This window comes from Cheilinus undulatus, linkage group 10 (assembly GCF_018320785.1).
Source record: "Cheilinus undulatus linkage group 10, ASM1832078v1, whole genome shotgun sequence".
NCBI lineage: Eukaryota > Metazoa > Chordata > Actinopteri > Labriformes > Labridae > Cheilinus > Cheilinus undulatus.
The window spans coordinates 34,964,458-35,252,114 of NC_054874.1; the positions used below are offsets into that span (position 1 = coordinate 34,964,458).

A 287,657-nucleotide genomic window follows, 5' to 3' on the forward strand; every position below is an offset into this window, starting at 1 on the left:
TTATCTGTTAAGACTTAATCCTAAAACTGTGAGAGGTCCCAGTGAGCTGCAAGAAATAACAGTGTATCAGTGTATGCAAATAAATAAATGTTAAGTCACAGCAGCTGGTGAAAAGTCGTACGATCATTTATTTACTTAGTTTGTAAATTTCACAAATACATGGTCACCCCTCAGCAGTGACCCATTTACACAAGGTGGGAGATGTCAAACGTTACATTTGATTGGAGTGGCAGTGTCACATCACCATCTGGACAGGAGCAGAGTGTTTCCAACCTCATTTTTGTTCAAAGTGCGGCAGTGTCACATGATCATCTGGGTGGAAACGGTGTTTCACACTCTCTGGATCTTCCTAAGAGCAACTCATAAGAATAATAAAATTTAATAAATACCTTATATATATATATATATTTTTTTTTTTTTTTTGGGGGGGGGGGATTTTATCTCCATATACATGCATTTTCTTTAACATGCAAGGTAATTACAATGTTATACTTTGCATTATAGTGTAAATAAAATCTGCATTAACTCATTAAACTTTAGGACAAACTCCTGCTCAGTAAGGGAAGAAAATCAAAAAGCTATTTACAAATGCTCTTTTATAGATAGATCTATAGATCTGTGTTTTTTACACACCATCCATTACAACAGTTACATCTGCAATCCTGTATTAGCCTCTCAAGAACCTTTATCAATAAATAAAGTATTTTAATACAAGATGCTACATTACCATTTAAGGTAAAGGAAGTTTAAGTTCTAATCATTGGATACATAAAATGATGATCATTGGATTTTCATGTGAAAATAAATGTCATAAAACCAATTCAAAGTTTTTTCAGCAGTCATTTCATGTGGATAAGATTTCCTCTCAAAGTAGTCATCCTTGGATAGACTTTGTGAAATATTCTGATCCATAAAGCATTTATGAGAGTGATGTTTATGGGTTAAAATTTCTAGGTGATCACAAGTATATTGACCAATAAATCACATTGAAGAAGAGGAAGGAGAAAGGGAAGAGGGCCCTGGCATACAGGTCAACTCTTTTGGCAGCAGAGGGGATCACTGGTTTGGGAGGAGGAGGCTTCTTGTTGTTCTTAGACTGGGATTTTCCAGAACCACTGCCGGTATCGATAGGCTTTCCATAGCAGTCAAAGTTCGACAGCTCAAAGTCCCGCGGGAGCGAGCCCACGATGCTGAAATCATTGGTCCGCAGGTCAGACTTGGATGTGCACACCTTCTTACAGCGAGTCTCAGCCACCTGGGGACAAGAGAGCAACATGAGGGTAAACAGGAGAGATTAAAACAGTCTGCAGCAGTGACTTTATCCATGTAAAATCCACAAATTAAGATAAGACTGGACTAAAAGTCTGTGAGTGCTGCTGGCAACCCCTTAGGCTGTGTAGCCTCACCAAAGTGGTTACAAACTGACCTGATGGGCAAATAGAATGGGATTATCATACACAGAATTAAGCACTAACTAAAAGAGAGTATTTCATCCAAAAGTAAATAATTAAAGTGCACAAGAGGAAACACTATCCAGCCACTGTACTGTGTTGGTTTAAGTTTCTCTTTGGGTTGAGATTTTAACTCCCAAAAATGGAGCATGACCTAACCCACGCCTGTGCATGTTTTCTACAAGTCTGGCCCTGCAGGACCTGTCCCTGTATTTATGGGCCCAAGCACAGTTTAAATAAGTTGGCTGTTATTATTATTAATTTCTGTAATTAGGTAGCTTTTATGTGCACCCATTTTTTTTTTAGTACTTTTTAAATTCAGTACTTTTACTTTAGTTTATTTGGGGGGGGGAAGGCCTGCTGGGGTAATGCTTATTACTTATATATACACTAATCAATAGATTTGTGATATCAAAAACATACATTTTAAGGAGGTACTGATATAAAGTAATATAAATAAACTGCTTAGAGAGTAGTTTTTATTGAAAATACATAGTAATTCATAAATGTGACCAGTAGACCTGGGCAGTAATTATGCAGCATGCCTACAACAGGGAAGTTATTCAAAAGTTATTACAATAAAAATTGACCAAAAAAAAAAAAAGGTAGCAAATAATTATGCTGTAACTCCATGTCTGGCAGGATGTCTGACTACCCTTGAGTCCGACTGAGTCTTAGCCTGACGGGAGGGGCAGGGTTCCTGGCCCAGACCAGCTCTGGGCTTGTTACCATAAACAAGGAAAAATCCAAGTCAATACATAGGGTGCTTAACAAATTCATTAGACCACCTGTCATATTTGTCTCAAAGACCATCCAGCATCATGAAGTGCTTTAATGCAGACCCTTTCATTTTCAGTGAGCTCTCCAGGTTTTACCATTTTGGACAGGAATGAGGGATTTCAAACTGAATTCACCCAAATTTGACCCAGCTCACTGGGCTTCTCTGAGAAGTCAGAAATGAATCAAGCATAACATTCAACCACTAAAACTCATTTTTCCCTTCAGGAATGCAAGTAAATAACTATAATTTGACATATAAATCAAGAAATATTAATGTGCTTTACTATTTTTTCAGTTTTTTGTAAATCAGTAAATTTGAAAATTCATGGATAACAATAATAATTATATTTTAGCATTAAAAATATCATTTGGGTTAAAGAGTTTCTACAATTTGGTGTATTAAACATTGCAGAAACATAAAATTTTTTGGTAATGACCAAGGCTGTTAATTTAGGACAGCTGTGGCATAAACCATACTTTGGTTAGGGTTAGGGTGGTCTAATAAATTTGTTAAGCACTGTATATCTTAAAATTTAAACGCTTTTTTTATTCAGGCATTGTCATGTAAATCTTTGCACAAACTTTGGGCAACTAGACTTCATCAGAAGAACTACATGACCATGGCAAAATATTTTTTCATTTTTAAAAGACATTGCCCTTGAAAATTCAAGTAAGTGTGGCAAAGTTTAGACGGTTTCTGGTATACCTTAAAACTAGCCATTTAATTTAACTAACATAGAAATGTGTTTTTTTTAGGAATGTACTGAGTACACATCCTTCACCCTCTTCCTTGTCCCCTCTCTCTGCCATCGTCTCCACCACAGCTTTATTTCAGGAAGGAGTGATGTACAGATTCATGAAACACAGATATATAGATACAATTTCATGATTTGACAGTACCAGCAAATACGTCTATCTGTTTTTTGAGTCTTCTTAGGTTTTGTGTAAGATGTTTGGGCAATCATGTCTTTATTTTAATAAGACATTGGATCGAGCGTGAAATGACTTGTGGGGAAGGAGATTCAGGTCAAACTTTAACACAGGCCTTAAGTTGAGTGCAGCATAACTGCATTGGCACTCACACCCAGACTTCACTTGCTTTTTTAAGTATCTTAAACCCTCATTTCAAGGTAAGAAATTGTGAAAAGTACAATGTGTTAGTTTCTCTGGAGTTTTACTTTCAGACTAAGGCAGCATGAACTTGGTATAATCCCATCTATTTTGCTGTAAAGTGCTCCTTTCCTGTTGTCCTTGCTTTACATGTTATGCACTCTCCTTACAGATTCCTCACTGGTGAACAAAACTGCACAAATCTTCATATATTTTTCTGACTATAACTGCATAATAATACAAAAAAATGCTGAAATGTCTACTTCATCCGACTTCTGGTCTGTGCATAAAGAGTCTTTGTGTGCAAACAGTGGCCATACAAGCCGAACTGTGTGAAACATTAAATGAGGCTCTTTAGGATAGTTGGACTGAAAACTGACTCCGCTTTGATAACCCAGGAAAGGATCTGTTTGATCCAGAAGCTTGGGCAGGAAAAAAAGACTGCTATTTTAAGAGAAAAAAGAAAGATATTTCTTGCCAAAATTAGATGTACTTTGTACAGTGTTGCCTAATTTGGATGTTCTCTCATGCAAGGGGTCTTATAGCCCCTCTGCACCCTGTGCGTGCTTTCCCAGCGGACAACCGGTGCTTATTAGATCCATCAACAGAAGGATGTAGTTTAACGTCATCCAACAAAATCCCTTTCATCGACATCCCTGAAGGCCTGCAGTGTGAACAGGATCTAATCAGACTATAACTGCTTACTCAGTGAAGTCATTAAGCTCATTAAGGCTTCATTATTTTGATTTGGTTTTGACAAGAAAACGCATTAAACCTCAATGGAATAATGTAATGCTTTAAATTCAAATGTGGTCCAGACTAACACAGAGCTAGAGATCAATTAATTCCAATAATGTTAACAGTTGGAAGACCCACCTGACATGCTGCATGCCTGATGTGCATGTGAGCTTCTGACTGAGCTTTATATGTGTGTGGTAGAGACAATGCCAGATTTTAATGATTGAATTTGCAGGATTTGAATTTATAATATATCTCTATGCCTCCCTGCAACAAACCTGCCTGAGGATTTTGGAAATGAATGAATCTTGTAAATTCATTTTGCACACTACTATTTGTCACTGGTATGTTTACATGCAGTAAGAAAAAGCCCATTTATTGTGTTAGTCTGACTCAAACTAGAACTTTTGAAAGGTATGTAAACATGTTAGTCTGACTGAAGTTGTACTGAGTTAATTTTCTCAGTTTGATGAAAATAAGACAATGAATTTGGTGGCTGATGTCTTCTTCCATGTTGTTAAGTGCCGCTCTGCGTTCTCTCTGTCTACATTAATGGGTTTTATTGTTGTAGTAGGGGCTGTAGTTTGCCAGTCTTTTTTTTTTTTTTGGTGTATTTTTCATTGGTCAGTTTTTTTGTTCACTCTCTCTTTTTGTTCCTTTTGGCCAGTGTCTTCAGTCTGATTTTGTCCTTTTTATCTTGTTAATCTATCAATTGATTGTTTATTTTTTATTTAATTTGTTAATAAAGCTTGGATTTTTCATTCAATTTCCAGTTCTGTGTTGGTGACCTTTTAATGTTATCTGTCTCTTTTGTGTTAGTGTCTTGTTTTAAGTCAACTAAAGAGGCCATAACACACGTCTACACCTCAATCAGACCCATACCAGCTTAGGCCTGGCACATACTAGCGCTGACTAAAGTCAGCAATAGCCTAATGATCAGAAGGTTCCAAATATTTTCTTGAAAGATTTTCCTGAGGTGCGTTAAGGGTGATCATTTCCTCTCCAGTCAAAAGAGGATCCAAGTTGAAGCACTGTTTTCACAATTCACAGGTCAACTGAGTTACATCAGGCCAGATGATCGGATAAAGTTTCTCTGTTTTTACTCTCTCTCTTTGGCACAAAGGTGCTCTCTTGTTCTCCCTCTTCCCTCCCTTTCTCTATAAAATGAGATGAGATAAAATGAGAAATAATAATCAAAACTATTTTCATAGGATCTGGGAATGTGAAGTAATGCTCTGTGTGCCTTTAAACAGATAAAGATGGGCCGTATATTGTAGTGGTGCTGCTGGTGGAAACAGATTCTTAAGGAATTTATTATTAATATTTTCTCAACAGACTGCATCGTCTTCATGACAGCAATAAAATCCCTTAGAAATTCAATACAGCTGATGATCATAAAGCTAGATCTTAATCAGATTTTACTGTTGCAATATTTTGGAAAAATCTATATCATTTAACAAGAGTAGGTTTGATTAAGCACATATGAACAGTCCACATATTGGGATAAGCACAAACACACAGAAATCATCAAACCATATCTACTAACATGTAAAGTGCTGACATGGAGTGGTGTCCCTCCTGTCCCATTGACTGTGTTGTTTCTAGCAGCAGGGATCTTTCCTGCAGCCTTCTCCTTCGATGCTATCTTGGCTTTTTCAGCCTCGATGCACTTTGGGCTGTTGAGCATCACTTGAACCACGGCATACTCCACCAGCGAGGCGAAACCGAACAGCAGGCAAGCGATGAGCCAGATGTCAATAGCTTTGACGTAGGACACTTTGGGCAACTCTGAAGCCAGGGAGGTGCACTCAGAGGACAGCGAGAGCACTGAGAGGATGCCTTAACAAGGAGGGAGACAAGTGAAGTCATCAGTCAGCAAGAAAGACAAAGTAGAATGTCAGAAAAATAAAGAAAAATTGACTACTGTTTATGACATCTATGAAACTACTGCTGCATAGTTTTAGGTACCGACAACAAAACAATACTTTGAGAACACGACACAGGAAGTATAACCATGTTCTTTGCAAACCAAGCGATGATAAAAATTACACAAAATATGCCTATTTCAATCTGAAATATAGTAATGTGAACACATCAAATTTTAAATGCCAAAAAGAATTGAAATGTACTTTTAAGATCAACCAATAAATGTAACTAAACAGCTTATTCAAGTTAATCAATGTCAGCTTCTGACAACTGTATTTTTAAATGTTTTATGCTTTAGACGCATTTTAACCTTGGAGTTGGAATCACAGGGTAGCTCATGATACCTGATACTTGGCCCTTGATGTAATACTCAGATTCTGTGATTGATATATTCAAAGTTAACTGTATAATGACAGTTTCACCTCTTATCAAGCCCAGTTTTTAATTCCTTTTCTTTTAGTATTCTGTCAGTTTGTTTTCACCTGGTTCTATCCTCATTCATATCATAAGCCCCACTGTGAGGGGTAATAAAGAGGAGACATGAGTATTGGCATGAAATCTGCTCAGAGCATGTTTTAAAATATTGATATTTGGCAGGGGCAATAAAATAATTGTATCACATGAGCCAGTATGATGACATGTTGGTGGTATCAAACATTGTTGTCAATGCTTTGTAAAAGGCATGGGTCATGAAATTCTAACAGTTATCAATTTACTAAAAATCAAAGTGTCCAGGCAACTATTATCTTAAAACATATTTTCCAATTTTTTTTTTTTTTGGCACCTGGTTGTATTGCCGTACTACTGTCAAATGATGGCTGCAGCACATCCAAAAGCTGTTTGGTAAAGGCAATTAAATAACAAACGAAGAAGAAAGCATGAGTGCCGGGTGACACAGCTGTGGTGTCATAGACTGTAGAGATACTAACTAACTTAACATTTCTTAATTAAAGAAGCCTTCCATTTAAATAAACATGGTTAAGTAAACAGTCAACAAAAAATCTTTTTTTCTAAATGTTGTTAATTTGGTTGTTTCTTAAGTAAAAATAACTACAGCAGATACAAAATCTGTTAGCCCATTTATATTAGTTTCTATTATGTGTTAACATTGGGCTAACAAATTGAGCTGTACATCCCAGTCCATCTGTAAGGCAATTAGTCAATGGCAGTACTTCATAATTAGACTGGACGGTTGAGCTAAATTTACATGAATCAATTAGATTATTTTACAATTTGGGCTTCTGCAGTTTTCAAATCACAGAAGGTGCAATATTTCTTTACACTGAAATAAGTGCCAAATACTAATTTATTACATTTTTTTGCAGCAGAAATGTTATGCTTTACACATCATGCAAAAATTCAAGTGTCAATTTTTCTTAATAGAATAGTTTGCAAAGCATCCTACTTTCCTTTATTGGTATTTGTTTTTCCAATTAAAAAGCAGAATGACAAAAATTATCCTTACATCCAATACAGCAATTCACATCGAATTTGCAGTTGCAATATTTGCAGTAAGATGTTGTTCATTCCTGGGTAAATCTATTATATATTGTGTTGGTTATATTATACAATTATTTATTGCTTGTATTTATTGAAAAATTATGAGATAAAGAACTTAAATACTTAGAAATTAAGTCTCAACTGCAATGTTGGAAAAAGAACTGTGCAATTACATTTTTTACCAAAACTTGTTCAAACTTCATACAAGGTACTGAGATGTCAAATATGTTGAAAAAAGTACTTGGATCAATACCCAGCTCTACATAATCTAGAGCTGTGCCTCTCAACCGGTGGATCAGGACCCAAAAGTGGGTCTCGAGAGTGTTTTTTACTGTGTCATGACTGTGTGCCAGGAAAATAAAATAATTTGTCAAGAAGTTCACAAGATAAGGAAACTCTGAGTGGACACACATCTAAATATTTTGCTTTACTTAGGTTTCTTGTCATAATGAGTACATTTCAGCTGTTTTCTCAGGTTTTAAGCCCAGTTCAGACCAAAGATTTGTGACACAATGAAATGGTTTTAGAACATCACTGGCAAGAGTTGCAGCAGTCTCAACTGAGCTGTTGCAGCTCGAATCGGGCCGCCTGATGCAGTTGGCAGTGATTCAGCTTGAAAGTCACAGACAGTTGGTTTTAGAACATTGCAAGCAGATAACTGTGGAAAAGGGAAATATAAATCTCCCTTTTGGCCTATAAATGCCAATTTCATTCAAAAAAATCATGCCATTCATTTTGGAAATGATTACATCTATATTTTTTTCATCAATCATCATGATCATCATTTGTTATCATCCCCGTGTGGCAGTGAAATTTTGTGGCACATATAAACACAAAAATGATTTTCTAGCTCAATCTTATATAATGAAGATATCCACTAAGAACAGTTAATTTTCCACTGAAAAATCCAGCTCCTGCAGCCTTTCATTTCTCATGGATAACGTCAAAGGGCCACGTGAAATAGAGTCCTATCATTTCTGGATAAGTTTATGTGTGTTGAATTTCACTGCTGCACTCTGATGGTGATGACAAGGATTATTTAGTAATCAGTAACTCTCAGGCACTTATGTATAATGAAAATGTTACACATTATCACGATGACAAAAACACATGAAACAAGACTAGGTCACAACCTAGTATATGGCTGACTGCAGCTGTCTGGGATGCCTGTTGAACTGCCTGACTGAGCTATGTGTTGTGGCAGAGTGATATTTTGTTGGGGTGTTTGTAATTGTGCTGTTCCTTATGTCTGTGGGTTGAGAAGTGAAGGATTCCAAAATTTGAAAACATAAAGCCCTGTCAGCAGAAAGCAGCTAACACGCTACATTGACTCATATACATTGTATGAATATATTTAACGTACATCTGGGAAAGCTAATAAAATAAATAATACTGCTCTCAAAATATTTCCCAAATAAATCAAACTCTAAATGGAGCATGGAGACAATAAAACTGAAAGAATGACAAAATTTTACACCTTTTTTTTTTGTATAAAAGCTATGTTACACAATCTGGTACCATCCTCATTGATATGAAATTTATTATTACTGGTGACTGAAGTTTATATTGCTCAATTTTCTCCTCTCTCTATCTCTGTCTCTCTCTGTGTGTGGAGCCTGAATGGTACATGGAGCCCTAAGCAACATCATCCCCCCTCCCCTCCAGCTTTTCTTTTTATCACATCTGATGGCTCCACAGAAACACATGCCCCTACACAGACACATTGAGGCTACCACAGTGCTAATGTTGTTAGCGGAATGGTGAAGAGAAAATATCCTCCCTTTATTCTGTGCTGTTTTGTGCGGGGAGGGTACACATCACTACAGGAGACGCGCCAAACATCTTCAACTGACCGTAATGATTGGAAACCCATACCAAACAGACTGGAAGCAGAGCGAAAACATCTTTTCTGTCATGGAAAGCTTTCAGTGTTGCTCTCTGCACTGGTTTAATAAAGACAGGTTGTCCAGTTCAGACAAAACCGCTGCTGCAGCTAAGTCCAAGCTAATCACGCCCCTAGCAGGCCTTGTATACAATCAATCGCAAAAACAAATCCTTTCCCCCTTAAATATTACATACTCATGCCAGAGCAGGTCATCACAAGAGCATCGTTTTCTGTTGCAGAAAGCTTTCCGTTTTGCTCTCTGAACTTGCTTTAATAAAGGAATGCTGTCCATTTCTGACAAAAGTGCTGCTGTGGCTAATTTGAGCTGACAACTCCACTAGCAGGCCTTGTGCTCAAGCACTCACAGAACAAGAAATCCTTCCCCCCCTTAACTATTACATACTCATGCAGAAGCAGGTTGGCAGATGAGTGAAAGCACCTTTTCTGTCACGGAAAGCTTTCAGTGTTGCTCTCTGAGCTTAATTTTATAAAGAAATGACAAGTTTTGACAAAAGTGCAGCTGTGAATGATTCTGAGCCAATGGCTCCACTAGCAGGCCTTGTATACAAACATTCACACAAGTAACCCTTTCTCCCCATTACATACTCATGCTGAAGCAGGTCAGAAGAAGAGTCAAAACATCTTTCCCAACATGAAAAGCTTTTAGGGTTGTTTTTATTTTTCATTTCATACAGAGATGTGGTCTAGCTATGGGTTGCACCAGCTGTTCAGAAGTTCAAATGTAGCCTAGTTTGAATGTAAGTTCTTACTTACGACAGAGTTTACACTCACCTAGCATTAAAGGTGTTGCACCAGCCGTGATAGTTTCAATGTAGGCTTAAGTTGTAACTTAAATCTTACAGCTACCCCCTACTAGGCATAAAGTCCTCCATAGAGCATGGAGCCTCATCCAACCCCCGCCTCCCGCCTCAACTCGCACGAGCCAATCACAGCCCGGTTTGCTGACACACACCAGAGTTTGTTCAAAATTAGCTGATACAGCAGTATGTTCAAACGACTGGAATTATCTGGAAGCTAGAACAAAAAGAACTTCAAAACCCATGGGTCCAGATGCGGCAGCAAGTTAAGCTAACCACCGGGCAGGTGCTGCTGTCAAACCCATGTCATGATCACAGACTCATAGAACAACTAACAGACTTTCTACGAACTGTACAGAGGACTAACTGGCTCAGAAAACTGAAAACCATGCTCTGTGAAGGTGTATAATCTGGCTGAGTAAACATCTAAAGGTAGGCTTCATTTCACCTGTGATTGTCTGTGATAAAATTAGAATTATATTCTGCAATCATGCACGTTTGGGAGTATAGAGGTGTTCTTATGGCATAGAGCTGCTGAGTGTTTTCCCACACCTGCTGTTTAAGTTTAAATGAGGTTATCAAAGTTATTGTTCATAGCTGTTGTTTTTCTAGCCAAAGTGTTATTGTTACATGCAGCAACAGGCCTGCATATTAAGTCATGCAGACTATAATATTATTAAAAATTTCAGCACCTTTGTGATGCAAACGCTTGTTTGCATTTTGCTTTTGACGTGCTGTCGTCATTTCTTGTGCAGCTTTATTGCTTCGTGCTTAGCGGACAATGGTGCTTCTCTTTATTGTTGGCAGGAATAAAGAATTTTTTTTTTCATTGTTGTTAAAAGCTTTCCTATAAATAAGAGTTTGGCCGATTTGACCTGACTTTTAATAGGCCTAGATTGAGAGAGAGAGAGAGAGAGAGAGAGTGCGTACATTACGCACTTAACAGGAGGACAAATATGAGATATAACCATTATTTGAAACACACAAGTCATCTTCTTTTTAACAGTGTCAGATAGTCTTTGGTAAACCTATTGTGCGCATTGCGCATAAGTCCTGCGTCTGAAGCGAAAATTCCAGTCTGTGAAATGTTAATTTATTATTCATTTAAATGTTGAGCAACATGGATTCTCAATAGCTTATAAGCAGCAGCTTATTCACAATTAAGGTTCCAATAAACATGGCTCTGATAAATTTAGAGTTTATAATAAAGACAGCAGTGATGATCCACGTAGACCAGCAATCCGTGTGCAGCTACCACATGTTAGAGTGCTTTTATAAGACAGCACTGGTCCGTTAAAACACTGAATTCTTCTGTGCTGCACTATTCACTGGTAAACTGAGACATAGCCTACTGTCAGACTAGATTATCAACTCATACTTTTTTATCACCTCTCAGTCATTTTCTGTGAGCACTGCTGTTGCTCTCTCCCTTGCGCCTGGTTGGCCAGGGAGGAGGAGCTGATTTATTCATACCGTCGAATATTACAAAAATACAACGGCCCACTTAAGGTGAGCTGTGGGGAGGCCCTGTGTATTTGCATTACGGGGCTGGTTCTCCATGATCATTAACACTGTTTTCCCCAAGCTGAGATATGTTATTTTAAGCCGTTGTCATCTGTAGCAAACACTGGGTTAAAAAATGCTCTTCTGTGATTGGTTAAAGTAAGAGGAAACTTTACATCTGCTGCAATATTTTCGTAAGCTTGGAAGTAAATCCCTACTAGTTAAGATCAACCTTACGCCTCCGTGGTGCAACCGAACAATGACACAACTTAAGTTAGAACTTAACTAGTTTCAACGTTAGTGTGGACTTTACACCATAACTTCAGGTAGAACTTGTGCATATGTAATGATAATCCAGAATGCTATAAGATGAATCTCCTTAACAGTCAAAGTGAGAAGAGGACAGACAGTCCTCTTTGAGTTATTACAGACAATACGACGCCAACATGACACTCTGGAGCCATGTTCAGTTCAACTGGGCAGTTCGGTGCGGCAGTCCAGTGCAGGAGGATTTTCTGTTCTTACACCTCTTTGTCCACTCCTGCGTCTTAGAATCTGTTGTTTCCGGAGTTTTCCTAATTCTATTGTAGAAGAGAGTTTGTTTTGTCAAGTTTTGAGCCAAGTCATCTTGAGACTTAGACAAGACTTTCTCTCCGTGAAACACGTTTTCTTCTCCAAGTCTGTGCCAGATTTAATAGAACAATTGGATCTCATATCTGATCTGCACAAGATTCTTTAATCTTTTTAAAGCCTTTGCACTAACTTTTTAGGCAAGCAAAGTTTTTGTCTCTTTTTATCGCACGTCTGACTTCACTGTAACCCAAAGTCACATGATGTCGATGTTTTGAGATGTTCATTCGATATTAATTGGACAATCTGAGAGCTGTTTTTTTGGAACGAGAGATGATTTTTCCAGAGTCTGTGGACAAGAATCTATGGCTGTGTTCATCAGGCTGAGCGACCCATTGGCGCCGTGGCAGCCCAGCTGAATCCATCCGGGTCGGACCAGAACTGGCACACGACAGCCCCGGCGTTCAGAACTTGCCAGGCGTTCTCCTCCAGGTGGCTTCTCTCCTCGCCGGCCTTCTTTAACGGCAAGCAAAGTAGGATCCAATCCACTCTTCTGGTGCAGGTGTCTCCAAAGTTCCAATAAAATTAGTTCAGACCTATTTTTCTTCCAAATTCACACTCCAAATTGTACACCGTTAGTTAATTTTCCGTTACGGTTATCAAATAATCCTCTCTTCACCAAACATCCTTTCTTTCTTGTCATATTTAGTCATGTTCTGTTTATTCATTCACATTATATTCGTATAACCCTGTGATTTATGCTTGTTATTTGTTGATGTGATAATAAATCTTCAAAATACAGTCGGTGTTCAGGAGATCATTGTGTATTAAGCTGAGAAATAGAGACCCTGTTACAAGGACTCATTCCCTTTAGAAACTAGATTGATTTACAGTTAATGTTTTTGTTAATTAATTAAAAGTTTTGATTAATTAATAACTACAATATTTTATTGGTTATTAAATAACCAATCCGCATAAGCGGTGGTGCCCTATTCTTCTATGAGGTTTATTGATAATATTAAGTTATTATTAAACTTTATCGCTACACATAGCTGGTGTAACAGGCTACAGTTCTGTTAAAAAGATGCAGTGCTAAAGCTATATCTGAGGTATTTACCACAGTGGAGGCAGCCATTACTGAGGGCTTTCAGTACAACTAAACCCAGCCCATGCAACTCTGTATGTATGGCTCTATTTACCACAATGGAGACATCTATTACCGACGGCTGCCTGTACAATAAAACCCAGCTCTGTATAGTATGAGTGTGAAAGTAGCATCAGTCAGTCAGTCAGTCAGTCAGTCAGTTACTCAGTCAGTGAGACACAGACAGAGCCATCTGTAGGGCTGACCTCAACAGTTGGCCAAAAACAGTGAATGTGCAGTACTGCTCCTGTTGTAAAGTCTGATTTACTGCAGTAACTCAAGAAGTAATCACTTTAAAGTGAATAACTTGTTAGAGTCACTGCCATGGAAAAGATGCATTGTCTTCCTCAGTTGCAGCAGTGTGGAATGGCAGGTGTTTAGAACATTGCAAAATGGAATGTTGCAAGCACTTGAAAGTTTTAACTCATCGCCTTGTGAATCTGAAGTCTGAACTGGTCTTTGGACTCACTAGTCTTCTTTCTCAAGAAAATAACAAATGGGTTTCCAGAGTTAAAATTACCAGAATTACCAAAATAAACTTGAGTGGTTGAAAATCTTTGAAAATTTTGGGTCATGATTTCTGTTAAGGAATTGGTGGAGGGTCCTTAGGCTAGACCAGTTAGAAACAACTGACCAACCTTTTGCTTGGAGATTAAAAAGATTCATTCTGTCCCCAAAACTCAATATACTGACAAATCCATCCCCCAGTATTTAATAGAAAACAGAAAAAAACAGCAATACAGAGAACATGACCGCAACTTCAATCTCATGACCCTTCCTTTTCCTTTTCTAATGTGTCATCTCCAAGAGAACAGACAGCCTGTGCTGATTGTAACTTCAAATTGTTTTTCTCTGATGGCTAACAGGATTACAGGTTAGAGATCCCCCCTCCAATGGCTCCTCTGAGAGTTTTATAACCACAAATGAACGGCTGCACTCCCTTCACCTACTCTAATGATTCTTTAGAGAGATAATAAATACAAAGAGATGACCAATGGGTTTTGCCTTGCAGCCTCATTATGGTCACTCATCAAGGGAGAGTTCATACAGGGTTCAGGATTTCTAATCAGACTGCTCCCTCCTCACTGGGACAGAGTGTTAAGAGAGCATTGTCATCTGTGAAACCCACCTATTATCCACTAACAGAGGGAAACATGAAAGGTTGTGATAATGAAATATAGCATTGTTTCCTGTCTTCCCCTATGACACACTCAGCTGCTTGTAGAAAATAAACCCCATCTTTGATTCAGACTGTTTTGTAATCCAACTGTAAGCCATTTTGTAGGCCTCCATCAGCTGTTTCCCTCTATCTGTAAAGAAGACACTAAAGGCCTGATTCACTAAAAATTAAACACTGTTACTAATTTAAAAAGAAGAAAATCAGAATTTGCTCCCACCAAGTGCACTGTTCCAAGGTCTAATTCTCAAAGCATTTCAAGTTGATGATACACAGGCAAAACCACACCCAGTCTTCTTTGCTCTTATTTTGTGTCTGAATTTGAAGAGAAGCTATTTACACCTTAAATTTGTTCAGAGCTCTTCTTTCATGCTGACAGGGCACTATTTTAAATGAAAAAGGAGAAACTTATCAAGTTTTTTTTAAGAAAAGTAGATGCTTTCATACCTCTCCTGTCATGTGGGTGAACTAAGAACTGCTAGCAGCCCTGGACTGATTTATCTCCTGGTAATATCTATAAAAGTACTATAACATCTGGAATACACAGGTTTTCTACACAATTTCAAAAATCAATCAAGAAATTAATACCACGTTTTGGTATATTTTCTGCACAGTAAACTGTTAAAAATGAGGGCATGAGATCTGTCAGTACACCAGACAGGACTGAATTTTCTGGTTTATTTAACTGTTCACAAAATGTCAAAAGGTACAGGGGAAAACACATTTTGGGGAAAAGTAGCACCAACCCCTGTTTGGTGTGGTCTGTGTCATTATGTATTCCAGCACACTGTGAGCAGTGAAGCCAAATTGCCACTTGCAACACACTATGACTGGGGAAGAGTTTTCAATTGCACAGTCTTGTGCAGTATGTGACAGCGGACACTGCATTGACTTGGGGAAATGATGTTGTATGTCTAAGCACTTCATATTAGGAATGCACAGTATTATTGGCATGACATCGATATCAGCAAAAATTAGCGTAGCCCTTTAAAACCTGCGGAAGCGCCGGTGCTCCCAGTGCATATCCAACCATGCTTAGCATTGCAACCAAATGAGAAAGAGCAATAATTCTTATGCATATAAAACCGGATGGGTAACACTAAAATATCACAGATTAATTGTGTCCCAGAGTACTGTTTCCTTCCAGAAACACCCCTCCTTCTTTTGCAGAAATGTAGTAAAAAGTGAATACATCAAAACAACATATTGTAATATAATCCAGACCGCTGCCTTTCTTAGCATTTCCTACATTACATGTAGATCACTGATCATCAACTGGCAGCTCAGGGGCCTTATCAGGCCCCCCAGAGCTTCCTGTCCGGCCCCTGAAAGATCATTCAATTCAGAAAAGGAGGAAAAGACAATGTTGTGGTTTTAAGTGTATCCTTTGGCTTTAAAGGTCTGCAGCTGTTAAATCCACCCCAAAAACAATTTATATTGAAATAGTTTTAGAATTACTCAACATTTGATCTGTTTTTACTGAAATGTACAGTGCTTAACAAATTTAATAGACCACCCTAACCCTAACCAAAGTAAGGTTTATGCCACAGCTGCCCTAAATTAACAGCATTGGTAATTACCAAAATCATTTTTGATATTTCTACAATGGTTAATACACCAATATGTAGAAGCTCTTTAACCAAAATGATATTTTTAATGCTAAAATATAATTATTATTGTTATCCATGAATTTTCAAATTTACTGATTTACAAAAACACTGAAAAAATAGTAAAGCACAATATTATTTCTTGACTGATATGTCAAATTATAGCTATTTACTTGCATTCCTGAACAGAAAAATGAGTTTTAGTGGTTGAATGTTATGTTTGATTAAGTTCTGACTTCTCAGAGAAGCACAGTGAGCTGGCTCAAATTTGGGTATTAAAAGGAGAATTCAGTTTGAAATTCCTCATTCCTGTTCAAAATGGTTAAATGTGGAGAGCTCACTGAAAATGAAAGAGTCCGCATCAAAGCACTTCATGATGCTGGATGGTCTCTGAGACAAATATGACAGGTGGCCTGAAAAATTTGTTAAGCACTGTACTTGTCAGCCAAACTTACTAGATATCTAAAAAAGGGGTAAGGTTGGCAAAAGTTTTACAAAAATGGGTGATAAATCGCAAAATGGGTAATGGAGTTGCACAAAGGGACAGAAATTGGTGAAAAGAGGTTCAAATGTGGCAAAAATGGTAAAAGAGGAAAAAAGGGGCACAAGTATAAAAAAATGGCAAAAAAAAAAAGTGCAAAAAAGTTGTGGAAAAGGGGTTTAAAAGTGGCAAAAATGGATAATAGAGTGGCACAAAGAGGACAAAATATGCAGGAAAAGTGGTTTAAAAGGGGTTAAATGGCAGAATTTGGGTTAAAGACACAAAGAGGGGCAAAAAGTATCAAAAATGTGTTAAAAGTATCAAAAAATATAGAAAAAAAAGCCTGGCGATGTAGTTTAAAGATGTTAAAAACTGGCACACAGGGGGAATCATTGGCAGGAAAGTTGCAAAAAGGTGTTAAGAGTAACAAAATGGTCAGAAAGTGGCAAACATTGATTTAAAAGCTGCAACTCTTGTTAAAAAAATGTAATGAAAAGAGGTTAAAAAGTGGATAAAAGTGAAGGGGGGTAAAACATGCAGACAAAGTGATTTAAGAGGGGGCAGAAGCTTGCAAAAATTGGTAAAAGAGGGAAAAAAAAGGCAAAAAGTATCAGAAAGGGGTTAAAAGTGTCAAAAATGGGTTTATATTGGTGCTAAATCACAATTGGGGAGGGCCCACTCTCTGGAATTGCCAGTTCTGCTGTCAGGCCTGTCTTCTTGTAGCCTGCTGCATTATAGATAATAGGGATAGATCCCCCTGGTAATGTCCTGCATTTTGAAAGAAAATATAAATGCAATTAAAATATGTTAACCGGACCAAAATGTTTAATTTTTTGTTTAAGTGAAAGTCTGGCCCCCAGAGGTTCTGTCTAGAATAAATCTGGCACTTGTGCAAATGTACTTGATGACCCCTGGTAAACAGTTGCAAAAAAAAAGTATGTGAACCCTTTGGGATTTCTTGGATTTCTGCATAAATGGGTCATAAAATGTGTTCCGATCTTCATCTAAGTCACAACAATAGACAAACACAGTCTGCTTAAACTAATACCACACAAAAAATGATATGTTTTCATGTTTTTATTGAACAAACCATGTAAACATTCACAGTGCAGGGTGGAAAAAGTATGTGAACCCCTAAGCTAATGACTTCTCCAAGAGCTAGCTGGAGCCAGGAGTCAGCCAACCTTGAGTCCAATCAATGTGATGAGATTGGATGTGTTGGTGAAAGCTGCCCTGCCCCATAAAAACACACACCAGTTTTGAATTTGCTGTTCTCAAGAAGCTGATGTGAATTATCCTAGCACAAAAGAGCTCTCAGAATACCTACAATCAAGAATTGTTGACTTGCATGAAGTTGGAAAGGGTTACAAAAGTATCTCTGATAGCCTTGATGTTCATGTGTCCACGGTAAGACAGACTGTCTACAAATGGAGAAAGCTCAGCACTGTTGCTACTCTCCCTAGGTGTGGTCTTCCTGTAAAGATGACTGCAAAAGCCCAGTGCAGAATGCTCAATGAGGTGAAGAAGAATCCTAGAGTGTCAGTTAAAGACTTACAGAAATCTCTGGCACATGTTAACATTTGTGTTGACAAATCTACAATAAGTAAAACATTAAACAAGCATGGAGCTCATGGGAGGACACCACGGAGGAAGACACTGCTGTCCAAAAAAAAAAAAAAAAAACATTGCTGCACGTTTGAAGTTTGCAAAAGAGCACCTGGATGTTCCACAGCACTACTGGCAAAATATGTTGTGGATAGATGAAACCAAAATTTAGTTGTTTGGAAGGAACACACAACACTATGTGTAGAGCAAAAAAGGCACCGCACACCAACACCAAAACCTCATCCCAACCGTGAAATACGGTGAAGGGGTCATCATGGTTTGGGGCCGCTTTGCTGCCTCAGGGCCTGGACGGATTGTCATTGATAGAAAAATGAATTCCCAAGTTTATCAAGACATTTTGCAGGTAAACTTAAGACCATCTGTCCGCCACCTGAAGCTCAACAGAGGATGGGTGGTGCAACAGGACAAAGACACAAAGTACAGAAGTACATCAACAACAGAATGGCTTCAACAGAAGAAAATACACCTTCTGGAGTATCCCAGTCAGAGTCCTGACCTCAACCCAATTGAGATGCTGTGGCATGACCTCAAGAGAGCGATTCACACTAGACATCCCAAGAATATTGCTGAACTGAAACAGTTTTGTTAAGAGGAATGCTCCAAAATTCCTCCTGACCATTGTGCAGGTCTGATCTGCAACTACAGGAAACGTTTGGTTGAGGTTATTGCTGCCAAAGGAGGGTCAACCAGTTATTAAATCCAAAGGTTCACATACTTTTTCCACCCTGCACTGTGAATGTTTACATGGTTTGTTCAATAAAAACATGAAAACATATCATTTTTTGTGCGGTATTAGTTTAAGCAGACTGTGTTTGTCTATTGTTGTGACTTAGATGAAGATCAGAACACATTTTATGACCCATTTATGCAGAAATCCAAGAAATCCCAAAGGGTTCACACACTTTTTCTTGCAACTATAGATGATGACGTACAATAACGTTTGTCTGCACGAACCTATCAAGTTGTTTTCTTGCAGGTCACGAGTCGCACTTGTTTTTGTTTCAACATGGTCTGCTGTATGGCCATCACCTCTGCTGACCTCACTGGGCAAAGGGTGCAACGGCATCATCAAGTGGACAGAAAAGCAAAAAAAAAACAAAAGATACTTTGTAAAAAATACGATATTTCGCCAGGCAAAATATCGTGATACTATGCTTTATCAATTTTTTCCCTCACCCCTAATAAATAACCCAGGTATGTAAGCCTCAGCCAACTTTTTACATTAAAATTGGCATTAAAGTGTGTGTGTGTGTGTGTGTGTGTGTGTTTTTAAGCCTCTCTCTATGACAATGTACAGTTACATCAGTATAATGCCATTACTGCGAAAATGCCACGGACAGTGCATACCTTTCCCTACATCATCTTCTCTTTCCTCCTTCATGATTTTCATATCTCACAGCATCTTTAATCAGAGAATTGTTTCGGCAATTTAAAATATAAATCAGTTTACATAAATGGACATATGCAATTATGAAATTATCACATTATCTTACTGAGCAGTCCTATTATAAAATACCTGTATTGCAGCATTGGGAGGTTTTTGTATTGTTCTTTTGAACAAAGAAAGTAAAGCATGTTGTTGACTGAGTAAGGATGATCTTTGTGCTCCTTTATCAAATTAATATGCTACCCGTATTTAGTCACTACACAGCTATGTTGTATAACCAATCGTTAAACCAGTTGATTGATATTAGCTGCAAACAGCCTGATCTGGACATCACTTGAATGAGTCCATTCCCCTCCAGTGACTCATTAATGGCTTATTTGAATAAGATCAAATAGGACCTGTGCAGGCAGATGTAGTTCTGCAGCACAGTTACAAGTTCATTTAATCCTTTGCCTCTGATTTGTGAATTAGATGGTGTCTTTTTCACTCATGCACAGGTTAAGCAGTCACAAAAAGCCTCACAATTCCTGTGTGAATAAGGACCAAATTACATGAAAACACAATAACAGTAATTTCCAGTTAACACAGGGAGGTAAACACACGTACATGAAACACCCCCCCAACACACACACAAACACACACACACACAGTACAGAGCAATAAATGAGAGTAGTCCCACACCTGGGTGTCAACTGACCTGGACTGATCCCATTTAGAGAAGAGTCAGAGGAGGCTTCCAGGAGGAGTTGGAGTGATGATGGGATGAAAGTGGTGATAAACAACTGGAGGAAGGATGGAGAAAAAGGAGGCAGTGGAAGACTGGGTTGGGATAAAAATGGATTATCTAGCCATGCAGCCCTGCACATAAAATGGTTCCTGTGTGACACGGAATGTGAATGACACAGACATATTAAACACAGGTTTAATTATGTTGGAGAAGGAAAAAGTGTGAGGTGGAATGGACATATTTCCAAATAGCTTGTGAACCAAGATGAAGAGGCTTCTGCCCCCTTTCAGTCATGCAGGATGAGGGGCAAACTACAGGCAAGAGGGACACTAGAGATCTGTTTAGTGCCTGATTTTTCAAGCAAAACTTCAACAAGAAGTTGTACCGTACCATTTTAGCATCCCCTTGAGGCTCAGGCTAACAATCCAATCATCTATGTGGCCCTACTTCAGCCTTGGCACATTGTGCTCTTCCCCGGTTTGGGGAAACAGCCCTGCTCCTCTCTGCCCCAAACCTCTTCATTAATTGGGTTAATAGGGATCAGGTGTGCTCTGCTAGCCACCTTATTGTCAGCTCATTCTCTCTGTCTCATGAAAAACCCTTGAAGCCTACTGTGATTTGCTGAAGGATTTAGCAGAAAGACAAGTGCCAGGGGTCATCTCCTCTTAAAAGCCTCGCACCAGCATAATTTAAACTTGAGTATTCAAAGTTTGTTACATTTTTGCAAAACTGTGTCCATTACTAAGAAGAATCATAAAGGAGAAAGCAAGCTGAAAAGCTGAGTAGTTTACCAAACTTACAGAAGCAGGATATTGCATTTTGGATATTTGGTGATTAGATGTAACTGGTCACATTAACAGATCAATGACAGTTATTTACCTTGGTCCTGCAAACATGTGCAAGTTCAAGGCATATATATTGAACATAGTTTCTAATTGAGAATAGCACTTTTATCATTTCAGGTGTTGCAATAGCCAAGATAGCTCCAACAAAGGCAGAAGTTACAAATCAATTTTTACACCTAAGCCCTGGTAGGTGTTAACCTTGCAAAGCAGATGGATATGCCCGTTTCCTTGTTTTCACTGGCGAATCCATCTTGCAAAGCTCCCATCTGAACCGTTTGGGCCCAGTTAGAAAGTGAGAGGACCAATCAGCGACAAGGGGCAGTACTTTCAGTCGCAGTAGAGTCGTGACGTAAACAAGCAGCAGCAAGAGCTGGTGAAGTTATGGAGGAAGAGATTAGCATGGATGCTGCTAAGGTGCCAGTTTTATCAGAACTTTGTTAAAAGAAGAACAAAGAACAGCAGGGAGTTGTTTTCTTTTCAAAAATGACAAAAGTCGAGTACTTACATGTCTATAGTCCCCATGTTTCGCGTTATTCCTCAGTAGCTACGTCACATTTTGTTGCTCTGATTGGCCCGTAGAGATGTGATAGAACGTTCATTCAGTCATAGAGTTTTTTCAAAGCCTCTGCCTTTTCTCAAACATTTCCTATTGAAGCTTTCCCAGATGGATGTGTGAAACAAATCCATCTGGCATGTCAGGTTAGGTAGGTGTAACTTCCTCTATAAATTAGGTCATTTTTGGGCGAGAGCTTAGTCACAGCATACGATCACAGAAAACAGATATTTTAATTCTCTGTATGCTCATTTCTTTGTTGCAATACCACAATACCACATTTCCTGATGTGGGCATTCACAATAAAAGCACTTGAGCAAATAAACAACTACAGACTTTTATTGCAAAGATCTTGTTGAAAATAGCATTTATAATTGATTTAACACAGCTTTAGCATTTGTGCTAGTGAGTATATAGAGCAACTGTTTTAATAGCCACTTCACCTTGTTAAATGCCACAGCCCGCTTTTTGGATTCATCTAGGCTTAAAACAAGCGAGTCATGGGTTTAACTATACCTTTAAATGGTTGATTAAGACATTACAAACTGTAACTCTGAAGCACTGGGCTCAAGCAGAACCAAGCTGATCCACTCTTAGACACGGCTTGTGCTGAAGTCTCAGACAAACTGACAGAGATGCTCTGAAAAGCGCACACACTAAGTGTATGTTGCTGTTATTAAACACAAACTCGGAGAGAAGCGGGCACATGTTTTACCTTGCTGTGCTTCACTATAATTACACTGATGCAAATAGGTGACATTTGGCTTGTTGTTGCTTTTGGTATTTGAGCTAAACATACTGATGACTGGGTTCTGAGCCGTTCTTTGTCACAGATCATCATTGCTAGTGATGGTATTGATACCGGTTTATCACCCAACACAAGGACACGGTGTATGTTTTGAAACATAGAACAACTTGTAGGATGAGGAGGGGCAGCTTGTTTTCTGGGCTGACTGGTGTCAGCGGTCCTCTGCAGTACACACCACATCGTTCAGATGGACTTTGTTTAGTACTCAAGCTGTTTTTTTTCCATAAGTGGACACAACTGCATCAATCTAATAGCAGCATAATATGGAAGATGATTTTATCTCCTGATATCATTGTTATTTAACACTAGCAGTAGATTACGGATGTAGACTTTATCATCTTCTCATTATGCTCTTTCTTATTTTACAAATACTTTTGTCACTGGTGGCAAATTAACAACAATAAATCAATGCTTTTTATGGCTGTTCGTTTTTCTAGAAACAATAAGGCATAAAGGGAACACTATAACTCTGCATCAAAAAATGCCTATCACTGATAGGTGACGTAATTAAAATATCACCACTGCAACACAATTTAGTTTAGTGGTGATGTTTTTCTCTTCTAGTGAAGATGAACCTTACAATTGAGGTGAAACTATTATAACAAACTAGTGTAATTTCAACTTAGGTTAAGTTGTGGATTCTCCAGTGTAAGTGAACCCCCGGCTCAGAGCTAACTCCACCCACCTCCGTAATTCAAAAAATGCACAGAAAGTGAGCAGTTTGGTACTGAGAGGAGGGAGGGGAAAAAGACGGGGTTTTCCAGTTGAGACAGGAGTGACAGTGATGTCCCCTTGTCAGAGAGAGACACAGACTTAAGACAGAGCTTACACATAGCTGGTAAAGCAGGCTAAGCAAAAGTCTTTTGTTTTTCCAATTGAAAGAATGGCTAAAATTCCTGACACAGGTTCTTTAAGCATAAAAAGCATGTAGAGCATTCCAGAGATGAGTCCCATCCGTCAATTACATCAGTAATAAGTGTTGTATCACATAAAACAACACCAGACATAGTACCATGCCTGAGAGATAAAGCCCTTCAGGATGTCAAAGTGATTGATGCTATCACGATGGAGATGAGTCGGGCCACAGTGTCAGTGATCCTCGAAAACACATAAATCCCATTAAGCATTTTTATCCCCTACAATCTATTATCCATTGTCTTCTAAAACAGGACTTTCACACCTAATTACCTTGATAAAACCCACGTTTTTCCCCACCTATCTTTTTTTATCTGGCTAGCCATGTACTCCAATTTGCCCTGATTGAACAACAAAAGGAATATTTAAAGATAGAAAGTATTGGTAAATTTCTGACAAAGATGATTGAATGGATAAAATAACCCATACCCAAAGGGACCCTTGCAGCACTGGCATCAGGGTTGATCCAGAAGGACAGCCAGGAGAGGACTACAATGAGCAGCGTGGGGGCGTAAACACCCATCATGTAGAATCCGACCTGTCTCCTTAAAGTGAAGATAACCTCCACACATGTGTAGTACCCTGCATGAAGAAGGAGACAAAAATGATTGGCTTAAACAGACAGACAACTTCATTATATATCTGGACCAAGCTGCAATTTTATACTTGAGACTTCAACACCTCATTTATCATTATCCACTACAGTACTGTGACATTTTTCAAGACTGACAGGATGCTTTAACTCAATTTACAGTTTTACTTCAATTTCTGATGTGACTGGCAGTGTCAATTATCTGAACACCTGCAGATGTACGAAAGAGTTGCAAAAACATTGCAAAAGTTGCAAAAAAAAGTTTTCTCTATCCAGAGATCAGGCCCTTCAACTCATTCAAGCCACTGGGTGCCTTGTAGAAATTTAAAGCCAGAGAGAGACTATAACTTGTTGCCAAAACTCAAAATTAATGCCTTGAAAACCTTGTAATACAAAACTAATGGCTGGTAGGATTGCTGGCATTATAGTCAAACATTTCTGAATTAGATGATTTTTTGTGTTTGTTATTTGTAGAAAATCATGAGTTAAGTTATTTTTACCAAGTCATATATAATTGATGATGAAAATTTACGATGACTCGATCATTGAATAATAAGGTAGTAGGCATATATATATTTTAAATTTGGCGACTTGTAAAACGTTTTGATAAGTTGTTTTCCTATTGGACAGGATTGTTTAGTACTGTGCCCATACACAGTTGCTCTCTCTTCCCTGCTGGTCTGCTTTCACATCATTCCATACCAGACCACCGGAGCATACTTGCCTAAGTACACTCTTCTCTACTGTGGTGGCAGAATGCACATTTGTTGGTTTGCAAATCCAAGAAGAAGAAAGAAAAAGAAGCAACCATGACAACCAGCCAGGTCAGCACTGTGCAGACAATACATTCTATCCTGCCATTACGAATGTTCTTCATTATTTTGCCAACAACCACCTTCTTTCTACTTCCACATTTACCATGTAGCTCAGAGGATCACATGGGCCTGTGCTGCATGGATACAATGTTTTTAAAGAGACAAAAGATATTTAGAATCCACTTTACAACTCTACTTATTGACAAGTACTCCTTATTCAAGCACAGTTACATCTCCTGCATACCTTGCCCAAGTACACATTAATCTTGCTCAAAAACACCTCCTCAAGCAGATTCAGGCACAGTGCCTGAGTACAGTATGCTTGTATTCACACTTACCAAATGGAACTCGAGCCCAATGCTAATGTGAGCCCACCCCTAAACACAGCCAAGGTCTGCATGATACCTGAACATGGGTAATTTTATTTAGTTCTGCACTGCTGATATCAAATATGATTAAAAAACAACTTATATTTAATGATCCATAGTAGCTATCGCTGTTATATTGATTACACTTAGCTTTGGCATGCTGCACCAGTAAGTAGGGATGTCCGAATCAGCATTTTTGGACTTCAATTCTGATCGAATTTTAATATTGAGTATACCGATTCTGAGTCCCAATCCAATACTCATATTTGCCTAGATTAGAGTTTCAATGTTTTTTTGTTTTATTTTTAAATTAAACCTTAAGTGAACAGAATAACTACTAGTTCTCTCAAGCCTATGCCATTTAAGTTATTACAGTTGTTGTTAAAGAGGGGGTATAATACTTTTCCTATTTTTAAAACATAAATATAAAGTCAAAATGTTGGGTGTCCATACTCCACGTATGCAAATTTTCGAACCGCAAGATAAACGTACGCGACAGTAATCTTGGAATTAGCGTGTAAACTGATGAAAACGATTTGTTGAAAAACTCCGAGATTCGCCTGAGATGAGATTTCGATGGAGCAAACTGATGAGGTCATCGCAATAGGATCTCCTTACTGGTTCGTGGTTCATCCATGCTGCCGGCAAAGCGGAACAGCCATTTTGCCATTTAGCAACACAGTAATTAAAAAATTACCAAACAGATACGTCCTCTTCTATCCTTCGCTGCTGCAGGTTTTCCTCCCCCCACTCTCCAAACTATCAGGATCAGACTCCGGGTCTAACACGTACGGACGTATATCAAAATTCGCCATATTTTACTCAGTCAGACCGGTTCATTCAAAGTTTTCAACTACTAGCATAGCAACATTAGCCACACTGGAGGGGGCGGGCACAAAACATTGAGTCTTGCCACCGGCCAGCCTCCGGAAAATCAGCCAGTTGGAGGAAAGCAGGTCCGTGGAGAGGGGGGTGTTAAAGAGACAGCAGCAAAAACAAAGCATTTCAGATGGAGGTTAAAATAAGGGTTTTTCAGGATGCCAGTGTGAGAAACATGAGGAGTTTTTTTGAGCTGTAAACCATGTAATGCTACTATGTGGGTATCAGAGAGATGGTGTAAAGCCTTGAAAAAAGGCATAATACCCCAACTTTAAAGACATAAAATATCATTTTGACCCACAACAGTGCAATAATTAGTTAAAAAAATTAAAGTAAGATATTCACTTGTGCAGTGTTCCAAATAAATCACACATGAATCAAAATCTACTTAAAGTGGTCAAAACAGCTTGACCTGGGCAGCCAAAAAAAAACAGAATTCGAAAATTGAATTCCAATAATCCAAGTTCTACTTAAAAGTGCTGTAAACAGCTTGAATAGTCAGGACAAATAAAGTCAATAAACAAATATGAAATATCACAATCCCACTTAGAAGTGTTATAATCAACTTGACTATATTAGTCACAACAAAAACTGAACTCAAAAAATGAATTCAAACATCCCAACTCCATTCTAAAGTGGTGTAAACTGTTTGAAATGAATAGGTGCAAGATTGAAAACAAATAAATCACTCCAATTTGAAACAATCCCTGTTAAAATGTTGCAGATTAATCTGAGGCATAAACCAAAACCCTTACTTAAACAGCAGAAAAACCTGTATATCAAATACAAGGCACTCTAGTTATCACAATGACATTTCTAAAGTGCAAATGGAGCTGCTATATTTTTGGTTGCCTTACTCTTATTTCTTCACCCACTGTTACCATAAAATGAAGTGAAGCAGGGCTGGGCAATAAATCCAGTATACTCAATGTATCGCAGCTTTCACCATGCACAATGTATAAAATGACTATATCGTGAACATCCAAGTATAAATTATGTGGAAGTTTTAGCTGTCAGCGTACATTTCTCGCTGGATTTTCGCTTCTCCCATTGTCCCCAAAGGTATCTCTCACAGCAGAGAGCTCTCTCTCTTCCCCGCCCATCCAGAAAACTCCTCTGCACATGTGCGTTTTTGTATCAGAGAGAAAAGCAAACAGGGCAGTGTGGTGAGTTAGCTGTATTTTGAGCAGTCGTTCAACTTTAAAAAGGAAGAGGTCAAACTTAGGCGGTAATTGTTAAAATACGCCACAAGATGACTCAGAGATAACAGCAGCAGTAACATAACATGCCGCTAAAGACTTGAGCCCAGAGCTGTTGAAAAGCCAGGATTTAAAAATCTCATAAAGACACTTAACCCAGAATACGAGATTTGCCTTGGTGCAAACATTTTGCTGAAAACTCCCTGCCAGAGTCGTACATGTCAGAAAGAAGACGGCCCAGCATCGGACAAATCCACTTCTCCATGACTACGGAGCCATACCTCAGCGTAACAGTTCAAAACACCGACAACGAGGAGTTAAAATGGTCCCACCTCCAGACAAGCTGTTTCCCCCCCATGATCACAAAGAGGAGTTTCTTGCATAAGGTCTAACGAAGCTCTCATGTTATGAACTTGTCAGAAACTGGTCCAGTGTTCATCAGCATAGATAACAGACTAATGTAATCACAGCTGTGAGCCTGAATGGTGGACTAGACTGCAGGGTTCTGGCCTGAATGGTGGACTAGAATACAGGGCTTTGGCCTTTGGCTGCATGCAGAATTAGTGAGTTTTGTGTAGGTTTGCTTCACCCTTAATAAGGAAAATAATCATTTCATAATCAGCAATAGTAAACATAACACAGAAAACATTTCAGGACTGTCCATACACTATAAAATACCAAGTATATCATGGTTTATGTATGTTTGATTCATTAGTAAAAGATTGAATGAAGTCCTTTTCAAAATAAAACTGCTAAATTTGACGTTATATTGATTTTTACCCTTTCTGCAAACAATTTTATTAAAAATCCAATAGAACAGTCTATTTTTATCACCAAACTACTGTCTTTTGGGGCCGAATTAAATACAGCTGTTAAGAGGCCATTTCCAAAAATCGCAAAATATATCTTGTATAGGGATATAGCAAAATATATCGGGATATCAATTTTAGGCCATATCGCCCAGCTCTAAAGTAAAGGTTCTTGTTTAGGAAAATCAGCATCTCGATTTGTGATCTAATTTTTGCCTTACCTCTGTACTGAGAATGTTTTTCTTTCCTCTTTAAGGACAGAATTTGTTGCTTCATTGTAGCAGCCTTCTCCTCTGTTGCTATAGTGAAGTCACTGTATTTTGTTGCAAGACTAGTTCAAGGATGTCAGATCAAATTAGTATTAAAAACAGCCCTGCTGCTACTGCCTCGTCAAATGGTTGTATTACAAATACTGCAAGTGGCTGCTGGGCTGTTTTCGCCCTCAAGCTCTAAGCAATTTCATACTGCCGACAATTTAATAATGGGGTTGCTAATGTTGCTTCTAGGGGGTGTAAATCACCCGTTTCATCACAATACAATATGATATCGATATTGTGACAACGATACGATATTTTCCAATATCACAAAATCTATCACAATACGATTTTGATTCAATTAGAAACAAGAGCCTACAACTGATATCAGACAATTTTATAAACAAATTTCTTGCCGGCACAGGAATAGTTAATAGTTTTGGTAGTTACATTTCTTAAAAACAACCGTATTTGACAATGAAAAAAACACTATCTGTCTGACGAAATTCAACAAAGACCTGTGTTTCACTAAAGTGGCATTTTTTAAAAGTTGCAAATGTGTTTCATAACTTAAAATTGAGGACTCCCAATTACCCTAAAATTAGGAACATAACTATGGGCATTTGTATTAACCCTTAGAGCCCACGCGGCATGGATCTGTGCTGCAGGCACATCCCTTTATAAATCACTTGGTAACGTTTGAACCATAGGTCATTGACACTTTGTGTTTTTTAATCTGAAAGCTTGTCATTGTGCCTTTCTAATCATGTTCTCCATGCAGCTCTTACAGAACATTTTCTAGTGAGCCCTGAACTTGGCTGATCTTCCAGGGTTCTGAGGACGGTGATGTCGTAAATAACAAGAAATGAGAAGTTTAAAAATGTTCATAACTTTTGAACCACAAGTCATAGACACTTTTTCTCTCTCTGAAAGCTGACGTTCGTGTCGTTCGTTTACTACCCTTGATGTCTCCATAGCCGTTTGAGAAAGCCCAGAACTTCAGTGATTTTTCAGGGTCTTTACACCGCTTTCCACATTATTATGCAAATGACATTTTTCTCTTATTTTCCTAAATATTAATGCAAATGAAAGAATATTTTCAAGTTCGTCAGAGCATAATTCAAATGTTTTTGAACAAAATTTATAATGATAACCATTTTTTTTTATAAAAACCTCAAAATGCACTGTTTCACATTATTATGTAAAACAGAGTTTTAAAAGATTTTATAGGTTGTAAAGAACTGAAAATGGTCATTTGTTGAATGTGCAGCATTAGGAGGTCATATTTACTGAAATCAAAAGCTATTTCAATCAGAAACATCTTAACAGGCAAAGTTAAATGTTAACATAGGAGCCCTTCTTCAATATCACCTTCACTGTTCTTGCATCCATTGAACTTGTGAGTTTTTGGAGAGTTTCTATTTGAATTTCTTTGCAGGATGTCAGAATATCCTCCCAGAGCTGCTGTTTTGATGTGAACTGCCTCCCACCCTCATAGATCTTTAGCTTGAGGATGCTCCAAAGGTTCTCAATAGGGTTGGGATAAACACTGGCTTTCTGCCAGGTATTGCACTTGCGTTCGTTGGTTAGCTCATCAAGAGATGCTAGGAGGACAGCAAACTGCAATAAGAAAAGTCAGTCAAGTGTTTAAGAATAATGCGTTTAGAGAGGAGGACATTGAAGGAGAAACTTAGAATTAAAGAGCTTTGACCTGACTGGCCAGATATCAGGATGAAGCAACAAATCTGTGACTAATATCAAGAAGTAAGTAAATAAATCATTCAATAAATAATAGTTTTGTGGGTCTAAGCATTTTTGCTGCATTCAGGTCTGGTATAAATATTTTTTACTCAACCAGTCACTATTGAAGCAGTGACTACTTGCACCTTATGCCTTTTGTAATTTTTTTCTATTTAAAACATTCAATCCACTCTTCAACATAATTTTGTCATGTATTGAGTTGATAATGTGTGATAAGTTAAAAATTTAAGTTGACTGTGATAAGAGTTAGCTACTTGTTGCTGCTGATGGCCCTTAATATAGCCATCTTATTTTAATATTTGTTCACCAACCTCAGAAAATGCAGATGTAAAAAAGGCATATTAATATTACTTAACTCTTGGTGTAGTAACATTTTTTGATGTACCTCACATGCATAACATAACAAATTGGGATTTTGTTGTAGCCCCCCCTGAAGAAAATTGCACCAGCCGCCACTGGTTAAAACATATGGGCTGATGGGTAGCACTTCAACACAAACACTTTTGCTATTTTGGGATTATTACAAACATCAAACTTGAGAGGAAAGAGCTGGTATTAACTGCTTTCTGTGCTTAATTACAACAGCATGGGTGCGTGACGCTCACTTGCTTAATCTGGCTGTTCATTATAGAGCAAATCCTGCTGATGACTGAAGTCAGACTGAGCTGTTGTCTGTCACCTATCACTCTGCTATGCCAGTGGTGGCAGCAGTTTTATCTCATGTGTACAACTCAACACATGAATTAAAACAGGGTGATGACAGCTGTGCAACAATCCATTCTGTGGCAGAAATGTATCCAGCAACAGTATTGATACCAATAAGCAGCCCAACACTATGTCCTGTTATGATTTACTTGGTGTAGAAATGTGAACTAAGGGGCAATGTAACACTTGAACAGTGAGAGAAATGACCCACTACTGACTTGTTTATTAAATCCATTTTGGAATGAAAGATGAAATGTAAGAGCCAGGTCAAGCTGTTTTTTCTATCAGTCTTCTTTTGTCTGAGGAAAAAGTAAGGCAGAGCTGTGTGCACTGTTTGTTAAAGAGAAAGCTAAAGAGAATTTAAAGTAAGAGGTCCATAAGAATGAGGCTTTACCATTAGTCCATCCACCTTTTTAAAGGCTGGGATGTAATTTGAATTGATTACTTGTCTATTATGAATGGCTTTAAGTGGATGGGAACATGTTTCTTTCCACAGCACGGCATAAATCTCCATTTATAAATGATCAAACTGATCCATCTCGGCTGGATGTATTGTGTCCATTAGTCGCTTTTTACCAGCATGGCGTAGGCATACACTTCAGACCTCCTACAGCAGCATCGTGTTTCTGCTCTTTGAGTATGGACGGCAGCTCCAAAGGGACAGTAGAGTGGATGGACTGAAGTAATATTTAACTAGCCCTGGGATCTCTGTGGTGAGCTTTATACAGCATATAAGGGTTCGCCTGTGAGGCAGAGCAGGCTCCAAACAGTCATACACAGAGGTGATCTTTGTGTCTGGCAAGGTTGCCATGACGACCTGTTAAAAGGCTGACTCATTGCCAGTGTCGAACATCTCAAATGAGGGGGCACTGAGGTCAGGCTCCAAGATTTTCCATTTTATTTCTGTTTCACTTCAGTTGTGTGCTCATACTGGTCTGGCACAGTACAAAGAGCTTATTTAAAGATTTATATTATTTCAATTTTATGAATAATCAGTATTTTTGGACCTGGGGATAGCCACCAGCACATGTTATTCAGTTTTTGGTAACTTAAGTCAAATATTGCAAACATTTCCCACACAAAAGGGATTTTCCATGCAAACAGGGACCAAGACCAAAGTATTATGCCAACAGAGGTGGACAAAGGAGTTCATAAGCATAAATTAGAGCCAGACCGATTGACCGGCGGGCTGATTAATCGGGCCGATTATAGCGTATCACGGATTAATCAACACTGGCCAATATGTAGCCGATATATTAAATTTTTTGCTGCGCGGGGATTCTGTCTGTGTGTCCCTGCTGAACTCAGCCCGAGTGCCTTGCCCAAGACACAAGCGAATGCAGCAGCAGCTCTCCCCCACTCAGTGTTGCAAACTTAGTGACTTTGTTGCTATATTTAGCGAGTTTTTTAGACCCCTCTAGCGACTCTTTCAAAAATGCAACTAGCGACAAATCTAGCAACTTTTTCTGGTGTTACTGGAGAGTTTTGGAGACTCTGATGTGACAGCACGTATCGTTGTTGCTCTTCTCAGTGAGCAGCGGGTGCTGCTGTCGGTGCGGCTTTCACACAGGGCGCGGGTTTTCTGCATGTCAGCCGCATCCCTGGCATAAATATGATAATACTTGGTTTAAAAGTATGGAGCTAGAACAGTCTCAGAAAGAATAAATGAACACAAAAATGAATAAATTCAAAAAACAGGATTCACAAATGCATTTTGGGATATATGTGGCGCAAAACACAAAAACATTTTCAATGCACACAAAAATGTGTTTCAATCCATATATAAGTAAAAGAAATGTATAAATAAAAATAAGATTTGTAAACATGTTTGTGATGCACACACAAATATTTCTTGTTTTAAATATGTGCAATGAAAATTCACAAATGTATGCATGTAAAGATACTTGTTAGTTTCATAAAATACATATTTGAACTGTCTTACGCACATTTACAGAGTGCTTTTAACTTGTAACCTGCATTTGTGTGTTGATGTTTTGAGACTCGTCCAGCGAGACCAGATTCACAAACACATTTTTTCTACATGGGCCCGTCTGCAGCCAATCAGATATCTCGCTCCTTTACAGCCAATCACATGACTGTATCCCCACGAGGGGCGTTATGTGAAGTCACGGCTGCGCACAATGGATCTAGAATGATCTAGATCTAGACCCATTCGCCAGAACAGAAATGGTGTCTGGAAGCGGCAACCCAGTGTGAACGATCGCTTAATTTGTGCAAATTGCACACGCGATTAGAGGGAGTTTACTCCCTTGATATTTTCTAATACGCGCGAATAAACTCGCTCCGTTCGCGTGAACTCGCTGCCCAAAGCCGCAAAGAGGGAAGGGGCTTTCTTCTCCCACATCTGGCATCAGTCAGTCACTGCTGCTTTATCTGCTGTGGAAAGTCCATAACTGATGGACACAACGTCATGTCTGGGTGCATCGGATCCTCAAGAGACCTACACAGCTCAGTAAAGTCCACCACCATCTTCTCCAGAAACTTCACTTGGATGACGGCATGCTCCAGTGCTATTGTCGGCTAACCCGTTTAGCCCCTGTTAGCTTGAATCGGTACCGGGATATCACTCCAGGATATCAACTACAGAAACTATCCCAGCTGCAGATCAGCTCCATCTGTCTCCGGTGAGTAATTATGCATGTTTTGTTCATAAGTTCATGTTTTTAGTGGAAAATGTTCTACAAAGTGTGACGCATGAGAGGGGAGTGATAGCTGCTGATTAGGCTGTCTGTAGCCTATGTGCCTGTGGTCATCACAGAACTCCACTGAAAGGCCAGTGATTATGCCTTTAGTGTGAGGACATATTGAAGTTACAGAACTTTGATCCATATCTCATCACAGCTCGCCACATATAGACATGTGTGTGCTGTTGTATGTTTAAAGCACATAAACGCCCTAATGCAGTGATTTGATAATCAAAGTCACATGTCAAGGGGTCGACAAGTTACCTTCATACACCTCTTTGTTTCATCTACTTTGTCAAGTTAATTTGTATGACATAAAACTCATAAAACTTCTTGAGCTGCTTTCTGCTATTGTCTTACCATTCAGGTGGATATGACCATATGTAAAAGTAAACAGAGGCAGGAAATTATCTCACCCAGATGAAGGGAAAAGTAAAAGTGGCTGGTAGATTTCACACACCACCATTACTAATTCACAGCAGAAGACATGAGGACACTCATGTGCAGTCATGTACACGTAATATTACAATGATCTTTTTCATGGTGACTCTCATCCACAGTTTGTATCTGCTCCTCAGTTAAATTAAATGTTTTTCTTATGTTCTAGATATCTTCCACTGATGACTCCTTCAGGACTGTTGCTAGCAGCTTCCGGCTCAGTGTTCCCTCTGTCTGCAAGATCATCCTGGATATAATCACTGCAATCTGAAAACCTCATGGCATACTTCTCAGCAGAAGGATCAGTCCCATGGCAACTCACCATGTTGTGCAAAAAGCATCACATCACCACAGCTCTTTTAAGAGACAGCCACAGCACCAAGGAGCAAACTTCCTGCACGTTTATATATACCAAAATAAAGCTTTTTAAGTGCTTTGATACCTGTCCTAATATTATTATTATTATGAAATTCTGAATGCTAATAGAAATATTCAGTAACTACTTTTATTTCTTGTTTGAAAGATACATTTCTCTAGGCACCTCACATAGGAAGTAATGATAATAGGTAGCCTATTCTTAACAGAGTAATGTGCACAGATCCAGAAATAACTCATCTATAAAGGTCTTGATACCAATAACACACTTTATCTACTGGGAAAAAGGAGGTAGATCCTGGGCTTTAGAATGAGTAATTATTTACCTAGTGACAGGTAGCTCTTTACTTCAGATAAAACTATTTCAATCTAGGTTTAACAAGACAGCAACATGTATCAGGACAGCTGAATCTGTGAATGATTTTATTAGTGAAATGTAGTACTTGTTCTTTTAATTACCTTGGCAAGAGGCAAAATATATAGAATGCAGCAATTTAAGATGGCTTCCAATCAAGAAGTTTTTGACTGAGAGTGATCCCAGATTTACCAGCGGAGCAAACATGAGCAATATATAGACTTCAAATGATCATATAGTGCTGACACTGACATGAGTATTAATGTTAACCAAATATTTACTCCATGTTATTAAGAGAAACGCATGAGTTTGTTACCTTAAAAAGTCAAATTATGATTGTTATTATAATACAATTTCATTTATAAAAAGGACAAACAAGCAGGGACATACATTTAACATAACATTTAAAAAAAAACTTAAATTAATTTGCAACTGAAACATAAAGGAGCTTGCTTGGAGGAGTTAAATTGAAGAGAGAGGGGTCAGAAGGAGAGGAGAAAGGAGATTAAAGTCTGGCTCATCCCCTGCAGAGAGCGTTGCATTAGTTTGCAGAAGCCAAAACTATTGTTGGTTTGTTATTGCTGTTGGTTCCAATTGTTCTAGAGTAAGCAGAACAGTGCTATATTCATAAATCAGTTTATGAATTTAAAGATTAATTCTTTCATTCAAGGCGGCAATCTCTGCATGGAAAGGAAGCAGACTTTTAAGGAACATTTCATCCTTAGAGAGAGGAGCTGGAGCTGCTGGTGGACTGGTCCTCAGGGCCTCCAGAAACATCCTCTATACCTCCGTCTGGGCTGACTTGGGGGTCTCCTCCTCGGGGTCTCTGTAATGGAAACAACATATTTAGTGATACAATTATATCTTATCCATAGAATACTAGTAAGGAAATACACAGAAAAGGATAAGGTTGTGACATGAGAGGCAGCACTAGCTCTACCAAAGATAAACATACATGCATGAATTACAATCATAAAATATCTGGTCTAAAGAAAGCTGTTATAGATTACTTCCCTCCTCTTTTAAAGTGCTCAGAATGATCAGTTTAATAAAAAATCCATCATTTGTTGATTAATGTGGCTCTCTTCATTTACATACCTGTGGGAATAGGAGCTGGAGTGGATGGGCCAAGTGCGGGAGGAGCAGAGGCAGCAGCAGGTAGTAGTGTTTCAGAAAGGAGTACATGATGTTCTGATAAAATTCAAAAGTGTACATATGAACACAGTATATAGGTTCAGCTATGACACTATTTATATTTTTGTTTGTCAACATAAAAACAACTTTCCATTTGTAGTCTATGAAGACATTTCTCCCTAAATATTTCCTCTGCTGAGTGTGCTGTTAACAAACTTTATACCTCATCTGCTGGCCCTGATGCTGCTGCTGAGCCCTGATCTCCCTGGAAGTCCAGATGGCCCTGCACCGGACCCACTCCTCTCTGTCTCCTTTCTCCTCTCCTGCAAATACGTGTCTCTCAGTTTCTTTAATTTAATATACCATAGCTCATCTGATCAAAAACACATAACTGTTGAGTAGTGAGGGTGAAATTAGCATGCCTGACGATGTTATGCTAACTCGGGCAGTGCTAACTATGGCGCTAACTTGGTAATAGATGGCAGAAATGGCAGTGATAGAAGGATGTTTGTACAACTTACCAGGCAACCCGACCTCCTCACTCACTTTCCTCCAAGCGATCTCCTTTTACTCCTATGACTGTTCCACCGACACAGTCATTGGAATAACCACTATGCTCCTTGTGCGGATACAGGTGTGTGATTGGCTGTAAAGGAGCAAGACATCTGATTGACCGCAGACGGGCCCCATGTAGAAAAAATGCGTTTGTGAATCTGGTCACCGCTAGACGGGTCTCAAAACATCCACACACAAATGCAGGGAGGTTACAAGTTAAAAGCACATTGTAAATGCGCGTTAGACAGTTCAAATATGTATTTTATGAAACTAACAAATATCCTTACATGCATACATTTGTGAATTTTCATTGCACATATTTAAATCAAGAAATATTTGTGTGTGCATCACAAACATGTTTACAAATCTTATTTTTATGTGTACATTTCTTTTTTACTTATATATGGATTGAAACACATTTTTGTGTGCATTGAAAATGTTTTTGTGTTTTGCGCCACACACATATATATATATATATATATCCCAAAATACATTTGAGAATCCTGTTTTGTGAATTTATTCATTTTTGTGTTCATTTATTCATTTTGAGACTGTTCTAGCTCCATATAAAAGTCTAATATCGCTTTGCAGAGAAATGTTTCCAACTTTGTAGAACTGGAACACACAAATGCTTTTGTGAGTAACACACTAAAACTCTTGCTTGCACTTGTTTACAAAGAGTCTCCACAGGGCAGCTTTAATTTCTGAGTTTATGCAAATTAAGAATTTAAAACAATTTATCCAAGGGCTAGTTTTTATTCATGTGTTTCTTCTTATTTCATAAAATTAATTTTTGCATTTAACCATAGGCCAATTTCTACCCCAGAATAACTAATGTTTGTTTGTTCAGACCTTACCGTCATATTATCCTTATATCTCAGTGGATTTAACTGATATGGAGCCTAAACGCTTGTTGAAAAAGTTAGAAAAAATACATTATGAATCACATTTCTATTCACTTATGCTTGAAATATTGTTTATACCTTTAGACAAATATTTTTGGTAGTATTTGGTTTGGCAAGCATCGGTTTTCTTAACAGACATAATGAGCAGCATCATAGTGAAAAGTTTTCAAAGTTAGTTCTGTTGATTCTCTCAGTATAAATCAGGGCAGCTACTCAACATTTGCTCTCTTTTGAAAAAAAAAAAAAAAAAGACCATGAACAACATAACCTACAGCGCATCGCTATGTTCTTTCCAGCTATTGAGGTGTTGCAATTTTATTTCCTTGAACAAAGCAAGAATGATTGAGGTGACATAATTCTTTGGCCTTTACCAGAAAGAAGCTTACCTTTGATCAGATAAAAACCTTGGAGCTTGCTTTCTGCTACCTAGAATCTAATCAACAGATTTTATTCTTTCAATCAGCTAAAACCCCACTGATCATGCCTTAACAAAACAACCAATCATCCACTCCTGATGTCTGCTCAGACCTGTAACTATGCCGCTACGATGGCAACAGCCAAGAGGATGACAAATCTTCACAACTCCAAGAGAGTCCAGCGGAAACTGATGTGAAGTCAATCCCAGATCAAGAAACAAAAAAATGTTATTTCACAGAGACAGATCTGTTGTACTGATTTTGTCATTTAATGTCATCATGTACACAACAGAACTTCCTGCTGTACTGAATACACCGCCTTCTGGTCCAAGTTGTTAATAATCAGGGCAAGCACAGGTATCATTTTCAAAGCTGAAACATGAACAAAATGTTCACGTTTCAGAAAGAATAATTAATGAATAGAAGAAAGACAAGCCAGAAACTGACGTCAAAACCTTAAAGCTTTTAAGATATAGTCTTTGAAGGAAATGATTTAAAAAGAAAAAACCTGATCTTAAAGAAATCTGTGAAATGGCCTCCTAATACTGTGCGGTTGTTGTGTGGTTGACAGCAAAAGAGAAAAAAAGCTAAAACAGCAGTTGTGGTTCAGAGAACAGCTTTATCAAACCAATGTGTTTCAGCTTGTGGCATTCATTATGATGGCCAAAAGCCAAGAGGCTCTAGTAGATCGTTCTTTCAACTACAAGTATTGTTGGATCCTTGTGTTTTCTTCATGGCTGTTTGAATCTCCAGGCACTTTGAAGAACAAAAATCGGACACAAAGAATTTGTACAATTTGCATGAAAAATGTTATAATGACTTTTTTTTCAGAAAGATTTGGGTTTTTCTTAACCTATAGAGAGCATGCATGTGATGTCACAGGCAGTGTGAGTCAGTGCAGGTGCAGCTGCTGACTGGCAGAAAGAGCAGTCTAGTGACAGGAATTCGTATGGACTAAACAGTAAGTGGCTGAAAAGTGCCATCTTTTTAATAATTACACCATGGTGATGTTCACCCTGTCCAGTGGAGATCATCAGCTGATGGAATATATTTATAGAAGTGTTTCAAGTCATAATGCTATGTTAATAAAGACACAAGATGAAGCTGAGCTATTACAGTATGAACAAGCATTCAGACAGTGTTGAGTGAGGCAACCTCACTCCATTCTCCTTCCCCTTACCTTGCAGGAAAATCTTGGTAGCAACCATACACAAAAATAGTATCTAAGATGACAGGGCATCTAATGACAACAGATTATGTATTATAGCTTTAGAAATAGTTCAGCTATATCAGATTGACAGGGTTGGTTTAACAGGGGAAAGACCAACAAATTGTGAAGTCCTCTGATATTTATCAAAGATATATGGCTTCATTTTGAACAATGGAAGTAGCTGGAGGTGCACTGTCCAGCTTTGTATACAGTCTATGATGCCATCATGAAATCTCAAAATATAAAATGCCATATTCATTTGACAAATTTGTTTAAAAACAAATTTTTCCGAGCCAAAACATTTCGCGATTAAATTGACACTGTTACATGATGACTAACTTACCCTGTTGTGGACCAACCAAATTTGAATTGATGATTTTTGTGAATCTACTTTTCTTACTTAGAGGGATCAATCAAATGTTAAAAGATCTTCAACAAGGCATGTACCTGTTCCTTCATAGAATTTGGTGCAGTTGCCATAATCGATATCTTCCTGTCTGATGTCAAACTGTGGCAGAGCGATGGCGTCCATTTGCACGGGGTCTCCCGTCTGCCACATAAACTGCAGGTCGTCTGTGGTGTAGCCGACTGCATGAAAGAATCACAAAGACACACAGAAAGTAGAACACTTTAAACACAAGTGTATGCTTGAAAGACAAATGTATGCAAAATAACTCATTGCATACAAAAGTGTACATATGAACACAGTATACAGGTTCAGCTACGACACTTATGCATTCATATGAATATCCCCAGTATGCCTTAATGTTTCTCACACTCATAAAAACGTGTAACATGTGATATATGCACACAGGCCAGCAGAAAGCATTAAGTCTCGGCAGTGAGCTTTAACATTAGTAGGAATGGCTTGAAGTTATTTTGCTTATTTAGGTCTAAACAGCTTTTTAAACAAGATGCAATAACAACAGTCAAGCTCAATTAGCTGTGAGACTTTCACAACAACCTTAAAATATGATGATTTATTCCACTTCTCTAAATGCCCGCCACTGAAATTGGCTTCTAAACACAAGCAAAAAGCTTTCATTAACCCCCAAACAACAATTTTATAAAAAAAACCCACAAATGTATTCCCAACTCATTAATACAGTATCCTCCCAATACTAACAAGCAGACGGGTTAAAAGTCCACCTGAAATCCCATTAATTCCTTCCCTTGGTGTCAGAAATAATGTTGCATGGTGTGTTAAAGGTGTTGTTTACACATTTTTATAATAAAAGGATGAAACAAGGTCTTTAGGCAAATATGAAAAATAGACAGATTGAAGGGACATGCTGGTCTGTTTACATGACACATGGGGGCCAGAGTGCTGGTGTTTTACTTTTGCAAACAAATGACATAATGATCAAACATGACTGAAGAATAAAAAAGAGTGCAGCTTTTAAACAAGGCATAGTGACACTGACAGATACATTTATGATGGCTGATGGCTGTTTGTTAGAAGTTAGGTGGGTTAGGTGGTTAGGTAGATATATGGGGAGAAGACTGATGTTACTCAGTTCAGACAAGTTCATTGCTTGTCTCAGAGGGGTCGGCACCTCTAGATGACTTATTGTATTTTTTTGTGAAAGAATATCTGTTTGAATGAGTGTAAGTGTGATATCCCCTCAATCAGTAACAAACGCTTTTTCTTTGTTTTGGGTCATGTTTTATGTTTGTCTACCATTTTGGTAGAATCAGTAGGTGGCCGTAGGGAACTAAATCACCTTTCAAAATCAATCACCTATTTCTTTTTATTCAAGGTTGTTAAATGGACAGTCATTTGTGAGTTTCCTGAACTTACAACCCTTCTTTCGTTTTGGGGAAATGTAATGTATGCTGTTACTGATAAAACAAAACATTATTCATAAAAAATAGCACTGACTGCATCTTACAAAGGACATTTTTCAAATTTTTATTTTAAATAAATAAATTTAGAGAAATATTAAATCAAATAAATTCATTTAGAGCACAAATGAGAAAATCTATATTGACAGGGTTGCAGCTTGTATTTTTGGCACTGAGGAACAGAAAACTTTAAAAAGACAATGAATTCTGCAAACCACTAACTTAGACTGGCCACACACTATTAATGTTTTTACTGAACGAGGAGAAGACCTGTTGAGAGATTTCTTTTAAAGGGTGAACTGGTCAAGAGGTCAGCAGCACATACTGTAATACACTACATGGTTTTAAGTTCAATTTGGGGCCAGATTTCCCACCCCCAACAATTGTGGGGGTCATATCCCGAGTGGAGGCTCGTCACAAACAATTATTTCAAAATGCAGATATCTTCAGAGTTTTTTAGTTCAATATACATTGCTTGACAAATTTATTAGACCACCACCCAAAGTAAGGTTTATGCCACAGCTGCCCTAAATTAACAGCATTGGTAATTACCAAAATCATTTTTGATGTTTCTGCAATGGTTAATACACCAATATGTAAAAGCTCTTTGACTGAAATGATATTTTTAATGCTAAAATATAATCATTCTTGTTATCCGTGAATTTTCAAATTTACTGATTTACAAAAAAAAACAAAACAAAAAAAAAATAGTAAAGCACATTATTATTTCTTGATTAATATGGCAAATTATAGTTATTTACTTGAATTCCTGAACAGAAAAATGAGTTTTAGTGGTTGAATGTGATGCTTGATTAATTTCTGACTTCTCAGAGAAGCCCAGTGAGCCGGCTCAAATTTGGGTATAAAAAGGTGAATTCAGTTTGAAATTCCTCATTCCTGTTCAAAATGGTAAAACATGGAGAGCTCACTGAAAATAAAGAGTCTGCATTAAAGCACTTAATGATGCTGGATGGTCTCTGAGACAAATAGGGAAAGACATAGTGTTCTCACAGTGTGGTCAAGTATGCTTTGGAGTCAATTGCTGAGACTGGTACTCACAAAATGTGCTAAGGAAGAGGCAGAAAACAAAAGTTAACTGAAGCAAATGTCAGACACTTCAAGATTTTAAGTACTAGAGACAGAAGGAGGACCATAGCTGATCTTCAGGTAGAGATGAATGCTCCTAGATCAGAGTCTGAGAAAGTCTCCAGAATGACCATAAGCAGACAACTGATGGAATAAGGCTTAAAGGGAAGAATGGCTGCTAAGAAGCCATTATTGAGGCCTGCAAATATCCAGAAATGCCTCAGATTTGCCAGGGAGCACAAACACTGGACTGCTGATGACTGGAAGAAGGTACGTCCAAGTCCAAGTTTGAACTCTTCGGTCAGCATCGTCGTGTTTATGTCCGCAGAAAAGCTGGAGCATCTGCTGATGCCAGATGCATTGCATCCACAGTGAAACGCAGTGGAGATTCCATTATGGTATGGGGTTCCATTTGTGGATACGGCGTGGGCAAAATAGTGAAAATCTACGGTATCATGAACAAGATTGTCTACCACAACATCTTAGTGCATCATGGAATCCCTTCTGGACTGAATATGATTGGTGGTGAGTTCATATACCAACAAGACAATGACCCCAAGTATACTTCAAAGCTGTGCAGCTGTGTAGATTCAAAGATTGATCACACATCTAAAGCAAGTCTGTGGGAACAGCTAAAACTATCTGAAACTCAATAACAAAAGAGACTGTCAAAAAGTACATAAAAAAGTACATAAAAACAATGACAATCTTCCCCTTCAACCGAATGACCACACCAGAGCCACTGCCCTTAATAACTGTCTGCAGGATATCAGGGCATGGATGGCTAATAATTTCATATAGATAAATGAAAACAAAACACTCATCATGTTCCATCCTTTTAATTCCACCAGCACCATAGTACTGTCACTTGGTCATCTATAGGATCACATCAGACCCCATGCTAAAAACCTTGGAGTAGTTTTTGACTGTTATCTGAAACTTGACAAGCAAATTAGTACAGCCATCAAATCCAGTTTCTTTCAAATCAGGACTATTTCTAAGATCAGGTCATTCATATCTCATAAAGACTTAGAAAAAGTCATCCATGCCTTGATATCTTCCAGACTTGACTACTGCAGTTCACTGTATTTAGGTATATATACATTGTTTACAACTTGATCAAAATGCTGCCGTAAGACTACTTTGCAGGTGAAAAAAAGGAGATCATATTACACCCATATTAGCATCCTTACACTGGCTCCCAGTTAAGTACAGAATCCCATTCAAAATTCTCTTGTTTGTGTTTAAAGCCCTTCATGGCTTCGCCCCGGGCTACATCACTGAACTCTTCACACCTTACAGTACAGCTAGGCCTCTCAGAGCATCAAATCAAGGTCTTTAAACCATCCCAAGATGGCATCCAAAACATTTTGGTGACAGGGTTCTCTAACACTGCGGAACAATCTACAATTGCATATACAATCAGCTGATTCTGTGGACTGCTTCAAAAAATACCTGAAGACTCACTGTTATTCTCTTGCTTTTCTTAACAGTTAATTCGACTTTAGTTTAACTCATTTTATGGTACCCCTCATTTTGTTCAACTATGGTGTGCATGGGGAATGCTCGGATACATACTTATGGGCATGCATTTGCCAATGTCTTAAACGCTCTTACGTTGTCACAATGTTTTATTTGGTGATTTTAGATGTATTCTGTTTAAATAGTCACTGTACAGCACTTTGGTACAAACCCTGTTTGTTTTGAAAGTGCTTTTTAAATGAAGTTGACCTAAAATAAAGTTGACCTAATATAAAGTTGACATTTGATCAGGCAAGATTCTGTGAAATTCTGTGTGTGGGAACTCTTAACTGTGAGGTCATTGAAAGGTGGGTGGTCTCCAGTGGTCTCCAGGTCTGGCTGAGTCATCTAGTGTCTGCATTCGTTTGAATTGTCCTTATATCTGTGGTCTCCCACATTTTTTAAATCGTGTAAGATTTGATAATTGCCTGGTGAGTGGCCAGCCTTACTGCAACCTCATACAACCTTTCATTGGAGATATTGAAAGGTTGGGTCATTACAACTGGCTGCAATGTCTGAATCACAAGATTAAATCTTTGAAACACCAGTGCAGCTGTATTAATCCCTATGGTACTTACCTCTCTTAGGCAAGCAAGGTTTCAAATCTGCTAACCAGCATGTTTACTCACATTTAGATTTTTGTGCCTCAGGCCTTGCAGTATGGCACATTTTGCATAATGTTGGTATTGTTCTTTGTGTCATTCTTCACCCTCTTGTAATATGTGCAGTTTTTTTTAATTTTCTACCCTAAACCTCCACTTAGAAACATATCCACAAACTCAAAATCTTCATGTGTTTCCACTGCATCTGTGTGCCTCTCTACTAGCATTAAACAAGAAAAGCCAAAAGCTGATAGCACTCCCTGCCAGTTAAAATAATGTGATGCTGTGTAGATTTCTGCCTAAACTAAACTTAAGACAAAAAGTAAGGCAATTTGTGTTTGGTACATCATTTCTTTGTTGTAAAAATGCTTCTTAGCAATAAATTTTATACCGTTGGAAAGCCTGTTTATTACTCTTTTAAATGATGCCACATTTGTAAGAATCATGCATTTGTAGGATGAGCAGCAGAGCTGGGAATGTAGGTTGTGCCCATGAAAAATGTGCCAAATCTTCTCTGCAAATGCCAAACAGCTGATTCCGCCATTGACTCTTGGGTGTTTGGTGGATTGGATGATTGAAGTTTGAAGAAACAATACATATTGATTATTTAACAATTCATTAATTTAACAAACAGGGGCCTAAGTGTATGAAGCATCATACACAGCCACAACAGCCTGGCACTTCATCCTCATGCTGGTCACCAGCCTGGTCACACACTGCTGTGGGATGGCATCCCATTCTTCAACCAGCATTTGTGAGGAAACAGTATTCTTGGGGTGTTGTCTTCTTGGGGCGCCCACTTGGCGGCCTGTCTCTGACATTCCTCGTTTTATGGAACTTGGCCTTCAGTTTGGAGATGGTACTAGGGTTCACTCCAAACAATGCCGCAACTTGGTGTTGTGGAACACCAGCTTGAAGTTGCCCAACTGACAGGCCCTATCCAGATCAGTCAAACGTGGCATGTTGATTCTTGAAGCAGACATCTACTGACCACTGTAGCAGGGCCCATGCTCACAGGTGCTGCCAATCAGGCACCTGATTGGCAGCACCTGGGGGTACCAGAAGCTCAAAACAAGAGTCAAAAGCAACAGCAAAATAAGCTGTTTGGCATTGGCAGAGAAGATTTGGCACATTTTTCATGGGCGCAACCCACATACTCAGGTCTGTTGCTCATCCTACAAATGCATGATCCTTACAAATGTGGCATCATTTAAAAGGGTAATAAATAGGCTTTCCAACGGTATAAGATTTATTACCAAGAAGCATTGTTACAACAAAGAAATAATGTACCAAACACAAATTGCCTTACTTTTTGTTTTAAGTTATCTAAGGCGTTCATTTTAGTATCAATTTTTAATTGTATTGGGAAATACCAATACATCCCCACCTGCAAATGTTTGCTGGTTGTCCAACATGCTTACTTTCAGTATAAATTGTGCATTTGTTTTTTTTTTTTTTTTAACTACCTATGGAGGAGACTCTGACCTGAAAGATGTCAAGTTTGTGGCTCTTGTACTGTGTAGCACGCTGTTGTTAGGCTCACTATGACAGCCTGCTCTGCCTATGATAGCTGATATTAGTAGATGATTTATGCAGGATTTTGTCTGTCTGTATCAAAAACGGAGACAGACAGAAACTAGAAGCAGTCAAACTCCAGACAAAATAAAAACATATATTTTTCTCAAAGGAGAACACAGGGTGAGATATATACAGATCAGATACAGACTCATAGCAGACAAAAACAGTTCAATGTAATTCTTTTTAACTTTAACTGATGAGAGGGTTTAAGGTGATACTATTTAAGGAAAACTCACAGCTTTCAAGTTGCATTTTGCACCTTTGTGTGTCCATGGGGAACAATGTCAGATCCAGTGGGCATGAAAGGGTGATGGACAACCTGGAGGAGAATTAAAAATGTTTTTAGCTTTTCATTCCTCAAAACAATATCAACATCAAATATCTTTACCCATATTTAATCAGATATTAGTTCAATGTCTTTTACATTTGGGAATAAAACAGAGGTATAGGAAAATGTTTACTTCCACTATCATGAAGGAGATACAGAAATCAAACCAATTAATCATGCACCAACAAACATCAGACAAAAGCAATCAAACATCAAAAAGACTGAGGTAAATCACATAAAAACAAGGAAAATATTTAGCAATATTCTGATCTAAACACACAAGGTCATATAAACACAGACAGTCATTTCTGATACATTCAAAGAGAATATATGGGCTTTAGTTGTACTAATATCCTTTTATTTCAGTCAGGATTAACAATTTCTCATGCCCTGCTTTTGTTACACTCTTATATCCACTCAATCCTACACATACAACACAGAAATCTTATAAGATTTATGGTTTTACCCAGATGTCCCTTTCAGAACTTTATTATTCACAAGCATTGTCTCTGAAGAAGACTGAAAGTAGCTGTAGCCTCAACAATTTTACTAAGTGTCGAGAGAGAAGGGTGAGTGCTACACAGGGTCAAAAAGTCAAAAAATGTAACCAGAAACAGGTGCTCTTCAGGATAAAGGGTCAAAGATTAAAATTTCAAGGCACTCTGATGTGACAAAAAATCCTTCATGGAACAGAGATGTCCATGCGTTTCGACTCCAGCAACGGTCAATGTAATAGCGTTGTAATGGCATTATCAATAAACATTATTTAAAACAACAGCTGAAAAGTAAAAAAAGGGCCTAAAATTGCCTTTGTCCTACATACATACCCCTGACTGCAAGAATGTCATATGTTTTCATTATTTCTAATTTTCACCCAATAATAAACTCAACTAGAAAAGCACTCAGAGTGCGCAGACCTCCGCCATTAGCCCTATCTCCAATAGTAAAAAATCCTTTAAAAAATTCCTGGATCTAGACGGTGATTCGAATCACTGCCAAATCTAATCAGCTCTTCCTTATGCCATTTCTGGCGTTTCCCGAAAATTTCATCAAAATCCGTCCATTACTTTTTGAGTTATGTTGATAACAAACTAACAAACTAACTAACTAACTAACTAACTACAAACCCTGCTGATCACATAACCACCCTGGTGGAGATAATAAAACTCAATATATTAAAATCACCCACAAAATGTTCAAGGCCTAATGAAAGAAACATACAATGTTACTTCTAGAAAACTGTTTTGTGAAATTAGCAGAACAATTGTCTGCTCAGTGGGTAACATGAACATGAACATAAACAGGATTTTAAACCCCATCTCTCATTACTTTTGGAGTTTTGGTTTGCAAAGAAACCACTCACAGGTACCTTAACAACATTAACTAGTAGTTACATAAAATAACAGAATGGAAATACAGGGATAATCCTATGACCAAAGAGCTATGGTTCTATAATGTAGGACAATAACAGCTATGCTGTGATTAGTAAAATGTTTCCCTAACTGGAAATATACTTTGATGGATATTATAAATAGACCGTACATTGCCTTCATACAGACTACATCCCTGCAAGAGAGTTTTATGGATAGGTTCTAACTTGAATGGCTCGAAATAAAGAAGATCCCAATTTTCAAAGTTCAATTAGAAGGCATTTAGAAATTCACATCTTCACTAACAGAATGAACAATGGTGAAGCTTGTAATATTAAATTATTATGGCAGGAGACCTAGAGTTGAAATTAGGGCTAGGCAATTAATCACAAATTAGATTAGGTTGCAATATGGCCTGCTACAATTTTGAAATCACAGACAGTGCAAAATTTTCTTAACCTGAAATGTGTCAGCATACTAGTTTGATACATTTTTTTTTTTTTTTTGCAGGAGCATTTTTTGTTCTAGACATTATGCATATATTTAAGTGTCTTTTTTTAATACTTAACAAAAACCCGACTGTTACAATCACAATATTGGGGGGAAACAAAAAAAAAAAATTTGACTATTTTCACAAATTATTCAGCCCTAGTTGATATCATAAACACAGTGTAAAAAGCTTTATTTGAGTTCACTGCTAAGTTTTTAAAAAAAATCATGCAACAAGAAGAAACCGTGGATACCTTTATTTTTCAAATTAAAAATGAATGATATGAGCATTACTCTGTTAAAAAAAGGATGCTTAAAAAATTCAGCATATTTGGTATTTTTTAAATTACCTTTTGAGACTAAAAAATTACAAACATTATACTGAAGGCCAAAAAAAAGGACTTTGCTTTGTTTCATTAAAGGTTATTACCTCATACTGATGAGGACGTCCCCATTGCGAAAAATGAAGAGTAAAATGTTCTCCTGTGTGACGTCGTGGAAGTTTGCGCTCTTCTCATTAGCAAAGAACAGATCAGGTTTCCAGAGACACTTAAACATCTTTGGATCAACAGTGAGAGAATCAGACTTGAAGTCCTGAGGTAGTTTCAGCCTGGGGTCATTCCACCGCTGCCGCAGGAAGATGTTTACTCTGTAATCCTGTTTGGTACAAAGACACACATGAACGAACATGGTTAATGTCTGATCAATGTCAAAAGCACTCAAAGGCCTAAGTCAAGTCCTTTAAAATGTATTCCTGCCTAAAGGAGTTACATTTTTTGCAACCTTTTGTTTTTGCTGTTGAAAATGAAGCTGCTGAGGCAGAAGTAAAAAAAATGCACTTCTAAGGGCATTTAAGATTGGCTTTGGTCTCTAAAGTTCATTTTTTTAATGGTTAAAACAGTAAAGATGTTTAATTTCTTTATAACCCAGCCATTTTGATAGGATGATGCATGAGGTAAAAAGTTGTGTCTAATTAAACAGCCAGGTGGGGTAATGTAGCTGATTGTAAAGGGAGGCTCCACTTTGGCTTTTAATCCTGTCCCTTCCTTATACCTGTTCCATTTTATTTATTTTTTATTTTTTTTTCAATACTTTAGCTAGGTGATAGGCTAGACAAGCTAGATGATGGTTTTCCCAACCAAGATAATCATCTGGTGCGCCTCAACTCCACCACTTTGCCAGCCACTTAATTAGTAAGAAGTTAGTTGGAGTCAGCCTTTACAGTACAGTCACCACTATTGTTGGGCTTCTTAACACCTATTCAGACACAAATGTGACATCACTGAGTCTATGCTCATCGTATGTGAAGCTTTGTAAGGAGTTTTAAGGGATTTCAAACTTTCTGTCTATCTTTATGAGTTAGATATAGAGTGTGACAGATATTCTGAAGTTGTTGCAGATGTCTCATGTTTCTCTTGAGCAAAATAGCAAAATCTGTTTTATCACCAGTGCTTGAAGGCATCATTCAGTATGTACAGTGGCATATATGGGGGTCCTAAAGCATTCACAGTCTGAGCTACATTTCCAGTAACTACCTTTATTTGAATTGCAAAAAAGGTACAAGTTATTTTCGAACACAGAGAATTGCATCCTGAAGTGTACATATAAAAGATGCTATGGACAGGGATGCAGGTGATTAGCCAGCCCACCTCTTAGTAGTCCACACCAGAATTACAAGTCAGTTAATCTCATTCTTAGTATTTGTTAATAGTTTCAGGCCTGCAATCCCAGCCAAATATTTTGTCTAAACTAAAGCACAGCTGGCTGCCAGTAGTAGCCACTGTGGCTCTAGTTAACTGCTGTTAAGATCTTTTATGTCTGCTGTGACTCCTCTGAGGATCAGGAGGCACACCTGTGCTGGCTGCAGAAATCAGCCACAGCTGCATCCACTCTGACCTAATTAGGAGTCCATAAAAGACCCCTGAGCCCACTGATCAGTTTGTTCCACTGCTGAAGTGATGAATTTTCACCCTGGCTGTCAAGTGTGTCAAAAGTGAGTTTTGTTTGATTCTATTTAATAAATGAAACACACTGTAGCAAAGTTTGATTTAATTATTTAATTGCTGCACTTTTTCTGTTAAAAGAAAACTTGGCCAAGCCTTATTGAACATTATTTTGTTGTTTGAAGATGACCAAATAATTATGTCTATATCCTTTTCCTTTTGTTGAAATTCAGAAACACCACTTGACAGCTCTGAAATTGAAACTGTTTACCTTGGAAGCTCATCTCTGCTCTGGTTGTGATTCCTCATGTCCATGCTGATTAACTCCAGCCCTGAACACCTGAAGCACATTTAAAACAACTGCCATGCTAAAACAATGCCCCTTTAACCCAAAGGTAAACAACAGAATTAGGCAAAGTTGTACCTACAGTAGGTTATATCATATTTAAAACATGATCCCGTTAAATAAAATGTGCTCCATTTTGACCGTTTCCTCAATGTTTTCTTACTTTAAGACTACTATATATTACATATTTATTTGAAACAGAGTAAGAGGTGTGGCTATAAAAATGAGACCAATGCTGAAATACAATTTTTTTAACATACACATTTTTTGATGTCTTTTTCCAATACATCAACACTGCTGCATTCAGGTCTTCCACTGATCAAAGCAGTGCAGAGGGTCTTCTTCAGACTGTTGTTTCAGAACCTCTGTTATTCTTTTTTGATAAACTTCTGATAAACTAAAAATGTGTTCCTCTGTGCACAGATTTGCTCATAGGAAAAAGATAAAAGGAACACAATGTCAATCAGGAGGGTGATCAAGCACTGATTTGTTTTTGGGCCATACAACTGTTTTGGGACAACTTCGGCACACACTTTTGTCATGCTCATTTTCATGCAAAATTTGCCGAGCTAGCTTTTTATCAATGGAAACAATCTCTGCTAACATTCTTACACTGAGTAGTCAGTCATTTCGAACAAATTGCTCAATTTGTTGCTTGTTTTCAGAAGTTTTTGATCTACATGGGTGCCCAGAGCATTCATCTTCTTAGACATCCTCTCTGGCTTTACAAAACCTTGAATGGCACAAAACCTTTTGTGCCATTCAAAAACAGGCGAACGTGACACTCAGAGTTCCCATACACCTCAATTAATGCAAAGATTAAACACTTGTTTTGTTAAATTCACCAAAAATCTTGTTTATGCATTGCTTCACTTTCAAGCTAATAATTTTCTGATGCCTTAGCAAAAACACGTGAACTTCAGTCAGTAGCTAGCAGTGAACTAAACAATTGAAGACATCACTTACTGGAAACTTACAGCAGTTGTGTGTGAATACCTAACCTTTAATAAATAACGCTCGGTGTGACAGGGAACCATGAGGTTTTATCCTCAAAAATGCAATATTATGATTTCATAGCCATACCTTGTTTACAGCCGAAATATAAGCTGAAGTAAAAGCTACTACTGCTTTACCCCAATGCATTCTGGTACATGTAGGCACATCTGGCACACCTCAGAAGGTGCTCCATATGTCTCTGCAAAAGGCCCTTCTCTGATGACAAAAGTGGCTGTAACCAACATAAACATACTTCTTATGCCAAGGTTTTATGAACTTAAAAGTGGGAATTTTCCAACATTGGATCTTTGCCTATATTTACAAATTCATTTTAGCCGACACCGATACCTAAATGGAGTTCAGCCTAAACCTTTACTCCTTAAAACACACGATTGAAAGTTTTAAGGGTGAAAAAAATTAATAAATTTCAGTCACTAAGCACACATTGTAAAGTGTAAGGAATGTTGAATAAAGAAAAAGACTTAAGCTGAAGTAGGCCTGATGATTCCGCCTAAAACTCCACTATCTTATTTGTTTTACAGCCAATATGTGCAGCTGATGTAGGCTGTTTTTTTTACAGCCAAGACATTGGTTGTAAATGTCCTCAGAATTTTTCATATCTGCAGATACTGATTACTCCGTTACCGATACCTATATGCTGAAAATATCATGCATCCCTAGTTAAAAGTACATGTTGTGGACGTCTGCGGTCTAGGAGTTAGGTTGTGCCCCATGTACAGACAGATGAATCTAAATAAATGAAACAAAACAACAGGGTTCAGGATACAGCAGGTTCTCCCCCATGAACAGAAGGATGCATTTTCTTATTCTTTAAGATGTTTCCGAGTCATTAACAAGCAGAATTTCTTCACAGCAAGGCAACATCTTCAACAGACAGCACTTGCTGAGTGACATTTTACAGCTGCAGCTACAACACTGGTGACATTTCCTTTCAAAGCTGTCAAAACACAGAAAACTTCTTAGTCCATGGGTCAAATGCTATCACTACAGCAACATGTAATCATCCAATGCCTCATTAGAGAGCTTATTAGTAACATTTTCACATTCCTGGTGGTGGGAAAGTAACACTCAGTGAGGCTTGGGGTTTTCTGTGCCTGCTTTGATGGTGTGCCTCAAGCTGTTGTGGGACCAGGTGTGAGGACGGACTATTAATGCAGGGTGTGAAGATGGATGACATGTCAAATAAAGCAGCCAAAATACCAGCTGTATTCATGGGTGTAGGTGTTGGTGCATGTGTGCTCCTGGGTGAGAGATTAACTTTGACCGCCCATCCCTTCACTGTTCTCAATTTCAACACTAATGTTTTTTTTTTTTCTGTCTGATGCAGTAGCTTATGAGTCTGCTGAGAGCCAGCATTTGTCTGTGTTATCAGGTTAAATTTATGACAATTCTTCATATCTACAGAGGCTATACAGGACTAAATATAGACGATGATAACATTCAAAAGGAAACAAAGACAACCTCCACCATTTTAAGGATATTTGAAATAAAAATGGGGCCAGATATAAATTTGCTACAATGGAGGTTGCTGCATAGCATCCAAGCTATGAGTCGCTATTTTGCAACTCATAGCTGAGTCGCAAATAGCAAATGAATTAAAATGAAATAATCCTTGTTGTTTTTTAAAAAACTTAAGTCGTATTTTAGGTAAGCTCCCACAAGCAGAGTCAGAGCACCATCAAAACTGCACAGCTGCTTATGTCGTGAATATATTCAGCATTGTAGATGGAGTAAAACAACTGCCCACTTCTGGGAGCCTAGGACTCATAATTTTGTTTATGGTAGTAAGGCAAGTCCTAATATTGTTTCATTTTTACTAGACCTGCATTGACATCTGAAAGTCTTGTATCATACAAGCCTAGTTAAAACAAAAAATATCAGTGTGTGCTGCTAAAAGATTCTTCCATAACTAATATTTTGTGAGGATGATCTTCAAACTCAGTATTCCTCAAACAAACAAAACTATGTTTAAAGCCCCAGTGGGACTTAAAGGCCACAGAAAGTCCACTTTTTTGGATCATATCCATGGCAACATGGAAGACGAATTTGGCAAAAAGATATTCCAAGTGGAAAGTCTTTGTGTTGCAGTCAGTTTTTAGAGCTAGAGACAGCCAAGTGACCTAAATGTGGATTACTTCATCATCCATTCTTTGCTCAAGACTTTTTTCTGTGAACACAACACCTTTATCTAGAAATATATCCTGCTTCCCACTGGACTGGATCCTCTTTATACTTATTCATGTAGAATTTTAAAAACCACAACCAAGTCAAGCAAGGCTCCTGTCCTATCGATATGCCAGTTTTTACACAAAACCTGGATTAATAAAAAGACTTAAAATTAATTTAATTCACAATTTAGTGCAACACATTTTTCTACAGATGAATGTGCATTAAATACGTGTGGAGATCTCAAGGATAAACTTTTTTCAATTAAACGATTAGGCTAAACAGAATTTATTGTTGATGTCCTGAAGGAGCATTTCATGCAAGTTTTGATTTTATCATTACAGAACCACCATCATCACTCTTAACCCTAAAGAAAATCATTTTTCCTAGTTTCCTCTTGAGAACCTACAATGCATTTTTCAAAGCAGATTTTCAGACCAAAACAAATGCTCTATTTTGACACACCTCCTTCACCCTTACAAACAATGAACAAATAACATCAAGTTTGTATTTTTCTTAGGAATGGTCGAAATCCACACATCCATAAAACAGCTAAAGACTTTTACTCAAAGTTTTCAGGTTGTATTCCATACCTGCGCAGAGATTATTAGAGTTGTTAGGGGAATTTGCTTTAGAAAACAATCTTTCATGTTTATAAGATGTATTAAGTTGAAAAAAAATATTAAAAAAGCAAAAATGAAACTGTAAAGACAGGGTAGAAGCTATTAAGACATATATAAAAAAAATTTTTATAAGAGGTATAGCCTAATCAATAAGAGATAGATCAATGAAAGTAGAAAAGTAGGGCTGGGCAATATGGCCTTAAATTAATCCGGAATTTTTTCAGGCTATACCCTGATACATATCATGTATCTTTAAACCCCCTATAAATTATTGAGCAAATTTTGCAGCTGGAATCAAGCTGTCTGATGCAGTCACCAGTGATTCAGCCTGTCAAGTCGTGGCAAGCATAGAAAGGTGAAAAGGGAAATATGAATCAAGTTTTGAAAGGCTATATACTCAAATTCCATCAGATACTCATGCTATTATTTTCATAATCTTTTTTCTCATCAATTCTCCAGATAATCACTTGTCATCACCATCCATGGCAGCGAAATTTCACAGCACATACACTATATTGCCAAAAGTATTCACTCTCCTGCCTTGACTCGAATTTGAACTTAAGTGACATCCCATTCTAAATCCATAGGGTTTACTATGACGTCAGTCCACCCTTTGCAGCTATAACAGCTTCAACTCCTCTGAGAAGGCTTTCCACAAGGTTTAGGAGTGTGTTTATGGAAATTGTTCATCATTCTTCCAGAAGCACATTTCTGAGGTCACACACTGATGTTGGACGGGAAGGCCTGGCTCACAGTCTCTGATCTAATTCATCCCAAAGGTGTTCTACTGGGTTGAGGTCAGGACTCTGTGCAGGCCAATCAAGTTCATCCATACCAAACTCTCTCATCCATGTCTTTATGGACCTTGCTTTGTGCACTGGTGCACAGTCATGTTGGAACAGGAAGGGGCCATCCTCAAACTGTTCCCACAAAGTTGGGAGCATGGAACTGTCCAAAATCTCTTGGTATGCTGAAGCATTCAGAGTTCCTTTCACTGGAACTAAGGGGCCAAGCCCAGCTCCTGAAAAACAACCCCACACTATAATCCCCCCTCCACCAAACTTTGCAATTGGCACAAGGCAGTCAGACAAGTACCAGTCTCCTGGCGACCGCCAAACCCAGACTCATCCATCAGATTGCCAGATGGAGAGGCACGATTCATCACTCGCTTCTCCACTGCTCTACAGTCCAGTGACGGCATGCTTTACACCACTGCATCTGACACTTTGCATTGCATTTGGTGATGTATGGCTTGGATGCAGCTGTTCGGCCATGGAAACCCATTTCATGAAGCTCTCTATGCACTGTTCTTGAGCTAATCTGAAGGCCACATGGAGTTTGGAGGTTTGTAGCAATTGACTCTGCAGAAAGTTGGCGACCTCTGCACAATATGCACCTCAGCATCCGCTGAACCCGCTCCGTCATTTTATGTGGCATACCACTTCCTGAGTTGCTGTCATTCCCAATCGCTTCCACTTTGTTATAATACCACTGACAGTTGACTGTAGAATAGTTAGGAGCAAGGAAATTTCACCACTGGACTTGTTGCACAGGTGGCATCCTATCACAGTACTACACTGGAATTTAGTGAGCACCTGAAAGCAACCCATTCTTTCTCAACTGTTTGTAGAAACAGTCTGCATGTCTAGGTGCTTGATTTTATACATCTGTGGCCATGGAAGTGATTGGAACACCTAATTTTAATTATTTGGATGGTGAATGAATACTTTTGGCAATATAGTGTATAAACACAAAAAATGTTTCACTAGCTCAGTCTTGTTAAAATGTACTGTAAATATATATGTAGCATAATTAATTTCCACTGACATTTTCAGCTCCTATACAGCCTAGAATTTCTCATGGATTATCCCGTAAAGCGCAGCACTTCCTTCTTATGAGCGCAGCCAAATAAAGTAAAAGAGAGCCTTTTCTAAACAATGTTTCTATTTCAATTTTTCAAATTTATCTGCATCTTGGAAATAATTAGACTTAAATCGATCTTTTTAATGATTTAATATGGAAACTTTAGCCTGCCAAACTCCTGTCTCCTCCATCAGCTGCACATCGGGCTTAACAGCTGATGGAGGAGACGGCAGAGTTTTCAGACTTTTCAGAGATTTATGTGTGAAAACTTAAAAGAATATATACAGTCATTTCCAATGAGCAGATAGATGTTAAAGGGAAACAGAAACAACTTTTTTAAAAAATGTCTCTAATTTTTCCAGCTGCATTTGTAAGCAGTAAGTGATTCACTTCATGTGATAATCCATGAGAAATTCAAGGCTGTAGAAGTTTGACTTGTCCATGGAAAATGAATTGCTTTCAGCAGATATCTTCATTATGATAAGAGTGGGCTAGAAAAAGATTTATTGCTTTTATATTTGCTGTGAAACTGCACTGCCGTAATATGAAACTTCTGCCTTTAAACTCCTGCCACCTCCAGCAGCTGCGCATCAGCAGACAGACTGAAGTTTCTGTGTAATAACAACAACAAAAAGGATCAATGTGATCATTTCCAAGAGGCAAATAATTAAAAAAAAAAAAAAAAAAGTAAATAGATTATATCATTTGAAAAGGTTCTCTCTTTCCAGCTGTGCAGGGACAGGACGCTTTTTGAGATAGGCTAATGCAGGAGAAATAAAAGGCTGTCTGAGCTAAATCTGTCCATGGAAAAATGTATTTTCTCAGTGGATATTTTCATTTTAACATTATATTTTTGTATTTATATGTGCCGTGGAATTGCACAGCCACACGATGTCAATAACTAGGAGGAGTAATCACTCCCGCATATGATATGAAGGTGTGATCATGACAACAAAAACACAAAACAGTGAATGTGCAGTACTGTCTTTATTGTAGAGACAGATTTAGAAGAAAGAACAAAGAACACATTGGATGATGCCATCCTCTACATGCTCCACTGTGCCCTGTCTCATCTGGAGGAACCTGGCGTTTATGTGTGAATCATGTTCTTTGATTTTTCAAATGCATTCAACTTCATCCAACCCACCATACTCAAAGACAAGCCCACGGAGATGGGAGTGGATCCTTCCTGTGTTTGTCAGGCTGGGGAACTATGTTTCTAGGACATTAATGGGCAGTACAGAGGCTCCACAAGGAACAGTCCTGGCTCCATTCCTGTTCACACTGTATACATCAGACTTCAAATACAGCACTGAGTCGTGCCACATCCAGAAATACTCGGATGACGCTGCTATCGTGGCATGTATCAGAAATGGACATGAAGCCGAATACAGGGATCTGATAATGCCTTCAGTGACTGGAGTCAAAAAAACTGCCTCCTGCCCAACACCTCAAAGACAAAGGAAATGATCATAGATTTCTGCAGATCCAAACCCCCTCTTCAACCAGTGAAAACTTGTGGCGTGGACATCGAGGTGGTGACAGCGTATAAATATTTAGGTGTACACCTGGATAATAAGTTGGACTGGTCTAAAAACGAGGACTTCATCTACAAAAAGGGGCAGAGCCGCCTCTTTTGCCTGAGAAGACTCCGATCAATAGACATCGGCAGTAAGATGCTGCAGATGTTTTATCAGTCTGTGGTGGCAAGTATCCTGTGTTATGCTACAGTCTGCTGGGGAGGCAGTGAAAAACACAAGGATGCAAGGATCTGAACAAACTGGTGAAAAAAGCGGGCTCTGTGGTTGGAATCAAGTTGAACTCATTAAAGGACAAGGTGGAGAGATGCACAAGGAAGAAGGTGGAGGACATTCTGGGGAACATGGATCATCCACTTCATATCACCCTAAGTGACTAAAAAAACAATAGTGGCGGATGGCTCCTCTGTCTTCGCTGCAGAACAGAAAGATATAGAAGATCTTTCATACCATCAGCAATAAGACTATATAATTCTACCATAAACAGATGAGACTCCAGGTGATTTTAGACATCTCACATGGCAAAAACTACAATACAATACATTGAGGATACTTGATGTATCACCCACCCCTACCTAAAAGCATACAAAAGAAGGTTACACTATAATAATAGGTAAAACAGTACAACAAACACATGTCTAATAGTTTGATTGGTGACTAAATTGCCCATAGGTGTGACTTGTTGTTTGTCTCTTTCTGTCAGTCCTATAATGGCCACTCCAAGTTATACCCCGCCTCTTGCCCAAGGAGAGCTAGGGTCAACTCCTACCAACAAATGACCACAAACAGGACAAGTGGAATAGATAATGGATGATTTGATGGGATATGCATGTCAGACATTGCGCCTTTAACTTAAAACGAAAGCTTTCCCCCAGTATGAACATTAAAAGATACTTTTTGAACGATACAAGTACACAATTCCCCAAAGCATAAACCATAGTTCTGATCTCTTTTAGAAATTTGAGTGCATATAACCAATAAATTTCAGAATTTTGAATTTTTACTAAGGTTTTAGCTTTGTGTTCTCCACTAAATTATATTAAGCTGTACAGATTATAACATGAACAAAACACTGTTTACATCCAAGACAAAAAAAAAAAAAAAAAAACATCACTTTCATGGCAAAACTACAGGAAAAAAACAACTAATACACATAATTTAAGTGGTATTTGATGATGCTTAGAGCCCTTGTAACATTAGAATTAGGCAAAAATCCACGTTATACACAAAGGTCTTCAGTTTTTTTTTTTTTTTTTTTAAAGATGTGCTTTATTTTCCTCCAAGCAGCCTTTCCAGAAAGGGGGAGGAAGTGTTTAAAATGTTGATATCTTTTTCTGGAAAGTGAGCTGTCATGTCTACAAAACCTAATCTCAGACTACAATGTGTTCAACTAGTCCTGAAGCGACAGGATGAATACCTGCTGCCGGCTCTCCTCCGTTCAACAGAGACACAGGCCAATTCCCACACCTTCGCCTTTCTAAAAACCAGACAAGGAAAATTTATCTTCCCTCCAGCTGCTATCAAGCTGCGTGTACTGCATTCAATTCAGGAGAGATTTAAAGCAAGTGCTGGCTGTAATCACCAAGGAAAACTCAAGCTGAGGAGTAGTTAAAATACATGGTTGCAATTTATTTTACCTCATAGCATCAAATTTGAGCTCCTCTCCTGATGACAACAATCATGAAGTGGAAATTGAGGCGTTAACTACAGTAGAGGTAGGGTGGTGTTTGGCCGGGGGATGTGTAAATGAAGATAGAGGGTTTCCTGGGATCAGAAACCCCACAGAGTGATAAATTGAAAGACAGAGGTGACCAGCTGTCTCTTCTTTCTCCTTGCAGGTTCATTTAGATGCTTCTTCACTTCAATTCACTTGCTTTCTTTTGTTGGTGGTGCAGGTAGAAAAGGGAAGACAAAGGCTGCCATAGGGGAGTCCATTATCTCTCTTTTTATGTCTCGTGTCTTTTTTCTCAAGCTTATCTCTTTCCTTTTATTAAGTTCGTTTTGCTTTAAATTCCTCCTCCTCTTTCTTTATCCTGGGTTTTCTTTTGTTTAAATATTCCTTGCCTTTTTTTCAGGCTATTTTCCATTTATCTCTGATTTTATCACTTTCTTTCCTTATTCTACTTCCTCCAACTATACTTTTTTCTCACGCCTGCCTGTGTTTTTCCTTCCTTGGCTTTGGTCTCCTACTAACAAGTTCTACCATACTTATTTTCTCTTTGTCTATCATTTCTATAATTTGTCTTCTGTTTCTCCTTACTATTCTTTTTTACTTTCTGCCACCATATTTCTCAATCTGCATACTGCTCCACCAACTTTTATACATTTCTTTTCCACCTTTCTTTTTCTTTCTTTCCTCATCTAGCTCATACTTTCTTCCCTCTCCTTGATTTCTTTCCTGTAATTTTATTTTTCATTTTGTTTTTCTTCTCTAACACTGTATGTTCACCTGCTTTCTATTCTCTTGAGTTGTAAATTTTCCCCTTTCAGCTTGTATAACCCTAAGTGTTCAGTAATTAGTCTTGGAGTAAAACTCTCCCCTGAAAGATTTTACAAGCACACTCACTGTACTGATCTGCTGCCAAAAGAAATATTTACAGAGTCCATTTTCATGCAGGTTTAGTGCCAGGATATAGGATCCAAAGCTTAATTGTACCGAACATCACTGCTCATGAAATGAAGATTATTGATCACCGCTTTGGACAAAGACACTCTTCAGACTGTCTTCAACAGAACTGTAAGAGCAAAGGTCTTATACCTGGTACTCTATCTATCCCTGTGAAGAGTAATGTTTAGCAGAATGTTCCATGAATACAAGGTGACTTCCTACATAGAAAAATAGCTGATAAGAAAGCTGGAGGGCACTAAGGTGGAGTTTGAGGCGGACTCAAAAAGCCCATGTAAAAATGTTCATTTTGACAGGAGAAATAAACAAACTTGCAGCCTGGTTTGGAGATGTACGTAAAAACTAGGGGTTCTTTTACTGTAACTCATTATTGATTACATTTAAGCTAAGATGTTTTCAAAATGTTGCATATTTTGGGACATTGCTGATCTGACTGATGAAGAAGTTTGTTGTAGATGTTTTCCAGGAGACTTAAGGACTTCAACACTAACTTTTACTTGTGTCTACATTGACTAAAACTTAGGCAAAGGCATCAATCAATCAATCAATTTTACTTCACTCATCCAGGGTTGAAGTCACAGCAGGCTCAGTGAGTCTCCCAGCAGCATTTCCCAAACTCTCCTGGGGTTTCTGAAGAATCCAAGGCTAGAAGGGATATCTACTTCTTCCAGTGAGCTCTGGGTTTAGCAATGGTCTCCTACCAGTTACATGTTCCTGGGAGACCTCAAAAGGGAGGCATCCAGGAAGTGCCCTGGCCCAATGATCTAATAATGTGCTTTATGTAATATTGTGACAATTGCAGTGACATCGGAGCGTTTTTCCTTTTTCACCAGTCTCCAAGTCACACATAGTAAATCTAATGGGCCCACATGTGTGCTTTTTTTTATCAGTACAAATTCTTTAGAGGATTAGTTGCAAAATTGAGAAAATCTCACACCACACTCAGTGGAGCAGTACAAAAAATCTTGGTGGATCTACCCCTCAGAGCCCAAACACCCTTCATAGAAAACTCATTTCTTGTAAGTGCAGCCTCGTTCTTTATGGTCACGACCAAAAGCTCAGGACCATAGGTGAGGGTTGAAAGGTAGATCGACTGGTGAATCAAAAGCTTTGCCTTCTGGCTCTGCTCCCTCTTGATGGTCCCATAGTGCCTGCAGTATGGTTAGTAATGCACCGACATGTAGGTTAAGACAGCATTTCAATTATGACGACCACCACTGTTGGGCTCTTGAGAAACAAATAGGTGATGTCACTACGACTATGTCTATGTTATACAGTCTAAGCTTTAAAACTAGTAGCTTTTTCACAAAAACAGTTTTTTTGCAACATTTTTTCATAAAAATCTATCAGCAGCAGCTTATTTTTATTTAAGTTTAGAGGAGTGTGGCATTTTTCTGTTTCCTCTTCATCACCTCTCATTGCCCTGATATGAAATCACTCAAAGCACATGCATTTATCAGTAATTTGACAGCTTTAACAAAAAATACATCTTCCCTTTATATCAATTGTTTGTTCAGTAATTACTAATGACAAATTCATTATTTAGTCTGTCAAATCAAAAATTGTAGTGCCTGTTTTTAGACCAAATCTTAGTTTTTAAAACATTCTAGAAGTTTTCAGATAATTATATATAATATAAAATATCAAAATGTCAAGATTATACGATTAGTTTAATTAAGCTTTGTGTTCCTTCATGATCCATGTGAATTTCTAAGAGAGCATGTATAATGTTCCAAAAACAGTATCTACCTGTTGTTTTCTTTTGCTGTTGTCCTGTTTGTTTGTTTTTTTCTGAGAGAATGTAGGTGTGCTGTATTAGAAAAAAATCCTCTCCTATAAAAGAATGCTGCATAGAGTTGTCAATGAGGCTGAATCAAATCAAACCCTGGATTCTGTCACTCTGAATTTGCTTTTATTGTCTTGTCAAACGATTAAGAATATTTACAGAGAGAAACACATAATGTATTGTTGTCTCCACCCCTCTGATTTGAATTAAAATACACTGCTAAGCCTACTTATTAGAAACCTTCAGAAATATTCTCTGTATTGTTTCCTTATGATCAGGAGTCGACCTTGCACTGTCCTTGAGTTTAATCAGTTCTCTTGGATTCAAGCTGCACTTCTTTATCAGCAAGTAAGCCATCAGATAAATGAGGCATGAAAAACCCAGTCTACATAATGATTCTCTGCTAAATGGTCTGATACCGTCTACAAAGCGTGCTCTCGCTTTCTTCCTAAAACCTGTGTGACAAAGCAGTTTTCAGATCTGATCCTCTGCCTCTGATTGGGAGAATTATTGATTACCAATACTGTCAAGCCAAAGTGGAAAAGGAAGTTAATTCTTACCATGGTAGTTTCTTGGATGGAGCCAAAACTGTTGATAAAAATGTTGACTCTGTCTTCCACAGGGATTCCTGCATTCAAAAACAGGAGAGAAATGCTGTAGTAATGCATCTGTGTTTAGCTATTAGCAATGAAAATGAAGTGATGCCTCGCTCACTTAATTATTATTGATTCTGCCTTCTAAAGCCCTTTAAGTCTTAATTTCTACATACTGTACCCAGTGTTTAAATTGAATGTGTAGCTGACCAGGATTTGTGAAGTCATTGCCAAGTTCTAAAACCCACTCTCATCTCCTCCAGAAAGCTAATGCTGTAAACATATAAACCAAAATCTCTCTGCACTCAGTCTTTAACCTAAACTTTTAAAACCCTTGATGAATGCAGTCAGCTCAACCTGCTTTGAATAAATAATTCCCTTTGAGGTGTTTACTGGGGGCTCAGGAGTTTCACGGGATAAACTCAATCAAGCATTTCACAAAATAAATGTGCATAATATGGAGGTAGCATATGGATCACATATTCCATGCATTAGTGACACCAAGCATGAAAATATTCAAGAAACACTTCTGGTGTTAGCTTAAACTCTCTATATTGGCTATAAAAGCTGCTCAGCATTTTATAGGTCTGGGCAGAGTAATGCACAAGGCACAGTTTAGGATGTAATGTAGGAGATTATGACATGGATGTTAATGGACGGAGAGCTCAGCCCGCCCTGAAATCAAGAGCAGATGTTTGGCTGCTAGACCAGTTACAGGCTGTTGATGAGGGAGTCGATTCTGTTCGAAACACATCAAACATTGAGCCCCAAGTTACAGCTTCTACTGCCAAGTGCCAGAGGATGGAAACTAACTGAGGGTGTACCTAGAGACTGGTTAGACCATCAGTCCGGCGTACGCAGAGGTTGGCAAACTCTTTACAGTGTGACACTTAAACACAGTAAAGATTGATAGTCAGTAGACAGTAAAGAATAAAAATACTGTCAGGTATAAATTGCAAAGATAGTTCATTTCTGTCAACTATAAAGAAGGGGACATAAAAGTTGTGCAGTGCTCGTTGTTGGCATTGAAAACATAAGTAGTGTCTCACCTGAGTACATTTGCAGTTCAATGCAGTATTACACACATCACAGCGGCTGTGATCAGGAAAACTTACCAGCATGGAAAATTTTCTGCATTAAGCAGTCAGCCATACGCATACTCTGGTGATATGAACTTTAATTCTAGTTTTAAAATGATCCAAGCTGATGAAATGCTTTAGTCTGAGGTGATTCTGCAGCTGTGATAAAGATAAAGGAGCATAAACATCAGAAGCACATCCATGAAAGACAGAACTCAAGAGAGGATTCCTCTGTTAAATCAAGCAAGAAGGTGAGAGAAATGGCAATAATATCTCATTTAAACTTGGTGCATACAGATATCAAATGCACAATGTGTAAAGTCTCCCACCAGAGGGCTCTCAATCAAGACAATAACACAGTATGCTGAGTAGAGATCAGCGATGCTCAGCTCCGCCTATCTTCCCTGTTTAATTCTTGACTGAAGTGAGGACTCTGTTCATTAAAAATGTCACATAGTATGGTGTATTTACTTACTTTGCTTGACAGCAAACCAACTTACTGGTTTCATTCATTAATCTCACGTCATGATGAAGAGAAGGTGTAAATAGCCGTCTTCCTGTTTCGCCCTGTGAGCTGCTCATATAGCATATTGGGATTGCTTTGTGTTTGAACTAGCAAGGGCACTTTGAAAAGCTTTCTCACACATTATGAAAAATCCATCGATGAAATCAAAATGTATGTTGTATGAAAACTGTTGAAAATATGTAAGTAGTGTAAAACTTCAACTAAAAGGTATATCATAGAAGTAGTTATTTCTTTGATGAATGAAGATACTTCAGGGAAAAAAAAACATCTACATGATGTAGATTTTAACATTAATTAAATTGTACTTAGCACCATACATAAGGGATTAGTGTTAAACATGATTCATATCAGAAGCGTTCTGTATTGCAGCAATGCTGCTGCTTTGAACCTACAGGTAGACTGTAATATTTAATAGCTATTTACAGGAAATATGTGAAGGAATACATATTTCATATGTATATAACATCCTTATACATTTAAACCTGAGGGCCTATTGATACACAGCTGGTTGAAAACTGGTAGATTTGCACTTTAAGCAAATTGAAGTCATTTGTGAAAAAACATTGGCATAGGTCAAAGAAAAAGCACCATAAATAGTGTATCTGTGGCAAAACTTTGGCTACAATGTCCAACACAAACTCCATGTTTTTTTCAGCTGGAAAGGGTGCTGAAAAGCCACACAAACCAATGAAATAATAGTAATAAGAATTAAAGTAATAATAATATTAGTATTAATTGCTAGCTGGTAAGCAAATGATTATGGAGGTTTTACTTGATTCACACAAGATTAAAAACATGGACCTTCTTTGCAATTATTACAAGGTGTCTGAGGTCCCAAGGTAATACTATCCCATGTTAAAAGGGCACTAGAGCAGAAATCAGTATTGGCCAACATTTCAGTCTTACGATCAGATCTTCTCTTGGTTTTAGACTATTAATAACAGCTTCACAAAAAAAAGACAAATTTCCCACCAATCAATTGTTTAGACCTAAGACCATCTTAAGTCACAGATTTCATCATGTACCTGTGCATCAATCCTACTATGTCAACCTGTCTTGAAGTAAAGACAGTCAACCTGAGCACATCTGCTTATTGTAACTGTGATGTAGTCCATCTTAAGTATGCAAAGCCTGGGGAGCAGGTGGCCTAGTGGTTAAAGGTGCTCCCCATATACACAGGCAGCCCAGGTTCGAATCCAGCCTGAGGCCCTTTACCGCATGTCTCACCCTCACTCTTGACCCTGTTTCTGATTCTATCCACTGTCCTCCTCTATCTAATAAAGGCACAAAAAGCCCGAAAATAAATCTTTAAAAAAGAAAAAAGAATGCAAAGCCTGCATATGCAAGCATATGAAGACATTAATTTTCATTAATGTCTCAACCCTCATTTATGCAGATACCAGCTATGTGAAATAAATCAGGAGGTACATATTCATAGTTTACTCATTTCCTTAATTAGCATGACAGCACTGCAGCAAAAAATGTAAATTAAAAATAGACAGAGACAGATGAAGAGGGAGACAGACTTGCCTTTGAAGTTGGGCCTTATTCTAGGATCATAGCTGATCAGTAACCTGTTCAAGATGTTACTGGTTGAATTTGCAGGGACTCGTGCCAGATCCTCAGATGACAGCTGTCTGCAGGGGAAAAAAAAAAAGAGAGGCAACTGTAGGCACGATTACATTAGCAGGTCAAATTCCTAGCAGATGAAGAGTACAGATGTACAAGAGAGACTTCTGCTCCTTGATTAAACTGTTACCTGAGAGAACAGTCAACGATTAAATTATAGCTTTTAACATTTGGACTGGGCAGGACTTAGAGAATGAGAAAAGATCATCACGGTGATGTTTTTAGATCATTAGTGAGGCTGCTGACTTGTCCTGTCAGTCAGATTAATACAAATTTTTTAACATCCAACAACAAACATGCATGGCCAAAGGGGAGTGCAAATTTGTAGTGCATTTGCAACAAAGAAAGTCTAGCCATGCTACCAGCTCACTGATGCTGTACACTGAGCTAGAAGCTGGCATACAGCTGGCATGCTGGTGTTAAGAAAACCTTCAATTTACCCATAATTTTACAACACATCATAGGTAAATGAAACCAAACCATGTTTGTTCCCCTGTAATGAGCATCATGGTATCCATTTTAATAGGTTTGTAATGGTACTTCACAACACTGTTTAACATTGTTACATTATGGACAATTTAAATCCATCTTACAAAAATATTCATCAATACCAATCATAATTTGATTGTGTTGTTACATCCATTAACTTTAACAAATAAGGGTATTAGCATTTGGTAATAACTACTAAACACAAGACAGCTGTGGATAGAATGCATGAGAAAGGTGTTTTAGGGCTGTCTGAGGAAATTAGATAAAAACCTGTGATATGCATACTAATAAAGCCATCCTACTGTAGGTAACAGTCAGTGCAGGACTTCAGCCCTCTCCAACCTTTCCCTATTATGAAAGAAGTATTTTTTTAAGATAAAAGTTCATTTGCAAACTAATTAAAACATGTTTTAGTTTTCCTGGATTTGTCTGTGTTGATTTGATAAAATTTTGGAGAAGAATGAAGTCAATATTTCTGCCATGTGGGTGGCAAAGAGTACTTAACATGTCAAGACAAACACTGTTTTGTTTCCTGTGTATTTCCACTCTCTACTGAAAGCAAAGTACGCATTTTCATTTGAAGCATCCTGCAATATGGCAAAAAGCAGCTGTCTACTGAAAATTACCACCATAACACAAAGTGGTGGCTTTCAGAGACATTCTGCCATACAGCATTTGTTTTCTGAGGTTGACTGATGAAAAAACAATGGGACAGGGAGAGGGAAAGGGGAAACCGGGATCTGGCAGGGGAGAAAGGAGAAACAGAAATCCTCCTAGTGGGTGGCAATGAATTCTCCTGCCAAAGAGTTTCCCCTTCTCAAAGCACTTTACATATCATTATGTAAACGTTATCATGCACTGAGGATGAGTTAAAGTGCTCTGCAGGAATGTAGTGCAGTGTGTGTACGTTCTGCGGTTCCTCTGATCAAAGTGAAACACATAATTCCCATTCACTAAACCTCTTTTTCCCTCTCTTTTACCAGACCCTTCTGACAACCTCAAGCACAAACTGCTAAACTGGAACCAAGTGGTTCCCTTGATCCACAAAAGCATCCGCAGCACTACACACGAAACATGTCATAGAGCTTACACTTGCCAATACTTCAACTACATCAAACAGTTTCTCTCGCATTTCAGGAAGTTTCATTGTCGAGCCGTTTGTTTCCATTTAAGGAAGCAGAGGTTGAACCTCTGCATGGCAGAGACAATGTACAGCTCAGAGGCATGTCAGCACATATTAATGTACATCCTGTTATAGGACAGAACTACACTGAAGGTGCTTTTTTTCTTAGCTTTTCCATGATATTAAAAATAAGGTAGATATGTTCAACCCTTCCTCAAGAAGGACAATTTTTTCCCTATAGCTTCAGACAGACAGATTAGGGCAACACAACAGTGCTGTTAGCCAAGGCAGCATCATCAGACATGATGATGTCAGTTTTTAAAGCATGGGTCATTGCAAATTCCAACTTTAAGAGAAAACACAAAAAATGTTAAAACCAAACCAGTCATTACATTCAGGATATCTATCTCCTCTTCTGATGCCCGTTCCTGTGGCCAGGGGATTCTGGTTTATCCTTTATTTTAACCAGTTTACTGTTTGTGGTTTACTGTGTTTCTGGTTTTTGTACTGTAGCACGTGTCTGTTTTGTTTGTAAAACTGTTTGTAAGCTTCCCCATGTGCTGTCTGACAGACTGTTTTGCTTCCAATTTTTCTAAATATCTAACGAGGTACAACAAAAGAAATGTCATTTTTTGCTAACTCCAGCATATTTACATTGATGTGTATCGCTGACATGTTGATAAATGCACACTGTCAAAATTATTTTCAATTAATTCAATGAATACATAAATATTTCCACAAAGTCAGAGAGGAAGGGATATCTTCTTCATCATCTATCCTGACTGTTATCTGTTAGCCTGTTTACTGCAAACTCATCTGAAAGTTTAGGATGACATGTAGCTGGGCAGAAACTGTCAAACAGACATGATGGAGTAATTTTTTTTTAAAAAGTACAGCTTAACGATAATTGAACATTTGATCAACCAATCAACTACCATAGAATAAAGGAATAAAGAACCTTCGCCTCCAAAGCTAGAAAAACTATACTGACACTAGTGATAATAAGTATATTTTGAACCGATAACTGTTAATTTTTTACTCATGATGGATTTTTTCCCAGTGTGTTTATTAAGAGGTTTATTTAATGTATTTATGCACATCTGAAGGTACAAGAGGTTAATATGTAGTGAGCAAAGATATTTATAATTTTCATGTTTACATAAAGAAAACAATTCTAAATTTAAAACTGTGATAGTGTGAATCTAGTACATTTGTGTACCAAAGTACATACACAAACAACTGACCTACTTTGAAGAGTTTTTTTTTTCCTTTTACCCATGAAATAAATTTAAATATCTTGACAAGCAGTTATCTGACATTTCAGCCAACTACACAAGAATTCAGCTAACGTATGTCAAATCATTATTACACATGCTGTAGCCTGACAGCGCTTGCCAGGTTTCTTCTTCTTCTTTTCTGGGCTTAATGGCGGGTCAGGTACAGAGGCGCCACCTACTGTTCTGGAATGTATAGTCCCATGTGAAAGAAAACAAACGCCTTTATTACCTCCGCCAGGGAGGTTATGTGATCGGCAGGGTTTGTTAGTTTGTTTGTTAGCAACATAACTCTAAAAGTTATGGAGGGATTTTGATGAAATTTTCAGGAAATGTTAGAAATGGCATGAGGAAGAACTGATTAGATTCTGGGAGTGATCTGGCTCATCGTCTGGATCCAGGATTTTTTTAAAGGATTCCGTACTATTGGGAGATAGGGCTAATTATCAGTAGATCTTTGAGTTTCATTATTGGGAAACTAAAAATATGTAAAACAAATGCAATACTGGCTGAGAATTTATCAGTACCGATAATTATCATGCATCTCTACTTTATACATGTACCAATTTTTTGTAAAGGGGATGAGAAACAGCTAAAGATTTGGCACACTGAGAGAGGAAGAACAGAAAATTTGGCCTAAGCGAGAGAAGAACTGCTACGTAAAGCTAAGCTTGAACTAAAAAAGGAAAACAATTAAGCAGATCAGCTGCTTAACGGATCTTAATGACTATTTTGTTTCTTATGAGCAGAAACAGAAGTGTTGTGCTTTGAATCTTTCAGTATCTCAGGATTCGATTCGATTCCACTTCTGAGGGTTATGATTCACTTCAGAATCAATTTTCTCCAGTCTGTGGCTCACTAAGGAGCTTAAAATAATTATTTGACATTTAAAAGATAATCAAATGCTTTCAAGATAATACATTGTTTTCCTTTTTGTAGCATTTTTATCAGCTATTAACAATAATGTAAATACATAAAGTAAAACCCCACATTTATGTGCTTGAACGAATTAATGCAGATAAAATGTGTGGGTGTAAAAAAAATTATTAATTAGAAACTTTGGTGAAAAAAAATATAAATCTAAAGCTTACACTGTTGATGCTGCAGAATAGCAGGTGTTGTGGTATAATAACTGACTGTGTTAACTGGTGACTTTTCTGCTGAATGTGTCAACGGTTGTCCTAGTTACAACACAGTTTTAACACTGAACATTTTCTATTATGTCTGAAATATGCTTAGCAGATAATGCATTGCATGACAAACTCAACAAAGGGGCTCTCTAAGTTTTCAATGGGTAGTTACTGAGACAACCACAGATACGTTTGACATGTAGTCACCAAACGTTAAACCATAACACCAGTCTTGGAAGTGACACAGATGATGAATCCTGTGTGTTTGCAATTTTGTGCAGCAGTCGTTGGCTGTTAATTGACTTTTTTTTAACTCTGGGTGAATGTCTATGTATGATGTGAGCTCGGATATATGAGCCATTCCTGAAGTAGGCTACATTATTTTTGTTTAGCACACTCAGCATACATCTCAGGTCAGGCCACCTCTTATCTAGGACTGTAAAAGCCACTGTGAGCCTTAACACTTCTTGTAGCTGAGTAACCCACGGCTCCATAAACAATGTAGGCAGATCATCAGTATGTCAGACACAGTAATGTAAACATTGTTGACACTAAGAGCTAGCGCTGCTAATGCTAACAGTGCAGCTTAAGAGCCGCAGACCTTCTAGAGACGGTGCACGGGGGTAAACACCAGGTTTGCTGCTGCCTAAATGTCTGCTTTTGAAAATGCACTGAGGATGCATAAAGTATGTTTTAAAATATTGATTTTTGAACATTTTGAATCAATTCTGAATTGTAGAAATTAAGAATTGTGATTTCAACATGAATTGATTTCTTTCAGCACCTTTATTGCTTTGTATTGGCAAGGCTTTGAACAGCTGTGAACCTGATAGTTTTGCTTTTGTGTTGACACAAGAGTCTTACATTTTAAACATGGATATGAATATTATAAATGAACAACTCAACTTTATAAAGCAAGCTAAAATGCTGAGGAAGGTGACAAAAAAAATCAAGAAAATTTTCCTGTTTCAATACTCCTGGTACTGTCATCTGTCATCTCCCTTTTTCCTTGCCCAATTCCATTCAAGTGAAAGAGGGAAATGGGAACAAGGGGACTGGGTAAATATAGCCCACCACATTGTGCTGTGTCTTGCTGCACTGCTCGCAGGCTGTCAGGATACTAGGAATCAGTAGTTAAGCTGATTTTGTTGCTGATGCTCACTCACATCACGTGCAGTAAAGGCATGCTGTTACATTTTATACAAATTAAAATGTTTTATGCATCAGTTAATTTAACCTTATTAAGCCACTGCAATGTCAGAAATCATCTTCAATATTCCAATGTTTCACTATCACCAACTTGTCCTCCAAACTTGTATTATTCTGTCTCTACTTCATCCTGGTGAAGAGCCACCAAAAAGAATTTTGGCTTGTAAACACAAGTCTACAGTGATTTTTCAGCACCACTAAATCAAGGTCTGGCCCTTTTAGTAATGTACTTATCAATTGTTAGTAATACAGCACATTTCCTAAATGTCATCTTATTTGTTTAAGAGAAACATTTTCAAACAAGCATAGGAACGCCGTCAATGTCGACTTGGTCTTGGAGTCTTATTTTCAAAGTAATTCATCTCAGGTAAGTAGATTCTGTTGAAAAAATACCAATGCATGGATTGTAAGGAGTTAACATTTTTTAAGGCTGACAACAGGGTCTTAGGTTCAGCATATCACATCCTCTGCCGCATTGATTTTAAACTCTAGCTCCTGTGAGTCCTTCAGCTTTATAGTGCCACACTACACCAGTGAGGGGGAACACTTTGAAATAAGTCAAGTCTCGCAGTAAATATAACTTTATGAAGCTATTCACGTATTTCAGATGGTTGAAATTTCCTCCAAGCAAGCACTCACCTTGAAACTGTATATCTTGCAATATAATTTTGTCATTATCATAGTTATGTGAAGAAATTAAACTTAAGTACAAACATTATGCTCTCTTTTGCTTCATACTACAGCTCAAGGTGTTTATTTTAATCATACTTACGATGGACAGTAAACCTGCTTCCCCTTTTTCTTCCCCTTCTTGGTTCCTTTTTCTTTGGCTGATGCTCCCTCTAGACAGAGGGAGAGGACGAGGAGAAAGATGGTGAGCGTCTTAATACCCATTCTGGTGTGAGTCGAGCCTGCAGAGAAAAAAAAATAAACAGTTTTGATAAAAAAGAATGGGCTGTAGCATTTAAATGACCAATTCTTTATGGTGCACAATTTAATAAACGAAACTAAACTCTAGTCACATATAAAACAAATCTAAGCTCACATTTGCATATGAAGAGAGGAGAAAGTGGCTACTAAAACTTTGCCCTCAGTGGGCGTAAAAAAAACCTTTTATGCATTTCCTGAACACTGTGGCCTTCCCCTAAGGTACCAGACATAATCTTTTTTCCTAATTATCTGGATACCTAGAGGAAATTTATAAAATGTTAGTAAATCAAACTGACAAGTTATTATAAAGTACTGTAAGTCCAAGGATAAACCAATCAGTAGCTGGATAATGATGGTCATCCCGGATTTATCAGGTGCATGTGGCCTCCAAGCAATGGCTGAAATAAATATTGCCTCTGATATCATCTACAACAGTCAGAGAAAAAATAAATATTGTTACATATATGCAGCTTTGTGTGGCAAAGTTGTTTACAGTGATCTAAATGCATGATGTAGTCTGATCTATGCCAGGATAGCTTCTGTGATGTAGGTTAATACTTTCTCAAACCACAAACAGTAAAGGAGATAATGCATTTTTTGTGTTTCACATAAATCTCTTGATAGAACATCTAAAGTCCAACAGTAGCACAATACTTACAAAATGAACACCTCTATGCACAGGCGGAGCATTTTTGCATAACTTGATAGGCGTCATTAATCAGCTAGCAGCCATAGTACCTTTGTGATTCATCCCACACCTGGGAAAGTGTTGCCCTTTCGTTGCACTGGGACATGGAGACCCACAGCAAAGCAAAGTGTCTCATCCTTCTCGCCCTGCCAGCAGCAGGACCGTTTATTAACTGAGGCATTTTATTGTCTAGACGAGACACTCTCCCTCTCTCTGTCTCTTCGCCTTGGCCCAGTAACTCCCCGACTGCTCCTCGCCTGCGCATTGATCATCATTTTCTCCACTGGAAATTGTTTCCACCGCTCTGCTCAGCGCCTTTTGTTTCCATGCAAAAACCTAAGTCAACATCGTTTAATCAATTTTTGAATAACCCTGCAGAATGAGAGGTCAGTCAGTGTTTCCACTGAGCAAGACAAAAGCAGCCAACAAGCAACGTCAGCACTGACCAAGACATATCATGTGGCAGCAGCTGGAGTGAAGGGGGATGTTTAACTTGGCAGCTAATCAACTCATTTCTTATGTGACCTGTAATTCCCATCCTCCCTCTAGCATTTTTCTACGTGATGACTTCCTTTTCTGACATTGTACTCAGGTCTCTCTGACAAGGAGAAGGAAGAAACACAGGATAGAAGCATGAAGCTAAGGAGACTTACAGCAAAAATAAGATACACCCTATACAAAAATGATGGTGTCTGTGGTTAAACTTCTTTTCCTGATGTTTTTGAGACAGTGAATGTCAAAAAAATTGAACAAAGCAGGCAGGGGTATGTCTATAAAGCAGAAGCAGATCAAGAGACTTTGAGCCTGATTTTGTCAGTCATAGCATTGCCTTGTGGCTGTCTGTGGAAAAATATGCAGTTTTCAAATGCCTGCTAAATCAGCACTCTGTCGCTATAAGCCTTTGCTAAGTGCTAATGCTAGCGGTAACTGCTGTTTCATATTCCTTGAATAGTCCGTTGTTAGGCTGACAACTCTTATGTGACTTTTTAAGATCTGTTGTGTTATAACTAAAGGACTTGTTGTCTCCCTTCAGAATCTTTGCGGAGCATTTTTTTTTATAAAAACATTTGTGTTATCCTCCTCTGAAAAACCTGAAAACACCCACATCAGTGATGTCATGTTTCATAGTTGCAGCTGTGTTGTAGCTTCTTCTTCTCTATGTTTAAGGGTTGGTCACCAAACATCCCCTCCTGTTTTGGACTGTGTTGTCTTGTGTGAAAGTAAATGAATGCCTTTGTTATCAGTGGATTTTGTCAGTTACTATTTTAGCATCCAAATTATAAAATTCTATGAAATGTTTGTAATATTGGCTAATAATTTATCTGTACCAATATCTATTGACATTTCTAATTTTTAGGCTTTTCATGCCTTCATTCGTAGAGGAGGACAGTGGATAGAGACAGAAACAGGGATGAAAGTGTAGGACAGACTTGAACCCAGGCCATCTGCATGGGGGTGCGACCTAGCTGACAGGCCTTCTGCACCACAGAAAGATGTTCCCTTATGTTGTTTCTTTGCCATATTTTTCAAGCTTTGACAGTTTTCATGATTGTGAACAGCAAATATTGTCAAAGTCCACATAAAGCAATTAAAAACGTATTCCCTGTTTTATATTCAACAGAGGAACTGTGTTATACGGTTAAGAAAATTATGAAACTATATAAAATAAAGCTGTTGTCTCTCCTCTTGGATGCTTTGGGCATTCCCATTGCTTGCACTTAAAAACACATCTCTCAACGGATAGAAACTGCAGTTTAAATTCTTCAAATTTTAGCATCCAAGGTAGAAACATTTGCAGAAGGAAGGTATAGCCTTCATAGAAAACTGCAGACTGCAACTTGAAGCAACTCCTGATACTAAAGTGCTCAGTACTGGTAGTACTGGATAATCCTACCACCTCCAGTGCCACTCATATTGATGTTGCACTAGAGGTGGTAGGATTATCCAGTGCATTACTGTGAGTCCTTAATTTGGCCCTATCCCAAACAAAGTGAACAAAAAGTCATGAAAAACTACTGAACAGTCTAAATTTATGGTTCAGTCAAATGTACTTCTCAGTGTTTTCATGTTTACAGTAAATTTTACCAACATTACAGTGTGTTTAGAAACCAATATTGTATTTTGCTTTACATGAACTTTGAGCATTTCATTGGAGAAAAAAAGTATCAGAATCAGAATGTTTTGTTGTCTTCTTTCCTTTTGTCTTATATCTCAAAACTTGATGGCTAACCATTTCACAAATGGCCTGCAATACATTTTCATGAGCCCTGTCATTAGTTCATCATATTTCTCCTTTTTAACAAAAGAAGAACTGAAAGATTATTTTGTTTGTAAGGAACTGAAAAATGCCCCTCAAAATGTTATTTCTTCTCCCTCACTATCGTATTAGGACCCCATGGATTTGTCATCTGCCATTTTCAGTCCTAAGAGTAGGTAAATGGTAATTTAACTTGAACTTGTACAGCACTTTTTTTGTCACCTGACTAAGCACTTTTACAAGCACCTTTTCACTCAGCATACATACACTGATAGCAGAGGTTACTATGACCATCTGTATTAGCATACACACACATTTCCGCACTACCAACAACGCAGGGTTAGGTGTCTTACACAACGACACATCAGCATGTGAAGGAGCTGAGGATTGAACCAACAACCTTCCAACTCTACCTACTGAGCCAGTCTCCCCTAGGGTTGTAACAACACCAGATTTTTAAACCATACTCAAATGATGTATATACTGATCTACACCTGTTTCCAAACCACAGCAACATTATAACAAGTTCAAGGCACCCAATATTGGGTAATGTCTTGTTATACTAACACTGTCTTAATTTGGCAAATATGGTATTGCACATATTAGACTGCTTGCTCCACTTATAGTTTCAAATAGATTTATTCCTCTCCTGTACATAGCTTGTGAAATAAGTGTAGCTTTTAATAAAGCTTTGGTACTTTTGGTACAATGGCTCATTGATGTGACAGCGATTGTATCATTTTAAAATGCATGGTATTGAAAATCATAAAAAAAAAAAAAATTCTGGCAACCTTAGTCCAAAGTGCTCATTATGAGTCTAATGCATCATATAATGTATTTGACCATTCATTTTTAACAGATATGCTTCTTATAATCATACAAGATGTCTCAAGGTCCCTGCCTCCATGCTCTATAAATCAACATCTTACAATAGGCCTTTTCTGGTTATGCAGCATCAAATACAGGCATATGTGAAGAATAAGGGAGGTGTTCATGTGTTTAATCTCTTTGGTGTTGTATTAAATCTCACACCATCATCACCCTCTTGAAGCTTTAAGAGAAACATCATGCACACACTTTTAAATCTGATCAGCGTGTAGAGAAGCAGGGCTTCAGCTGACACACAACACACATACACACAGATATATATATTTCTCTGCACAGGGATCTTAATTGACCTTGACACTTCCTGACTCCACTCTTTGCCCCTTGCTCATTTTTACTACCGGGAATGTTTAAAGCTGAAGAGGCTTTATCGTGCCATGGTGGACAGTGACTAAAGCAGCCTTACATGTTGTGCCCCATGGGTGCAAGGTCAATAAGCAATTCTGCTGTGCACACATGCTTTTCTCTGGCTGTACATTTATAGATTGTGCACCATGAGCATGCTGACTAAAAATGCTGTATAAAGGGAAGAAATGTTAGGTAAAATTTCTTTTCATTTGTACGGTATTGAAAGTGAAAACAAGCAATAGGTTGTCAAAATGTCCATACGTATTAATGCTTTATGATACTATGTGTTTGAAAATTATACTATCTCTACTAACGTCATCATATATGGCATTGAGTTGGTGGTTTTACACGTCATTGGTTATTTATGAAACAAAAAGTTATTGAAGCGTTAAAGAAAACTACATCTACTTTATTTCATGGAAGGGTGTATTTCAGATCCAGGCAAACTCCTGTCTTCAATGCACAATTATGTTTGCAATGTTTGAGTACCAAAACACTGCCTATGAACTTCTGCATTTAAGACAATGTACAGGAGTTTTCTTGCAATTTTGGATAATTGAGAACTGGAAATTACACAGTGTTCGGTGTTAGTGACTGCTTTTTTTTGTTGTTGTTTTGGTATCGTTATCGTTTAATTTAGCTAGTAACATACTCAAATTTAAAAGGCAGGTTAAATGACAACTGTAACATGTTCCAATGTACATAATGTCCACTGTTTTTGCTTTAATAACCTGATACACTTGAAGAGGACTGTCTTTTGTCCTTGTCTAACGCTAAGAAATGCTTTAACCCACAAGGAAAGGCCTGCGATGTGCTTTTCCTATCAACATATTCATAAGGAAACAGTGCCAAACAGCAATCCACCGGGGCTCTCACAACCTGTGGCTGCCTTGGGTCTGCTCGTAACAAGAGAAAAGTAAGTAACAGAGCCTGACACTCGCCCACAGCTTCAGCCTGAGCCCTAGGAGAGCAGCAGCAGTGGGTCTTGAGTGGAAACAACACAGCAAGCAACGACCACCATGACGGGGAGGGGGATGCAGGAAGAAGATGCCAGAACATATGAGCGCGAGCATGCGATTTAGCGACTAACGAGCCCACGTAACCAAAAAACCATGAAAGTCATCCATCAAAAATATTCCTCCAAGTCCCACTTACCTTACGGCTTTGTCACCTGTCAATTCCTCAGAAAGGTAGACCCAATAAAGCTGACCGTGCAAGTATCGTTATCAGAGCCTCATAGACCAGTCGCTGTCTTTCTTTTCCATGCTGCTCTCGCGCTCGTGTCGCCGTTGAAGCAATGTGTTGAATGAAGAGAAAAGTTACATCTCGGCAATTTGCCAATTTTCTTTTTTTTATTGCCGCGCACCGTTTGTTGTTATTTTAGGATTAGTGTGTATATGGCTGCTGCCCTTTCGCCTCAGCTCGGGAAGCCCAAGATGGAGGCTTGCGTGTACCTGTCATGCAACATGCGCAGTAGCGGCTGCACGGAGCCGAAGAGCATCATCAGTCCTCCCATCAGCACCGCGGACAGCCACTCGTTCCCCGCCTCCACAGGCTCAGACACAGCTACAGCCTCAGAGAAGGAGAGCCGCTGCTGAACGCTGAAACATGACGTGACGGCAGAGAGGAGGAAATGCTCTCATTCACGTATCACTATTTATGGCGATGTCTATGAGGTATTTAGCGGCAGATGGACGTTCAGTTAAGGCTCCATAGACCATAAAGCACAGAGCCATGGATGCAATACGGTTCAGCCTGATTGCCTCCATTGGCATTTATTATTGTGCGATTCAGAAATAGACTATGAAATCTGATTGGCTTTTTATGTCAAAAACTATTAATAAAATGGAAATATAAAAATAATTCGTATATTTTTCAACCATATGATCAGGGCAGGGCCACCCATTAAGGGGGGAAGAAGAAAAGCTTTCTGGTTCTAGGAGGCCCATTTCATATAAATATATGTAGTCAGTATTTTATAAATATATATATTTCTGTCAATATAATGCAATAACGATGACTTAATCACACAAAAAAAGATAAATCACAAAAATTAACACAAATTAATCCTATAGATATCATACATCACTTTTTCAACAACCATCCAATGCAGCGTTGTAAACTTGATGAAAGAAGAGCCTAGCTTTTCGTGTTCTTTTGATGTTATCATTTTTATATCCAAAAGATATACACCATCCAAGATTCATTAATATGACTCTTTTATCATCATCATCATCATCATCTCTCCTCCCCTGTCTGTTTTAGTGTGACTCTCCTGAGCGTGCACACAGACACACAGCAATGAGCACTCTCCCTCTCCCCTACATGCAGTACGATGTCTACAACGCTGAATTTATCTACTAATGGCCAGTTTAAAAAATTACACTCGTTGTTGCTGCTTTAAAATCTTGCAAAAGGTCTGATGTTGCTCAAAAGTCTGTTTTTTCATTACAAACTTTCGTGAAATTACTAGCGAGATGCTTCTTATGGTCGCTTGCTACTGATGAAAACTTGTTCATGAGCAATAATAACGTAACATGATGGTGTGATCTAACCACTTGGCTACAGTGTCCCATAAAGTCCTATTTTTTTAACTTAGTTCTTACTTTAATCATCTTTTAAAAGGAACCCTGCATGATCAGACAAGTTCATCTTGTTGGATAGGTTTTTGTATCTCTTGTATGTATATTGAACTAAAAACTCACTACATATCTGCATTTTGAGTAAATTTGAGCTTATAAACTCACCAGGAGACTGCCATGTTTTGGTCCACGCCGGTAGTATCTATCCAACAAGAGGAACTTGTCTGATCATGCAGGGTTCCTCTTAAATTGTTAAATTACAGATTTGCAATGTGGGCTAGCTGGTGTCGTTTATTGAATGCTAGCTGAGATAGGTTTGTTTGGATCCAAGCTTATAAAGCTAACAAGACAAGGAAAAGACAACTTTTTGGTGTAAGATGAATTTTTTCATCTATTTGTGTGCAAACCTGAGATTTAACCTAGGCTAGATGACTATCTGCACCTGGTAAAGCTACTAAACATGAGACATTGACTTATACAGTCTAATGTTACATCACAGTCTGTTTATATATTCAGAGAGTTACACTCTGCTGTCAAATTGTTGCTTTTGTCTGGATTCCTCTTCAGTCAGTCTCTCTTTTTGTCTTCTTAGCTTCATCAGTCACTATTCCCTCCATCTCTTCAGCTCAGCCATTGCATCACACAGCACTGTGGTGGGCTGATTGATTCTCAGTAATAATTGTAACCATCTTTATGCTATTTTGCAATTTTGGATTAAAATGACTCTAAAACAAGATTATCTCAAGCAGGAGTCAATGGACTAGTACGTTTCTGATAAGAGGTCTCAAATGTGAAAAAGTTTGGGGATTCTGATCCAAAAATCCCTAAGAGTATTAAAATACTAAAAAAATATAATCTTCCCAAAGATCCATGTCATTCATATCACCTAATCTGTTTCAGCATAAGAAGATTAAGGGTCTAAGTGCTCAGAAAGAGAAAAAGGCAGAAAGCCCATGGAGCGCTGCATGAGTGAGACAATGTCCTGTGATTGAAAGCTACAGAGTAGCTTAATGGCTCCTGTGTTGCTGAGTCTGTTTCTAACTGCTGTTTTTAAGCAATCTCTAAATTTAGCTGTTAGTGTACAAAAGTCCCAGTGGGAGTGATATCAGGTTGTATTGCATTTGTCATTTTCCAGGTGCTGTGAGAACTCTTTGTTTACATCTACCTTCTGCTTGTGACCAGCTGAGTGAATTGAAAAACAGATAACTGGAAATGTTTGGCAGAGAACCAGAGAATTACAGCCTCATCAAATGTTATCACTTTATACGGCCACACATTGATTTTATATTTAGGCAGTGAGTTAAAGGAATTTTTATGCTGCAGGTGTTTGACTTTTATGCAACACATTATTGATGTTCCCCTTAAATATAAAGCAGTCTGTGTGGAGCTCTGCTTTCTGCTGGAGGTGAGTACAGACTGTGTAGAAAGTAGCTGCTCCTGTGTGAAATGTAAAAGCCAATTTATAAGTGCCATATAACTGCATTCTGTTAAACCACTGCAAAAGACATTTCTATGTCCAACAGCATACTACCGTATTTATACAGAATATAGGTTAAAAATACCTGATGAAGAGTAAGGTTGTCTTTTCCAGTCTTCAATTCTTTTTAATGTGTTTAAAACAATACAGTCTCCATTAATTCAAGGATTTATAGTATCAAAAGATACAGGAACTTGAAAAAATACATCCATTTCATAAGACAGATGGTAATCAATAACTAAACATTTAGTAATTCATTTATTGTTTTGTTTGAGGAAGATACATAAAGATAAGGTTTAATATCACTAGTTTTATGATGGGGATTATTAGAAAGAATCATTAGTTTTGGTACCAGGGGAAATCTAATTGGCAGGAAAGATTTTGGGACAAATTAATATCCAGGTTTGTTTGAAATGGTAAAAGGACTTAGAGTTAGGTATTAAACACTTTTATTGGATAAGGAAGAAGGTGGGATAGCCTTACCTAACTTGAAGCACATTTTAATACAGCTCAGGTGAGATTTCTTGTTTGTAGATGCCCTTACTACCAAGTGAGATGAAAAGACAAAAACTAACTTGAGCTTCAGTCATCATTTGGGGACAACCTACAGAACAGTTATTTTTTTCACATATCTCCAACTAAAAGATTTTTTATTTAAAAAAGTTTAAACCAGCAGTAACTGAAAGAACAATACAATGATAGATACTTTTATTAAAGCACACAAACACATCAACATGAAGCTTATTTCAAATTCTACCAGGGATTGCCAGATGCAGAAAGGAAATAAGACTGTATATATCAAATCAAAATGGGAAAAAAGTTTAGTGTGGAGCACACAGCAATCATCCAAAGGCTATAAGAAATTTAGAGCTTTTGTATGGAAGGATTTGTTTTTTTCATAGCATCACATATTCATGGAAAACCAAATGATGTGAAACTACTGTATTTTTGTTTGATTATAGAAAATGTCATCACAAATGACTGGTATTTGTGTAAGATACTGCCTGTGGCTTTAAAAAAATCAGTTACAAGAAGATTGTATAAACCTGAGAACCCAAACTTTAAGGAATGGATAGGAATTATACCTAAAATATATATAAAAGGGAAAAGATAACTTTTTCACTAAGACTAAAAGGAGCAGCTAAAAAGTGCTAAAAAGTGGTCCAGATGGATCCACTTTGCTGCAGAGGATGAGAACGCTGTCTTCGTGTCACTGTGGAATTCGATGGACTTGTTCATCACTGCAAGATTATTATTATTATTTCAACTCATGCAAGCCCCACTGGTTGGTGTTTTCATCACTGCTAAAGTTAATTTGTGTTACATCTTTGTAGTCATAAAAAAATGTCATGTCATGTCAAAAGTCATAAAAATGGACACAATAAAAAGTATTTTAAAAAGAGTAAACAAAATATTTGTTGAGTATCATGAAATAAGCTTGAATTTCCCTCTGGATGAATAAATTATCTATCTGTCTGTCTGTCTGTCTGCCTGTCTGTCTGTCTATCTATCTGTCTGTCTGTCTGTCTGTCTGTCTATCTATCTATCTATCTATCTATCTATCTATCTATCTATCTATGCATCTTGCTTCATCCAAAATATTCAGTAGCTACCTATTATTTTCAATTTTCCTGTATTGCTGGACATTTTCATAAAAATACTTCAGGGTCCTTCTTGTAATGAAAGATACATCTTGCAGAGGAGCTAGGACACATCATCAGTGATGTGACCTGGGGTCGTTGGCTGTTTCAGGTCTCTCACTCCCAGACATCCCAGGCAGCCCTGTCGAGATTGATCAGTGCCCAGCTTGCATCTCGGCAGCATTAGTCCAACAATCCTCACTCTTGATCGAAACACACTGAGGGGCTTTTTTGCAGCTTCAGTAGTGGCTTTGATGGCCTTTCATTTTTCCTGTCCAATGATGTCCCTCAATGTAAACACTTTACAGAGTGAGCATCCTAAATATCCTCTGCATCCCACTTCCACATGTTCACACTGAACTGACCAGTCTTTTAACACCATTCCTTCACTAGCTCCTGATATCTTGCACACTTTCTTCCATTTACCTTGTACATGCTTTCTTCCCAGGGTACTCTTAATTCCAGCATAAGTGACTGCTTGGTAGAGTCTGACAGCGATTGTAGCCTGATATATACTTCTGCATCAAATCTACACCATAGCATACACCATAGGTCTGCGTAGCCCTGACCCTTATATGCAGATGCCTACAGATGTGGCAGACCTGCACCTGAAGACTGTAACTCCATGTCAAAACAAGGCAGACTGCAATAATTTGGTCCACTGGGTCACCACCAGTGGTGCAGTGCTGGGTATGCACTGGTATACAGAATATAACCACTTATGTGTCTGTTATTGTGGAGTATGCCCACTTCTAAATCTCTGCGGATGACAAAGGCAACAAACAAGTAATTGGAGTTTGGTGCATTGCTTTGTTATGCATTACCCCTAAAGAACATGGAATTGTTGACTCAAAATGTGTAATTGTATTGGTATCTCAGCCTAAAGTTCAGTAGTCATGGTGAAATCTGCTCTTCTTTTGCTGTTAATTGCTTAACATTCTTTTCACTCAGAAGAAGCAGAAGTTTATCAGCATTATGCAAACAGAAAAGGCACTTTTTAGTGAACTCAATCTACAAGATGCTCATACATGTCTTTGTTTAGAACACTGTTCATGTCTTGAAAGAAGAAATTTATCTGACATGCTAACACAGGTCAGAGGCTTGAATTAAGTATCATCAAAGTAAGTTAACTCGATTTGATTTTTCTTCTTAAATGCTTTTTTTGTAATCCGACAAGAAGAATTAATTCAAAAAACTTTGTCAGTCATTCATCTGAATTTGGATATAACTCTTCTACACAGAGAAGTATTTAAACCAGATCCCAGTTGTTCATGCCAGGATTTCTTTCGCTGTGAAAGTTTAGTGAAACACATCAAAGCAGCTGAACAGGAAGCTAGTTCCTTTATTTTTACAGTAAAAATAAAATCCATCACAGAATGCAGCTGAGATGATTTTTTTCCCCACAGTTTTGATCCATATCTCATTCATCACTTTATGTCAAACAACCTGGGTGGCCTTTTCCACATCGATCCCTGAAGTACAGTTTTGACTGACAGGGCTTTCCATCTGAATACACAAATTAATCAGGACCATATGTACAGAATAGAGATTAATGATTTATGTCACAGGGTATAGCTCCGGTGTTACAGTCAGGATGCTTAAAAACCAGCACAATGAACCTTTGTTTTATGTACAAATATGTAACAGGAGTTGAACACGAGCCAAGAATGTGATGGACAGCCGTGTGACTTCCAGACAAACATCAGCCTGGATTGAACCAAACAACCGCATCTTGTTTCTGTAACTGAAAATAAAGCCTTTGCCAAAGAAAAACTTGCACAAATGTTGCTGGTAAACCTCTAGTTCACTTTGTGTTTTCCATTTCACAGATGATTGGTAATTTTTTAAGTGATTCCAGAGAAGCTGCACAGATGTAACTTTAGATCAGTGACAAGATAAATTGCCAGGAAGAAGAAGAAACACCCATGTTGAATGAGCTGTCGAAGTGAATGAGAATCATGTAGGATGACGAACAGAAACAGTGAGGCAGAACTGATGTGATTACAATGGTATTTACTGTAGATGCAGATATTGGAAGGATGTTGGATTTCGAGTCATTCTGATAGTTTCTTAAAAGAAATGTTAAGGGTAAAGCACAGTAAGCTCTAGGGGGAAAAAACAAAAGGCTGGCTCAGACTACACAAATTCAGCCAGATTTTGGCCAAATAATAATTTGCAACATGTCCCAGACCACAATCCTGACTCAACAAGACTGGCAAGTCAGCATTTTAATGTCCTTTCTGACATTTTTTGACACGCTGACCTTAAGTTATCAACGTGTATCCTGACACCTACCATTACGATAGCATTAGCTCCTTATCTTTGCATCATCATTTATAAGTGAGTACCTACTCTTTCTCACTCTAATCTTATCTCAGGGATCTTATGTGTACACACAGCAACACCCTATGCCTTAGCTAGGCTAACTGGGCTTATTTTCTTTCCGTTATCACATTCATACCTCAAGTTCTATCTGAGAATATCCAGTCCATATTGCCCTCCTCTTGATACATCCGGACAAGTCCATAATTGTTATCCATAATTTAAAATTCCATTCATTGTTTCTTGTTTGTTATTTTCTTCTTTTCTGACTGCTAGCATCACATGGAGCGCTTCTGTTTTATCTATGATCATCTCTGACCCATCTGCCTGATGACCTGTGAACTTGTACATCGTAGTGGAGACATTGGTGACATCAGCATATGTATGCAAGATTTTTGTTGCATAGTTGATGAAATCAACACACATCAAAATTGCCAACATTAATTTACATGTCTGAATCAATTCAAAATACATCACAATACAATACAATACAATTACTTTATTTATCCCCAAAGGGAAATTCGTTTGTCTGGAGTCTCATCTGTTTATGGTATAATTATATAGTTTTATTGCTGATGGTATGAAAGATCTTCTATATCTTTCTGTCCTGCAATGAAGAGAGAGGAGCCGTCCACCACCGTTGCTTCTTTGGTCATTTAGGGAGATATGAAGTGGATTATCCATGTTCCCCAGAATGTTCATGATGTCCAAAATATTTTTTTTACATACATCTTTTCATCCTAAGTGCATTTCTGACTGCAGACAGTTTAATCTACCGCTGGTATTTTAGTCCCACACAGTCCCCAAGTCCCTGATACACAGTTGCAGGAGGAGATGTGTGGCTCATTAGCTGCACTGTTAGCACTAGCAGGGCTAGCTCTCAGTGTGGGTAATGTTTACATGGCAGTGTCTGACATACTGTCGGCTGGAGCCATAAATTGCCCAAACCTGCATGCTAGAATCCCCAGGGATTTCCTGACACAACATTTATTTATTTATTTATTTATTTATTTATTTGTTACATGGGACAATGCACATTAATGAATATGGACATGTAAATGTGCCAGATTGTAGCCATAGGCTAATTTCCATCTGTAGTCCCCAGCAGGTTGATGGTATAAACGACAAGGAATACATTAAAAATCTACATAAAAATCAGACAACACCAAAATCAGACAACATAGTGCAATAAAATACAAAGACCCAAATATAACGATACAGTAGGTTGCTGCATGACCTTAGCTTAACACAGACCAGGAATAAAGTGACCATTGCAGTTTAAGTGCATAAGGCAGACGATAAAGTGCTGCAGAGCTAAAGTGCAAATGTGCTGATATATTGCACATGATCATGAGTGTGCTTAAAGAAGAAATTGCACATCACCCTTGGCCTGGTTATTTAAAGTGCTGATAGTATTGCACATAGCCCTATTGCACATAGTTGGCATTAAGATATGTGCTTATGCATATATTATTGCACCAGAATAAGCATGCTCAGGTAGAGGTCCAGGGGAGAAGGGCAGTGGCCCGAGGTGGAGGTCCCCCTGCCTAGCCTTGCATTGCCAGGGAAATGCTAACTGTGGTGACCAGGTGATCCGCGACAGTGAAACTAGCTGCTGCTGTTGAAGTGCTAGCTGCTGCAGCTGAAGTTGGAGTGCTAGCTGTAGTGAGCAGTTGAGCTGCGATGGCTGAGCTGTGATTGCAGAGCTAGCTGCTGTTGAAAAGCTAGCTGTGGTCGCCAGGTAGGCTGCGATGGTGAAGCTAGCTGCACGTAAGGCCAGGCCAGGCGTGCCTGTTGGCATTGGGCCAGGATTAGGTTCGATGACCCCTGCCAGCAGCAGCACAACTGTGAGGTATGCAGTCCTTACAAATATGCTGGATGGGTAAGCGTGCTCCTGTGTTGTTGGGTGCACCCTGGCGTGGCCATTTTCCAAAAGTTAGGAGTACAGGAAGTGTTGGCTTCCAGTGGAAGACGGAGGGAACGAAGTTTCCCCGTTTTTTGCAATGTGAGATGCCACGTCACACACAAAAGTATACATACAATTAAAAGTGCACTTTACATCCAGCTCTGCAGTGAAACTGAGGGTCTAACAAAAGCTTTAGATGGTAAAATGAGCACACACACGGCTCCTGCTGCACTGTGTGTGCTCAGTGGCAGCCATCTTGATTTACACCTGTCCAGCACATGCATGCTAGGTGTGCTAAATAGAAGTAAGAAAGCCTTTTTCAGGAAAGAGTCAAAAGCCTTAGTTCACATCAAGTACTATCTTTAGTTATAAGAGAAAGACAGCCGACAACTGCTGACTGACAGAAACAGCATCACTTTTTATTGATGTGATGACAAGATTGTCTGTCTCATGTTGAGGACAGTTTAACGGATGACCATTCTATCTACTGATTCTACACATTTGGTGGACATAACAACAGATATTGGAAACTTAAAGAACCCCATTACAGAAGTAGTTATGCAAATGGTTGCGTACTTTAGATGTGTTACCTTAAGCTAAAGCTAAAGCTAATGTAGCTGCACAAGCCAAGAAGTTACTAAATAAGCCAATTTAGCTATGTCACTCATAGCTTCAGCAACATTAGCTTCAGTAAACGTAGCTAGGACTAAAATAGCTACATTACCTAGGTAAGTAACATAGCTATGTAGCTACATGAGCTTTATTTAACATAGCACAGGATAACATAGCTTCTTTAGCTTTAGCTATGTTAGATTAGCTATGTTAACTACATCACCTACTCAGCTTACTTAGCTAACATAGCTATTTTAGCTTTAGCCTACATTAGAATGTTTTAATTGACAACAACCTTTTGTTCCTTTCAGCTGACTGTTTACTGGGCTGTTTTGGATTTTTGGTAATAATGTTTTACAGATCAGGTTTATTTTACCTTAACCCTAACCAGAAGGTTGATTTGATTTTATTTTGAAAATTTTAGCATGTATTTCTGATCTGACAGATTGGCGTTTTACAGTTGCAGTGGTCTGCAAGGGATCTTGATCTCAGATCTGCAGTCTAAAGCCAGACTGTCTTGACACGCTTAGTTAAAAGTCACCAGTTAACACGGTCACTAATGAAAGACCTAGTTATTTGGTTCAAGTCCACATGTTGAAATATTTTGCAATTCAAGCACAAATTCATTTGATCTTTGTTTAATGTTTTCCTCTGTGTGGTAACATTGTTGTAATCAGCTGTGCAAATGCAATGAACATTGGCTAAACACTGCGTTATCTTGAGCACAATCTATGATAATTTTGTTATTGTCAAATAATAATTCACAGCTCCTAAGTGCACATCAGACTGGAGAAGAAGCTAAAACAAACACCCTCGTAACAAATTGGAAATGTAAATTGTGAATCAGGAATCAGTGTGAACCAAAAGGTGATTCAGAACTGAATCATGTCCCCCAGAACTGGTATTAAATGGAATCATGGGATACTGAAAGATGCACACCTGTAGTATAACTAAACATGTTGAAAGGTTGGAACAAAAACTATTTTGGTCTAAATATTTAATGTATTTTTGTCACCCACTGTACTACAAGGAATTATGATTTATTACTCATCTGGTTTTCAAAATTATTAAAGCTAACCCACACATTTCTACATGTGCAGCATTCTGGTCCTCAATACGGTGTCGCTCCAGCTGCAGGGCCTACTAGATGTGTTTGTGAGGCATGGCCCAGCACAGTGCATTCTTTGGTTTCATCTTCTACTGTAAAATCTTTATATTCATTTTGCCTCCCTCTCTCCCTTTGAAGAAATGCTTGCAGGAGAGGAGCTGGAGCAGGCTGAAGTTTTCTCTGTCCTCTTCTTTGCAAGAGTGAGACATCAATGACAAGAATGCCAGAGCCACTGGGGCCTTTAAAACTATCATAAAGCAGTACTGAAACCCATTGATTGCACTAAAGAATATTAATGTAATACAGTGTATGGCATCTCTTAAAAATACCCACCATACTTTTCTAACTGCACATTTGATGCATTCTCTGTAAATTCAACAACAATGAGCAGACGTGTGCATGTTTGTAGGTTTTCAGATGTTAAAAGTCATGCAGTTAATCACCACATATGGCTGGGATGATGTGTTGCAGATTTGACTCTTTGATATTTTAATAAGTGGATCAACATGATGCAAGCTGAGTCTTCCCTGTCAGCAGATGCAACACTAAGAAGTGTCGAGCCAGAAAGGTGTTCAGCAGGAAGGCTTCGTCCAAGTATTTTTGGACTCCAGTCTTTACTCAGTAAAAAGAGGGAAATCCTTGAGGAAGAGCTGGAACTCCTTTTCAAAGTTATTGTCAGCACGTTGAATATTTGCATAAATAAAAAAAAAACATATACTGATATTCACATTTATTGTAAACTTACAATGAATGCATACTAGCGGCTCCTCTGCTTAACCTTAATTCATCAATCTTTTTCAGTTATTTATAAATGCAGTGTTTAAAACTTTAAAACCACAATTGAAGCCACAAGTTTAAATGAGGTTTTTTGTTTCCATCCCAGCCTGAATTTCTTGTCTGCTCTTGCCTCTTTCAAACAGCATGTAGGGGCAAAAACAGAGTGAGACGGCATCACAGAAGTAACTAGTGAATTTAAATTGGATTCAGTTCAGGTTCGTCCCTGAAACACTGTCTGCAGACAAATGTAACAGATAAATGCATCAGACAAGAGTATCAGTGTTTTGGTGTAATTATTGGACAGAGCGCAGATCCAGCATGCTGAGTTGAGTCTGAAGAAGCCCACTGAGCCTGTGTGTGCAATAAATGTTAAAACCTTTGTGAACAGGCTATCTGATTCAATGTGTGATATTGTCTCTATAATTCGACCAGTGAGAATTACTTTCAATTGCACCACTGTGCACGTAAAACTTTAGTTATTTCCATTTAATGCCACTTTAACGTCTTCTCTGCTACATTTCAAGAGAAACTGCTTTTTGCTTGTAGTTTATGGTAATTGTTTGGAGAGCTCCTGTTATTTTGCAGTGTAAATTTACCAACAAAACTATGATAAAGTGAAACAATATGATGGAAAACTCCAGCTGTTGTTTCTATGTATTTTACATGTGACTTATTTGTCTTAAACAGAGTGCATTCTAAGATAATCAGAATGATTTTGTGCCCTATCCTCCCTACTGACAAAACTATGCCAAATCTGGATCTCTCATAGTTCTTAAGATTGATATGTAGAGTGACAGAAGTGATCTAGTCTGCCTGGAAGAATGTCAAAGCCACACTGAATCCATACCGTATTCATATTCAGTATAAATAATCTCATGACCTGTTATCCTGTCCTTGAGAACCCCATTGATAGTAGCACGTGCACTCTGGATTTAACTTAGAATAACTAAAAGCCAACTGGAAAGTTAGGTGACTGTAAAAGGGACCACAACGACTAAAGTTTGTCTTTTTTTTTTACTTACCTCTGGCTCATGCTGTTACATGAAACACCATGTATATGTTGTCAACCTTAGGACTCACCACCACCTCTTTCATGAAAAAATCGTAACTAAAATGAGTGAAACTTTCTGGCCACTTAATGATAAATATTACTGTTTGGAGCTAAGATGGAACACGGGTGAAAAAAGAAACTGAAACATAAAAAAGCTCATCAGTGCAGAAGGGATGAACATGAATGCATACATTTTTGCATTGATCATGTCACCAAATCAGTCATTCAAAATAACATGTTACGGTTGTAAACCTGGGAAAAAATTGGGCTGTGGATACCATGATAACTGAAGACTTCCCAAGTTTTAACTAAGAAAAGTGTTATTTTTCAGGTCCGTTTGGGCTATGTTTAAGGCCATTGCACACTGAGTCCATATTTTTGTCTAATCATTTTGCATGTTGGTTTGATTTTATCCAAATTTTTGCATCAGTCCAAGTCATTTAGATGGCTAGATGATGATCCAGATCAATGGCTGCTGCCTTCTTCTTTCTAGTTTGCTCACCCTCAGCCAACCCCTCCACTCTCTCTCTCTCCCTCTTTCACACCAAAACCTCACTTTAAACACTGTAATATGCCCATGTATCATGTGGATATCAACCATGGAAACAAAAGATGAGGGCTCAAGTTTGTTCTCACAGCCACTTAACAAAGACTGAACTCAAAAGTTGTCCTCCAACTCCACACAGCCATGACATATGAGCTGGTGCTGTATGAAGCTCTCTGTCAGGATACAAATAAAACACACAGGACTGTGTGTGCAAGGTTGGTGTGTGTGATGTTTTTTCAGATTACTGGTCAAAAAAAAAGGCCTTTAGTATTAACATAGTAGCTAAACTTTAGCTCTGTTGTTGCAACAGGTAAAACTTATGTGCTACCTTGTACTTAATCGCTTTTCTACAAAGCATACAGATGGGCAGATGTTTAGAAAGTTATCCCTCTGTTGCTTCATATTAAGTCCACAAGACATGATTTCTGGGGTGGAGAACTGTAACTGTAAGACGTTTTGGCAATAAGCAGCGCAACACATCCAGACAGCTATCTAGTTTACCTATGGCTAGCGTAACTCTTATTAAAGGTAAAAGGTCACTGTGGGTCATGCAAGATTAAAGGGGCTAAGCCAAAGCATTACGGAACGAGCTCTGATGACGAGCAGCAGAGCCTCAGTGAACTGATCTCTGGCGTTAAAACTGATGCATGGACCGATTCATGTTACATTTTTACTAATCTAGGATGTTTTACGTTAAGATCAGTTAATGGGTAGTGTAGCTACCATGTAGCTGATGTAGCTACATTACCTTTAGCCTCACTTACTAAAGGTCACATAGCTAAAGATAAAGCTAACGTAGCTACATTGGCTTGTCTAGTAATTGTAACTATAGAGAGAACTGATTCCATGACCATTGCATTGGAAACTGCAGTCTCTGTGGGCGCCTGCTCTACCCACTGAGTTACACCAGCATCCATAAACCTGCACACAATTTAATTCCAGATTAGCCCTCCGACATTTTATTCTGTTTTTTATAAAACATTACTTAGTCTGCAATGTTTTCAGTGTGGTTATTTCATTAATATCCTGCTAAAATTTGTTTATGAATGTTTTTTTTTTTTTTAAGTCTTAACCTTTTAAAGATTGTACTGGCAAATTATGTCACTTTTGTGTTTGTTTTGGACAGTTTAAGGCAATGATCATACCATTTACAAAAATGCTTTTTAGTTTGTGTTAACTGAGTGTCATCCTTTCTTGGCTTTTCTATTTATTTGCTTATCTTTTTATTTGCATCATTGTAAATGAAGAAAACAGCAAAAAAGATTTTCAAGAATTTAACAAAGGTTAAATCAGTAACTGAATGAGTTGTATACTACAATCATGGCTGTACTGACGGAGATTTGTTCATTCTGAGATATGAACCATCAGAATAAACATTAAGAAACAATCGACTCAGATTGATGACTGGTGGCGAGAACATGCTGTCAGTGCCGTCTGCACTTCATTTCACCAACAGTTTCCTCTGAGTGCATTTATAGTGGCCCTGGTGTTTTGGTTGAATAAGTAACTGGGTTAAATGGTGACTTTGAACTTAATGTGAATACAGCTAATGAATATGAGAGAGTCATCGCATATGCCTTTTTGTTAAAATTTTCATTATGCCAAAATATTCTAACCAGATAAATTATTGGTTGTAGTAATAATTAAGAAAAGTTAAAGTTATATAACCATGAAACTAAAAATTGTATTCATACATAACTTTAATGGAAACAGCAAGTTTATCTAATGCTGGGACAGGCATCAGGCTTTCATCATGGTTTTCATCTGAGGATTTTTAGAAAATAGGTGTTTCCTCTGAAACGCTACTGTCAATTTAAAAAACAAAAACAACAGGATGACTTCCTACACTTAATAACAATCAGTGTTTTCAAAGATGGAATGCAATGCATGACAATGAATTTTCCTTCCCCAAAGGACTGTGAATGAGATAAGCAGATTAGAAAATATATGGATTGGTGATTCCATTAGAAGATGGCATGATAAAGTTATGCACTGTGATCATATGATGATATACTGTCATGAAAGTCTGCGGGTAAAAGAACAAGTGTTATTTTATTGAGAACTTTGAGATTTATACATAACTTGCAGTGGGACCAACAAGTGTTCTAAGGGCAGAATGAAGCCTGGGTGTAGCCCTGAAGGGCACCAGCAGGGGGCTCTGGTTTCAAAGCCAAGTGCAGCCAGGGGCAATTAATCACCATCATGCTTCACTGTTTGTCTGTCTAACTAAAACATACTACTTTAATATCCATACATCTTCAGCACAAGTGCCTCCCTGATAAAAGAAAATGTGTTCTGATATTGGAGGTCATACTGAGCAGCTTCAAAGCAAACATTCCTGCATTTTGAGGCTCCTTTTTTAGACCTAACAATGAATGTGTAAGACTCCAATTTGTTTAAAATTCAGAGAAAATGTGAGTCATTCCTATCTGAATTCCTCTGCTGGCTCATTCCCCACTTTTTACTGAAAACCACAGATGAATCCTCACAGGACCACACAGACAAAACTCCTCCTGCTGCTCCTCCAGGAGGTTTTATCATATAAATGAAGTCATCTTAAAACCTCTTTCTTCAAGGTGCAATAATGAGGTGCGATTTGGATTTAGAAAACATGTCCGCTCCCTTGTGTTTCACTTCATTTCACCTGGAACAGAACTTGTGTTTTCCCAGTTAGTGTGACGGATACATTGTGTAACACAGAATGACTGTGAGAGGGCATTTGTTTGTTTGACAGTACATGTCCCGAAAAGGCAAAGCAAGTCTAAAGGGATTTAGCCAGGAGACTGCAACTGTGAGTCTTCTATTGTATACATCTCCTCTGCACGCGGCCCTCCTGGCTGGCAAAGTCTCGCCGTGACCCAAAAGGTTTGTCTTGTTTCTAATTTCCTCTGTTTATTATATTTCTTTGTATCAAAGCTGCCGCGCACTGCAAGACCACCGTGGAGGCGGCAATCAAACATGGACAACGAGACAAAATAGCCAGCTTTTACAGACAAAATCTCAAGGGGCAATGAGTGTGTGTGCAAAAAGAGAGAAAGGGATTCCACAATGTGAAGTGCTGACATCTGCTGCAGGCCCTTGCAGAGCTGGAATGTGATACTCTGCTTTACACAAAGGGCCCAGGCTCATGCAGCAGGCACAAGAAGACCTCTAAATGCCCCTCTCTACGGGGGCAACACACGTCTGCAGTGACTATATCGTTGCCCCATGCATGCATTAACTCTGATTAAAACCACAAACCCTCCCTGCATACCTTGATTCTGGGGAGATCTCCGCTCCCTTTGAGGTGGTAGTTTCTGAGTGATGTGAGACTGGGGGTAAATTGCTGCAGCATTGCATCATGTGTCTGCCTCAATGGGTTCAATATGTCCTCAGCTCTCCTTTGATTGTTGTGTCTGTGCTGCAGCAGACTCACCGTACAGTGTGGGGGGATACACCGCTGGATTTGGCCAACAATAGAGAGGGAGGAACCACATGAAACGCACTTGATGAGGTACAACAGTGTGCCGCGGAGAAAGGAAATTAGGAGCAGGAGGAAGTATTGTTCCAAGCCGTGTCTCTGCTTTGATATGACAAATTGAGAAGCTCTTAAACATTTCCTTCCACAGAAACATTGAGGCAAAACGCACAGCACAGTGGTGAAAAGTCCACTGTGGGGACACATTTATCTTTCAAGTCTCAGTGGGGAAAAAGAATCAAAGCTTTAAACAATCACTCCTTATATAGAAGAAGCAAACTTACTTTCTTTTTGAATGACGAATGTGTACTGAGTGGGTTTCATTGTTTAACCATGTATATGTTATTGATTTGATCAGATCATGATGCACTCAGTAAAGCATGTGTGCCTTCCGCAAGGACATAAAGAGCAGAAATAAATCATTTTTATGAGCTGTAAAACAGTGGGAGGGTTGTGATTCACACATTAGTGAGTCAATTTTGTCATATTTCATTTTCTTTCCTCAAATTGGACAATTTGTAATAATAGAGTTTTTGTTTTCACACCCACAATGTCCAGTTTCAAGGTTTTCTCAGTGAAATTCAGGAACAATCAGGGAAACAAGACAAGGTAGCAAGAATTCATCCATACACTTGATTTAACCCTGTTTACCTGTGATATTACATCCATTTTTGTTGTTTTCTCAAGATCTTGATTTATTTATCTTCTTATCATAGTATAGTGTTGCTTTTCCCCCGTTAAAGCAAAGCAAGTTTTGTTTTTTCAAGATTAAGATCTCAAGAACTTATCATGGGAAACCCAGCATGGTTAGCAAGTCAATATCCTGGGAAAACTACAACAATTCACTGGTTATGACTGAAAATTGTGTTTCATAACATTTTATTTGACTTTATTTAACCAGGGAAACCTCATTGAGATTAAAAAGACTAAAAATCTAATTTACAAGAGTGTTCTGGCCAAACAGGAGTGTCCTGTCCTGAATGGATGTATGTCCATACGGGACTTCTCCCTCCATCCATTATCTATACTGCTTGCACTGTTTGCAGTTGCAGGGGGATGGAGCTTTCATGGGGTAAGGATAAGAATAAGCTGTGGACTGGTTGCCAGCCAGTCACAGTGCTGAAATGTAGGGACAGACAAATAGTCATACTCATGTGTAGACCTATGGGAAATTAAGAGTTTTCAATCAACCAAGCATGTCTTTGGACTGTAGAAGGAGGCCAAGCAGTCACACAGAAAGACCCTGTCTTAATCTTGAAAAGCAGGTGGATTGACCAGATTCCATGTCTGTCATCAGTCTAATCCATCTTGCAAAGCTCCAGTCTGAAATGTTTGTGCCAGATCTAAAAATATATAATACTATAAAAAAAAATACACATCTTTTCATTTTTAGTCTTATAAAGTCAAAGTCAAAGTCAAGTCAAAGTATCTTTATTGGTCTCCCTTGGGAGAAATTTGTCTTGGGCAGAGGGGTCTGCTGCACAGACAACACATTCAGCTCATTTGGCACATTTAACTCATGCATCCAGAATTGGTCAGAGAACAACTAAATTACAAAATAAATAAAATAAATAAAAATACATAAAATTACATAGTCACCTGGATCAGATAAAAAGAGCATACTAGCATCTCAGCAAGTTCAGCATCACATGACCTCAGACTCTCATGTCTATCCATCCTGAGCAGTCTGCTCATTTATGAGCTTCACTGACAGTGGGATGAACGAGTGTTTGTATCTGCTATGTTTACATAGAGGAACTCTGTACCTCCTGCCTGAACTAAGTAAAACATATTCAGAATGCAGTACATGAGACGTATCAGATAAAAATACTGTCTGCAAGTCTTAGGGTTGTTTGCTCAAACAAGTCTTGAGGAGTTTGAGGCGGTTCCATACCAATGATTTTGCCTGCCATTTTTGTCAGATTTAGTATTTGAGTTTTTAATTTAACAGTTAAGTTACCGAACCAGCTGGTAATACCGTACCGTAACACAGACTCAGTAGTTGCTCTGTATAAAATCAACATGATATTCCTACACACACCAAACACTCAGAGTGTTTGGTGCAGTTGATGAGCATCACCTTAGTTCACAAACCTGTCCACTCTAGATCTGTGGCTGCCTAAGTTGGTATTAGTTTTTATCAGACTATTACAGTGTCATCTGAAAATGTAACACTTTTAACAGGTCCAGTAAATCACTTTCTCTGTAAATTTTTGGTGCATTTCGTCTCTGGAGCATGCTTAAATTATTCTCTTTTACCAGTAGTGTCGTTCATTGTTGAAGTGTTATTCTGAATAGAGGTAAAATGGATTGCAAAAAAAGGCTAAGACTTTAAAAAAAGTTAAATCTAGTGCTTACCTGCCAAAATGCATCTCAGAAGCCCAGACATTTTAAAGTATAGACCTTCACTGAGAAATGACACCTCAACATCAGTCACTACTGTGAATGGCAGAAGTTCCACTTCTTACATTAGGTTATAATAAAACAAGTGTCTGAGACTCTGTCAAATAGTTGAGCCATCTTGAGGAAGTTAAAGAGAAACTTGTGAAGAGTGCAGTAAGAAAAGATGTTCCTCCATACACAGTTGGTGATCTTAAATGATACAAAAGCCTGGATGCCTCATAGCTGTCCTCATGAATACTTAATTGTGCGTTTTTTTATTAGGATATCGAAATATGCTCATCAGACTTTCACACTTCCCCAACACTCTACTGTCAAAGTCTCATTCAGTTGAAAGGAAATAGGGTCTATTTTAAACTAAAACTGGTGTTTGCTGGCATTGGCGTTTGCATATTTATTCATGGCTTCTGATGTAGATGAAATGTTGCCATGGAAAATGCTGAAAAAAAGGTTTGTAGGTATCTCATACTGCCATTTCAAGATCCCTAAACATTCCCTTACAAAATGAGCACTACACAGATTACCACAGGGAATTTATGGACAGAAGAATTTATTCCGTATTGATATCTAGTGACTAACATGTTCCTTTTGCTGTCCAGGCCGGGGTAGGACCAGATGACACAGACTGTGTGATGTCACATGCAAAGATCTATAGGATAGTGCCAAGTGACATCACTCATGTGGTTTCTATAGCTGCTTTGCTAAGTCAGTCGGCTGCAGTCACTTAATTGAAAGCACTGTCTTAAACTAACTTTCTGTCTACCCTGAAACAGACAAGAGGCAGAGCAGAGGCAGCCCTACTGGTACTAACAAACAGCTACTATGCTCTAACATGTTGTCATTCAGCTATACTGCTTATTATGCATAACTTGTTGCCTTCTTAAAACCAAAATAGCTGTGAAAAATGTCACCTGCCATACAGTGTGTTCCATTAGAGACATGAAAAAATCAGAGCAAAGGTATCTTTAAATCAGGTTGTAAACATGCTGTTAAAATGGACATTATATTATCGGGTGTGTGACTTCTGGACAACTTCAAGTGGACATTTAAGAAACAGCAGTTTTTCACACTTTCCGCTTCAGCTTTATATTTTAACACCAGAGATTTCTGCTTTATTAAGAGTCAATCATCCTGGTAATTTACAGTTGAACGTTATTCTTTCATTTAGGACGTGTTTGCAAATTCATGTCTCATCTATAGTCTTTAAAATTCAGCTTTTCTATGAATATATGACAAAATCAGCAACTTGAGTGTCTTTATAATTTTTTTTTCACATTTTCTGTGTTAGCATGTCAAATACGTTGATGGGGAAATCAACTGCAAAATGTGTTTCATTTCATTACAGAGCATAACTCCTCTTTATGTCACCCAATCATGAATTCGACTGAAAAAGGCTAAAGCTTCTGCAGTGTAAAAAAAAAAAAAGACAAACTTCAATGTATCTAAACTGTCCTTGCTGTGCATTGTTGTGAGTTGCTTCACTTTTTCCTTGTTTGATGATACTTTTTTCTGTCTGGAAACTACTGGCAGCACATGGAACTGTTTGCATGAAGTGCTGCTGTATTTGCCAATCTGGGCTTCAAAAGTGGGTGAAAACACCTCATTGGACGAAGCAGCAGCGTAATAGTTAACATGTCGGGGAGTTTCCTCGGCTGGGAAGTTCGAGTTTATGTACAGCACCTGTTGTGCCGTCTGTTGGCAGTCTCCAAAAAGCCAACCCTCTGCGCACAGCGATATTTCATCTCAGAGTCCACCGAGTTATGACTGGAGAGCTCGCCAGACAACAGAACTGCTCTCGGTGTTTGCGAGAGGTTGGTGTGGGTACAGACTGTATCAGGTTGCTGGACTCTTGCGCTGTCTATGTGTGTGTGTTTCTGTGAGTTTGTGAGGTTTTGCTGTAATGTGTAAAGATCAGTGGGGATTTATGCAGACGGAGTCAAGAACGCACCATGGACGAGCGCATTAGCCAGCATGCATCTGTGCTTTTCTAACGACCGTAGAAGATCTGCTCACATAAGGACGCTTTTACAACTAATGCCAGGATTAAAATCACTTCAAGGCAAACTTTTTTCGACTGAGTCTGCAACTTTCTGAGAGCCAACAGGTGCGCGCTAACTTTGCGCAGACGCTGCGGGTCTGGAAGTGGATTTAAATCGATTTAGGGAGCGATCCATCTAACTTTTTCCCAAGAAAGACTAATGAACAAGATTATGTGGATTCTACCCTGCGTGTATCCTCTCCAAATGTGCCCCAAACAGCACCGCTGTCCCGTCAACGACGCATGTGTGTGGTGATACAAAACCATCCCGTCCTCAGCGCTTTGTTATCGCCACCACCACTCCATCCAAATGATCCTTCCATTATTACTCCTGCTTGCATCGCTTCTCCAACACTATGGCACGAAGGCTGAATCAAGTCATGTCAGCAAGTTTCACCTTCCAAGTGTGAAGGAGCAGAACGGTGAGTCTGGAACATTTACTGAAGTTATTGCATTTCATACGAACTTGGTCATTTCTCACACTGAAACATGCTTATCCCCATACATTTTGACTCCACATCTTGCTTTGGTTTAAACCGCTATGAATGAGAGCGTTTCATTCAGTTAAAAGTACACTATCCAGGGTAGGAAGTGCAAAATTACCTTTTACCTTTAAAGTGTACACCCGTGTATGTTTAAGGGGGAAAACCCTCTGAAATTCCAGGTCCCCTGGGAGAACTTTTCCCTGTGATCATAAAAAAGGCTCTATTCATGCAGCAGCAGTGGCTCCGGGCGATGTAATTTGCTTTCCCTCTCAAATGCACTGACTGAGCTGCGCTATCACACTCAGAAATGAACTTTCTTGAATGTCTAATGTAAAATTCATGAAGAGTTTAAGTTGATGGTGTTTCTATCCTGAGTCAAAAAGTCGAACCTCAGTGATTTCATGCTGGTTAGTTAACTGTTAATTGTTGTAGAGTCTGTTAAAGGCGCATGTAGGGGGAGCACAGTGCCCTCTTTCCAACCTGAATATAAAAACTGAATTTCCTAGATGTGCTTGATAAAACTGCAACTGTTGCTTTTCTTAACAAATTTGAATCCAAAGCTTCTTATAGTTTATTCACAATGCAGTCATTTTAATACACTTTGATTCAGTATCATAATTTTATGGATTGGCTTTGAAATGTTGGCTTAAATTACTTTTTTTCAATAAAGTTGTCCACCTCTGATTGATTTTGCACAAAAAGTGCATGCTTTAGTCCAGTGGATTCAAAACTTTGTCTTTGAAGCCTCCTTTGGTTGTATTTCATGAAGCCAAGCTTCCAGGCACCATGTGCAAAATTGATACACTGATGTCAAAATTACCCTGCACTTTATTGTAGCTAACTTAGGCCCTGTTTACACAACAGCAAGTTCTGCCAAGAATAGTAACCTTTTGTTGCTGTTGTCTGTACACAACGAGGGCATTTTAGAAGCCTAAAGTTTTGATAGCTGGTTCTAGAGTGCACATTTTTACAAACAGCACTGTCTCTGTCATTGTGCAACAACTATTTGAGACTGGGTGCATGGTGGCTGCATAACGTCTGTGTCAAAGCTTCCTTTTTATTTTGTGTGTATCAAAAAGTCAAGTCTGTGTGAGTGCTGCATCTCAGTCACCTGATATATGTCTTTACTGGGAACTAACGCTGCTTGCCTTTCCCAAATGTCAGTATACTGAGGCGTGAGGTGTCAAGTAACCAATTACAAATACTTCATTACCTTACTTAAATAGAAATTTTGGGTATCTATACTTCACTGGAGTAATTATTTTTCAGCTGACTTTTTACTTCTACTCCTCACATTTTCACGCAATTATCTGTACGTTCTACTCCTTACATTTTAAAAATAGCCTCATTACTCCTATTTCATTTCAGGTTGTTTTCATTCCGGCTAGGCATCGTTCAAAAAAAACACAAATAAAAAACCCAAATCCAGATAAATCGCACCATCCGGATAGAGATAATTTGATTGTAGTTGGATGAGAACTATAAACATAATACAATTCTGACACCCTATTGGTTTGTACATGATCCATTGCACCTTTGAACATGACAAATCACATCACACTCCATCACGGAAATAGCAGATGTATGTAGCCCAGTATGAAGATGTCCGTGGCAGAGACTCAAGAGAACTGGAATGTCTCCCAACCAAGCACCAGCAAGGAGGTTGGTAGTACACATACTGTATATGGTTCTTGAATGTATCTGCAGTGTACTAAAGTGTGTTCATTTTCAGTGGGCATAAATGTGGCTGAAACAGGTGCATCCCAATTTTTTTTACATTAACATTTTAATGTAACATTATAGTCATTATGGCCTTTAGAAAAATGTTTTTTGGGGGAGGCGGGGTAGTGCACTATGGTGGAATGGAATGGAATGTATAATGGAATGGAATGGTAGAATGGAATGCTAGAATAGAATGGAATGGAATGGTAGAATAGAATGAAATGTAGTGTATAATGGAATGAAATGGTAGAATGGAATGGGAAGTATAATGGAATGGAATGGTAGAATGGAATGCTAGAATAGAATGGAATGGAATGGAATGGGAAGTATAATGGAATGGAATGGTGGGATGAAATGGAATGGTAGAATAGAATGAAATGTAGTGTATAATGGAATGAAATGGTAGAATGGAATGGAATGTATAATGGAAAGGAATGGTGGAATGAAATGGAATTGTAGAATGGAATGGAATGGGAAGTATAATGGAATGGAATGGTGGAATGAAATGGAATTGTAGAATGGAATGGAATGGGAAGTATAATGGAATGGAATGGTGGGATGAAATGGAATGGAAAGTATAATGGAAAGGAATGGTGGAATGAAATGGAATGGTAGAATGGAATGGAAAGTATAATGGAATGGAATGGTGGGATGAAATGGAATGGTAGAATGGAATTGGCCCCTGTGGCGCGGCCTAAGCTTTTGTCCTTAATGGAATTTTTACCTTTTACATGACTTTTACTTTTATACTTTAAATAGTTTTGAAACCAGTATTTTTATACTTTTACTTGAGTAAAAAGCTTGAGTTGATACTTCAACTTCTACAGAAGTCTTTTTAAACCCTAGTATCTATACTTCTACCTGAGTAATGAATGTGAATACTTTTGGCACCTCTGCCAGTTTGACACCTGAAAATCTTATGGGGCCCACCAAAATTTCTGTACAACAGAGGAGAGTCTCTTGCACTTCAGCCCCTCCACGGATGGAGGTTGGTGCTCACAGAAAAGACCAGCGACATACATGGGTGTTTCAATGGATCTACCTGGTCAATCCAAGGAAGAAACTGGAGCACTCAGATCACTTGATGCCGTTTAATCAGGAGCAGAGGACTAACGTTTTGACACGCACTGCGTCTTCATCAGTCAAAACGCACATCGAAACATTAGTCCTCTGCTCCTGATTAAACCTCCTCCTTTTCTTAATAATTGTCTCTGTAAATGTATTTTGTGGCACAGAAAACTCTTACCTAGTAGCATTAATGTCTCAAAAGACACTTATGAATTCTCAAATTTGGTAAGTAAGCAACATAGTTAAAGAGCCATTTCAGTATTTTTAAAGTTGGGCTGTATGAGGTAGCAAGCAGTAGAAGTAGCATTAGCCTCCAGTAATTTCAGTGAGCATTGCTCTTGCAAGAGCCTGTAACTGGTAGCCAAAGCCTGCATTGCAAAATACTGACAAAAGCACAGAGGCTTTCTGGGCATAAATAATATCTTCGAAAGTTTTCAATAGTGCATATGTTTGAGCTGACATTGTTTTGTGGCTCATTTTTACCCAAAACTTGCTCGATTCTGCAGAGATACTGTACCCATCTGTTACGCTGTATAGCCTAGCTTCCTAGCCGGTACAACCAGTGAGTCCTTCTTAAAGGAGCAATACTCGTTAAAATCACTGAGGGTTAGGCCACTTCTACAGCTAGGTACCTCACACGACCCAGCTTCTAAATTACTGTAGTATCCCTTTAAATGCTTAATGGAGTGTCACCAGTTTATCTAACACCAGCTAAACTGTGACACCAGTTCCATACATCAGATACAATCAATGACAAAAATGTGAAATACGTTAAACATTCTGACTCTCTTACTTCTGAGACTTGAGATAACAACATGCTTTTTTAGAATAGTTCTGTTTTTTATTTAGGGTAAATGACCTATTGCTGCCCACCTACAGTGCCTCTGTGGCCCACCAATGGGCTCAGCCCACACTTTGGGATGCACCAATCTAGAGAGTAAAGCTTGCCTACTTTTTTGTGAGCAGTGTGAATCTCTCAGCAAGAAAATGATAAATAGAGAGCCATTTTTATTTACCTTGTTTTAGCAGATATGTATGTCCACACTGGTAAAATATCTAACAGACAAGATAAATGGCACAGTTACACTTCCAGTGTGTGCTTTTCAAGGTAAAACCTGGTTTGGCATTTCTGTGAAGACACAAACCTCAAACATAAAGAAAGCTTTTATTGTGAGAAATTTCCTGGTCCAATTGGGCTCTGCAATGAAGGAAGTCACTATTCAGGAGATTTATCAAGGTAAAATTTATGAGGAAAGACTGACATGAACCACAGCTTTCATGCAGCAAATACAAACCCAGTCTGAAAGGGGCATAAACTGGTCATTTGATGTTCTTCTGAAAAATATTCACACGTATGCATTATACCTAACCTTGCAAAGCAGATGGATCTGCCCGCTCCTGTGTTTCTCACTGGCAATCCATCTTGCAAAGCTCCCATCTGAACCATTTGGGCCTGGTTAGAAAGTGACAGGACCAATCAGCGACAATGGGCAGTACTTTCGGGCGCGGTAGAGTCGTGACTTAAGCAAGCAGTAATAAGAGGCCAGTGCAATTATGGTGGAAGAGATTAGCGTGGATGCTGCTAAAGTGCCAGTTTTATCAGAACCTGATGACATTTCTTTGTTAAACAAAGAACAGCATTGAGTTGTTATCTTTTAAAAAATGACAAAGTTGTGTGCTGACGTGTCTACAGTCACCATGATTCGCAATATGCAGTTCTATATGGAATTTACTCGTTTGGTAGGCTCGCAGCTCGGTTGTGGCTGCGTCACATGTTTTGTTGCTCTGATTGGCCAGTAAAGATGTGACAGACAGAACGTTCATCCAATCACCTTCTGAGTTTTTATTCAAAGGCTCTGCCCTTTCCCAAACGCTGTCTGTGAGTGGTTTATCAGATGGATATGTGAAACAAATCTATCTGGTGTGTCAGGTTACATTATGCTTCCATGCTTAAGCACATGGATGACAACAACAATGAACGGACTCCCGAATTTGATGTACGCTGCTCATTTCACACCAACAACACTGTCAGCCATTTTTGTATATTTACACCTCACAGCTCTGTAGAAAAAGAATATTTGTACTGTTTTTAGTGGATTGTTTTCATGTAAACATGGCCTGAGTAGCCAGATATTTTCGAGTTAGGAATGTGCATTTTCAGTTTTATCCACAGACATTTAAACAATCAGTCGAGCAAGTGTGGTATCATGATTTTAGTTATCATTCGCCGTGGATTTGGTCCGACCGAAGGAGAGCAACCTCGCCCACTGTAAGCGAGTCTAGAGCGTTGTGCTGTGGCGCACAGCCCTGATCAAAGGGCATAGATCACGGGAGAACTGCGTGTTCATGCAGGAGTTGTATGTCAACAGCGGCCTGTTTTACCTTTTGGGGTTAATTTATCATCCTTTCCGGTATAAGCCCTCAGTATTATTGCTACCTCCATTGGGTGAGTACATTAGGAAGTTAAAAGGGTAATGTTTGCTTAAAGGATCTGTGGTTTTCTGTAAAATTCTTTGGCTAAATGTCCTCAAAAGTTAACTTTTCCTCGTCAATGGCGCCATTGTAGCTCTGTGACTCACTGATCTCTCTGTGACCTTTTGCTCTCGCTGCAGGATGAGACGTAATGTTGATATAGTGATGATTTACAACCGGGAGTCCGTGCATTGTGTTGTATTTTGAAAGAAGTGGACATTCTACGCTTGTGACTTCCTCTTCTGGAGCTTTCTGATCGACGGGTATTGACGCGGTTTGGCAGCAGCTGGTGCTGAAAATAGACCTGCAACGTATCTTGAACGAAGCGGAGTGGAGGCGTCCAGGCACGCGCTGCTGCCAGTCTGGAGCGCCAGCTGGAGAAATGCTCTGATGGACTAGAGAGGGAGAAATGTGCTCCACAATACGATTTGCCAGTGGTTCGCGGCCCGTTCACTGTATGTGGAAATTGGAGGTAATTGTTAGAGCCTCAGGGCACACAGAGCCTGGTGCCTATCCTGAGATTCTTGGTGCCTGTTCAGGGACCTAGACCCTAACAGTGCTTTTGCCTATATGATCCTTAAAGGCAGTAAAATATGAGGTTTTGATATCAACATTTTTGTATGAAAGTCATATTTGTAAGCTGTAAGTAGTAGCTTTATCATTGACCGATTCATAGCTGTGCTAAGGGACCACTTTTTGACTGATACCCTCCCTAGAAGGTACTTTATGTGTGTTTTAAACTTGTACAGAGCATTTTTTTAGGGAGACCCATTTAATGGCTTTGCGCCTCCTTTATAATTCATTTTAATAAGTCAGTCCAGATTTCCTTTAATTCTGTTCTGGAAGCCAGGTATGAGTTATTGTCTTAATTAGTTTGAGAATATAAGAGACAAAGAAAATTAAACGTATAAACTATAGATTTGACAGTAGAAGCATCTGGCTAAAAGTAGAGATGCACCGATTTTGAAAATCAGGGCTTATATATAATGCTAAAGCCAATGGCCAACACCAATGAAACAAATTACAAGACATTATAAGATATTGTGTGCCCAGGACTTTTATTGTTCTTGCTGTGGTGTTGAAATAGATTTTGACATTGGTTCATTTAAAATCTAGTATTGCGACATCCCAAGGTCTTATAATAATCAGGAAGACCCATTTAAAAGCCTTTTTCCTCCTTATAACCCATTCTGTCCAAACCAATAAGTTAGATGTACTATGTCTCTGTATAAAAAAGTAAAGTCCATCAGGAGTCTTCTTGATTTATGAATAGTTTAAAAGAATACATTGCTGTTCTAGAGGATTATATTCAAAACTTGTCAGCTTAGAAGTTCTTCCTATGAATGGCTTATAACTGATCTTTAAAGGCTTTTAAGTATGGATTAAGTGTTATAAAAGTCTTGGACAGACAGATTGGCCAAGATTTTTGAGACAACTTAAAAAGTCAGCAGGACCTCACAGGGTACAGTTCAAAGTCACAGCATGTCTGTATGTCCTGCAGATGTTGCACTGCTCAAACTTCATTCATTACTGCATCCTCCACAGCCGCTGGCTTTGACTGGCCTTGTGTGAGGACATGCAGTGCTGACTTCACTACAGTAACAGTGAGGGTTGGGAAATCAGAGCCTCCCGCCGGGATCTCCAGGTTTAATCAGGACGGCTGAGAAAGGAAAACAAGAGGGAGGGAGGGAGAGGAGAGAGCAGGGTGAAGGAAGGCGGAGGAGGGGATGTTAAACTGTCAAAGAACTCTTTAAAACAGCGGTCACACATTGGCTGAGGGTGAGGCTGGCTCGGCCGTCTGTAACCTTTGACTGCACTGCTCACCGTTCTGGCACGCTTGATTGCTGATGCTCTGTGAGACAATTTGATATCGATCTGAGGCAGGGGAGAGAGCCAGACCTGTCTGGCATGTTTAGTAGTAGTTGCCTGGAGAGTTACGGTCCCCAGCCGTATTAAACTTGGCAAGCGGCTGCTGATGACTCCATAAGATATCACAGGGGGCTTTTCTCCCATGGAGCCGGCACTATGCGGGGTAACCATCTGTCACTGTAACTGATTGAGACAAAAGTCTGAAAAAGGTTCACAGAATGGGTTTGAACTCTAAAGTGTAAATTAAAAGTTTTGTGGTCATAAATAATGTTAACATTTCCTTCCTCCACCAGTGAAGGTTGGGTTACAATAACATGTATAGCACGACATTTTACATGTGTTCACCACATGGCGATTAGATTTCATGGTTAATAAGTAAAAGCATTGCTACAAATGACATCTGCAGTTGTGCTAATGAAATAAGGTTGAAAGCAAACACCATTTTCCCTGACCACAACCACAATCTTTAGCTGCTTCAGCTATTTCCTTGTGAGAAAAACTTCTCTCCTAATTATTTTACAGGAAACTTTTTGTATTTTAGGATACCAGGATCATTTCCTCATGATGTTCTTGATCATTTACAACATACCGATAATAAAGGAAGAAAAGCTTCACTATTTCCAACTGGGCAGCCAATAGATTGAATTTAAGTTACAATGCACTGATTTTGTCCCTTTGTGCTGTCATTTGTTCTGTGTCATCTGAGGTACATGCAGTATTTTTCATTAACATCATGTGATTGGTTGAAAAATATCGGTTTCTATTTCTCATTAAGGAGTTGACACTGGTTCCAGAGGTTAGACAGGTTGAGAACCATTTATTCACACGATTAAAGCAAAAAAGGCTCTGCTTTTGGAACATTCCAGAAAATAACCTGTTGACTATCCAACATTTATGACTGAAAACCTAGCTCTATTTTTGTTCTGTTGTCCAGTTTTATTAAAATCAAGATCAGATGCTCAGCTACAGGGTTTACTGACATAATATGTGGATTTAAAGTACAGAGTTAGAGTATGCTCAGTTGGACAAAGTCATGGCACCATCACTAAAATATCCCAAACATTGGTTACTCACTTAAAGCAAAATTGCTTCTCTTATTGGCGCATTTCATGAAAAAAACATGAAGATTTAATCATTTTTTAAAGACTACATAACATTATTTTATGTATTGAATTATCTTACTCAATGTTCAGTTTAAGGCCTGTGATGATACTCAGTGCTGCAGACAGTTAACCTGACACGCCAGAAGGATTTGTTTCACACATCCATCTGGTTAACCACTCATAGACAGTGTTTGGGAACGGTCAGAGGCAAAGGCCTTTGAAAAATAAAACTGGGAGGGTGATTGGATGAACGTCACATCTTTACAGGCCAATCAGAGCAACTAAATGCGTGACGTCGTAGCCCCTACCGAGGAGTAAATTCCATTTAGAGCTTCGAAATGTGTCGACTGTAGACATGTCAGTACACAACTTTGTCGTTTTCGAAAAGAAAACAACTCAATGCTATTCTTTGTTCTTCATTAAACAAAGAAATGTCATCAAGTTCTGATAAACTTACGCTTTAGCAGCAACAACGCTAATCTCTTCCGCCAGGAACTGACATCTTCTCGCAGTTTGCATACATCACAACTCTGCCGCACCTGAAAGTACTGCCCCTCAATGCTGATTGGTACTGTCACTTTCTAACTGGGCCAAAACTGTTCAGATGGGAGCTGGAGAATCCATTTGCTATGCAAGGTTAGCAGACAGTGCTAAGAGTATTAAAACTGCAGCATACTCAGTTTGAACAACTACAACTTGAAAAAAATCTGTTATTGTTATGGTGAAATCTCAACAGGAAATCTGCTATTTTGAAATAAAATTAATTAACTAATTGGTTAAAATTTTACCATGTCCTGCTGTCCTTCTAGGCTTGAGTTGTCCTCTGGCTCTAATCCTATCCATGTGTAACGTGGGTTACAACTCCATGGCCATGGTAAGCCCTCCAATTTGGATGAGGGCTGTGAAACAATTCAAATTTGAAATCACTATTTATGTCAGAATATCTCTAGGTAATCGCAACTTATCTCCCCTTTTTGAAATTACATTTGACAACACAAGGTGCAGATAACTTTTAGCTTTTCCACTGTGCTGTCTGTGTGGTTTTAAAAGAAATGAACTTAAACCAGTGGTGGATTTATTTTACATCACTGTGGCAGTGAACCAAATCATGCTGGTAGAGACAATAAAGCATGTGATTGATTGCAATTAAAAATATATAATAATACGCTAAATATGGACCTGAATTACATTGACAGCCCTAATTTTGATATTAGTCAGGAATTTGTAAAAGGAATCCATTCACTGAGAAGAAACGTCATACTGTAAGAGTGAAGGGATAGTGGCCATATCCAATGGATCAGCAGAAAAAATAACATAAAAAGTGATGTTTAGATCCTCCCTTTTGAACTAACATGAAGCTCTGGGTGACGTTTCTGCAGCAGCTATAGTAGTAGAATAGTAAAAGTAGCATTAGTGTTTAGATTGCCTACATCTGATATGTGGTTAAGGCACTCTACCAAGAAAAATACAATATTTACTCAAGTTAACATTTGAAAAAAGCAAATAAATTCAGTATGATTGCACCAAATAGGTTGTAAATGCTGTGATTTGTTATAAAACTAGAGGATTTATTGTGTGTATCTAATATACTGCTATGTTTACAGTTAGTTCAATCAATGCCGTCCTTCCTGTTAAGCAAATAGACTGAGGCTTATCATAATAAAACTGTAGCTGCACCCTGTCTTCAAACCAATAAATAAACAGCTTTATAAGTTTGTTCTATTACACCAAAATGGACTTTGTTGGTACCACAGTATTTCCATTAGACTGTGATTTGCTGGCAGTTACCATGGTTGTATAACTCCACGCCTCAAGATGCATCTCAGCTTCCCTATCAGACCGATCACCTCAGGGTTTGTCTGCATTCATTTTTTCTTAGTAGGCCATGCTCCCATGCTCACCTAGCCCACCCATAAACACAGACTCAGGTCTTATAAGAAAAATCTGCCTGCAAATATTAGCAGGAGATGCGGATTACCTGCAGATATTCTCACAAATACACCCCCTACCCCCTGAGTGCTTCTGGAGGAAGGTATGCAACGTGCTAGACCTGCCAATGATCACAGGGGCGGCTGTTCCACTAGAGATTACGAGATTAGGAGGAGAAATGGGGTCACAGGGGTCACAGGTCCATGTGGACTTTGTGTAGTTTTCCATGCTTTCATTGGCACATGAAGGGTGGAAGATACAGAGGTGCATTGTGCATTCATTAGGTTATGATGCAGACAAGAAAACAGTTTAAAGTCAGGATTTAAAAACAGGAAAGAGGGTGGGTGGCCTGCTAATGACTGTTTTAGGTGTAATTCATTCATACAGGAATCACTGAAAACAGATGTTAATAACACACTTATGTAGAAAGTAGTGTTAAGGTTAAGGAGCTTTATTTGTCATTCATGGTTCTGCAAGTCAGTTTAGTCTTTTTAATTTTGAGGATAAGGAGGGCAATTTTTCACAGATCGACTAAAATGGAATGGAAAATACATCTTTGTTCATTTGCTTGATGCTTACACAAAATGGAGATTGCCTTTACAGGTAAAACGTGGCATTTTAAACATGTACACAGCAAATGTCAAACATAACATGACTTAATGTATCATCCAGCAGTGATTTTAATGATTTCGTGTTTTTTTACTTCTTCAAGAGTGAAGAAGCTCTCTATTCACACTGAAAAGACAGAGCTTCCTCCTGCTTATATTTCTTGTTTTACACTTTTTAATGAGAACTCTACTACCTTTAGCCTTGCCATTATGTTATGTATCATTTAAGGGAAGAGAGAAAGTGACAGAGACAAATGTTTGGTCTAAGATACTTTCGAGCAATGAGATTCAAATCATTTTTGGCCGCATATGTGTATATAGATCAGCCCTACAAATATCTGCACTCAGTCTGAACACTGAGGGAAGGGGTAGAGGAGGAAAGGAAGCGATGTGCTGAGGACCAGCTTTGTTTTGGTTTTTGAGACTGATGCTGAAGTGCAACATACACTAGGCGTCTGCTCTGAAAATTTGACATTATATCTTAAACTGACTAACAGAACTGGCATCAAAATGGCTGTAATTCTGACTTTAGAAACAACTTATTTCACCTCATCATGTTAAGCATATAAGATAATTTCTTATATCTGTTTCCTTTCATCTTCATACTTTGTAATCTTACAGTTGTGGCATTTTTCGAAAAGCAGTGGCCTGGGGATTGAATAGATTTAGCCCAGTTGATCAGGGAATCATCTCTGTCAATCAGTTACACTACTGAAATGAGTTACCTCACTGGGGGGGAGCACACGTGCTTTAAATGGTCCCATTTTACATTAAAGTACACTAAATACACTTAATACTGAGCTGACTACTACTGAGCACTACTAAGTTACACTTAATGCAAAATTACTGACCTGTTTTAACACACTTAAGGTGACTAACTCTAAGTCTGTTGGTAAGTTCACTATATTGTGCTTTACTCGGGCTGAATGATACATTATTTTCATATGGCAATGTGTGCAACAAAATGGTCTCGTTGCAAGGACATTTGTTGTTTGTCACATGACCTGACACATTCAGGCTGCCAATTCTGTACTGTTGGATGAATGCCAAACATGCATTTTCTTGTTCCCAAGACTAATCTGTATTTAAATCTGGCTGACATCACCATCAGAAGCCAGAGAACCGAACACTGTGTAGGCAGAGTCTGTGCATCTCCTACATGGACGTAAGCTACACTGGCATGATGCTCCAGCAGTACATGACACATGGACGAATCATTCACTGATACCCAGAGACTCAACTCTGAAAACTCCAAAAATTGGGCGGTCAAACGCAGCTTCTGAGTAAACAAGCTAACTGGTGCTAGCTGATAGCTACCTGCTACATCCATTGAGGCAGCAATTTTGGTCCAGGCTGTTTTCTGTGAGCCCCCCCGATAGCATGAGCATGTTTAATGTTTACGATGTCAAGTTGGAGTTGCTGATTGTCTTCAAAGAAGATTGGGGGTTTTAAAAAAACGCACTGTTAAAAAACTTGTCTGGATGAACTTTTGAACTATCTTATAGTGTCTTTAGTCAGAATGGGGGAATCTGACCAAAAATTGGCACAGCGATCTTGTAATTTTCCCCCAGCTTTTGCTCATCTAGTGCTTTTATAACAGTCATCTCTGGTGTTAGGTGACTGATGGTTTAAACTATTCTAAGATTTGTGTTAAATTAAAACTCTGTAAAGGATGAGGCATTTTTATGAAATCAGTCTAACCAGAGTTTAAGTTTCTGTTTGTGAGCCATTTAAAGTGATCTGACGTGTGATATTTGAAAGTTTAGTAACATTTAAGGCATTTAGCAGTTTAGAATAATCCACTTTGGAATTCTAGGTCAATGAAGCCTGTTTCTAGTATCTGTTGCAGTAAAAAAGGATTGGGTATTTGCTTTTTAAGTTTAGAAATGGCAGCTTAAGCTCATGGGTACTCAGTGTTTCCCACAGGACCAGAATCTATTTGTGGGGGGGTGGGTGCATTTTCTTTTATGGGCTTCCTAAAACAAGATTCCAAAGCCTTTTCATATGGGAAGTCCTCAGGATCAGGTCTATTTATGGATATTTTTAAGCAGGCGGCCAGGTGTTCTCCTTGCAGGCGATTGCAGAGGTCTGTTTTCACCTAAGGATTAATTCAAAAGATAATAACTTTGTCAAAACTGCACCAATAATCCACAATCCACATAATTATCACAGAAGTATGGGCACTGGTGTCTGTTCACTCTTTCATGTGTTTCTTAAATGTCTACACCATTTTGTAATACCGCCTGTGGTCCAGACTGTGTTGCCTCCTATTCAGGACAAGGCCTTTTTTAGTCGCTGGAAATATTCTTCAATACTATTACAATTACCTCCACCATGACTTTCTCTTCACACACCACCAACATACATCTAATGGTTAACTCCACTGTACCCAACAACCCCCTCCTCTTATTACAACTACTATTATTTTTATTTCATTTTATTTGATTTCTTTTCTCTCTCTTGCTATCTTACCGTGCCCTCCATAAACACAATATAGAAAAAGGCTATTAAAAGGGGTATAAAAAGGAAAAAAGAGGGTGAAAAAATAGCAGCAGTGACAAGTGTGAACATGTAAACAAAATAGAAAAATATCAATTAAAAACTGGAAATTCTATTTCTAAATTCATGGGAAGTCCACCCTTCCAGACAGACTCTCTCCCAGTGGGTCTTAGGGTTGTTTGGGATGGATGAGGGACAATCAGGAGGTGACCACATCAGCCAGCTCCCTCTGCAGGGTCTGTGGGTGACTGATGATGGCTTACCTCCACCCCACATTACTACCAGAAGAAGGAAAAAAGACATGGGCGCATACAAGGGAGGGAAAAAAAAAAATCTAACAGTAAAGTACTTGGAAGAAAAGAGAGACGGCTATCCTTTTTTGTGTTTGTGTTCATTATTTATTTCACAGTATGTTGTTGTTAGTTCCCTCCCGGGTCTGTTGAGTGTTGTCTTAGTGGCTTCAAGTAGTCGCACTTCTTTTTTGACTTTTTTAATATATATATTTTTTATATATTATGTTGGCAGCAGCTCAACACGCCTTAAGTGGTCAGCCTGTTGGCTAACACTATGAATAGCATAGGTCAATGTCTATACACATGTTGAGCTTCCAGCTACATTAATATAGAGACAGGTTAATATAACATGATAAGTTCAAGCTGTTCAAACTTCTGGACTTGTTTGCCCACATATTTGTACAGAGAGGTCTTTATGATAACTTTGCTTACGTTGCTGCTGCTATGTCTTCTTCTCTGGTGGACCAAGTGCGTTAAGAAGCGCGTCATCTTCTTTGGTTTTATTAGCGGAGGCGATGCATACTGCCACCTATTGTACCGGAGTTGTAATGACACGCTACATTCACAGAGCAAGGGTGAACAGGCAAAGTCTGTTTGTGGTGAGCCTAATTTATTTGTAGCAGTTTGTCACAAATAAATGAATGTATGGGAAACACTGGTATTTATGTATTTAGGAGCCAAGAAAAAAAAAGTTGAAAGAAGTAATGTTGATGGTCACAGCCCAGACAAACTGCATTTTTAATTTGTGCCAGAGACTTCTATTTGTCTGAAAGATCTTCATCTTTAATGTGCACTGATGGAGTCAAGTTTGACACATTTAGCTCTAAAGTTGTTTTAGCAAATATTGTCTTTCATACAAAGTAATGCCCCATGCTGCTTGAAATCACATCTGCACTTAAAGCTTAAAAGAATGGCATATTTTTCTTCTTTTCATCCATTTTCCTTTCAAATCCCCCCTGACTAGACCAAACACAAAGATTTATATACTGTATATGCAAGCCTCGACTACTGGCAGCTACAAGTGTGGCCAGCTGGCATTCAGGTTTCCACTGTGTTATTCTAAGTGGTTTCCATAGTGCTTAACTCGATGTTTTAATTTGAAATTACGATACGCCTCTTAAACTAGTGAAACAAAACTGGCTGCTCCATTCATTCTTTAATACAGGTCAGATGTTTCCTGAGCCGGCGTCCCTGGGAAAAGATCCTTTCCAGTGAGAAGACACTGTACTATGATAGACATGCCTGAATGAATGAAAGCAGCACTTCACAGTTAATCATTGTAGTGGCCAGTGCAATTGAAGCTGGTTTGCTTGGCTGACTTGAAAGCATCAAAGAAAAAGGACGGCTCAAATGTTCAATGAACTTGGCAGGAAGGGAAGAGGGTAACAATTACACCAAGTATATCACTACTGTCAGTAGGAAACTGCATATATTTAAGAGGGACATTATTTTTTCCTCTCTCAATAAATTCAAGGTGCTATTTCATGGGAACTGTGTATTTTTTTACTGTTTTCAAAAGCTTGTCCTCATAAAACATCACCAAAAACATCCGTTCCCATGTAAATATTCAAAAACAAGAAAACAAAAATCCCCAAATGCTGTTATGAATTTCCCAAGATATGGGAACCAATACAGGAAGGTCTATGTCTACAGGAGTTTTTCCCCTCAACATCTCACTCCAGAGAGGGGGGACCCGGGATAACAGTGTCTATGTTTCCCCTGTCAGCACTATTTTAACTTTGAGTGCTGTATTTGGCAAGCTAAGCATGCCACCGCCTGCCTGCTGTTTGTCATTTCAGGCAGCAAGAGCACCCACCGTCTCCCCCCAACTCCTCAATCAGACGAGGGAGTTTCCAAAGGATCTGGGTCACAGGTTTAAGCACTGCTGGAGAAGAAAAGTTCCCTGAGACACTGAGTCTGTCTGGGTTGGCTGAATCATGAAGTTGTCTTTGTTTGCAGTCAATGCTGTGTTCAGTGATGGACTAATAAAGCCATAAACTAAAGTAACACCAAAGTCCAAAAAACGGGTAACTGTGGTGCTAAGAATCTGGAACGACTAGTTTCTTACGTTTCAATAGGCCATCCAAGGGTTTGAGGTCCTATGAAATAGCCTTGGATGGGCCTTGGTGGTGTAGGTTGTCTCCTCTAAAGAGCTAATGAATTAATCTCATTGATCCACTGGATAACATTGGGGGAATGTTTGTTTGTTTGTTTGTTTGTTTGTTTGTTTATTAGGATCCCCATCCTCAAGACAAAAGCTAGTCTTCCTGGGGTCTGACATTACATAAACATTCATCCAACAATTATGCAATCATCAGTCTTCAAAATAATAAAATAAAAATAAGAAACACAGAAAGAAAAAAGAAAGAACAGACACTACAAGTCAGTAAAAGATATAATCAATTTGAAATAAACCAGAATTATGTACAATACATGAACTTTTGTGCCTCTGGGGATTAGTACAGGCTTATTTTCAGTAAATGTTGTTTTAACTTTTTCTTGAAATTAAATTTTGTACTTTTATTCTTTATACAGTTAGGCAATGAGTTCCATCTTGTTATAGCTTGATAGATAACAGTAGATTTAAGTAGTTCTGTTCTTGGTTTTGGTGGCTCAGTATAACCTGAAATGGCTTGTCTAGTCATGTGGTTATGTACATCTCGTGTATATTTAACTTGGTCATAGAAGTGTTGTGGTCTCTTGTCAATTAAAACATTCCAGAAAATATTGAGAATATGAGAATGTAGTATATACTCAACAGCAAGCCATGAAAGATTTTTGTGCATTTCTGTAACGTGTGCGTTTAGAGCACTGGAGAACTAATCTCGCGGCCTTATTTTGAGCTATTTGCAATTTTTGCAGGTCTTTTTTGAAGCAGATGACCGAATGGCAGGGCAGTACTCAAGGTGTGACAAGACTAAGGCTTGTGTTACTTCTTTCAGAGTATTTCGCTGTATATACTTTGAACATTTTCTAGTTGTAGCAATACTCCTTCCCATTTTTGTCACTATATTATCTATGTGTTTAGTCCAATTTAGTTTAGGGTCTAATGCGATGCCAAGCAGCTTAGCCCCTCTTACCTGTTCCACTTGCTTCCCAGCAAGTGAAAGGCTCAATTGAGGATCACTGTCTAGCATATGTCTTGATCCTAATACCATGCATTTTGTTTTGGCTATGTTCAGCACCAGTTTGTTCTTAGCAGCCCAATCAGCTATTGCTTTAAGTTCAATTTTTTCTGTCTCGTTTAACTCTTTAACAGTAGATGCGGAACTGTACATAGTGGAATCATCTGCATACATAACCACACTAGATTTATTTGAGATTAATGGTAGGTCATTTGTGAATATGGAAAATAAAAGATGGCCTAGGGAACTTCCTTGAGGAATCCCACATTGCAACTCCCTGCTAGCAGAAAATTTGCCATTGAAAAATACTTTCTGCTTTCTCCTAGACAGATAACTCTCCATCCAGGAAAGAGCAACTGAACTAAAGCCATAACTTTTGATTTTTCTCAGCAACAGACAATGATCAATAACATCAAAAGCAGCACTGAAGTCTAACAATACTGCTCCTACAAGCCTTCCACCATCCATGTTCTTTAGCCAATCATCAGTTATTTGTGCTAATGCTGTGCTTGTGGATTGCCCTGCTCTGTATGCATGTTGGTAGCTTGTGATCAAACCATTACTTGAAAGATAGTCTTGGATTTGAACATATACAATTTTTTCTAAGATTTTACTCAGTACTGGAAGGAGGCTTACAGGCAGTGGAGTGACCTTGGCTTCTTTCCAAATCTACGGGCACACACCATACTCTAGACACTTATTGAATATGTGACAAAATGAACATTGGGGGAATGTTCATGATTTCACGTGGATGTCATGCCTACTGTTATAACTAAACTCACAAACCATTTTATCCTATGAAAGGTTAAAGTCAGGCATGTTTTACACCTACTTTCCCCATGATAACATGTACATTTTAGCCACTTTTCCAGAGATCTTGAGAAATTACTTCATTAACATGGTAAAAGCAGCTTTTTATTGCAAGGAAAGGATATGAATGAGTTTAAATACTGATAAAACATTGAAATTACCCATTACAGCAATAAAACAGAGTGAAATAAAGGTATGGATGAATGCTCTTCATAGACTTTTGACACCATTTTCATACAGACACACATTCGTGACCCACTGAAAGCTGTTCTGTTTCTGTTCTGTTTAAATGGTGTAAGGAACATGGATTTGTGAGATGAGCAGCAGAGATGAAGATGTGAGTTGTGTCCATGAAAATTTGTCAGAACTTCTCTGCCAATGCCAAGCAGCTTATTCTGCCATTGCTTTGAACTCTTGTTTTGAGCTTCTGGTACCCTCAGGTACTGACATCACTGCCTAAGATTCTGCAACCAATTGTGATCCCATATCTCCACATTCTGGGACTGAACTCTATCCTCCAAGATGATAATGCTTGCCCCCACAGCACGGGGTTTATTAAAGACTACCTCCAGGATTTGGGAGTGGAGAGGATGGATTGGCCTGTCAGCTATCCTTACCTCAGCCCCACTGAACACTCATGGGAGTGGGGGGCATGCTATGACCAATACAGCCACATTTGCTGACTTGTGGCAATTGCTGGTTGAAGAATGGGATTCCACCCCACAGCAATGTGAGACCAGGCTGGTGATCAGCATTTTCCATGGGCACAACTCATATACTCAACTTTGCTGCTCATCCCACAAATGCATGTTCCTTACAAATGTGGCACCATTTAAAAGAGAAATAAACAGGCCTTCCAACAGTATAAAATTTATTGTCAAGAAAATTGTTTTAACAAAGTAATAAATAATCAACCAAACAAATGTTTCTGTACTTTTTTGTGCTAGGTTTATTTGGGAAATGTGCTTTTTCAGGTCACCCTCTAATAACAAAGACTCCAATGAGGAGTGTCTTGGAGGTCAGCAAGTAAGTTTAGCTGCTGTTGTGAGAATGACCTCTATTTTTTCAGCTCCCTCCATTCTATTTTCTCTAGTTTTGGCAGATGCCTGTTCACAATTATTCTGGTGCTGCTCAAGGTTTCTGCCTGTTGAAGGAAAAATGTCCTCAAATGCGCAGATGGATTTGCCAGTCTGTCATCAGGCACATCCACCTTGAAAAGCTCCAATCCACAAGGTTTGTGTTACACGAAATACGGTTCTGGCCAATCAGTGTCATTTGAGGAGAACAAGGCAGTTTCTAGAGGTGGGGTTTAGTTGTGCTGAAAACTGATAGTGGCTACTTCTAGTGTGTAGCAATTAGCTTGATGTAGCAGTGGTTTTATCGGAATGCACCAAAGAACCACACTGAAAGCATTTTATGGTGGTGAAGGTGTTTTTGCTCTTCTGCTGACCTGCCACGGCATGAGTTTGCAGTCATTTAGGGGGTTGTGGTGTGAGTCAGTGGAGCGACTAGCTCAAATGTGGCCACAGCAGCAGTTTTATCACAATATGACCCCATCTCTCCTTAAAAACAAGAGCATAGCCACACAAAAAGCTTTACTAGATAGAGATGTTTTCATGCTTCTCCAGACCTGCTTCAGCATGAGTTCTTGATCATTACGAGAAAGGTTGAGTTCTAGCCTACTGTAAGCCAGTGTACAATAATACAGTAACAGCTTTTTAAAAAAAAAAAAAATTGGCAGGAGATGTTTTGTATTCCCCTGACCAGCCTCAGCAAAAGTTTTATCCAAATCATGCTCCATTTTTTATACGCAGCAGCAGAGTTTGCCTGTCAAGCTGACATTACTTCTAGAGCTGTCTTGTTGCCCTGGTTGGCTGGTCATAAATATGACAGACAGAACGTTCGTCCAATCACCTTCCAATAATTTTTTTAAAAGTCCTGCCCTTCCCAAACGTTCTCCATGGGAGCTTTCCCAGATGAATGTGAAATAAATTCATGCAATGGAAATATGAAACAGTCTACATGGTGTGTCACATTATGGTTGATGATGCTTAGCAGCTGGGGGTTATTATTAATTATTTTTACATTTATTATGACCCCTAGTGAAATCTGGAGTTTCGTTGCTGTGTAAATTTATGAAAGATGCTAGTAAGGTAGAACAGTAAAAATTACACCCACAGACCACTTCATTAGGTATACCTGTTAAAGAGCTAGTGAGCAAACATTTTTTTCAGCTTTACACTGAAGTATCCGACTGAACTATGATAAAACACATCAATGCTGGTGTTATTTCTGACTTTTGTAAAAATCTGCATTTTACAACTTTTAATTTAGCTCAAATGGATATCTGCTTTGGAAAATTCTTACTGAAAACATTTTTGACGTTGACGTCACAAACTCTACATAAAAGGTAGAATGTTACCGCCTCTAACCAACTTTCCCATTCAGAGACTGCTTCCGTCCTCTCCTGCATCTGCACTGTCTCAGCTCTGAGAGCTCTGGCTTCAGTAGCGCCAGTGCTGGAGCCAATGGCACAAACAGGTAGTGCTCAGGAACACCACGGTCCACCACCACACTCCAGCCTGCTTCAGGAGACACTGGAGGGGAAGAAAAAAAAGATCACTCTGAGGCAGCAGTGCTGCGAGACTCCGTGTCACTTTCTGGCAAGGGGAGTTACTGTCACTCTGGCCTCATCTGGAAAACCCCGTCCTTTTCCCCTCTCTCCTCTCACTACCAAACTGCCCATTTTTTGTGCATTTTCCAAAAGTCTGAAGTGGGCAGAGTTAGCTCTAAACTGGGGGTTTACTTACACTTTAAACTACTCATGAGGGGCCTATGCTCGTAGTCACCTTTTTTTTAATTTAATTTTTATTAAAGCGGTCACAACCTTAGCCCCAGAGTACTTATTGCCAGCATTTATTGTTGTTTGGTTACACAAATTGTTTTGTTTCCCTCGGTAGAGTCTGTAAAGCCATTTTTACACAGCTCCATAAGCTTAATATTTTCTTTTATTCAAGGAAATGCCAACAAAGAAAACATAACAGTGTGAATGAATCCTGTTCCGGTATTTGTTGCAGCTGTAGACCTAGAAGTTTGAACCTCAACTAGACAAGTTATACCAGTTTTTTTCTGTCATTTTTGTTGACAAAGGAAATATGAAAAGCCTTGCTGTTTCTTGATTTTCATTGTTTGGTGAGGAAGTAGTGACATTCACTAGTGGGGCACTGTTCCCAAAGTTGAAGGGTTTTCAACTGAGAGTGCTCTGAGCACTGTGACTTTTTTTTTGTTCAGGATGCTAAGTGATGAGAATGCTGAACTACACTGGTTTTGTAGTGGAAATGAGCACAAAAAATGGCATCTGTGGACACAAATATCTGATCAGCCAATGACATGGTAGTAGGCAATACATGTAAGCATATAGAAATTGTCAAGCAGATCTGCTGATTTTTTTTTTTTTTTTAAGATTTATTTTTGGGCTTTTTATGCCTTTATTGATAGCAAAGGACAGTGGATAGAATCGGAAACAAGGATGAGAGAGCTGGGGAGAGACATGCAGGAAAGTGGCACAGGCTGGATTTCGAACCAAGGCCGACCGCGTATATGGGGTGCGCCTCAAACCATTAGGCCACCTGCGCCCCAATCTGCTGAAATTTAAACTGAGCATGGTAAAGGGGAAGGACTTTGAATGTGTCATGGTATTTGGTGCTCATCTGAGTAATGCTAATCTACATGGATTTTCATGCACAACCATCTGCTACAGCAGCAACAAACTACACCAGATGCCAATCGTATCAGTAAGGAACAGAAAACTGAGGCTACAATTCACAGACTCATCAAAATCGGACTATTCAAGATTGCCATGTGAGTGGTTGGGAAGGCATTCACAAAATGAGATGTTACATGGGTATACCTAATGAAGTGGTCAGTGAGTAGAGATGTCAGATGAGTTGGCCAACAGTGTACACAACAGTGTATTTGTAACCATGGTGACTATACATACAGATGAAAAAAGAAACAAAGTTGAATATTTCACATAATATACTCTACCTCCTCCAAAAATTGCTGCTGTTGTTTGTGCAGTTATGTAGATTTGCTGCATATAATTGTGCCAGTATGTGTTTTCGTGGCTACAGAATAGCTGACTTCAATCCGCCTGAGACAGAGTATATATTTTTTTAGCACTTGTGTCAAAACTACAATGATAATACCAAACTATCACAAATTCCACTGCAAGTTTGTTTGGAAAAGACACACCTTGATGTCAGTAATGACTGCCAGAGTGCCCTGAAGTCAGACACAACCCAGAATGACTGCTTGGCAACTAAGTGAAGGTCAGTGAGTGTACCTGCAGCTCCGAGGTGTGTCTGAATGAAAATCAGAGTGGTTGTGAGGAAACACATTCATGCTCAACAAACACTGCCTGGATATAAAGTCCTTCAGTTGTATCTTTATGTGGTTTTCTTCCTCTCTCAACTTTTTATCAGCTCAGCTTCTGTAGTGGTGTCTTTGTCCAGCCTCCATTGGTTGCCCTCCAATAAGAAACGCACTTTCTGAAATATTACCAGCGTGCAGATAAGGATTGTCAGCTTTGCAATATCATTTCAGGTGTTTGGGTTCATCACTTTTCACTGCAACTGCTTGTACTAAAAGACACCATTTCATTGGAAGCTGTAAAGATTTTATATCATCACTTTTCCCCACAAAAAATGAACACAGCATTTCCTTTCTGCTCTTTCCCATCTTATCTGCTAGATGGAATTACTCAAATTGAAACACATTTTAGCTTCCTAAGCGAAAGGCTGGGTGAATGTTATCAGCTGTTTCTGCACAATGAATCGAGCAGCTCCAGTGTGACCAGCTGGCACAGAGCAAAGCAGCTCCACATAAAGCATGCTGAATAAAACGAGGCAGAGAGAAAATGAGCAATTGCAAGTCAAGTGCATGCCTCTGAGACTCCCAGAGCAGAAAAGTGAACTGTATATAAATTTAGACTTCTAAACAAGGAACTGTAAATAGTCCCGAAGCTGACATCGATTGTGACGGGTAGATGAAAAAGTCAGCAGTCTAAACATGAAGGGTGGAGTCTGTCTGCCTTAAGTCAAGGTTGCTTGTCAGAGCAAATACCTGTCTTTCACTGCGAGTTCACATCGTTTCCTCTGTTCACTTTCTACTTTTACTTTTAACTGCTCTGACCTCCTGTTTCACTGCGAGCACTGCCATTGATGTTGTGGGTCAACAAGACGCCTACAAAGAAAGCTGTGATTACTATTTTAGCAGCTCTGAAGGACTTCAGGGTCAGGAAACTTCACTTAAAACGTAACAGGATATCCTTATCCAAGTTAGGTAGGAGAATTTAGCCCAGCACTACTCAATATTAAATTTGGCATTAGAGCTCATTGCCAAGGCAGGCTTTTACTGCCACAGTAGTAAAAAATAAAGCTTCAGCATGATGTTATAACATGAAAAGTTGACCCAATATATTCTCAAACTATGAAGGTTAAAATGACTCATATGTGGCCATAACAAGTCTCAATTTGAAATAGCTGCCAATCTGTCCAATCTTAGATTGAAAAGAAGCTTTTAGGTTGCCTGCCACTCCGCTATAAAACAATTACACAGCTTTATTTTCAACTGTAAAACTTGATTACCCTTAAAAGCTTTTACATATTTTTCAGAAGCTTTTTTGGGGAATTTGATTATCTTTGGTGTTCAGACAGGCCTTCGGGGTCAGATTTCCCATAGGAAACACATTTCAGGTTTCTTTGGGATTAATCTGATTTAATAGAAGTTACTTAAAATAAAAATATCAAAATAAACTTGTCTCTGCATTATATATTACTGATCCTTTTTTGCTGGTTGGCAGCATTACGCTATAATACCTTTTCATGGTTTCACACAGGGATCAGCGTTTCATGTTAAACCAAGCAGGTCAAGGCAAGCAATTGAATGAATACCCTGAACTATGTGGTACAAAAACACCTGATAGTCAGAAAAGAAGCAAAGATTGTTTGATCTTGTGTTAATGTTGACAGGAATAATAATCCTTCTTTAATTCCCTATTAAATAGAGGCTTTTATTGATACCTGATTAGATTTAACTGGAGGCTGTGGGGGTTTGAAACTTTGCCAATACATCACTGGTTTATACAGACCTCATTTGTCTTCTGAGTATTGTTTCGTCTCACGGCGATTTGAATTCCTCCGGACTAAACGTCTTGGTGGTGAGATGAGTTGACCTTGGATTCCATCTCTGGAGGGCATGTCTGCATAGTTTGGCAGATGTCATCACCTCCCATCAGAGAGGTATTTCAAAGCGTCCTGTTATGACTCGGGTCTTCAATTTGCTGAGATTCACTGGCATCACTTTGCAGTTGACTGACAGGGAACTTGACCCAGATCAAGTGCTGAAGAATCTCACAGCTGTGTCTTGTATGGGGAAGAAGAGACTCTCTGTAACACTTAAAAACAAGGCAGAGAAACTCCTCAAATTCAAATTCCAGTTGATAAAGCATTAGGCTATGTGTATCATTTAAATAGTACAGCAAAATTCTGTTCTCCATAATCATCTTCTAAATGATCACTTTTATAGTGAGTCATCCCTAATTAACTTTTCATTAGTTAGAAGTTACACAACATGATTAATCATCAGTCATAAGATCTTAAATATTATGTAAATTAGCCAACTTTTGAAGTAAAATTCTCCTCCTGTGTGGAAAGTAGCTTTGTCAAACCTTTTAATAAATCAAGGATCTTACCAGCAGAATAAATATTTAAAAGACAAGAAGTTTTAATTGTGGATCTTCTGCATGTTACATCACAATGTCTGAACAGCCCTGTACCAATGGTGAAATGGACATGCTACTTAGTGGATGCCAGTGTTCCATGAATACTTTTGTTCACAAATTCCCTGCAGTAATCTGTGTAGGGCACATTTAATGCAAGGAAAGCTCAGAAAGCTCTAAATGTCAGTGTAGTATTCGTTTCACGAGGGTAACACAGCTTTTTCCATAGCAATACCTTATTTGAACAGAATCACAGAATGGATTAATGTGAACTCCAACAAACAAATGTTTTCCAGTTTAAATATGGCCCTGTTTTGACTTTCAGTCAGATTTAATGATGTAAAAAGAAAGAGTAAGGTCGCTCATGGGGAGGGGCATAGTGTGGTCCATTTCTAAGAGGAGCTGACTCAGTCCAACACAAGTATTTTAAGCCAACCAAATGTTGTTTTTAATCTAAATACATTAAAAAAAACAACAACAACAAAATTGCAAGTGTTGCTTTAATAGATTTAGCCTGGTTCAAAATGTAAGCCCCCTCTATGGTGTGAGCTTTTTTTTTGTTGTTGTTGTTGATTAATGGAAATGGCTGCTCCATTGAACAACACTGTAAAGCCCAATTTCCACATTCTCAATCTGTGCAGCAGTCAACAGTGATCAGCTCGTAAAGCACACTGCTAATCAGCTCGCTCCCTTTCAAGTCAATCTTTGCAATTACATGGCTTGCACTCTGGTCTATTTCAAAATAGTACATCATCCCTTTATCAATATTATTACCTGTCCTGTGGTACAAGTTACATGTCATCAGTCAGTCAGTGGGTGGCGCTTTTGAGGTGGTACACCATAAATTTTAAACAAAACCACACATCCTTTGTCGAAAACATACACCTTTTGAATTCCCAAGGTTCTCATCCACGCCTGAAGCAAAAAATGATGTTGTGACTGTAACATTTCCCAAACTAATTTCACTTTGCATCTTGTAGCATATTCAAATGAATTCTGTCTTTTAGACAGTCTCCAACAATTCAGTCCAACAGCCCAACAAAAAAACTGGAGAAATTTTAGACACATCCCTTGATTTCAGAAACCTCACTGTCTTAGATGTCGTAGTGTGCAAACCCATCCCTGTGGGCAGAAACAAACTCAGCTGGTTTCATTAAGATCTGGGGCATTCTGCATGTGTGAAATTGAGATACTGGATTCATCAGATGCAGCGGAGACATTTCATGGTTATCAAGCGCCGTCATTAATGATGCTAATTTTAGTAAGCAGCAGGGAAAGAGCTACTGATGCATGAGCAGCCTCATACATTTGGAATACATATTAAGACCTATTTGCTAAAATGAACACTATTCAGAGCTGTACATAGAAGAAATAAATGAAGATGTGACTTTAGTTAGAGTATTTAACTGACATTGAGCATTATTGTGCTCATAAAAAAGTCTTGGCTTTAATTATGTATTGTGTTAGATTTAATGCTCAGTGGAGTAGGGTCAGTACATATTGCTTAGTCAATAACAAAACAAATCATTTTTAAAATCCACTTCTGAGTTGAAAAAACACAGTTGAAAAAACTGTTGTTTACCACCATTAGGAACAGTGCATAATACATTTTAAGATTGTAATGATTTCCAAGGTATGCACATTCTTTAGAGGTCAAAATCTGGTTTATTTTATCTCACTTGATGTATTTTGCAAATATTGAACTGGGTTGAGAATCCTAGATCAATATGTGGCCAAGTGTTCAGATTGATATAGAGGATAGGGTCCCTTAGGTGGACAACCCAGGTTTAAGTCCAAACTTCTTCATCATTCCTTACTCTCGCTCCTGAATTTATACTAAATCCACTATCTTTTCTAAAATGTAGGCACAAAAGCCCAAAATAACACTTGAAAAGCATATTGTTGTGGATGTATGCATCTAGATACATTTCTTTTCATTTTAGATTAATAACAGTACATTGGATGCCTATGATACTTCCTTAATGAGGTGTCTGGAATTTGCAAGTTGCCAGTTTATGCAACCGAACTCCAGTATAAACTCAAGACAGATCTGTTCACTCTTTACAAGAACAATATCCTCTGTAGCATTTGTTAAACTAAAGATGCTTCTTGCAACTTCTGTAGACAAAAATTAACTAATTTCAAATAAATCATCAGCAGAGTAGCACTAAGTATAAAAAACTCAAGGCAAATAATGAGAAAAAAATAATTTTAGCTGATTGCCACTATAGGAGCTGGTGTTTTTTATTCCTTCTTTTATTTGACTAAAAAAACAGAGATTGTTTCAACAGGTCATGCCCTCTGTCTGTATAAAAACTTCTCTAAATCAGCAGTTATGCTGGATTCCAGCATCAAACTGAGACTACACAGCAGATGGAAATGTGTTACTGATATCTGTTCACATCACCTTATTTACTGATGTGATGATGTTTGTCAACAGGACCAGTTTATACTGAATACTGATGTTAAATCGATGCATTGATGCATCCCTAATTACCAGCTGAGGATAAAGCACAGATCCAGGCTAGCAAAATGTTTAAAGTCAGTGTTTAAAATATTTGCAAGCAAATTCAAGAATACTGTCAAGCTTGCAACAATACATTTATTGGCCAAATGTCAGTTACATTACCTAATCAGGGAAACCAAATTATTGCTGTTAATGAATAAATTCTTGCCAAAAAGACGGGATATGAGGGAAGCCATCTAACCCACTGGTTATGTCAAAAGCCCCATGAACTGTGAATCTGTTAGTAGATACGCTTGCATCACTGGGGCCATGATGCAAGCTTGTTTTGTTGGATAGCAAGTTGGCTCTTAGTGGGAACATACCAATAATGCTTCAATAGTAAATCCACATTATACAATGGATGTTACCATGAGGTATACACTCAAAAATACAAACCATCTCACAATGGTTAACCTGAGTAAATCATAATGCTAATTCATGATTTATTCAGGTTATCTTTGTCTAATATAAAAATTTGTGTGATGATCCGGAGATTGAAGTACGACAAATATGCAAAAAATAAGAAATTAGGGAGGTGGCAAAGAATTTTTTTCCCTTAAGATTTATTTTGGGCTTTTTTGCCTTTATTGATAAAGGAGGACAGTGGATAGAGTCAGAAATAGGGATGAAAGAGTGGGAGGAGACATGCAGGAAAAGGCCACTGGCCAGACTTGAACCCAGGACACCCGTGCATATGGGGCACGCCTTAAGCCACTAGACTATCTGCACCATGGGGCAGATGCTTTTGACAGAACTGTAGCTGACACCATATACACCTAGTTGTGTGGACATATCTTGTGTGCATTTAAAGATGCGTGTGTTAACACAAAGGAACCCAAGGGCGCATCACTGAAGCCTGCACTGGGGCCCACTGATACTACCTTTCACCACAACTTGCATTCCATTTCACTCTTTCTCTTCTTCATCTCCTACTCTATCCCCTGTCCTTGAAACAAAATCATGATAGCCAAAATAATAAAAATGTGCTGAAGCAATTTCCGACAGTGCCATTCCTCCTTTTTGCACACCTGCGATGAATTAGCTGTGAAAAATACTTTTTTACTTGGAATTAGAGTTTCCCATCACAACTTTTGAGGCTAAATTTTATTTAAATTAAGGTTAAGATAATGAAAACCAATAGAACTTATGAAGCTGATTAATGTTACAAAGCAATGTCTATAAATGTGTAATTAATGATCAGGGCATTGTATGGGCCAATACTGAAGTCCAAGAAGGGGATTTGGAATAGGAAAGGAAGGCTGATGTGGTATTTGGTCTCAGCTATTCACTAAATTTTCTTCTATATGTAATCTTAGTCTTGCATATTTAATGCCAAGTCTTTGTTAGGTGTGTATATCAGGTGTAAGATATTGTGACATTGGGCTTGTTTGACTAGCTGAAGGTCATGTACGTGTAGCAAATGTAAATCTTACCTAGATGGCCTTTTTTATCACGTAAATCCCGGCAGCTCATCATCACTCAAACAGCTTCCCTACAAAGATCTTATGCAGACATTTCTCTTGCTTTCAGTTCCCATTACCTAAAATACTTCGAATACCAACCCATAAGTCATGCATGCCCATGGAAATCAAACCAGCACTGTGTCTTCTTAATGTGCCATTGGAGGAGAGTGAGAAAAGAACCAGAAGCTATTAAACAGAGATGTGAAATATCCCAGCTCTCATGCATTTAGGAGGGGGAAATAAAACACACACCTGTCCCAGTAATCATCAGCACAGCGCCGTCCCATGCTGCCTGGATTATGTCACCTAACACATGGTGAGACGTGATATACGACGCGATGCCACTGGCATAGAGAGACGGTAACCCAATCATACAGACTATTTTGAGAATGCATGGCTTTTCCTGAAGCACAAATAGGTTTTGGGTGCAGACTGGATACGCTCTGCCTCAGCATGCTTACACTTGGATCCCCATGGGAGGGTATCCGTTTCTACAGCCCAAATGGAATGAAAATGCGCATTAGCTTCCCGGTCTTATGACTGGATGGAATGATTTTGCCAACTGTGTGTGTGTGTGTGTGTGAATTTGTTTTGTTAAATCTCTCCATAAAGCAGACTGCTGCATTTCCATTTAATGGAATAGGAATGAAATGACTTCTTACTTGAGCCTGCTTTATGTAAAACAAGGTGGTTTTTTTTTTTTCTTTTTTTAATGGAACTAAAAAAAAGTTTTGTCTCTGAGCTAAAGATTCCTACTATGGATGTGTGCGACTAGCCAACTAAGTGATTGCCTCACTTACAAGAAATAACCTCACAATTTATTAAAAATATCTTAAAAGTGTATTGAATTACATGATTGTGACTTTATTTTTAGGTTTAACATCAGCATATCTACATTTTATTTCATATACAGGGGCATCTAAAAAATTGAATATGAAAAAGTTTGGTTTTTTCCTCTGATTTAATTCAAGAAGCGAAACATCTATATATTACAGATTTTTCTCATACAAAGTGAAATATTTTAAGACACTTCTTGTTATAATGTTGATGAGTATGGTTTAGAGCTCACAAAAAACATCACTATCTCAAAATATCAGAACATGGTAGAAAAGTCCAATTTGCTGAGCCTTCATTCTCTCACCCTGGTTCTCATAATATTAGAATTACACAAAACACCAGTCAAAAACAAGGATTTCAAATACAAATAAAATGTTGATCTTCTGGAAAATTATCCTCACTATGCAATCGGTTCTTTTTTGGTCCTCCTTTTACACAGTTACTGCATCCATGTGATGTGGCATGAAGCTTATCAGTCTGCGGCACTGCTGGGTTGTTATGAAGCCCAGGTTGCTCTGATAGCAGCCTCAGCTTATCTGCATTGTTGAATTTGGTGTCTCTCATCTTTCTCTTGACATTTCCCCAGAGATTTTCTACAGGGTTCAGGTCAGGTGAGTTCACTGGCCAATCAAGCAGAGTAACACCATGGTCAACTAACCTGTTCCTGGTTGTTTTGGCTTCCTTTGGCAGGTGCCAAGTTATGCTGAAAAAGAAAAACAATATCTTCATAAAGCTTCTCAGCAGATGGAACCATCAAGCGCTCTAAAATCTAAGGGTAGATGGCTGACAGTGTTGACTTTGGACTTGATAAATCAAAGGTGACCAACAGCAGCAGATGACATGGCACCTCAAACCATCCCTGACCATGGAAAATGAAAAACTGGACTTCAAGTACCTTGGATTCTGTGCCTCTCTGATCTTCCTCCGGACTCTGGGACCTTGAGTTCCAAATGAAATTCAAAATTTAGTTTAATCTAAAACCAGAAATTTGGACCACTGTGCAGCAGTCCAGTTCTTTATTGTCTCAGCCAAGGTGAGACGATGTCTGAGGTTCAGGAGAGGCTTGCCACTAAGAAAACAACACTTGTAGTCCATTTCCTGGATCCATCTGTGTGTGGTGAATCCGATACTCTGACTCCAGCTTCAGTCCACTCCTTGTTAAGCTTCCCAAGTCCTTGAATCTGTTTTGTTTGACAGTCCTCTGAGGGCTGAGCTCATCCCTGTTGCTTGTGCAACTTTTCTTACCACACTTTTCTTCTCTAATCAACTTTCAGTTTGTATGCTTTGATATAGCATTTTGAGGACAGCCAGCCCTTTCAGCAATGACATTCTGTGCTTTACTCACCTTGTGGGGGGGTGACAATGGCTGTCTTTTCGACATTTGTTAAGTCAGCAGTCTTCCCCATGATTATGGCTTTGTGTATTAAACCAGAATGAAGGCTAAGGAAACCTTTGTAAATTTGACTTTTCCACTATATTCTATTTTTGAAATGCTTCTTAAATGATCTAAATGAGGAAAGTAAATAGGTTAAACTTATTTCACATGGCACTTATAATACAGAAAAAGCTTCAAAAGTAGATAAAAGCAGGCAAACAATCAAAAAGGAGATAATTTATGTAAATAACTCAAAGTGTCAACAGCAAAATAAGAATCAGGCACAATACAGAAACAAACTAAGCACAAACGAAACTGTAATGTGATGACTTGTCTGTGCAGGTGAGTTTCTAGTGTTTTCTAAAGCATTCTAGAAATTCAGCATTATGGGGGTTTGTTCTGAGGGGTTGGGCTAAAAGAGCAAAAGCACTTCAGTTCTGCAGTCTGAGTGTGGGTTAGAAAGAAGGCTGAGACTACATGATCTGAATGGACAAGAGGTATGGAATAAGGAGGTCAGAAATGTATCTGGGGGTGAGGTCAGTGCGTTATACAGTATGTAGGTAACAGGATCTTGTAGTTTATTCTGAATTTCACGGAAAGCCAGTGAAGAGATTCAAGATAAGATATAGGAGCAGTGCCTGCTTTGAGTTTACTGATGCATTTTGAGCTAGCTGTAAATAGTTTAGGGGTGATTGGCTTTGGCTTAGACCTCAAAGGACTGATGTTAGTCAAACTCAGCAAACCAATTTGACATTACCTGCAGACACTGCGACACAGTGTTTAACTATGTTTGATAAGCTGTGCTCCATTCTGACTGTTTTTGGTGGTTGTTATTTTTAGACTAGTTTTGTGGTTTATATTAATGCCTATTAACAAGGGTGTATAAGCCATTTGCAGTTTTTTGGGTTGTGTTCTTTCTTTTTTGGATAGTTTTGACTGTGTTATGCTAACAACATACATTTTGGAGAGTGCGTTGTTTTTTCAATCGCATATTGAAATTGAAATATCAGAACCTGTAATGGATCAATAAATAAGCTCTGTCCACTTTTTTTATACTCAGGGTGTTTTTGACCAGAATGGCCCCTTGAAACCTGTTAAAAAGACAATTATTGATCCCCCAGCCAGTTTTTAGAGAAAAAAGATGCATTTTATATTAGGCTTCATTCTGAAGTCACTGCTTCAAATTTGCAGGTTTTCCTGGTCATCAGCAAATCTTTGAAAAAAATACTTTAAAGAAAGCTGATGTTCATTATAAACATATTGAAGGCCGTGGTAATCCCCCTCAGAGAAATCCATTTTGCGTGTATAAATTGTTTTTTTTTTTCCTATGAAAAGCATCAGGGTATTTTTTCACTCAAAATGACATTGAAGGGATTAAAGTTCAAAAGATTACTCAATATTTAATATTTATGACCAGGTCTGATTTTGACTTTAAAAAATGTGCAAAAAGAAACTTGGTGGGGTGGGGATATATATATGTGTATATATGTATATATATATATATATATATATATATATATAGAAATAAATAAAAAAAATTATATATATATATAATTTTTTAATTTAAAAAAAAAATTTTTTAAGATTTATTTTTGGCCTTTTTGCCTTTTTTGAGAGCGAGGAGAGACATGCAGGAAATAGTGCCACGGGCCGGATCCGAACCCGGGTTGCCTGCGCACATGGCGTGCTCCCCAACCACTTGACTACCGACGTGCCCATATATATAATTTTTTTACTGCTGTTTATATATGGTGTCCTTTTTTGGACACTCATACCCTGAAAATAAGAATTTATTAAAATCTTAAAATTAAGAAAAATAATGATGCATAAAAATTACAGTTGTTGCTTAATATTAATACATACAAGGCTTTGATAATCCCCTTCACGGAAATCCAGTTTTTATGTAATATTGACTTATAAACTGTCAAATTCCCCAAAATTGATTAATATTTAATATTTATTATCAGGTCTATCTTGATTAAAAATTATGCAGAAAAAGTTAGATTAAATATCAACATTTTTTATATCAATCGTTGACATTTTTCACTTACACCCTTAGTGTAACAATTTATTTTCCACCATCTGAGGGTTACAGTTGTTTAAATTTACTATTAAAGTAGTTGCCTGGAACATCTCTACTCTGTACCCAGTAACTCTGTTAGATTCTTCTCTGTGATTGCTTTATTACTCCTCTGTAACACTCAATTAAATCAGAGCAAAGGTAATAGAGGGACAGACTTGAATATATTCAGTGATTTTCAAAATGATTTTTTATGTGCGGCTGTAAATGTAATATCCTGGCATTTGTCATTTTTTTCCCATTCCAGCCATCTCCAAAGTCCTCACTGACAAACACTGTTTTGGTGAACATGACACAATGTCCAACCTGTAACTTTGTTGCACCGTGAGGAGCTGCTGTCCTTTTACCATGTAAAAATAACTTGGCAACACTGACAGATTTACTGGAAGAGCATACTTTATTCATTCACCAGCTCCGTCCTGTAACATGCACACTTCCCGTAAGTCAGTGAGCAATGCCTAGTTATGTCCCACATTTGTTTATCTTATTACTCGGACATCTAGTAGTGACACTGTCTGTACAAGTCGTTGCACTGTGTACCAGAGTGTACTATGTGTCACTGATTAGTATCTGCATAAATCATCTAACCCTGAACCTTGTTTTAGTCATTTTGGTCCTTCCACTTAACCATTACCTCATGATACCTCTGGCAATCTTTCAGACATTCATTCATGTAGTCTGATCTTTTTCATGGCACCTGTAGGCAAGGATATCGTTTGTTTGACTTAATTTTCATTGCTGTAATCCTAAAATGATCCAAATTATTACTCTGTTTCCTGCAGGATGATATTTTTCCATTTATCTTTTAATTATTCAGTGACATTAACTGTTTGGTGCAATATAATGCAGTGTTTAATCAGTGTCTTTGTTGCATTGTGAGGAGCTGCTGCCCTTGAAGTGTAAGAAATAAACACTGTGACACTAATCCTAACCCAAACCCTAAGTCAGCAAAAGATGCCCACTTATGTTCCACGGTTGGTTTTATTATTACTTAGACATCTAGCAGCAACACTCTTTGTACAAGTCCTTGTATAGTGTGCCAGATCGAACTACGTGTCACTAATTTGTGTCTACACTGGTTGCTCTGATAATCTTGTAACTGTTACATACTAGCTGATTAAAAGAAGATCAAAATCTGGTTGGCGTTTGGTGCTAAGGTGTGAAGAAGAATGGGCTCCATGCCCAGATATTGCAGGCTTTAATACCAGTTGAGGCATACAAACATGACAAATTAAGTCAAGTGATAAAAATCTGGGCAAGCTGGAGAAGGATCTAGAATAACACTAGAGCTTGATAAGCAGATGATGTCAGATATGCTCAGAACTGGGGGATTCATACGCCACATGGTTGAGTTTTTTTTGTGTGGTGTTCCAAAGGAGAAGGTATTGTTGGAGGCATTAACTATACTGTAATTTACTAAAAAACAGGATGCATTTGAAATCTGCTCTGAAGCAAATGATAGTAAACCAAGAATCTGAAGCCTAATGGGCATTTATTAGAGCAGACACATTAACTTGTTGTAACAGGAAAAGCACAGGTGTAACTAATGACCGTTTTATGGCTCAGCTCCAGGAAGGTGTGCCACTGAGCTGTGCCATTGGGGCAGAGTACAGAGCACGGGGAAACCAACACATAGCAGCACATCTTAATACAGGGCAGCCAAATCTATTAAATTTAATTCACAATTATTGGTCACATCCATACTGATACGCAGCACAACAAGTAACCAAATGTTTTTGGTCCTTTCCAGTAGCAAGATGAACGCATTATATTCATGAATGAAGATTGAAATACTGATTTTAAAAATAATTATTCAACCAGGAAAAAGCCTCATTGGTATAAAGAATCTCCTAGCTGACAAGCAGCAGCACAATAAACAGAAACAAAAACATATTAAACAGAGCAATTACAATTAGGAAAACCAAATCCTGAGTCACAAAACAGAAAGTCATCAGTCAACTTTTGCCAGTCAGAAAAAGAAAAAAGGAGCATACCTCAACCCAGAAATGTTTTCAGTTTGGTGCTTTGCTCTTCTAATAAAGACATGTTGCAGTTCTGATAGTACTGCCACCACACTTGAATCCATGCTCATGTCTTCATTTTCCAGTGATTGCTCCATGAAATCACTTTATCAACATTGCATCTCATCCTGCAGCGAGAGCAAAGGGTCACCGAGAGGTCAGTGGGTCGCAGAGCCACAATGGTGCCATTGATGAGGAAAAGTTAACTTTTGGGGATATTTAGCCAAAGAATTTTGCATTAAACCACAGATCCTTTAAGCAAACATTAACCTTTTAACTTCCTAATGTACTCACTCATTGGAGGAAGCAATAATATCATGGACTTATACTGGAAAGGATGATAAATTAACCCCAAAAGGTAAAATAGTCCGCTGTTGACATGCTATTCCTGCGTGAACTCGCAGTTCTCCCATGATCTCTTCCTGCTGATCAGGGCTTGGGTGCCGCAGCGCAGCGCTCTAGACTTGCTTCCAGTGGGTGAGGTCACTCACTTTTCGGTTGGAGCAAACCCACGGCGCTTCGGTACACAGTGCGCACGCTGTATATGGAAATTCGGGGGTTAACAATCCATCTGCTTTGCAAGATAACGTTTAAGATTATGTATAATGAAGGAAGTTAAAAAAAGGTATTCTTGGCCTGGGATAAGTATGAACAGACTTCTTGGGACTGGAAATGCCTTGTCAAATGATTATGGCTATGTATTATGGCTATTATGGCTTTGGACGGCTATATCTCCAGTGAAGGACAATCTTTATAATTCAACATGCCACAACACCTTGGACAATACCACACTTCCAACATGACTGTCCCCCAGGGCACAAAGCAAGAACAATAAAGACATGGTTTGATGAGTTTGGTACACTTTTGCGATGAACTGGAATGGAGATTGCAAGCCAGGCCTTCTCATCCAGCACCAGTGCATGACCTCATAAATGCTCTACAGAATGAATGGGCACAAATTCCCACAAAACTCTCCAAAATCTTGTGGAAAGCCTTTCCAGAAGAGTGGAGGCTGTTCTAATTGAAAATGGCAGGCCAACTCCAAATCAAAGTAGACGTATTTGAATATAATGTCATTACAGTCTCTATTGCTGTAGTTGTCAGGCGGATGAATACTTTTGACCAAATAGTGTAAGCAGGTGCAACGGTACAGGCAGACAGACATTACTAGCTCTGCAGAAAAGTGAGGGTTGCAGTGACCCTTTGTCTTTTTGACTCATTGTCACAGGTTCAGAGGGTTAAAAGCTGAACATTTCCTGAGTGAAACAAGCCATAAGACATAAACAGTGTTGTTCTGGCCTCTTTTAAAATATATCTTCCTCTTTGCTTGGGCCTTTTCCCTTCTAAAGCTGTTTTTTGAAATCCCTCCCTGGGTAGGATAAATCTAAAATAAATAGCTTAGCACTGTTGTGTAAAAGCATGTTGTTTTCAGATTTATCTGCCTCAGCTGGGCCTAAATCACACACTAAACATTTGAGTCTGCACTAATGCATCCGTGCCTCCAGTAAACAACTGCTCCTGATTTATTCAATTGTACACACAATCCTTTTTGTGCACCATCAACAGGCACTCAATCATAAAAAATCAAGGATAAATGGAGCCATTCAGAATGTGTGCTGAACAGTTGATCCACAATAAGTGCAGTACAAACATTCAGTGTTAACCCTTAAATGTGCAGATTAAATAAATAAAACATGTCATGTATTATTTATGTTCTATAGAATAACATGGTGAAGAAAAGAAAAGACTTGATCAGAATGTTAGACACGTAACCGTCTCTCTATCACTCTGAGACTTCCCTCACTCCATTTTCCTCTTCACAGGAAAGATTGTGTGATAAAAGCTTGAAAGGACTCCTTCTGAATGAGTAATGCTGAGAGAGAAACACACTGTAACAGGAGTGTGACAGGTTACCTAGCAGTCTGCAGAGAAGGTGTTAAGCCTCCTCTTCCTCCTCCTCCTTTTCCCCCTACATATCTTACATCTGTTCAGCTGCCTCTAATTAGGGCTTTTACAGACGGCAGCATGAAAACGGCCCCGGAACCACGCCAGCTAATGAGACGCCATTGACAAGGCAGATCTTTCATGAACAGCTCCGTTTGTCAAAGTCTATCTTTCATTTTGTGCCCTGACAGCCAAAGTTTGTTCAACACTTTGTCTACCATCACACCTGTTGACAGGCTTTTGCGCTCATTTAAAGCAGGTCACTGAGTTGGCTCATTTTTTTTTTTTTGGCATAGTTTGCAGCTTCGGTATGCTCATGGTGATGGATCACTGACACAGCAGCATGATGTGAACATGAAACATAGAAGGAGAGGTGAAAAAACCTCTCTGTAACTGCCAGTATTTCTATTCTACCAAACACAGCCAATACATCACTCATGTTAGTTTATAGACAAGGACGCTGCAGTTCTGTGCCAGCTCTGTGCCAACGTCTCATTTGTACATGCCATACATTTCAAACAAAGCACTGAGCTTATTAGGAAGATAAAATATGGGGATCATGATATTTAAAGTTGAAAGCTTTAATTATAGTATTACCCAAAAATTATTGATGGGGAAAGAATTAAGACCATTCATTAGATTACATAACTCAAGTTGCAGAAGAAACAGCTACTTTTTTAAATACATTGTTCACTGCAAATTAAGGGCTATTAGTTTAGTGAAATGTGAATGGCTCATGTATTCAAAACACAAATTAGTCATCCTCACTAAGGGCTTAAAAATCTTTTTTTAATGTCAGATGGTATTTGATCAGTCCCTAATTTATAAACAAATAGGCCTATGTATTTGACCTAACAAGGAGTATTACATAATAGAAATTCAGAAGGTGTTTGCCATAGTTTAACACACAGTACGTATGACTATTCCACTGCCAGGGGCAGTGGTGCGAGTTAGAAACCATGGGCCCCAGTGCAGGCTAGTATAACAAGCCCTAGGCTCCTTTAAGCTCACATACATGCACACAACATATGTAGTACGTACCCAGACAATTAGGCACATGTGGTACCAACCATGTGTTGTATTTATTGTCAAATGTATATATACATAGAATAAGGATTTTTTTTTTGTTACATATAAAGTATATGGACCGAAGTATTTTGCCTCCTGACCATTCCACTAACAGGAACTGTAATGAAATTGTATTCAAATACATGTTCTTTTTTTATAGAGTATACCCCCACCCCCACCCCAAGCTATAACAACACCCACTCTTATTGGAAGGCTTTCCACAAGATTTTGCCCATTTATACTGTGGAGCATTCATGAGGTCAGGCTCTGATGAGAAGAACTGGTTTGCAATCTGGGTATAATCTTTTCTGAGCACCTTTAGTTGATGGCAGGGCTCTGTGGGAGCCAGTCAAGTTCTTCCACACTGAACTCATCAAACCATGTCTTTATAGTTCTTGCTTTTTCCACTGGGGTACAGTCATGTTGGAATAGAAAAGAGCCTTCCCCAAGCTGTTGCCATAAATTTGGAAGAGTAGCATTGTCCAAAATGTTTTGGAATGTTTGATTGGAATGTTTTGGAAACCAATTAGATGAAGCTCCCACTACTTACATTAATGCCAGTGCAAGTTCAGAACTCTTCAGTCATGGAATCAGCAGAGCATTGGTGAAATTTATGCACCATGCGACTTAGCAGTTCTTGACCACACTGTGATTTAACGTGGTCTTCAGCTTTATAGCTGAATTGCTGTTGTTCCTAAATGCTTCACCTTATTAATAATATCACTTACAGTGGACTGTGGAATATCCAGCAGAAATAGAACTTGTCACTGAGCTCTTCAGAACGACCCATTTTGTATCACAAATGTTTGCAAATGGAGACTGCATGGCTAGGCCCTTCATTTTATACATCTGTAGCAATGGGTCTAAAAAGAAAAAAAAGATCTATGCTGCTGTCACAGGCAGCAGGCAGCAGCAGATGTTGAGTTGCACCATGATTATGGCAACCTTTGCAAGATGGCTGCGCCCACACATTAGCCATCAGCTTAGTGCATCTCATGGTGTGGTTGTTAGTAGGTGACATGGTGGTTATCCTCCATGAGACTGGGCCCCAGAAAGCCTTTGCCTTTTTCCCCGTTTATGAGCAGCCTTGGAGACACAGAATCAAATAATAAAGGATCGTGTCCCAAACTACAACAATGACTGATAAGCTACAACACCTAACAGCACTGAAAGGAAAATTACTGCAATCAGGTTTAGCATAAACTTATCAATGTGGATGACAAGCAGACATATTTTTAGTCTTGGTGTCCTAAGAAAACCTTTCCTGGTCACAACCTTATCACAAAGTTTGTTTCTTCTATGATTCAATTGAAACTTGCTCTACAGTTCTAAATACCCAAGCTAATAACTGGTTGCTGTTTTAGTCTTGGCTTGTAATTGCTATGTTGGAATTGAATTGTGAAGTTTAAGTAAGAAGTATTTGACAAAAACAGCACATCCACTTTCTACAAACTCTGACGAGATGGGTCTGTGTTTAATAACCATCTATCTCAGGAGGTAATTACACTGCCATTGTTCCTTAAACGCAGCTTCATGAATATTCATGGCTTCCCTTCCACAGACAAAAAAAATTAGGCTTTCAGTGGCTGGCTGTGTTTCTAATTCTTGTTTATGTTTTTCGGATAATGATTGCATCTAATGACAGGGTTATGTTTGGAGGCAAATGGACACAAAGGCTTTTTTTTGTGAGCATTCAGTGAGGAGTGCTGGGAGGCCTTTTGTCAAACGCTGGATGGTCAGAGGCTTAATGATCCATGTTGGCCATTAAAAAGTCAAACTGGGTGCTAAGTGCTTAGCAGGTCCATTTATTTGTCATTTTGCCAAGCATCCCACAAACAACCACATTAAGATGAGCTGTGCTAAGTTTGGTGATACTAGCAGTCCCTGGGTGATGTTTAAAATGGGGATATGTGCACGTGGTTGGTCACAAATGTGTTTGAAGGTTAAATGAGATGTTACGTGAAATAAAATCCCTTCTATTCAAAGAGAAACTGATCAGTTGTTGAGTAAGATATGAGTAATTACTCACCTTTTTCATCACAACAGGAGGTTTTAATTTAGTTGCAGAGGGTGTTTACATGCTAGTATCAAATGAAAATCTTTAATGTATTTATGTACCCAGTCATTTGCTCAGAGAGTAGTTATAAGACGAGTCGTTTTCATTCATTCAGATAATGCTCCTTATAACGTTCCTTTCCAAAATTTGAAAACACTTGAGATTATTTATCTAAACAATGATTAGAATACAAATCCTCTGGAAACCCTCAGATGAATGGACCCATAGTGAGCTGCTCTGTGTGCAGCATTGCCAATAATTGTATTCCTATCCTTAGGGGAATTAACCTGCAGACACTCAGAAGTCACTGCCCTCACTAAGTACAGACATTTCCCCTAAAAACAACATCAATTTTCCCATGTCCTAATCCTCAAATTGCTACTCATGTCATTTCTGAAGATCCAGGTACAAACTTGCTTGGTTTAGCAAAGCCAGCCCTGTGGCAAGTTGTTATGTTGGGATGTGTGCACAGAGGCTGTTCCCTAGAGTTTAGAGGACTAAAATGTTCTCATCCAGGATCTTTAAATACCAACACTTTTTTACTCCTCTTTGGTGTTGAATGTAAAAACACATGAATGCTTTGTTTCTTGCTTTACGAACACACACCAGCTTCTTATAACCCCACTTAAAAATTCTATGATTTAAATGGTTTTTATCCTCAGATTTTGGCAGTTAAAAGAACATACATCATATGTATTGAAAACATCACTGTATTGGTCAAGAGAAAAAACATGACTGACTATTGCAGTGAAAGTATGTGCTGTTGCCCCCCTGTGGGACACGAAGATTCTACAGGTCTATTCTACAGACAAGAGGTCATTTACAAGGATATATTGAGTTGTTTTTAATTCTACAATTTTCTTACCTCACATCACACAACTACAAAACACTCGTAGTATATTTATCGCGACACTAGGTTTAGGATACAAACCTGTATTAAGAGAATTTTACCTGTATTAAGAGAATTTGAATTTTTATTCAAAACCAGAGAAGTTTGGGCATAGATTCCAATCAGGCAGTTAATCATAAAGGTTTGGATCCATGTATCTTGGTTAAGGTACAGTATTTGAGAGCATTGGGGCCGTTAAGTTTAGCAGAATTGCACACCCACATGTGCCTGAGGTTTTCACACTACTTGTTGTATATAATTAACTCCACATTAACCTTATGAAGCTGGGTTGTACACTGGGTTGGGTATTGTTTGTGTTTTTTTGTGATGCCACCGCTAGAACAATACTTTTTATACGGTGCCTGAATCAATACTTTTGAGAGGAAAAGATGTGTGTTGAAAGACAGTGGGAGAATAAAAGCTTCTGAGTATCATAGATGTTTTGCAGAAATATATTTATAAGGTGCCAGTCCAACATAGGATAAGAAAAGGAACCTGGTTGAACTTAACACATAAATCACACAAATTCCATGATGTATTTCTTGCCTTTCGTTGGACGCAGGGTGTCGCATCGGGTTGGCAGGGTATTGACATGAAGTATTGATATCTGTGTTGTAATTCAGTCTGGTAGGTATTGGATGTGTTGGTACCGGTACCATGTTGGTACCAGGTTTTGATACTAGTTAAGGCCAGAAGAGCTGAAGAAGCTCTTAAGCCTTCTGGCAAACAACTACAATGCACCTGCCTCTCAGACATATGAAACTAGCTTAAAATCTCAAATCATCCCTGTATGGAGTGAAGAAATGACCTGCTGATACCCAGTTTGTTTTTGAACTAGGCTCTAAGCATGTTTATGTCTGCTGTAATAATGAGCATTTCAATATGGGGCCTAATTGGGATTCCTTGGCCTTTACAGGCAGTCTCATGTGGACTCTTGATGAGCTCCAGTTTTCTTTACAGCAGAGGTTGCATTTAGATTTGTCATCGACAGCACTTGTAGTTGTAATTTGGTACATAGATTATTTGCAAAACTAGTCTCTGTGAAATCCATTAAGACTGTTAGCAATGAATGAGACACAACTTTGATAAACTTCCATCTGACCAAGAGCAATAAAGCGTGGCTGTCTTGAGTAGTAACAAGCTTGTCTATGTGAGCAAGAGTCGGATGTTACAGGAAAAGAGCAGTTGTGCTCAGCAAACCCTCCCTGGGTAAATAGAGGTTGAAGGGAATATACTTTCATTACGCAGAGTTCTGCTCTGTAGCTCTCTTCTCCAGACAGCTGGGCCAAAAGGTTACAAAGGCCTGGTGGGGTGGCGGTAATTAGAGATCCAGGGCAACCCACTTAAAGAAATCGATGTGTATCAGGAAGCAGAGAGTTTTATTCTTAACCTGCCACAATTAAAAAGTGATTTTACTTGTCTCCTTGTCGACTGCTTTGGATTAATCATCCAATTTACCACAGCTGAAACTCTTATCAGACGTTTGAAGTCTTTGTCCAGACTTGCTTGCATTGCTTGTTGCTTCTTAAAGGGCTGTATGGAGGTTATGTTTGCTGTGTAGATTAGATTATTCCTGTGAAGTTTATGCAGCTGTAATGTTCTGACGGCTTATTCCAAATTCTTGCCCACACTAAAGGATCTTTAAAATCTTAACAGATGTAGAAAATGTAAGAGAGATTTTATTCTTGATGGCAAATGATCAGACTAAATTGCTTTTCTTCCGCACATTAAATGGTTTTAAAATATTCACTAATTTTAAATATGGGAGACATTATTATAAGTTATTATAATTCTCCTAGTTGACAAATATTGTTTAGGACCGATACAGATATGGATTGACAAAGGCCTAATACTTTGTTATGGCTAAAGTTTATTGCAGCAATTTCCATCATCTCTGTAATTACCAGAAACATTTTAAGAACATTTTAGCAACACTACCATTAACCAGGAACACTTTTATGATAAGTGCATGAAATAACACCACATCTTTAAGCTCTTCAGTCATCTTGTTATTCAAATTGTCCATAAGCAACTTGACATTGACTTACATGCCTCTGAAAATGAAGGTGTTTCTTAATCTGCATTAGTTTTGCACTACAACAGTGGTAGACTCAAGAGTTATGTTTGAACTGCACACTTCCTGTTGAGATTTTCTTGAAATTTGCTAAATCTGTTGTTTAGGGTCACTTGGAGTCACACTTCACTTCCATCCAAAATATCATTTGCATGTTAGTCTTTTTTGTCAAAGGTATACTTCAACGTTTTGGCAAATTCTCCCATTGCCATAATTCCTATAGTCTTAGTAATAGGTTTGTTTCCGTTAGTTGTCGGTGCAAGCTGTTTCTAGATCTGGGGGGACCGATATACCAGCTGTACAGCTAATGCTATGTAAGCAGACAGTATTTTTTGCTTTCCCTCATCAAACTTATCAAATACACAATCCAACAACTCCAAAACATTCTTGTGGACAAGTTGTGACCTGCACATTCACCACGCTATGAAATAATAGCATGTAATTATGTAACATTACGACACATGAAGCAAATACTTGGAACTATATCTTGAGTAAACAACTGGGCGGAGTGACACAGTTCTGCAGCCATGTCTGGAGTGTAGTTCCGGCTTTGCATTTAACTTTAAAACATCTGCGTCTCATAATGTTCCATGATTATTTCATAGCGTGGTGAATGTACAGGTCACGACTTGTCCACGAGAGTATTTTGGAGTTGTTGGATTGTGTATTTGATGAGTTTGATGAGGGAAAGCAAAAAATACAGTCTGCTTACATAGCGTTAGCTGTGCAGCTGGTGTATCGGTCCCCCCAGATCTAGAAACAGCTTGCACTGACAACTAAAGGAAATGGATCTATTACTAAGACTATAGGAATTATGGCAATGGGCGAATTTGCCAAAATGTTGAAGTATCCCTTTAACAATGTACTGCCTCATAGACAGAAGAGTATGTGCTCATTTCATCACAAAATCAAGCTGCCATCTACTGAACATTAGTGGTGGGCTATAACTGTGCAATACTGGTAATACTGGTAAAATTTCTACCACAGGATGGATTTTTAAAACGCTATCCTCACCAGGACGTGATGTGCTGTAGTCAGGCTTGCTCAATGGGCCCTCCCTAATAATGCCGTTGTGTGTTAGATTGGCACTTGACTAGCACGGGTGCTAGTATTAATCCTGGCTATCAGTTACCTCATTATGGGGTGGAAAAATGTGTCAAAGTATTATTGGGTTCTGATGTTGGAATCATTTATTAGTCCCTCTTTTTACTACTTTCATCCCATTTTTTCCCTTTTTTTTTGCACTTAAGCCAGTCTTTTGAGGTTGAACTCATTTTTCCCTCTTTTCTGTAACTTTCTGCCACTTTTTCCCTTTTTTAAAACCCTTTATTTTTTGCCATTTTTAACCATATCTGCCAGTTTTTGCCAATTCTTAACATCTGTCTCCCATTTTTGCAACACATTTCTGCCACTTTTATACTATTTCTTTATTACTTTAAGCCTCTTTTCACTTTTTTTGCCATTTTTGCTACTTTTTTCCACTTTTAGCCCATTTTTGCCACTTTTTGCCCCTCTTTTTTGTACATCATCTGTCCATTGCCACATTTTGCCCAGTTTTGCCCTTTTAGCTAAGCCTTTTTAGCCACTTTTGGACAGATTTCCACAATTGTCCTCCCATTTCTGCATTTTGTAACCCTTTCTTTCCACTTTTTTCCAACTTTTGCCCCTTTTTAACTTGCTTGTTTTCAGACTCTTTTATGGAAAATTCACAACAAAGACCAGTGAACTGGGTTGACATGTCATAGTAGAAGATGTAGGTGAGTAGAAATTGACTTGCTGTGTTTTTTTTTGCTTCTTCAATCTCTAAGCTTGCTTTCCAGATTGATATTGTTTCTTTCCATGTGACAATCCACAGCGACCATGCTAAGCTTTCTTCAGGGCTTCACACACAAAAGGATTTCAGATCATAAATATACTGAATAGACTGCCCACAAAGTTTGCTCTTCAGGAAAATCTGGCGTGATAATCTTTATGATCATCAAAAAAGTTACACACTAGTTAACAAGTCAATCAGTCAGTAAGTGCACACATTTGAAGATTTTCTAAAGCATTCTTGATCTTAAAACCTTAGACAGCACGCATGATGAGATTTAACGGTTTTGTCCATTTATGGCAGTGGTTTCCTAACTTTTTTCCATGGAGCACCTCTAAATGTATCTAAAAGAAGCTGAGCCCCAGCTGTGAAAAACTGATACCAGCTTGAAGTTTTTTCATTGATAGAATATGAACAATATTGGCCCACCTACAAGTTTTACCAAAAGACATTTGTATAACCTATCCAGTAAATTCTTCAGTAGGAATTTAGCAAATGTAAGTTTGACAACCTCAGAGCAGGCTTAGCCATTGCTGACTTTAGAGTGAAAGGAATCATGCCTGATTATCTTACAGTATGCACCCTGCCTAGATCAAAACTTTTCCTTTGGTAGGGGCCCTGAGCCCCAAATCAACCTGATTATCTTGTCATTTATACCCTGTGTTAGTGGCTTTAATGTTACCAGGATTAAGATTGGAGAAACATAATACATTAAGCTGTGGGAGGTCTATATGTTAAGTTGGATTCCCTTGATTTAAGATAAGATTAAATTAAAGGGACAAATGGGAGGATGTGTAAAGGCAGTCGTTTGGTGTGTGAGCTTGGCTGCCTTCCAAGTTACAACCTAAGCTTTGCTGAGATTTAAGAGCAGATATGTGCTTCAAGATCAATTTAGAAACCATTAAGTGCAAACACCATTGACCTGTTCGAAGCTGTTCACTGCAGTTTTGAGTGTTTCTGTCCAGGAGCCAGGGGGCTCTAAAGTGGAGTGTGATCAGTCATCAATCCTCTCAGCTGCATTCATTGTAAAAACCTGTATCTTTGATCACTCTTAATCGCAGAGTCTGGATCTGCTACGGCAAAGCTGTCCTCCAATCTGGCTCGCTGCAGATCTGTGACTGTAATTTTCCCCCGAACACCCAGCTGTCCAGCTCACAGATGTGACTACAAAGCAGCCTGGAGCTGCCGTCCACAGCTGTGTAGAGAGATTTAAAAAAGACGTGGTTCATCTGTCAACGCCTGGTTTTCAGCCAGAAGGGGCAGTTAGTCCAGACTCCCAGTGACTGTTAGAACAGCCTCACAGCTTTTTTACTCTCCTTTTTGTGCTAAACCATCGGTCCATCCACTTAATGATAATTAAGTTTGATATTGATTCTGACTTGGACAAGTGACACGGAAATTGAGGTTGAAGTGGGAAACCATGAATTAATGAAGGCTCAGGCTTTGAATGCAGTTCAAAGAGAGAAAGAGAAAGGCTTTACCCTCATTCACACTCTGGCTGCCTCTTATGTGGAGCTGTAGTCAGGGTTAGGGTTCTTGCTCTTTAGGGGAGATTTTAGCAGGTGTTTTAGTTGTCTTTCATAGATGTTTGGTTTCTCAGGTATAGATCAAGTGTGTTTTTATCATCATGTGAAGGGTTGTAGAATTGACGTTTTCCTTGAAATTTTCTTTCTCTTGGAAGCCATCACTTTGTTCTCTCTCTTTCTGTTTCTTTTTTATTTAAAAACAACTTGATGATCAGATTTTTCTCTCATAAATTTTTGAGATGTAATGATTAGGTCAAACTGCACAATCTTTTTGTCTGTCATGATGGTCACTGTGTCAGAATAGGCGATCACAGAGCCATACATTTTTGTTGATGTTCTACAGACATGGAAGCCTATTTAGTGGCTGTTCAGTCATCACAGCAGGCATGCTTATTTTGGTAAGAAGAGGGGTAGGACTAGACGATGCCTTGAGAAACTAATCACACATTTACCATACTGTACTGTACCATGGTGTATTTGTTCATTGATCCAAATGTTATGATGAATGAAACTCTAGTTTAATGCAGAAGCTAATGAGAGTAACTCACCTACTTCTAACTAACATTTCTTCTTTTTTAGTCTGTAGTGGTAGTCCTTAAGACTTAAAGCCAAGGATGTTTTTTCCAGAGGTGAACTGGAACAGAACTTTTCTTCCGTCTCTTAGTTCCACCTCGTGGCATCAACTTCATCATTCTTCTTTGACTTTACCATTTGGTTTGTTCATGCTTTTGACTTTTGCATGTGCAGAGCTCTCTGTGATGTCTTTGGTCAGTGTCTCTAACTTTGACAGAACAGTCAGAAGTCAAAAGGAAAGTCAAACATGCTGGGAGGTTGTGAAGATAATCAAATGACTTCCATTACTTTGATAATGTTTAAAATCTATGAGATGACTCCATGCATGATATAAGTGTACCTGAATTGTGTGCTTCGTATTTAGGCCTACATCATTTATAGGTGGTTAGTCATCACTTTAACAGCATCTGAACACTCGGGCAGGGATAACTTAGCATAGCAGATTGGTTGGCCAGATTCCATGACTGCCATCGGGTTGATCCATCTTGCAAAGCTCCTGAAAGGATTGGGCTTGGTCTGAAAACTAATTGGACCAGTCAGCATAATTTGAAGAGAACGAGGCAGTATCCATGGGCAGGGTTTGGTTGTACTGTAAACCAGTAGGCAATGGCTACTGGTGTTATGATTAGCTCAGATGTAGCTAAAGTAATGCAGCAGTTTGATCAAAAATTAATGACATTTCTTTATTAAAAGAAGAGAAATGAACAGCACTGAAAGCTTTCCTTGGCAGAAAAGATGGTTTTGCTCTTCTCCAGACTGTCTCTTGCATGAGTTTGATTCACCAACTGTCTCCAGTAGTACCTAGCAGCAATGGCAGCTATTGTGATGAGTTCACTCTGGAGCCCACTGAGTCATGCATCATCGCGCTGATTGGCCCCCAGTAGTTGAGACGGTCAGAGCATCGTCCAGTCACCCTCTTATTTAAATGCCCTGGGATACTAACCTTGCAAAGCAGATGGATCCGCCCGTTCCCGTGTTTCTCACTGGCGAATCCATCTTGCAAAGCTCCCATCTGAACCATTTGGACCCGGTTAGAAAATGACAGGACCAATCAGCGATGAGGGGCAGTACTTTTGGGCGCGGCAGAGTCGTGACGTAAGCAAGCAGCGACAAGAGGCCGATGCATCTATGGCGGAAGAGATTAGTGTGGATGCTGCTAAAGCGTAAGTTTTATCAGAACATGACAACATTTCTTTGTTAAAAGAAGGGCAAAGAACAGCAGTGAGTTGTTTTCTTTTCAAAAATGACAAACCACTGTACTGACATGTCTACAGTCGCCATGGTTCGCGTTATGCTGTTCTATATGGAGTTTATTCCTCGATAGTGGCGCATACGCACCTTGATAGTGGCTACTATGTCATGTGTTTTGTTGCTCCGATTGGCCCATAAAAATGTGACGGACAGAATATTCATCCAATCACCCAATGAGTTTTTTTCAGAGGCTCTGCCCTTTCCCAAACGCTGTCTATCAAAGGTTTTCTAGATGGATGTATGACACACATCCATCTGGTATGTCAGGTTACTGGGATACATTATTATCATATTACCATATAACCACCAAACCTTACTAAACTGGAGAAAAACAATAATTTTCAGGGCTGATGGTTCGTGAAAGCCTATAACTTTCTGTCTGGGCTATAACCCTGCTAAAAAAAAAACTTGTCCTGAACTCAACATATGGTTGTCAAAATTTTCAACACTTGAACACTTTCAGATACCATATTTTTCAAAATGACACGTCTTTGTTATTTACATATTTTAGTTATAAAGAGAAACAAACCAGTACTGGCTGACTTAGACCTCTATTTTATGTTGCCAACCGTTCTTATAAGTATCAATGGCATTTATTTTCTTATTGAAATGTTTCTAGGTTTAAAAATCTGATGCGACAAATCTATGATCAACAAATCATGTATTAGACAGCAGTAGGGATTATCTCAGGGATTTTTCTTCCCAGATTAATAAAGAACATTGTCTGTTACTCTGTAACTGTTGATGTGTTTGTCTTTTACTGGGGTTGGAAACATTTCTTCATTTTTTAGCTGAATTTGGTGGTGATATGAAGTCTTAATCCAGGCTCATACAAACATCAGAGGGTCAACACAACACACTGATAATCAATCCTCCCTTTTCTGGATGCCAAACACTAGTGCGGGCACTAATTAGAGGCTGTGAGAAATCACAGGGGGGTGGGGAAGCATTGTAACCCGAGGAGGAGGTGTTGTGTGGTGACAAGCTGGACAGGCCAAAGCCTGAGGGGTTGAAGGAGGTCACTTTAGCTCTGCTGTGTTCACATGTGCTTGAACACTACACTGCATTCACTACCATTAACAGCCTGCAGCTGTGGCTTTATAAAGCCTTATCACGATTTGTAATCATTTCTCAGATAACACTTTAGCACTACCTTGTATAGTATTAGTGGAAGTTGAACCATCCTTGACTCGAGGGCCTCTTGTGTTAGTCTACTCCTGCTATTTTAAAGCCAACCGGTTGTTTATGTTTTCTAGCAACAGTATCCTTAGACTTGTTATTGTTTTGATGTAACAGAAATTCAAACTTTTAATATTCAAATTAAATGAAATATTTGAGAATAGATTTTCAACTGGATTCACACATCTAAACATAACTGTGTTTTCTTGCTGCTAAACTTACGAACACATTAACACTTGATCCTGTTACTGTACAGTTTGGTTGTTACATTCATGTTTAAGGAGATACTAAGCAGGAGGATGTTTTCAATTTTGTTGATGGAAAATGAAAAAAGTCTCTATTTTTGTTTGTGTCAGGCTTTTAAAAGTTTTTATCCATGAAGTCATGTAAATTTAAGATTCATTATGTTAGTGTCTTAAAGATCCATGATTTTACTTCTGCATGGTACAGTCCCTACTATGTCCGTTTTGAGGACATTCATCATTTTTATCATCATTTTTTTGAGTTAATAGTCACATTTTTATAGATTGAGGCATCAAATTTGGCTAAAGTTATTACTTTTCTTCATATTAAAAAACATAAAAAAATGAAAACCGTGTCACCCATAGAACACCCATGATGCGAAATAGCTACATCCAGCCTTGTTTGTCTGAAATCGGACACATAGACTTCCATTAAAAACACGTTTTTTGACTGTGTATCTAGGGCACCAAAACACCTTATAGTACCCCTTTTTTTTCAGTCAGTCGATCACCAGGGATCTAAATTTCACCATTAAACAGTGATCCAGCTGATAGTGCAGCGTACCATTTCAACCCTTTCAGCAGCACAGATATGGTTTTCCTTCCATGTGCTCAGAGTGTTCGGAGCGCTATTTCACCCACTAAACATCATCAGAATTAAATGAACTGATTCATGCCACTACATGTGGATGTCTGAGAGTGGGCTAGATGTGTAAGGAAAACTTTATGGGCTCCTATGTGTGTGATCGGGTGCGAATCTGCATGTATGTTTACAAGCGTACATGCCGTAAGTGAAGTGTTTACATTAGGATATGTTACCTGTGGATTCTGCAGCCTGGGACTAAGAAAGAGGGACATTTGGACAATTTCAACTTTGCCCTCACTTCATAGCAAGTGGATTTACAAGCATGAGGATGCATGGGTCCTTTCAATCAATAGGTAAGAATTTATCATATCTCAGAGATGCAGTACATTTATTTCTGCGCGTAGTTGGCATATTTGTGGTTACATTTTGGTTAGAGGTGGAAATGCGCGTGTTCGTGGTTCATATCCTACATATATCCTCTGATTCTTTATGCCTGTACATAAAATAAACCTAACATGAACAAATGCATTCACTCGCATTAGATTTGGTAGAGGAGGAGGCGTGAGAAAAGGAGGGTAAAACTGGCGTGTTTTACGCATGGATGCACTCATCTGTTTAGCATGGACGAATCCAAGTCATAGGCATAGTGTACAATAAGTGGCATAAAAAGGGTGTAACATTGAATTTTTTTTTTTTTTTTCAGTGGTCAGAGTTGAAGTTGTTGAAGAGATCTGAAGCAGTGAAAGTTTAAAAAAAAAGTTGAAAAATTAGTATTTTATTAACACCTTTCTGCATGTCCGTTTTCGGACAAAAAGGGACAGATGTAGCTAAAATATGGCATTTGGCACTACAGAAAAAAGTTCAATGCATCAAAATCAATTTTACTACTCATCATTGGCATGGCCCAGACTCTATTTATTGAAAAAAAATTTTTTTTTAGATCACTTTATATGGGAATTATGGTGTTTTTGTGTTTTTTACCATAAAAAAATAGCAGTGACGTGGTGTGCAATAAGTGGCATAAAAAGGGTGTAACATTGAATTTTTAAATTTTTTTTTTTTTTTTAGTGGTCAGGGTTGAAGTTGTTGAAGAGATTTGAAGCAGTGAAAGCAAAAAAAAAAATGTTGAAAAATGATTATTTTATTAGCACCTCTCTGCATGTCCATTTTCAGGACAAACAAGGACAGATGTAGATAAAAATTACAAGGGACCGAGGGTTAAGAACAGTAGCTATATTTCACTGGTAATCAGGTAAAACAGGGAGGTAAAGATTTGTGTCATCAGCATAAGAGGGAAAATGTACACTTGATTTCAGTCAGTTTACCATGACAAAAAATGCCTATGACAAAAAAGCCAAATATGAAGATGAGAGAATACCAGCAAGGTGCTTCAACAGCATACCCAGGGGGCTTATGCCAGAAAATTCCATGAGTCTGGGGCTGGAGATATCTCATATTTGGTCATTTATCCAGATTATTCCTAGAGCCGTTTCTTTTCTTAAATCAGTGTTGCCTGTATTGACCAGAGCAAACTCGGCTACAGAGACTAAATTTCAATGGACAAATGACAGATAAATGGTTGTGGCTCAACAGTACAGTTCAGCCATACCCATTGATAACTGGTATGACCAGCTGACTTCCTCTCCTTACTTTCTTAAACCTTGGTGACTTGACAAACTTAATTATAAGCAACACCATCAACTCATTGCACACAGCTGCAGCTGGCCCTTGCAGTGTTCTGAAGGCTTATTTATGCTTTATTTTTGTATGAAATTAGATCCATGCAGTTCTGTCACGGTTCAGACGTCACTCTTGGTTGCATGCAGGCATGTGAAAAATACACCTGAATGAAATAAACATTGTGAACACACTGCCTCCACACAGTAGCCATACCTGGATATCCCAATCCAGGTGGTAATTGAACAACTAATGAAGAGGAAGAAGCAGGCTCAACAAAACACACTAAAAGGAAGCATTATAAGAAGCAGCAACTAGCAAGAAGACCCACTGGCTTCTTATCCCTCTCTTCAACCACTCCACATTGTGTTTAAAAAGCCTTTGGTTGTGACAGCAGAGAGGGTCAAAGACTCAACAAATGCTAATGCATTCTAAAGCTACGTGTGAATGTGCAGTAATAGAGGAGCCCCATTAAAAGTGTTCAAGCCTGGTCAAAACATCCCTGATTGTGATTACATAAACTAGCCCATGGTCTATTACTGGAATAGAGCAGAGCAGTGATTTAGCACGAATAACCCCCCACACTAACTGTTATTCAACAGTGATGTGACTACACACTATAAATTGTTACATTAATCACATATTTTTACTTTTTGCTAGTATTTATTTCATAATTTCAAATCAGGACGCAATCATTTGTAAATCACAGGTATGATAAATTGCTCCAGGATGCCCAGTTTTTATTTACTATGCCCCTGCTGTGTTTGCTCTTTAATTTCATATCAAGAGATGTTATTCATTTCCGTAGGTTTTGATTTTGCATTGTTTTATTTGCTCTTTTTATTTCATGTTCAAAACAGTAGACTGTATCAACTGTCTCCAGCAGGTTAAAGCAATACAAGATGGCAAAAACTGCTATAACTACTAGTTCAAAGCAACAAGAGAAACCTAGAATTTTGCATCTAGGACTTCTTTGAGCTCTTTTCCCTTTGGTCCAAACCCATATTGAACCCAAAAGCTGAAATACAGACTGAACCATGACCTCTGTGAACCACTGTATCCCTAACTGTCACTCAAATATGTTTTAATGACAGTTATGGAAGTGCCCATCCCAACCTAAATATTAGGCTGGGATGGGCACTAAAGGTAGTTGTCTCACATGGACCTCCACACCTCCTTTGATGCACCTACATGAGCCCAATGCCTGGCTGTTCTGTTCAGATTATCTATCTCTGTGCCCTGGTGAGCTAACATCATACATCTAGTTTTTAACAGCTCACACACGTTTTCAATTGATTCTTCTTCATTGTGTTTTGCTGCTCTGGCTTGAAGTGTTGGCTACATTGATCAACACTGCCCCCAGGATTGTGCATGGTATTACAATGTTTAGCGCATACTCGTAAGCTTTGAAAGAACATGCACGTACAATCATACAAACATTACCACTATAAATCTTCTAAGGGAAACATGCACATGCATTCATACATATAGCAGTATCAGGTTGAGCCATCTGATATTATGTGCAGATGTTTTGCTCTGCCTCTGTAGCAGGTGTCAACAGATGTCCCTTCTGCACACTTGGCCAGGTTGACCTCATGCTTAGAGAGAAAGAGGCAAAGAGAGAGACCACCCTTCAGTAAGCTGACCTCTGAGCTCTACACCTCTGCTGGAAATTATCTGCCCCCCCCTAAAATGTTTCTGTACAGGTCATTAAATCCCTGCCCCCCTCCAGGGTCACCAGTCAGGCCCACATGCAGACACGGGTGCATGAAAATGGAGCGTGTCATAGCAGGGATCAATAAAGTATCACATTATTAAGTAACAACTCAGTGAAAGCAGCAGGTTCCCTCCTTTCAGTGCTGGGACTGATTACATTTCTTGTGACCTCTGACCCCATCACTTAAAGGGCTTTCACGGGTCATAATTGTCCACCTGTTGACGACAGAATTCAAAGTTTTCAGATGTTTGGAGAGTGAGGTCGACAGGAGGAGGAGCATAATCGTACTGCAGTCATCAGCAGATGTAGGACTATTAGTGTTATGTTTTGTGTATTTTTACTTTGTCAAAACATGGAGAGGAAACAGCTTGTCTAAGAGCTCCTCTACTGTTTGTGTTAATCTCCACATGTCTCTGACATGCTCTTGTGTCCTCTTGACCCCTATGGTAATGGATCAGATTAAACATAGACAAAAGCTGAGTCCTTTTTTATCATATATAACTATTTTTATTCCCAAAGGAGGTGAAGAATGATAAAAAGTCATCTCTTTACAAATTTTAATTTCTTCTATTCGCAAGCTTGGAAATCCATAATTTGAATTTATATCAAAGGTCAAATGTCTTAAATGGACTGAACTTACACAATGACTTTACATTTTGTGGTTCTAATGCAATCTTATAGGACAGTAAGTCTCTGTGAGCCCCCTTGAGGCTTGGAGCTAAATTGCATCTGCACACTCTGTATGTCTAGAAACACAGACCAGCCTTATGAACATGCATTCTAATGCAACCCAATAACGTAGCCATACCATAAATTCTACTTTTGTAAAAGCTGAAAAGGTCAGGATGCTGGTTTATACTACTTTATAAATTACAGTTGGTGGCAGTACTGTATACCTGGGCCCTGGGCCCTGATCCATGTACACTTGACCCCAAATTCTTGATCATTTGATAAGTATGAACATAAGCAAACCTGAGTCCACTTGAAAAGATGGTCTTGACTATGATTCATGTTGATGTGAATTCAAGCATGGTCCTTGGGGGATGTGAACATAACCGCGCTTTAGTATGACATATTAATCAGTGAGTAGAGTTGTAATGATAATTCTAATAATCCCCTGTCTCTTCAAAAACCGTTGTATCTGCACAACAGGAGCCTATTTCATTCTCTTAGCTGCAAGGTAGATAGTGGAAGTTGGAAGAGGGTCATCACCGATGTCTCAGAAAAAATAAAAATATCCATAGTATCAGAATAGACTCCATAAACCAGGAATCTTCAGTTAGTTTTTCTGGGGGCCAACATTTTTCAAGGACAGAAAGCTGAGGGCCAGACATGATTTTTTGGATGTTCATAAACATATATATATATATATGTGTGTGTGGGTGGGGGTGGGGGTGTGTATGTGTGTGTGTATACATATGTACACATACTGTATATATACAGTGCTTAACAAATTTATTAGACCAACCTAACCCTAACCAAAGTAAGGTTTATGCCACAGCTGCCCTAAATTAATAGCATTGGTAAATCCCAAAATTATTTTTTTTGTTTCTGCAATGGTTAATACACCAATATGCTGAAGCTCTTTAACCCAAATTATATTTTTAATGCTAAAATATAATTATTATTGTTATCCATGAATTTTAAAATTTACTGATTTCCAAAAAACTGAAAAAATAGTAAAGCACATTATTATTTCTTGATTAATATGTCAAATTAAAGTTATTTACCTGCATTCCTCAAGAGAAAAATTAGTTTTAGTAGTTGAATGTTATTCTTGATTAATTTCTGACTTCTCAGAGAAGCCCAGTGAGCCAGCTCAAATTGGATGAATTCAGTCTGCAATACCTCATTCCTGTTCAAAATGGTAAAAAGTGGAGAGCTCACTGAAAATGAACGAGTCCGCATTAAAGCACTTCATGATGCTGGATGGTCTTTGAAACAAATATGACAGGTGGTCTAATAAATTTGTTAAGCACTGTATACATATAAATACATCTATATATCTATATATATATATATATATCTATATATATATATATATACCTGGGATGACCTGGGATGAGTGCAGAGTCCAGAAAGAGAGTCCTCACCTCACCTACTGAGTGAAAACTTGACTTATAAGTACATGTCTGAGCCACAGCAGATGTTCTTATGCATGTCCGTTCTCTCTGAGTCCACTTCCCTGTGCTCACCATGAAGTGGTGCACCTCCATGCGTAATCATGTCTTTTAGTGCTGCACCAAGACCAAAAATGCTGATCTCTTATGTCATAGGCCAGTCTGTGTACAGGTTAGGAATACATTTTCAGTTATAAACAATTCGTTTAATTATTATGAGAGTAATTTTTACCATTTTTTTACGAGACCTGGAGTTAAATACAAGTAGGATTTATAAACTATGTCCCGTTTGAGTGTTAATGATCAAAACCATAATTACGCGTCTTGTTGACATAAAATTAAATTTTATCTAAATAAATGTAGTTGATATTAGTTTGGCATTACAGATTCTTTATAATGAGGGATTAAATCAGGCTGACATTGAACTGAATCACCAAAGCGAGATACAATGTCTGCGTTTGAAGCCGACGGACAATTATGCAGGAAAAGTGTTTGTTATCCTGAGAGCAGCTGTTTTAATCCCCCACAGGGATAGAAGTTTGGTTTTACAAGGCAAAAACTTCTGACATTTGTTAAGGCCTGAGATGCAGAAAACCCATCAGAGGTGCGGAAAGGGCTGGACTGAATGAGAGTTCATGCAGCTGCACACGGTGGTTAAATTCTTTATCTTCAACAAAATAATCAATAGTAGATAATAAATACAATAAATACTTCTCCGTCAGTCTTAAAAGTCATGCAGCCTGTATCAGCCTCTTTTTGGACAGCATGTTTGCAGAGTTGAGGTGATGAAGCACGGTGTGTCTTTTTAACGATGCTCCTCCCTGCTCTAAAGAGCGTTCAATGTACCATATCTAAGTTATTTATTGCATAGTAGTATGACCGTTCCTTGCACTAACTATAGAAAAATCATGATGAATTAGTGAAAATTTGTATTTGATTTATATGGCTGACCATTTAATAGCAATAACACATATAAAAACATTAACACTGTGATACAGCTTCATGTCTGCACCAAATTGGGACCGGAGACATGTTTCTCTTTCCAGACAGTAGAACCCAAGCCAACAGAAAACCACATAATTGCTACCCTGTTATTACAGTCTGCTTGTTTGTACATATTACACATGCCCGGACCTTGGAAATGACTGCAGGAAGACATTCCTTTATTTGTCTTTGTATAAACTATTAAAACAAACATAATGAAAACTATGAGCTGTTTTGTACATATATGCTGCCAGTTGCACAACATAAGGCTACACATCAACAGCAGCACTCAGCTTCACATTAGTTTCGGTAGCTCTAAGTTAACCCATTAGCACATTTGCTGCCACCATAACAGTGCAGCTAACAACAGCCAAATAACATCATCCACTAAAAACATGAATCAATTGTTCCAACAAATAGCTAACCAGTGCTCAGCAAACTAGACACCACCTGTCTCATATCTCCCCTATAAAAGTCTTCATAAACTGATGATCTCAACTGTTACCTCTGCTAAAACAGTAAATGAAATCACGTTATTTGGAGCAGTCCCTGAAGAAAAACAAAACCCCCTCTGTGGATAGTTCAGTACAGTCCTCCTTCCATTGATTGCTCTTCCTGCTCTACTGCTGCTGATTAGCCAGGATGCCCTGAGCATGAACACCCAGTCACAGGGAAGTGAGATGGCGCTCTCACCATTGACCCTAACGATCCATACCTTTCTGCATGACATGATTCTGTGTTGAATACAGTTTCACTCAATCAGAGAATTGGTCATAGGTAGATTTAACCACTCATTGAAGTCCACTACAACTCACTGCCCATTGAAGTTGCCCTCGCTGTATCAGTGTTTATGTTGCTCCACTATCCATGGTTCCCTTTGCTTCAGCTTCTTTATTACCTGCAGCAATGACTGATTGAAAATCCATTAATATTGCTGATTTCCATGTATAGATATCAGTACCTCAAGACTTTCCTCCTAAATTAGCCATGTTCTGTGCAACGTACATAAACAACCGGTGCACTGCACAGGAAGTAGGTCATAGTAAAATTACTTTGAGTATGTATTATTGCAACATATCATCTAAGTAACACAATGTATTATTATATAAATATGTATTATTCACTATTTACTTATTTGGTAATTTTCATATTTTTCAAACAGACATTTTGGCTGGTTATCTGCTGGAAATCCAACTCACAAAATAGACCCTTCTCTGAGACATAGTCCTTGATGTAAGTGGAAGTTTCTTTGCAGTCTCACATATGCACACATATTCAGCCATAATCAGGCTGTTATATCATCAGATCATGCCATCTTTTGCACTTCTTTAACAACCTCTGCAGGAAATATGGGTGTCAAACCCACTTCCTCCTCAGCCTAACACACAGGAGCACATGCTTGGCAGATTAAACCACTACAGAAGGCTCCCACGCAGCCAAGTTATTGTATAATGGTATAAAAGATTCCCATGGCATGCTCCAGCCTCTTTTCTTGCCCGACCGACTGTAAACCAAAAAGCAATAAATATCCTAAGCAGGGTCGGGAATTTACTGCACCTGTAGTAACCACTACAGCGTCTTAATAAGCAGCAGATGTTTGAGTGATTGCACTGAGCTTGAAGCACATGCATGGAAAAAGGGAATTCTTTGTTCGGTACAGTTTCATCACCTGACTAAAAGCTGCTTCAGCTCTGTTCCTTGAGGACTCTCATTCATTCTGATCAGCAGGTAACAGGGCTGGAATTAAAAACAATTTGGATTTAGTGTCACGGTGACTCGGCTGTCGATTACCAGTCAGGAAATAGCTGTCGTGAATGGTTATTCATGATGCATGAGGCTGCTGGAAGAACACAGTGTAGTACTGGAGCAATCCGTAGCCTATAATGTGTGAAAATAACAATTTAGTCAATTTGCACAGCAAATACAACCCCCATGGCAGCGCAACCAATACTAATCTGGTTTGGCCCTGGTGCTAGGAGGATTTTAGTATGTTTCTTGTGTGTTTAATGTCATTAAGACTGATTGAAATGCTAAAAAATGACCTCTCCACTTTAAAGCATCTCATCTGACCTCATATTGGAGACAGATGGATGTATTTATTGCTTTCTCAGGGCTAAACAGCAGTGTAACCTTAATATTCCCAGCCTTCCCCAGAAGAAAGGCAAAGTTTTTTCCACTTTATCACGCAGTATGAACTCCAAAGCTGAGAGCCGACGTAGTAAGTAATGATATCATGTGAAGAAAGATGGATTTAGTGCAGAGAACAGGAGCCAGAATGAATGGTTCTCATTCCTCCTGCTCCTTTTTTTAATGAGAAACATGCAGCAGTCTGAGTAAAGGGGGGTGCTCTCATTAGTAAATCTTTGCTGGAAGGCATTTAACATTTATTAATGCATGTGGGTATGCATGCACAAATGTCAGTGTACATGAAAGCAAAGCTGTGTGTACATTTGAAAATGCACAGTGCTGTTTTTCTCTTGTAATCCTATTAGAATTTTTGTTTCATCATAATAAATTAAAGCAGTAGCTGTATTAAGTAGTAAGGGTAACTAAACACAAGCATCTCAACTGACCTGCATCTACCCTGAAATTTCAGAAAATGCCTAAGGTCTGCTAAGCTAGGTGGCGATATGCCCCCTTTCACCTTGTAACCACTGAACCCTCTTCCTCTTGGCCTTGCCAACAAGAGAGCAACCCGTTGTTCTGTATATTGCAGCGTAGAACCATGAACAAATCTCAGAGATTGTACATTTGTATAATTCATATGCACTTTTGGTACAAATGTTGCACGCTATATCTCTAGCCTAACATCTGCTATGCTGTCTGAATTCAGGGTCAAAGCCCGACACAGAGGTTGCTGAGCATGCACAGATGGCCTAGGCCTGTCTGGTCTGATTAGACTGAATACATCCTGGAAGAAATCAATCTGCAATGAATTATCTAGGTGTATTAAACTTTGATATGATAGTAATCCGGCTGACATGTTAATATGGATTTTTAAAGTCCAGTTAACACAATAACTTGACTCTCTAACTGCATGTAAACATACTATCAAAGCTGTAGAGAGAAGATGTCCACTCAATCCATTAACTGAAACATCTCACAGTCTAAGCTACTTGGGATTGGTGCAATTAGACAGCTAAATGATACCGTTCCCTTTGGTAGTATGTGTCAGAAATACTCACCAGCAGACCTAATTTTAAATATTTCTATTCATTTCAGGCCTAAAATCTCTGTCAAATACTTTTTTTAAACTGCAACACAGCTGTCCACAATTGTAGCAACTGTAGCTCCTGTTAATGGCTACTGCCATGCTGCCTTTATTCCCTTTTACCCTATGGTAAACAACAGCAAACTAGTCAGAGCAGCGTGGTTTAGCACTATTTTAGTTATGGAATGGGGATAGAATTGGCTTGGTCAGGTTATACTCGTATGATACTGAAACATTCAGTGATGACATTCAGCACAGGAATGTGTGAAAGGATCATACAGGAGATCGTAGATCGCTGTGCTAGAACTGCTCGCACAGCATAAAAAAAGCAACATTTCCGGTTAGGTTCACTGGCCTTGAGCAATGAGAAACGTAACGACATTTTTGCAGCAGAAATGTTGTAATTTCCAGTGTTGGGGGTAACGCGTTATATAGTAATCTCAGTACTCAGATTACTTTTTTAATGTAACGAGTAATGTAACATGTTAGTTTTTTAAGTAATCTGTTATTAGTTACATTTTCATAAAAGTAATCCATTACTGAAAGGAAAATTTCTTTATCTTCCATGGCTTCAAAAATTGAGAAAAAAAAAAGGAATCTCCTCAAAGCATCTTCCTGTATGCACGTTGGCATGTAGCGCCGTGCCAGCGGAAGGTTAACATTCTGTGCCAACCTGTGCACATCGCTAGCTTGTTGAGCCAGCGAGATGACAGAGAGGAAAGCAAAACACTGTAGAATTATCCCCATTATGTTGGATTTTGGATAAAAGGGACAAGAACAGCATCAGGTAAAACGTATGTTTAAAAGCCCCGTTTGTTTTCATTGAATCAGCTGTGCAGCCATTCCAAATAAGCGCTGTTGTTATATGCACAGCGTTTGAGTTATTCTGTATGCCTCTGCTCAGCTTGTTGTCAGATTGTGAGCATGTTAAAGAGCTGTAAAGGTTTTCACAGCTGTTAGTGGTGTTCTCAGGTTGCAGAGACACAGATTATGGGCTGTAAATTAAGCTCTACATTAACATTAGAATCTGCACATTCAAATGCAGACGTGCGGTCGTTATCTGACGTTTTTACAACCACCGAGTGGAGCGAGTGGCTAAAGGGTTTTAATATTTAGTAACACAAAACTACTTTAAAGTGTTAGTTTTAGAAGTAGGTAAAGCAGTAACATAACAAATTACTTTTCTCAGTATGTATGCAGTAATCTAACAAGTTAGTTTTAAAAGTAACACTACCCAACACTGGTTATTGGCACAGAACTGTCTCGGTTTCTGTTAGCACAGCCAACAAGGTCTGAGACTGATGCTGAGGATGTGTAAGAGCAGGAAGGATGGATCCCTGAATGGTGGACAATTCCCAACAGCTGATCTGATGTTATGGAGCTGGACATCATTTGCTAAACAACCTGAAAATTTCTTTTCTTTTTACTGGATCAGATAGATTCAAGATTAAAGGAATTGGTAGAAGAATTTTCTGAAAATGGTTTGGAAGCATTTGATACTAGGTGGCAGTTTTGTAGTACTCGAGTCCCAGACTCGGACTAGAGTCCAACACAAGTCCTAATTTGGAGGACTCAAGAACTCAAGGCCCTTTTTTGCTGAAGGCTGTTTTATTCTGTAACATATATTGTTTTTTTGTGAGAAAACCCCGCATAACTGATTAGTGTTCATGTAGCAGCTGGTGTGCGTTCACCTGCATGCGCGTTCAGGTGAGTCTAACCTGCTGTCCGTTGAAACAACCTTAGGAGATAGAGATAGAGCAGGATGAGCGAGGGAGCCTGGGTGACAGAGAGAGGAGCTGATAGCTTGACAGGTAGCTTAAACCTGTGACTCTTCTCTATATTCCTGCAGTAATCTTTACAAGAAATTAAACTAAAATGCAGCCAGCCTACCTCGGAAATGCTGAAAATCTCCATCAGCTGCACAGACTCGTAACATTAGCTGCTGATGTTGCTGTACAGTAATCCTCCTCAGTCTTGGACAGAGTGATAAAAACTCTTAAACCTTGTAGTAAGTCCTGTCAGTTGAAAATATCAATCCAACGTTGAAATCTACGTTAACATTGGCGAGACAATGCTGATTAGTGAGATAAACGAGATGGCATACATCAAAATTATGATGTGTTTAATGACAGCTCAGACTCCAGAATATCGAAGGGAGGATGAAATTAAGACCTTTTAATGACCTTTTTATTTTTTTTATGATCAAAGGTCACACAGAGAAAATTGGAATTTTAGTTTTTAGTGAGAAATCTGCACAAATCCAGTCATTTTAAAGGAGGAATACTTAGTATAAGATAGATGTAAAGTACGAGTTCAGGTAAAAACTTGTCTCATTTTCCCACCCTAAATACACAAATAATCCTGTTAATATAACTAATATTATCGATGAAGAGTGTGATCATTAAGGAGTATTTATAAGAGTATCAATATCAATAAAAATCAATGATCCTCATCCTGGACTGGAATGTTTTTTATTTAGGTTTTTTAGACTAAAACTAGACTAAAACTATTAAGTGTGATCAGGACTAAATTGTGACTAAAAGTATTTTTGTCTAAAAAACTAAAACAGAAAACAGCTGCCAAAATTAACCCTGTCTCCCAAGTCTACTCCACCATTGGGTCATAGATGTTTGGTTTTGTTTGTGCACAACTGCTGTAAACAGCTCCTCTAAAATAAAAAGTTGAAGAAATTCATACATTAGTAAAACACATCAATAATGCCCACCTGGAAAGCTGGAATGGCTTAAAAATAATTAACAATTACTTGAATTTGGCTCTAGGTTTTAGAAAATGGGGACTCGTCTAGGACTCAACTCAGACTCGACTCATATTTTTCTTTGGTGACTCAACTACAACACTGCTAGGTGGTCACTGTTTAGCTGTACAGAAGTTTGTTAACACTTGTCACCTACCACCAGATGGACCAATAGAAACATTCAACTGCAGCCAGTCTCAACCTGTAGAGGGCAGTTGCTTTGCGTATTTCTAACACAAAATGTAGAATTTAAGTACTTTAATCTGAAATGCTGATATTTTTCCCCAACACTACTTAATACAGCAAAAAATAGCAGTCTGGGGATGTAGTTGCTCGTTAATAATTGTTCAGTGTTCATGTGCACTAATATAGGATCATGCACACCTCCATATCTCCCTGCTTGTGTGCACCAGCTCTGCTCTAGCAGGGAAAAAGTAAATGTTTAACAGCATGAATGCTTCACCCACTACTAACGTGTGAACAAAGCACAATGGCTGCAGTGTATAGGCTCTTATTTATTCAGAGTCACTTCCTCCCTTAATAGTCAGCTCTACTTTCCTCACACAGGGAAAAAAGTAGGTCAAGGAAAAGTCATGTTTGAGGTAATTCACTCTGGGGGACCTGCTTCTCTGATCATTAGATGACATTGGTTAACCCCGGGAGTGAGGTCATTTTCAAGTCAAAGTTACACCCAGAATCTGGCCCAGCATGGTGCCGTGTCTTTGTGTTTTACTGTACTCTGAGGGTACATTTTAAAGGACATCAATGGGAAGGTTAAAAAGGTAGAAGCATGAAAAGACAGTGTTGTTTATATAAAAAAAGATACAGAGAAGAGGTTGGTTTGTGACCTCACTCTAATCAAATATTAGTTTTCTGCAGACATCCCCTCACTGTTAAGGAGTTTCTGCCTTGATGCAAGCGAACAAAAGCTCCACAGCAAAGAATCACTCAGATACTTCATTCTTGATCTCCATGCACAAAGACCTGAAGCAAGCAGGAATGCAAACGCAATGTTCCCCCCACCTTCTGCAATTACTTGTGATGAGTGTCTGAGGATTAAGAGGGATATTTGCAGACTTTTTGGATTTAGTATGATTTCATCCGTGCAGATCTTTGGAATACCTTTTCATCAGGAACTAATGCCCTCATGTCAAGGCCTTTTTTCCTTCTCTGTTTCCCCTTTCTCTGCATAAACAAACTTGGGTTTTCCTTTCACAGTCTCCCTTTAATTATAATTCTAATAAAGAAGCATTCCAGTCATTGTTGTACAGACTTTCCCAGGGACAGTCAAAAAAAGGAAACCTCCACTTCCAGTTTTGCAGGTCAATTTCTTTGGCCACTTTTATAAATGCCACATGTACGGTTCCATCTGGACTCATACATAAAAGAATCACATTTTTTCACATCATTCATTATGCACTTTTATGGGCCTGTATGTTGGAGCCCACAGTCATAGGGATGTAATTAAAAACATGTCATTGTGATGGAGGGCAGAGCTTTAATAGCATGAAAGCTATCAGCTTGTTTCCTCCTGAGCCAGCAGATGGATATAAAAACAGTCAATCAAACCTGCTGGGTTGTAGCTACTTGCATCAAAGCTGAGAAGTAGCCATTTTGTCCTGTATTACAAAGAATTATTGACCACAAAAACTGCTTGTTTTGATGCTTGTATTGGGGACATGCAGCCAAAAAGCCAACAAAATAGCTTAAAGGAGCTTTATTAAATCCAGCTTCATTAAATTTCTATTCAATGCCTGAAGCAGTGCCGTGTATTATTTTGCAAAAAGCCTAACTTGCAAGAAGAAGGCAGCCCTTATATTGTAAGACAGTTTGTACTCGAGGCCAAACTCTTCACACAGTTATGAAAGAGCCTCTTCATTGAGAAGTCATGCCCAGGCCTTGTTTTTCTTTGCATCTGGCACTCCGTCATTCAATCTGTTCCCACCTGGCTCCCCACCAAACCCAAATGAAAACATCAAAGCTGTATCTGCAATCTGGAATAATTGTTTTCTTAAAGCAGTGTCATTGTTGGTTTATCCACTTACTCCGTTTGATGGACAGCGGCAGCAGGGATGCCAAGAGAGAAAGTCCAGATGATATCAAGTTACATCTTGTAAGAATGCTGTTTGTTATTGGATCAGTCAATGATTGCACGCCTTTATTAAAAACTCTGAAGAAAACAGAAGGCTAAAGCAAACTTGCTGATGCTATGACACTTTTTGAAGGGTTGATTTTATATTCTAGAAGTTCAAGTTAACCATGTATTTAAGCCACAGTCCATTTGGGGGGAGGAAAAACAAGTTTAAACAGCTCTCTTGTGTGATGAATTCTGTGTTCATCAAAGTCCGCAACCTGCAGGTCCTTTGCAGCTGTGTAGCTCTTTTAGTACCTTCTCTTTATGGAGTTTGACTTTGTGTTCCTAGCTGTCTGTACAGTTGGTAAGATCTCAGCCTGTGGTAACACAGATAGTTGTGAAGTACAGACGCACAGCCTGCAAGTTGTGTTGCCCATCTCAGCTGTTCACTTGTTGTCTTCAACCAAGGAGTCTTTTCACTAAACCGATGTTCCATAATGTCCACTGAACACTATAAAATAATTTTCTTAAGATTATGGTCTAACAAGGCAGAAACGCTGTTAGAAAGTGGCAGACCCACTCTTGTCTGTGTTGCTATGTAATCAAGCCCAGTTTGGGCAGCAAATCTTACAATACACAACAAATGAGGCTTTATTTTCAGTCATTTCAGGATATATGCACAGTGAGTGATGGTGATGGTTGTGTTTGCTGTCATGACTCAGCATTTTACTCTGGTATCTTGGTTGATTCATTATTAAAGACAGACCTATTTTCAAGGAAATTAAACAGGTATTAAAAGTGTGTCTTCAATACACAGTAGTCTACCCACAGTTGGTAGCTAACAAGACATAGACAAGCTACCATGGTAGTTATGGTAGCTTGATGCAGCACACATGCTAGCTACCAAGAGCTGCAAGGTTAGCTAGAAGCTGCAGCAGCTTGTATTTTTTGGTCTGCAAAATAAGGTAAATTAAAGAAACAGTAAAATAGTCAAATTAAACATTAAATGTCAAATCCATTACTGTCTGGTAGCTACTGGAATTTTCAGGCAGTTTTTTAGGTTTTATTAGCTGCAGTAGCTTCAGTAGCTGTGGAAGCCTATATTATACTCTAAAAAGCAGCTTTTTCGTTATCAATAGGAATATTCTCAATGCTGAAGTGTGCTGAAGTGTGGAATTTAAAGACTTTAAAGGATTGCCTCTCTTTTTGTTTTTTGGGGGCAGAACCAAACATTTTAATGGGGCATTCACTTATGCAGGGGTGGCTGTTTTTACTGAAACACACATAAATGAAAAATATTCATTTGCACTTTTTAGTTCCACTCTTCCTATCTATGCTAATCAATTAACCTTGCAAAGCAGATGGATATGCCCGTTTCCTTGTTTTTCACTAGCGAATCCATCTTACAAAGCTCCCATCTGAACCGTTTGGGCCCGGTTAGAAAGTGACAGGACCGATCAGCGACAAGGGGCAGTACTTTCAGGCGCAGCAGAGTCGTGATGTTAACAAGCAACAGCAAGAGCTGGTGTAGTTGTGGAGGAAGAGATTAGCGTGGATGCTGCTAAAGTGCCAGTTTTATCAGAACTTGACAACATTTCTTTGTTAAAAGAAGAACAAAGAACAGCAGTGAGTTGTTTTCTTTTCAGAAACGACAAAAGCCCAGCACTTACATGTCTATAGTCACCATGTTTCCCGTTATTCTTCACTAGCTGCGCACGCGCAGCTTGATAGCGGCTACATCACATGTTTTGTTGCTGTGATTGGCCCCTAGAGATGTGACAGACAGAACGTTCACCCAATCACACTCTGAGTTTTTTTTCAAAGCCTCTGCCTTTTCTCAAACGTTTCCTATTGAAGCTTTCCCAGATGAATGTGTGAAACAAATCCATCTGGTGTGTCAGGTTACTAATCAATAGGTTGACAAGATGTTACATTCCTGTGTTGATCAGTGCAGAAGTTACAAATGGGTTCATTTTTTTTCTTTGCCTTTTGTCTGAGCTTGGGGGCACAGAGGACACTGACTTATGGACTTATGCAAGAGATGCATAAAGTTTGTGCGCATTTGAGTGAATATTATTCATTCCCATGTTCTACACCAGATCTCCAACAATCAAATCCAAAGCTCAGGGTGAGGTGCCCTCACGTGGGCTAACACATCCACGCCTGGTGCTCTACCTCCCTCTACTCCATTATTATTATGAGGGAAGATAAAAAAGAGCAGATTATGAGAGACTAACAAATAGAGGAGTTAAGGGGTTTAATAAAATTGTATGACATTCACTTTTTCTGGCCCTTTTTGGTCTTACAGCTCATATTACCAGGGGTAGAAAGGGCAAGTTACATTAACTGAGTAGTGTTTTTGGTCACTTGTACTTCTTTGAGTACATTTTTAACCAGTACCTTTACACCTACTTAATTATGCTTTATTCAGAGTAACTGTACTTTTACTTGAGTACAACACTCTTGAAATGTTTTCACCTCTGTTGACCACACAGAAGCACATGAGAGGGATTTCTCATTATATCCCAAAGCAGCTGTTGAACCCAGCAAAAACTGGAGTGTTGATATCTCAAGGTTAAACATTTCTGAGTTGATTTTCAAATCCCATATTGCCTCTGACAAGGCAAGTAGTTTTAACTGTTTAATTTTGCAGGGTTGCTACTGGGATTGCCAATTTACCCATTATGTCCTTTAAAAAACTAAACATAATACACAAATAGGGCTCGTGCAGCCTTATCCATTTTCATATTAGGGTTATGGAGGCATTTTCGGGCTATATTACTGGTTAATCCCCTTTAAAAAATGTTGTTTTTTTTGTTTGGTTTTTTTTGCATTAGAAATAAACATACTGACCATTTGAACAATAAAATGTTTCAACTAAAGACTAAGCTCTTCGGATAATCAGGTTCATTTTAGCACAAAAAAATGTTTTGATGCTTAATTTTTGCTCCCACACTGCAATGCTAAATTTAGTGTTACTATAACATACACTCATATGTTCTGTGTTTTCATGTCTGCTGAAGTTTGGGAGCAGTGGTGCTGCCAGGATGACAATTCAACTTACACACAATAACCATTCCTAACACCTCTAGGCTCACATCCGTACTTAGAAGAGTGCACAGGTCTACAAACAGGCGCACAGAGTGACTGACACTGCAAGTATCACACCGTATCTCAGATTAACCACATGCAGCCAGAAAACTGCCCCTTAAAACAACAGACAGCTGTTCAATGGTTAAAGCAATGTACTGGGCTTGTTATAACGTTACTCAAGGGGAGCGTTATAACAAGCTAATCCTTCAATATAAGTAATGAAAAGCCAGAAGATGGAAAAACAGATTTCCTACCTAAAGAAGTTAATCTGGCGTCTCCCTGTTGCATCAAACTCTTGAAGAACAGCCTCTGTATCTATGTTAATATCCTTATGAATGTTCATCAGTACCAGTCCACTCAGACATTTGTCTGTCATCATACTCCAACTCAATCTCACATTGCTATCTTGATCGTTAGGCACCAAAAATGTTTATTAAAAATAACCTTTGACCTGTTAACACTACAAGTTACACTGCACCAATCATACGCCTTGCTTCAAATGTATTTGCGTCATAACGTTTGTGAGAGGACGCAGACCGCAACTCGAGAACAGTAAGAGGAGAGAAATTGTACTGAATAAAACGACCATCAGCTGTTGTCACAGTTTTATTTTCATTATAGTTCATTATAAACTGGCAAACAAATGTACAGTTTGTGCATACAGGATTGTGGCTGGCAGCGCCACCGTTTGGGAGTGTTATAAATCCAGTGGCTGTACACTAATGTTGGCTTCTCCCATTGTACTAAAGTGAAGCCAAAAATACTGCCATGATGTCTGCTGACTTATTGCTCTGTTGAAATGAACAAGAGCTATAGCATGTGTAGAAGGGAGCTGAATCAGAATTAATTCCACGTCTCTTTGGATAACCAAAGCATGCATAAGAAAATTGTCAATGATCCCTCAGTTTGGAACAGTGTGTGACAGAGGCCTACAAGTTAGTAGTGTGACTCATTTGTTAACACAGAGTTAGCAGAGCATGACCTATACCACAGCCAGTCAGTAGGGGGAGTTCTGAATATTTTGGCTTTACTCTCAAGCGGCTGTTAAGCCATCCATCTTAATACACAAACCATGCCTCTATTGTTCATTGAATAAGTTAGCTACAGTAGCATTGCACCCTAAAATCTTTAACCACCACGAATATTTTCATCTTCCTTTTGACAAATTATGTGTAAAATTTAAAAGCAAACTGGTCCAACAGGTCAATCTGCAATCCACTAACCTCTTTCTGTATGTGTTTATGGAAAGTTTGATGTGTATTAAAACTGAGTCAAACTGTCACTTCTCTTTGACTTTTTACTGACCTAGAATAACCAGACAGTGTTAAAAATAGACAACATGACCACTCCTTCAGAAAAATTAGTTATCTTTGGAGCCAATGTGAGAAATTATGCATTGCTGTGAAAGTTTTTGACAGTTTGCAGGGTGGGCACATGGCACAAACTTAACCTGTCTTTGTTTATGTTTCTATTACAAGCAAACAGCCTCAGAATGAATCACAGTGCTGGACATGAATCACATCCTTAAATCAAATTTATGGCAAAATAAAGACTAATCAGGCTCAAAATGTGTTTGAAATATAAATATGTCCACACAAAGTTGCACAGAGGAAATATTTACTCATCCGTTTAATGCACCGACAGACTTCCAGCAGCACACTCCCTCTAATGAGCACATTAAACCCCCGCTTCCTCTGACACCAGACACATTGGATTGGTGTATTAACACTGAAGGATGTATAAATATAAATTCTGCTTACACAAGTTCAAAATGGTCAAGGGATGGGAGAAATGTTCTAGAGATATGACAGAAATTCACCACTGAACAAGCTTTATGGGACTGCTGGTAAGTGCTACATGTGGAATTTAACACCTCTGCCACTGTCTTTTTGCCTCTGAACTTCCTTACAACTTGTTTTTATTCCCTCATTACAAAAAAGAGGATTTCTTTCAGGACAGATGACATATTCCTCACTATCCAACTTCAGTAATTAATCATCTTGAGAGAACTCATTCATGGACAACTTCATTGGTTTCAGCTGTTCATTCACTTAAAGCACTGGTAGGATTGGAGGTAAGCTAAGAAAGTAGCTAGGCTAACTCCACCTAAATGCAACAAGGGCAGGCTCATTATGTAAGCAGTGGCTCGCAGTGGCACATTTTGTAGCCACTGGAAGTTGCAAGTAAAACAGCAGGTGTCTACCAAGAGCTACCAGAGTTACCTGGATAGTTTTGGTAGCTTGACTGGGTCTATAAACACAGTAGCTGCTGAAGCAGGCCATAACTCTGTGTATTCTCTACATCTTTGCCACTGCCACTGGCCTAACATAGCGAGCAGCAGCCTGGTTACTACAATACTACTGATATCCCTTATATTTAACCCTGTGCCTGTGTATGCATTATTGTATGGTACATGTATGTTGGCACGCTCAATGAAGCACTGATGTGCAGCCATACAGTGCATTCAGAAATTATTCAGACCTCTTTAATATTGTTATTTTCCTATTTTATGTTGCACTTTGATGCTATAATTGTTTAAATTATTTCTAAATATGCACAAAGCTTTTTCAACCTGGACTGGGGGATTTTTCTGCCATTCATCTTTGCAGTTCTCTCAAGTTCAAAGGGGACTGTTGGTGGACAGCCATTTTCAGATCTCTTCAGAAATGTTCGATTGGGTTCAAGTCAGGACTCTGTCTGAGCCAGTAGGACATTCACAAAGTTGTCCCTAAGCCACTCCGGTGTTGTCTTGGCTGTGTGCTATGGGTCATTGCCATGTTGAAAGGTGAACCTTCAGCCCAGTCAGAGGTTCTGAGTGCTGTGGAACATGTTTTAATTGAGGATATCTCTGTCTTTTGCTCCATCCAGCTGACCCTCAACCTTGACCAGTCTCCCTGTCCCTGCTGCTGAAAAACACCCCCATAGCATGATGCTGCCATCCTTCATGGTTAACTCAATCACAGTGACCATCGGGTTCTTCACCTCTGTTACTAAAGCCTTTCTCCCATGATTGCCCAGTTTGGCCAGCCACCAGTTCTTGGAAGAGTCCTGGTGCCAGACTTCTTTCATTTGAGAGCTGTGGAGTACACTGCTCTTTGGAGCCTTCAGAGCAGTAGAACATTTTTGTAGCCTTCTCCAGATCTGTGCCTTGCAACAGTCCTGTCTCTTAGCTCTGCAGCCAGTTCCTCTGACCTCATGTCTTGGTTTTTGCTCTGATATTGATTGTCAGATGTGAAGCCTTCAGTAGAGAGATGTGTTCCTTTCCAAATCATGTCCAACCAGTTTAATTTACCACAGGTTGACTCCAATCAAAGTGTAGTGACATCTTAGCAATGATCAAGAGAAATGGGCAGAACCTGAGCTAAATTTCAAATGTTGGTGCAAAGGGTCTAGGTAATTATGTCAATGTTATGCTTCAGTTTCTTCTTCTTAATGAATTTGCAAAAAATGAAATTCTACGTTGTCACGATGAGGTACTGTGGGTAGATTATGAGAGAAAAACAATAGTTTAAATGATAGCAGCATCAGGCTGCAAACATAACAAAATCAAATAAATTGGGTGTCTGAATACTTTCTGAATGCACTGTAAATACTTGGCAGATGTTGGACCCTGACATTTAAACATTTGAACAGTCCTAGCCTGTGCTCTCATGTAGCATTCTTACTGGTGATGTACTTTTTTTTTGACTGTTGAATTGAATCAACAGTCTTTTCTTACCATGGCTTTAGGGTGTTGTCATTGCAGTGGTTCTGAGGCTCAGGTGGAATTATCCAAGAGTTGTTGGGGTGGCTTATGGAGACTCGGGGGACTCTGTGACAAGCTTCTCCTCTGTGATTAAATCCCACAGCAACTGGTCCCAGTGGGCCTTAATGGCTTTATGAGAGGAGCTGTGAGAAACCCATCAGACTGTGATCCATTTGAAGTAGACTGCAGTGAGCACATGTTGAAGATTAATTTAGTTGTGATGACAACACACATTTACAAGTAGCCATTACGCACAAACCAATATACATGTTCATGTTTGATGGTTAAACACATTTAAGTCATTGTTTTCCCTTTACACGTCCCTTATCCACTCTGCAATTCTTTGCATTTATCAGTGCACAGACATGAGTGTGATTAAGCTATAGACTCTTCTTGGATAATCATGAGGTCTAAGACTGTGGTTACGTCCTTAGTACTTTTTAATAGACAGTCGTCAAAAAATAGATTTTTAATAGCAATGATGACATGTATCTTCAAATTATCTTTTATATTTCTGCTTATGTGAAAAGAACTACATTTGTTTAAAATAATATATATGTTTCAGGGACAGAGTGTTGCACTATTTTGCCATGTGTAATAGATTTGATTGTTAGAGAAATGCCCCAACTGAATGATGGTTTGCAGGTGTTTCCTGGTTTTCCTATATATTTTTCTGTAACAGGTTTGAATCTGTAAAATGCCTTATGTAAGATATCAAGGAGTTCATCCAAACATGACTGTGTAAAGGTTAAGAAATCATTAAGGTGTTATTCAATTAAGGCAAGGTAGGTTTATTTAAAGAGCAACAATATTAAAAAAAAACTGCATTAAGACCATCGTTATCAAAAAGGCTTGGAAAAATGTACATTGAGATTTCAGCCAGTTAACTTTTAAGTTGTACGTATTTGTGTATGTCTTCACACCAAACCAAAATGAATATTCCAGCAGGAAAAAAAATAGTATGACTTGTTTAATTGGATGTCTGCTCAGTATTTAATTTGGCATCATAGAAAGTGCTGGACATGTTTGTGTCTCAATTCATAACTTTTTCATGGTGATATAGCACATCAGTTCCCACACTGGATGGTTTAAATGGAACCAATCAAATGTTTACATGCAAACACAACTCATAAAATGTTCTTTTTTGGTTTTAGGAGTGCAAGATTCCCATCAGGAGAAGATCATAACAGTGTCTGGAGAGGGAATGATCCAGAGTCCAAACTTCCCCAACGCTTATCCCAGAAACACTGAGTCGGTCTGGAGACTCGTGGCAAACAATAACATGAGGATCCAGCTCACCTTTGATGAGAGGTTTGGTTTGGAGGACCCTGAAGACGGCATATGCAAGTAAGGACCAGAGCAGTGCAATAGATAGTATTTCTTTTTTTGATATTGTAATAAGTGTCTAATACAAATAAAGCAAAGATCTGAATTGATCTAAGCAGCATTCAGTGTTGAACAATGAAAACAATGTAGAAGTGCAAAAGAAGTTCACTTCCTCAAGTGTCCACTTGAGGCTGGCTGCAAAAGACTGAAAGTCAAATATCCAATTTTACAGCATATTTACAGCCATGATTCAGAACATGGTTTTTCTCTGAATTGTTCACTACTTTTAAGGCAGAACTGGGTTTAGTAAAAAAAAAAAAACAAACAAACAAAAAAAAAACAGTTGTGATGAGAAGGCTAAAAGTTGACTGTAATTTAGGCCATAACTGTTAGTATGTGGTATTAGCCTTTATTGAACCTCAAAACTCTGCTTCAGAAGCCAATGGAGGGTATCACTAAGACTGTGTTTGTTTTATACAGTCTGTGAATTTATAGCAGTAAAGAATCATGATGTTATGAAAAAATGCTTTCTTTTTCAGGTTGCAGCCATTTTATGTATTTTTAATCTATTATCAGCTACCCCCGGAGGGGTTGGTTCCAATTAAATACTAAGGAAAATTCTCAGATTTATTTTGGGTTTAGGAGGGAAATGATGCAAATACATGGTATGATAGACACGCTATGGACTAAAAGGACTGGCCCATTGAACTTATCACAGGATTTAGAGTCAAAAAATAGTTAAGACCTGGAGAAAACCTCTGAAATGTACCCATTATCACAAGAAAATGTAGAGATGTTGTCTTAGAAGGTGTTTGGGTGGTGCTGGGGTTGGTGCTGTCACCTCTCAGAGAGAGGTCAGAAATGGCCTTCTGTTTTTCAGTTCTCTTTGGATTTTATTTACAGAGGTGGAAAAAGTACATATCTATTATACTCAAGTAAAAGTAAAGTTACATTAGATAAAATTCACCTAAGGTAGAAGAAAAGGACAAATTTATAAATCTACTCAAGAAAAAGTAAAAAGTAAGTCATTTAAAATTCACTCAAAGTACTGAGTACTGAGTAGCTACTTTTGAAACCCTGAGTGGGTTATAGAGTAAAATATGATCCTCTCTTTATGTGTAATAACTAGGAAAACATGAATCTATAACCAGGTTGTTTTTTTTAGGTGAGACTTAACCTAGAGTCAAATGGCTTGGCTTCAGCCTCCCTGTGACCCTGATGGGATTAGTGGTATAGATGGATAATGGATGAATGTCCTTTTAAGGGCTTCAAATGCACTCACTAATTTAGTTTTATTAATTGAACTTTATATTAATAATGTTATCAGACACTGCATATCATAATCTTATGTAGGCAAATAAAGAACATGCAGCTGTAGATTTATGATCATATCTTAATTATAATACAAGTTGATCAATTATTTGTTAGCTTCTTTTAGTGAGATCTGACTGAATGCGGAGGGACAATGACAAACTCATTCCCTGTTGCCCTGTGCTAACAGCATGCGCTAGCGTCCTTTTTAACATATCAAATTTGCAATAATTGATGCATTTGTACTTACTGCTTTTATTTCATTTGCATTTATTTCCCTGTTGCTGTGTCTTTTATCCACATTTTCTCATGCTATATCCTGTAAGAGCAGAACAGCTAAATTCCCTGCAAAGGATAAATGGATATTCAGATTTTGAGTCTGATTGTGGATAGCTACTGTTTTCTTTAAATCGCTGGTAAATAGTGACAGTTTTTCTTGATAAAAAGCAAGATTCATTTTCGTAACAATGTAGACTAAATCAGCATTTTAGCTTAACTTTAGTTAGAAGTTGTCTTCTAACCAGACAAGCTTTTATTTCTTGTGCAATGTTTGCAAAAGTGATGTTTTACCATCAGGACAACTTGACAAATGTGCTGCTCTCCAAAAAGCTCTTTAAACAGTTTATAAATTTAATCACAGTGATATGAAAAGTAATTTTTAATGTCAAAATGAGATATATCACACTTGATAAATATGATAAGCTCTCTCAGCAGTAAGGAGTTTTATTATGAGTTTCCAGATGCTTTGCCAGCTCCCATCAAACAGGGGCTTCCCCAGTTGGCATGCCAGATGTGTGTCGGTCTGTGGTGAAGACGTGTTCTGCCTGTGTCGTAGTCCATCTTTAAAGATTCAGAGTCAGAGTGTGGCCATTTGTGAAATTGCCTTAGGTCTGGCATGGCCGCTTGAATATTTAAAACCCAACATCAGAGTGATTTGTTTCACCCAGGACACCATGATGACGTGGTTCAGTCTGACATATTTCACTTGATGTGGTCGATATTTTTAGCCGTTCATGTGATTGTTGGAAAGACACGTGCCCCACTCTCTGACTAAAACACATAAACTTAAACACACTCACATATAAATACAGTACATCTTCCCCTTTATTGAGGAGCACACTTTCAATTACAGCCAGGGTTTTCTTCTTTTGCCATTCAATTTAAAGAGGGATCCCGAGCTGCAAGGATCGATTAACCTTCGGTGCATTATGCTCAGTGCCCTGCTGTCAATATATCACTACTGACTGGTTAGCATGGAGGAGCCCAATGAACGGAGGGAGAAGAAGAGCTGGGGGAGGGTGACCTCACTAGTCATTCATGGAGAGCCCCCTAATGGCTGACAAGCTGAACGACAGCTCTAACATAACTGTTCAGTATTCCTTTATAGAAGAGTCAAGATTGAACAAAAGTGAGTGCCATCTGGCAAGTATTTAAATTACATCTGTCAGACCTGGGAAGCTAAGGATTCAAAAGTGTTAACAAGGCATCTTTGTAGTCCTTAAAGAGAAGCATATTGTCAAAATATTAGATTTAACCCTTTATTCATTCAATTTAACTCCCTTAAACTTCCTTTGACAGACTAAATCTTGTGACTGAAATGTGAATTTTTATGCATGTGCTCTGATAGGTAAGTCTGTTTTTGAAAGAAAACCTTTTTAAAGATATATTTGACATACTTTCATGCTTTTGGTTATTTATAGATGATTTGAGGCCACATCCCACAAATACAGAGCTTAGCAAATTTATTAGACCACCCAAACCCTAACCAAAGTAAGGTTTATGCCATAGCTGCCCTAAATTAACAGCATTGGTAATTACCAAAATCATTTTTGATGTTTCTGCAATGGTTAATACACCAATATGTAGAAGCTCTTTAACCCAAATGATATTTTTAATGCTAAAATATAACTATTATTGTTATCTATGAATTTTCAAATTTACTGATTTACAAAAACACTGAAAAAATAGTAAAGCACATTAATATATCTTGATTAATATGTCAAATTATAGTCATTTACTTGCATTCCTGAACAGAAAAAATAGTTTTAGTGTTTGAATGTTATGCCTGATTAAGTTCTGACTTCTCAGAGAAGCCCAGTGAGCCGGCTCAAATTTGGGTATAAAAAGGTGAATTCAGTTTGAAATTCCTCATTCCTGTTCAAAATGGTAAAACATGGAGATCTCACTGAAAATGAAAGAGTCTGCATTAAAGCACTTCATGATGCGGGATGGTCTCTGAGACAAATATGACAGGTGGTCTAATAAATTTGTTAAGCACTGTATATTAAGAGAAATTTAACATGATAAAGGCAAGGTAAGGAAAGGTAAGAGGTAAGATAACTCTTTAGATATCAAACAATGCAGCACTACATATGAAAAGACACAATAAAATCTAATATAATACAAACTGTAAGACACAATATGATACCAGTAGAAAAGAAAAATAGAATGAGCTCAAATGAGATATAATATGATACAGTATGGCAAGATACAACTTTAAGATAAGGTACGATTCGAGACTATTCTATACAAACTGTACCATAAGACACAATGAGATAAGACATGATAAATTAGTTATTTAGATACCACAAAAGTTATGGTATACATTAAAGGATACAGTACGGCCCATAGTGCCATATAATACAACACTATACACTTGCTATGCTACTGTACAATAGGATAAAATAAGATACAATTCACTACATTATGATGTTCACTTATGCCTCCTAAGGGAAATTTATCTTGGACTTGGATATATAAAGGGATTCTAAAAAGGTGTGTCTTCTTCTTCTTTTTCGGTTTTACAACGGTTGGAAAAGATGTTTCTATTATCTAAGAGTATGAAATTCAGCAGGGAAGACCGGGCATCATTTTAACATCTTTTGCTTTAGCACCTGTATCTTTGAGCTAGAATGTGCAAACTTTTATACAGCGTACCCATATTTGTTTACTAAAAATTGAACCAAGTCAAGATTGTGCAAAAATATCACAGGCCTTGTGAACTGATGTCAAATACAAGGTGTTACTTTGTCACAACCTACCCCACTACCAGGGTAGGTCTTGACACATGTAACAATTGGACAAAACAAGCTAAAACAGAAGCCACACCATTCATCCATCCATCCATTTTCTATACTGCTTACCCCGTTAGGGATCACAGGGGGTGCTGGAGCCTATCCCAGCTGTCATTGGGCGAGAGCCGGGGTACACCCTGGACTGGTTGCCAGTCAATCGCAGGGCTGCCACACTATTCAACATGCTTAAAATAGATATACTGAAGTAAAACACAAATCTAGAGCAAAGTCCCTCTCTTTCTGAGTGACCATAAGTTCATTTCTGTTTAACTAAAGTGTATGTGGCAATGTATGTGGTGTAGTGAACATGTGTGTGTAAGTTAGCTTGTAAAATAACAAATGTAATAAACAGTTGTTTGTGCCTCATGAACAGTAATACTACGAACTTGAGTAGAACATGCTGGTCTAATAGAAAATAATGCCATTTTTTGTTTATGAACAGTATGTGTGTATTCTGAATCAGAGTGAATCAGTATGGTAACTTGCACATCTGTTACCCAGGAGCGTAGGATTGATAGACCTAATGAATGCGTAGGGCACATGTTACCCACCTCCTATGACTTCAAGTTTCCAAATGGGGCACAAGACAAAAATTTGTCCAAAGTTACAGGAGGATGCACTCAAGAACCCTTGTAACTGTCAGTGTTATTAAAGACCCTGTTAAGTGAAAGTAAATCTGCATTTAGGTTTGTTGTATGACAGGTCACTGTGTTATGAAGTCCTTAATCAAATTTCAGTCAAATGAAACATCTCGAAGTTTATATAATTAAGCTTCAAAATCCTGAAAAATGAGGCAGTAAAATCTGCTCCAGGATGGTGTGGGCATGTCTGTTGAATGAGCTGAAGCCACGTCCACTCTGGAGAAATATGATCCTCTCAGATTTAAAAAATCTTAATGTTGACCTTGTGATCAGTGTGCAGCTGCCTGGCTCTGTGCCAGAGAAGAGGCAAAATCCGTTTTCTGGCTAAAATCTATGTTATGATGCTTTAAATGATCCATAGGCCACTGTGACTGATAGAGTTGACAAATTTACCTCACACTGAACAAAAAAACAGCATTTAACTGACTGTTTACTTTCAGTGAAGGCAGTGACATCAGCTAACAACAGACTGTACTGAGATGAACTGCTCTGTGATTTTATATTGTAGTGTTACAGGGGCTGGGTCATTCCCTACTGGGGGCTCATAACATCTGAGCCCACATATTTGCCCCGCTCACATGAAACCAAGCCAGGAAAGAGGTAAAAAACTTTCTAACGGTCCAAATCCAGAATTCAGTCCCATGTAGATCTCAGTGATTTCACATGTTTACAGCAACCATATTCCAACATATCTAGAGTGTTAGGACAAAAACTTAAAGTGAGTCTTAAATGTATTTATTGTACAAAGGACTGTTGTTATGCATTGTATGATTTGGTGTTACTGTTTTGTTTCCACTATTTACATGAATGCCCGGCACTCAGTACGTTTACATGAACGCCCTGACACTCAGTACATTTACATGAAATTTCTCAGTATGTGTACATTTTGGCTTGTGGTGATAGGGATTCTGTAAATTATAAAATTCAAAAAGTTGCTTTAAGTGGTATGAGAGGTTATTATTGTAACACTTAAGACATGCCCCACAACCTAACCCACCCTGTCAGCCAGTGTTCAGCTAGCTGTAAGAGCAGAATGGCTTCAAATTAGGGAAGGAAAACTGCATCACATTTTTGCCTGAGAAACTACAGTTTTGTTCTCTATAAGTGTTATGACTTAACTTGTAACTATATTAAAACTAAGAAAATATAGTACTGGTTAAAAAAAAAATACTTTCTTATGTCAAAATGAGTTTTTCCTCTGTATTATCCATAAGCAACTGTTCTGAGCCTTGAAAATCCCTATCTGGGATAAGGGAGAAAGTTGGAAAACACTGAAATGGTCATGCATCTCCTAACTTATTCCTGATTTGTGGAAATGGTGGTGCTACAACTCTCCCAGTGTGTACAACCATAACCAGTCTCCCCTATAGGTAAAATACAAATAACTAGTTACAAATAGGAAACAATAAGAAAGGATAAATAAGATATGATAAACTCAAAAAGATAATACAAATACAGTAAAGTTCCAAATACGTTTGATAGGGTATGATAGGTCCTATAATACAATACAATACAGTATGGTACAACATGATTCAATATGATACAAAGCAATATGACATGATGTACAACATGATACAAAATGTTCAATATGATATGATTTGATATGCTACACTATGATAGGAAAAGAAATTATATGATACGATACACATAGTTGTGTCCCAGCAGGCAACTTGCCTGCATTGTGGATCAGGCAACATTACAAAGATATTTACTTTATTCAATCTTATTCCTCTCCATTTGTAATTCCTGGGCATTCAAAGTTACTGATGATTTTTTTTTTTTTTTTTTTTTTTTTTTTTTGTGATTTTGGTAATGGGAAACCTCCAGAGCTTGGTTTAAGATTGGTCTTGACCTGATTTATCCATCACAAGTTGCCATTCAAGATTAATGTCTATAATTTACTACCTGCAGCTTGTCTTCATCTACTGTTGCTTCTTAGAAAAACAGAAGGTAAAAACATGTTATTTCAGGTAATTTGAGCCCCCCACTCCACACACCTTACTTCTGTGGTGGGCCAGTCTGGGTGCATGATGACAATTGAGGTTAGTACTGCTTTTGAAACCCTGTGAGGGGAAAGTTCTAGCATGGGGCAGGGTGCAGACTGACAGCCTTTGTGTCGTCCTGCCATTGACAAGACTGCACTAGCCAGATTCCTTGGGGAGAGGGGTAAGAGACAATAACAGCATCCTTTTCCTGGGGTCATGCAAGTCACCACCACGTCTACTGCTCCTGCTCTCACATTTTTCATTCCGTCTGAACTCGGCCCCACTGAGGCCCAACAGGTTTTTGATTTGATCCCAAGATGCGCACTCTTGGGAGGGCTGCTAGACGTTTGAATGCATTGTGCAATCACAAGAATAAACAGATGTTCTCAAGTCTATTGGTGTGTCACTTCTGTCACTGTTTATTCTCTCACAGTCAGTTCATTTAAATGTTAAAATAAGTTGATTGTGTTAGTCCAACTAAAACTGGACTTTAAAAGACAAGTAAACATGAAAGACTGCATTCTCGCCCAGTCAGGTTTCTCAAAGTTGAACTAACATACTTCAAATTTGTCACACAAAACCTGCTGAAGTTTTCAGGTCATCTGCATGTGTGACAGCCAGACTTTTTACTCAGCATTCTCACACAGCTTTTCAGCATATATCCTGTGACTGGTGCAAATCCATAGACTGTGTGCATGTCATGAGTGCAATTTTGGGGTTATCTTGCAAGAACTAGCTTGCAAGAGGACATTGCAAAGGTATGGGGTCTGTTAGCTTCTTAACCTTTTTTTTTTAACCCTGTGAATGTCAAAGCAGAGAGGGCTGTAGACTTTATGATGCAATAGAATTTTTGAAGCTACGTGCAGATATGCTTTTGCAAAAGCTTGATTTGTCAGTTGGCTCCACTGATAGTGAACAAAGGTCGTATTCCTTGCCATGGATATGTGAAAAAGTCTGACATGTTAGACTATCTTGTAGCAATGTGATGATTCGCCACAAGATAGTCCTTCCCAACGCTGAGTCAAATTGGAGAATTGTAATTGACTTTATTTTATTTCATACAAGGGGCATTTTTTTTTCCACAAATAAGTAGTCCATGTTTATGCCAGTTTTCTATTCATGGTGGCATTGGGCATTAATAAAACTGCCTGTGTGGCATTCACTAATTGCCCCATGTAGACTTGAATTTGCACTGACTTTGTTTTTGTTATTTCTTCACAAAAAAATTCTTAGATATAAATTATGTATTGCCATCCATCTGGCCCTAAGTCATCCTCACAGAATCAGGCCTCTTGGCCAGGTCTTCACATCTGCTTTGTCTTTCAAATGGCTTACAAATATATTCACAATCTTTGTCCTTGTCCTTCATTCTGCTTACTCTTACCCTCATGTGACTGCACACTGTGATACAAATAACACAAATGTAATCTCCTGTCCAGTAATTCACTGCTGTGGCACGAGAGGAGAAAGCAAACAATGAGAAGGATATGTGTTCAGATCTGGTAGGAAGCCTACAGCAAGAAGTCTTAGGATGCTAAGATGAGAGTGAGGGGGGGGAGGCCGAGCTGAGGAGATGCTCATCAGCTATTCTGTTTGTCTGTGGCATGATGAAAAACATTCTCACCAAATTCACTAGAGGAGAGGCATGTTGGAGAGGGATCGGTCTCGCTGCTGGTTGGCATGGCAGCAGAGTCGTGCTTGACAGCTCACATGCAGGGTTGCTCTCAGGAAGGCATTTGCGTTCTCTTTTTTTACCAAAAAAAAAGAGCTTGTGTGGGTAAGTGGTTAATATGTCTTTTATGGTGATACCAAGAGAAAGAATACTTAAGAAAAAGCTTAATAATTATAGAATGGAGTTTTCTTGCAGTGTTCAGCGAGGTAATCCTATCAAGTTAGCAGTGTATATGTGACTCCTTCAGTGCTCTGATCGCTGTGGCTGTATGTACAGTTCGGTATGTATGTCAGTGCATTTGTAAATCGGAGAAACCGCTGTTCAACATGCTGCTTCTGAACACATGGCAGTGTGTAATGATCATGGGCGTCCTGAATTATTGATGAGCCATCTGTCAAAGCTCTGGAGCCGTCTGAAGGCTGATTTACAGAGAGGAAATCTTCTCTCTTCTCCACTGACCTCCATCGAAAAGAGGCTTAACTGACACTTTATCCTTTTCCAGAATCGTTTCACACCATGCTGGTTTGCATTTATATGAATGAATGTTTCATAGTGTGGTTATCTCCAAACCCCAATTCCAAAAAAGTGGGGGTGTTGTGTAAAATGTAAATTTAAACAGAGTACAGTGATTTGCACATCCCTTTCTACCTATATTCAACTGAATACAGCACAGAGAAAGATACTAACATTCAATATTGTTTAGTAAGGTTCAAGCTGATAATCCTTAATTATAAATACATACACATTCTGAATTCAATGCCTGCATCATGATTCAAAAAAGTTGGGATGGGGCAAGAAAAGCAACTGGAGCATTTCACAAGTAATTGTGTTATTTGGTGACAGGTGATAGTATCACATTTGGCTGTACTACAGACACATGTGGACATGCCGCACCGCAGCACATTACACCACTGCTGTATTGCAAGCGTGGCTGGCTGTGGCTGGCAGAGTGCTTTCCTCAGAGAACAACTGTTTTTTACATCTCAGCTGCAAAGTAGCAGCTCTATTTGAGAGCAAAGAAGAAGAAATTTCGTGCCATGTTCGGTTCGTGGTGTAGAATAAATGGGGAGCCTCAACTGCTGGTGCAATACCACTGCTTTTATCATTTTTCACTTACCTGGTAAAGTGCCTGGCCCAGCAGTGGCTGGTGGGTAATTGGACCACACTGCTACTGGTGTGTGCTAGGAGCAGCTCTTTAGGCAGGTCTGATGACTGATCTGATGTTTTTTGGGCTTCAGTATTTCACAATGAACCATGGCACGAATTTCTGCACTTGGTGAAAAACTGTGTTGGCAAATAGTCCCAACAGTTTATAAACAAAAATTTCTCAACATGCAATGTTGAGAAACTGAGGGGTTTTGTCTGTTGATATCTTGAAAAGATTCAGAAAATCTGGAAAAATCTCTGCATATAAGGGAAAAGGCTGAAATCCAATGTCAAACACAGCCCTCTGGCGGCACTATTTTTAAAAACGTCATTATTCTGTGACCATTATTACAGCGCTGACTTGGGAACACTTCAGAAAACCACTGTTAACAAAGTATGTCACTGCATCTACAAATGTAAATCAAGACTTTACCATGCAAAGCAACAGCTATTTATCAATAACATACAAGAACATCCAGCTGTCAATTCTTTGGGCCCAAGCTAATCTGAGATGGGCTGACCTCAAAGAAAAAGTTTTCTGTGCTCTGATGAGTTTGTATTTCAGATTTTTTGGGATTTAATGGCTCCTAGCTAGAGAGGAAAAGAAGGATTCAGTTTGTCAGTGTCTGTGATGGTGTGGGGGTGTGTTAGTGCCCATGGCATAGGCAACTTGCACATCTGTGACAACACCATTACTACTGAGGGGTACATACAGGATTTGGAGTAATATTTGCTTTCATTCAGAAGACTTCTTGGGATGTCCCTGCTTATTTCAGAAAGACAATGCCGAGCAACAGTCTACATGAATTACAACAGCATGGCTTCACATAGTACTACTGGCCTGCATGTAGTCCAGACCTGCCTCCACAGAGAATGGATGGCACATTCTGAGCACAGAGTAAGACAATGGAAACCCCATAATGAGAGCAACTTAAGATGTAAATCAAACATGAATGGGTAACAATCCCACTTTCAGGTCTTCAAAAATTGTCATCTGTCCTCATAGAGTGTTGTTAGCAGGAAAGTGATGTAACACAACATGCTCCTGTCCCAACTTTTTCAAACATGTTGCAGGCATCAATTTCAGAATGTGTCTACATTAAATAAATAATAATAATAATAAAAAAATAGTTTATCAAAACGTCATTGTCTTTGTGCTGTGTTCAGGTTAAAATGGATTTGTCAATCATCATATTTTGTTTTTTATTAACACTGCACACAATGTCCCCACTTTTTGAAATTTTGGTTTGTAATGTTTCCACATGGTTTTGCAAAGAATGCTTTCACTTTTATCTCTCCTTGTATGTTTGTTTGTACAGATTATAAACTTCCTCTCTGACCTTCCAAATCAAAGGCAGCGGAGTCAGTGAATGTATCAGCCCCCCTCCCCTTCAGTTTATTTAACATCACAGAAAATCCATTTTTAGTCTTCCTCATGTCCCCCCATGTTGTTTTATTCAAGCCAGCTTGAACTGAATCTGTCAGGCTGGCGTAAAAAGTAAACAATGTCCCTGAAATCCAAATATCCGAATTGGCAGCACTGAATGAGAGGTTAGCGTGCCTGTTGACGTAAATGGCAAAGTGATTAATCCCAGACTGTGAAGAGTCAGAGAAACAAGGCGGTATTGAACGCACCGCAGCCGCTGGTTAAACACACTCACAGGTATAAATAATGAAGGCTGAACTCCTGAACTGTGTGTTTTAAGTGCTGAGGTTGGTTGATGTTAGCTTTGGCACACCAAAAAGGAGTCTGGAGCTCAGCCATATGCTGCTGCACTGCTCACTGTTTACTGGGCTTATGTTTTGGCAGGGTGGCCGGTGGAGAGACTGTCATGTAATTACAGGGTCACAAAGTTTACTCCCCACAACAAGGAAAATAGTGCTGTTATTTATACTTTTCTCAATGAAATGTTCATTTATACTTTTCCCCTAAAATTTGCGGCATCAAAAATTTAAACTGTGTTTCAGCTGTTAATTCTAAAAGACTTTTTACTTAGTGTAGGGTCTTCTCTGATTTAATCTTTTGTTGTCGTGCTGGGCTCTTTTCATTGAGTCAGATAACTCAGCTCAGCTCAGTAAAAAGATTTGACTTCTCTGGCTTTATTTAGCACTACCTCTGGATTGTATAATTTAGGCAAATTCACAAATGTTTTCACAAGGAGTGTGCGTCTTACTTAAATCTTCTCTTATCATCTTCATTTTTAATGTCAGGGCAGGCTCAACCTGGGATGCCAGATAGACTGTTTCAAATGTATCAAAAGCACTGGGAAACAGTCACCATCCATCTGGGCTACAAAAAGAGAAGACACTTTCAAAATAAAACTGAAGATGATTAGATGAATGTTCTGTCAGGGCGATCAGAGCAACAAACTGCAGATAAGCTGCAGACAGCATATACTACTGCTGAGGAGTTACTAAGATTAGCATGACGGAAGCTGTTGTCATGTCAATAAGTGCAACTGATTAATTGATTTCTAATTACGATTTTAGTTTCCAACCATCTTAAAAACAAGATAAGATTTGGGCTACAGGATTACTGTGCCATATACTGTGATGCACTCCTTTTGTAATGTTTGGTAAAAGGAGCGAATGCACACTGCCTGCCTTCAAAGCACAGTGGGGGTTCACTGCATTTATGTTTATATTTTTGTTGAGCAGTGAATGTAACATTTCAGTTTGCACACCATGAGCAAGCTCAGTAGCTCAATCTGAAGCCATACAAAGAGTGTTCATGCTCTGTGAAGTAGAGTTAAAATCCAGCGTCTGCTGAAGCAGATTCACTGTATGCATCTTGCTGGTCAACATGGCTCTGGCAAGATTTTCAGGCACTTCTAGAATATATTTCATATTAAAAGCACAATCAATTCCTTCAATGATAAAAGTTTTTACCAGGCAGTTATTGAAGTCACTTTTCAGAGTTGTGCAGACTTTTCCTCAAGTTCCTGTGAAACTGTCATAACTCACAAAGGCTGTTTACAAATGGTATTTTAATGTTCAAATCATCAGGCAGTGGAGATATTAATTCATTTAAGTTCTCACGCTCTACCTCCCTCTCTGACTCTTGCTGTCATGATTCATGTTTTGATTTATTATGTTCCTGAGTTTTTCTAGTGTTTTCCTTTGTTAATTCTGGGATTCAATGTTTCTAGTTTGACTTTGTGTTAAGGTTTTCAGTTTATTTGGAGTTTTTCTATAGCCCTTGTGTTTCTGTGTATTTCGTGTTTCTAGTTTTATTTTGTATTTAGGTTTTGTATGTTATAATCCCTGTTGCTTCTAGTGTTTTCTGTTATATATCCTCCTGTGTTTTCAGTGTTTTCTTAGTTAAGCTTCTCGTGTACTGTTCCTTGTGTGCTTCTTGTGAAATGTTCCATATTTCCTGTTTTATTTTGTAGTTGCCTTCCCTTGTGTGTGATTCCAGTTTTGTCTCCTGCCTCAGTTTCCCTCCACTGTGATTACCCTCACTAGTTTCACCTGAGTCTTGTTTACCACACCTGTCTCTCCTTGTCTAATCTCTCACTGTGTATTTAGGTTCTGTGTTTCTCCCTGTCTGTTGTCAGTTCATTGTTTGCTGTTAGCTTCCTGTGCTGCATGTTAAGTCTCCCTTGTGTCCTGGATTTTTGTACCCTGGTTTGCTATTTTCTTAAAGTAAGTTTAGTTGGAGTTTTTTCCCTGGGATTTTTGTTAATTAAAAGTATTTTGTTTTTATCTGCACTTGGGTCCCATTTTGACTTTTTGCCAAGTTCCTGAGATCTGCTCAGTAACGTATCACCACTGTAAGGTCAGACAAATAGCAAGTAAAAAAAAAAAAAAATTCATGTTTTTGTTGACATGCATCAATTTTAATTTATGTGAGGTTACATCTTTTCACCATTTTCCATCTAGTATCAATCTTTATAGAACACTTAGGCCTAATCATTTGTAATTCATGAATATATAAAGATGTTGAATCACTTAATTATTATGTTTAATGGTTTTGATTTCAATATCAATCGATGAAATCCCAATTATGAATTTTGCCATAAATGAACAGCTGTAATGTCAGTACACAATTCTTCCAATATTTTCCATTTCTGATAAAAACTGTCCCTATAACTACATCCACACTAATCACTTTACCAGCTGCCATTGTTTACAGACTTGCAGTTGCTTCTACTAAACTGCACCTCTACCTATCGCCTCTTTTTCCTCAAATGAATCTCATTGGTCCGCTGGTTCTCTGATCAGGAACAGGCATTTAGGCTATAAGCTTCATAAGATGGATCTGTCTGATGACAGACATGGACTCTGGCCACTCCTCTGCTTTGAAAGGGTAAAGAAAGCAACTCCTGAAATCCTTCTGTGCTGGTTGTTCATTTTATCCCCTCACAGAGAGAGACCATCCATGTCAGACGGTTGGTGGTAGCAGTGAGGGTCTCAGGAAGCAAGACATGGCATAAACAGAATGATGCACAAAAGTACAAAGATATTATTCTTATGGTGTAATAGAGTTATGTGAAACAAACAAATACAATATTTCTTCTCACATTAGTGTGCCAGCTCTCAGCCTGAAACATTTTCTACAGTCTTAATGGGTGTTGTGTGTTAAGCCAGAAAACACAAACTTTAACACTGCTGGTCAATTATATGAGATGTTTTTTGTGAGTTTTTGCAGTAGCTGCAGACAATTAAAATGAAAAATCAATTCTGAAGTCTCAAAGTTGTAATGGTTGACAGATAAACAGTCATTCAGAATTAATCTGCAAACAGCTTCTGTCTTTTGATACTAAACTTATACGTCTGTTTGAAAAGTGCAACAAATTGTAACAATACGGAAATCCTTGGCAATGGTTAACTCTTGCTTTAAATGACCTAACATGTCACAAGCTCCTGCACACGGTCTAGATTGCACAGATACACTAACAATCTTTGCAGAAGTTTGAAGCTAGATTAATTAATTCTTGCTTTGTTCAGCCTCACTTTATTCAGACATTGAAATGAAAGAGATTGTTGTTGTTGAAAATGAGTGCCATCAAAAGTACTGAAGGAGAAAAATTCTCTAATTTAACCTCTTATGTCAGGAGGGATGTGAACTCAGTGTGGTACCTTTTTATGGGGCCCTGAAATCTGGACAACCCCTCATGTCTTTATCATTGAGTCATGTAAAAAGATCTTCCATGCTCCAGTGCAGTATAACTAGCTCCAGGTTTAATTAAAACAGTATGTCAGTGATAACATGTAATAACACTGCATCAGCAGCTTCAGCAGCTGCTTACACTGCACTGTCAACCAACTTGAGATTTGTCCTCATTTCACCTTCAGCACTCATTCTTTTTTATTCATTAAATTCAGGCAGTGAATAAAACAAATCCATCACTGCTGAGATATCCCCTGCTGTAAAAGATATTTATTCCCATTTTCAAAATGAGGCTAAACCTTTATTTCCCCGGGCAGCTTCACTGATATTAACTATCTCTCTTCTAGAAGGGCAGCTCAAGAGAAAGCACAGAACTAACATCTAAGGTGACAACAGAGTTAAAAAGACAAAAACTAAAGTTGCCGACTTAGTAGAGATCTTCACAATTAAAGCTTTAAGATTTTTTTTTCAGATAAAGTTTAGATACTGATAGTTTTGGATATACCGTCTTTAGTGTAAAAAGTAAGGCATATAAATAAAGCTGTCAATGGACATGGCAGCACTAGATGTATGTTTTTAGTAATGGTTTGTACATGTGACATTTAGAAATATGTGTCTATGAATGACTCCGTCTGTCCTTCACTGACAAATCCTGAGAAGTTGTTTTTTTCATTGTGTTTGTTTACTAGTCAATGACAGTGCTCACTGGTCAACAAATCAGTTTGTGTCAATGTACACATGCCAGAAGTAGCAAAATATTCACTTTTCATCTGTATTCAAAAAGCAGGCATTAGAAAACAGATTTGACCACTACAAAACACCTCACAGGACAGTCTACAAGACAGCACACAAAAAAGCTATTTAACTCTTTAACAGAACCACCTACAATATGATCAGTCAGAGGATTGTGATTCTGACACAGAGAATCTTCCAGAGTTTGTTTTAAGGCAAGTTGGCACTTGTTGCAACTGTCGATTCCCTCAAAATTGCTGCTTGTCTTTTTTATTTTTTCTTATCCAGCAATCTGTTTTTCTTCACTGCTGCCACCATTGATTCAAATGGATGCAAGTGGCAGCTACTGGTAAAGAGCAGCAAAATGATGTGGTTTCAGATAATTTGTCATGTTTAAAAATGAACAATGAAGCAGTGCAATCAAAGAATGTGAGGTTTGACAGACTTTAAAAGAAAACAGAAAAAACATTTTTTTTCCAGTAAACAACACAGGGGTCGGTGGGATATTTCTATACAGGGTTAGTAAAGGCTTAAATTAAATGCATCAACTGCATGTCCATTAGCATTAGATCTAATCTGGTAAATCTTACCAGAAGATGTTTTTCAAGTCTGTCAGTTGTTGACTTTTTCTAAAAGTTTGTTGCGTAGCACCCAATTTCACCCATGTTTTTATTTTTCTTTACATGACCCTTCTGTCACTGTCATTTACTGCGCTTGTTTTTGACCAGTGTGAGCCAGTATCACTCACATCACTCAAAAACATAAAACATATATATCTATTTATTTTTTTAAGAAAGCTCTTTTATAATAGATAACCTTAAACCTGCAGCCTGTCCCCTCTCGCCTTTTCAACAGAGATTTTTGAAACAACTGGTCCTAACAGTCAGACAATTATAGTTACAGTTACAGTAGCCTTGATTGTGGTGTAGTCCCCTCTTATTTTGAACATGCTGTAGTACATCCACTTTGAAAATAAACCCAATTAGGATACCTCAGTCCTATTTAATATTAGACTGATTTCTTAACTCCCTTTCAGAATCAGAATCAGCTTTATTAGCCAGGTATTCTTACGCAACAAGGAAGTTGACTCTGGTTAGCATTGATCTCAGTGTACAGGAATTAAACCATAAATATATTTTTTTAAAGTGTACAAAACTTAAGATTTAAATATGTGCAAGCTCTTGTAGGTATTAGTCATAGTATATACAAATCCATGAGTTTTGATAGTATAGGGAAAGGGTGCAAGAATTCTGACTAGACGTGATCAGAGTATAAAGCATGCAAGGATGTGGGCAGATTTATATGAGGGAGACAAGATCATTAAGGATAGTTAGTGTAATGTACATATGAGGTGAGGCATTTTACTAGAGAGCCTTCTTACAGTATTCTACAGTATTTGAGTTGCAGTGAATATATTTATTACTTGCAGCATTTGAATACGGTAGGTAGGTTAAAATAGATATTAGTATGGTAAATAGATTGTTTAGTGCAAATATGAATGTGAGGGGAGGCATTTGCCACAGAGAGCCTTCTTACAGCATTTGAGTTGCAGTGAATATGTTAATTACTTGCACCCTTTCAGTATGGTAAATAGATTAAATTCAAATAAAATAGTAAATAGTATGGTAAATAAATTAATCAGTGCAAGTATACATATAAAGTGAGACATTTCACGCCTCCTAACAGCATTTGAGTTAAAGTGAATATGTTGATTATTTGCGATTTTTTGTACAGTAAACATGCATTATTAAATTAGTGGTAGGTGCTGTAAGAAGATGAATCAATGCAAATAAAGTGAGACATTTATCACAGTGAGCTTTTACAGTATTTGAGATACATTAAAGCAGTGAGAGACAGTGCATGATATATTACATTAAGCAGGGCTGAGGTGCTTGTTAAATGAAAGTTCAATTTCCACTTTGACTGTTGAGTGGTCTTCAGAGTGTGTAACAGCCTGCAGGAAGAAGCTATTTCTGTTTTGGGTTGTTTTTTGCGTGCAGTGCTCTGTAACGCCTACCAGAAGGAGAGGTTTAAACAGTTTGTGAATGGGGTGTGTGGTGTCTGACAGATGTTACCTGCCAGTTTCCTTATCCTTTTCTGTGTAAAATCTTGGGAAAGTTGTTTTTAGTCAATTTTAGTGTTTTTAGACACAATGGTATCCTGGAGGGGTTTCAATCAGGTTTAAAAGCAGTACAAAATACTGAAACTGCGCTTGTAAAGGAGATTTTACTGTATTAATTACTGATTCTGGGGATTCATCTCATATGTTTTTAGATCTCACGGATGTTTTTGACATTTTTGCCACAAAATTTTAATCTCACAGCTAGAGCAATGGGTGGGGATCAAAGGTACTGTAGTAGAGGAGTTAAGGTCTTATCTGACTGACTGTAGCTTTTCTGTCAGCCTTGGTGGTATCACTTTCTCCTCAGCCCCTCCTTCATGTGGAGTTCTCCAGGGCCTCAGATTTGGTCCTATCTTATTTTCTCTGTACATGTCCCTTATGGGTCCATTTTAAGAAAGTATAACATGCCTTTCCATTTTAATGCTGATGATACACAGTTTTATTTACCTCTGAAAGCTTCAAACCCTAACCCTGCATTGTCTCAGGGACATTAAATCTTGGATGGCGTTAGATTTTGTCAGGCACAATGACAGCAAGACTCAAGTCATTTTTGTGACCCCCGTGGAGGCTTAGACATGTCTTGATGCACTTTATTTTGGAGTTAGCCATGTCTCTGTTCATTGTCTACAGCTTGTTCAGACCATTGCAGTTCATCTCTTAACTGGTAAACATAAATATGACCACCCTGGGTTTTGGCTCTCCATGAGAATTGACTTTTTATCTTCTCCTTATTCTACTGTATTTGTCTTGATAGTTTAACTGTTTTAATATTTTTGTGTCTTGTTTTAAAAAAAAAAAAAGTCATTGTTTTTAAATTCTATTCAGTAGCTTTTGGCCAGCTCTTGTTGTTTTTTAGTGCTTTATAAATAAACTTGGATTGGATTGGATGCAGAGGTGTGTATGGGTTACCTATACATAGAAATGCCATGTAGGTCAAATTTACCCCATAAGAAACCTTTAATTCCCCCCTTCCTTCACACCAGTTGATAAACAATAGATGTTGCAATGGAACCACCCTCTGTCTATTTCATCACAATTAGAATCAGAAGTCACAGACCAGCCATGAACATGGATGCCACAGAGGTGAATTAAAGTGAAGAAGCATTAGATGTTCACACTGCATGAGTGAAAAGAATCTGGTGAGGAGGTATTGGGAGAATTTTTGATCTGACGGATCATCCAACACTGATCCAGTTCTCCCTCTGTGGTTAATCAGCTGTCCTTGATCTTTGGTTATACATATAGTTGCCCTTGATCGGCACTCTTAATTAAAATCTGTGCCTGTTCTCACAAGGTTATTGAAGCTGACTTTCCTTCCTTTGGTAAAGACAGTAAGATCTGTCATAAATAGCTTTCTGTGGATAATATTTTTTTCATTCATGTGAAAATCATCAAAAAATATAACAATAAATGTAGTGTTAGTGTTAGTGTTGATGGACTTATCAAAAAGACAGACCAGTTTCTCCTTTGCCATTATTGTTGATGAGGCAGAAATGGCATTAATGTGTGTGAAAGTGTTCCAACAACTGTACTAGTTTAAACTATGAGTGCATTTAGGAAGCTGAACACTGAAATAGCTGAACTTTATTGTTTTATTATTGAAAACTATCACCATCAGCACAAAAATACAATAAGAGTTGAATAGACAAAGGCCTTAATGGCTACATTTTTTGAGAACCTGATGTTTGCCAGTACAACTCTCACAGGCATCCAAAATACCATAGATATAGGATTAGCCTGCCCTGCTAGTGTGGGAAATAGAGGCATGGCATGAAGGATTCTGGACTATCACAGTGTCCGTTTTGTTTGTTAGATCATCACAAAGACACAAGCTTTGTTATCTCAGGATGATAACTTAATTCATTATCATGGGAAAACAGGATCAGATATCTGGAGATAGGCTAAGTAAGCCCTGAGAAATCAACTGGGAATTTCATGTTATTGTGGGAAACCTGGGTTGTTGAAATGCAAGGATATATTTCCCTTAAGGAATAAGTAGCAGAAACAAAAACTTATATGTGAGTATCTTTAGTATGAATTATATAATATAAAAGAAAACTTCATGGACCATAGCCTTAAAATTGCCATAAGTGGTGATGTTCAAACTCTAAACTAGTATGTTTCTGTGTTTTCTCTGTCTCTGTCTGCCAGGTACGACTTTGTGGCGATAGAAGACCCAACTGAGAAGACCATCCTGGGCCGCTGGTGTGGCTCACAGTCCGTACCAGCCAGTCACACTACCAAAGGCAGCCAGATCCGCATCCGCTTCATCTCCGATGAGTACTTCCCCTCCGAGCCTGGATTCTGTATCCACTACTCCCTCCTGTCTGAGGTATGTATGCCAAACAACTATCAGGACTTTAAATTTTGCTGTTTGATCACTTAAGCTGTCTGAACATTTATCTCAAACTTCAGGCGGTTCACACAGCAGTAGGAAACGTGTCTCTGTGTGAGATCTATTAAAATTATTTGCTTGCATAACATGGTGTCTTAATTAGCAAACATCCATTTCTGTTGATGCGTACCAAAGGTTTTGAGCATCGTTGGGGAGAAATCATGTTTAAGTACTCTGGAACATCTGGCACCTGTACTATCATTTATTTTATGAGGATACACACATTTCTGAACAGCTCATACACACTTGGGTGAACATTTTCATAATCTCAGCAATCCCAGCTGGCAACCAAAGAATTTAGTTTGCAAAGCTGTATCAGATAATAATGTAATAGACCTTCAAATAGTTATGTAAAGCTAGAAAGTATACAACAAACCAAAATATCCTCACTTAAATGAATGCTGTAATTTTCTCATTTTCTGCTGCAAGAGCAGCTTCAGTTAGTTCCATTATTGTTCTGTAATAAGCCATATACTATCTGAACCCATGGGGCTACAGATGAGTCAACAGCTGAGGTGTCTTATTGTCACTGATGATGTTTTTTGGCACTGAGATGGAGAAAATAAGTGGTCCAGAGGTCCTCTAACCCTTGAGGGGGAATCATTGGAGTCCCTGAAATGAAAGCTAGAATTAAGAGATAGAAGAGCTTTTTCCCAGGAAAATTGTCAAGCTGCTGTCTGTTGGTTTCATTTTCTGTTTCAGGTCCTGTCATCCCATGCAGCTTCAGAAGTAATATGCCCTTTTGTGTTTTGACAGTCCCCACTTCACAAAGACACCTATATTATTTGACTCTAGACTTAAAACTTAAGAGTATTTTTGGCAACAGAACACAACCACCTCTCTGCTAAAGTCAGTTATTTCTGCATTTATTTTTCTTTCACTGTAATACAGGCTGTCCTTTCCCTAATGCATATTTTCATGCAAGATTGAGTCCAGCAACAATGCAGGTTTAGGGTGTAGGTCATACGTGCCATGAGCTAAAGGTTATAGGTTAGACATGGCAAGTAAACTCTGCTGTAGGGGACTCTAAATCAAAACAATAACAAAAGAAGATGAGAAGAGACAGCTGCTCATCTCAGCCCACATCCATGGCTTGCCTTGCTTGAAACTGAGGGCTCTATTTAGTTTTGAAAAAGTGCGCTCTAAAAGTGTTTTTACTAAGCAGTATATGATCATTTTAGGTTGATAAAGGAATTTCACATAATGAGGTAGAAAAGCTGTTACATAAAAGCGGCCCTCCTAGTTTGTGCTGCAAACACACAAAGCATCCTGGGATTGCTGAGGACTGAGGCCATGATACATATATTACATATATACATAGATATACACATTACATGATTACATATATAAAATGTCCTCTTGCATATACTAGATTTTCAAGTATGATAAGATCTCTTGTCACACTCAAATGCCCCACAATGCATTGTGCGATGTTTTACATATGGTCAAATAAAAGTACTAAACATTTGTTTTTGTTGTTAAATTCTACACACAGTTTGGCAGTTAAGCAGGCTAGGTACTAACTTATTCAATGTGACGTGAAGAAAACAAGTGTTACTGTGATGGCATAGTAAGAAGTTTAGAATATCTACTGTATGAGTATAGTTCACAGTTTTAAAGTATGGGGTTTTGGGTAAAGAATCTGTTTCAGTATTCTTTTACTACTCTTTCCTGTTGTAAAACTTTTATAAAAGAAATAACACTTTTCAGGATACAGCAGTCCCATTCCTTCAACTAGTTCACAGCAGTGTTGATATTTAATAAAACATTAGCTCCTCTTGTGTAATATCTGCATTTTTTTCTCCTATTACTTTTTGAAGTAGATCCGTCAGTGATTTGTGCTGCTGCTCAAATCCGTTCAGTACTTTATGCTAAAACTCTTGTCATTCTTTTGCTATATTTTATTTATTGAAGTGACAGTAAGCAGCATGAATACTCCGGTGAAAAACCATGGAAACAGGATGGTGCAGAACTTGATTGTTGCCAAGTAACCCAAACATTGTTTGCACAGTTCCATCCATCCATTTTCTATACTGCTTATCCCCTTCGGGGTCACGGGGGGCTGGAGCCTATCCCAGCTGTCATTGGGCGAGAGGTGGGGTACACCCTGGACTGGTCTGTTTGCAGTCTTCAGCCCTTATTCAATTGATTACAGAACATAGACAAGATACTGAATGTTCAAACTCATAAAATTATTTTTATGGAAATATTAACACATTCTGAATTTTGATGCCTTCAACATGCTCCAATAGGAGACAGGTCTGGACTGCATGCATGCCACTCTAGTACCTGCACTTCACTGGATGGACCTCTCAGTGTTACTGGTGCCTTCACAGATGTGCAAATTATCTGTGCCAGTACTAATACACCCCCTACACCAGCCCAGATGCTGGCTTTTAAACTTTCTATTGGTAAAAGTCTGAATGGTCCTTTTCCTCTTCAGCCTCGTGGCCTCATTGGACCATTATTTTAAAAAATAGTTTGAAATGTGGACTCTTAAGACTCTGAATTTTTCCCTTTAGCTCAGTCCATCTCAGATGAGTTCAGGCCCAGAAAAACTAGCGGGACTTTGGATGTTTTTGATGTTTGGCTATCACTTTGCATAGTAGAGTCTTCACTTACATTTGTAGATGCACTTACCTACTGTGTTAACTGACAGTGGTTTTCTGAAATTCTCTCAAGCCCATGCTGTAACATCCATCAAAGAATGATGCTAGGTTTAATGAACTGCCTCCTTGGAAATCAAAAGTCACTGTATTTCCCCTTCCATACAGATATTTCTCCAGATTCATTGATTCTTTTGATGTATTATGGAATATAGGTGGAGTAATCTCTAATATTCTTGCAATTGCACATTAATGGAATGGTGATAAATGGTTAATCAACTGACGGGCCATTCACTGATGCAATCTTCACAAGTGGAGAAACTACCATCGTCTATGGTTGTGATTAACAAAGCCTTTCAGGGGAGCTCCCTTTATGAACAAATGATGGTACTTTCACCCGTCACCAATTAACGCACATATCTATGGAACTGTCCAGGTGTTTTTTTTTTAACATATCATATTTCATCTCTCCCAGTCTTTTCTCGCAACGGCCCCATCTTTTTTGGAACATGTTGCAGGCATCAAATACAGAATGTATGTGTCCAAAAACAATGAAGTATATCAGTCTGAACATTGACCGTCTTTGTGTTTAATTGAATAGAGGCTGAAAAGAATTTGCAAATCATTGTATTTGTATAAATGTATATATATGTATGTAGATATGTTTGAATTTTAAACAGTGTCCTAACTTTTTGGGAATTGGGGTTTGTACATGCAAGATTTCCCCTATGGTGTTTGATTCAAATCTGATAAGTAAAAAAATCTAAGTACAAAGAGGGCACTGATAGTCAGAGATTCAACACCCAATTATTCAAAAGAACATTTCAATTTAATAGTGTTAGTTACATACTAAATTAAATTTTGATATTTTGACATTGAAAATAAATTAATGAACCCCACAAACTCCAGGAGAAAGGCATCTTCATAACTTAGATTTGAACTTACCAGTGAGTTGAAGCTCTCCTGCCCCCAACAGAAGCTTTCATAACATCAGTGAAAAAAATGTTATGAAAGACTTCAGTGTCAGTGTTCTTCTAGCTGTCTTTGTCTGGATCCGTCCTCTTCCCACATTCTCTTTCACTTTTTTGTTTCTGTCCCGGCCTTCAGACCACACATACACACTCACAGCCTCCCTCAGTCCCTGCTCCCTCCTCTGACAAAAGCCTGGAGTGAAGTGAAGAGACGGCTGCCATGTTTGAACCTGCCATGTTTTACTTGCTTTGAGTAAACAGCTCTGCTAGTCATTAATCCATTATAGCCTGAAGCTCTTTGAGATCTGATGGCACTTTGTATTCTCTCTGTAACTTTTATTCCATTTCAGTAGTTCTTTTTGTTCTTTGTCATCACCGACAGTATCATTGCATTTTTGGTTACCCCTGAAACCTAAAACAGCCTTTTGTTTGCAGCACATCACGGGTCATGTTGAGCATCAAAGCTTTATTCCTGCATTTAGAAATAAAGATGAAAAATCAATCATTAACATCGTTTAAGTCTCCAGTGATACCATCAATGCATTTGTTGAATCATTCAGACAATTGAAAAGAGGCCTGCCCAGTAGGTCTCAAGATATTGTAGTGAACTGAGATTCAATCTGAACAAATCCAAAGAACTGTGAGGCTCAGGCCAGTCCTGCTTTTATAATTGAGATTTATCCACTAAAACAATCGTACAAGACTTAAATTGATCTCACGATCCCTTAAGATGAGAAAAATGTTATCTAGAGATCAATTTCTCTTACTGAGGCTTGATTTTGAGTAAGGGTCTGTGTTACATAAAAGTCTGCAAAGATCACTACAGGCTATAATATTGTGTTGTGAATATTTTATACATAATAATGACCAAAGTGCTTTATACTGTTTATCATTTATATCTATCAGTGCCAAAGATCAAAATCAGAATCAGCTTTATTTTCAAGTAGGTCAACAAAATACAGGAATTTATCTTTGTGTTTTGGTGCAAAAACTATGAGCACAGGAGTGGAATAAAAATGATAAAAGATGTTAGAAAGAAATTAAGCAAAAGTGCACCAGAGGAAAAGATAAATAAAAGAAAAAAAAACAATAGCAAAGTTTATACAGTAATATTTGGGCTGCAACACTGTAATTGCAAGTATATTCTTGTCAATTTTAGCCTCATTCACAATGTCACAAATGTGCCCCAAAGTGCTTTTTACTTTAAACAACTTCTGCAACTTTGTTCAATGGACCCTTTATTTAGAAAATGAAGGCACTCCCATTGTCAGGATAGAAATTTAAGTGTCTTGTCTTTACAGTCATGAAAGAAATGGTGTGATAGAACCACAGGAGAAAGGATTCTGGTAAACAACATTAATAACCTATCTAAAGGGATGAAAAAACACACAGAAGCCAAATGATGTAAGTTTGAAACTTGACTATTGCCAAGCAACCCAAACATTCTCCTCACAGAGCCAATGGACGCGACTTGAAACACTGAAGTTATTTCTGATGGATGAGCAGTCAGTGTCACTTTGTGCTCTTCAGAGAGATCATGCCCCATTTGAGAGAAAACAAGCTCTTTATATTGAAAACACTGAAGGCATCTCTTTAATGGTGACAGTCAGGGACAAATGATTCAAAGGACATGTTTTTCATCATCAATTGATGAAGGAGTGTAAGTTTTGACCAAAGATTTGCAACTTGAGGAGATGGTTTCAGAATGACGCTGGCGCAGCTGTCTGAACTAAACCTTTGCATCTTGAATCAAGCTGACTGATGTAATAGCCTGTGATTCAGCTTGTCAAGTTGCAGTGCAGGGCCTTGCAAACAGGTAAATTTGAAAAAGAAGGATATAAACCTCATTTTTAAAGGCTAAAAACACCAGATTTATTAGATAAAACCATGCTAGAAATGTTGGAAGTGGTTACAGCTACCCTTTTCCCTTCATCCACTCCTGTCGCCTCCATCAGCTGCACATCACGCTTAAATGCATCTTTTCACCTCTTTGAAACTAGAGAGGAGTTTGGTGGTCGAATGTTGGACTGGCATTGTGTTCCCACTGACTTTATGCTGGAGATTTCCCTTCTTGACAGCAGAAGCTCTAGCCAGCCTTTTAGCATATTCTTCAGGCATTTAATAATGTATTCATGACATTTTAAAAGTTAACTTCCAACTCATTTGACATAGTTAAAATACACCCTTCAGGCATAGTTTATGACATCTCTGGTTAAGATGGGTTCACTTGTGCAGTTTGACTTAAAGAGTCTGAATATGGACTCGTATGCACAGATATGGCCAAGATTGCAAGGCTGGAACAGTACTGATCCAAGGTTGGTATGGCAAAGTGTCAGACCAGCATCTGCTCCCATACCTGACCTGACCTGATAGCTATAACTTTGTTTATTTTATACCATTATGATGCCCATCCCTGTTCACAAAAGTCACCATTTGTATGTTTAACTCACTGGCCATTGGATCTGGAATCCTAACAGCCAATAAACCATCCAGTTTTTGTATTTTATACTTTTAAATTGCCATTCATTTTGCCTGTTTACCACTCTTCATTAAGATGGAACATGGGAGGGGAAGTATCATCAGCATCAAGTACCCAGATGGATTGCTCTCATGGTTTATTTGATTCAGAACTGAAATTTAAACAATAGTAACTAAACAATAATATTATAATAGAATGACTGTCTTGTAATAAGATGTTTATATGGACTTGTCAGGTGAATGCATAGTTAAAGGAGTGTAATTAAGTACATTTTAATAGAAATTATTACATGTGAGTGAGCATCAGCAACAAAGTCAGCCTGATTGCATTGATTCCTATTGCAGTGTCCTGACAGCATGCTAGCACTGCAGTGCAAAGCAGAACAACTCGGCACACTGATTTTGCGTTTTCACCCCGGTCCTGTTTTGCGCTCCGCCACTGCCGTTGAGCTTTGGCACCGAATGAGAAAAGAGGGAGATGACATGTTACATGGCAAACATATTGTCAAATGATCCTAAGAAGAAAACACCATTCTTCAGTTTCTCTACTTTCATAAAAAAAACAAAATGAGTTGTACTACTGAGGAGGGGAGAACAGAATTTAGCAGGGGAAAGAATCAAATATTTATTGAATGCAGTATAAACAATGAGTGTGCAATGTTGCACAATGCCATGCAGTATCTGACATTTGCATGCTGTTAGCACTCAGAGACAAAAGTTATTGCTAAGATTTGAGTTTTGCTCTGCAGCTGTATTAATCATCAACTTAAGCTTGAACTTTTTTAGTTTGAAAGTAAAAAAAATTCAAAGAAACTCAGGATGTTTTTTGTATTTCAAAGTCAGATTGAATTATTAGACAGTAAAATAAATATTCTGCTGCTGAGATGTCAGCCACTGACTTTGTGATGGAACAAGAAACCAAGTTTTTCTTTCATAAACCCACTCTGGAGAGAGTGGAAACCATGAGGGGGGAAAAGGAAGTTCTGGCCTCTGCACGTTCGCTCTGTCTTCCCTTTGAACTTTCCTCTGACAGAGAAGCAGCATGCTCAAACAGCAGCTCTCTGTTTCCTCTGTGGTCAACCAGCAGCTACTGGAACCTCGTGCCACGCAGGGGCCGGCACTTTAGGTTATATTTAAACAAGCAGTGATTCCTGCGCACCACTTCCACGCAAAGGAAGAGGAGGGAAGAAAATAAGACCCAGTCTGTAATTCACAGGAAGAGATTTCAGGAAGAGTGAGAGGACCGAGGCAAAGATGTTTTTAAAACAGGGGAGAAGGAGTCTTTTGAAGGGAGGATGGGGGGTGTGTTGGCTAATGTTGGGCTAAAAGAGCAAACAGAACATATGTCATTGTCTTTATGAGGGCTCTATTTAAAATTAAACTCCAGTGTAAGCTAGATATGAGGATGTCTCTTTATTTGTGTTTATTTTCATGGATTTGATAAAGGTTTTTAGACTCAGATGTAAAGAGAAGGGGATAAGAGAGAAAGAAAGAAATAGTAAAAGCCCCGTTAAGGCAAATGGTAATGACTGGCAAAGCCATGCAGGAAGTTTTACTGTTGGCACGGTGAAACTGAGGTCTGTTTTTACACCAGTCTAAATTGCAGTGTGTGGCATAGAGTGAAAGAAACAAACACTATATTCACGCACAAAAGTCCTTGTTGTGTACTGAAAAGCTCTCTTGTGCAAGGAAGTGGTTTGCAGCTCCATGTTAAAGCAGAGATATTGTTTTTCAGCGCTCTCCCAGGATGCTATTTCAGAATTCTCATCTCAACACAGTTAGCTGAACCTGTCATTTCACTTACCAGAAATAAGAGCGTGTGGTCATGCTGTGGAAGAACAAAGAGAGCTGAAATGAGGTAATCACAGCCTGAAAACGAGGTTTCTCTTAAAGGGCAGGGGGTTCAGGGAGTTTTGAGGAGATAAGAGGGATGTTACAAGCTTACACTTCGATTCAGATCATCTTAAAGACTAAAAATGTTCTTACTTTTACAGCATAGAGAGCATTTGCTTTTTAGAAACATGCAATTGGTACAGTCTTGTTTAACATCCCAAAGCTGTTTTTTTCTACATATATTTGATTATATTGTTAGGTTCACAGCTGCACATATTTCAGAACATTGGTTTAACCACTTTTCTGCTTTCAGCACACTTTGGTCTGCTTACTCAGCATGTTTTTTCATTCAAGTTTAACATGAACAACCAATGAGAGGAAACTAAATGTAGGTTTTATTTGAGTACCTTATCTTTAAGTTCCATAAATGTTAAGCCTACCATGATTCATTCAAGTTTTGGATGGCACATTTTAATCATTGCCAGTTTGCAGGCCTGCCCACAGAAATGACTGGGCCCCTGAAAGCAGAGTAAATGGGGCCCTCCTTGGATAACTTACTAATACTTTAGCCTGTCTCCGGCTAGCTTTTGGAGGTTTTAGTAAATGAGTCAGTGAAAAGTTATTGTTAGATACTAATTCCATGGCCAATAACTTTGTTCTGCTTGTGCTCTGGTATCCCAACTTTTATGGCAATAGTGTAGGTGAAATTTTTGAGGAAGAAAAATGTACTGTTTCTCCTGTTATTCATGGTGGTGTGAGGATGAGGTTATTAGCTACACAGAGTGGCTAGCTGGAGATGCTAAACTCAGGCAGCAGTTAACTATTAACATCATGAATGTCTGAATCCCTTCATTTTTCCTCCTCATCTTAACGCTTGGTTTGAAGTTGTCTTATCATCAGATTTAGTTTTATCTTGCTGTTGTAGTGGCGATTTAATTGAGATATATTTTTAATGAAAAAGAATCCAAATCTTCTGCCTTCATGCATATGTTATTATAGGCAGTCTGATGGAGGTCCAGTATCATTTCATGTGAGCATCAGCTGTTTCTGTTGCCATGTTTAAAGCAACTTTTGAAACAGTGCTGCGCTCAGCAATGACACTTCTCCCTCACTTGCCAATCAAATTCAAGAGGGGGCGGGACTTCTGACATTAGTGGAAGAGAAACTGATCTGACTTGTCTTTCTTCATCTTTTTTTGAGGGTAGTTTCAGGTCTGCATCTGCTGCCTGTGTCAGACAGGATTCTTTACATTGCATGTCTTCTGTGTGATATTCCTTATAATATGGAAATATGAAGCACATAGAGCTATTTCAAAACAACGTTACAGGTTCTACCAAGGAAAGAGGGTTTCATTTTTTGGAAAGTAGCAACAATGAGCACTGGTGTGAAGTGCTCTGGAACTGAGGTCCTTAGCGCTGCCAGTGCCAAAAAAGCCAGCTATGGATATGCAGCCTTACCATTACATGCAATAGGCACATCAATTTTATTACTGTCTTTAAACAGACAAAAAGATTGACAGATAGATAAATGAAAACAAGTTAATAAATAAATACATCACTTAAAGAAGATTAAAGTGGTTTACATTTTGAGACAGGCAACATAAATAAAATGTTAATTTTGTTGCTTGAATACAAGGATGTCCAAACTTTAGGACTGAAGGCCACCTACAGAAAAAAATATAAAGATAATGGGGCCACTGTGAAACACCTTAGCCACAGTGTATTAAACTTACTAGTTTGTGCTATTTTCTGCCATAATTTTGTGTCTTTACTCATCAGGACATTATGAATGGAGATGTTGTTTCCATTGTCTGTTTATGAATAAATGAAGACCGTGTGTTTTCTAAATTTAGTCATTAAAAACATTTTGACAAACTGCTCTTGTAAAAATGTTGACTGCATTTACTCAGCAGCTGTTGAAACTGAGAAGTAGTCCACTAATTTTAGATGATTTTTAGAATTACACACTTTTTCAGTAACTCTATATGCATCTTATTTTTGACAGATTTACCTGCAAATGGACACAAAAGCCCAAACTTTTCCCTCCACAGAGCAAATGCACCATTTTGAACATTTATGGTGAGTACACCATCTAAATCCTGGTTGACAGCTCAGGCTGATAGCAAAGCTCACAGTAATACTGTGCTTTCCACTCAACCAACAGACGACTCCATAAAGCTCCAACTGTAGTTTATGTTGAATGTACATGTCAACAGGCAGCAGGCTACAAACTAGTATCAAGCAGTTTCTTCTGTAGTTTTGGAGCAAATCTAAGGAGTGGATCAATCACAGCAGCTGCAGTCGGTGTCACTGGAATGTGCAGTCACATTTCTTGGAAGAAGTCTATCAATCTGCCATTTATGGAGTTGAATACACAGGGTGTAAAATTTCACAATGATTAATCAGGCCACAATAAGTCATGGTGCATTTTTACTAACACACTGATGGCAACAACTGCAGAACTTTGAAGTAATGCTGATCACCGTCTGAATTTAGTTACGTTTTTATCTTAAATCTTAAAAATCGTGGCCTTGAAGTTTGTCTAATTTTGGGGTCTGAAATATGTTAAAGCAAAATCTTTAAGAATTAAAGCCTGACCAAGTTGCTGCCTGGAACTTTTACACATAAAGTTGTGAACATATACCATTAGATTTATGTGGTCTTTTCCTGTGAACACAGTAAAATCATCATTATTTAAAGGCACTTAGATTCAGATATCTATTTAGTTTGCTCATATAGGTTATCAATTAGCTTTTATTTACTTTTTCTATTGATCCTCCAACACGTGCTCAAACATTAGTGTGAAACTTGACCCAAGGACAGTGTTTTCTTCAAAGTTGGTGGTCCATTTCAGTACTTTGTTCATGCATTTGTTAAGTAGGAGCTCTCATCTGCTCCTTACAGCTCTATTCACACCATCTTGATGCGTCTCTAAAGGATTGCTTGGCTTCTCTATCTGCAGCTGAGCTTGCAGAGCGCTGCTAATTGGGCCAGTGTTGCACCATAGACATTCACAAGCTGTTAATGGCTTCCAGTCGACACTGTTAGCTACTGCCAGAGCTCAAATAATAAGACTCTCAGCTCTCTCCTGTTGTCTGGAAATTCGTTTCAGGAAGGGGCTTCTCTTACTTTTACTTGACGCTATGTGAGCTGTTATTTCTCCACAAATATTCCCTTCCCACTGGTGTCTGTTTGTTTCAGTAGGTGCCAAATAAACCAAAGATATGCTGAGTGGTTATGAAGGCCGTCTCATTAGAATGACTCAAATGTGTGGCATGAGTGCAGCTGCCTATCAGCTGGGGTTTTTCAGCCTGTGGTGCAACCATGTCAAACCACTGGCATCTTATTTTACAGTGTACCAGAGAACATAAGATTTTCAGCGTACTGCTTGGAATTACTCTGTCAGATCTAATGTTAGGTTCTTGCATTACACCTATTATGTGCTTGAAATGCAGTACGATTTGTCTTATTATATAACAGACTGATCCTCCACTAGTCTGGATCAAGTTAATAAGGAAAAGGCGTTGGATATTTCATTCTGACATCTTATTGTGAAATGAACACTTTGAAAATGGCATAAACTACTTGATAGATTATTTTTCCAGTACCATTAATTCTCATTTTTTAACATGAGTAGTAAATAAGAAGCAATCTCCAAATCCTCCCAAGGAAAAGGGAAAACTTTTTTCTTTCAGAAACCCTCATTTCTCACTTTTTAATGTCCCACTATAAGTCATCAAAGAGGAGATAACAATTCCTGGAATCATTTTTCATTTTCAAATATTTCTGCCTCTCCAAAAGCTTTAAAGACCCAGCTGCCAGGAACCAATGTTTTCAATGCTCCACAAGCTGTATTTTTTTCCAACTGTCACAATGTTTCCTTCTACCTGTCAGTCAAGTAAGATTAGAGAGACCAGAGAGCTGACATGTTGGACAAACGCAGCGTCACAGGACTGAAAGGTTTAACAGATTAGCCTCTTCTCTCGTGGGAAGACCAACACCCCAGGTATCAATCTTGTCTGAGTCTGCATGCTGCAGCCTGCAGGGATGGGAGCTGGGAACAAATAATACTGCCGCCTGCAGGAGTGAAGGGGACGAACGCTGTTCTTCAAAGTAGGAGGAGGTTGAGATCACTGTTGACAGCTCTGTAAAAATGTGCCACTCATTCTCATTGCCTCTAAACAGCAATGCATCACACAAATTCAGATGTCAGCAATTTATTTTGAAACTTGTTTGACTTCCATTCTTGTATGCAGAAAAGCTGTGTCAGGTATACAGCCAACATGTGCATTTAAAAACTGCACTGTCAGGTAGTTTTGGGGGAGTTTGTATGAAGGAATAAACAGCAGTTATTTGTAACCAACTAAAATATTAGAGAAAAATAGTCAGTGGTCACCATTTCTGTATTTCAGATAATGATTTTAAAGCATGTAGAGCTAATTTCATACATTTATGTATTGAGTCATAACATGATGTTAAGTCTGTCCATTGAGCAGCAATGCAGATTTCCACAGAAGTACAAGGTGCTCAGCCTGTGGGAAAAATAGCCAGTGTAGGTACCAGATGTGAAAGATATTTGTAATGAAAAAAACAGTGCTTAACAAATTTATTAGACCCCCTGTCATATTTGTCTCAGAGGCCATCCAACATCATGAAGTGCTTTAATGCAGACTCTTTCATTTTCAGTGAGCTCTCCACGTTTTACCATTTTGAACAGGAATGAGGGATATGAAACTGAATTCACCCAAATTTGAGCCGGCTCACTGGGCTTCCCTGAGAAGTCAGAAATTACTCGAGCGTAACATTCAACCACTAAAACGAATTTTTCTGTTCAGGAATGCAATAACTATAATTGACATATTAATGACATATTAATCAAGAAACATTAATGTGCTTTATTATTTTTTCAGTTTGTTTTGTAAATCAGTAAATTTGAAAATTCATGGATAACAATAATAATTATATTTTAGCATTAAAAATATCATTTGGGTTAAAGAGCTTCTACATATTGGTGTATTAACCATTGCAGAAATATAAAAAATGATTTTGGTAATTACCAATGCTGTTAATTTAGGGCAGCTATGGCATAAACCTTGCTTTGGTAAGGGTTAGGGTGGTCTAATATATTTGTTAAGCACTGTATATAGGTTTAAAAAAGTAAAAAAAAAAAAAAAATGTTTTTTTTTTTTGCTTTTCAAATATGAATTATTTGTTTCTCTCGCACTTGTTAAACTATTGTTTAAGACATCAATCACAGATCATCCTTCTGATAAACAGCAAAAGCAAACAGCAAGTCATGGCCATTCCAGACACAGTAAGTGTTGCAGAATTAAAATATTTTATTCAGAATTATGTTTCCCACACCTTTAGCATCACTGCCAAACATACAGAGGGTTGAACATGGGTAATTCGGAGGTAAAGATAATGTTGTAATATAGATAAATTTACGACACTGAAGTTAGCGTTCAACGTTGGCATAGTAGAAGGCTAACAGGTTCGCTGTCCCATGGTATGTGTTTCCAGCCAATAAAAATTCGCTACGTCATCACAGCCAATCACAGTGTGCCACGTCATCAGCAGGCGCAGGCCCCTCGACAAATCTGGCAGCCCGGGCACATCTGGTACCTACACCGGCAAAGGGTCTGAAGCTTGCCCCACCTGGGTCGTAAAACAAAGTGAGGCGCAAGTCACAAGAGGCTGTCCTCCCCTGCTCATCCAACACCAATAATTCCTTGCAATCTAAGAAATATTAAAGTAACAATTTGGTGTGGGAATTTCATTATTTGAAAGGAAAACATAGATTCAATAACTTATCATTAACAATAACAAGATCTACTTTATGCATGTATTTTTCGTTGTTCACCAGATTCGATCTGTTACTTTTCGCATCATCATTTTAAAAATAAGTGGTTTGGTCTCAGATTTAGCTCATTTGGTAGAGCAGACAGCCAACTGATGGTGAATGTCTATCTTTAACTGTCCTTTCAAAGACAAAGAGCCAACAGAAACTGACATGTTTACAGCCTGCTATGAAGAATGAATGTGGTCCCAGGAGCTGATTTTAAATGGTACACACTTGGGGGTTGATTTTTTTGTAACTCATCTTGTCATTTTAGCAAACAGAAAGAGTTGCTCTTGAATTTGCGTAGTTTGTGGCTGATCTAATTTACAGACCAACACATTGAAGCTCTTTGCCCGAAAGCCAAAGGCCCACCTTAGCTCCTTAGCTGTTTTTGTGAGTTTAAACTTAGTTTGAAACAGCATTTTGAAGATGGCGACGACTGTCACTTGGTTTTAAATACCTCTTTAGAATTCAGTGGGAGACATCTCTAAATCTACGCCCATGTTTTATACAGGGGCGTGGGGAGTTTGATCTGTTTTTAGCTGTTGTTTCTCTTTTTTGAAGCGTTTAATTTTGTCCAATTTGTCATGCTTAACTTTATGGGTTTTTTATGCATCATGTAAACTAAATTCATTAACTGGCAGGGTTAAGCAAGGATCTTAACTAGTAAATCTGCCAGTGTACAGTTACAGTCCAAAATTTCTCTTTCACACGTTGCCATCTTTAAAATTGAAAGAGCTTAAATTTGCCCCAGCTGTCCTGTACAGTCATGTTTTCTGTTCAGCTTAACTCTTGTCCAAGCCACTACTACATTCAATGAGCATGGACCTAAGGCTAATTTTTACCATGACATAAGATGTGCCATGGAGTAAAACTTCCCTTCTTTTTTAATGTTTTTCACCGTCAAAGTAAAAAGTATGTTGTCACTGCGAAGTTATTTCTCATGCATGACCTTCCTGTTTTATTATTTGTAACCTACAGCGAGCTTAGAGACTCCTAAATCACAGAGAGGGTCAGTAAATAACCCGAGGCAGTTTGTGCATTAAGCTGGTATTCGGTGGTGAATATGAGCTGGACCTTTTTTCTGATTGTGTCTTAAAACTGTGGGATAAATGGCCTTTCTTTTCTGTCTCCATCCCATCTGTTTGTTTTCCTGCAGAGTGAATCAGAACCAGAGGTCCTTGCAGTTCTCCCTCCATCCCAGCAGGGTATTGAGGAGTTGTCAGAGGCGGTGGCAGGGCTTGGCACCATGGAGGAGGTCATGAAGTATCTGGAGCCGGAGCGATGGCAGGTGGATATGGAGGAGTTGTACAAACCTGCATGGCATGTGCTGGGGAAGTCCTTCGTCCTTAATAAGAAAGCAAGAGGTATTTTTAACTGAAGACTACAATATGATATATTGTGTATAAGCCATTTTGTGACTTTTTGGGTCATTTTTGGTTTTTTTTTTTTGGATTATTTTGACTGTGTTAATGTTAACAACATAGATTTGGGAGGGTTACATTTTTTTTTTATGTAATGTTTTCATATATATATATCAGAACCATAACAGGTCAATAACAAGCGCCATACACTTTTTTGTATACACTCAGGGTGTTTGTGGCCAAAAATGCCCCACTGATACCCATTAAATCCAAAATGTTTAATACCCAGGCCATTTGCAGAAAAAGGCATGCAGTTTATGATGTTAGGCTTTCATTCTGGAAATTTGCTGATTTTTCTGTTCATCGACAAATGTCAGCCATTTTCCCATACTTGGCATGAGAGAAAATTGCATGTTTAAAATATATATATAGAATATAAAAATATTTAAAGTTCTGTGTTTTTTGTATCTTGATAAGGATCAGGGTGTTTTGTACTTCAACTGGCATTTAAAGGGTTAAATTCCTAGTAAAAGAAAATATATCTATAATTAGGTCTCTCATGATTTAAAAAATGTATGCAAAAAAGTGGATTTTCCAATGTATACTAATTTTATCGCTTTTTATGTATGAGTTGCATTTTTGGTTTTGAACCCCCTCAGTGTAACAATTTATAACATTTAAAAATAAAAAAAGTATAAAAATCAATGTTGCTAATTTAATATCAAGGATGTGATTGATTAAAAAATGAACGCCAAATAAGTCAGGAAATAAATATTTTGTAGTGTTTTTAAAATTTTTATTTATGTATACTGCCATTTTTTGCCACAGACATCATCAGTGTAGTACTTTCTTCTATACCATCTGAGGGTTAAAGGGATTTCTAGAAGGGTGCATAAAAATATGTTTTGTAATGTTTACCTGTTTTTATATTTGTTTCAGTTAAAGAAGTGACTTTCAGTTCCTACAGTGTAATGATCATCTTCTCTGTGTCTTTGAGGAGGAGCTGATCTCAATCTGCTGAGGGAGGAAGTTCGACTGTACAGCTGCACTCCACGTAACTTCTCTGCGCCCCTGCGTGAAGAGCTGAAGAGGACAGATGCCATTTTCTGGCCGAGCTGCCTCCTGGTGAAGCGCTGTGGTGGGAACTGTGCCTGCTGCTCTCACCGCTGCTACGACTGCCAGTGTGTCCCCACCAGGGTCACAAAGAAATACCATGAGGTAAATATCAACTTGATTTAAAGCACAGTGAACACAACCTATTTTATTAATTTGAACACTTGGACTTTTTTTTTTAAATTTTATAGGAATGACTTTGAAGAATCAAACTCATAAAAGGGTAAAATAATAATGTCAATCTAAATTTTACCACACCAGTACCAACAATGACATCTATGAGACTTATTTCTACTTATTTCTAAACAAGAAGTATAGCGTGGGCAGAGCTGAGCAGAACTGTTATCTACTGGTCATGTTGTGCCATTCTTTGATTGAGAGCGCTCTGGCTGCAGAATTACACATTGTGCTTTAAGTCACCACCTTGAAAAATGGTCAAGACTTCATGCCTTTTTCTGGCTTTGCATGTGTCTCAAAGTGATGCTGCTGGTGACTTTATGTTAACTACAGATTTTTGTCTTCTGACAGGTTCTGTTGCTGAAACATCGAAGCGGCAGCAGAGGCCTGCAGAAGTCATTGACTGATGTGCCCTTGGAGCACCATGAGGAGTGTGCCTGTGTGTGTAAAGATGACTCAGACTGACCTCAGACATGTGTTATAACTGCCACTGGAACAACACAGGATGTTAGAAATGAACCTCTATGTCTTATTCATCTCCAGCAGGAGCTAACACAATTCTCCCTTCATCCTGTTGTCCTTTTGCTAATTGGATTAAGCAGAACTGGAATCTAATAAATCTCCTGAATGGATTTGACTGCAGTGGAATACCAATTGTGCTCTCTGGGTGCATTTAAAAGAGACAAAAGTAGCTGAAGCAGCTCTGGACTGTTACCTATGAACTTTGAAGGCTATATTCTCCAGCTGCTCAGAGATAAGAATACTATAAGGCAGTTTTGCCTCTTTGTCTTCTTCTTGAGGTCTTTTTTAAAGTTCATCTGGCGTAGGCTGATACTGTCATGGAAAATGGGAGCTTCTTTGTTCAAGTACTTTTTTATGTGTATAAATGAGCTGGATCCAGCTGCCTTACTCCCCCAGCTCCTCTATTATTACCATCAAGGCACAGAAAGGTGTTTATTCAGTAAGCAGATTTCCTCCACTGTTGTTGCAGATTTAATCTGAATCAGTCTTAGCCTCACCTTTCTTATAAAACTGTACCATGTGTAAATATGTCATTTACATTTCTCTGCTTTATATCATGCCTTTTCTACCAAAGATTTTCAAGTATAAGGTAAAAGTTGCACACAAAATCATTCAAGCCGACTCAGCAACATGAAATCTTTTTTATCAAGAACGCCTAGCGTCAAGCACTTCTTTCTTTGTTTGGGATTGTTCATATTAAATATTTATTTGCTAACTGAAAGGGAAATTTAGTTTAAAAAAGTCTCCATTGCTTCATGTGTCACTGTACAGTAGTATTAGCCTTCAGTTTTATTGTAAGTCATTTTTACATTGTCATGGATGATGGATTTGTTTTTCATTTTCTGTATGCCAAAGTTATTTATCTTTACTTTTTACAGTAATTGTTTGTGTATTTCTTTTTTTTCTGAACAACAAAATAAATTCTTCCATTTCTTACTGTTGGTTCTTGACTTTGGACTTATAAAGAGTGGGCAAAACCACAGTAATTTCCAACTTGTTTTTTTATACACCATATTCCTCTTAGAAAAATCATAAGGACTGTAGATTAAAAAAGATTGAAAGGTAAAGGAAGTCCTCTTATTCAGTGGTCCCAAACCACCGGGCATTCATTGGGTCATTTGGTACCGGGCCACACAAGAATAAATAACTCATTTTATTTACTTCTTATTGATAATTAGAGCCTGACAGAAGTTGTGTTTAAAAAAAAAAAAACGTCTGTGCCTTTTGACCTCTTGACACATCCTACCTCTAATACCGCTTTATTGTGACAGATAATTCTCACACGCCTACTGATTCAACATTAAGGTGAGTTGTCTGCATTTTGTGTTTTGTGCAATTTGAATAATTTAATTTTGGCATATTTATCCTCGACACATTGATGGCCAGTCCATGAAAATATTATCTTTCATTAAAATGGTCTGTTATACCAAAAATGTTGGGGACTGCAGCTCTTATTCATTTATTTTTCATCTGTCTGAAGTCCATCCAGCTCAGCAATGACAGTATTAAATCTTCACAAGATAGATTTGAATGTCATCTGCCAAGAAATAAAAAAAGATGTTAGGTTTTACTTTTCTTTCTTTTGTTTTTTTGTTTTTTTGTGTGTGTGTTTTTTGTTTTTTGCAATGAATTCAGGCAATAAATACAATGAAAAGAGGACAGGGCACATGATGAGATATGTAATCCCTCCAGCGAGTCCTGGGTCTACCTCAGAGTCTCCCCCCAGTTGAACAAGCCCGGAAGACCTCCACAGGGAGGTGACCAGGAGGAATCATAATTAGATGCCTGAATCACCTCAACTTGATCCTTTTGAGACAAAGGAGCAGCAGTTTGAGTATTTGGTTTGGTGACCTCAGAATTTCAACTCTGTATTTGCAGATGATGTGGTTCTGCTGACTTCTTCAGCCAGGACCTCCAGCAGGTATGGGACTGTTTGTAGCTGAGTGCAAAGTGGTTGAGATGAGGGTCAGCACCTCCAGTTCCAATAACATGGTTCTCTGCCAGAAAAAAGGTGGATTACTCCCTCTGGGTGGTGATGAGTCTTTGCCTCAAGTGAAGCAGTTCAACAGGTCTTGTTCAACAGTTAGGGAAGAATGGACCGTGACATGGACAGGTGGATTGGTGCGGCATCAGCAGTACTGTAGATGTTGTACTGGACCATTGTGATGAAGAGGGAGCTGAGGTGGAGGGCAAAGGTTCCAACCATCACCTACGGTCATGAGTTCTGGGTATTGACCACATGAATGTGATGGTGGGTTCAAGCAGAGGGTAGCTGGGCTCAGCCTTAGAGATGGAGTGAGGAGCTTGGACATCCATAGGGACCTCAAAGTAGAGCTGCTGCTACTTTACCTCAAAAGAAGCCAGTTGAGGTGGTTCAGGCATCTGATTAGGGTGGTGTCATCAGCACAGAAAAAAATTCTGGACCAAAATCACACCAAAAGGAGTGACTGATCTGCCCAAGTGCCCTCTTTGTGGGACCTGAAAGTGCAAACATGAATATGATATCACATCTTTAAAGCTCCTGTGAACTTCAGCAACATGTAATAGTAAAATATACTGTAAATATACTGTATATATTTTAGGATCTTGTCCCCCCCTTCTTTTAATTGACCAATGTGTCACTTATCAGAATCGTTGGCAATGAAAGTATGAAAACAACTCATGTCAATCATGACATTTGTTTTAGTAAAGTTCTATTTAATTTTATTGATCAAGAGACAGTGTGCAGTGACATTGATCATTCATTTATGGGAGGTGAAATAATGGTTGTACCAAATGTAGCAAGTCGCTAATTTCCCATACAAAACTGACTAAAAGCATAGAAGAAATCATTCACACAGCACAAATATAACACAAAGTACACAAATGTCACTGTTAAACATTATGAAAACAATAGATGAATCCTACACCATGCAAAGTGTAAAAAACTCATCTAAAATATACCATCAGTATATTTTAAATTGAGAAGGTATCAAGGTAGCTATGCTCAAGTGGTTGCTGCTGGGCACTAGGCTACACAGTTAATCTGATCGTAATGTCAGGCTGTGCAATTACACAATCACATAAGAGGCTACAATTATTTTTGTTTTAATTAGTACTTTAAATGTTTACAAAGTTCCTGCAGTAGGGTCTTGAAGTTTACAGTAGTGCCACTATTGCACTTTGTAGAAGTACCTTTATTTTTTAAGAAAGGAAAAACTTTCACTTCTTAGAAAATATTTGGTTATTTTTAAAGCAGTAAAACTTCAGCTTTTACATTTTTGTGCTATTTTTACCATTTATGCATGATACCATTTATTTATTATATCATTATTGCAATTGAAAATCACAATATTGTCCATGACCACATTAATTGCACATTATTACCAGATCGTTCAGTGTTACTGGGCACTGGGTCTGGACCTTGATGACAACCACAGTTACCTGAAGTGTGAAGTCTTCAACCCTCATGAGCCACCAGCATGGTCTTGTTAATCAGCTTCAGGATTATTTTTGATGGAGAGAGGATGGCACCTCATTGAAGTTCCAAAGCACAACAAGCACAGCTTCTGTGACATTGAGTCAAATTTTTTGTTGCTCAGCTTGCACAGCTGAAAAGAGTTACTTGTGTGACATCTTGTGTGCGTCTCCACTGCTGCTTGCACTTGCATCTTGGCCAGGTGTTCTCTAATCATTAATCAGCAGGTCTTCACAAACAACTGGGCAGAAAGTAAAATTTGTTCTGGAAACCTGCTGCACTGAAGGTTGTGGTTTTTCTCCCAGGCATCACCTGCTATACCACACAAAAATACAATAAAAAAGATGGCACACCTCCAGTTCACAACCAGCTCTTATTTAAAAGAAAGAAAGAAAAGATGAGTATATAAAATCCTGTCCATAACACTTTATTAATATTCAGAATGCTGCTGAAAATACTTTTACAACCTGAGCACTGGGCCCTTCTCTCTGATGCCTTATCATTGTCTGTCTCTAAACTCTTTATCAGAGACTGAGCAGTGCTGTTCCCTTTCCCCGTCGGCCATCGGGTCACTCAGGAGGAGGTTCTCATTTGTCCATCTCACGCTGGTGTCCCAGCCAATTATTCTGATCTAATGTGCATCCTGGCAGGCATATGTGGTGACGCCAGATGCTCCTGCATAAACGGGCCAGCTCCCAGTGTGGCTTTTATAATATTAAACAGACTGCAGAGGAAAACCTCACTACTCTGGCACAAGATGTGACACAGCATGGGCAGTTGGTCCGAATGGTTGTCTTTTAGCGTGTGTATGAATTTGGTTAACTGTGATCCAGCACTTGACGCTTCACTCCTTTAGCCACATGCTCCACTGCTCATTGCTCTTTCACTGTGAAACCAAAGCTTCAGTCAGGCTAGACCACAGCATCATGGTGCAATTTATGTGTCTTTACTTAATGCAAGAAAGTAAATAAAATCATTCTGTCTCCATGGAGAAACAAACTTTTCAATCCAAGATAGAGGATTTGCTTTAAATAAAACAGCACTTAGCATGAATGGTTGCAGCTACCGGGGGCTGATCAGACAAATGAGAGAGCAGTGTGAACAAACTGTGAAGTACATCTCCCAAGGTAAAGCAGACTCTACATCAGTGGTTGCTAAGCACCGCAAATGTGGCCAAATAACAAGACGCACAAGTGCTTAGGCGCTTGCTCTGGCTGAGGCACAATGACAGACTCTTTCTGCCTCCTCTGCACATGAATCATCTCTAGAAAAGTCACAACAGACTCAACTAAAACATCTCCTCCTACAACTCATTTTATAAAATTACAGGACTAACCTCTTTTGAATTAAAGGATTGACCCTGCCTCTGCATAACTGAATAGTTAAAAGATGGAGCCTCCCACGCCTGAAAACATAGAACTCACTGCAGTTTCTCACTGATGTAGGAACTGTCCTTGATTTTTGTCTCTTATTTGAAAGTGTGGACGCTTTCTTAGCTTGTTTCCTTATAGACCGTTTTGTACAAAGCAGTATATGGGTGTCGCAAGCACACCCGCCCCCGTCTGAATTGTGTGTGAAGTCAGCAAGTCAAAATACATACAGAGCTGACATGTTAAGGATGTCTGCTGTGTACTTAAAGTGTCATTTTGGATGCCACAGTGGCACATAAATCATAATTTGGTGCCCTCCAAGAAGCCCTTTCAGCGGGAACATGAGGCCCAATGAGCTTGACCTTTGACCTCAAAAATCTGACTAGTCTTTTTTAGAGTGGATTTTAAAGCAAAGACTGAAGTACAACAAAGCATCATAATGACTTTATGTTTGCATGAATGGTTTGGAAAATAAAAAGGATGAGCAAGAGGCCCAATGACTTTGACTTTTAACCCTTTTCTGCCCAAATATTTCTCTGCTGTTTTGCACAGTTATATTAATTGGGCGATATCTGAACAAATGCTGCAGCTAGCTCCTACATTTTGTGCTGTCATATCTAGATATTCTTATTTGAATGACTGGCAAATATGGCCGTCAGTGAACGCACACCTTGTCTCTACCACTGAAATGGTGGAATTTAATTAACTTGTAAAAAATAACAAAATTGAATATTTATCATATTAAAGGTAGACTTTGCGTTTTTTTTCCAGTAGGTGTCTAGGAGAGCAAAGCCTTGAAAATGTAAACAAAGAGGAGTTTTTAACACACCTCCGCCACTTTGAAGCATCCCCCTTTAGCCACTTTAGCCTCTGTTGATCCTAAACTCGGATCATATACAAGTTTATATGTAACGTTCAAGGCAACCTTTACTGCTATCATCTTTTTTCAGCTGCAGTAAACCAATTCATGAGCTCTCCTAATCCTGGCCAGTTATGTTATAGCATCAATTAAACATGAAAACATAAGCTTCAAACAAGACTTGGGTGATTTGAGATAAACAAAATTTGAGACACTACCTGATTTGAGAAGAGCTACCTCTGTCTGCAGCCTCCATTTATTAGCAACAGGCTGACATTAGCATGCCTAGCTTCTATTCATTTTTACCCCACATTTATTTCAGCCGTGCTATCACACTCAGCTTAAATGTCTAACCATAAGAATAGTGCTGTGTCAATAAATCAACACTGGACAAATGTTGAGACAATGCGCACAATGAATGAAAAGATGTAGCCTACTTACACATCCACGAGAAGCAAAGCCAGTTCTGAGTCATGAAAGAGCTTTTTAGCGTCGCGTAGGGCTCGCCACCCAGGAAAAGCAAGTCCGATATTAACTGCTTTGTCAGAGGGTTTCCTAGACAAATGTCAAGGCTTTTTAGGTGGAGGGGAAGCTGGTGGCAGGCCTTCGGTCAGCCACTTCAGACTGGAGTCTGCCATTTACACTCCTCTCAGCTGTTTGGGTGAAACATTTACCTGCAGCAGCACTGCTGCCCCTGGGGGCGCATCTAGGAGGAGAGGGGCATGTGCCAGAGGAGAAGGTTACCGCCCCAATCCGGTCCGGACAGAGTTATAAACATCCCATATAAACAAAACTACAGGGTACCGAAGTTTTAATTCAGTGTGTTGATACTGTACTCAGAAAAACATTTACATAGCATATGTTTGATTTTTATTATATTTAAGTGTAAAATGTCAGATATTCTACCTTTAAAAGAGCTTTCCTCATTAAGAGACATTTTTATAACAAACCAAATGTGAGACGAGGTCATTTCCATCAAAACAGCCTGTTGGCTTTTATTTCATAATTATGAATTCTTTTCAAAACACATTTGAAGAAATGCATTGAGATTTTTTTATAGCAGAACTGTTTCCTAAGGTGTCTACGTGCATATCACTGATAGAAAAAGAATGCATGACGTTTAAAAATGTATTTATATAACGTAAAAGACAATCATGAACTTCAGTAATTATTATTGCTGGACTTGACCTTCAGTTCATCCTTGAGTATGAGTGGATATGGATGGAAAGACTGAAGAAAATCCAACAAAGGGTTTTTAATGAGGCTGTAAACATTAATGATCAAATTAATCCCCTGAATTCTATTGGTTGTTTTGGTCCCTTATTCATGATGAATACTTGGAAGGTGCTTGGATGGTACTTGGAAGATTTCCACTAAGTTTACTGCAACAAAATGCATGAAGTTTGAGCTAGTACCCTTCTCCACGTTATCAAAACAAGATAAATATGTTAACATACTCATACCTAACTAACTCTGACAAGAAAACAACAGTAAACTCAGCATATCTTATCATAGCATTTGTGAATAGGGCTATGACTGTCTTAGCTCTGTCCAATAGTGCTTGCATCCCTGTAAACAGCTCACATCTCTCCTAGTCCTGATGTTCCAGTGGTTTCCTTACAGCTCCAGTGATCACAACACACCCAGATTTCACTGCTCAAAGGAAAGAAATTACACCACAAACAACCCCTTGAAAAATCAATTGTTATATGTTGTGTGTCTGTTTTGTACTGATTCAACACTATGATAATGCATATTGATAAACACAATTTAAACGGCAAGTAAGGCCATTTTTGTGACCTATGGGCAACCCGGCCACACATTCCCTTCTGTTTCCAGTCAATACCCCTGAAGCTGACTGACTGAGACCTACGGCTACTTATTCAGCATATGGAAAAGACATATAGTATTTACATAATGTTCAGCTTTAAATCTTTAATAGAACACGGTCACATAATGCTGTCTGACTTTTCTGTGGTTTCTGATGGGGTACATACAGATGGTACCCCCCTTTATATTCAAGTTTGGGTGTGCGCTCACTGGCTTTCTTTCTGCTTGTTTTGCAGAATATAAAAATAAAAACTCCATCTGTCACATTTTCTCTCTTCCCATGGGCTTAAACCCCCACTGGCCCTGTCTCAAATCTCAACCACTAGCACTTTAGCAGAGACACAAGTGGTATTTTATTCTCCACCAATCTCTGCCATTCCCCATCACTGCAAGCTATTCCTGGACAATAATGCTGTCAAGTGTCCATGCATTATCTTGCAAACATTAATCTCTATAGACATAGAAAACCAGCATTTTATTTCCAACTCACCCAAAAAGCAAGGTATATTTTGACATTTCTCCAATTGATTCCCGTTAAGTGGCTTCCAAGTGCTGTTAGCAGTCCCCTGATAAAAGCCTAGGTTACACCTTGCTGTGAGCTGTGCCTGTATTTAGTATGCTAATGATGGCAGAAAGTCACTTTAAGAAACATAAAGCACAGATAAAAGCGCTTTCCTGCTCCTGGATGTGACAGAAAAATGACGAAATGTATTTTAAAATGTCAAAGTTGTACTTGAAGAGAAATTCACTTTAACACATTCTGTCTGAAACTTCACTGTCACGCTGCAGAGAAACAGTATATAAAGGGTCCAGAGATGGAGGAGGTGTATCGGCACTATTTATCCAAGTAAATGTTGTGTTTACATGCAGAAACCTTGGAAGATTCCCTCCAGTCTCTGCAGAGCTCTCACATTTGTAATAATCCATCTCCTGAAACTGACAACTGTCTATACAATTTGGCATGCAGTCTGGGAATTGATCTCAACTTGTGGTCGTTTATAACGGCACTGACTCTTTGAGCACCGACTGATGGAGAAAATATGGGAGCCTTGTCCAGATGATATCTCCAGCATCCCTAATTGGTTCTCCGTATATGTATGGATGAAAAGGCCAAATTGACGGGTGCATGTTATGTTTTGATAATTACAGGGTGCTGTAGTGGTGGTTTTCGGAGAACGGGCTGTTGTTGGTGGGAATGTAAGGTTTTCGACTTTGGTGTAGTATTAATCATGGGTCAGGAAATCATTTAGAGAGCAGGCCTGCAGAGTGGAGCTCCATGTTAAATATACTGTAGGTTGAATCATTTGACAGATGTCTCCCATTTCAGCCTTCATCTCCTCATTACATTGAACGTGTAACCACTCCATGATACCACAACAAAATGAAAGGTTTAACATTGACTCAGAGCTCTGTAACACACTCTTCCTCAAACATCCTGCCATAAATCTGCCATGTAAATGTACTGTGTATACAGTAATTTCACCATACTGTGAAACCACAGGCAAAGTAATACCTGAATATACTTAAACGATGAGAAAGTTCAACTTCTCATTTCAGTGAGACAAGAGGTCTAATATCACATTTACCTAATTTTATCAATACAGATACAAGAACTGGACAAAGTCTGCACGTTTTGAACGAATAAAGCCAGTGCTGAAGTGCCCTAAACATTCATTCTTTAAAATGGTTCTAATGATCAGCAGGGGTGACTCTATTGGTTGCAAAAGTAATCAAATATACAAGTAGGAGAGATCATTAGCCTGTTCTCCCATAATACAATACTGAGTGGACATTATTTCTGATGGCTCAGTTGCCTTAACTGCAATTATTCCTCTTGAATAAAGCTTGAGGTTTGTTATGAAATTGTAGAATCATTTAGGGTCAAGAATAAACCTGCTGCAAAATGAAGTCAGTGTGGAAGTGAATAAAGCAGTTCTCTGACTGTTCACTTGAAGCTTGCTTAAAAAAAAAAACAAGGACTTTCTTTTAGGTCCCATGTTAAGATGTCCATTTTTACAGCACAAATAAATGTGGTTAAATCCTGCTTCACAAGATTAAACTAAACAGTTTAGTCTGAATGAAAATTCTTTATTTAAAAAACATAAATTTGTGCCATCAGTGGCAGTGCTGGGTTCATTGATATCCATCATTGTTGCTGTTTGCCACAATGCTAATGGCTTTTTCAACCCCACCTATTTGAGTGTTTCATAGTCAAAATTTACAGTCAGCATTTTCAATATGGCAGCTGCCTTTGTTGGGCCTCCAAACATCTCTTTAGAAATGCCACTTGAAAGGCAACTTTCATATGACAACAATTTTGGCCAAAAATGGTAACCTCCCTACAGCCATTCATCTTCTTACACTTAACCTCATTGCAATGCAGCGATAATTTCATTAACAAAAGCTGAGAAAATCTTTGTTAACTACCTTTTTTCCATGATGAAGACGGGATGAGGATAAGCAAAAAATAGATTACTGATGATAAATACTTTGACGAAAAAAGTAAGTTTAGTTTTTGTAACCGAGAATACATGAGACAAAAAAGTTAGCGCTAGACTGCTGTACATTCAAATTCTGTAATATTTCTCCACCGTCAGTGAAACCTGCTGTCTGTCAAGACATAACCAGAGGAGAGAAAGCAGCAGGATCAGGCATGCTTGCCTGTGTGAAGAAGTATGACAGCAAGAGGAGCTGCTGGGTAGCTTAAACCTGCAGCTCTTCTTTTTATTCCAGCAGTACTCTTTACATCAAATTAAACTAAAATGTCCATGACCTACCTTTGAATTGTTAAAAAACTCCATCAGTTGTTGATTAACTTAGACTGGTGATAAAAAGAAGGAGAAAAACCCCAACCTTGTAGTAAGTCACATTAGTTTAAAAAAAAAAAAAAAAAAAATTAAAAATCCAAAGTTGAAATCTGTGCTACAACCCATCTTTCCACCAAATACGAGATAAATAGCCTGAATAATTTTATTCCTATCACTGATAAAGAGTGTAATTATTGAGCAGTATTTATAACAAAATCAATAAAAATTTGTGATCCTTGTCCCAAAAGTCAGTTATTCAATGTGTTAGCATTTTTATCAGTTTATTTTAGATTATTACAAGTACTGATGGTGCAAAATTAGTGTTCACTTAAACTTTATAACTGAGCTGACTGAGTTATTTTAGAGAGAAAAAATATGACTGAAAGTAAAGACTAAAATGCAAGGACTTCTTATCGACTAAAACTGGACCGTTTTTTGGTGTTTTATCAGCTAAAAGTAGACTCAAACTATGAAGAATAATAATGGACTAAAATGTGACCATTTTTGTTTAAAGACTAAAACAAAGACAAAATCTAAAACTATGTGCCAAAATTATCACTGTTGCAGTGGAAGCACGCTAAGTCTGCCAAACATCCCTCTCATCAGCAACATTACTTTTGAGAGACCCTCAGGCATTCCCAGACAGGACATACGTATAAAACAGTCAGCTCATTCTGGTTCTACGCTGAGGTCTTCTCCCAGTTGCCCAGAAGACCTCCAAGGGGAGGCAACTAGGAGGTATCAAACCGTCTCAACTGACTCCTTTTGATACTCCTAGTACCCTCTAGGTGTCTGAACTCCTTACCAACACTCTTTTATTTTCACACATGGACAGAACCCAAAGATATGTGAACTCCTTCACCTGAGGCAGAGACTCTGTATTAGCCACCTTCCACCTTTGTTTGCTTGGATGTTTCCAGTCTGTAGATTGAAGAGAATGCATGTGTTGTTTCATTACAAAATCACTCTCACAACTACTGACATGGAATGAATTCTACAGCACAGTCATTTTTGTGGATGAGTGTGCAAGGGGTTGTCATATGAGTGCAAAACTTTTTTGAAAACAAAAACAACTCAGATTATAAAGCCTTGTCCACACATAGGCAGAGTATTCCTCGGTTCTGTGGAGCAGTGGACTCAGAAATAATGTCCTTCACGTGTGAAAATTCCCTCGCCGGTCCTCTGTAATGACAATTTTATTTTCAAAGCTATCCCATCAACCTGAACTGGGTCTCACCCAAACTGCCAAGGTTAGAGGTGGGTTATATGAAGTAGTCGTGAGCTCTTTTGTCCATTCAGGTATCTGTGTTCATCAACTTGAGTGACTGTATGTGTTTGTGTAAGTACATCCAAAGTTCTCTAGCAAATCCCACTAGCATTTTGGCTGCATCTACCATTGCTATGGAAACAAGAGTAATAATGCAGCAAACCAGGGACATCGAATAGAAATGAAATGGCTGCTGCATGTGATGTGATAGGCAAAAACCTCTTTTTTTCCTGTCTACACTGAATATACGGTAGAGTTTCTAAAAATCATCCCCCTGGAAGGAATTTTCAAGCTGTGTTTACAGTTAGCCTACCTAAAATGCCATTTGCATGTGTATGCAAGGTCAACATGCATAAAATACCTTTGTTTTAGAAAATACCCATCTAAGTTTGGACAAGGCATCAGCTGAGCACTTTCATGTAAATGTGGCCTGAATAACAGGAAGGAATCATGTCAGCGCAGTGTCAGGCGTGACTAGCCCAGATTGAAACCAGGAGTGCTCAGCTTATACAGTATATACTTTTATGTTCTACAGATCCATAGTGCATTATTATCAGACTGTCAGGGATAGTAAGAGGTTCCCCTTTTTGCTTTCTTGTGTCATTTAGAAGTTTAGTTCTGCTAAAGCACCATTTAAATATTTTGGGTTTGCTTTTCGTTCCATCTGCTCCAACAATGTAGTTTTGAATAATGCATGTTTTAAAAAGACAATGTAGAAAGTTTACCTTTGGGTACCTGCGCCAATTCAAGGAGTTGGTTGTGCTTTAGGAGCACATTGTGTTAACAATCAGTTTCTAGCCAACAGAAGAACCTTACTTAATGTTACTGCCACAGATTACATATGTGCTGTTCTAACTGAAGATATGTCAGGGTTACAGTTTGCTAACCTCTCATGTCTCTCCATGTTCTTCCTTTTTGTACAAGTGTGCTCAATTCTTATTCCCAAACAAAAGATGACAATCACCATAATGGTCATTTCACACCTTCCATACTGTAGACCACAAACCTTGTGGGTGACATTACTATGGTTATTTTCCCTTCTTTTATACAGCCAACGATTGTACTGAGACATTCAAATGCTGTGTAGATATGATACTGAGCTCCTCTCTTTGTCCCCGAGCAAATCTGGGCCAGTATGTGAGCAACATTGGTGTCATAACACAGTACAGACACACACAACATGGTGGCAATGTTGTAAATGCACTGGGGGTCCAAGACTGATGAGCTCTGACAAGGCTCTAAAAGATGACGCCATTACTCACAAACACGCTTCTCTGCCTCCGGTTATATGAGAAACGCATACTTAATAGAGAGCAGGGTCAGAAGTCAGTGAATCCTGTGTCATCCAGTTAATTGGCAGTACGCTTTGTTAACCCTGGAGCAACACTTCGTTGGTCTCTAATGATGAATTCAAACTAAGCAGAAGGCATCTGACCCCTTTTTTGATTCTTTGCTCTGCTACTTTATTTTTTTAAGTGCAAAGATGGAATATTGAGGTAAATTCCAGGGATTCTTTTTTTCTGTTTTTGTGAGCAGAACTAAAAATGGGCTTGAAGTAGAAAAGTCCAAACGAATCTAAAAAGAGAAAAACAAATGCTCTTAAAACTCTGAATTCTCCCCCACTTTGGTTCTACTATTTTAAGGTTTGTGTTTGATAAAATCAACATTATTTCATCTTATGCAACATTTTTCCCAGATTGCAATGGTGTTCTTTTTTGTATTTTATTGGCAGAAATTACAGCAGGATAAGATAACAATTATGGCAACAATTAAGGAGGCTTCAGAAATCCGTATTTCAATCTAAACAAAAAACTGTAATTTGCAGAACCAAAGGAAAAGAAAATAATCACCCAATTATTACAATGCTGTATGCATTCTAAACTAAGAAACCATACCCTCTTCAATATCTGACTCCACCATTAATCAGATTCCCTATACTGCATTTTGATCACATGAAAAAATTAGAAAATGGTTGTTTTTTGAAAACAAATGTATTTTTGAAGGACTGTAAATATGAAAATGACTTTGGTCATGGTTAAGTAATTACAAGACACACTAAACTGGAGAGGTCCATATTGAGTAATTTAAGTAAAACAAGATTTCACCACACCTGGACTCAGTTGACATTTTTACAGTCAAAGCAGAAATGGCACAAGTGTAAATAGTTACATGATTATGGCTACTTTTTGTTTAGAACTATGTGTTTCAGTCACAGGCGGTCATAGTAACTTCCCAACAATGACTAAAATGAATTCACCCCCCATTTAGCTAGACGCAATCATAAGCAAGTGAACTAAATATGTTTTAATCTCTTTTTTGGTAATATCAAGAGAAAAATTTTGTACATATCTAAGTAAGAAATATAAATGTGAAATACCAGGGGTGTAACGTTCACAGAGGACATGGTTCCTTCCGTTTGTTCCTCAGTTTAGGGCTCACAGTTCAGCATGGGTTTGGTTAAATGGTCAAAAACCAACAAGAAGCTCTGAATGCATATTCTTAGGTTTCTCTATCATGTTGGACTGCCAGTGGCTCCAGTTACAGTTAGTTCTTTCTTGTGTTATTTTAATGCACCTGTGATTGCTACAAACATCCCTTGATTTCAAAATGTAAAATAAAGACATGGGGAAAAAAAGTTGAATGTGCATTCAACATACTATATTTATGATGTGTGTAGTCAAGTATAGTTCATAAAGAACAGCATGTGTAGGGGATGTTCATGCTAATTCATCACTTGTGTGAGCCAGTGAGGGACCACTGATTGTTTGTATAGACAGGAAAAGGAAATTGTGATGAGGCTTGAGCATTTCCAATTTCTAACAACTGAAGCCAGGCTCCTCTACTTCACTATTCATATGTTACTTGTAAAATGTGTTTGCATTTATAATGTCTTCAACCCTCTCTGCCTTCACAGTCAGAGGTGTTTGTAATCGCAGGAACAAGTGGCCATATATGTGTATGCCATTGTTCTCAGTATAGATGTTTTCATAATATATTTACATATAAACTTACAACAAAAAGTAAGGAAATTTGTGTTTGATACAATAAATCTTATACCGTTGGAAAGCCTGTTTATTACCTTTTGAAATGATGCCACATTTTTGGGATGAGCAGCAGAGCTGAGTATGTGGGTTCTGCCCATGAAAAATGTGCCAGATCTTCTCTATTGACTCTTGTTTTGAGTGTCTGGTACCCCCAGGTGCTGCCAATCAGGTGCCTGATTGGCTGCATCTGTGAGCATGGGCCCTGACAGTGGTCAGTAGATGTCTGCTTCAAGAATTGGCATGCCACGTTTGACTGATCTGGATAGGGCCCGTCGGTTGGGTAACTTCAAGCTGGTGTTCCGCAAAACCAAGTTGCGGCATTGTTTGGAGTGAACCCTGGTACCATCTCCAAACTGAAGGCCAAGTTCCATATAACAGGGAATACCAGAGACAGGCCGCAAAGTGGGCGTCCCAAGAAGACAACACCACAAGAATACTGTTTTCTCACCCTGTCAGCAAGAACTCTATCTTCCAAGATGACAACACTCGCCCCCACAGAGCGGGTTTATCAGAGACTACCTCCAGAATTTGGGAGTGGAGAGGATGGAATGGCCTGCCAGCAGTCCTGACCTTAACCCCATTGAACACTTGTGGGATCAGCTTGGGTGTGCTGTTCATGCCAGAGTGACCAACACAACCATGTTGGCTGACTTGCGACAAATACTGGTTGAAGAATGGGATGCCATCCTACAGCAGTGTGTGACCAGGCTGGTGACCAGCATGAGGAGGAGGAACCAGGCTGTTGTGGCTGTGTATGGTTCCTCCACATGCTACTGAGGCTCCTGTTTGTTAAATGAATAAATTGTTAAATTTTCAATATGTCTTGTTTCTTCAAACTTCAATCATCTAATCCACCAAACATCCAAGAGTCAATGGCAGAATCAGCTGTTTGGCATTGGTAGAGAAGATTTGGCACATTTTTCATGGGCGCGACCCACATACCCAGCTCTGCTGCTCATACAAATGTGGCATCATTTAAAAGGGTAATAAACAGGTTTTCCAATGGTATAAAATTTATGGCCAAGAAGCATTGTTACAACAAAGAAATAATGTACCAAACACAAATTTCCTTACTTTTTGTTTTAAGTTTATATGTATGATAGTATGATGGACTGTAGTAGTTTTTTATATGGGTACTTACCATTTTCCTTCCCTGACAGACATGCAGGCTTGTCAAATACACACAAAACCCACCAAAATTTTGTGGAAAGCCTTCCAAGAAGAGTGGAGGCTGTTACAGCTGCAAAAGGGGGTCAACTCCATATTAAAGAACATTTATTTGAACACAATGTCACCACAGTCCCTGTTGGTCAGTTGGCCAAATACTTGTGTCCATATATTGTATAATCTTATTGGTTTCACCTGCAATTTTCTTGAAAAAAGTCAATTATTATTTGATAAAATGGATGAATGAAAAATATGTTACCTTAAATAACAAAGTATCCAGTGAGAACTTAATTTGTGTGAAAGCACGGATTCAATAGAAAACATAACATACTACACGCTATATGTCACATACAACATATAACAACCAACAGTGCTAAGTAAAATTTGTAAAAAATAATAGACAGAACCTATCAAATAAGCAGCAGCTTACATATGTTGAATTTACTGTACTGTTCTGTAATCAGTCCTCCCTGATTTCTTTAAAATGTGGACACTGGGCTAAATCCAGAGAGCAAATGCAGCGTGAGACGGGTACTGTGTGTGTATGATGCTGCAGACAGCATGGCAGGTGACTGATTATCTGTGGTTACAATGGTGACACATGCATGTTCAATATGGCCTTAGGCTGTAAAGGTCACATGATCCCCCAGGGGTCTGTGGGTAATCACTTATACACAGCTTCCAGGGACTGCTATGGGACAAGGATTACATCTCTACTCTGACACTGACAGATACACCCGCAGACTCTGCCTAAGACATCAAAGGAGATTTTAAATATGATTTTCTATAACATGAACTTTGGTGTCATCCCTTTTGCAACTAAATTATCCCTTAAAATGTGGCTCAAATGGTTTGTAGTAAGCCTTAAGAATGTGTTGAAGATGCTCGATTAGATGATTATTTTCTTTAATACATAGAGTAGTTGGGCCTTAAAGCTGTAGTAAGCGATTTATTTTTAGAGTCGTATGCCCACAAAAACAATACAACCCGTCAGGGTCTTGTTATTAAAGCCATCTAACAGATTAACACACTTCTGCAACACTTCCTTGCGCTGCACTCTCACTTGAGGAAAACCAGCAAAGGACGATGCTCCAGCCAATGAGGAGGCTATCACTCGCAGCCAATCATGGCTCAGGTCAGAGGGAGCGTTTCTACTGGCCGCAGTAGTAGGTATGCTTCCCCCTGTCAGCTCAGTGAGAAGCTGATAGAATGGTGGAATAACCAGCGGTGTTCGGTCCTATGTAGAATTTGTTCATGTTGAGATGAAGTGTTTTCTTGCCTGTAATCCAGCCATTGATTTCAGAGGAAAAGCAGAGCAAAATCACTCCACAAGAGCTTTGCCGCCATCAGTATTTGATTCAGCAGACATGCACTTCCGCGAGGAGGTGTGTGAGAAGAGGGGCGGAGCTAAGGAGCTCAAACACAGAGAAGAACGGGGGTAGAGTTGATTCTACACGGCTCTCATCGAATGTTACATACTCAAGCTTTAAGGCCTTATCTGATGGCCTTTTTTGCAATTATTTGCACAAAATTGGTTTGTTCAAACCTGAAGCCAGTCAATGCAAGCTTTCACACTAGCAACAAAGTTTTGTTGTGCAAATTTGCAGCTTTAACTTTCACAAAACAGTAAATTTGTCAAACATTTTGCTGCCAATGAGCAAACATCTGACCAATCAAAGTACTTGTTGCCAACAGTAAAAAAATTTTGAGGCGGACGTAACAGGAGCAAAAACCTCTTACCAAAACTGAATTATTTTTGTCTTAATATGATACCATGAAGCCTAGTAAATGCTTTATAGTACCTTTTCCAAGAACCATGTCATTCATTTTATAACTCTATCGCATCTTTATTTTCTAACCAGTTACATTAATAACAGTATGGGTTCTGTGCCAACGGAAAGAACAAAATGTGACAAAACAAGAAAATGCTGGTAGTATTTCTGATTGTATCATGCAAACAAAGCTTTTATGGAGTATTATGAGATTTGACTATCGGGAAAAGCCGATGCCACAAGGAATCTAAATAAAAGGTCAGATTTTCTTAAGTGGCCCAAAAACCTTTATACAGTAATCTAGAAGTACAAATTTACAAGTTTTGCACTGCAGTTACAGCTAAAAAGTAGAACAGTAATATCTAGGTTTTAAGAAAAAAAAATCAAGCTATAAATGCCTACTGCAGATACCTATAGTACTCATTTATTTTCTGATTTTATTGCATTAATGTGTCAGTGATCACTTGCCTGTTGTAGCTGATCAGCCATAGCTCAGTTTAATTGACCTGTTTTAATGTCAATACTTCAGTTCTGCCCATTCAAATTGTAACCTCTTTAAAATATAAAATGAAAAACAACTAAATTTAAGACTTCATATTATGCATTTACGACTTTTAAATACTTTTTAAAATCCTTAATTTTGGCCGAATATATTTATCAATTTCTAATAATCTTTAAGACTCCACAGACACCTGTAAAAGATTGAGACAGGCAGCAGGCAGCCCAACATATTTCCAATAATATCAGTGAAGTAAATGGGCAATCTGCACTTTTAGAGGCTGTTTCATAAACTAATATGATTTTACTTCAATAATACATTAGCAACAAAGTCTGCTCTTACCTCAGACATATGGCTAATCACTGCTCCATGTCCTGTCACATAGGCATGTGACCCCCCCTTACAGCTTAGCTGTGATGGACGCTTATTATTTAATTCATAGAATAAATGAATAGTCAGCCCCTTCCCCACAGCCAAACTGGTGGCAGATAAGAGACTGACCATAACCCATGGAAATAAAGTGTCACTGACTGGGTCATCACAAACAAGGAGGAAAAAAAGAGGAATTATAATCATGTAAATTGCTTATTCATAAAATGACGTTGCTTCTGACGTAAATAGACAGATGTCAGAATCAGCCTCCAAATTATTTGCAGTTTCGTGGCCCTTGGCGTGCAAAGGCTTTTATTCTAGGTGTTCATAGCTCTGAAGTTGAACACAGTCAGTCTGTCTACCTCTGCTAGTGACTCGTTGCCTTAACTTTGGACTTTTTGCAGTCAAATTATGGCTGCACAAGGTTTGTTTAAACTCGTGGGTGGCTGTTTAACATGAGTTTGGTTCTGCTTGAGGTTTTTAACCTGGTAAAATATAGCTTTTCCTTGCCAATGTACCTTTGCTAAATGTTGCTTGGTGCTGTGCTGATGGGGAATTCATGTTGGAACTTTGTAAATAATAAAAATGAAGATTAAAGTCCAGACCTGCCTTCTTTGTAAAATAAATTGTATGGAACCGTTGTTATGAACTAGTGTTACACAAATAAAGAACGACTGAAGTAAAATAGTGATGTTTTCAGCTTGGCTTTCATCGTATATTGCAGCACATTTTGAGCATGAAGCAGACACTGAAACAGTTAATGGGGAGAATTTTCATCATGTCAGGTGGTGTGCAGGGGTAAAAATGGCACTGGTGTTAAAGGCACATCTCAAACCACATAAAATAAATAAGGCATCAAGTCCTAAACAAAAATGGTGGGTTGATTGAATATGACCCTGTTAAATGTTTCATAACTCAAAAAAATTTTTTAAAGGCCTAAATTCTGGAGGACACATCATTAAATCTATGTGTATAAAATGTTGAACATGTCTTTATGCATACCCTATTAAAAATTCTTGACCCAGCTTTAGAAATGTGGTGGAAATTTAACAAGACTGACAAAAAGGATCGGAAATTAAGTCTTTCAATGCTGATATTAAGTGTTTTGAGCTTTTTTTTCTATTTCCAAGAAAAGAAATTCCCCTCCAGTTGAACCAAAACATTTAAATAATCTTAAATATCTTTTCCACCCATTTTATGAACCAACATTCTTACCAATGAAGGATTCTGCAGTGATATTGCACATTTAACTAGACAACTTTTCTTTATCAAAAAAGCACTTCTGCAATTAGAAACAGTTCTTCCAAATATAACAATGTGTATTTTCCTTAAGTCTAGTAATTTTTCAAGCCAGAGTTGTAACCGGAGGGCATTTGTCACTTCTGAGAACTTTTAAGATAACAGCAAAGATTAGCTCAACTAATCCTCTTGATACTTTGTAATATCACTTTAAAGATCTCATGCTTGAATAAAATCCTGTGTTATTCTGCATTTCCTGATTTTGCCTTTTAAACCAGAAACCATCCCAGCCTGCATGTATGGGCAGCGAAGGTACTTTCACTCTTCTCTAAAATAGCACTACATGGAAAAGTCTCGTTTACTCAGGGAAATGTGTCACCCTTCACCTACTGAAAAGAACATACAGCGGTGCAAGACACCATCCATCTCTGTCTAGTGGATGACAGAAATGCCCTTGTGTTTGGGTACTGCTCAGATTAAAAGCTAACGTGGAGTTCTCCCCTTCTGGGAGGATCATGTCCCAACTAGCTCAGTAAAAGATGTACACTACTTTCTGTGGGCACTAAGCTGACAGTAGACCCCCTGCCTATGGTAACCATGTCCCCTCTGTGGTCACTGTTTTGTGCTGTTTGGTGTTACTTTGTCACTGATGCAACCAATATTGAAACAAATAAATTCTTGCAGTGTTTATAGAAGCAAACTGATTGTTTTATTTCCTTCTACTGAATAAGCACTAACATTAAAATTAGTGTTCATGTTAACCTCTTTTTAGCTGGCCAAAAGTACATAGTTTACAGTATAGGGTACAGAGCAGTGGTCTAAACTTCAATACTGTATTTTAAGCCTTTTTTGGTCACTGGAAAATTCACAAGACCATCTGTCAAAAGAAAAAATGGGATGTTAACTGAAACACTGATCCTGTAACGTGAAAACTGGGCCTTAATATCAATATACCATGAGGGTGGGTATCATTAGCTGTTATAAGGGCCTAGTACTGACCTCAGGGGGGAGGACCATGTTGAAACTGAATGCCTCAACATGCCCCAAAACTCCCCAAATTTCACAGATGCTACAATCCTGGTGAAAATGTATGTATTCTAGTGCTTTTTTACATGTCCGTTACAAAATGGCCCCATAGGGCCCCCTAAACGTCCTTTTATCAGGGCCCCTCAACATAGTTTAATCTACATGCTTGAAAATTGGTACACATGCAGTATATATCATGTTCATACGACCAAAAACTAATATCCTGTCTTTTGAAAATATTTATAGGAAGTGAGATCATAAAGGGAAAATGTCAAATTTTGCTGTTTTTTTTTTCATTGTTTTTTTTTTTTACTTTTTACAGGTTGAATGAACCAGTCCAAGGGATTTCATCTGATGGACTATGTAATTTTTTTGCTGATTGTAGACAAGTTGGATCTTTAGTTATCAAAAACTTGAATTTTCACCAAAGGGCGAGGCCACAATCTGGCCGCAACATTTGAATTATGATTAATTCCTCCAATATTACTAGGGTTGTTCCAATTCCAACACCAGTATCGGAAATAAGTCCAATATTGCTTAAAATGCAGGTATTGGTATCGGCGAGTACATGAGTCAATGCACTGATCTGATACCGTTTGGTTTAGCTTTATAGTTTTCTTCATTTAGGCATGCAAAATGTTAGCTCTTTAAACCAGAACTCAATTCTTCTTCGCTGCCGGAAACCATTGCATGCATGGGCAAGTGCTTTTAGAGCACCGAAAAAGAACCAATGGACCCACTGCAGCAACAAAGAATAGAGGCTGCATGACAGTTTTTCTCTGAATGTTTTTTGTAAAATGCCTTTCAGACTGGCGTTGTCAGAAACGGAACAGAACAGAAACGCTGTCATTACATTTCTCATGTAAACCCACACACTGTTGTCACTACTTTTGTCTTGCACGTAAACTTTTCCATTGTTTGGCCAGTGAATTATGCCGTGACTCCGTAAACTTTCTGCACTTGTTCTGATCATGTTGATATGAGAAATGATAAACTTTCATAAGCATAATAAATGATGAATAGAATAGAATGAATAGAATAATAAGTTATATTTACAGGGGATTTAATAAAAGATGCGAATGAAGTCACTTAAGCTGATACACACAAGGAGGGAGAAACAAGATTTATTCCAGGTTAAGATACAAAATTGCACAGACTCTGTATTTATTATAAAAATGACTTGTAGTAATACTCCTTTTATAAATGGGTATGTCTAGTAAAGGGTGTAGTGGCTGTGAGGGGGCATCATACAATACAGCGGTCTCACAAGAGTCTGCTGAGAGCACATTGGCCAGAGGAGGCCCTGATTATAGCCTGTTATTCCCCCCCCCCCCCATGGAAAAATGCCCCAACTGCACTGTGCACTGCTGCATTGTCTTTGCAGTTGCTTTTCAGTTTGTTACTTAGAACATGGAATATAAAGGTGTCTTCTGCTAACAACAGTTTAGCTTTTCACCCTGAGTAGGATGTCAAAGGAACATTGGAATATGGTTAATTTCAGGGCAGAGTTTGTGATAAAAACATCTTTTCATATATCCTGAAAAAAGTGTTAGGTTACAGTTTTCTTTGCACTTCAAGAGCTGAGTACTACACTGAGTACAGCTGGCTAAGGAGACCATCAGTGAAATATTTTCTTTCCTACAAGCCCAGACTTGCCCCATTGCCTCACTTTTAGTCACACGCACAAATGGGCCGAGTCAAACGCTTCACGCATCCTGTTTTCTTTTCCCGACACTGTTTGAAACGAGGGTCACAGACCACATGTGAGGCACAACACAGCTCCCAGTCAGCAATCCTCTAAATGTCCCATTCATGTCCAGGCACTGCTGAACCAGTCCTTTAAAATCCACTCATCTGATGTGGTCAACGGGAGAAAAAAAGGAAGCACAACAGCCGGGGTCAGTTTATGCTCTAGCAGCAAAGGTGTACAAATTTAGGAAACCAGCCTCATCTGATGACATGGGGCGTCTTCTTTCCTGCAGCATTTTAGCTTCTGGAAAATCTCAGCACAACATCCCTTATGATTAAACAAAGTACTGGTGAACACCCAACTTCAGCGCATTCAGAGCTGATAGCATCAGCGCCGCACTAATCTGAAGCAAATGTTTTTCTTGACTTAAATCAGCAGAGCAGGCAGCACAAACCCAAAGCTACAGGCAGCCTTTAAATATCCTCTTTTATGTAATAAGACACACACCAAGAAAGGCTCCCTGAATAAGTCAGCCTCTCTATGTTTCCACTCCCCACTAACAACGTGGACAAGTATTTCAAATTAAGTCCAGAGGGAAGCTAAAGCAAACTCTCCCATCACATAACCTTATAAACACAGATGGTTTGGCCTCCTTTTAAGGAAGAAAGAACAAGGTTTGAATGTATCACCATTTCTGAAACATTATGGTGGGCAACATTTACCTTGTAGGAAAGCCAAAGACTACATAAGGCACCAAGTGTTTGTCTCTCCTGCCAATCTCTTCTTGCTTCTATCTTGTTTTTACATTTTTAATCTCATTACATTTTTTTTTTTTTACTGCTAATGTTTTTCCAGCTATTTTATGGTTTGTGGTAGCATTTTCAGCCACTAATACCCAGTCTGATCCTGAGGGGAACCTGTGTCTTTGATCATCAGCTGTGTTTCTCTAAGCAGATGTCAAGGGAGACAACTCACAGAAACTGCAGGTGCTCATGAATCTAAAGCTGGGCTTATTTAAAGGATTTAAGGAGTTTGTAAAGGAATCCAATTCTTTTATTTCATGTTATTGTAGTAAATAAGATGATTTTAGATGAAGATTAAGACCTTTGACATTTCTTGAAGGCTACATTTGGGTAAAAAGGGAATCTATTTTTCACTTTTTAATCATTTGTTCCCTTAACCTGGAGATAATGCTCTAAATAGTGGTTATTTATGCGTCAAACTTTGAAATTTGCCCATTATAGATATCCTTCGAAATTATTTGAATGCTAACTGAGGTGCAATATGATTTTAATTGAGCCTGAAAGATAATGCCAAGTTATAAATAGCTGTACCTTGTCAAAAAAAAAGAAACATTCTGAGCCCAAAAGTCTTAAATGGTCTAATTTGGTGGAAAAGTTATAGGTAATCCTACATCATTTAAAGTGTTCATTAAAATTATATAAGCTACTGGAAACAAGATGTGAAATATAGCAGTGGGTAACATGTGTTCTGTCCAGGGCTAACTGACAATATGTTTGGACCTGTGGTGGAGCCTGAGAATATTTAGGGATGTCCCAAATCAAGACTGAGGCCACATTTAAACATACATGGTCAACTAAGAACTGAATTGCTTTTGGGGCCATCGGCTTAGCTCATTTAGATGAGCACCCATATTGATCTTAACAGTGCAGCATCACTTCCTGCTCTCTGTTTGGGTGAAAGCAAGCTCCTTGTTTGAATGGCAGTAGATTAGGAAACACTGGTAGCAATACGACTAAAAACTATTGCATTGCTTTTTGAGCATCAAATAATTTAAAAAACATAATTTACCACATTTTCTTATCCTTGATTGACCAAGGAGAGTAAGAAGAGCTAATTCAAAGTGTTTGGGAAGCGGGACTTTTAAAAAATTATTCGAAGATGATTGGCAAACATTTTGTCTGTCACATTTATTATGGGCCGAGACAAAATGAGGTAGTAGGCATGCACAGTAACCTGAGTCTATAGGCAGCATCTGCTGGAGTGTACAAACAGTGGAGCTTGTTGGTGGAGATCTTTTCCACCAAGAAAAGTTTTCAGTATTGCTCTTTGCTCTTGGTTTAATAAAAAACTGTGGCCCAGTTGATAAAACTGCTGCTACACTACAGCTTACTGTAACTACCACCTTGCTCTCCTCAAGTGACACTGATTGGTCTCGTCCACTCTCAGACTAGGCAATTGTGTAGAGAAGGAAGGAAGGAAGGAAGGAAGAAAAGAAGGAAGGATGGATGGATGGATGGATGGATAGATGGATGGATGGATAGGTGGATGGATGGGCAGATGGATGTACCAAGAATTCTATATTTTCCTGGCCATTAATTGATTTCTTTTTACGGATTCTGAAAATGTGCAATCTATAAATACATTACCGTTTTTGTTATCTAAGTTCTGATTATGATTTGTAGAAAGCAGGGTCTTGTCCACTGGTTTCTCAGCAGGCATTGGCTGTACAGAAGAACACAATCAGTTTATTAATCTAATGGGTTGGAATGCCATCCTCTGTATTGAAAAACCTCAACCAAGTGTCAGTTGAGTAACTATGATTCATCTATATTGTTTTTAAAGAAGATTCTGACATTCATCAAAGTTTTCTTATCCGCGATCTGTTATAAGCCGAGAAAAAAAAAAACTAAGAACACTCCAGAGCACTCTTACAATAATTTTAGTGCTGATATGAGAGGATAGATAATTCATTTTGCACTCACCAGTGCTCAGATTTGCAAGATTTAGAATGACACACAAAATTAGAATTTTCAATTCTATTTTCCTTCATTTTCTGAAATTTATACTTTTATGAGCATTAAATAATATGCAGAAAATGCATGGCTTAAATATGTTATATTACTCTAAACATGCAGTGTTTGATCTTAACAGCAAAATGTAGAATTCTGAACAAAAATTTAGCTCATGCTTAGGAGGGCTTTTTAATTATTATTTGGGCTACAGTGGCTCAGCAGATGGTCAGTTGTTTCTCAATCAGAAGATCATGGGTTTCGATCCCCAGCTCTTCCAGCCACATGTCAATGTGTCCTTGGATCAGACACAACAATTTGCTCCCACTGCTCTGTCAGTTGTGTGTAACAATGTATGGATGTGTTTGAATGGGATTAGCAAATACTGATGGCAAATTCTCCATAACAGCCTCTGCCATCAGTGTATGAATGTGGAGTGTATATGTGTGGTAGGTGTGACCTGTGGTGCAAAAGTGCTTTGAGTAATCAGATAAGTATAAAAGCACTACACAAGCTCAAGTCCATTTACACTTACGCATTTAAATGTGTTTAAATAAGGTTTCATAAAGCAGCATTGTTTCTCTCTGCTAAATAGGAGAAACCAATATGTGCCTCCAGCTTACAAACACCCGACATCCATCAACTTAAGAAAACAGGTGTGAACAATTCAGTACTTAAAGAATGTGTGATGAATCCCTTGTAGGTTTCTCTTAGAAATTTTCCAAGGTACACATTTTTTTTAAATCTTAGGAAGATATTGGTGAATGAGGTCCAATGAGTTAAAATTAATATGTGCATGTAAAGCTGCCAACAGTTCACTCTTAGGAGTTCTTTTTTGGGTCTCAAGCTGTGTGTCTAAATACATATGATGGCAACAGATAGAAAAAGGAAATCTTCGCCGACTTCCTCTGAAACTCTGAAAAGTTGTCCATTGTACCCGAGACTAAATGATCGTTGCGTGTTATCTGGGATTTGTGATTGATTTAGGTCCAACTGAAAACTTAAAATGAAAGAAGAGTCTTGGAGTTAGAACATGTCTACTACAGATTGTTTTGCAAGTAACCAGCACACAAAAGCTGATGAAAGGCTAAATCATAATCAGATGTTCAGTGATGTGTCCATGGATGCCATTTCTGTGAATATACTCCCCATTTCATTCTTTTCTTTTTCTCATAAAAGTTTCATCCAAAGTTCCTTCAAAGCTGATGTATCTATTTGGACTACATATGGACTGATCACAGAAACTTGATAATCATCTTTCACCTCCCAGTGAGACTGACTGTGTAAATCTTAAAAATAAGTCACAGCAGTCAGTGTATGCTCCATGTGTAGACAATGAAGGTTACCCTGCCTTAATGACCTGTTATGATGTCTTTGGCCTTGAATTGCAGACTTTGGTGGATTCAGTCCCTGAACTGGGACTCGTCTATTGTTCAAGTTAACACTTCTTTTTCCCATCAGATGCCACTGAGACTGCAGCTGAAAGTGTCTGCTATTGTTTAAATAAATGTCTGCAGACACTCCCTAAAATGAAGGTTTAAAAGTGATGATATTTGTGTTAACATCTTGGAAAATTGGTGAACAATGAGGTTGCACTATAAATATACCAGAGCAATGAAGAGTTTACTGCAAGAAGGATGCTTAAATTTAGTTTTAATGTGGAAACATGAGTTCTGTAGCATGTATCAAGCTGATGAAAGAAACTAATTTGTGTTTTTTTTTTTCTCATCCTTTCTTTTAATCTGTTAATTTGATTGCAAAGACCTGTGTGGCAGTTTTATAAGTAGTTTCCACCGAGCGGCCCGTTCAGGTCAGTACAGCACGGCATGCATTTTTTTGGCATTTCCATATGGCAAAAGTTGGAAAGGGTCTCAAAAAAATGACCCATATGGTTCGTGCATGAGGAGTGGGCAAATACGAGACAAAACCAGACTGATATCTGCTTAAATTACAGATACTAGAAATAATACCAACAAAAGCATGTACATATCTAAATCTTAATTTTAATACTTGGCAAGTTTATTTATTTTTGTATTTAATGTTCAATTCCTGTACATTGAGAGGAAAGCTTACCAGAATCAAATTACTTGTTGCGTAAGCATACTCGGCCAATAAAGCTGATTCTGATTTCAAGCCCGCCTGGCCCCAGGATTACAACTCACTATAACCACTGACTTCTCTAGTCTCAGGAATACACCTGACAATGCCCGCTGACTTCTCTAGTCTCAGGAATACACCTCACTCATCTCACATGCACATTTGCACAAATTAATCTACCACCTGTACCTTAAATTACTGTGGTAAAATGCCTCACCTCACATGCACATTAGCACTAATAGATTATACTAACTGCAATGTAAACCACTGTGGTAAAATGCCTCATCTCATAGGCATTGTTGCACTAATTAGTCCACTAACTGTAACGTAAATTACTGTGGTAAAAAGCCTTATCTCACATGCGCATTTGCACTAATTAAACTAGTAACTGTAACATTAATAATGTTAGGACGAGGAAAAGCAGAACAACTTGCACACCGAGCAGGAGAGGCAGAGAAGCCGAGGCTAAGCAAGGCTACATTGTTGTAAAAGAGGAATGGGAGGCTAAGAGAGAAGCAGCTAAACTACAAGGGTGCTTGTTGTTAACTATATGTACACCTAAACGCACAACAGCAAGAAACAGTAGTGATTAGTAGCAGAGATTGAAAAAATATAACTGTAGCTCGAGCGATGTTTAGAGAAACTCAACAACAGGGCAAATGCACAAACTGGATGTGACACAATACACTCACCATACATCAGCACGTCAGCCATGTTGGTGGATGGGGTTCGAGGGGGAGCAAACTGAAACGGAAAATCAGCTATTTTTGATTTTTATCGAAAATCTAGCCATATTTACGATTTTGTCATGGGGCCTGTTTCGAACCAGTATACCCAAGAAGTCCTCTGAGAGGTATGAATGACAATTGGAGCAACAGGGGGGTTTGAAAATCTAGACATACATACATACAGACAGACAGACAGCTCTCCAATTGTGGTAGTAAGATTTAGAGTCAAATACTGACTGAGGACATTGTTTGCAAGTTTCTCTGAAAACTGTTTTCATGTTGACCTTTAAGTGCAAACTATTTTAACTATGGTATGATGCAGCTCTGGTATTTGATGAAATCATTGTTTGTTGCAGATGCATTTTCCAGTGAAGACACTTGTGGCCGCTCTTTCTGAGATCTGTAATGAGGATGCAATTGGAATAACCCTTTGATGTAGCTTATGAACAAGAAAATCAAACCTCTACAAATTCAGTGTTCAAGTTTGTTTTTTGGATTGAGACTATCTGACAGTGCACTTCATGGCATATCTACTTTCAGTGGCTAAAGCTTTCTCAATAAAATGCCTTTGAAGTCTGACTCAGAAAGATCAAACATATGAAACTGTTAGAGAATTATAAAAAATAAAACCCTTTCCAAAAAATAATCAAGTGACTCTTTGTCTGTGAAAGTATCAAAGCTTTCTGCCTCCCCCAGGTATTTGGTTGAATTTGTTAAAGTAGTTGCAGGTTAAGACTTGAGCATCTCTGCTGTCCAACAAATTATCTTTAACAGGTAAACCTTTCACAGACAGAGTTTTTCAGGAATGGGAGTGTAATTTTTGTAATTATTTTACAAGGTCGTGGTTGATTAGTGTGGTTGGTTGTGTGGTTGGTTTATAGATCTTTTTTTCCTCAACCACCCATCAATTTAATAAACATGTAATTTCAGCATGCTTTTAGGGCAGATGACAGATGACTGGTTGAAGGATATTGAGTAATGGATTTAGTGCAGCTTTTGATCTAATAGACCACAATCTACTTTCAATGAAACTATCTGCATGTGGATTTAAACCTTCAGCTATTAAATGGATAGAAAGCTACTTATCTAACAACATTGTGTCTTAAATGGCACCTCTCTAGTATTACATCTTTGCAATGTGGAATTCCCCAGGGTAGCTGCTTGGGACCTTTGTTATACATAATATAAAAAAATATCTTCCATATGTATTAAATGGAGCAGGCATTGCAATGTACGCAGATGACTGCACACTACATGTATCCAAAAGAGCAGAGGCATTTCCACTGTTGGAAGGAATGCTCTCTTTGTAACAGAAATTCAAAAACGTAAGTGATCAATCTCTAGTCTTATCTTCGCCTTGATTGCTGTCAAACTATGTGGACTAATGCCTCAAAACAAGACCTAAAGAAGATCCAGCTCACCCAGAATAAACCTACCCATTTGGTGCTGCACTGCATAGTGAGTGGCAGTACGAATGACATGTGTGCCAGGCTGTCATGTATAAATGTGGAAGGGGAATTTGCATTAGCCTGGTCCAGTTTTAAAGAAACTTTATAATCTCACAAAACCTTTGTAACAATACTCACAGCTTACCTACACTAATAACAGACATAGTTATGCCACAAGACAAGCCTTCTTGGAGTACTCCACATTACCCATGACTGGATCCAGTGTTTTAAAGAGGGTGGCCATGTACAGGGTAATGTTTATCTAGAATAAATTGCCATTACATTTTGTTCAGGTTATTAATACAATTACTTCCAAAAAGAAATTGAGGACAGTCACTATTACAAAATAAATTTGTCTTGTTTACATGTTACATCTGGTAGATGATTTACTGAATGTGATTGATATTTAATACACTGTGGTAGAAAATCAACTTACAACTCTTATCCCCCGATGTGCATAAATACACTGTTCAAAAAAATAAAGGGAACGCATAATCATCACAATGCAACTCCAAGTCAGCCACACTTCTGGGACATCAACCTGCCCAGTTAGGAAGCAACACTGATTGTGAATCGGTTTAACCTGCTGTTGTGCAAATGGGACAGAGTGGAACGGAGAGGCAATTAGCAAGAAAAACACCTATAAAGGAATGGTTTTGCAGGTGGTGGCCACAGACCATATCCCTCACCTCATTCTTTCTGGCTGATTTTTGGTAACTTCTGCATTTTTTCCAGTGCCCTCACCACTAGAGGCAGCATAAGGTAGTACATGCAATCCACAGAAGTTGCTCAGGTAGTACAGCTCATCCAGGATGGCACATCCATACGTGCCATAGCAAGAAGGTTTGCTGTCTCCCAGCTGGAACAGGAGGAGCACTATTGTACTATTGTACATGTTTCTGTTCAAACTGTCAGAAACAGACGCCATGAGGGTGGGATGAGGGCCCGGCGTACACAAGTAGGGCCAGTGCTCACAGCTCAGCACCATGCAGCCCAATTAGCATTTGCCAGAGAACACCAGAAATGGCAGATTCGCCATTTTAGATTTGTCGGTGCTCTTCACAGTTGAGGGCAGGTCCACATGGAGCCGTGGAGAACATTCTGCTGCCTGCAACATCCTCCAGCATTATTGGTTTGGCAGTGGGTCAGTGATGGTCTGGGGAGGCATATCCTTGGAGGGCTGCACAGGCAAGGCAAGGCAAGGCAAGTTTATTTGTATAGTACATTTCAGCAACAAGGCAATTCAAAGAGCTTCACACAGTTCATTAAAATACATTGACAAAGGGAAAAAGAAACACAGTGAAAACATTTTAAACGAAGCATGTAAAAGGTGACAGACCTCCCCTAGCCAGAGGTACCCTGACTGCCCAGGGTCAAATGGGTTTGACCAACTGTCAAACCTTTATCAAACCTAAATATATATATACAGTGCTTAACAAATTTATTAGACCACCTGTCATATTTGTCTCAAAGACCATCCAGCATCATGAAGTGCTTTAATGCGGACTCTTTCATTTTCAGTGAGCTCTCCACGCTTTACCATTTTGAACAGGAGTAAGGGATTTCAAACTGAATTCACCCAAATTTAAGCTGGCTCACTGGGCTTCTCTGAGAAGTCAGAAATTAATAAGGCATAACATTCAACCACACTAATTTTTCTGTTCAGGAATGCAAGTAAATAACTATAATTTGACATATTAATCAAGAAATATTAATGTGCTTTACTATTTTTTTTTCTGTTTTTTTGTACATCAGTAAATTTGAAAATTCATGGATAACAATAATGATTATATTTTAGCATTAAAAATATCATTTGGGTTTAAGCGCTTCTACATATTGGTATGTGAACCATTGTAGAAACATAAAAAATGATTTTGGTAATTAATAATGTTGTTAATTTAGGGCAGCTGTGGCATAAACCTTACTTTGGTTAGGGTTAGGGTACTAATAAATTTGTTAAGCACTGTATATTCTTCTTTTTTTTTACCTGTAAAAAGAAGGGGTGGATCAGGAGTCTGTGAGACTGATTTTGTCATTAATAGATTTGCCTTTGTCTCAGACAAATTTCTGCAGTTTTCAACTGACTGCTGAATCTGCACTCTGAATCTTGCTGGCAAGTTCTACAAACACTGTCATGCTATTCTCTTCAAACAGCATATCTCCACCAGTGGCACTGTATTATTAGACATGCTGAAGCCTCTCAGTGCTGAGGTTTCTTCTTCTTCTTCTTCTCTGGACTAAATGATGGGTCTTGTACTGCGGTGCCACCTACTGTTTCGAAATGTGTAGTCTCATGAGACAGAAAACAAACGCCTTTATTACCTGTGGATTTTATCAGTTAATATTTTATTGACATAATGAAAATATGTAAACTATTTCAAATATTGTCTTGTAATTTATATGTACCAATAACTATTGTGCATCCCTAAAAAACACTGAACATGACATTAAGATAAAGATCAATGCCTTCACAAAATAGCTTTCTTGGGGGAGCTGAAAGCATCCCAAAATCTTCCTAATTCCCCTAACAATAATTAGTTAAAACAGTGATGAAATTAATCAATGAATGCACCACACTATTATGTTACTCTCTGCTTAATGTATAGAGCAGAGCTCCTCAACCCATTGCTCTCCAGTCACCTGAGACTGTTTGGTGCCAAGTCTAAATAAAAACTTTTATTTCTTTTAATCTGTGTATTATTATTGCTGTGTGCGTGCGATGGAAGTCTGCTGGTGTTGCATCTCTTCAGTAAGTTCATTCATGCACTGAGGGAAAGTTTGTCATGGTCTGAGAGACTGATGCTACTGAAGGACATCTACTAGATTTAAACATTAGACCTTTAAAGAGATAACATATTTCAACAGACCTGTGAGTTTTCTCTGAGTTTGTACCACATAGGGAGCAAAAGAAAACTTTGGCGCATCAAGTCTAGGCCTGTACTTTAAATCTACTGTTAATAAAACAAGTACTGACTTCACTTCACATCTAGCTATGTTTTTTGCCCTGCATGCATACCATAGATGTTCATTACTACATGAAGTTGACGGGGAGTAGACGCTGTTTTCATTTGACGTACAGTGTGCCGGCTAACTGCCGCTTAAATGAGGCTGTTTTAATTGGCTCCTTGGTGCTTGGCTCTCAGAGTGTGCAGCTCAAGCAGGCATAGCCCGCGGTGTCTTAAATAGCTTGTGAGGTCCCGAACTTTGCTTTCAACTATAGTGAGTGAGTCACTTTGTAATTATCATAACCACAAAACAATTATTTACATTCCATCTAATTGATAAAAGCTTCACCTCCACATGTGTTTGAGGGTTTTACAACACTACATGATGCATGATGTGCCACTGGCTCATGCTACTGAACCTACGTAATAGATCTGTTGAAAATTACAGTGGCTGAAGTGATGGGCCATTAAATAGGGCCTAGGCTCAGCTCATTTACAACTTAATGCATCCATGGCAGGAGCCTGTATTTAATGAGAAAATAACTTCAGGCTAGTGTAAGTCAAATGCTTTATGTGTACAAGATGTTAAAGGTGCATTTACCATGCAGCACTTTCATCTCATAACACTTAAAGTGCAAAAAGCCCTGAAGAAAAAGAGCCTGTAGAGTACATAGATTCTCACAGGCAAAGAACCTTCAACCTTTTACCTTGTGGATGTATTTCATTTGAATTCATCAGATAATTATTGAGAAAGACAGCAGGCACAATCCAAATACACTTTATAGATATCTATGACGCAAAAACGGATGAAATCTAGCTCAAAGTAAGGGTTTGCATTATAGCAGTGTCAGCCCATATTATGTAAACTGCTCCTGAATTTTTTAACATAAAAACATTACTCTCCCTATTAGACAGGTGCTTCAGGGTTAATGTCTCTTTAAATCATCAGATCCATTTTAAGTACAAATACAAAAAAGGGGAAATGGAATAAAGAATTCAACACAACACATGAGCTGATTTGACTGATTTTTCTTTTCTAAATAAACCCAAAGCTGTCAATCTAAATCTCAACCTATTTAAATGCATCAGTTGTGAACTTTGATCAGGATTTTAAGAGGTAAAAAGTAATGGTTACATTTGAGTCTACTTGCACGCAAGATGAGTTAACAGGATAGTGAAATTAATCTGTCAGTTTTAGAGCTTTTCATATTATTATTTATATTTTTCATTTATTTTTTCCTTTGTGCTAGCAGCATCCATTTTAAATACTACAGGTAGCTTAGCTTTATCAGTGCTCAGTACTCTAAGCATGAAAACGGCCTTAGCATGAGCTAATTTTTTGTGCTTTTTTTTCAGCTGAAGATACAGTGAGGTCTGGGGGGTTACTTGACGACAGCACATTTTTGCTTTTATTAATCCCCACAAACAAGGAGCAAACATAAGGTGGCTGATATATGATTATTAAAAACTTTTATGTTTATTATAATGTTTGTCCAAAAACCTTAGTTCACCTGATAATGAAGGTACTTTAAATAAAATGGCTATAATTTCTAAATGGTTAATACCACTGAATACCACTGAATGGGATCCATGATCTGCTACTCCAACACCAGTGGCCTGAACAGTCAAGCTGTACAGATTGCATCCTGGCACTTCAGGTCCTCACTGAGTATTTCCAGGAATTTGACAGAGGGTTGCTTGCAGCCTGTGTTGACTTCTGAAAGACGACTGACTCAGTGAGTAGGAATGCCCTATAGAGGATTCTGGAGCTCAGCAGGATCCCATGTTCCCTCACCCAGCTAATGTCTGCCCTTTATACTAGTGCAGAGTGCTGTGAAGTGTGGTGGCTCCATTTCTGACTTCTTCCCAGTTGATTCTGCGTGAGGCAGGGATGCATCTTGGCTCCTACCCGCTTCAGTGTGGACTGGATAATGTGGTAGTGAACTGTGGAGTGCAAGTTGGTGATGTCCAGATCACTAATATGGACTTGGCTGATGATGCTGGGATCCTTGCTGAGACTGTAGATGTCTTTGGGGGATGTCTTTCTCTCTGTTATACTCCGACTCGTCTCCTCGACCGGGCGTGCATCTTTCAAACTCTATAAACTCCAAAACTTTGAATAGAAGCACACACACAAATGCTGCTAGGATTGAAGTTACTCATGTCCGCCATCTCCTGGTGTAAAGAGGTAACAGTGCAGACTTCCGCCATTAGCCCTATCTCCCAATAGTATAGAATCCTTTTAAAAAAAATTCCTGGATCCAGACAGTGATCCAGATCCCTCCCAAAATCTAATCAGTTCTTCCTTATGCCATTTCTGACATTTCCTGAAATTTCATGAAAATCCGTCCACAACTTTTTGAGTTATGTTTCTAACAAACAAACTAACAAACTAAAAAACCCACCCGATCACATAACCTCCTTGGCGGACATAATTGCACATGGAGGACAGCAGCCATTACTCTTAAACACACACATATGTATCCATTATAGGCCTACACATTTGGTGTTAGATGTAACAATAGTGCAGTGGTAGTGTAATTCATTCACATTTATACTGTTCACTTGGACTGGAATTCATGCAAACGCCTGGCACACATAAGCCTGAGACAACTTCAAGCCAAACGCTCATTTTTTGAATGACTTTAACAACTTTTTGGTAGAATATGGATATGAAGTCTTTATTACTTACTTCCCTATAAATTTCTAACATCCGTAAATAAGAATGTGAGCTCTGTAAAGGAGCCATATGCAGAAACAACAACAGAATACAGAAAGGACTCATTCCCTCTTTTTGTTCACTCATGCCAGGTTTTTATCTTACATGAGATACTCAGAATTAACAGTTATGGTGGTACTATATCATCTACCATCTAAACCAGGACTGAATCTTATCTCTGGAAGAAGAACAACACTTGAAATCATGCGATGCCCATAATACTTGAGTAGGATCATATCAGACACTACTGTCTCATGTGAAGGGGCTGTAGGGAAATTGTTTTTTTTTTGCTCATCTCTAAAGTGATTATTCAACTTTGAACTTTATATTTTGTCTATTTATGTGCAACCCTTTCACCACAGGTTCGTTATTTATAAAATACTTTCTGTACAACAGAACATAGGATAACCGTATTTACACTCATACTGTCTAGTGATGAAAGTGATATCTCACTGTAAAATAACTGTCTAGGATAAAGTATTAGAGGCTATCAGGAAATCTAGGTAAAATGACTTAATGTAATGTAAACAGCAGTGATCACCTCATGAATTTTAAAGCATAGAGCAATAAACACCACAACACCGTACCTCAGTTTTGAATTTATATTGACACAAATCTAACAATTCACATAAATGCAGAAAAATACTTTTAGAAAAAGAAAAATAAACAAAGGAGAAAAAAGAACAAACACGGGTATTTTTAATTGTTTTTAGTCTTTTTTAACTTGAGTGAACTCTTTTAATTGTTTTAGCAAGCTTGCGTTTAGTTTAATTTAAAATTTAACGTTGGAGCTCAAACTGCTTTACCTTCTTTTTGTAGAATGGAAATGGATCCTACCATGCAGAAATCCCACTCGTATTCTTCAGTCTGAAGCAGTACAGCACAGCCAGGTACACACATCCAACATGAGAAGAGATGATGACTTATGCACCTCATCTCAGCACCTGGGACATCTGCTGAAGCTCCACGTGCCTGCAGTCTTCCACTGTCATCGGCACAGGGCAAGGATCAAGAGCCCACTTCTCTCCAGCTACGCTAACACAGCTAGCTTTCTATTCAGCTGAGAAAAACACACACTCCATCAGCAGTAAACAGTCACAAATGCACGTGAATTACAGTGTAGTAACTGGGAGCAGTTCACAGACCAGCAGGAGAATAAAACGGGATAACTGAGGCAAAGTCTGTAACAACTCTCCCGTAAGTTCGTAGTGCAGCACTGCTAGGTTTTCTCTGCGTCTTTATCTGTCCTCGTCTCCTGCTTCTTGCTCTCTGTGCAAGGTTACGGGAACCAATACTTCCACGTCAATGCCTCACTAAGGCAAACATAACATAACAAAATATCTTTTTTTATCTTTTTTTTTTTTAGAAAATACAAACACATAACATGTCATGAACATTATTAATGCATTCTAACAGAATAATTATTCTATGCCTTTTTGAAGCTTTGTTAGTTTTAAGGAATTTTAATATGAAAATTGAAAATTCAATTAGGAATTTTTATCAGTATGTGAGAACTCTTGTGCTTTTACCAAGAAGGGAAAAAATAATCAGATTTTTTATCAGGTTTATGCATTATTATGAACAACTGAGAGCATGCTTTTACTTCATGTTGTGCTTAAAAGACATGACAGGTCATAGATTGCTGAGCCTTCAGAGTCTGATATGACATCACTGTGGCAGCCCTCACAAAAAACACTGCCCTAGCCCTCGCCCTAGCCCTAGCACCACCATGTAACCCTGGAAGCTGCATGATGCTGAAAGCAGGCGACTGGGCACTCTGTAGTAATGGGGTGGATGGCATTCTCCCTGTTGAAAGTGAGTGTACTGTTAGATTGACCTTGAACCTACCATTTTAAGATGGGAGAGTGACATATTGTTGCTTTACATGTGCACCCATATGCCTTTAAATGGAATACAGACACAAAGACAGAAATATTTCTGCCTTTGTATGCAAAAGTAGGCAACAGAACATTTCTTTTTCTATATTTCAGATTACTTGTTACCACTGGGCTCAGGGAGGTAACAAAGAGGGTGGCCACACACAGTTCAAAAGAGTAACAAATATGCATTTTTGATAAAACTTATCAAATAACTAATGTGCTATGTAAATGTGATCAGTATTTTCTGGGATGAATGGATGACTGAATGTGTGGTGTGATGAGATGAGATCAGATGTCAGCAGCAGGCCCAGCTGAGAGAGAATGAGCATCTCAAACAGACTGGCTTATCTGCCTTTCTGAAGGCCCTGCTCAGGTGAGCAGCAATCAGTTGACAACCTTCACAGCTCCACCCTAATGCCAACCCCAAACACCTAAAAGAGGAGAAACATGGCTGACAACAATGCATGGAGGGAATCAGCAGGGTGGAATCTGAATGGGAGGGGTCATCACATTCTTAAAACCTTACTGAACATCTAAAACTGTGTTTTCCAGTCATCAACAGGACTGACATACAGAGACAAACAATCAGCAATGCTCACACACATCTACAGGCAATTTAAGGTCACCAATTCACCTAATAACATTTTGTTGGTCTGTGTGAGGAAGTCAAAGTACTCAGAGAGAACTCACACATGCACATACCAGCCCTATTCAAAGTTTACATATGCTAAATAGAAATACCATGTGTAATATGTAATTACCTTAACCACATACAGTAGCCTTTATGTGCATGCATGCTTTCCCCCTTTGTTTTTCAAGATTTGGCAGCACTGGAGGTTAAGCAATTACCAACATGTAGATTAGTCATAACAGACTCCCTGAGTCAGATCTGTGTGTTTGTAAATCTGGGAAAGAGCAATTATTTATCCTCTTTGATCTGAAGATGACACACTCTGTGGTCATAAATTATTATATTTTACTTGTCATAGCCTACAGGATCAAAGATATTACACTTGTCTCTGTAGTGAATCTTCGGTTGTTTGGTTTATTGTTCCACTTTTCTGCACTGAAAGGAGCATCCTGCATGTGGTGAAACTCCACACTGATGATAGAGCAGAGTTGATATAAAAATGAACACTGTGGGTAGAAGTATTCAGGCATTGGTGGTCTGCCACTGTTGGCACAGACTCCCAGTGTTTCCACTGGGGATGCCAAATGGTTGCAGGCTGTGCCAAAAGAGAGATGGATCAAGGCAACAGGCCACGGTACTCACAGGTCTCTGATCACAGAAGGTAACTCTGCAGGGAAACCTGGGAAAATCCAAAGATGGGAATGCTTTCTGATGTGCTTTCTGTGCAGAGCTTACACTCGCCGTGCTGCAAACCTCTGCGGTGCATTTTCATTCACATCAAAGGGCCCAACCCCAATTCCAAGTATGCAAACACAGTGAAACATCTGCAGCAGAATCCATGATATTTCCCCTGAGGATTTTCTGCCTGCGTATATTAAAACAAACTCTTCTGTGCTGTCTGCCACACCCCTGACCGCTGCAGCCCTGACCACTCTGAGTGTCCACATCTGTGACAGTTTGAGTGGAAAATAGCCAAGAATGGCTTCTTATCGTGAGAAAATGAACACTTTAAATCTGAGTGTGTTTTCAGTTCCATTTTTCTCAAATTCTTATCATTTTGATTCTTGAGTGTTGTGGTACTTTTGTTCGTGTCTCTTAACTTGTTCCCTTTAAAATGCAAAAGGCAAAATACTGTTCAAAAAGTAGACAACATACATAATTTTACAAGTAAAAAGAAAATACTACATCTCACTGACATAGTAAAAAATACTAAAAGAAAAATGGCAACAGTTTACAGTAAGCAGTACAAACATTTGTTTCTAATTCACACATCAAGTGGTATTTTTTCCCACATACTTTAGGAGTGAAATTATTACATGCTGTCATGTGTCAAATTATAAACCAGACAGCTCAAACCACTGAATCTGAACATAAAACAGCTGCAATTATCCCACTCTTCTGGCAAATCTGTGTTTCTAATAAGAAAAAGATGATTAAACTACTGAATGTGAGACTAAATCATTTAAATGTACATCATTACCTTGTATAACATATAACTGATGTACTTTTTATACTAAATGGTTTCTTTATACCATTAAAACTGTGATCTGCTAATATGCCTGGATGTTCACTGGATGTGAGATGTCAGTCTAGTGACCAGAGGATGTTGTATTGCCACTTTTGTTGTTTCATGCAAAAAAAATCCAGTTTCATTTTTAAAGTAGGGATGTATAAAATCGCTATGATTGGATATCTGAACATCACACCAAGATCTTAGAGCAGGGGTGGGCAACAGTTTTCTCACAAGGGCCAGACTGACTAACTAAATGTGAGTGAAGGGCCGCACATCGGGTAACAAAAAAAAAAAATAAAAGATTAAATGCACAGAGCTAAATAATGTTGAATGTTATGTAGAGGGTACATATGGAATATGAAAAATATAACAGCAGGATATTTTTTAACAACCCTGAGGGCCTGGTTGTGCCAAATATAAGGTTCTTAGTAAGAAATTGTTTATTCTTGTTTTTTCTGGAAAAAACTGAGACATTTGTCAAAAACATTTTAAATTGCTACTGCTGTACAGGCTACTAATAAAATACATTGCATTACTTTTTAAGAATGGAACTGAGGCAGACTGTGTAATAGCCAACATTTAGTTTTCACAACTAGGGGAAAATTGCAACACTAGATGCATGAAATATTGATATTCATAAACACCTTTAATTAAACGTGGACATCTTCATGACATATTATTACTTCTTTTTTCTCATATCATGGTATGGTCTTTTTCTTCCTTTCTATTTGTCACTGTTTTAACTAGTTTCTTTGAGTTAACATTTTGAACCTATAAAACAGACATGCAGTGCTGAATGAAAAAAATATCCTACTAATATTAACTATTTCTCAACACAATGCATCAGCTTTCATTTTACTTTCATAAATAAAAATTACATTGTCACCAAACTTTGAGATATTTGTGAGTAAACGTCATGAAAAACACTACCTTGCCATGTCCATGTAGTTAAGTAGCCTACTAATGAGAACAGTCAAGCAGGTCACCTCTCTTTGCAAGACTGTCAAAGTCCAGCTGTATGTCTGATGTTGCAATACGCAACACAGCAGACAGGTGCTCATCAGTCAGACGTGATCTGTACCTCAATTTGTTGAAGTTCATCACAGAATAAAATTGTTCACACACATAGGTGAAGCCAAACAAAACAAGCGTCCTCTGAGCATGCACGCAAAGGTTGGAAAACTGCGTTTCCTTAAGTGAGCCGTAGAAGCTGTAAAGCTTGGATGTAGTGAACTTTTCTCTGAGCACAGGGTCACACTGTACATTGATCAGTTCTAGTTGCACATTTGGCAGTGCATTCTCACTGGCGACAGACAGAGGTGATGACACCAGTTCCATCTCTCCCAGCACAGATTTACACAGGGATTCCTGGTGAATAATACAATGTAGGAAAATTAAATCTGAGTCGTGGTTGTCCTCTCTTACCTGGTCCTGTACACGCCTCAGCACACATCGAGTAACTGTGCGACGAGACAGGCTAATGTTTTCAAACTGACTTTTGCTGTCAGGGTACAGTATGTTTGCTGCCTCCACCATACAGTCCTTTAAAAACTCGCCGTCAGAGAATGGCTTGCTGTGTTTTGTGAGCTTGTGTGTTAGCATATAGCTAACCTTTGTTGCCAATTCTTGGATGGTTGACTGCTTCTTGAAAATATTCTGGCTGGCAGCTAAACTGGAACACAGTTTCAGGGCCTTTTCTTCTCTCTCCCGCGATGACAGGTTTGCGCCATAACTCTGATGCTTCGTCAGAAAATGTATCTAAGGTCGTGTTCACACCTGATAGTCCAGGGACTCGGTCCATTTTGGAACAGAAATGGCAACATTGTTGCATTTTCCTTTGGTTTGGTTTGCATTCACACTGCTCTCTTTAGTCAAGCAGACCAAACCATCTGAACACCTACAACCTCTGCCCACTAGGGGTGCTGTCGCCACAAACAAATGGCGACAAAGAAGAAAAGAAGGCGTAAAGAAGATGAAACTCCTTCCGCCAGTCTTTTCTTCCACATAAACAATGAAAAACACAGAATGTATGCTGTCTTGTGGTTTCTGCTCTTGCATTTCGGCATTACGAGCAGCCGGCAAGGTGGTGAGCTGTCCAGCATGTCATCCTTTACACGAGACGAATAAATCAGCACGGACTACGACGCGTTGCCATGGATACCCAGACACCAAGGGAGGTACCGACGTGTATTTGAGCATATTAAATCACATACAAATCTGTATATCATTACGGTTTATGCCTCATCCTGCTTTTGGTTCACAGGTTGGTCTGCTTTGCATTCACACCTCCAACGAACCGCACCAGGGTTCATTAGGGAGCGGACCAAGACCCCTGTTTCAAGCGTTCCAGAGTCCGCTTGTTTGGTCCGCAAGTTCAGTTCGTGTGAGCGTTCACACCACTGAAACAAACCAGACTGTCCGGGCAAATGGACCAAACAGCTCTGGTGTGAACACACCCTTAATATTGTATTTCTTGAATACTGCAACACTTTCCTGGCATATTAAACACACAGCCTTGGAACCAACACTTGTAGCAAAATATTTCATCGTTCACTCTTGATTAAAAATACGGCATTCAGAGTCAACTTGTCTCTTTTTTGAAGAATGCATTGTGAAATCTCTCATGTCTCTGTTAAGTTATCATAGAAGTGAAAAAGAGTGACCTCTTGGCCTATAGTCCTATTTATACACAGCGCCCTCTGCTGGAGTCAGGCTAAATGCACACCCAGGGCATCTTTCTCTCGAGACTCAATATGTTATTATTTTTAATTGATTTATATATTTTTTGCGGACATTGCGGGCCGAACTGAGATGGTTTGGGGACCGGTTGCAGCCCGCGGGCCGTAATTTGCCCATGTGTGTCTTAGAGTATTAGTCCTTGGAGCCCTGGATTGGTAGGAACTTAATACAAATTAGTCAATGCTAGGGATCCAAATCTCACAGTATTGTATTACTTTGGTGACAAGTCCACGGTATGGTATTTATTGTGGTATTTAAAAAAAAAAAAAAAGAAAAAAAATCAGAACAACATATAAAGATTTGAAAAAAATTCACATTGGCATTTTTTAAACAAATGCATTTTAAATATGACAATGGTGCAAAAAAGGGCCATAGGTGTGAATAGTCTAAAAAATGATTGAACATTTTGAAAGATCTGTTAACAAATACAGGATAAAGTAGATATGATGGAGAATGGGATATGAGAGACCTAAAAGTTATTTTTATAAAATAAAAAACTGTGCCAGCTGGACCTCGTTAACAAAAAGAGATACCTATTGAAATCTAGTTTTTCAAATATTCTCAATGCTACTACCTATTTTATACTTTGGCTGCTACTAACCTTCTAAACAATTGATGTCCACCATATAAATGGCCGTAGGTCTTTGATGACATATCCACCTATACTCCTTGTGAACTGTCGGGCCCCCACGCTGTCGGGAAGTGGGACTGCGAACGCTTCAATATTTCATGATTTTCGAAGTTGGGTTGTATGAGGTACTTGGCTGAAGTAGCAGCATTAGACTCTAGTTGATCCTGTGGTTATTACGAGCTCAGAGAGATCTGCGGCATAATGGCGATAGATGGGAATGTTTTATTCGTGTAGCTTAACAAGTTTTACATAAAAATGGTTCAAGAAAATATGTTGGCTCACCTGTACACTGATTGAAAAAATTTACGATACAGCTTTCGCCATTTTGTCTCCTTACGCCTACGTGCACTGATCCTCTGATCACCTGTGGGTCTGCAGTCTTCTACAGGAATAAGATAAGCTAAAACAAAGATAATATGAGCTATTTCCACTCGAGTGATGATGATGTGCTGTTGACTGTAGATACGAGGGGATATTTGTATGAACCGGAGTACACCAAAGAAGAACTGAAGTGGTCTGAAAGAGACAACAGAAAGGAGGGTCTTACCATGCATGAAAACTTGTTAAATTCCACAGCTAGTCAGATCCTGGTGTAAATTTATGTATTCTGGTGGCTCCATTCAACTCGCTCAAAAAATGGCCCCTCAGGGACCCGAGAACCTGGTATTCAGGAGCCCCGCCCATAGGTTTGAGTGACATGCATAAAATTGATACACATATGTATCATGACTAGATGAAAAAAAATCCTCTTGGGATCCAAAAGAAATTAGATCATAGCCATTTTTGGGCCAAGTTTGGCATTTTCGGCAGTTTGATCTCTTGTTTAAATTACACATATAAAGATGATGTCATATTTTTCAGCCACTTTTGCAAAAACTGGTCTTTGAGTCTTTGTTCAACAGTAAGTTTAATCCAGTGTTCATGTTGTTGCACTATTACCATTACAAGAGGTAAGAGACCACAGTCATCCAGTATCTGCGTCACCTGCAGGATCCACGGTGATACAAAAACATCCTTATCATGAAGGCTGAGCAGATGCTTGTACATTCACTCACACACAATTACCTGTCGTTAGCATCTTCGAGAGTCTGGGGCATGCACGCGCTGCAGTGTTTAATGCGTATAACCACCCCCCCCCCCAACATGGTGGGGCTCCAAGCAATTACCATGTCCATATATAAAATACTGTCTCACTCTATAATGTAATAAAATTATTACACTTTTAGGAGACATATTTTTTCTTCCTTGAATTGCAATAACAGGTACAAAAGGTTTTAGTTACATTTTGTCACATTATGTGTTGTTACATTATGAGCTTTTTAATTAAATGTAGTACTTTTTTTTAATGAAGTGTATAATTTTGAACATCAGATATCTCTTCTTTGCTGTATTTGATTATGTATACACTCCTCAAAAAATAAAGGGAACACTTAAATAACATATCCCAGATCTCGATGAATAAAAAATATTCCAGTTGAAAATCTTTATTCATTACATAGTGAAATGCATCGAGAACAAAATAACAGAAGAAAGATCAATGGAAAACAAAATCATTAACCCATGGAGGACTGTATTCAGGCTGATCCGACTTCTGTGAAATTCCTCAAGACAACTCAGAATGAGGCTCAGTAGAGTGTATGGCCTCCAAGTGCCTGTATGCAGGAGCGTAACACAGGGGGGATAAAGGGTACTGATTACCCACAATATGGAGGGGCCCTTGAGGAGCCTGTAATGAAAAGTGTGTTTTTATCTGTTTTTTTTTTCTTAGTAATTAGTGTCATTATTGAATCAAAAGCAACAAAATGAATCAGTCAACAGACTGAAATTTGTGTTAAATGGAGTAAAATAAAACCTGGGGGGGCTCTGCTCCTCCCTTAAAAACATCTAAATGGTATAGTGTGTAATATTCTTTCTGGGGGCCCAAAATTTCTAGCTACGCCCCTGCCTGTATGCACTCCCTACAATGTCTGGGTATGCTCCTGATGAGACAGTGGATGGTCTCCTGAGGGATCTCCTCCCACACCTGGATCAGGGCATCACACAGCCCATGGACAGTCTGTGATGCAATGTGGCAGCGGTGGATGGAAGGAGACATGATGTCCCAGAGGGGCTTGATTGGATTCAAGTCTGGGGAAACAGGCAGGCCAGTCCATTGCATCAATGCCTTCATCATGCAGGAACTGCTGACACACTCCAGCCACATGAGACTGAGCATCGGAAGGACCTCAGGGTCCACTGCACCAGCATATGGTTTGACAATGGGTCAGAGGACCTCGTCCAAGTACCTAATGGCAGTCAGGGATATGCCTCCCCAGACCATCACTGACACACCACCAAACCCGTCATGCTGAAGGATGTTGCGGGCAGCAGAATGTTCTCCACAGCGTCTCCAGACTCTCACATCTGTCACATGTGCTCAGTGTGAAGTGAACAGGGTGCCAATGGCCAATCAGCCTACCCTGGTGTTCTCTGGCAAATTCAAATTAGGCTGTAGTACTGGGCTGTGAGCACAGGACCCACTTGTGTATGTTGGGCCCTCATACCACCCTCATGGAGTCTGTTCCTGACATTTTGAGCAGAAGCATGCACATTAGTGGCCTGCTGGATGTCATCCTTGTAGGGCTCTGGCAGTTCTGCTCTTGTTCCTCCTTGCACAAAGGAGCAGATAGTGGTCCTGCTGCTGGGTTGTTGTCCTCCTACGGAACCCTCCACGGCTCTTGATGTACTAGCCTATCTACTGGTATTTCCTCCACTCTCTTGACAGTGTGCTGGGAGACACAGCAAACCTTCTTTCATGGCGTGCATTGATGTGACATCCTGGATGAGCTGCACTACCTGAGCAACTTCTGTGGGTTGCAGATACTGCCTCATGCTACCACTAGTGGTGAGGGGACTGAAAAAATGCAAAAGTAACCAAAAATCAGTGTTGCTTCCTAACTGGACAGGTTGATATCCTGAAAGTGTGAATGACTTGGAGTTACACTGTGATCATTATGTGTTCCCTTTATTTTTTTGAGCAGTGAAGGTTGAAAATGGTTTGCATTTTTTTCACATGTTGGGTCGGTATATGTCTGCCTTTTGGCATCAAAGAATGTCTTCAACAATGCTATATTAAGAAATGGATTTTTCCCCCCAACATTCATATTCTGACCTCCTACAGCAGTTAGACATTTTTTCCCGACAAACGTTTCTGGATTGTGTCTATGTGTTTCTGTTGACTTGCTTCCACTCTTTTTATGCCACACCAGAGCATGCATAACTGTTCAGACATAATGATAACATAACTCTAACTTGGTCTACAGCTCAGTACGGAATTAATCCAGTAAAATTATTTCATGATTTTAGACTTGAAACATCAATGAAAAGCTAGACAAAAATGTAATACCAGTTTTGCAAAAATGAATGGTGCTTGGGACAAATAAAGACTGGTTTATGTTTTTGATACTGCTGCACTGCCTGGTGTGAGACTACACAACTGGTTGCTAGGCAACCACATTGCCAGCTCTTGTCACTGAAGTCTGTTGAGCTCGGCCTTCCAGTACTGTGGGTTTCAAAACGGAAGCTTTCCAAACACAAGGCAGACAAAACACTTAGTCAAACACGTCACTTTGCCTTTTTTTATAAGAGCAGTTTAGGACACAACCACACACATACATCCATATAATTATATGACATTAATGCACTGTCAGAAAAGTAAATGCTTTTTACTGTAAATGAATCACAGCAGAGAAAAGTAAAGGAATTTATCCTTGACAACATCTACTGAAACTCTTCTGAGGTAGCACTGCTTTGTTTTTATTCAGACACATATGCAAACCAGATTTCAGAGGCTGTGCAGCCATTTCAAATAAAGATAATGAAAAGAAAGTGGAGACAAATGTACCCTTGGTGGCACTTACGCTCAGGCTTTTTGACTTCTCTCCAAAACACAAGAGGACAAAAACAGAGAAACCCGAGAACAAAAACAGAACAATTTAAGGTTCAGTGCAGCACAAAGTGAAAATCTGTTCTGCCAAAGTTCTGAACACAACTTCAGTAAAACTCCTGTGAGCTTTACACGAGCAGAAACTGCATCGAAGAGACTTTTTATTCAGAAATGTTCCTTCTTTATAACAAGTAGGCTGAAACATTTCACTGTAACACTTTAACTCTCTGCTGTCTTTGTATGTGGTTGTAAGTTTTATGAGCAGGTTGTTAATCTGTGTCTGTTCTCTGTGTTTTCCTCTGTCTTGCTTTGTAATCATACTCTCTCACGTTGAAATACAGTATAAGATTCAGAGAAGCTCAAGATGCTACATCCAGTGTCTGTATCTCTGCTGTAGCAATCACTGTGCAATTCTTTATCAATATCTTTATTACCTTATCTTTGGTATAATGTTATACGCACTATATGGACAAAAGTATTTGGCCACACCTGTTAATTGTTGAAATTCAGGTGTTTCAATCAGACCCTTTGCCACAGGTGTATAAAATCAAGCATCTAGCCATGCAGTCTCCATTAGCAAATATTTGTGACACAAAATGGGTCGTTCGCTGCTGGATATTCCACAGTCAACTGTGAGTGATATTTTAGAAAGTGGAAAAACTTCACCACAAATTTGAAGACCACGTAAAATCACATGGGATCAGCAACTTCTAAGGCACATGTTATGCCTAAGTTGCCAGAGCGCTGCTGAGACCATAGCTGAAGAGTTCCAAACTTACGCTGGCACTAATCTTAGCACAAAAACTGTGGCGGGAGCTTCATGGAATGGGTTTCCAACAGAGATGGACCAAGTCCAAGTCACAGACTCAAGTCGCTCTTAAGGCGGACACATCAGTGACTTGTGACTTGACTTGGACTTGTGCGCAAAAGACTTGAGACTCTACTCAGACTCGTGATTTGGGACTCATGCACAATCTTCATTATTTAATTATTCCATTATGATCGCCTGTCCCCCCTGTCATTCTATCCCCTATTGTCCCTTTCACTTTGAGCGTTTGTGCCTCTGTAGGCAGCAGGAACGGCTTTTATGCAGTACAGCAATGGCATGTAGCCCTCCTACACAGCTCTAGTTTTTCTTTAGAAAAAGGTAATATAGCTGCCAATTCTGTATTACCTCTAAGCATGAGAGAGGAGTTCATAAGAGTCTTCTAATATATTTACAAAGCCTAAAATGCTATAAAGTTAACCAAGTGACTCTGCCTAGGGTGCAAGATGCCTAGTTACTGCTTGAGTAACTGTAAAGTGAGCAGGGAAACTCCCATGCACTTATTATAAACACACTTTAACTCCTTAGACATGGTAAACATCACATAAAGTATTATTTCACACAGTTAAACATTTAAACAGAATTTACTTACTTATTTCTGAGCCAACATTGACTGGAAAATCAACCTTTAAACCTAATAAAACCTATACCCAGGATTTTATAAACATAGTCTATTGGTACCAGTTGGAAATGCTTCACATTTCCTGTGCAGTCACCTTAGTGGGATGAAAAACCCTTCAGCAACACGGCAGCAGCCGTCTTATGCAGAAACAGTCTTTACTTACTCAGAAACCCAGAGCAGTTATACTTTTTGTCCATGCACACAGTCTTCTCCTTCAGCTAACAACAGGCTAGGCTACTTAGCATTAGCTCACAATGTGGTCACAGCATTGACGTTTCTAGTGTGACTTTACAAACTTTGATGGGATTCAGTACGCTCACTTTAGTCACAATAAGCAACAACAAAAAAAAAAAAAAAACATCCAGTCGATATAAACCCCAAGAAATGAACTTCAGAAATTTAAAGGCTGAAATAAACTCTACATTTTCTCTCAAATCTTCCTGTGCTTGTTCTCCTTGTCACTTTATTACAGGGTTGCCAGGTCTCTGTGACAAATCTAGCCCAATGGCCAATAAAAACTAGCTCAAAACCAAGCCCAACACTGAAATTCAACTTAAACCATTTAAACCCTGCCATACCACATAAATTGTCCGGTGCGTGTAATGGTGCTGCTGCGGTATGTTAATGAACCAGTGTAGCACAGCAGATGTTTGGTTGTGTGCCGTGTTCTATGTTTTCCTGCTTTTATTGGTTGATTTAGTTGTATTTAAGGGCAAATAAAGTCATTTATTCTGCTTTCTATATTAAATACACATACACGAGACATCAAAAATGGTTCCACTCAACCCGTGGACAAAAAAAATCTGCCTGTGGCAGTACGTACAACGTAGCCCAATTCCAAGGGGAAACCGTGAACCTGGTAACTCTGCTCTCTCATCTCTCTCTAGCTGTTCTTCAAAGTCCAGGCGAGTCAGTTCCTTCAGAGGTGAGGGCAGATTCCTCCCTGACAACTCTTTAATACACATTTGGAACAGGCTAATGAGTGTGCGTGATTACGTCATCGGAGTGAATGGACCTGTTCATTTACGCGGCAGCAGCAGAAATCAAAATTAGAGGGCTATAATAACTCCTTCTACAACTTTTACCCAGCACCATCTAATGTGCTATCACATTGTCATATAATAATAATATAATAATAAAATCATGTTCATAATTTAATATAATCATATTCACACCAGCCCACAAGATTTCAGCTAAAGTACAAATTTCTGTTTCTTCATTTACTCCAGTGATATTAAACTACGAAGACAGTGTTGAAGACAGATGTCTAAATCTTAAACAGAGATCCCTGTGCACAGCCCAGGTTGTCAGGTGCCGGTCGGTAGCATGTTGGAAGTAAACAAAGAGAAACAATCCACCACACACTGAGATAGACTTCACTTGAATTTTATTATGAGCGAACAACGCGTTTCGCCTGTAGCTTCTTTAGGTTCCCCCAGCATGCCCAGGATGCACAACAGTATTGTGGCTAGTGGAAACACTGAGTTGCTTGGAACGCTCAGTCACAGGTGTGTGCTGGTATGAAAAAAACCTTAATGTCAATGTCAGCGCAAATGTTAAGTGTATGCATGTGCGTGCCGCGGCTAGCTGGCAACTGACAATAACAACAATGGCTACCCACCCATGCTGATAATGATAATATAGTACATGTATTGAATTCCTCAGATATACTGGTGCAGTGGGCTAAACAGACTGGATGTCAGAAGCAGATCATAGAACACTCATTATGAACACAGCAGACTTAAGACTTGATTTGGACTTGAGCTCAAAGATTTGAGACTTAACTTGGACTTGCAAAAGATGACATGTGCATCTCTGATTTTACATGGTCAAGCAGCCACACGATCACCAAGTCCAATGCTAAGCGTTGGGTGGATCAATGTAAAGCTCACTGACACTTGACTGTGGAGTAGGAGAAAAAGGTTCTGTGGAGTGATGAATCACGCCTCTCTGTCTGGCAGTCAAAGGGGCAATTCTGGGTTCAGTGGATGCCAGGAGAACAGTACCTGCCTGACTGCATTGTGCCAACTGTGAAGTTTGATTGAGGGATAAATGTATGGGGCCTTTTCTTAGGGTTTGGATTTGGACCCCTTATCTTCAGTAAAGGGCAATCTCAGGGCGCACTCGCACTTGTGCCTGGGTGCATTTGAGCCTAAAGTCATGTACATCTGACCAGTGTGAGTACGGTCTTCCGCACTTGAGGGCGGCACGCTTCCCTGGCCCCCACACGGAAGGACGAGGTGGGCCAAAGCACAGCATGAATGCAAATGAAGGAGCATGAGCGCGGGTATGTTACGTAACATGACGTGGACCTGACAAAAACACTAAGGATAATTTTGGAAAATACTGATTTGCAATACTAATGCAAATTAAAATATCTCTAATACACATTTTTTGCCATATTTTATTTTCTATTTGTAATCAAAGCAAAGGACATGATTAATATGATGCAATAAATGATTTTAAAGAGGCACATTTAACAAATTTTAGGGCAAAGTGTAACACCATTAAAAGGATGCGCTGCAGAGACAGACAAAAACCAGGCAGCAGCTGCATGCTCAGCAGACACACTGCCCTGCAGAGAGAGGCTGAAAGAGATGGCAGGATTATTCTAGACTGATGGAGAGAAATAATGTATTTTGTTTAAGATAATTTAACAAGGTACAATAATTTTAGCGCAGAAGAACCTCATTTGCGCACATCCTCATGGAGCCCAGTTCCTGTGATGGTGGGGTCTTAACGGATGGTGATGATGTCAGTGCGTGACGTGTCTGTGCTCAGGCCTGGATGCTTTAAGCAGTGTGAGTGCACGCCAGCATGGTACGAGAACAGATTGCCTTGTGTGAGTGCGACCTTAATACGTCAGCTTACCAATACATTTTGGACAATACTGGGCTTCAAAACTGTGGCAACAGTTTGGGGAGGCCCTCTCCTATTCTGTCATGACCGTGCCTCGGAGGAAAAAGCAAGGACTATTAAGACATGGTTTTATGCATTCGTTGTGGAAGAACTTGACTGACCCGCACAGAGTCCTTACCTTAACCCCATCAAGCACCTTTGGGATGAACTTGAAGTTGGAGCAAAGGAACAGCGTCTTCAGTAATGTTGTATTTAACCCATTGTGAAGGGCCGGTTTGAACTAAAAATGCAAGGGCCACATTTTTCCCCCAGTCCAGCCCTGCATTTTATATTTATCTGCTCACTATGTTCTGAAACCTGCTGTCTGCAACTTGACTAGCTGAATCGCAGGCAATATCATCGGACAGTCTGATTCGAGCTCTGAACAGTTCAAACAGTTGCAGCCCTCGGCAGTGGTATTCTAAAATAGTCTTGTCACATCAAAAATCTTTGGTCTCATCTGGGCTTTAGACACAAAAATAGGTTATTAATAGCTATCAGAGGGCAAACTATTTAGCAAACATTTTTTCAATAAAAGGATGAACTGAACAATTTAGCTTATGTTTAAAAAAGGAAACCTGTAGATGGAGTATTTGAACCGATAATTTAAAAGCAAGGATAGAAAAAAGAAAAAGATGTCAGATGACTGTGGGACAAAGACTAAGATGAAGTTCCTCCATCTGTGCTGGTGTCTGGCTTGGCACTGTGAAAGCACCTGTGTGAGACGGAGCCCATTATAGAGCTGTTATGAGGCCATTTCCACTGAGAGAAGACCACAAGTGGCCAATTAGGTAATTAGAGCATCCTTTTTTTCTCCATATCTCCTCCTCTTCTCCTCCTTCTCTGTCTCTAGACCTGAGTAGAAAGCAGAAGCTTGAGCATGAAAAACTGAAACTATGTATGCTGTAGGCACAGCTGGATGCAGAGGAAAAAGAATGAGGGTTAAAGGGAGGGATGGGAGTGTGTCATTTGTCTTTGTCAGCAAACCACAGGACTTGTTTACTCTCTTAACCTAAGTCATTACTACGCCAGACAGAGGAGAGTAATTATGTCTGCATGCATCTGGGTTGTGGCATGCACATAAAACTGGCCATTTGTGGGACTTAATTACACTTCTCTCTTAATTTCAAGCACAACCTCTGTCTTACTGATCATAATTCTGTTAAAATATCAAAGTACAAAAACCTTTCTCTTCTGATACAGTAAGCTTAGAGCCACATCAACTTTCCTCAAGCAATGGGACTTCTTGTTCCTGTTCTCAGCAAGAAGTGAATGTTCTTTTTAAAATGAAAGTAGAAGCTTGCCATTTCCTAAAGAGCTATACTCTGCTCACTTACACAGAGTCATGGTGAGCTGGGGTTTATTTCTGCACTTCTGGAAAAGAGTACAACCTGGACATGAATCCAGTCTTTTATCAGGCTTTTATTTACTAATAGAAGATGCAAAAATACAAAACAAATACTCAATATGGTCCAAACTATTTGGCTGCCTTACCATTACACCAACAGGGGCTGTAATAACATAGTTTTCAAATTAAGTTTGCCCTCACAGATAAGGGGCCTAGCCCAAACCCTGAAGAACAGTCTCATACCATTAGCCCTCCACCACCAAAATTCAGGCAGGTAACGTCCTCCCGGCATCCACCAAATCCAGACTCTCTCATCTGACTGCAAAACAAAGACGCGTGGTTCGTCACTCCACAGAGCATGCATCTTCCATCATATCCAATAATAATACCACAATATAACTTACATTTGAAATATCCAGCAGGACTGGGATTTGATGAACTGTCTTATTGAGGAGTCCATCACAGTTCCATGCTTAAAGTCACTGAGCTCTTCAGAACAGCACATTCTGTTTCAAAAATATTTGCAAATGGAAACAGCAAATGGAGGTGCTTGATTATATACACCTGTGGCAACAGGCCTGATTGAAACACCTGACTTCAGTAATTAACAGGTATGGCCAAATACTTTTGTCTATGAAGGGAATGTATGTAAAGTGCTAGAACCCTTTGCTTAATAAAATCACACTTGTTTTACTAAAATTTTAATTTGAGTTTTAGTGACAGCTAAAACAGTCTTGGAGGACATGATGCATTGGAGGCCATACAGCATGATCCTATGACCTCATATCAATGTATATGGTCCCATTTACCCTAGTGACTAGGGGTGTAACAGTTTTTGTATTTGTCCTGAACCAAGACAGTTCGGTGGTTACAGTTCAGTGTGCATAGTTCCAGGATGAAAACGTCCAAACCAAAAAAAAAAGAAAAAAAAAAAAAGTGACAGTATTTACCCGCCAGTCTCGGTGGTAGTAATGCTGGTATGTGTTTGCTAACCACTATTAAACTACCAACAAAGAAGAGGGAGCAGCCAGCATGTCAAAACACACAGAGAAGAAAAGTTTCCTCCTGGCTGACCCACTGCCCTCATCTCTGCTCTGTTTTTAAAAAAACCTCCAGATGTGATAGCAGTGAGGGTCCAAGTCAGTCTGGGTCAGCCTGTCACACCCGCACTGAGCATAGCAGAGATGTTAAATATAGTCTCACTCTCACTTTTTTTGGGAAAAATCTCTCTCTTTCTCTCTCTCAAAAAACCCCCAAAACAATACAACAAAAAAGAATCAGAAAAAGACTCTATTGTCATTTTGAACAAAATTATTACCATATACTTTAACATTTGGATAAAGCTGTGTTTAAAACTGTGTAGTCAGACATAAATCATGTCGGATAAAAGATGATCTAAAAGAGAGGAGATTAAACTTCTACTCATGATGTAGCTTTGATAGACTCTACCATTCTGTTGGAGTGTGAGCTGACTGGAGTGGTTAAAATCAGATAGCAAACACTACCTTTTTTACTTTTTAAAATATTGGCTATTATAAAATTCTGACAGGATTTGGTCTCTATTTTATCTGGTATCTTATGGTCAGTCTGTGTTAGGATGATTTAGTCTGACCTTATTGACTCCAATCATGGATTAACTTGTGAACTTTCACTCAATTCACAGCTAATTTAGCCACTTCATTTTTTAATAAAAAAGATATCTGGAGGAGGACCCCCAGATCCCCCACATGTATCTGAAGTAAATCTACATGCCATAACATAACTACATAACTACAGGTACAATGTGGTTTACTTTTTTGGTAGTTTGAAGTTTCAGAGTTAAGTTAAGGAAAGAAAAAAAAAAATAAAGGTGCTGAGTGGAGGACAGTTATAAAGAAAAGATGAGGAAAGTAGAAGAAAAAACCTGTATGGAAAAAGATTCTCAGAGAAGGAGAGAAACAACAGAAGTCAGGAGAAGAGCATGGGAGGGAATGTGTGATGAGCCAAGAGAGGAGAAGAGGAGAATTATTACAGAAAAGGCTTAGGTTGAATTCAGATTTGAGGAATCATGAAACATTAAGTAAAAGTCAAATGAGAAAGAGAGAGGAAAGAGAGAAGAGGAAGTGAAGTCATTACTGGTTTTAAAAGCAGGTGAAGACAAAGAGAGGCAGAAGATGAAATTGCTGATCAGATAATAGAGCTTTGTTACAGAAAAGATAGCAGAGGTACCAAGAGCTGTTGTGACTAAGATATATATAAAACTTGCTCTTTTAATGGTAATATCATGGTTATAGATCTAAAAACTCCCAAAGATTTTCTTCTTTCAGTGAAACAAACTTCCATCCAGGAGTAAAAGGGTGAAACAGAGAGCTAAAGGGAGAGAATTAAAGATTATAGGAGGAAGAGTGAGCTGAGTGACTCAGAATGGAATAGATCACATAGTACCTTAAGATGATCAGTCTCATTTTAAATTCTGTTATGCTATTTTCCTTTGGAAATTTTAAAAACATATGTAACAAGGTTATATAACTTGTTTTTTAATAGGTACAACAAGTTCTCCCAAATAAAAAGAGTGTATTCCATGAATACAAATAGCTTAAAAATCAATCAAAAAATAGCGTCTGTAAAGCAGGAAAAAATCTCACCGGGAGAATGCACCCAGACCCCCCTAGTCTTGGGCTAAGCCCCTAATGTTGGCAACACCTAGCTCCGCCCCTGACGGGCTGTCCCTCTGAAATTGATCTGTATGAATGGCAAAAGGCTCAAACAGCTTGGCAATGTTCTCCAGCTTAGTGCAATCACTTGTGAGAAGTGTATCCATACCCAGCTCTTCTAGCACTTGGTTATTCCATTTATGTTCCAGCATGTGCTTAACCTGACACGAAAGCTTCAATAGGAAACGTTTGAGAAAAGGCAGAGGATTTGAAAAAAACTCAGTGTGTGATTGGATGAACGTTCTGTCTGTCACATCTCTACGAGCCAATAAGAGCAACAAAACACATGACATAGCTGCTATCGAGCTCCATGTGCGCAGCCAGTGAGGAATAATGCGAAACATGGCGACTATAGACATGTAAGTACTCGACTTTTGTCATTTTTGAAAAGAAAACAACTCACTGCTGTTCTTTGTTCTTCTTTTCATGAAGACATGTCATCAAGTTCTGATAAAACTGGTGCTTTAGCAGCATCCACACAATCTCTTCCTCCATAACTGCACCAGCTCCTGCTGCTGTTTGTTTACATAACAACACTGCTGTGCCTGAAAGTACTGCCTCTCATCGCTGATTGGTCCTGTCACTGTCTAACCAGGCCCAAACAGTTCAGACAGGAGCTTTACAAGATGGATTTGCCAGTGAAAAACAAGGAAACAGGCATATCCATCTGCTTTGCAAGGTTAGCATGTGCTACAATCCTGGACAAGAGTTTTGCCACACTTTTTGATCATTTCTTTATTTGCAATTGATGATTTCTTCACAGTGTGTACCAGTCTCCTTGCTTTGGACATGACTGAATCTGCACTTGGGTGCTTGATGGCATCCTTCAGAGTGAGCTGAAGGGTGTGGGCCAGGCATGGCATTCTCTGAAACTTGTTCTCTCCATCTTCTGGCAGGTCAATTCTTAGCAAAGTAAATCAGGGACAAAAGACAATTAGATATCAGCATCAAGTGTTAAAAAAAGATGGGATCACATTTAAGCTGCTAATTAATGTCATAGAAATAGATGAATGAATCTGGGAATCAGGTGCTGTAAATGTCTTTTTTCCACAGTGGGATAAATTGTTGAAAATGAAATCTTTATTTTGGATATGCAACTATGATATTATTTCACATGAAATACTAAAACTTTGATGCAACAAAATAACTTTGTCAACTTTAAACTTTTAAACCTAGGCTCACCTTATTTTTTAACAGCTGAATCCAATGAAAAATTGTAGTGATTACATAAAAATATCTATATTCATATTTAACATGGCCAAGCTAATTTAAGTACAAATGCAATTTACAAGGGCAAGCTGTACTCACATCACACTGTTTGAAGTATGATTTCTATTGTAGTCTTTGTAGTATTTTTAGTTTGAAGATGTTTCATTATGGATGTCACCACGTTTCAAGATGCATCAAACTGCTTTTTATGGGTGTGTCAAACCATCCATCCATTTTCTATCCTGCTTATGCCGTTAGGGGTCGCAGGGGGCTGGAGCTTATCCCAGTTGTAATTGGGCAAGAGGAGGGGTATACCCTGAACTGGTTGCCAGTCAATTGCAGGGCTAACAGAGACAGAACCAGGCATGCTCACATTCACACCTACGTCCAATTTCGAGTCATCAATTAACCTAACAAGCATGTCTTTGGTGGTGGGAGGAAGCCACAGTACCTGGAGGGAACCCACATATGCATGCATGGAGAAAATACAAACTCTGCACAGTAAGGCCCTAACTGGGACTCGAACTAGGAACCTTCTTGCTGTGAGGTAACAGTGCTTACCCCTGCGCCGCTGTGCAGCCCATATGCTCAAACCCTATTGTGTAAAAAACAAAACAAGTTTCACTTCAGTCATTTCTGCATAATATGCATGGTATTTTAATCACAAAGTCACAGTAACCTTGTAATTATTATTTTCATTTTTTATTTCTATAAGTAAATATTTTGTTAGAGCAAGCAATGCAAGCAGTCACTGTGGCGTTTACTTCAACAATACCAAAAGGCATGATTTCTTATTTAAAAAACACATTTATAATAACAGTCATGCTTTCCGAGGCTACCACCCTCCCCCATCTCTGAGTCCGAGTCCTCTGACTCCATCCGCAGATCATCCTGTCCGTCTCCCACACGTCTTGGCTGGGCCTGAGAAGCAAGTACATCTTCTGCTTGCAGTCTATACTGCACCATTGTCTTCTCCTATACCCTTTGCCTCCATTGTGTGGTTGCTCCATTTGGTGCAAGTTTAGCAAAGCATGGTGAACCAGGTGGTAGAGGCAGGCTGACACACCCATGAAAGATGCTGTAAATCCTCATTTGCTCCAACCATCAACACGTATGGTCAATTTTCTCGCCTCTTGTATCATCCCTTTCAGTTTCTGCTTCTCCATTTCCATCTTTGACCTGATTAGACTATTGACCCTGGCAGCTCCTGGTGACTTGAATTTCATTTTTTGTAAAGTAGTAAAAATCTTGAAGGCACTTGACTAACAAAGTTGTGTAGACATATCAGTTTCTATTAAAATATTCACCAACACTTCCTCCCACTTGTGGTGTTCCAACAAGTTAATTAACCAGTAGCTATCAGGCTGCCGATGAAAGCAGTGCAAGGGTGCATTCTGCAGTGACCTGGGTGTTAGCTTCTGTATTGGGGGAGGGGAGCTGGGCCTTCTCCTCTACCTTGTCAAGGTATGCTGGGTTAGCAGTCTTGTGTGAGCTTCATAAATGAACTTTTAGATAATTGGGAATTTTTCCCTTGAGAAACAGTTGACATAGTTTCTCTCCTCTTCTACGAGACACTTGCTTTCATCGAAAACACTGTCATGCTCAAAGTAACTCCAAATCGGACTTTGCCACATTCTCCCACCTTTTAGCGATGCCGCCTTGATGTTAAATAAGCACAGTTGTAAACACTAATGCATAGTATCACATGCTGCGATACACTGCTGTAAAACAGCGACAGATTGAAATAACAGGATGGTTTTCACATGGCATCAGTTTAAAATACATGAATAAAATGAAAACGAAGGATATTTGACTTATGATTTTATTTTATTATAGTTAGTTTTGCTAACTTGCAATACAGTTTTAGTTAGTTACAGATTTTTTTTTTAAAGTCCGGTTTTTGTTTCAGTTTTAGTGAACTAAAATGTTTTAGAGGATTTAGTTTTTGTTATTTCATTTGATTTCGTTATCGATTATAACCTTGCTACACACAGAACATAGTAGAGAACCGTGACTACAAATGTCTTTTAGGTGCTCTGCTCAGACTCCATCGTTAGATCCCAGCCTGTGTCAACATGAGCTAACCTGTGATTCTTCACTGAAGAATGAGTCAAGATTTTGCACGAGTAACCACTGCACCAGCTTATTACTAACAATGCTGTCACACACACTTTAAAAATCATAAGTATGTTACATTGCTCTAAAAAGCATGTGCTGTTATTTGCATATGATGTATACACTGCGTTCCACATTATTATGCAAATGATATTTTTCTCTGATATTCCTAAATATTAATGCAAATGACAGTCAGAATATTTTTCAAGTCATCAGCCATTAGAGCATAATTCAAATGTTTTTGAACAAACTTCATAATGACAAAAATTATTTAAAAAAAAAATAAAAACCTCAAAATGCACTGTTCCACATTATTAAGCACAACAGCTTTTTAAAACATTTTATAGGTTGTAAAGAACTGAAAATGGTCATTTGTAGAAATTGCAGCATCAGGGGGTCATATTACTGAAATCAAAGCTATTTCAATCAAAAACAGCTTAACAGGACAAGTTACATGTTAACATAGGAGCCCTTCTTTGATATCACTTTCACCATTCTTGCATCCATTGAACTTGTGAGTTTTTGGAGAGTTTCTGCTAGAATTTTTTTTTTTTTTTGCAGGATGTCAGAATATCCTCCCAGAGCTGCAGTTTTGATGTGAACTGCCTCCCACTCTCATAGATCTTTAGCTTGAAGATGCTCCAAAGGTTCTCAGTAGGGTTGAGGTCAGGGGAGGATGGGGGCCACACCATGAGTTTCTCTCCTTTTATGCCCATAGCAGCCAATGACACAGAGGTATTCCTTGCAGCATGAGATGGAGCATTGTCATGCTTGAAGAAAATTTTGCTACAGAAGGCACAATTCTCTTTTTGTACCATGGAAGAAAGTGGTCAGTCAGAAACTATATACTTTGCCGAGGTCATTTTCACACCTTCAGGGACCCTAAAGGGGCCTATCAGCTCTCTCCTCATGATTCCAGCCCAAACATGACTCCGTCCCCTCCTTGTTGATGTCCCAGCCTCAATGGGACATGGTGGCCATCCACCAACCATCCACTACTCCTCCATCTGGACCATCCAGGGTTGCACGGCACTCATCAGTCAACAAGACTGTTTGAAAATGAGTCTTCATGTATTTCTGGGCCCACTGCAACCATTTCTGCTTGTGAGCATTGGTTAGGGGTGGCTGAATAGTAGGTTTATACACGACTGCAAGCATCCTTGAGGTTGGTGGGACTCCAGAGGCACCAGCAGCTTCAAATACTTGTTTGCTGCTTTGTAATGGCATTTTAGCATCTGCTCTCTTAATCTGATGTATTTGTCCGTCAGAAACCTTCCTCATTATGTCTTTATCTGTACAAACCTGTCTGTGCTCTGAATCAGCCACAAATTTCTTCACAGTACGATGATCATGCTTAATTTTTCCTGAAATATCGAATGTTTTCATTCCTTGTCCAAGGCATTACACTATTTGACACTTTTCAGCAGCAGAGAGATCCCTTTTCTTTCCCATATTGCTGAAACCTGTGGCCTGCTTAATAATGTGGAACATGTGGAAAAGTGCATTTTGAGGTTTTTATTTTTTTAAAAATAATAGTTATCATTATGAAGTTTGTTCAAAAGCATTTGAATTATACTCCAACTGCGGATGACTTGAAAAATATTATGACTGTCATTTGCATTGATATTTAGAAAATCAGAGAAAAACATCGTTTGCATAATAATGTGGAACGCGGTGTATGTGTTTTGTTTTTAAAATTAGGAGATATACGGCTGTTTTCTGTTTTGGTTTTCATTTTGCATTTTTTTGTCTCCTGTTTAACATATCACTGGCTGTATGAGCTATCACTGATAGTTCGAAACAATAGATGGAACAAAGGATTGATTGATTGATTCAAATGTATATTTGGAAAATGTAAAAAAAAGATATCAGCTGCACTAACATTAGTAAAAGATCAAATAGTAAGTGAGGGACATCTAAAATTATAAATCAGGGATGTTTTTCCTTTTTTTTTTTTTTTGTCTTTTTTCTTGATGAAACGAATCTGTGACCTCAAAACTGAGGAACAAACCGGACTGTGACCTCTGTGAACTGTTACCACCCCTTTTAAAAACGGCAATATAATATACAGACAACAACCAGATTGGCTGATATATTCAGCCAGGCCAGAAATCAAACTTATGACAGAGGAGTAAATTTGAAAAGAGATCCAGATGTGGTGATTAAAAATTGTTTATGATCATCAACACCCCGTTTATACTGTTCAATATTGCTTTTACATTGGCATTTGATACATCTTAAATCAAAGTCAAGTCTCCCATTATCAAACCGGGACACTGAATGGCGGCAGATATAGCACATCCTGAAGCCAATACACCAAATTCATGTCTCATACTTATTATTCTCATTTCATCCAATGGACAGTGGGAGATGTTATCCTGTCCTCCTGAAACACACCAATTAAAACCCACACTGACATTGAGCATGCTAGCTTGCCTATTTGTAGTGCTAGGAGGAGGTGTATCAAAGAATAATAGAAGATGAGACTTGTTTTCCCTCGCCTTTTCTTTTTACCGCTGGGGCCCTGTGACAGTGATAAATAATAGAACTCAAATGCAGCCTGAGGCAGCTGAGAACACAGCAGCTTCCCCAAAACAACAGCTCGGATCAAAGGATTATCTGTGGAAATGTATGCATCGGGAAAAGTAATGATCGTATGCTTAGGTTGTGCGCACGTGTGAGTGTGTGTTTACATCAAAGTGTGTAAGTGAGAGATAGATGGAGACAGAGAAGACAACAGACAGCAGAGTGGTAGGTGTGCTTGTTGAATGAATTGAGTCACAGCTGATTTTATTGTGCTGTTGATGTCGGATTGTTTTTCTTTTCTTATATGTTTAGCCTGTGGGCTTAAAAAAATTCATGCATAACTTTTCTTAGTATCTGATGTAGTGACATCACTTTTTTCATGGCAGTAGTTCTGTAACATTACACATTACTATAAAAGCAACATTACCCAACACTTGTGTTAAGCAAATTGACTGTACCATGCTTTCAGATTATTTCTAGTATCTGCATGCAGACAAGATGTGATATATTATTTGAAGGGTTTTTTTTTTAGTTCAAAAGTTCAGGACTACAGCTTGAGCATGCAGCTATCTAGTATATCTGACTACTGTAGTTACAGTGTGTCTGTCTGCCTGTGTTGATTTGCACACCACACCATTGCTCCAATTTTCCTTGATACCTCTCAGAGGAGTTTTTGGGTGTAATAGTTCAAAACTGGTGCCATAAAAAAAATCACAAAAATGTCCAAATCCCCAAATGATACGCTGAGTCATCACTCAGGGACGTCTGCTTCCATTTTCCTCAGAAGTCAGATGTTGGAGCTGGGAATGGCATCACACCTGAGTTGAATGCATTCTATTTGCTATGAGCTTGTAAGATGCTCGTGACATAGCCGGATAAACAACTGGACTTAATTGAAACACACCAACAGGGAAACATATTTGAGTGAGATGATGCACCTCCACAATCCCAGATCAAAGTAAGCTCTCTTTAAAGCACTTCTCCATGCTCATGTCAAACAAGATAATATAGGGGATGTGTCACACGGTATTAGAATCATTCACTAAGAAATCACAGTTAAATTGTTGTTTTGTCAGTTGTTGTTACTGGTGCTGCGTAAACATGTATGATTATGGGTCTGCCTCTGCATAGCCCACATCACATGGCCCGCCTGCAGTGTGATGGTTTTTTAAAACTCCACAAAAAAGTGTCTGTTTTAAAACTTTAGTCATACATTTTTATATAAAATTTTATGCATCAATGCTTCCCTTATTGTGTTGTTGGTCTATCACTGCACATATGCACCAGCTTACAGAGATGAGCAGTTATTTGGGGATAACACCCCTTTTGGTGCAAATTGGCCTAATCGCATTGATGATGAGGACGGTAATGGCATGGCATACATAGAGTAAAGATTAACCTATTGTCTGCAAGAGCTGATGGAAGTGTGCTGCAGTTTTTATGATGCAACAACTCTAGAGGTCAGAAAAAATTTCACCTCAATGACTTTAAAATAAATGATAAGGTCGGGTTATTCCCCATTAAGACTGGTGATTTCACGGGCTTCCATATTTGTCCTGCTCAATAAAACCAATCCAGGAAAGAGGTGAACAACCATCTAACAATCTAAACCAAAATTTCAGTTACACATAGCTCTCAATTTTTTCACGTTTAAATCAACCTTATTCCAACAATCTAGTATGTTAAGACACACAATTTGGATTTCACTTTACAGGATCTTTAAGGCTTTACAATGATCCTACTCACCAAAATCCTCACTAAGTCATTCTCTGTGGATCTAAAATGTTAGCCCATTATTCTGTTGAAGTACACACAGAAGTTGTCAGGTTGTTTACTCAAGACTTCAAATGTAAATCACTCAGTGATGTTTGTCACTTCCATGCATTATCGATGTTAGTGGTTCTCAAATGGTGTGGCAAGGCCCACTGGTGTGCCTTAAGGCAGGTCTTGGTGTGCAGTGGGTAGTTGTATAACCACACAATATTACTAAGCTATACATTAATTTACATCATTGTAACAGTTTTTAAGGAGGCTATTTGTATGGAAATGGATATGGTGTGCCTTGAGATTTTGGCTTGATCTTAGGTGTGCCTTAAACAAAAAAAACACTGATCTACACCACTTATGCCATTCAGGGACGCAGAGGTTGGAACCAACCCAAGCTGTCATTGAGTGAGAGGCAAAGTACACCCTGGGCTGGTCACCAATCACTCACAGGAAATAGAGCTTAATTCCATGTTGGTAAGCAGCATTTCACAATTAAAGCATTAGGGGCATTTTATTCAATAAGCCCTCTAAAGTAAAGGAAGCCTCATGCCTTTTGTTTGAAAATGATGCTGGCACGGACAGTTTAACAGGAGCTAAGTTTTCAATAATGGCTCAAATAAATCTCCCTATTTTACCCAGAAAATCAGCAATCAACATATTCAGATGTCAGCCCAACTCTGATGATGAGAGTAAAGTACACACTCATCCAGAATTGTTGCATAATAAACTAAACTTTGATGCCCATCTTCTTGTTTTCACCTCTTCAGACGAAATCACTGGAAAGGCTGTGTGAATACTGTCTTTTCATCTTATATTTATGTTCAGGGAAGACTGCAGAAAGAAGAGAGGAACAGCTGGGCTGACAGTATATATATATCCAACCCCTGAATCTCCTTCAGATTGTTCCCAGTTTGACTGGATTTTTTATTTAATTTTCCACATGAGTGGGAGGTTGTCTCTTTTTTATACCTTTTAGGTTTCAGGTCTTGGGTGGGCTTGCCAAGGTACAGGCAGCACTGAGTCATCCTTGGGCTAAACAGACAAACAGGATAATATAAAAAATGTACAAGGATATCATCTAGTGGGAGGCTTTTCAGCCTGTGACTCATGGAGTTGTGACTGACAGCTAGAAGCACAATAAATTCCTCTATACCAAATCTCAGACCTGCATACTGCTTATGAAACAGTCCATTGCCTTAAACTGGGCATCAGCTTATTGTCCTTATTACTTAAAGCTTTTTTGTTATTTTTTAAAAGGAACCCTGCATGATCAGACAAGTTCATCTTGTTGGGTAGATATTTGTATTTCTCAAATGTATATTCAGCTAAAAAACTCACCAAATATCTACATTTTGAGTAAATTTGAGTTTATAAACTCATTAGTAGGCCACCATGTTTTGGTCCACGCTGATAGTGTGATGCCACAGTGCTGCAGCGCTCCCTATGAGCGTCCTTGCCGTTTCTATGCGTTAAACATTTTTCAGACGGTTTTGCTGCTTGCACCTGTTGCTGCCTTAACAGCTTTCATACCAGACACGAGTTTGCTGCGTGTTGGCTTTGTCTCCCTGCTGTCAAAGCTCTGTCATTCTCCTACGTTTTACCTCAATAAACCTCCCTACAGGTGACTGGATTCAGTGTATAGTGGAAGCGTGCTGGGAGCTTTTCAAAATAAAAGCATTATGTGCACGAAGGGAGTTTCTCCAAAGAAATGCTCATAGACTGTAGAAAGAAGTGGACAAAACACTGTGTGACTTCAGTCGTCTGCATAGGCGGACTCGAACTGCTCTTGAAGCCAATCCACAGGGGCTTCCATATTGAAATTGATGTCTTAATCATACTTTGGATCAACCTAAAGGCCTGCTCACTAAGCTCGACTTCCTGTCAGCTAGCTAGCTAGCATTCTGGTTGACAGAAACGTAGCTTCTGCCTGCCGAGCTGTCAATCAAATGAGACACATCAATAACTCCTCAGTGAGGTGTTTCCAATTTAATATAATGTACATTGTCATACACAAAAATTCCCCCCTTGTACAGTGAGAGCACATGAATAGCTAATGAGACGTGTTTGGTTTTTTGAACCAGGCTGTAAACCAGTTTATTTCATGTGTAAAAACCAGCTTTTTAACAGGTGATCAGACGGGACTTCTAGTGTTCCCTGCAGCCAGCCTCAAGTGGACACTTGACGTACTGCAATTTTTTGCGCTTCTGCATTCGCTTCATTTTTCAGGACTGGAGGTTGGTGCTTGGGAATGCTAAAGTAGACTTTTACTTTGAAAAGCCTGAAGTGCTTTCATACTGTGTTTACCTTTACTTGAACCTTGTGGAAACAGAAAGCTTCATAAAGAGTGGGCATTTGGAGAACAACTTTATTAAACAGATGCATTTTAGCTTGTGGCCTTCATCTGGTTCATCAAGAAATGGATTTTAAATATATTCTGCAGATGTGGACATAAATATTTGCTACAAGATGGTAAATATGGCTATGTATTTATCATTTTCCTGTCTAGGTGACAGATAACTGCTCATGGTGCAAATAAAAAATAGAAGAGACCTCAAATTTTAAAATTTTTAATGCATGAGATGTGCAGCCTCTTTGAGATGCAGCCCTAACAATGGCCGCCAGTCTTGAACAGCAGTTACTGCATAGAAACAGTGAGGAGCGCTGCGGAACTGTGACGTCACACTACCAGCACAAATCAAAACATGGTGAATTTATAAACTCAAATTTCTCAAAATGCAGATATCTAGTGAGTTTTTTAGTTCAATAATATACATACAAGAGGTACAAAAACCTATCCAACAAGCTGAACTTGTCTGATCATGCAGGGTTCCTTTTAAAGTTAAAAGGGCTTAGGAGCAAAATATCCAATCATCAGTGCTGTATGGGTGATTCAGGCTTGATAATGAAGCAGAGCAAAATGCACATTCAGAATGAATGTCTGCCAAACTGAAGGGGAGTAGGAGTTCAGAGAAAGTGTTTTAAAATATGCAATAAATTCTTCTGGAACATTCCTTTTGTAGTATCTGCTTCAAAAGAAATATTTCAAAGAGAACGTGGGCACCACAAACTTCACAAAATGATGATTCAGAGACCTGCATCAAATATGCACTTATGATCAAATTGATATCACATGCAGCGTCAGTCGTCTTTAGGAACCAGTTTGATTGAATGTTAGTGCCTCTGCTGTTGTATGAAATGTTCCAGCCACTGACCTGAAATCCTTCAGTGCTACACAAGAGCTCTGTTTTATCAAAATAATGAAACATTTATCAAATCTGTGTGATGAAGACAAAGCTTTTGTTGTGTTGTTTCTGTGCCAATTATCTAATGAGTTTAAAGGTGCAGAAGTTCCCTTTCAATTATTACTAAGACAGATTTATGTGCATGTATGAGCTCTTCAGATTAATACTCCTCATTGCTGATGAGTGTTGTTAACACAATTTGTTGAGCAGATTGAGGGCTTAACCAACAAGGAATAACTTTTAGCAACAACTGCAAGTGTGAGCTTTATACAGTGTTAATTTTGTCAACTAAAGCTATAACTAAAAATTAAGCGTGTAATGATTCACAGTGGTCACGGTTCAGTTCAAACCTTGGTTTTGGGGTCACAGTTCAGCACGGGTTTGATTCATTCATAAAAAAATTAAAAGTCCAAGATTTCTAATTCTAGATATCTCTCACCTATTATTATTATTATACATTAGTGTAGCTGATGCGACAAATTTAAACCATTGAATCCTTTGTTCCGTCTAGTGTTATTTAGAACTATCAGTGAATATTGGTGAAGCCTGTGGTATTAAACATGAGACAAAAAGTGGAAAACAAAAAACATGCAAAATGAAATTAACACAGAAAACAACATAAAATATCCTGGTTTGAAAAAAATTAAAATGAACACAACATCAAACACATTCATTTGCAAGTCTTTTAGAGCAATAGATTATATCTTTGATTTATTAAGTGTGCTGAGACACCTTTTCTTTAATAGTTTGGACATATACGTCAGGGGACTACGTGCACCCTTGTCCTTGCTTTTTCTGTGTTTAAGGTCATTTGCTTTCATAATCACTGTCAAAAATCATCTTTTGTTGTGTGTGTGTGTAATGTCCACTGCACTAATGTTTTTGGATGTAGTTTTTTGCTCTTTGTAGCAATCTTTGCGTTCTTTGAGCAATGTCAGAGATAGGAAATCAATGCTGAAATAGCTTGTAGTTTCCTGGTCACTATCTATATACCTAGACATAGGATAGTACCTGAAGAAAAATCAAATTTTCAGACATTTTTACTCTACCTTCAAAGAAATAAGGTTTAGAATCAGTAAAAACAAACTCTTTCATAATAAAAATGAATCTACCACTGCTTCTTGTACAAAGATTTTACAGTGAAATGTGTTCCATGTAGATTAGACTCATGTTGACTGGACTACATACCACCTTTAGATCAGCTCCATGTAAAGGTCTGTCAAGCATCTTTCATTTATTTGCAAATTTGTACAGCTCTCTTCATCTTAAACAGACAAAAACAGCTTACAACTGTCAGAGTGGCACAGTGAAATCCCCAAATCGTCTCTAAAGCCCCACAGAAAATGTTCAGTTAATCATTTAGTGTTTATTGGCACGGCTGGGTTGTTTGGAATTAATAAACAGGGAGCTCTGCAAAATTATCTGTGAGACAAGATGTTGTTGCAGTGAGTATTTCCCAAAAAACATGAAAAAGGAGGAATATTCAGGGTTTTGCTTGCAAAAAATTACATTATTCATCTTCCTCCTTTCATTTTGGACAGTTTTAATGGGTTTAGATAAATTAAGTCTGCTGATTTATTTCCAATCTAATCTTTGGCTACATTTAGTGTTTATAGTCTATGTAATTGCTTTTATTGTAGTTGCCAAGAGTAATACATATAAAGAAATTTAATTTTCCACAACATACTGCTTAAAGATAAAGATATATACACATAAACCTGCTTATACTCAGAGTCATATAAGGTCAGAAGAGAAATGGAAATGAGGACTACTTTCTCTCACTGAATTGCTCCAAGTAAAACAACAAATAATTTTTGAGTATGTGAAAGTACCTTAACGACAAATCACAATCCAAAACTTCTACAACTCTAATGCATTCAATGACAAATGGTTGCACTTTGGACCCTAGGTCAATCATAGCATAAAAATGAGCACAGCAACATGACAAAAAAACATACAGAAGTGTGTGTGTGTGTGTGGGGGGGGGGGGGGGGGGGGCAAAAACTGTATGGTCTCTCACTGTACTTTGAGATTTTGGCTTCCATATTTACTACCCTCTTCCTTCATATTGAAACAATTCAGATTTTTCTTTCTGCCCTATGGAAACTGTCCAAACTTTTTGATTAATGAACATTCTGTAATAAGTTGCTGGGTGCTTGAAAAATATTCTTGATTCAACCACATTGACATGGGAGTGATCCAAAATGTAAGGTTTTGTTTCCTTTTTTTAAGTTTGGTGTTCACAATAATGTTTTAATAGCAACTGCTGTGCACACAGGTTTGCAAAATCCCAGTCTACATGCCAAGCCAGTGGTTGGTGGTTTGACTTTGTAATGAAGCATTTGCATGCACACATACTCTTTCTTCAACAGCGCTGTAAGGTGTAAACATACAAAAATGTTGAATTGACCACACAGTACCTTTAAAATTATTCATCTCCTTTGATGTTTTACTCTTTCGTTTATTTTATAAATTAATCATAATTAATATAATTTCGGGATTGTCCTATATTTTGTCACATTCATTTTACCCTCTTTCTTTACAAGCCTTCCAGGGCTGGCTACCAAGAACCATCCCCACAGCATGATGCTGCCACCACTGTGGTTCACAGTGAAGATGGTGTGTTTATGGTGATGGGCAGTGTTTGGTGTCTGTAAACAAAACAGCTTGTCTATTGGCCAAAAAGCATATTGGTCTCATCAGACCAAAGAACTTTCCTCCACTTGAACATGGACACTCTCACACGCCTTTTGGGGAACTCTAGTCCAGATTTAATCTGAGTTTTCTTCAACAGTGTTTTTCTCTTTGCCACTCTCCCGTAAAGCTTTGACTGGTGAAGAACCAGGTCAGGAGTTCTTGTATGCAGAGTCTCTCTCATCTCAGCTGCTGAAGCTTGTAACTCTTTCAGAGTAGTCATTGTTCTTGGTGGCCTCTTACATTAGTCTCCTTCTTGCGTGGCCACTCAGTTTGTAAGGACAGTCAGATCTAGGCAACTTTTCATATGTGCTATATTTCTTCCATTTCTTGATGAAAGATTTAACTGTTCGGTGTCTTGGACATTTTTTAGTAACTATCCCCTGACTCATACTTTTCAATAACATTTTCTCTGAGTTGCTTGGAGTGTTCCTTTGTCTTTATGGTGTAATGGTAGCCAGTAATAATGAGGAACCAGTTACTGGAACTTCCAGACACAGGTGTCTTTAACTACAACCTCTTGAGACACATCCACTGCATGATCTCAGTTTCATTAAGTGGAAGACCACTAACATAGGACCTCGGCTGAATTAGGTCATTCCCTCTAAAGTGGGCGAATATTTATGCAGTCACTATTTTTCCTTACATATTTTTATTTAATTGAAATTACTCTGTAGAAATCTGTTTTCTCTTTGACATTAAAGATTTTTTCGTGTTTTTTTTTTCAATTCAAAAAAGTGAAAAAAAAAAACAGTTCTGTGTTGAATAACTCTTCTTGTCTTCTTCTATTTTGAGGCTTTTATCCTATAGATTGAATACACACGACCTACTAATTGAGATAGCTTTTAGGCTGTTAATGTAGGGGCCATCATTTACCTGTTATTAATAAAGCCGCTATTGAATAGACAAGCAGTAGGCCTTGCCCTGTATGGGGTTAATGAAGATTAAAGTAATGATGTCAATGTACAATTAGGCATTCTCTGTTTGAAGTTCTTCTTTAAAATATTGTACCTTTTGTGAGGCCTAATGGTAGACCAGTTCTCCCAGTGAAAATGCAGCCTCTTAATGGTGGAAGGTAAGAAATACTTCCTCTTGAGGGTGAATCACCAATGGAGAAAGAAACACTGCCATCTAGAGCAGAAATATGGCTTTATCTCAGCCATTTTGATCTGAACTAAACCATTTCTAATGTCAAAAGGCATCTTTTATCTTAGCCTATGTGTCTCGCAAGCTCCAGGCTGTGAGTTGATCTGCTTCTTCAGCCCTTTTGACAACATTTACTCTGCTTAGCTGCTGTCACACTAGTGTTTTATTTCTTTGTGGGATGTTATTGTTGTATGAGCTGACTTCACATTAAATTTAAAAGGACTGGTTGTTTTCTGTTTTTCAGGTCATTTAATGTTGGACTCCATACATGACTTCATCCTCTGTGCAGCTGACCTCTCAGCCTCCCAGGAGGCCTCTGAGTCTGATAGATGCTGTGTGTAAGCTGAGGGTCAAGATGTGGTTTGATGTGGTGAACTGGGCCATGGAGGTCAAAAGAAGCTGCTAACAACAAGAAATAGCTATCTCAGCAAGTTTGCCTGAAAAAATAATAACAGCATCAGTCAAAGATTTTTCATTTTTTAATTGATTTGGCATGTTTGCCAAGCAGTTTATGATGTTTTGTGCATTTTCTGAAATACATCAATCAGTTTTGCAGCTTTAAACCAATGTGACAATATGCTCTGCCAATAAAAGCACCAATAATCACTCAAATATGTCATTTTCCTCTGGTAATTATGATTTCTTTTTATTGGCCATGACAAAACAAACTAATAACGACAATCAGGTGCCATGGGGTGGTCTGTCTTTCAGGCACGTCCAGCTGGGAGGAGATGCTGGGCTAGGCCTAGAGCTTACTGGAGGAAATATATATCCCATCTGTCCTAGGACTACTTTAAAAACCCCCCAGGAGCAACTGGAAATGTCTGGGTTGATTTGTTTGGCCTGCGGCTACCGTGACCTGACCTCAGATAAGTGGAGGATGGATGGAGGTCACACTTATCCATTTTACTCCACATTCACACACTGATTGTGGAGGCGGCAGTTATCAGTAATAACTTGTCCCATTCATACACATTCACATGCCACTTAACGAAGCAGTGGGAACAATTTGGGGTGAACTATCTTGCCAGTTTTATCCAACTAGCAAGAAAACAACTTGACCTTGTCAGGATGTTTACAACCATTCTCAGCACATTATAATGGTGCTTATCATGCATCAATAATGTTTTCTGATCGTTGTTATCAACTGTCATTTTCTTATTATCTGTTCTGTGTCGAAATTATTTTGTTTTGTTTTTTCTTTTTGTTGGTTTTCATGCTAGTTTGGTGTTAATAAAATCATTTCATAAAAGTCAATTAAAGTTTAAGTGTAATTTGAAAAACAACAAGGTCTATAAGGAGGCTTTCAGAAGGAACATAATGGTGAATATACCAGATTTCAAAGCCATCCAATTCTGGTTTCCTTAAGAGAAAGTTTTTCCCTCTGCTTCAGGAACAATACATTTCCAAACTGACAACTTTCTAAGTCCTATTCACTAATGGCTGTATGAATGCACAGTGCAACCAGACCACAGTATATCCATGGTATAATAAAGCATGATTGAGAGGTGCCAGAAAAAACAGCACGAAGATGAAGCAGGTGTCATATTTTCTGAGTAATGTGCAGAAACAGTAAATAATTTCAGCACATTATACATGCTATAGAATATTCAGCTTTGGCTAGTTTGCAAATGAGATGCTTTAAAAATAGCTTTATTAGCAGTCATCAGTCCCTGCCAGCTCATGGAGACAGACGTTGAAATGTGACCCTGGTGCTGTGAGTACTTTTGAAATCCCAGTTGCATAGCAACGCATCTCCATCTGCAGTTAAGCTTCTCTCCAGCAAAGAAATAAACTGTCACTTTTGCTTTACAGACAGTTTTACAGACAATGAAACTTTTTCTAGAGAAATACATAAATATGATTGTGCTTGAAGAGTTTGAGTCTACTTTTTACATAATCAAAAAGATTTTAGAGATTTTCTTTATGCTTGTAGACTTGGGTAGAACACATATGTGTGCCACATTTTTTTTTCTGTAGATTTTTATGAAAAGCATTCCCAGACCATAGAATTTCAAAAACACAATGCAATCCACGTTTGATGATAAGGCACATTTAGAAATAACAAAAGTCAACCAGATTGCTTTACAAACATACTTCACAATTATGTAAAAAATGAATGCAACATTAAAGCACTAATGTTTTTGACATTCCTGACAGTGTTTAACTGATTATCCATGCACTGTTAGTCAGTAGCCAGCTCGCTGCTCCATGCCTCATGTCTCGGCTTTGAATGGGCTTTTGATTTCGTTTAATGAATAAGATCTCATTTCACTTCAGACCTCATGAAGTATTCATCAGGCTCCCATCTTGACAGACAGAACTGCACTTTATGAACAATGTGTGTTTAATATCCTGCACCCCTCCCTACATACACATAGTAACTGCCCATTGCAAATATTCCTGTTTTTAGACTAAATTTGTGAGGGAAACACATGTACAGTAGTATGGTCGACAGGTCAACAAAAAGGCCCATAGACTGCACATGAAGATACACTAAATTGAGAGAGGAATGGCCTTAGATCACTAAATTACCACTTTTGAAAAAAGGAGATTATGAGGAGAATTAGAAAATTTCTGAAGATTTCAGAACAGTTCTGGATTGTAGTTAATCATTCAGTTTCCGTCAGTTTTTGTCAGATCAGCCACACTCCTAGTTTTGCATTTTTATGCTTAACTTTTGACCTCAAATAATCAAAACAGATGGGTTTTAAAAAAATAAATCACTGCCTGCACAGTGTACACCAATAACAACTTGAGCTATTCAGACTAAATTGATTTTGTTAACCAGGTTATTTACATTTTTATACCTGTTATGAAAAGGGCATTTTAGCAAAGCTTTTAATAGGACTTTCTTTGCTGTCATGGCCAGCCTCAGGTGGACACTCATGGAACTGTGCTTAATTATTATTATTTTTTTTTTGCACTTTCTGTTGCTTTTACATTTTACGTTTTTTAACACTGAAGTTTGCCACTTAGTTTGTAATAATAGATGTCCTACTTGTTTGAGATGCTGATCGCCATATTGATGTATTGTTGCTTTCAGAATGTAAGTATCTTTGCACCTAAGCTATATTTTATTTATAAGTACGTATCAAGTCCAAACTTCAGAGTTAACACCCTGACAACTCTTGTGTAACTCTAAAAGGCACCAAAACAGCCATCACTATGAGTGAGGCTGGCCAACATTGGCTGAAGAGATCAGGGTTACTGTTCCAAACCATGCCAAATTGGACTGAACCAAACTGAAGAAAGGTGGAAGAAATGCACCAAAAGTCAGTGCCTGTCTTGATGGTATTCTGCCTTTAATTCTGTACAACAGAAGAATACAGCACTGCCCTTTCTAGCAAACATTAAATGCTTTACATCATGCAGGACTTGTGTCAATTCAGCATTTTTTCACCACAATTAAACAAAGTTTTTTCATACTGACAAAAGCTCCAGAATATACATATTTAGAAAACTTAGAAGAACATGTCCTTTGTTTGTTTTTGTTTGTTTGTTTGTTTGTTTGTTTGTTTGGATCCACCATTAGATACAGCAAATATGCAGTAGCTATTCTTCCTGGGGCTCTCATATTACATTTTCAAACAATATTTCCATCTTAAACATATACTTACAGACAATACACTTCAATAACATTCATACTAACAATCCTTTCTTACAGTAGCTCTATCATTTATTTCTTGATTGCAGAAAAATAAACCAATACGTAAATAAAAATAGAGAAAGAAAAGTGGAGAGACAAAAAGAGGACACTCCTTACCTTTTGGGATCACAAGATAACTCAAATCACCAGTGAGAAGCACTTAACATAATTGTCTTCAAGGTATCCCATATGTCAACAAATACATTTTTTATTTTTTAAAAGAGATTTAAAAGCTTGGTAATAAATTCCATGCCACCATTGCTCTGTAATGAACCGTTCCTTGTATCACATTTGTTCTGCACGAAGGCAGCTGGAATCTACTCTCTGATGCCTGTTCTATATGTGTATCTCCTATTCTTAGGTTCAAGGTTGGTGTAGATTTCAGCCTGTATTTTGAACCTAAAACCATGGATTTTATTTTTTCAATATTAAGAGCTAGTCTATTTGCTGTAACGGCTCTTTAATTAGCTTTAGTTCTTTATTTAACACCTCATCCAGTTCTTCTACTGTGCTTGCTGAAGCGTATACCGTGGAGTCGTCATCGTACATAACCATTGTGGCAGAATTCAACACCAAAGGCAAGTCGTTTGTGAAAATAGAAAATAAAAGTGGCCCCAGACATCTTCCTTGTGGCACCCCACAACCCACTGCTCTCATTTCAGAATAACTACCATTGAAGTAAACTGAATATTTCCTGTTTGATAGATAACTCTCAATCCATTTATTTGCAGAATCTTCAAATCCGTAACATCTTAACTTATTCAATAAGAGGGAATTATCCAGTATGTCGAAGTCTAATAATATAAATCTAATAGTATAGTACCAATTATTTTTTGCATCTCTATATCCCTTAACCAGTCATCCATCATCTGAGTTAGTGCTGTAGTTGTGGAGTGCCCCTTTTTATATGCATGTTGCAATACAGTGTTTAAGTTATTATTACAAAAGTACACTTGGATTTGCTCTCCATGATTTTAGTCAGAGCAGGCAGTAAGCTTATTGGTCTACTGTTTTTTCCAGAGAATATTTCTTTACTGTCTTTGGGTAATGGAATGACCTTGGCAATTTTCCACTCTGAAGGACTAATACATTTTTTTAAAACTTAAAACTTAACAATAAAAGCAATAGGCAAAGCAACCAGATCTGCTACAGGTTTAAGTAACTTTACATCCAGGTTATCAATACCTGGGGGTGTTTCTCTTTCTGCTCACAGGAGTTTCTCCACTGTATCTGCCGTAATGCTCTCAAATTGAAAGCTACACAGTTTAGCATTCATTATCTGGTCTTTTATTAATTTATTTGAGATGCAATCTTTCTCTTTTCTGGTATCCATACCATCCCTTTCCAATCCATTCATTTGAAACTTCACTGCTAATATTAACTTTGGAAAACTCTGTAAAGCTGAGTGCTTCTTGTGGCAATCAATGTGAATGTTTAATCATTCAATCACATAAACCAACCTGTCAGAAGCTCAACATAATCATCGATCTATTAAACTCATATCACATTAGTGACTCATATACTAAGTACAGGCATTATGAGTCAAATGAGTTGGCGCAGAAGGAAAAGAACATTATTTCAGGTGTTAAGACCTGCTCTTAGTTTACACACATACACTAGCATACAATGAGCCTAAAGTCACACACCTCTGTTTGTACATGACCTAAGTAAACTTGTCCAAATCCACATTCTGAGGATCCACTTTGGCTCTCCTCTGTGTGCCACACCTTAAAGTATGGTACATTTATCCTGACACACCTTGACACTTTCTCCCTCAGTGCTCATCAGTTTCCTGAGCACGCCTGGATGATTATCTAGCTCCTGGAACACTGTACGGCTGCACTTTTATATTTTAGCTGACAAACTACTGGGCCTGTGCTTGCTCCACTGAGTCTATGTTGAGTTTAGTCTCAGAGGTTTCTGCAAACCAAAACCCCTTTAAGGATGTCTAAGAGACTACAGTGTGCCTTTTCTTTGTAGTTTTTTGAAGCAGATGTCATCATCTTGATCTCTCAGAAAAACAGGTTTGATTGAAAGTGTGTGAGTGTGTGTGTGTGTGTGTGGGGTGGGGGGGGGGGCATCAATAAGAAAAAAGTTCAGACTAGTGCACCAACCAAATCAGGGACAATAGCAACAGGCTGTCAGAGCAAAGGGAAGTGATGGACACACTATGAAGGCTAGGGTAAAAATATCAGAGCACAAATTAGCTATCAGAGGCTGTCCACAGTCAGGAGGAAAAGTAAACAGTGCAGTTGTCATATATAAAACAACTATGATGTTGTGTTGTCTGTGTTTGCAGATTATCTAATGTAGACATTTAGACACAGGATTCAATGACGCTTCATTCATTTTGGTTGCATAGTTTACTGGTGGTGTTTTTTGGATGATTTATTTTCTAAAACAAAGATATAAGATATAAATTTCCAGGCCTGAGAGACGTCTTTGTAACACTGGGGGACCTCAATCAAAATCATCACTGCCACACCTGATCAAGCCACACCTGGGTGGTATTTCATAACAGAGTTGATTGCAGGGAAAGGAAAAAAAAAAAACTTAGAATATGACAAAACCTAGTCCAACAGCTGAAATCAATTTGACAAAAAATATACATAGCATACCTGCTTTTTAACTGTAGAAGGCACTATCTGCTTTGGCCGCTCGTGTTTGACATCAGTAGCTGAAGCAGGAGCCTTTATCAATAAAATTATATATATACAGTGCTTAACAAATTTATTAGACCACCACCCAAAGTAAGGTCTATGTCACAGCTGCATTGGTAAAAATTGGTAAAACCAAAATCCTTTTTTAATGTTTCTGCAATGGTTAATACACCAATATGTAGAAGCTCTTTAACTGAAATGATATTTTTTATGCTAAAATATGATTATTATTGTTATCCATGAATTTTCAAATTTACTGATTTACAAAAAAACTGAAAAAAATAGTAAATAGCACATTATTATTTCTTGATCAATATGTCAAATTATAGTTATATACTTACATTCCTGAACAGAAAAATTCGTTTTAGTGGTTGAATGTTATGCTTGATTCATTTCTGGCTTCTCAGAGAAGATGACTTAGCCGGCTCAAATTTGGGTATTAAAAGGAGAATTCAGTTTGAAAATTCATCATTCCTGTTCAAATGGTAAAACGTGGAGCTCACTGAAAATGAAAGAGTCCGCATTAACGCACTTCATGATGCTGGATGGTCTCTGAGACAGGTGGACAGTCATGGATGAAAATATTGGCACCCCTGGAATTTTTCCAGAAAATACACCATTTCTCCCAGAAATTGTTGCAATTACAAATGTTTTTGGTATACACATGTTTATGTCCTTCATATGCATTGGAACAACACAAAAAATCTGAAGAAAAAAGACAAAATTGACATAATTTTACACAAAACTCAACAAATTATTGGCACCCTTTTAAAACTGTGGGTAAATCAATTTATTTCAAGCATGTGATGCTCATTTAAACTCACCTGTGGTAGTAACAGGTGCTGGCAATCTAGACATCACACCTGAAGCCAGTTAGAATGTCTAAAAGTTGACTCAACCTTTTTGTTGTGTGCTTGTGTGTGTCATACCGAGCATGGAGGAGATAAAGAGGAGCCGAGAATTGTCTGAGGACTTAAGAAGCAAAATTGTTGAAAAATATGAACAATCTCAAGGTTTCAAGACCATTTCCAGAGATCTTGAAATTCCTTTGTCCACTGTGTGTAATATAATCAAGAAGTTTACAACCATGGAACTGTGGCTAATCTCCCTGTACGTGGATGGAAGAGAAAAATGGACAAAAAGAATGCAACGCAGGATAGTTGGAATGGGGGATGAACATCCTCAGTCAACTTCCACACAAATTCAGGCTGTCCTGCAGACTCAGGGTGCAAAAGTGTCAGCTCAGACCATACTTTGTCATCTGAATGAGTTGAAGCGCTATGGCAGGAGACTGAGAAGAACCCCACTGCTGACAAAGAGACATAAAAAAGCCAGACTGGAGTTTGCAAAAATGTACCTGAGTAAGCCTCAATCCTTCTGGGAGAACATTTTGTGGACAGATGAGACTAAGGTAGAGCTTTTTGGAAAAGCATGTCATTCTGCTGTTTACAGAAAACAGAATAAGGCCTACAAAGAAAAGAACACAGTACCTACAGTCAAACATGGTGGAGGTTCAAAGATGTTTAGGGGTTATTTCGCCTCTGGCACTGGGTGCCTTGACTGTGTGAAAGGAATCATGAAATCTGGAGACTATCAAAAAAATTTGAGCCGCAATATAGGGCCTAGTGCCAGAAAGCTGGGTCTGCATCAGAGGTCATGGGTGTTCGAGCAGGACAATGACCCCAAACATACCTCAAACAGCACCAAGAAATGGTTGGAGACAAAGCGCTGGAGAGTTCTGAAGTGGCCAGCAATGAATCTGGATCTACTAGTAAATCCCATTGAACACCTATGAAGAGATCTCAAAACTGCTGTTGCAAGAAGGCACCCTTCAAATCTGAAAGACCTGGAGCAGTTTGCAAAAGAAGAGTGGTCCAATATTCCAGTTGAGAGGTGTAAGAAGCTTGTTGATGGTTACAGGCAGTGATTGGTTTCAGTTATTTTTTTCCGAGGTTGTGGAACCAAATATTAAGTTGAGGTTGCCAATAATTTTGTCTGGCCCATTTGTTGAGTTTTGTGTAAAATTATGTCAATTTTGTCTTGTCTTTTTTCTTCGTTTTTTTTTTTTGTGTTGTTCCAATGCACATAAAGGCAATAAACATATGTATACCAAAACATTTGTTGTTGATTGATATATGCATTATTTGGTCACTAACTATAACCTCAATATTGAAAAAGTATGACCAATGTTTATAAAGAAAATCAAGGAAAATTGATGTTACATATAAATGATCTGAGACTTAAAATGAAATAATCATAATTATAAAATACACTTCAATCTTATGTCTGTGTAAAAATAGGAAATCATAAAAGTGGGATAATGACTATGATACATATCTCTATATGAAGCTGCTCATTCTAATACAGAGAAAAATATCAACTATTATTCACAGTGCTTTACATTATTAAACTCAGATTTATATATTCAGATTCCTTAACTCAACTAAGCCAATTTTTATTTCGCCCTTCAAGTCACAAGGTAGACCAATGGGCAGCAAGAGCCAGGAGATAAGTGGGGTTGTCAGACGGGAACACCCTCGCCCACCACCAGTGTTTTGTCTTGTTGGTCCCAATGTACCTCAAGAAGGCTGGACGGTGAGGTCCAGCACCTCAGATTTAATCTCCTCTGTGCTTGCTTTACCCAAACAAGTCTTTATCTTACCTCTACCACAAGGTGCTTACAGCCTAAACAGTACTGCCACTTTAAGCAGGCCAGGGCTCTGTGTATGCAAGCTCCAGGTAGTGACAACACTGACACCATATGAGCCCTGATGGCCCCTTAAAAAATAAAACAAACAAACAAAACCCTGGTTGTGCCAGCACTAAAAAAAGAAAACCAAAGAGAAAAGTCTGATGAAAGAGCTTTAAGAGAGAGAAGAGCCAGGGTGAGTTGTCCTTAACTGGGGCTGGCGCTCACACCCTCTGTGAATCTGGCTGTTGACACGTGGCCTACACAGAATTTCTCATCCTACTCTGAAACTAACATGCAAAATCCAGTTCAACATTTTTTTGTCTTTAAGTTGTTTTGAAATGTTTTGTTTTAGTACCAAGTTTCTACTGTCCTTAAAATGTAAAACATTTTCTACACTGACATTTACTGGACTAAATGACAATGGGGCCTGACCTTTAATCTTTAATATCTACAGATATGTCAGGCCAAGTTTTGCTTTTATCCTGGGACAATTTAGGCCCAAAGGTAGGAAAGGGAATGTAAGAGGGCACAAGCCAGTTTCAACAACCTGGATTGAATTACATTATAATTTGTTGGGTAAGCTCCAGCTCCAAGTGCCCCCCTTCCCATGGAGCCAATGAGAGAGAGCAGCTTCAGATTTTAATACGCATTATTGCTGAGTGCTGCCTTTTTTGAAGGAGGGCAGGTCTGTACACTTGGCTTGAGAACATGGAGTCTATCTATTTTTATCTTGGCCGACAGAAGGGCTTCCTGGATGGTAAAACTGCAGAGCAAACAAGTTGCTGCAATTACACAAGCCAGCCATGCAGAAAATCTTTGGACAATAATGCAAATTATGACTTCTTTGATTTTTTTTCGATCAGATGGAGGAGCTGAAATGATCATTGTAGACATACAGAGGTAAGTAAGGTAGACTTGACCATAAGGCTTACATCTGGCACTTAAATTTTACCTTTGATAATGCTTCAATGAATGAAGTTTGGGAGACATTTCAAGGTTATTTTAGGGTACTTAAGCTCGGTTTATAACTTTGTAATATTGATGAATGTCTAAATGCAGCGTTGTTTGATACTTAATTACCAGCTTTTATGTGTTTTTCCTGTAATCTTCTATCAATTCAAAAATATTTACTTCTAATATAAAGTAGTGTGATGTTGGTCAGTTATATAAATAAAAAAATCTATCTATCTATCTATCTATCTGTCTGTCTGTCTGTCTGTCTATCTGTCTGTCTGTCTGTTACATCACATGAATGTTCTTGTGAAATTTGCTGAAGCAAAAATGGTA

At 38.5% G+C, this 287,657-nt stretch overlaps 2 protein-coding genes across 2 annotated transcripts; one reads left to right on the forward strand and one right to left on the reverse strand.

Annotated features, from left to right (window-relative positions):
• Positions 1 to 435: 435 nt before the first annotated feature.
• glrbb (glycine receptor, beta b) lies at positions 436 to 77,314 on the reverse strand. The gene is made up of 10 exons (XM_041797736.1): positions 77,069 to 77,314; positions 71,578 to 71,716; positions 65,482 to 65,588; positions 62,314 to 62,381; positions 48,276 to 48,502; positions 45,895 to 45,977; positions 39,474 to 39,614; positions 23,981 to 24,133; positions 5,626 to 5,918; positions 436 to 1,255 (listed from the first exon to the last, which is right to left on the reverse strand). Exons 2-10 carry the CDS (start codon positions 71,697 to 71,699, stop codon positions 959 to 961), a joined length of 1,491 nt encoding a protein of 496 aa, XP_041653670.1. The 5' UTR covers positions 71,700 to 71,716; positions 77,069 to 77,314; the 3' UTR covers positions 436 to 958.
• An 8,371-nt stretch (positions 77,315 to 85,685) lies between these two features.
• On the forward strand, positions 85,686 to 208,791 carry pdgfc (platelet derived growth factor c). Its single transcript, XM_041797239.1, has 8 exons — positions 85,686 to 85,786; positions 97,495 to 97,613; positions 98,085 to 98,252; positions 170,608 to 170,800; positions 190,727 to 190,907; positions 205,859 to 206,066; positions 207,061 to 207,281; positions 207,705 to 208,791. Exons 1-8 carry the CDS (start codon positions 85,686 to 85,688, stop codon positions 207,816 to 207,818), a joined length of 1,305 nt encoding a protein of 434 aa, XP_041653173.1. The 3' UTR covers positions 207,819 to 208,791.
• Positions 208,792 to 287,657: the final 78,866 nt, after the last annotated feature.

Bases quoted from the DNA above. Each gene is read 5' to 3' on its own strand.
- glrbb (XM_041797736.1), bottom strand. From the start codon at position 71,699: ATGGGTATTAAGACGCTCACCATCTTTCTCCTCGTCCTCTCCCTCTGT. The intron at 39,615-45,894 runs GTGAGTTTTCCT...TCTTTCATGCAG, and splicing joins CAAAATGCAACTTGAAAGCT to TCGGCTACACCACAGACGAC. The intron at 24,134-39,473 runs GTACATGCCTTG...TTCTTCATGCAG, and splicing joins CAAATTCTATGAAGGAACAG to GGTACTACACATGTGTGGAG.
- pdgfc (XM_041797239.1), top strand. From the start codon at position 85,686: ATGGTGAAGCTAGCTGCACGTAAGGCCAGGCCAGGCGTGCCTGTTGGC. The intron at 98,253-170,607 runs GTGAGTCTGGAA...TTTTGGTTTTAG, and splicing joins AAGTGTGAAGGAGCAGAACG to GAGTGCAAGATTCCCATCAG. The intron at 190,908-205,858 runs GTATGTATGCCA...GTTTTCCTGCAG, and splicing joins ACTACTCCCTCCTGTCTGAG to AGTGAATCAGAACCAGAGGT.